Consider the following 275332-nt stretch of genomic DNA (forward strand, 5'->3'; position numbering starts at 1 on the left):
GAACAACATGGGTTTCACTGTGTGGGGTTTTTTGTTTTGTTTTCAATAAATACGTACTACACAGTCCACAGTTGGTTGACTCCTGAGGTGGTGAAAGCACAGGCAAATAAGAAGGAGTAACTCTAAAGTTATATAAGGATTTTTGACTGGTTGGTACCCCTAACCTATGTATTGTTCAGGGGTCAAATGTATGTTTATTTGAAAAATTCATTTGGGAATGGATTGCTAAGGACTTTGCTGGTTAGGTTATGTGATTTTTTTTTTCCCCCTGAATTAAGCTAAACTAGTAGCTTGGAAGTTTTGATTAAAATACACATTGTGGCTTTCCCTGGTGGCACAGTGGTTGAGAGTCCGCCTGCCAATGCAGGGGACACGGGTTCGTGCCCCGGTCTGGGAAGATCCCACATGCCATGGAGCGGCTGGGCCCGTGAGCCATGGCTGCTGGGCCTGCGCGTCCGGAGCCTGTGCTCCACAACAGGAGAGGCCACAGCAGTGAGAGGCCCGCGTACTGCAAAAATAAATAAATTTTAAAAATACACATTGTTTGGGAATTCCCCGGCAGTCCAGTGGTTAGGACTTGATGCCCTCACTGAGGGCCTGGGTTTAATCCCTCATCTGGGAACTAAAATCCCACAAGCTGCACTGTGCAGCCAATAAAAAATTAAAAAATAGACATTGTGGGAAACGGTTTGTTAAAACACTGAATGTAGGCAAGAGTCTCCCTCCATCCTTTGGGCAGACCCACAATATCTGTGCTTTTTCATTCCTCTACACTGTAATGACCCTGTTACACCAGGGATAAAACACTGGATAGAAAATAATAGGGTTCAAGGTGAAAATGAATGCTGAACCTGGTGGTCCTAAATCCCAGCTTGCTCAATAAAACCAGATTCAAGTAGTAAATCAGGATCATTTGAGTGCTGAGATTTCTCTTGAGATGTTTATAGGCACAGCTTATCCTTTTCTCAGGGAAGGTCTTAATTGGCTCTCCCATGAGTTTAAAAATGGACTTAAACTAAGAGCCTGAGAGCTAAGAATTGGTTAGCTGTTTATCTATTGGTACTTGAGGATAATCCCAAACTGATTTTGGAGTGCTAGAAGTAATTCACAAAAGGACTTTCCATGTGCTTCAGGTTCTAAAATAGCCCCATCCCACCTCCCAATCCACAAGTTACAAAGAACTCAAATGGTGTCCGATGGGCAACCAGGATATCCAATTTCTACCTATGGGAAAGTTACCTCCTATGTAGGCATCCATCATCTGTCCCAGAAAAGAAAGCCACTTAAGTAGTCAGAAGTAGCCCACGGGTCAGTTTGAGTTTCTCAAGGTATTTGGACTGCAAGATCAGGAGCCTTCTCTGCTTAAGCTATTGTGGACTGACGTTCTAGTAGTTGGTCACAGAAAAGATGATATAAACCTTTAAGCCCCTGCCTCCACCCCCCCACCCTTCACCTCCAGCTTGTTTTAGTGGACTGTTAGGAGGGGGAAAGTTAACCAGTCTCAGCACCTCCCTAACATTTCAGATGTGTTCTCCAGTCTCAATGTGTAAAGCCAGGTAGACACCTCTGGGCTCTTCCAGCCATTGGCCCAATGTGCACCTGTGAGGTATTGGATTTCAGGTCAATTCCCTGTGGTCAAGATTCATTGAGAGCCAAAGCAATCTTGAGAAAGAAAAATGGAGCTGGAGGAATCAGGCTCCCTGACTTCAGACTATACTACAAAGCTACAGTAATCAAGACAGTATGGTACTGGCACAAAAACAAATACAGATCGATGGAACAGGATAGAAAGCCCAGAGATAAACCCATGCACATATGGTCACCTTATCTTTGACAAAGGAGACAAGAATATACAATGGAGAAAAGATAGCCTCTTCAATAAGTGGAGCTGGGAAAACTGGATAGCTACATGTAAAAGGATGAAATTAGAGCACTTCCTAACACCATACACAGAAATAAACTCAAAGTGGATTAAAGACCTAAATGTAAGGCTAGACACTGTAAACCTCTTAGAAGAAAACAGGCAGAACACTGACATAAATCACAGCAAGATTTTTTTGACCCACCTCGGAGAGTAGTGGAAATAAAATCAAAAAACAAATGGGACCTAATGAAACAAAAGCTTTTGTACAACAAAGGAAACCATAAACGATGAAAAGACAACCCTCCCCTCGGTATGGGAGAAAATATTTGCAAACGAAGCAACTGACAAAGGATTAATCTCCAAAATATACAAGTAGCTCATGCAGCTCAATATCAAAAAAGCAACCCAATCCAAAAATAGTCGGAAGACCTAAGTAGACGTTTCTCCAAAGAAGACATTGCCAACAAACAGATGAAAAGATGCTCAACATCACTAATGGTTAGAGAAATGCAAATCAAAACCACAATGAGGGGCTTCCCTGGTGGCGCAGTGGTTGAGAGTCCGCCTGCCGATGCAGGAGACATGGGTTCGTGCCCCCGTCCGGGAGGATCCCACATGCCGCGGAGCGACTGAGCCCGTGAGCCATGGCCGCTGAGCCTGTGCGTCCGGAGCCTGTGCTCCGCAACGGGAGAGGCCACAACGGTGAGAGGCCCGCATACCGAAAAAAAAAAAAAAAAAACAAACCACAATGAGGTATCACCTCACACTGGTCAGAATGGCCATCATCAAAATATCTACAAACAGTAAATGCTAGAGAGGGTGTGGAGAAAAGGGAACTCTCTTGCACTGTTGGTGGGAATGTAAATTGATACAGGCACTATGGAGAACAGTATGGAGGTTCCTTAAAAAACTAAAAGTAGAACTACCATATGACCCAGCAATCCCACTACTGGGCATATACCCTGAGAAAATTATAATTCAAAAAGAGACATGCATCACAATGTTCATTGCAGCACTATTTACAATAGCCAGGATATGGAAGCAACCTAAGTGTCCATCGACAGATGAATGGATAAAGAAGATGTGGCATATAATATACAATGGAATATTACTCTGCCATGAAAGGAAACGAAATTGAGTTATTTGTAGTGAGGTGGATGGACCTAGAGTCTGTCATACAGTGAAGTAGGTCAGAAAGAGAAAAACAAATACCGTATGCTAACGCACATATATGGAATCTAAAAAAACAGTACTGATGGGGGCTTCCCTGGTGGCGCAGTGGTTAAGAATCTGCCTGCCAGTGCAGGGGACACGGGTTCGAGCCCTGGTCCTGGAAGATCCCACACGCTGCGGAACAGTAAGCCTGTGCAGCACAACTACTGAGCCTGCACTCCAGAGCCTGTGAGCCACAACTACAGAGCCCACGTGGCACAACTACTGAAGCCTGCATGCTAGAGCCCGTGCTCTGCAAGGGAAGCCACCACAATGAGAAGCCCAGGCACCACAATGAAGAGTAGCCCCCACTCACCACAACTAGAGAAAGCCCGCGTACAGCGACGAAGACCCAAAGCAGCTATAAATTAATTAATTAATCTTTTTTAAAAAACAGTACTGATGAACCTAGTGGCAGGGCAGGAATAACGTCGAAGACGTAGAGAATGCACTCAACGCAGTGGGGGAAGGGGAAGCTGGGACGAAGTAAGAGACAGCTAGTGGGAAGCTGCTGGATGCTTTGTGAAGACCTAGAGAGAACCCTCTAGGTCATAGGATGGGAGGGAGGCTCAAGAAGGAGGGGATATGGGGATATATGTATACTTATAGTTGATTCACTTTGTTGTACAACAGAAACTGACACAACATAGTAAAGCAATTTTACTCCAATAAAGATACATTAAAAAATATTCATTGAGGTCCTGAACCACCCTTTCCTTCAACCTCAATTCCTGGATTTTCGCTTTTCTTTGCCTACCTCTCCATAGCTTAGCATGTATGAGGAAAAAATTATTCACTGCCTATCACACTATTTAGGTTAATGTGTTTTTTAGTTTACACATTTAGCTTATTTATTCTTTCAGTAACTGTTAGGTGTAGAGGGGTGTGCATTTCATATGCACTAACAAGCTAATAGGCCTGTCAACAGAGACTGAGCAATAGATGAAAGCATGGGCTAAAATCTACATTCATTCATTTATTTGTTCAGTAAATACTAATTGCCCATGTGGTTAACACTTTGCTTCTGAGTCCAGGTTGCCTATTCAAACAGAGGCGTCCAGGGACTTCCCTGGTGGTTCAGTGGTTAAGACTCCACATTTCTTCTGGGGGAGCACGTACTATCCCTGGTCAGGGAATGGCGCAGCCAAAGCAAGAGAAAACAAAACAGGCATCCGGTTAAGAACCTAAGAGAGTTGAGTCGCATCTCTGACACTTTGATCTGTGTGACCTTCGCTGAGTTACCTAACCTCTCTGTCTTCAATTTTCTAATCTTAGGACAGTCATTCCTATATCATAGTATTTTGATGTAGTTTAAGTAATATAAAATATTTATTGAGTACCTACTGTGTGCCAGACATTTCTAAGTGCTAAAGACATAAGCAGTGATCAAGTCCCTGGTCTCATAGAGCTTTTTTTAAAAAAAAAATTTATTTATTTATGGCTGCATTGGGTCTTCGTTGCTGCGCATGGGCTTTATCTAGTTGCAGCGAGCGCGGGCTACTCTTCGTTGTGGTGCGCGGGCTTCTCATTGCGGTGGCTTCTCTGGTTGCAGAGCATGGGCTCTAGGCACACGGGCTTCAGTAGTTGTGGCCTGCGGGCTGTAGAGCGCAGGCTCAGTAGTTGTGACATACGGGCTTAGTTGCTCCGTGGCATGTGGGATCTTCCTGGACCAGGGCTCGAACCCGTGTCCCCTGCATTGGCAGGCAGATTCTTAACCACTGTGCCACCAGGGAAGCCCTCATAGAGCTTTATATTTTAGTTGGGGAGGAGTGTGAGAAGGCAGTCTGGCATGAGGTAGTGCTGCAGTTTTATGTAAGTTTCATATAAGGTGGCCTTATAAGATTGATAGATAACATTTGACTAGAAAATTAAAGTGAAGGAGCAAGCCATTTGGATAAATGGGGAAAGAGCTTTCCAGCAGATGGAATAGCAAGTACAAATGCCCTGAGGCAATAGTATGCCTGGCATGTCACAAAAAGCAAGGCAAGCAGTGACTAAATTCAAGTGAGCTGGGGGGAAGTGGTTCAGGTCTACAATCCTTTACTTGAAATCCTTGAAAACTTATTTGCATTGGAATTCCTTTTTGATTTTAGAACAGTAATACAGAGCATATACTGTTTAACATTCTCAAAGTGATCTGGAACAGCACCCAGCATCAAACATATTAAAATTTCTGCAGTAAAATATAAGAATAGTCATGTTATGTAGAAAAAAGAAAGACTAAATTACCTAACATGAGTTTTATGTCAGGTTTTGCTGCCATATGAGTTCAAAAATATCTTGATTTTTAGAGCTGTTTTGGTTTTTTAGTTGCAGACAAGGGATTGTGTACCTGTGGTACATAAAGTTAGGGAAGATAAGTCCAGATCACATGGGGCTTTTTAGGCCCTGGCAAAGACTCTGGACTTCACTCAAGTCTGGTAGTAAACAATAAGATACCACTTCACGCCCACTAGTTTGGTTTGCTCTGGTTTGAGAATATAAACATGGAAATCATGGTGCTATTTCAGTCATGACTGTTCGGTGGAGTCCAAGATCAATTGGGAGAAAAGGGAAGCCAAAAAGGAACTGATTGGGAAAAATAAGAGGGACTGAGAGTCTTGAGCAAAAGGGTAAGTTCAGAAGGTATAGGGGAAGTGGCTGGGGTCCCCCTTCACAATTAGTTATAATGCAAAAAGTAAAGAATTCAATAAGTGCAAAAGCATACATAGTGAAAATAATTTCCCCCCAGCTATCCAGGAGATAAACTCTTGTAACTCGTTTCCTGAATAAATATATATACTACGAGGGAATAAATATATACTTAACACATAGTAGCAGACTATATACATTCTGCAAGGGAAGAAAATTGGGAATTTCCCTGGTGGTCCAGTGGTTAGGACTCTGCATTTCCACTGCAGGAGGCACAGGTTCAATCCCTGGTCAGGGAACTGAGATCCTGAAAGCCGCGCAGCATGGCCAAAAAAAAAAAAAAAAAAGTTGCAAGAAGGAACAGGTGATCAACTGTGCCAGCTGCTGTTAATAAGTCAAGGAATAAGATAAGGATTGAGAAATGACAACTGGTTTTAGCAACACAGTTATTAGTGACCTTGATGAGAAGTTTCAGTGGAGTGGTGGGGGCAAAAGCATAGTCAGAGTGGGTTCAAAAGAGAATGGGACAAAAATTTTTTTAAAAAGAATGGGACAATAAATAAATAAATAAAAAGAATGGGACATGGGACTTCTCTGGCGGTCCAGTCATTAAGACTCAGTGCTTTCACTGCCGTGGTTCAATCCCTGGTCGGGAAACTTAAGATCCCACAAGCCGTGCTGTGAAACCAAAAAAAAAGAATGGGACAGGATGTCTCTAACATGTATTATCATTAAATATGGAATATAGACATTTTTTTCAGAGGGCCATGAAAATGTTTCAGGAGATGGAGAAGAAATGGGGTCAGAAAGGACTGCATGGGAATTAGAATCTGGGAGACGGATGAAGGGTAACCTGGAGTCCTGGGCTTCTTGTGGTGACTGCATTGCACATGAACAGGGAGGGATAAATAAGGGCCACAGTGCAGTGAATCCTGGCAGACATTATGCCTCACAAGCCAGGCATGCAGTGGGGACTAGAGTCCCAGCTCACCTGTCTGCAGGGACCCAGACTTCACTGCTCCTCCTCAGGGCAGCCAAGGAAAAAAAAAAAAGCTGTATTGAAGGTAATTGAAATACAATAAATTGTAGCTATTTAAAGTATACAATTTGAAAATTTTTGACATATGTGTATACAGATGAAACCATCACCATACTCAGGGTAATGAACATATAGGTCACCCCAAAAGTTGCTTCTTGCTCTCTTGTAATTTCACCATCTTTTCACTCGCAGCCCCATACGCTAATCACTAAACTGCTTTTTGTCATCGTATATTGGTTTGCATTTTTTAGAATTTTACATAAATGAAATCGTACAGTACATACTTCTTTGTCTTGGCTTTTTTCACTCAGCTTAATTATTTTGAGATTCATCACTGTTGTATGTATCAGTAGTTGGTTCCCTTTTATTGCTGAGTAGGATTTCATTATATGGATGTACCAGTTTGTTTATCCATTCACCTGCAGATGGGCATTTGTGTGTGTTTCTAATTCTTGGCTATTATAAATAAAGCTGTAATAAACATTTATGTACAGAGTTTGTGTGGACGTATGTTGTCATTTCGCTTGGGAAGATACCTAGGAATGGAATCACTGGCTGGATGAGTCACACTGTAGGTGTACACTTAACTTTTTAAGAAACTGCCTAATTGTTTTCCAAAAGTGATGGTATCATTTTACATTCCTACCAGCAGTGTATAAGAATCCCAGTTTCTTCACATTCTCTTCAACACTTTGCTGTCTTTATTTATTTATTTGGGCTGCACCTGGGTCTCAGTTGTGGCACGCAGGATCTTCAGTTGCGACATGAGGAGTTCTTAGTTGTGGCATGCGAGCTCTTAGTTGCAGCATGCATACTGTATCTAGTTCCCCGACCAGGGATCGAACCAGAGGCCCCCCAGAGTCCTACCTACTGGACTACCAGGGAAGTCCCCTTGGCTGTGTTTTTAATTTTAGCCATTCTAATAGATGTTTAGTGCTGTCTCATTGTGGTTTTAATTTTTTTCTGTAATAACTAATGATGTTGAGCATCTTTTCATGTGCTTATTTGCCAGATATACATCTTTTTTTTTTCTCTGCACCGCGTGGCATGCAGGAATCTTAGTTCCCCCACCAGGGATCCAGCCCATGCCCGCTGCAGTGGAAGTGCAGAGTCTTAACTACTGGACGGCCAGGGAAGTCCCCAGATATTTATCTTCTTTAGTGAAATGTCTGTTCGAATCTTTTGCCCCTATTTTTATTTATTTATTTATAAAATATTTGTTTATTATGTATTTGTCTGCACCGGGATCTTAGTTGCGGCACCTGGGATCTACGTTGCCACGTGCTGCGTGTGGGATCTTCATTGTGGCACGCAGGATCTGTTTTTAGTTGCAGCATGTGGGATATAGTTCCCTGACCAGGGATCAAACCCGGGTCCCCTACATTGGAAGCATGGAATCTTAGCCACTGGACTACCAGGGAAGTCCCTGTTGACCCTATTTTTTAAATTAGGTTGCTTGGTATTTTTTCTTACAGTTTTTTGTTTGTTTGTTTGTTTTTGCGGTACGCGGGCCTCTCACTGTTGTGGCCTCTTCCGTTGCGGAGCACAGGCTCCGGATGCGCAGGCTCAGCGGCCATGGCTCACGGGCCCAGCCGCTCCGCGGCATGTGGGATCTTCCTGGACCGGGGCACGAACCCGTGTCCCCTGCATCGGCAGGCAGACTCTCAACCACTGCGCCACCAGGGAAGCCCTATTATTGAGTTTTTCGAGTCCTTTATTCTGAGTGCAAATCATTTATCAAATATGTGATTTGCATATTTTTTCTTCCAGTTTGTGACTTAACCCTTTCATTCTTTTAACAGTGTCTTCTGAAAGCAGAGGTTATGAATTTTGTTAATCCAGTTTATTTTCTTTTATGGATTGTGCTTTGGGTATTGAATCAAAGATATTTTCCTTACTCAAGGTCACAAAGTTTTTCTCCTGGAAGTTTTGTACATTTCGGATTTTTTAAAATAAATTTATTTTATTCATTTTATTTTTGGCTGCATTGGGTCTTCGTTGCTGCATGCGGGCTTTCTCTAGTTGCGGTGAGCAGGGGCTACTCTTGGTTTTGGTGCGAGGGCTTCTCATTGCAGTGGCTTCTCTTGTTGCAGAGCACGGGCTCTAGGCGCGTGGGCTTCAGTAGTTGTGGCATGTGGGCTCAGTAGTTGTGGCACGTGGACTCAGTAGTTGTGGCACGTGGGCTCAGTAGTTGTGGCTTGCAGGTTCTAGAGCGCAGGCTCAGTAGTTGTGGTGCACGGGCTTAGTTGCTCTGTGGCAAGTGGGATCTTCCCCAACCAGGGCTCGAACCTGTGTACCCTGCATTAGCAGGCAGATTCTTAACCACTGTGCCATCAGGGAAGCCCGACATTTAGGGTTTTACATTTAGGTTTTACATCAGGTCTGTGATACATTTTATTTATTTATTTATTTATTTATTTATAATTTTTTGGCTGCACAACATGGCATGCGGGATCTTAAGTTCCCTGACCAGGGATCAAACCCATGCCCCCCGCAGTGGAAGTGCAGAGTCTTAACCACTGGACTACCAAGGAAGTCCCTATGACGCATTTTAATTAATTTTTGTATCCAGTACAAGGTATAGATTGAAAAAAAAATTTTTTAAACAACACAATCTAATTCAATCTTTTTTTAAAAAATTAATTTATTTATTTTTGGCTGTGTTGGGGCTTCACTGCTGCGCATGGGCTTTCTCTAGCTGCGGCGAGCAGGTTCCACTCCTTGTTGCGGTGCACGGGCTTCTCATTGCGATGGCTTCTCTCGTTGAGGAGCACGGGCTCTAGGTGTGCAGGGTTCAGTAGTTGTGGCTCACGGGCTCCGTAGTTGTGGCTCACGGGCTCTAGAACGCAGGCTCAGTAGTTGTGGTGCACGGTCTTAGTTGCTCTGCGGCATGTGGGATCTTCCCGGACCAGGGATCGAACCCGGGTCCCCTGCATTGGCAGGCGGATTCTCAACCACTGCGCCACCAGGGAAGCCCTTTTTTGCTTATTGATATCCAATTGTTCCAGCACCATTTGTTGAAAAGACTGTCCTTTCTTTATTGCATTTCCTTTGCACTTCTTTCAAAAATCAATTCACTATATATTTGTAGGACAATTTCTGGACTCTTTTCTCTTCCACTGATCTATTTGTCTATCTTTATGCCAGTACCACATTATCTTGATCACTGAGGCTTTATAATAAGTGCCCCCTCAGGTTGTACTCCTGGCTAATTCCTTCTCATCCTTGGCCCTCAGCCAAGACCACATTACTCTTAGAAGCCCTCTCTGACACCTCCAAACAAGAGTGGCTGTTCCTGTTCTGCTCTCCCATTGCACCTATCCCAGCATTGGTCTCCCTTTATGGTTACTGATGGTTTGTCTCCCTTTCCATATAGATTGTAAGCTCTTTGAGGATACCACCTCCAGGGGTCCCAGAAACACAGTTTGAAAAATATTGCAAACAAAACAAAACAAAACCCCACACACAAATGCTATAATTGCAGACTAGCTCCAAAAGCAAAGAATGTGACACTGAAGAAACCAAACTGTTGGCTGTTAGGAAGTATCATTATGTAACCACGTAATGGGAATAATTGCTCTGCTGATGTTAAGAGGGAGATTGACAGTGCAAATACATAAGGTGCAAAAATGCTGGTACTGAAAACCGAGCATAGAAAAGTTGAGGACCCTTAATTTAACCATCTAGAATGGCCACTGGGGACAGAAGCTTAGAATTCTGCTGCCCAAATCCTCTGAGGGCTTTCCCTTCCAGCCCCTCTGTTCCACTGGCGTGGCATGCAGCCTGTGTGCCACTAGCCCCTAGTGCTTTTACCTCCCAACTCTGGCATAGTTCAAATGTACCTTGCCTTCTGTATGAAGGTCATGATTTTCTGGTTACTCCTGCTCTCCCATTTCTAATCGTTTTTTTTTAACATCTTTATTGAGGTATAATTGCTTTACATTGTTATGTTAGTTGCTGCTGTATAACAAAGTTAATCAGCTATATGTATGCCTATATCCCCATATCCCCTCTCTCTTGCATCTCCTTCCCACCCTCCCTATCCAACCCCTCTAGGTGGTCACAAAGCACTGAGCTGATCTCCCTGTGCTGTGCGGCTGCTTCCTACTACCTATTTTACATTTGGTAGTGTATATATGTCAATGCCACCCTCTCACTTCGTCCCAGCTTACCCTTCCCCCTCCCTGTGTCCTCAAGTCCATTCTCTACATCTGCGTCTTTATTCCTGTCCTGCCCCTAGTTTCTAATATTTAAACACAATAAATTGTGAAGCCCAGATTTGGACCTATCCAATTCCAAATTGTCTTATTTATTCTTCACTCAGCTGTCTCCTAAAGCGAAGGTGCCAATCTGTGTATTTCTTTTTAAAAAATATTTATTTATTTATTTATTTATGTCTGCGTTTGGGTCTTCCTTACTGCGCCTGGGCTTTCTCTAGCTGAAGTGAGCAGGGGCTACTCTGTGTTGCAGTGCATGTGCTGCTTATTGCGGTGGCTTCTCTTTGTTGCAGAGCACGGGCTTTAGGTACGTGGGCTTCAGTAGTTGTGGCTCATGGGCTCAGTAGTTGTGGTGCATGGGCTTAGTTGCTCTGCGGCATGTGGGATCTTCCCGGACTAGGGCTGAAACCCGTGTCTCCTGCATTGGCAGGCAGATTCTTAACCACTGCACCACCAGGGAAGTCCTGTGTATGTATTTCTAACAGCACCTATCCCTAGCAAAAGAATCAACATCAGTTACTTCTGTGGGACTCAGGAGACCGAAGTATAAAACTGAGGGTTGTTTAATCAGAACAGGATTAGGGCTGAAGTAGTAATTTGCCCCTCTCTACTCTAGGGACAGTTTTATCTAGGAAAGATCATTTCTGTATAAACACAACACACCCTCTATTACTCTATAAGCAGGATACCTTCCTACTAACCTTTCTAAATTGTCATTTAAAAAAACAAAAATGGGGGCTTCCCTGGTGTGGCAGTGGTTGAGAGTCCACCTGCCAATGCAGGGGACAGGTGTTCGTGCCCCGGTCTGGGAAGATCCCACATGCCGCGGAGCGGCTGGGCCCGTGAGCCATGGCCGCTGAGCCTGCGCATCCGGAGCCTGTGCTCCGCAATGGGAGAAGCCATAACAGTGAGAGGCCCGCATACTGCAAAAAAAAAAAAAAGAATTTGCAAAAAAAAAAGAATTTGCAAAAAAAAAAGCATTTGCTGTGTTTGTACATGGAAAAGTTCTAGAGGATTCTCAAGAAACGGTAGCAGTGGTTGCCTCCAGGCTGTGAACACTGGTCCAAGCCATCATCGCCTCTCACCTAGATTACAGCAGTGACCTCATAACTGGTCTTCTTGCCCCTACTCTCACCCCTCATAGTTCATTCACTACACAGCAACAAGACTTGATTATTTAGACAAATAAACCCAATCCTGTCACTCCCCGACTCTAGCCTCCTTCTGCAATTAAAGTAAAATCCCAGCTCCGTGCTGTGAATGTGAGCCTCTGCATTATCTGGCTCCTCGCTTCCTCTCTGACCTCCTCCCAGGACCCTCTCTGCTCCAGCCACATAGACCTCCTTCTTTCTGTTCCTCAGACACTCCAAGCTCATTCCTCCTTCAGGGCCTGTGCTCTTGTGGGTTGCTCTGCTGGGAATGCTGTTCCTTCAGATCAACCACAACTGGTCCTTCTTGTCATTCAAGGCTTGGTGCAAATGTCACCCGACAGAATCCCCCTCTGAGGATTCTGTCTAAAGAAGCCCCTCCCCAGGCACACCAGTGGTCACTTCCCCAGTGCCTTGTTTTGTTTATGTCATGCCACTTACTACTGCAGTTATTTCTTGAGTTGTCTGTTGACTATCTACCCTCCCTAGAATGTAAGCTCCTTGAGGGCAGAGGCCTCATCTCGTTTTACTACTGTTTACTCAGAGTTTAGAACAGTGCATGGCACTGAATCAATGAATGATGTCTGAGGTCACATAGGAAGGTTTCAGGTCGTGGACTGTTTTGTTAGTTCCCACGGTTGCTGTAACAAATTACCACAAAGTAAGTGGCTTAAAACAACACAGATTTATTATCTTACAGTTCTAGATGTCAAAAGTATGAAATGGGGGCTTCCCTGGTGGCGCAGTGGTTGAGAGTCCGCCTGCCGATACAGGGGACGCGGGTTCGTGCCCCGGTCCGGGAAGATCCCACATGCCGCGGAGCAGCTGGGCCCGTGAGCCATGGCCGCTGAGCCTGTGCGTCTGGACCCTGTGCTCCGCAACGGGAGAGGCCACAACAGTGAGAGGCCCGCATACCGCGAAAAAAAAAAAAAAAAAAGTATGAAATGGGGGCTTCCCTGGTGGCGCAGTGGTTAAGAATCCGCCTGCCAATGCAGGGAACACGGGTTCAAGCCCTGGTGGGGGAAGATCCCATATGCTGCAGAGCAACTAAGCTCATGCGCCACAACTACTGAGCCTGCGCTCTAGAGCCCGGGAGCCACAACTACTGAAGCCCACACGCCTAGAGCCCATGCTCTGCAATGAGAAGCCTGCGCACCACAAGGAAGAGTAGCCCCCGCTCACGGCAACTGGAGAAAGACCGCACACAGCAACAAAGACCAAACGCAGCCAAAAATAAATAAAAATACAAATAAATAAATTTATTTTTTTAAGAAAAGGGATGTAAGTTCCATGAGAGCTCAGGAACAGCACCTGGCAATATAGTTGGGGCTCAGTAAATATTTGGTGAAAGAAAAATGTTCCACAAACAGCAGCTTATTTGGAGGTTGAGAGAAAAGGGTCAGTTTATGGCAGATACACAAAGCAGGATAGAGAAGTGGTAAGAGATAAGGCTGGAAGATTGGGCCATGTCAGTGTAGGGCCTTGTAAGCCAATTAAGGAGTTTGCCCTTTATCCTGAAGGCAATGAAAATCCTTTAAAAGATTTTAAGCAAGGGAGTGGTCTGATGAAATTTCTGGATTTTTTAATACAGATTTTTAAATTTTAATACATTTATTTATTTATTTATTTATTTTTGGCTGCCTTGGGTCTTCGTTGCTGTGCATGGGCTTTCTCTAGTTGCGGGGAGCAGGGGTTACTGTTCGTTGCAGTGCGCGGGCTTCTCATTGCAGTGGCTTCTCTTGTTGCGGAGCATGGGCTCTAGGTGCATGAGCTTCAGTAGTTGTGGCACACGGGCTCAGTAGTTGTGGCATACGGGCTTAGTTTCTCTGCGGCATGTGTGATCTTCCTGGACCAGGGATCAAAACTGTGTCCCCTGCATTGGCAGGCAGATTCTTAACCACTGCACCACCAGGAAAGTCCCAAATTTCTGGTTCTTGTTTTTTTTTTTTAACATCACAAACTTCAGTAAGGAGAATGGATTGTGGGAGACAAAACAGGAGACAAGATTAGAATCCATGGGAATAGTCCAGCATTTGAATATAAATGATGAATAAAAAACTGAATTACAGTGATCTGATTTTCAGATAGCTTGCACAGTGGAAAACATAATCAGAATCCAAAAGGCAATAGAATGGCCAGAAGAAGGATGAATCTCAAAGAGATGATAATTAGCCAAGATAAATGAAAGCTCATTCATTCAGGCCCCCAATTCATAACTGATGAACAAGGATAGGCTCGTTTAATAATAGCTTGTGGAAGATAAATATTATGTGATATCACATATGTGGAATCTAAACACTAATACAAATGAACTTATTTATAAAACAGAAACAGACTCACCAACATAGAAAACAAACTTATTCCAAAGGGGAAAGGGGAGGAGGGATAAATGAGGAGTATGGGATTAACAGATACATAGCGCTATATACAAAATAAACAATAAGGATTTATTTTATAGCACACGGAACTATATTCAATATCTTATAATAACCTAAATGGAAAAGAATCTGAAAAGAATATATATATGTATAACTAAAATACTTTGCTGTACACATGAAATTAACACAGTATTATAAATCAACTATAGTCCAATTAAGAAAAAATAATAGGGCTTCCCTGGTGGCACAGTGGTTGAGAGTCCACCTGCTGATTCAGGGGACACGGGTTCGTGCCCCGGTCTGGAAAGATCCCACATGCTGTGGCGCGTCTAGGCCCGTGAGCCATGGCCGCTGAGCCTGCACGTCTGGAGCCTGTGCTCCGCAACGGGAGAGGCCACGGCAGTGAGAGGCCTGCATGCCGCAAAAAAAAGAAAAAATAATAGCTTGTGTAACAGCAACACTAAATGAAGTGACACTATGATGAAACTAACCAAAAATGTTAATTTACTTTTTTAAGAAACAAAAGTATTTTGTTTTTAAAATTCACATTGAGATATAATTCACGTATGATATAATTAACTCATTAAGAGTGTACAATTCAGTGGTTTTTAGTATATTCACAGATATGTGCAACCATCACTACAGTCAATTTTAGAACATTTCTATCACCTCAAAAAGAAACCTCATACCTATTCGCTATCATCCTGCTACCCCCAGTCATCCCTTTCCTAGCCCTAAGCAACCACTAATCTACTTTCTGTCTCTACAGATTACCCTTTTCAGGACTTTCATAAAAATAGAGTTATATAATATGTGGCCTTTTCTAACTGGCTTCTTTCATTTAGCATAATGTTTTCAAGGTTCATTGAAGTTGTAGCATTTGTCAATACTCCATTCTTTTTATGGGCAAATAATATTCAGTTGTCTGGATATACCACATTTGGTTTATCCATTTTCTGTTGATAGACATTTGGGTTGTTTCCACTGGTAGGCAGAAATTTACTTCTATCCATCTTAGGTCTTCAGCTAGGGCTCTTTAACAAAAGGATAGATTAACGAGAGAAAAACAAACAAGTTTATTAACACATGCAGTGCATATCACACATGAGAAACTTCAACGAAGAGTAACTCGAAGCAATGACTTAGAACTCTGGCTAACATGGCATCTTCAAGAAAAAAAACAATAAATTTGTGGAGAAATGATAGGACAAAGGAAAAGGGTTTTATAATGAGAGCCTGCTGTACAGCACAGGAAACTCTCCTTAATGCTCTGTGGTGACCTAAATGGGAAGGAAATCCAAAAAAGAGGGGATATATGTATACATATAGCTGACTCACTTCACCCGTACAGCAGAAATTAACACAACATTGTAAAGCAACTCTACCCCCAATTAAAAATATATAAATAAATAAAGGAAAAGGGTTTTAGGCTTCTAAGGGTGGCCAACTGTGGGAAGATAAATATATGGGAGGAAACTAATGGAGTGAGGTTTGTTTGCAGATTTCTCTGGTGCCGTCTCTGGGCTGATAAGCGTCTAGAGTGTCTCTAGTAAAGGAGAATTTATATCCTACCTTCAAGCAGAAAAGCAGGAGGGTAGAGAGAGAAAACTTTTTCTGTGTTTGTTTTATTCTTTTTAAAAAATATTTATTTATTTATTTGGCTGTGCTGGGTCTTAGTTGGGGCATGTGGGATCTAGTTCCCTGACGAGGGATCGAACCCAGGCCCCCTGCATTGGGAGCACGGAGTCTTAGCCACTGGACCACCAGGGAAGTTTCTGTGTTTGCTGTTTTTAATTGCCTTCAGCTCAAAATAATTTTTTTCTGTCAAAGAGGCTTATTTTGAGATGATATATTCTGATTTCCTTCACCATCTTTTGGCTAGTATGAATAATGCTGTAATAAACATTCATGTACAAGTTTTGGTGGGAACATATGTTTTCATTTCTCTTGGGTATATAACCAGAAATGGAATTGCTGGGTCATTTAATTTAGGCTTTGGCTCCATTAATAGATGTAGTGTTCAGGATGTGCTAAGTGATAGCCCCATCTGTCATCTGATATTCAGTCTTGGGCTACACACTTTAACAAACTGGACCACGGACAACCAAGAGAGACAGGGGCAATAAAGAAGAGATTGTTAAGCGAGTCACTTAAAGAACAGTGGGAGGACCTGGAGACATTTGGCTGGAGAAAAGAAAACGAAAGGGGAAAAGAGAGACATCGTCAAATATCTGAAGAGTTGTGACATAGAAGAGGGATTAACCAGAGGGTAGAATGAGGCCTACTTTATAGAAGTTACAGAGAAATATAATTGGTCTGATGATTTTCCTTCCTTCCTTTCTTCTTTCCTTCTTTCCTTTCCAATTATTTTATTTTTTGACTACATAAAACATGAACAAAACAGAAAGTACAAAAGGATATACAGTGATGTCTTGCATTCAGTTCCCCTTCTTATAGGCAGTTTCTTGTATATCCTTCAAGATATACTTTGAACATATGTAAACAGATTTTTTACATATATATATATATATATATATATATATATATATATATGTATTTTTTTAATTTTTGGCCGTGCCACGTGACATGCAGGATCTTCCCTGACCATGGATCTTCCCCATGCCCCCTGCATTGGGAGCGTGGCGTCTTAACCACTGGACCGCCAGGGAAGTCCAGATTTTTTACTTTTTAAAAAGAAATTTTGGGGAATTACCTGGTGGTCCAGTGGTTAGGACTCAGCGCTTTCACTGCTGGGGCCCAGGTTCCATCCCTGGTTGGGGAACCAAGATCCCGAAAGCCAGTGCAGTGTGGCTAAAAAAAAAAAAAAGAAAGAAATTTTTTGTTTTTAGAGTAAAAACATTTCTAACTCTCATAGTGGCCCAACCCTGTAATGACTGTCTCAGGCATTCCCTATCCTGGGGGTATTTGGGGAAAATTGGCAAACAATCATCCTTTAATCTTCTGGGGTATCCTTCTCTTGCAGTTTATTTGTTGGAGAAACTTAGATTGTTGTCCTATAAAATTTCCTGCGTTCTGAATTTTGCTGACTGTGTGGTATCTTTCCTTTGGCCTATGAATTTGCTGTAAATTGGTATTGGATTGAGAGGCTGATCAGATTCAGATTTGATTATTTTCGTAAGACTCCTTCATAGATGACAGTGAGTTCTTCCATCAGGAGGCATATAATATCTGGTTACCTGTTTTTGTGATGTTAGCAACTGTTGTTGCTCAAGGCTTAAATTCATACATTCATTAGGAGTTGCAATTCTTCATTTATTGGCTGGCGTATTCTGATAATGAGAAACTTCCCCTCAGCGTAGTAGTAGGCTACTCTGATGTATAGTTCATATAGGAAAGGCAAGATAAATGTTTGATACTTGATCAAAAGTTTTCAAAATAATGGGTTGGTTCCCTCTCATCTTCCAATGATGACTACTTCATATTTCTTAAAAGAACATTATGAATTCATGGATTTATTTCTATTTAATGTGCTCTAACCCATTGTAGTTATTATCCTAGTTACATTGAGATGGTTACACTGGGATTCTCTTCAGGTTTGTTCTTGAGTTCTTCTGATATAACATTAGTAGTGTTTGATAGCGTCTCCCATTGTCTCTTCAATCCATTATAAATCAAGTGTAATCCACACCATTTGAGAGAAATTTGTTAAAGTCTTCAAAAACCTCCATATGTGATCAAATCTCTGGCCAGTTCTCAATCCTCACCCTTCTTGCCCTCTCAGCAGTATTTGTCCCTGCTTATTAAAAGTCTTTCTTTGCTTTTCTTCTGAGACACTCTTCTCTCTTGGTTTTCCTCTTACTTCACAGACACATTTGCTCTCTGTCTTCTTTGAGGGATCTTCCCCGCTTCCTAACCTAGGGAGTGAGAGTGGACAGTGAAACAGTTCAAGGACTGAGCCCTAAGACCCTTCACCATTTATTTATTTATTTATTTATTTATTTATTTTTGTGGTACATGGGCCTCTCATTGTTGTGGCCTCTCCCGTTGCGGAGCACAGGCTCCGGACACGCAGGCTCAGCGGCCATGGCTCACGGGCCTAGACGCTCCGTGGCATGTGGGATCTTCCCAGACCAGGGCACGATCCCATGTCCCCTGCATTGGCAGGCGGACTCTCAACCACTGCGCCACCAGGGAAGCCCCCCTTCACCATTTAGAGATCAGAAAGAAGAGGAAGATATAGCAAAGGAAGAGCAAACTAAACCTAAAGCTAGCACAAAGAAGGAAATAATAAAGATTAGAGCAGAGGTAAATGAAATAGAGAATAGAAAAATAAAAGAGAGAGACTTCCATGGTGGTCCAGTGGTTAAGAATCTGCCTTCCAATGCAGTGGATGTGGGTAAGATCCCGCAGGCCGTGGGGCAACTAAGGGCACGCGCTCTAGAGCCTGTGGGCCACAGCTAGAAAGCCTGTGAGCTCTGGAGCCCCTGTGCCACAACTAGAGAGAAGCTTTCATGCTGCAATGAAGATCCCACGTGCTGCAAGACCCAATGCAGCCAAACAGATAAATAAATACTTTTTTTTAAAAAAAAAGAAAAATAATGGAGAGAATAAGTGAATCCCAAAGTTAATTATTTGAAAAGAACAAAATTGACAAACCTTTAACTAGTCTAAGAAAAAGAGAGAGACACACAAATAACTAAAATCAGAAATAAAAGTGGAGCCATTACTACCAACCTTACAGAAATAAAAGGACTGTAAGAGAATACTGTGAACAATTGTACACCAACAAATTAGATTACCTAGATGAAATGAGCAAATCCATGGAACACAGGAATTACCAAAACTGACTCAAGAAGAAGTAAAAAGTCTGAACCTACCCATAACTAGTAGAGATATTTGAATCAGTAACCAAAACCCTCTCAACCGAAAAAATGTACAAGACTAGGCTTCACTGGTAAAATCTACCAAACATTTAAAAAACTGACATCAATGCTTCTCAAACTCTTAAGAAGAGAAGGAAGAAGAAGAAGGAGAAGGTGAGAGAAGAAGAAATTCCCTAACTCATTTTATGAGGCCAACATTACCCCAATACCAAAGCCAGAAAAAGACATCACAAGAAAAGAAAATTACAATCAGGGTCATTCCATTCATTCAAAATATTGTGCAACCACCACCTCTACGTAGTTCTAAAACGTTTTCATCACCCCCAAATAAAACCCCATATCTGCTAAGCAGTTACTCCCTGTACTGCTCTATCCCTAGCCCTGGCATCCCCAATCGTTCTGTTTTTATGGATTTATCTATTCTGGATAATTTATATAAAAGGGATCAAACAATATGATCTTTTATGCCAGTCTTTCTTTCACTTAGCATAATGTTTGCAAGGTTTTTTGTTTGTTTGTTTTTGGCAGCACCATACAGCATGCAGGAATCTTAGTTCCCCCAACCAGGGATCAAACTGAACCCGGGACTTCCTGGTGGCACAGTGGTTAAGAATCCGCCTGCCAATGCAGGGTACGCAGGTTCGAGCCCTGGTCGGGGACGATCCCACATGCTGCGGAGCAACTAAGCTCGTGCACCACAACTACTGAGCCTGTGCTCTACAGCCCACGAGCCACAACTACTGAAGCCCGCGCCCTAGAGCCCGTGCTCCACAACAAGAGAAGCCACCGCAATGAGAAGCCCATGCACCGCGACGAAGAGTAGCCCCTGCTCGCCACAACTAGAAAAAGCCTGAGTGCAGCAACAAAGACCCAATGCAGCCAAACATAAGTAAATTAAATAAATAAATAAATAAATAGAATGTTGTTCTCTCTTAAAAAAAAAGAAACTGAACCTGCGCCCCCTGCAGTGGGAGCATGGAGTCTTAACCACTGGACCACCAGGGAAGCCCCCAATGTTTTCAAGGTTTGTATCATTAGGTATGATATTTGCTGTAGGTTTTTGGTAAGTACCCTCTATCAAATTTTTTTAAGTTCTTATCTGTTCCTAGTTTGTTAATTTTTTTTTAATTTTTAATTTTAAAATTTATTTTTTGGTCACGCAGCCTGCAGGATCTTAGTTTCCTGACCAGGGATAGAACCGGGCCTCAGCAGTGAAAGCGCTGAGTCCTAATCACTGGACTGCCAGGGAATTCCCATGTTTTTTCAAAAATCATCAATGGGTGTTGCATTTTATCAAATAGTTTTTCTGCATTCATAGAGAGGATTACATGATTTTTCTCCCTTATACTATTAATGTAGTAAATTATATTATTTGGTTTTCCAGTGTTAAACTACACTAGAATTACTGAAATAAACCCAACCTGACTACAGTGTTTTATAATTTTAGCCTATCAATGGATTCTGTTTGCTAATATTTTGTGTAGCTAATATTTTGCATCAAAGTTAATGAGAGATGGGCCTGTAATTTTCCTTTTTCTTAATAAATTTTTTCAGGTTATATTGTCTCATAAAATGAATGGGAAATTGTTTCCTTTTTTCTATTATCTAGAAAAGTTTTTGTAAGATCGTTCCTAAATGGAATAATTCACTAGTACCTCTATTGGGGTCTAGAATTTTCTGGTGGGAAAGTTTTGGTTTTGTTTTGTTTTTTTGCGGTATGTGGGCCTCTCACTGTTGTGGCCTCTCCCGTTGCGGAGCACGGGCTCTGGACGCGCAGGCTCAGCGGCCATGGCTCACAGGCCCAGCTGCTCCGCGGCATGTGGGATCTTCCTGGACCGTGGCACGAACCCGCGTCCCCTGCATCGGCAGGCGGACTCTCAATAACTGCGCCAGCAGGGAAGCCCTGGGAAAATTTTTATATTATGTATTCAATTTCTTTAATAGATACAGAACCATTCAGAATTTTTTTATTACTTCTTTGATCAGTTTAGGTAAGTTTTGTTTTCCTGAGAATGTTTCTATTTCAACCAATTTTTAAAATTTAATTTAATAAAGTTACTTATAATACCCTCTTGTTATCTGTAGAATCTATAGGAATTCTCCTTTTTTATTCCTGATATTGGAACACACTTAGCTTTGTTGATCTTCAACACTGCATATTTATTTTGTATTTCGTTAGTTTCAGCTCTTTTTAAAAAAAAATTAATTTAGTTTATTCTTGACTGCGGTCGGGTCTTAGTTGAAGCACGTGGGATCTTCACTGTGGCATGTGCGCTTCTCTCTAGTTGTGGCGTGAGGGTTTTCTCTCCCTAGTTCCGGCACCCGGTCTTAGTTGCCCGACAGCATGTGGGATCTTAGTTCCCCGACCAGGGATCGAACCCGCGTCCCTGGCATCGGAAGGCAGATTCTTTACCACTGGCCCACCAGGGAAGTCCCAGTTTCAGCTCTTATCTTTATTATTTACTTTCCTCTACTATCTTTGGGTTTTTTTCTCTTTTTCCGACTTCTCGAAATGGATGCCTATGACTAGGGCTACCATACTGGACAACAAAGATCTAAAGGACACAAGGGTAATGGTCCCCATTGTATCTTTTTTTTTTTTTTTTTCTGGTACGCGGGCCTCTCACTGCTGTGGCCTCTCCCACTGCGGAGCACAGGCTCCGGACGCGCAGTCAGCGGCCATGGCTCATGGGACCAGCAGCTCCACAGCATGCAGGATCCCCCCGGACCAGGGCACGAACTCACGTCCCCTGCATCGGCAGGCGGACTCCCAACCACTGCACCACCAGGGAAGCCTCCCATTGTATCTTAATTTAATTCACCAATTTGGTCCCTGCAAAAAAAACCAGTAGGTCCTGGAGGATTACAGTGAACTATTGCAAACTCAACCAACTACTAGCCCTAATTGCAGCTACTTTGCCACATGTGGTATCATTGCTAGAGCAGATAAATAACTAGGCCTCAACTACATGATATGCAACCATTGCTCTGGCAAACACATTCTTTTCCATTCCTATCAGAAAGGAGAACAAAAATAGTTCACATTCACTTGGAAAAGGCAACAATATGCATTTACAGTCTTGCCCCAAGGCTATGTTAAATCTCCTGCCCTCTGTCAGAAAATAGTCTAAAGAGACCTGACCAGCTGTACATCTCTCAGAACATAATTATACTGATCTGCTATATTGATAACATCATGTAAATTGGACTGGTTGAGCAGGAAGAGGCAAGTATGTCAGATGCCTTTTGGTAAGACACTTGCTCTCCAGAGGGTTAGATACTAACCTTTTTTCAGAGTTCCCTCCAAATTAGTTGCACCATTGGCGACTGCTCAGCAGTCCAACTTCTCCTTTCCAATCCTGTTTCCTTCCTTTCCTGCAAGTGTTGATCCCAAGAGCACTCACTAATAAACTGCCTGCAGTCCAATCTCCACTTTAGAATTGGCTTCTCTGGAAACTCAACCTATGATCAAGGGAAAAGCTTTACCAGGCAAAAATAAACCAAAAGCAAATTGGGATTTTAATGTGATAAAATTCAAGGCAAATAATTATGGGATGAAGGAGAGAGTATTACATAATAATAAAATAAAGAGAAGAAGAAAATATAGCCATCATAAATGTGTTTGCCAACGTAGGCTCAAAATATATAAATTTTAATAGTTAACTTTGGGTTTCCCTGGTGGCACAGTGGTTAAGAATCCACCTGCCAATGCAGGGGACACGGGTTCGAGCCCTGCTCGGGAAAGATCCTACATGCCATGGAGCAACTAAGCCCATGTGTCACAACTACTGAGCCTGTGCTCTAGAGCCCAGGAGCCACAACTACTGAGCCCAAGTGCCACAACTACTGAAGCCTGCGCGGCTAGAGCCCGTGCTCCGCGACAAGAGAAGGCACCTCAGTGAGAAGCCTGTGCACCGCAACGAAGAGTAGCCCTGCTTGCCGCAACTAGAGAAAGCCTGCATGCAGCAACGAAGACCCAATGCAGCCAAAAAATTAATTTAAAAAAGTAAAACAATAAGCAGAGATATAAATAAAAGATCTGAATAATACAATTAATAAGCTCAATATATTATATATGAAAAATTCTACATATAACAAATAGATAATACACTTTTTTAGCACATGTGAAACATTTACAAAAAATGACTGTATAAAATTACAAAGGAAGGCTTAACATTACATTTTTAAAAATTAGTATTACACAGCCTATGTTCTATGACTTTAATGCAATAACATGAGAAATTACTAAGCAAAGGATAACTTTTTAAAGTTGACAAATGTCTGGAAACTAAAAACATACTATTTGTAGTAAACTTTGGGTTAAAAAAATAAGAGAAATTATGAAATACTTTAAATAAAAGTTTATCCAATTTTCTAGGATACAATGAAAGCTTTAATTAGAGACGTAGAATGTTAAATATACTTGAAAGAAAGCAAAAATTTTGGAAACTAATGAATAAAGCATTCAACTCAAGAATGAATCAACTATTAGAACTGGAGTTTTTAACATACCCTCTCAGACAAACAATAAGGTGAAATACAGAAAATCTGAAGAATATTGTTAACAAGGTAAATCTGTGAGATATATGAAGACGAAATAAGAATAAAGAGGCGACTTCCTTGGTCCTGCGGTTAAGACTCCGTGCTCCCAATGCATGGGACTTGGGTTCGATCTCTGGTCGAGGAACTAGATCCCGCATGCCGCAACTACAGATCCTGCATGCAGCAGTGAAGATCCAGCACATGGCAACTAAGACCCAGTGCAACCAAATAAATAAATAAATATTTTTTAAAAAGAATAAAGACAATCATATAATCAATGAACAAGAGAGGAAACAAAAAGAGAACTCTAGCTAGAATGATAAAGAAGACCAAAAAAAAAAGATGGAAATAAGCAAAATACAGAATGAAAATGGAACACAGACTCCACAGATACAACACAAACACAATACGGTTTTTTTAATGTTAATTTAAATGTAGTTTTCCACTATGGCTTATCACAGGATATTGGATATAGTTCCCTATGCTATACAGTAGGACCTTGTAGTTTATCCAGCCTATATATAATAGTTTGCATCTGCTAATCCCATACTCCCAATCTTTCCCTCCCCCACCCCCCTCCCTGGCAACCACAAGTCTGTTCTCTATATTTGTGAGTCTGTTTTTGTTTCATAGATATGTTCATTTGTGTCATATTTTAGATTCCACATATAAGTGATATCATATGGTATTTGTCTTTCTCTTTCTGATTTCCTTCGCTTAGTATGCTAATCTCTAGGTCCATCCATGTTGTTGCAAATGGCATTATTTCATTCTCTTTAATGGCTGAGTAATATTCCAGTGTATACATATACCACCTCTTCTTTATCCATTCATCTGTCAATGGACATTTGGGTTATTTCCGTGTCTTGGCTATTGTAAATAGTGCTGCTATGAACATAGGGGTGCATGTATCTTTTTGAACTATAGTTTTATCTGGTTATGTGCCCAGGAGTGGGATTGCTGGATCATATGGCAATTCTAATTGTAGTTTTTTAAAAAAATTAATTTTCATTGGAGTATAGTTGCTTTACAATGCTGTGTTATTTTCTACTGTACAGCTATGCTTATACATATAGCCCGTCTTTTTTGGATTTCCTTCCCATTTAGGTCACCACAGAGCATTGAGTAGAGTTCCCTGAGCTATACAGTAGGTTCTCATTAGACTGAAATCTATTTTATACATAGTGTCAATAGTATATATATGTCAATCCCAATCTCCCAATTCATCTCTCCCCACTTTCCTCCCTTGGTGTCCATATGTTTGTTCTCTACATCTGTGTCTCTATTTCTGCTTTGCAAATAAGATAATCTCTACCATTTTTCTAGATTCCACATACATGCATTAATATATGATATTTGTTTTTCTCTTCCTGAATTACTTCACTCAGTATGACAGTCTCTAGATCCATCCACATCTCTACAAATGACCCAATTTTATTCCTTTTTATGGCTGAGTAATATTCCATTGTATATATGTACCACATCTTCTTTATCCATTCCTCTGCTGATGTACATTTAGGTTGATTCCATGTCCTGGCTATTGTAAATCATGCTGCAATGAACATTGGGGTGCATGTGTCTTTTTGAATTATGGTTTTCTCAAGGTATATGCCCAGCAGTGGGATCGCTGGGTCATATGGTAGTTCTATTTTTAGTTTTTTAAGGAACCTCTATACTGTTCTGCATAGTGGCTGCATTATTTTTAGTTCTTTGAGGATCCTCCATACTGTTTTCCATAATAGTTGTACCAATTACATTCCCACCAATAGTGCAAGAGGGTTCCCTTTTCTCCACACCCTCTCCAGCATTTATTATTGTAGACTTTTTAATGATGGGCATTCTTAGTGGTGTGAGGTGGTACCTCGTTTTGATTTGCATTTCTCTAATAATTAGCATTTTTTCGTGTGCCTATTGGCCATCTGTATGTCTTCTTTGGAGAAATGTCTATTTAGGTCTTCTGGGGGAATTCCCTGGAGGTCCAGTGGTTAGGAGTCCGAGATTTCATTACTCAGGCCCAGGTTTGATCCCTGGTCAGGGAACTAAGATCCCATATGCTGCAATGGCACAGCCAAAAAAAAAAAAAAAAAATTTAGGTCTTCTGCACATTTTTTGATTGGGTTTTGTTTGTTTTGTTTGTTGTTGTTGTTAGTGAACTGTAGGAGCTGTTTGTATATTTTGGAAATTAAGCCCTTGTTGGCAGCATCGTTTGCAAATATTTTCTCCCAGTCCGTAGGTTGTGTTTTTGTTTTGTTTATGTTTTCCTTTGGTGTGCAAAAGCTTATAAGTTTGATTAGGTCCCATTTGTTTAATTTTACTTTTTTTTTTTTTTTTTTTTTTTTTTTTTTTTGCGGTACACGGGCCTCTCACTGTTGTGGCCTCTCCCGTTGCGGAGCACAGGCTCCGGACGCTCAGGCTCAGTGGCCATGGCTCACGGGCCCAGCCACTCTGTGGCATGTGGGATCTTCCCTGACCGAGGGCACAAACCCGTGTCCCCTGCATCAGCAGATGGACTCTGAACCACTGTGCCACCAGGGAAGCCCCTAATTTTACTTTTATTTCTATTGCCCTGGGAGACTGACCTAACAAAACAGTGGTATGGGGACTTCCCTGGTGGCACCGTGGTTAAGAATCCGCCTGCCAATGCAGGGGACACGGGTTCGAGCCCTGGTCCAGGAAGATCCCGCATGCCAAGCAGCAACTAAGCCTGTGTGCCACAGCTACTGAGCCTGTGTGCCACAACTACTGAAGCCCACGCACCTAGAGCCCCTGCTCCGCAACAAGAGGAGACACCGCAACGAGAAGCCCAAGCACGAAGAGTAGCCCATGCTCACTGCAACTAGAGGAAGCCCATGCGCAGCAACAAGGACCCAACGCAGCCAAACAAAAAAAAAAGCAATAATGGTATGATTTACATCAGAGAATGTTTTGCCTATGTTCTCTTCTAGGAGTTTTATGGTGTCATGTCTTATATTTACGTCTTTAAGCCATTTTGAGTTTATTTTGACACAACAGTTTTTTAAAATTTTACTTACTAGATTACTGGTTTATTATAAAAGGATACAACTCAGGGAGCAGCCTGATGGAAGAGATGTATAAGGCAAAGTATGTGGGAATTTCCATGCCCTCTCCCGGTGTCACTCTCCCCACATCTCCACATGTTCACCAACTCAGAAGCTCCCACAACAGATTTTTTAAAAAATAATAACAATATTGGACTTCCCTGGAGGTCCAGTGGTTAAGACTTCTCGCTTCCACTGCAGGGGTCACAGGTCCAACCCCTGGTCTGGGTAATATTCCACATGCTGTGCAGCCAAAAATACAAAACAGAACAAAACAAACAAAACGATATTATTAATAACCATATACTAATGAATTTATAAGTCTAGGTGAAATGGATAAATTTCTTGGAAAATATAAATAGCAAAATGGATTGAGAAGGAATTTTAAACCAGCAAGCATTAAAGAAATTAAATGTTGGGCTTCCCTGGTGGCGCAGTGGTTGAGAGTCCGCCTGCCGATGCAGGAGACACGGGTTCGTGCCCCGGTCCGGGAAGATCCCACATGCCGCGGAGTGGCTGGGCCCGTGAGCCATGGCCGCTGAGCCTGCGCGTCCGGAGCATGTGCTCCGCAACGGGAGAGGCCACAACAGTGAGAGGCCCGCGTACCGCAAAAAAAAAAAAAAAAAAAAAAAAAAAAAAAACACAAGAAATTAAATGTTAATCAAAGGGACTTCCCTGGCCATCCGGTGGTTAGGACTCCGTGCTTTCACTGCCATGGGCCCGGAGCAGCCATAAACAAACAAACAAACAAATAAATAAAGGTTTGAAAAATAAATAAATAAAACGTTAATCAAAGACTCTCCTACCAAAGTTTTGACCCAGATGATTTTACAGATATGTTCTACTGATTTTCAAGAACAGTTTCTTACTACTTCATGCAAGTTTTTCAGAAACTAGAAAAGGAGTGTGCAGACAATTATTTTTTAATATACTAAGTTAACTAGTATTTTACTTAGGACACTTGTATATACACACATAAGTATAAGATGTATATATATACATAAGATGGACCAGTAACATTCATTTCATGCATTTACATTATCCGGTTTTAGGATCAAGATAACGACTATTGATTGGGTAATATTCATGCTGTACTCAGAATTTTTTTAAAAATAAATTTTAATTAATTAATTTATTTGTGGCTGCATTGGGTCTTCGTTGCTGCGTGCGGGCTATCTCTAGTTATGGCGAGCAGGGGCTACTCTTCGTTGTGGTGCACGGCTTCTCATCGCAGTGGCTTCTCTTGTTGCAGAGCATGGGCTCTAGGCACGCGGGCTTCAGTAGTTGTGGCACTCGGGTTCAGTAGTTGTGGCTCCCGGGCTCTAGAGCGCAGGCTCAGTAGTTGTGGTGCATGGGCTTAGTTGCTCAACGGCATGTGGGATCTTCCTGGACCAGGGCTCGAACCCGTGACCCCTGAATTGGCAGGAAGATTTGTTACCACTGCACCACCAGGGAAGTCCCAGAAATTTTTTTTTTTTTTTTTTTTTTTTTTGCCCCGCAGCATGTGGGATCTTATTTCCCTGACCAGGGATAAAATCCGCACCCCCTATATTGGAAGGACGGGGTTGTAACCACTGGACTGCCAGGGAAGTCCCCAGAAATCTTTTTAATGTTCTTATTAGTTGTAATTGTGTATGTGGGGTTTTGTTTGTTTGGTTTTGCATTAATCACTCTTGCAGGGGCTTTTTTTTTTTGGTGTGGGGGCCGCACTGGGCGGGCATTCAGGATCTTAGTTCCCCACCAGGGATCAAACCAGCACCCCCTGTAGTGGAAGCCTGGAGTCTTAACCACTGGACTGCCAAGGAAGTCCCTGCAGGGGTTTTATGTTAAATAAAACTTACTTGGCATATATGTTTTACCTCTTCTAGATATTTATTTAACAAGGTCCATTTCAAAGGATTCTGTATGTAAAATACCTCCCCTGAAGTTTTCTCCCCTACAAAATAACTTTTAAAAAAATGCCCAGTTTTTCTAACTATGTAATACTAGTATTTTTTAGTATTAAAAATTTACTACTGTCGGGACTTCCCTAGTGGCGCAGTGGTTAAGAATCCACCTGCCAATGCAGGGGACACAGGTTCGAGCAGGGGACACGGGCTCAAGCCCTAGTCGGGGAAGATCCCATATGCCGTGGAGCAGCTAAGACTGTGCGCCACAACTACTGAGCCTGCACTCTAGAGCCCACGAGCCACAACCACTGAACCTGTGTGCCACAACTACTGAAGCCTGTGCGCCTAGAGCCCATGCTCCACAACAAGAGAAGCCACTGCAATGAGAAGCCACCGCAATGAGAAGCACACGCACTGCAACGAGGAGTAGCCCCCGCTCGCCGCAACTAGAGAAAGCCTGCACACAGCAACAAAGACCCAACTGCAGCCAAAAATAAATAAAATTTTTAAAAAATTTACTACTATCAACAAATGATGCTGGAACAACTGGGCATACACATGCTGGTGTGGGGCAGGGGGAGATTATGGGGAAGGAGGAATTGCCAAAAGGCACAAGGAAATTTTCCTGGGTGATGGATACGTTCATTATTTTGATTGCGGTTATGTATGTCAAAACATCACATTGTAGACTTGATGTATCTGCAGTTTATTGTATATCAATTATATCGCAATTATACCTCAATAAATCGTTGCCATGGTGGGGAAGTCTTTAAATATATCAAGATCACAAACCATAAGAATAATAGTGACTAATTAGATTATACCAAAATTAAGGATTTCATTATTGACAGCTAATGATAAAAGTTAGGAAGAGATATTTGCAATGTCTAAAATCAATGAAGCACTAATATGGGAAATACATATACACTAAACTGCTACAGGGAATTCCCTGGTGGTCCAGTGGTTAGGAGTCGGGGCTTTCACTGCTAGGGCCTTGGTTCAGTCCCTGGTAGGGGAAATAAGATCCTGCAAGCCAAGTGGTGCCGCCAAAATAAATAAATGAATAAAATAAACTGCTACAAATCAATTTTTTTAAATGGGAATCTCAATAGAAAAATAGGCAAAGGAAAATGAATAGGCAATTCATAAAAGGAAAACCAAAAGTAAGAAAAAATTTGAGAAGATGTTCAAATACATTAAAGAAATGCAATGAGATGTTTTTAATTCATGGCAACTTGGAAATCTGAGTAATGTCAAGGACTTCCCTGGTGGTGCAGTGGTTAAGAATCTGCCTGCCAATGCAGGGGACACGGGTTCGAGTCCTGGCTTGGGAAGATCCCACATGCCATGGAGCAACTAAGCCCGTGCGCCACAACTACTGAGCCCACGTACCAAAACTATTGAAGCCTGTGTTTCTAGAGCCTGTGCTCTAGAGAAGCCACAGCAATGAGAAGCCTGCACTCAGCAAGGAAGAGCAGCCCCTGAGAGCCACAACTAGAGAAAGCACCTCGGGCAGCAATGAAGACCCAACGCAGCCAAAAATAAATAAATGTAAAAAAATAAATAAATAAAAATAACGTCAAGTATTGGCAAGAAGGTTGGGATATAGAAATCCCACTATTAATGGTGTGACATTCCAGAGACCGTGGAGCTCAATATGCAGAAGAAATTATCACAGAACCAAAGGAGACATGTACGTACAAGGATATTTATCGCAGCTTCGCTTGTGGTAGCAGGAAGCTGGAGGCAATCACTGGAGTAGTGAACAAATAAAGGATAGGGATTCCCAAAATAGAGTACCTTGCAGCAGTTAGGAGCAAAGGACTAGAAGGCCACGAGGGGCGTGGTCAGAGAAAGTTTATTTGTTTTGTTTTACTTTTTTAAGATGGTAGATATTACAGCACACTTGTATGCTAATAGGAATGATCTAGTAGAGAGAAAAATTGATAATACAGGAGAAAGGGGATAATACAGGAAAAAGACAAGAAGAAATGGGCTGGGGCTTCCCTGGTGGCGCAGTGGTTGAGAATCCGCCTGCCGATGCAGGGGACACGGGTTCGTGCCCCGGTCCGGGAAGATCCCACAGGCCGCGGAGCGGCTGGGCCCGTGAGCCATGGCCGCTGAGCCTGCGCATCCGGAGCCTGTGCTCCTCAATGGGAGAGGCCACAACAGTGAGAGGCCCGCGTACTGGGGGAAAAAAAAAAAAAAGAAGAAATGGGCTGACGGGGCTTCCCTGGTGGTTCAGTGGTTAAGAATCTGCCTGCCAGTGCAGGGAACATGGGTTCGAGCTCTGGTCCCGGAAGATCCCACATGCCGCGGAGCAATTAAGTCCGTGCGCCACCACTACTGATCCTGCACTCTAGAGCCTGCGTGCCATAACTACTGAGCCCGTGTGCCACAACTACTGAAGCCCACGTGCCTACAGCCCGAGGTCCGGAACAAGAGAAGCCACAGCAATGAGAAGCCTGCGCACTGCAACAAAGTGTAGCCCCCGCTCACCACAACTAAAGAAGGCTGGGTGCAGGAATGAAGACCCAATGCAGCCAAAAATAAATTAATTAATAAATTAATTAAAGAAATGGGCTGAGGTGTAGAACTGGAGGGTAGGGGTGAGGGTGGGGTGAGGGTGGGGTGAGGGATGGGAATGGGAGAGTGACAGTTAGCTTAAATAGCAGCAATGACAATTCACTGTAACAAAATGGAAGTCAGAATACATAAGTGAGGATGGAGGTAATTTAGCCAGATTGGTATTAGATAGATAAGGATGTTTTCTTTTGATTACTTTCACAATAAAACAAGAACCAAAGCTATCATCTAAGAGTAAGGAAAAATAAAGGGATGCTGGATAACTGCAGAGAGCGTTCATAAATAAAGCCTCCCTTCCTTCATTTATTGAGTCAGAGCAGCACCCAACAGAGATGGCCCCTTACTTGTCAGCTTTATCCAGTGTTTACATCCCTGATGTTTAGCATAATGTATTGAAGAATGGATACCAGCAAGCGCACCTAGGTATCTAGTTGGGGAGGGTAGGGTTAGGGTTGGTGATAATAGGCAGAAATACAGCTAGCTTTCAGTAATGAAGACCTCCCTGTCTTTTCTCAGTAAATACAAACCACAACCTTTAAGTAAATATGACTGCTCTACAAAGAAACTAAGGAGGGTTTCCTCCTTCAGAACCAGAGCCTGAAGACTAACTAGGTCAAGGTGGATGAGTGATAAAATGAAAGGCCCCTTAAGTGGTATTAGCTCAGTTATCACGGGAGTTTGATTCTGAGCAGGTGAAGCTCCAGTCTCGGAGTGACAGACGAAATCCTAGGCAAAAACCGGAGTCCCTCCTTCTGATCACCTGATCATCTCAGCATTGTCACCGGGTGGATGACCTTGGAGTAGTCCCACATTTCCAGTTCTGTAAACTAGAGTGATGTCCCCTAGCTCACATAATTTTTATGTTAAGTGAAACATTCTCTAAGTTGAGGAAGCACTTATGTATGTATATGTTAATGTTGCTATTACTATTATGACTGTTATGTAAGTGGTCAGGGCAAGATCAACGCCCAGAGGGCAAAGGTAGCCTCCAGAGAGGTAGCCTCCCCAGAGAATGGGCCCTCTAGGATGAAGATCAATACAAAGCAAGTTCAAAGAATTTTAGCCAGTAACCTGCTCGGAGTGAGAGGTGGAATTTTTCTTAATCAAAGTTAAAATGTTCTTGAAATCTTCAGGCTTGAAACTCCGGGGAAGATAATTAGGCTCTCTGGGCAAGATCCGGAATGCAACGCCGTGTGGGGCCTCACTGCCGCCAGTTGGGCACCAGGGGGTGCCCGTCGGATCCACTTGGAGTCTGGCTGGGTTTGGGGCATCCCCTCGCGGTGCGCCCCACCGCCTCTGGCCAGAATCCTGGAGCTGGTGCTGGAAGTGCCCAGGGTTCATGCCTTTCAGGGACGCAGTCTCTAGTGCCCTCTCCGCGTCCCCCTCCTCCTCCTCTCCAGCGAGAGCCCGGGCCCGGAAGGCCTGGGAAAGTGAGCGCCTGTGGTGGGAACGCTGGCCGCCCCGACGGCGCGGTCCGACCCCAGTGTGCAAGGGGAGGCAGCTGTTCTCCCAGGCGGCCTTGGGGGGCAGCAGAGGGGACGGCGACAGGTGCGGGAGCCCCTCCCGGAGTGGAAGTGAAAAGGCGGGCTTCGGGGTCTGTTCCCAGGCTGGAAGCCACCCCCGCCCCCCAACCAAATCCCCGGGAGAGGCCGGGCCGGCGCCGGGTCTGGAGGAGGAAGCGGCCGGAGACACTGCAATTTCACGCGGCCTCTGGGGCTCGGGTTCCTCGGCAGGGTGCATGAGTTATGGGGTTTCGAGGCGGTTCCGGGGAAACTGAGGTGGCCTGAGCGGGCGGCAAAAACACCCTCCCCCTCAAGAACACACTCAGAGAGAAACATTCACATTCAGACGTAAAATCCCCCAAGTGACCCAACCGGCTAGGGGAGTTGAGTGATTTGGTTAGTGGGCGAGGCCAACTTGCAGGGGGTCGGGCTTTGGAGCGCTCTCCCCACCCCCATTACCTTTCTCCTTTGGAAGCATTTGGGGGCTTTTGGAATCTTGGCCTCCCCTTACTTCAGCTCCCGGAGAAAAATTAGGGCGAGACCCGTCCTGGATCTGCGCGGTCAAGTTGCCGGGCACTGGGGCGTGGGGCGCGCTCGGGGCGGGCCACCGAGGCTCCAGCAATCGCTACTCCTGCCTCGCGCCCGAGGGGGCGCGGCCGAGACTCACCCCCTCCCCCTGCGCTCCCTTGCAGACTACACCCCTCCCCTGCCATCCCGCCCCAAACTCCGGCTCCGGCTCCGGTTGCAGTTTGCAACCTCCTCTGCCGCCGCTACAAGTCTCCGGCGGCTCAGGTGGCTCCGCTTAGATGTCCTAGTCCACGGCCGCCCCCCGGCCAGATTAGGCTGGGCTCCCCTCACTCTCCGCTGGAGTCATGAGAGCGAACGGGGCTCTGCAGGTGCTGGGCTTCCTCCTCAGCCTGGCCCGGGGCTCCGAGGTGGGCAACTCGCAGGCAGGTAAGCGGTGCGGGAGCATCGGCAGGCTCGGAACCTGGGATTCCGAGTCAAATTCGCGGGCTGCCGGAGGCCAGGGGCAGGAGCTAGGGCTGTGCGAAGCTGGGGGTGCGGAGCCCCGGCGCGCTGGGGCCCCCTGGGCGGAGACCGTCAGGATCAGGTTCTCGGCGTGGTCCGGGCGGGGACGGGATTCCCGGACCACTACCTTGCCCCGGCCACCTCCTCCCTACTGTGTCGCGGACCCTCTGATTTGTCCCCCCGGATAGGGCTGATGCTGAAACATTTCACACTTCTGAGGGGCCCTGCAGGGAGGGGAGCTGGGACCTCCATTCTGTAAACGTGAGGGGATGATTGGAGGTGGAGATCTTGAAAAGAGCGGGGCAGGGAAGGGGGGTTCTCGGTTTGCTCCCAACCTCCTGCCCCCAGGGGCTCAAAAACCTCCAGTTTTGTTTTGCCGGCAGGGCGGAGCTGTGGAAGCGGGGAGGTTGTTGTTGTCTAGTGTTGGAAAACAAGAGAGGCACCTCCTCTTCCGTGAGTGGGCCTGCCCTGTGGAGAACTGAGATTAACCCAATGGCCAAGTCCAGGTGACAGCAGGGTGAGAGACCCTGCAGAGGCTGACTGGCCTCTTTCTCTCAAAATAATAAAGTTAGCTGGTCCCCGACTTGACCAAACTTTTTTTGTCAAGACCCAGATCAATTCAACTAATACTTATTGAGCATCTACTATGTACAAAGCACTGAGCCAGGAGCTATAGGGTCAAGGACTTCCAGGCGCTGTTTCTCTCTATCTTTTCTCTCCCCAACCTGAGGGCCAACGGGGCACCTGTCCTGTCTTCTGAGCCCCCTGTCCTTGGGGAGGGGTCCTTCTTAGGCTCAGAGTCACCCCCACCCCCATTATGTTTATTGTCTGGCTGTCTCTAGCAGTCTACACAAGAGTCAGATTGCCCCTCTGTTCCTCCTCGCACTCCCATGCCAGCTGAGCCCACCTCTTTGGGGTGTCTCTGGGGCCATGGACACCTGAGGGGTGCTGGGGTTGCTGGCATTGGAGGAACCCTGTTGATTTCTTCCCCTCCCCCCAGATCTCAGCTTGGGACTTGGCACAGTCAGGGCCCCTTCCCCAGGGTGGGAGTGGGAGAAACACCTGTGCTTCCCTCACAGTTGCTGGGCCTAAATTTAGACCCTGAGATCTTGAGATGTGAACACTCCCAGCTGGTGGAGGGCGGGGGTCTGGGGATTGGAGTGGGAGAGACTGAGTAAAGTGACTGTATCACTGTCCCATCCAGACTCCTGGAATCTTCAGCCGGGAACCCAGGAGTCCCAGATCCTGGCCACCTTCCCTGAGGGAGACAGGAGGCAGGCATGGTTGGGTCTCTTTACCCTTTATCTGGATCCTGCAGCCTCTGGGCATCCGGCCCTGTCTCAGTCCTTCTATAGCCCCTTTGTCCTGGCTGTGATGGGGGGTGGGGGACTTTGGAGAGGAGGCCTCTGGTTAAGGAGGGGCTGGAGATTCTGTGACCCACCCCAGTGCTCTTTACCAAAGGGGAGTCTGTGCCACTGGCCCTCCCTGTGCCCCTAATCCCTGCGTATAGCAGGGACTTTCTAATTCCCCTACCCCTCCTCTCCTCCCCAGGCTGCCTGGTTCCTTCTCAGAGGTGTTGTTCATACTCTCTTCCCACCCAGCCCTTTGCTCCTGTTTGTGTAATATGGACTTTACCCTCAGGGTGGCAGGGAACTGGGACCTCGAACACTGTAGCCTCCCAAGCACAGACACGAAGTTTACACAAACACATATGGGCAGGTGGAATGGATGGGGCCACCTGAAATACTTCCAAATAAGGAAACCCAAGGACAGAACCAGTGTAGATTTCTGGGCCAGTAGGGGAGTTGTGTACATGTACGAGTTCGTGTGTGTGTGTGTGTGTGTGTGTGTGTGTGTGTGTGTGTGTGTACACGCACACACCCCACTTCCCTGTGCAGAAATCGTGGCTCCTCCCTTATCTGGGAAGAAGGATTGGCGCCTTGACTTGGAAGAGGGGGTGTCCTGCCAGGAAGGGGGTTGGGGTGGCATTGTTCCAGAAATGACTAACCTCCTAGTCGTTTTGTTTTCAACCCAAGGACCCTAGAGTTCCCAGGCTCCTCTGGGAGCTCCCGAACTGTTTACCCCTCTGCTGGGTCTAGCTCACCCCTTTCCCTTCATGGGGTGTGATAGGGAATGGGAGCCCTTCAAAGGTCACGTGGTCAGACTAGGGGTGCATCTAGGAGGAGGGGTTGGGGCCTCACCAATCTCCCTCCCTCCATTCACTCCTGCCTCCCACTAGGCTGCCACTGCCTCAGGGAAGGGTGGCTGAGACAGGTGGTATCTATCCCCCCTCCCCGCAGTCTTTCACTGAGCCAGAGGAGAGACAAGGGGTAGGGCTTCAGGGTCCAACATTTCCCATAGCCCCTCTGTCCTCCATACTTACAAAGTAAAGTGAACCCCCAAGACTGACATGCCCCATGTACCTCGAGTCTAGGCTCTCCCTAATGTGAGTGAGAGTGCCGTGTTGGAAGGATTCTTTTTTAAAAAAAAATATTAATTAATTTTTGGCTGTGTTGGGTCTTCGTTTCTGTGCGTGAGCTTTCTCTAGTTGCGGCAAGCTGGGGCCACTCTTCATCGCGGTGCGCGGGCCTTTCACTGTCGCGGCCTCTCTTGTTGCGGAGCGCTGGCTCCAGACGCGCAGGCCCAGTAGTTGTGGCTCACGGGCCCAGTTGCTCCGCGGCATGTGGGATCCTCCCAGACCAGGGCTCGAACCCGTGTCCCCTGCATTGGCAGGCAGATTCTCAACCACTGATCCACCAGGGAATCCCTGGAAGGCTTCTTAATGAATCTCCTCTGACAATGAAATTGGGTAGAAGGCTTAGAATGGAGGCAGTCGGCTGCTGTTTCCATCCGGCTTCTCTTTATTTGCTGAAAAATACTCTAGGGCTGGAAAGTGTGGTGCTGAGGGAGCTGGAGTGGGCTGGGATGCGGAACGGAGTGAGAGGAAAGCCAGAGTTGAGGAAGGGGGTGTGAGGTGGGCAGTCAGCCCCCTATCTTCCAGTTTTATAGACAGAGCTCACACTGAGCCCCCCACGCCACCACCAGAGCCCCCCCTGCCAGTGAGGTCACTCGTCTGAGCCCAAGGCTTGAGGGGAAAGGGGGGCTGCAGCTGAGGACAGGGTGTCTGGGGACAGGGTGGGGCAGCCCCCTTCTCCTAAATAGAATCGCCTCATTGTGGGCCGGACCGTGGCCCCAGGCACTGCCCCCGCCCTCTGCCCCCATCCCACCCTCAGTAGACACAATAGGGGCTGTGTGCTGCCCCAAAGAGATATTTATTCCAGGACCTAGGAGGCAGGATGGGGGTAGAGAAGTGCCCTGGTTGGAGCGGGGGAAGGGAAGAGGAGGGTAACCAAGCTGTGGTCCTTTTCTAACTTCTTTCTAGGGAGGGGAAAACAACCCCACATCCTCCTTGATTAACTCCTTAGCACCTAAAGTAGTACCCAGTGGGCTTCCCTGGCGGCGCAGTGGTTGAGAGCCCGCCTGGCGATGCAGGGGACACGGGTTCGTGCCCCGGTCCGGGAAGATCCCACATGCCGCGGAGCGGCTGGGCCCGTGAGCCATGGCTGCTGAGCCTGCGCGTCCGGAGCCTGTGCTCCGCAACGGGAGAGGCCACAGCAGTCAGAGGCCCGCGTAACGCAAAAATAAAAAAATTAAAAAATAAAGTAGTACCCAGTAGAGGCACAGAGGAGGCCCAGGTGGGAAAAGGAAATCTTTTCACCTTCCTGTTCAGGGTGCCAGTGAAGGAATTCTGGGAAAAGAGGAAGTTTAGGCTCTCAGTCTGGCCTTGGCATCTGCCTCTAGAGCGGAGGGTTGGAGGCAGCTGCCTCTGATCCTGCTAAATGTTACTGGAAGAGGGCAGCCAAGGGGTGGTCTTGGGGGATGGGGCTGAAATTTTGTGTCCAGGCCTCTGCCATTCTTACCTCCACTTGGAACAGTGTGCCCTGGGACTCTGAATGGGCTGAGTGTGACCGGCGATGCTGAGAACCAGTACCAGACACTGTACAAGCTCTACGAGAGGTGTGAGGTGGTGATGGGGAACCTGGAGATCGTGCTTACAGGACACAATGCTGACCTCTCCTTCCTGCAGGTTAGAGTACCGACCTCCTTCCTCGACCTCTTCCCCCTTGTCCTCCGTACAGAAGCCTCTTTCCTGTCCTCAGGGCTGGAGTTGAGCATTCCTAAGACTCCACGGTTCCTGAGATCCAAGCCAGTGTGTTTATGGGGCAATGATTGGAATCTGGGGCCTGTGGACTGGTCGCTGTAGCCGGGGATGCACAGGGACTGGCCCTGAGAAGGGGGCAGGGGCAGGGTGGGGTTCTGCACCAGGGACCAAGAGGCACCTGCGGAGGTGAGGAAGGGATAAGCAAGGACCCTCCTGGCCTGAGGAGCCCTGAGAAGGAAAGGCTAAGAGCCTAGAATTCCTCGGTCATTTCTGCAGCTTGTCTTCACTTGCAGAAGTTGTGTGGCGCCTGCTACTCCCTACTCCAAAACAGGACTTGGAAAAAATTAGAGGAGCTAGAGCTTCCTCAGTCAGTGCCTTAGGAAGGGAAAGCGGATTGAGACTTCTTGCCCCGCTCTCCCTCTCACCCACACGATCTGCTCCATCACAGTGGATCCGAGAAGTGACCGGCTATGTCCTTGTGGCCATGAATGAGTTCTCTACGCTGCCACTGCCCAACCTCCGTGTGGTGCGGGGGACCCAGGTCTACGATGGGAAGTTTGCCATCTTTGTCATGTTGAACTACAACACCAACTCCAGCCATGCTCTGCGTCAGCTCCGCTTTACTCAGCTCACTGGTCAGTTCCTGGTGATTCCTTCCAGGCCTGCCCCTCAGCCAACCTGCTGACAGGTGCCTCTTTGATGATGACCCAAGACTGCTCCCTCTAAGTACCCCCGTTCAAGGTGCCCACCACTTTGACCACCACGGTCTAAAGGTCCACTCCTCCTTAAATGATAGGGGGCCCTAACAGGGAGCTGAGGCATCTGTCCCTGGGGAGGGTCCTTATGTCCTGGTGGGGCTGGGGTTGGAGCTGAGGCTGTTACACATTCTTCTAACTTCCGAGTACAGTGTCCCTTGATGTCCCTCCTTCCCTGAGAATGGGAATCCTCCCTCCCGCCCTCACAAGTCGCCCCAAGCTGGAGGACTAGAGGGGTTAAATACCACCTGGCCACCTTCTAATTGTGCCTGTCCCAGTCAGTTGAAAAACACACAGGTAGGGCATGCGGGGGTGGGGAGGTGTGGATTTGAGTCAGGGATCTACTCTCCTTCTTTCCCTTCCCCTCCCCCACTCGCTAAACCGGATCTGGACAGGTGTCAGAGGAGGCAGGACTTTCTTTTGGCCTGCTCCTCCGCTTACAAGGCGCGCCTCCTCTGCAGTTTGGATTTAATTGGACATATCCGTCTGCCCACGTCCTCTGCTCCTGACTCGGGTGGCCTTTCGGACTGGTGGGGAGGCAGGGAAAAGGAGGACTTCCCTGACTAGCCCTTGACCCTGGCCCTTCTCTTCCCTACCTCAGAGATTCTGTCAGGGGGCGTTTACATTGAGAAGAATGATAAACTTTGTCACATGGACACAGTTGACTGGAGGGACATCGTGCGGGACCGAGACGCCGAGATAGTGGTGAAGGACAATGGCAGGACCTGTGAGTGGCCATGATCAAGATTGCCCCCTTGCCCCCACCCAACCAGAGTGACTCCCTTCCCCTCATCAATATGTCCCTAATGGGAACCCAGCTGCCACTGAACAAACCTCAGGCTCTAACCCAAGGAGCCTGCCAGGAGGGAGCAGGTCAGTCCCCTAGAACCCGAACTGCAGGAGCAGCGTGCAAAGGAAAGGGGCTAAAGAGCTCTGTGCTCTGAGTGGGAAGCCAGGTCTCTGGACTCCACATCCATTTCTCTTTCCACTCCAACATCGTTCCTTCCTGGAACCCACCTAGCCCTGACCGCAGTCTGCCACCCCCTGTCCACTCACTCACGCATACGCCTACTGGGTTCAGTTTGCCAAGAAGAACCAAATTCCTGGGTTGGGACTGGGCTGAGTGAGGCATGTGCCCCGGGCCCTCCCCTCAGCTGCCCTGTGGGTGGCGCGGCTCCACCCCTTGCTGACAGGTTCACTTGAGCCCAGCCCAGCTCCGCTGGGGCAAGGAGGGATGCTGCCCTGGCTCTTCGCTTCCCAGGACTGGGTGCCTGTGTGCTGACATCATACCCTGTTGATTTGAGCAAGGCTTTTTGACAGCCGCTTGTGCTACTTTCCCTCCCAACCAGGTCCCCCCTGTCATGAGGTCTGCAAGGGGCGATGCTGGGGTCCTGGACCAGAAGACTGCCAGACACGTGGGTTTACTTCATTTTAAAGACTTCAAACTCATATACACTTTCATATCCTTGCCCACCCCAGCCTGTGTCGACACGGGGGTAGCGATGAGCCTATAAGGCAAGAGGGTGAGAGATAGCCTCAGAATACAGTCCTGTGAGTCCTGACAGCTGTGCTTTCTCTCCGTCCGTAGTGACCAAGACCATCTGTGCCCCTCAGTGTAATGGTCACTGCTTTGGGCCGAACCCCAACCAGTGCTGCCACGACGAGTGTGCAGGGGGCTGCTCGGGCCCTCAGGACACAGACTGCTTTGTATGTACTGTTACCACCGCTTGCCTGTTCTGAAATGGGATGTGGGCTTTGGGGAGGAAGTAGGGGTCCATATGTAACATGAGTCTTATGAGCCTTCTGTGTTCCTAGGCCTGCCGGCTCTTCAATGACAGTGGAGCCTGTGTACGCCAGTGTCCACAGCCTCTTGTCTACAACAAGCTAACTTTCCAGTTGGAACCCAATCCCCACACCAAGTATCAGTATGGAGGAGTTTGTGTAGCCAGCTGTCCCCGTAAGTGTCTGAAGGGAAGGAACAATGGTAGTGGAACCAGGATTTTAGATGAAATTTTAGGAGGCAAAATGGATCAAGTTGGGTGGTTAATAGAGGATATAGAGGGCAATTGGTTGTGATCATCTAGTCACCCCTCGTGAATGACCCCTATGTCCCGTTCCTGCATCCGTCTCCCCGTGACTTCCAGCAATTGCTCCTAGTTCTGCTCTTTGGATCCAAAGAGCAAAGGGCCTTTCTAATCCATGAGACAGCACTTAAGGAACCGTGGGTGGTCGATTGGAGCAAATGCAGTGCAGAGCAGGACGAAGGAGGTTCAGCTGGTAGTTGGCAGTGTTCCTCCCTCATCTCTAATTGTGCCCTCCTCCCTCCTAGATAACTTTGTGGTGGATCAAACATCTTGTGTCAGGGCTTGTCCTCCTGACAAAATGGAAGTAGATAAAAATGGACTCAAGATATGTGAACCTTGTGGGGGTCTGTGCCCCAAAGGTGAGTAAGAGATGCTAAGGAGTTGGTGAAGAGATACCCTTTCCCCTGAGACTACTCAGACTCCACCCCCAACACCCCCTCCCCAGTGAGCCTCTTCTGTTTACAGCTTGTGAGGGGACGGGCTCTGGGAGCCGCTTCCAGACTGTGGACTCGAGCAACATTGATGGATTTGTGAACTGCACCAAGATCCTGGGCAACCTGGACTTTCTTATCACTGGCCTCAATGGGTTAGAGATTCTGCTTTCATCCCCTGATCCCCCACCCCATCCACCTGCTCACGGTTCATTGCATTGGTTCAAGCCTACATATGTGGAGCTGATCAGGAATATAGATCATAAAATCTTAGAGGTCACAAAGGACCTGACAGTGCTTAACTCCCCAGCCAGGGCTTGAATCCCCTCAGATACCCCTAAGCAATCCAGCCAGCTGAGTGGCAAGGGACAGGGACACTGTGTCCTCCTTCTTAAAGGTTTCTAAATGTTTGTACTTAAATTAGATAAAAATCTGTCTCATGACTTCCAGCTGTTTCCCCTAGTTCGGCTTCTTGGTTTGGAGCCACAAAGAGCAAAGGGACATTCTAATCCATAGGACAGCATTTACAGTGAGTGAGTGTGTGTGTGTGAGTGTGTGAAATGTTAGGGCCACCTGTCTACTTTGGACAAAATTTTAGATCTAAAGTTGCAAAAAATGGTATAAAGATTTCACATATACTCTTTATTCAGATCCCCCAAATGTTACCAATGTACCACATGTTTATCATTTCTGTCTCTACACACCACACACACTATATATACATGCTCTTGTTTTTCTGAACCACTTGAAGGTAAATTTCCAGACAGGGTGTCCCCTCACCCCAGTTACATTTCAGTGTGTATTCCTTGAAAACAAGAACATTTGCTTACAAAACCATAGTACAATTGTTTAAGTCGGGAAATTAGCATTGATACAAAACGTTATCTAATCTAGAGACCTTAATCAGATTTCGCTAATAGTCTTGCTCACATCCTGGATCACACATTTACATTTGGTGTCTCTTCAGTCACCTTTAATCTGTCACAGTTCATGACCTTGGCATTGCTGATGAGTACAGGTCAGGTGATTGGTATAGTATGTTCCTCAGTTGGGGTTTATCTAATGTTGCCTCACACTTAGATTCAACTTATGCATTTTTGCTAGGAATACTACAGATGTATTCTCAGTGCATCGTATTAAGGAGGCACATGATGTTGATTTGTTCCATCATTGGTGATGATACCTCTGGTCACTTGGTTAAGGTGGCGTCTGCCAGCTTTTCTACTGTAAAGTTACTATTTTCCCTTTGCAATTAATAAGTATCTTGTGGGGAGATATTTGCCTGAAGCAGTTTTTATGAGAATTGCCAAATGATGATTTTCTAACTCCATTATTCCTCTTGTATTTATTTGTTGGCATTCTTGTGTTAGGGAGAGCCTTCACTTCCTGTTTATTTACTTACTTGTTTGTGTGTTTAATCTGTGTGGGTACTTGTTTTAGTCAACATTTCAGTCTCTTACAATCATTATTCCAGTTGTCCTTGGTCTGCTCATTGTGGGGCCCCTTCATGATGGCTCCTGTGTTCTTTGGGCTTATACCCGTCATGCTTTGAGCATTTCCTTACTTTTTTGCACAGGATGCTGTAGGCTCATGTTATATTTCTCCTGCCTCAGCCATTTCTCCCAAGAGTCCTGTTTCCTTTTAGTGGAGAACGCTATTTGAAAACTAAGTTCTGAGGCTAGGCATGCTCACTGCTACTTGGTTATGCCTCTACCTTGTTGACTGGTTTTCACTGTTCTCCTTAGAGACCCCTGGCACAAGATCCCTGCTCTGGACCCTGAGAAGCTCAATGTCTTCCGGACAGTGCGGGAGATCACAGGTGAATGGGAGGAGAGGCTACCCTTGCTGAGTATACCACTTGAGAAAATCATGTGCCGGGCATCAGGGGAGGGAGCAGGCAAACCTGAGAAAGGAAGGGGAGAGGCTCCCCACTCATATGCCCCTCTCCAACCCCTCAGGTTACCTGAACATCCAGTCCTGGCCTCCCCACATGCACAACTTCAGTGTCTTTTCCAACCTGACAACCATTGGGGGCCGAAGCCTCTACAAGTGAGTAAGGGATGTGGAGGTCGTTGCATCTCCGGGCAAAGAACCCAGTTTCTCAGGCATCCTTGAGTGAAATACAAGGCATGGTCTCATACAGTGGGAGTTTGATGGGGCAAAGGCTAAAGGAGTGGGGAGTCCCTCTCAGTGGGTTGATTAGCCCAGAGCAAATTTGTTGAATGGAAATGAATCCACTGCGTGCTCAGCATTTCCTCTGTAGCCTCCCCTCTCATCCAGTCTCCTTGTTCTCAGCCGGGGCTTCTCACTGTTGATCATGAAGAACTTGAATGTAACATCTCTGGGCCTCCGATCCTTGAAAGAAATTAGTGCTGGGCGTATCTACATAAGTGCCAATCGACAGCTCTGCTACCACCATTCTTTGAACTGGACCAGGCTGCTTCGGGGGCCTTCGGAAGAGAGACTGGACATCAAGCATAATCGGCCCCGCAGAGACTGTGGTAAGGGAAAGGGCCCATGGACAGGGCGGTGGAATCAGGCAGGAGAGGGGTGTAAGGGCTGCTCTGCCCTGCAAGTGGGAGTAGGGATGGGGGACAGAGCCAAGGACAGGGGGACATTAGGCTGGAAGCAGTAACGAGCAAGAGTTCAGGAAAAGGCTTGTTAGGAGACCTCAGATTCCTCCTAACCCACCCCTTCCTTTCCAGTGGCAGAAGGCAAAGTGTGTGACCCACTGTGCTCCTCTGGGGGATGCTGGGGCCCAGGCCCCAGTCAGTGCCTATCTTGCCGAAACTACAGCCGAGGAGGTGTCTGTGTGACCCACTGCAACTTTCTGAATGGGTACAGTGAGGGGGGAGAGTCAAGAAGGGGTTGGGGGATGGAGCTGTTCGGGTGGCACCTGAAAGCCTTTAGACAACTTTCTGTATATGCCTTGGTGGGAATTAGGTAGGAGGCCCTGTGGTTGGGGCATCAGAGCATAAAGGTCAGGCCTTGGAAGTGACCCACCTCCCTTTAACCCCGGCCCCCCATTGCAGGGAGCCTCGTGAGTTTGACCATGAAGCTGAATGCTTTTCCTGCCACCCGGAATGCCAACCCATGGAGGGCACTACCACGTGCAATGGCTCGGTACAGTAGCAGCCCCAGGATTTCTAAGGGAGAGAGGGCGGGGCAACACTGGAGGGTCTAGGGAATGATATGGCCAAATTTCAAGGCCATAGAGAGGCACAGGGAGGCCAGGTAATGCTAGGGTCTGTGAATGGACGATCCTAAATGGCTGGGCTAGTTCTTGTTGGGAAGTATGGAGTTGATCTTGGAATACCATACTTCCTGACCTTCTCTCTTCCACCCAGGGCTCTGATGCTTGTGCCCAGTGTGCCCATTTTCGAGATGGGCCCCACTGTGTGAGCAGCTGCCCCTTTGGAGTCCTCGGTGCCAAGGGCCCCATCTACAAGTACCCAGATGCTCAGAATGAATGTCGGCCCTGTCATGAGAACTGCACCCAGGGGTCAGTGATGGGATGATAAAAGGGTGTTGGCGGAGGGGTAAGAGTACAGAACTAGAGGGAAAGAAGACGGTGAGGGGAGCAAAAAGAAAAAAGGAACTATGACTTAAGAACCACTCCCAGCTGTGTAGCGAAGGATTGGAGAAAGGGAAACTCAGTAACAGCACAAAATGATGCTACGATTTGGGGAACCTGGAATAACCTCAGCTCAGAGGAGTTTCATTCAAGAGAGGGACTCAGGGAGGATGGGTGAGCCAGAGATGGGAGCCGTGTCTTGGGATATGCTTTGGGCTTCAGGATGGGATGCCATGGTAGGGTCTGAAACGATGTACATTGAGACTGTTGGAATTGAGCTTCCTGTGGAAATCTACCAAGCTCCCATTTAAGGAGGTGACTTTCTTCTCCAGGTGTAAGGGACCAGAGCTACAAGACTGTTTAGGCCAAACACTGGCACTGATCAGGTATGGTGGGCTTGGAGATTTAGGGAGCTGGGAATATTTGGGGAAGGGCCGTTACCTCCTGAGAAGAGTTAAGTCTCTATTCATTCTGGCCTTCTATATACAGGCTACTATCACTGGACTTGGGGACACAAGAATCCAGGCTTCTGGTCTTCCCTTCCTAAGATTAACTTGCAGTAGTCTTGGGGTGGAGATTGAGGTTAACCCCTTCACTGCTCAAGGATATATGTAGATGTGAATGTTAACTTCTTGCCCCAGATCTGCGCTATACCTTTAGTACAGGTGTAAATGACATTTGTAAGGGAAATGTAGACCCAGGATAATTCTGGGCTTTTCTGTCCCACAGCAAAACCCATCTGGCAATGGCTTTAACAGTGGTGGTAGGATTGGCAGTGATTTTCCTGATCCTGGGCAGCACTTTTCTCTATTGGCGTGGGCGCCGGATTCAGAATAAGAGGGCTATGAGGCGCTACTTGGAACGGGGTGAGGTGAGTGCCTAGCTTACCCTTGAAACATACCCTATACCATCACCCTTTTAAGATCTTCTTCCTTCCCCAGAGCTTTGATCCCTTTCTTCAAGGAGGTAGTATGGTCCATTAGAAAGGACTCTGGCCAGAGAAAGGGGAGACATGAATTCTAGTCCTGATTTTGCCATTAATTTGCCATATGACTTTGAAGAAGTTAGCTTCCTTCTCTGTGCCTCAGTTTATGCATGTATACAGAGGAAATAATAACATTCATCCTTACAAGACGGCTGTAAGGGTGAAAGGGGATGATGTATGTGAAAGTTCTTTGAAAAACAGAGAGAATTGTATAAAAGTACTCAAGGTGATAGTATTACCAACTCTCTCCCATCAAAGGGAAAACCTGACCCTCTTGATTTCTGGTCTCATGAACACAAACGACTTCCTTAATCCTCAGGTCTTTTATTCCCCCATATGCCTACAATGCTTTCCAAGACTAGAGACATTCCTCTTCCTGCTCCCACCCCTTTGGGCTTTGCTGCTCTTGGCATCCACCTATGGGGAGGGCGTTGGAGAGGGACATGGGAGTGGGCTTTCCTGAGTACCTCCTTTCCATCTGTTCCAGAGCGTAGAGCCTCTGGATCCCAGTGAGAAGGCTAACAAAGTCTCGGCCAGAATCTTCAAAGAAACAGAGCTGAAGAAGCTTAAAGTGCTGGGCTCGGGCGTCTTCGGAACTGTGCACAAAGTGAGTGGCCCACAGGAAGTCTGGTGAGGTGGGAAAAGGATCTAGGGCAAAGGAGGGAAAGATTCAGAGACAGCACTAGCCTGGGGAGAATGACCTTAGACTGACTCCTGCCCCAAATTTCCCAGGGAGTGTGGATTCCTGAGGGTGAATCGATCAAGATTCCAGTCTGCATTAAAGTCATTGAGGACAAGAGTGGACGGCAAAGTTTTCAAGCTGTGACAGACGTAAGTGAGGGCAGGCTGTTCTGTGTGCCACTAGGAGAGGGTTGATTTTAGATACGATTATGTAGAAGCATGGTCTTGTGTTAGCAGATACTGTGTTAGCCATGGTGATGTCTTCGAATGTTGGGGGAGCCCTGGTCTGGTTTTATGTGACCCTGTTTGTTCCCAGGATGACCTTTCTTGTGTCTCTTAGCATATGCTGGCCATTGGCAGCCTCGACCATGCCCACATTGTACGGCTGCTGGGACTGTGCCCAGGGTCATCTCTGCAGCTCATCACTCAGTACCTGCCTCTGGGCTCCCTGCTGGATCATGTGAGACAACACCGTGGGGCACTGGGGCCGCAGCTGCTGCTCAACTGGGGAGTACAAATTGCCAAGGTGAGTGAGAGGAGACTGGAGGAGTTCTAAGATGAAACTGCCTGCGGGCCCACAGGGAGGGGACCGGGAGTTTCAAGTGTTGAGAGGTGCCTTAGGGTTTGAGGTGATTCTGAAGCTCAAGGACCAATTTCCCCAACCTTGAGAATACTTCCTTCCCTATAGGGAATGTACTACCTTGAGGAACATGGTATGGTGCACAGGAACCTGGCTGCCCGAAATGTGCTACTGAAGTCACCCAGTCAAGTTCAGGTGGCAGATTTTGGGGTTGCTGACTTGCTGCCCCCTGATGATAAGCAGCTACTGCACAGTGAGGCCAAGGTAAGGTGACACAGAGGCTGGGTCAGGAGGCAGGGGTGGAGTGAAGCATGGGGATGGGAAGCACTCTGTGGTCTCTTTGAGAGGCCAGCAGATGCTGCAGGGTTAGTCCAAGGAGAAGAACCTGGAGATGCCAGAAATAAAAGTTTAGAGAGCAACAAAGAAAAGAACGATGGAGAACATGGGTTTAGAAATGCTAAGAAAATGTATGGAAATCAGCTGGTGACACCTTTGTCTTTAATCCCCCAGACTCCAATTAAGTGGATGGCCCTCGAGAGTATCCACTTTGGGAAATACACACACCAGAGTGACGTCTGGAGCTATGGTCAGTCCATCTGGATGCCCACCATACCATCACTGGCCCAAATTCCACAGATGCCTTTTGAGACCCTTTCTTAGAATCTCTAAGCCCTTCAGATCCTGGGTCAGATCGAGTTCTGCCTTCCCTTCATCTGCATGCCCATGTCTACTATTTTGCCATCAACTAGTCATGTCTTCCTATACCAGGAGTGACAGTTTGGGAGCTGATGACCTTTGGGGCAGAGCCCTATGCAGGGCTGCGACTGGCTGAAGTACCAGATCTGCTGGAGAAGGGGGAGCGGTTGGCACAGCCCCAGATCTGTACCATTGACGTCTACATGGTCATGGTCAAGTGTGAGTTACCTGCTGATCTCAGCTTTTTTTTTTTTTTTGACTCCATTAGTGCTTCATTGGACTGAAAACCTAAAAGGCATAGATAAACAATGCTCAGTGATGAAAAGTGAATACTCAGAACAGCGGTGCATGCCCCAAACGGTCTCTGCCCAATAAACACTAAGCACTCTCCACATTATTGATTCCGATGGCATCTACGTGGATGTCAGGCTCCCCACGCAAAGATGAGGGAACAAAGCATCAGCCATTTCCTAAGTACCTTCCCTCCCTACTCCACTCCCCTCTTATCGCTCTCCTTCCTACATCTTACCCCCAGGTTGGATGATTGATGAGAACATTCGCCCAACCTTTAAAGAACTAGCCAATGAGTTCACCAGGATGGCCCGAGACCCACCACGGTACCTGGTCATAAAGGTGAGTGGAGATTAGGAGGTGCCAAGGAGATCAAGAGAAAAAGGAACTTGGCTGGAACCAGGATATACCTTAACAATCAACCACCTGCCCTCACAGAGAGAGAGTGGGCCTGGAATTCCACCTGGGGCAGAGCCCCCTGCTCTAACAAACAAGGAACTGGAGGAAGTAGAGCTGGAGCCAGAACTAGACCTAGACCTGGATTTGGAGGCAGAGGAGGAGAACTTGGCAGCCACACTAGGCTCTGCCCTTAGCCTGCCACTTGGAACACTTACTCGGCCACGTGGGGTAAGATTTTCCAGCTTCCCAAGACTTTCTGCACTTTGAGCCCTCTGTACACCTGCGCCCTCACGAATCCCACAGATGTCCTTATTAACTATTCAAAGGCTGCTGTGGTGAGTAGATTTCTCTCTTAATCTAAACTTCTTCCTCACTTTTTTCATCCTAGAGCCAGAGCCTTGTAAGTCCATCATCGGGATATATGCCTATGAACCAGGGGAATCTTGGGGAGGCTGCCCAGGTAAGGTCTGTCTCTTTAAGAGGATGCCAAGAGGCTGGGTGGCAGTGTCTTAGGATTGATAGGGGTAGTGTGGGAGACTTTAAAAACCTCTGAGGTTTAATCAGTGTCCTACAAAACAGAAGGCACTGAACGACCCAAGCTCCTTCTTAACAAATCTCTCTTCTTCCCTCATTTCTGTGTAAATCTCCATGTATTATTTTCCTCCTTAGAAGTCTGCAGTTCGTGGGTGTAGTGAATGGTGCCACCGTCCAGCCTCTCTGCACCCAGTGCCACGGGGACGCCTGGCATCAGAGTCATCGGAGGGCCATGTGACAGGCTCTGAGGCCGAGCTCCAGGAGAAGGTATCCATGTGTAGAAGCCAGAGCCAGAGCCCACGGCCACGAGGAGACAGTGCCTACCATTCCCAGCGCCACAGCCTGCTTACTCCTGTCACCCCACAGTCCCCACCAGGGTTAGAGGAAGAGGATGTCAATGGTTATGTCATGCCAGATGCACACCTCAAAGGTGCCTAACTTTCTATAGTGCTTTCCTCAAATCTTTCTCTAATACTCCTTCCACAGGCTCCTCTTAATCATTCTGTCTTCTCTGATCATATCCCTCCCTATTCATTTTTTCGTTAAGACTCCCCCACTCCTCACTGCCTATTACAATGAAGTTAATACCACATACCTAGCCTCTCTTCTCAACCCTCAGGTACCTCCTCCCGGGAAGGCACCCTTTCTTCAGTGGGTCTCAGTTCTGTCCTGGGTACTGAAGAAGAAGATGACGACGAGGAGTATGAATACATGAACCGGAGGAGAAAGTGCAGTCCATCTCGTCCGCCTAGGCCAAGTTCCCTTGAGGAGCTGGGTTATGAGTACATGGATGTGGGATCAGACCTCAGTGCTTCCCTGGGCAGCACACAGAGTTGCCCACTCAACCCCGTGCCCACCATGCCCAACGCCAGCACAACTGCAGATGAAGATTATGAATACATGAATCGGCGACGTGGTGGAGGAGGTCCTGGGGGGGATTATGCAGCCATGGAGGCATGCCCAGCAGCTGAGCAAGGGTATGAAGAAATGAGAGCTTTCCAGGGGCCTGTACACCATGGCCCCCAGGTCCATTATGCCCGCCTCAAAACTCTACGTAGTTTAGAAGCCACTGACTCTGCCTTTGATAACCCCGATTACTGGCATAGCCGGCTTTTCCCCAAGGCTAATGCCCAGAGAACATAACCCCTGCTCACTGAGGTACTCAGGGAGCATTTGATGGCAGCTAGTGCCTCTGGAGGGTACCCCTCTTCTCCTTAGTCCCTCTCCCTCACAGATCTCAGCCCCATTTCCCTAGTCCTAGACAATTCCAATCAACCTTTGGAGGCCTTAAACACTTGGACACAAAATTCTTGTGGTATTAGCCAGCTTTGCACTTTTTCTCTTTCCCAAACCCAGGAAAGGAGATTGTTTTCCCTATTTTATGTGCTTTCCCAATCCCGTTCGTTCCTCAACTTCCTTGGGGGAACTCAACTCCCTGGCGATATGAAGGATTGATTACTCCCCATGTCCCTTTCTCTTAGACTCTGACTTGTTGAGACTAGGCTTTAAAGTGTGCCTTTGTTTCCCATCAGACTTTTAAGGAAGAGGAAAGCGGGGAAGCTGGCAGGGGAAAGCAAAATTTTGGCTTGTGACCCTTAACCCCCTAGAAAAAATGAGAAGCTTAAAGTCTTGTGAAGAGGTTGGGAGTAGAGATATTAATGATTACTATTAACTGAGCATTTACTATGTGCCGAGCATCTTGCTAAACTTTACCAACATTATCTAACTTAATCCTTGACACCAATTCTGTATGCTAGGTATTATCCCATTTTACAAATAAGGAAACTGAGCCTTAAAGAGATTAAGTAAATCAAGTAGCAGGTCCGGATTCAAGATCTTCCAATGCATGTGCTCTTACTGTAAAGTATCAAAGAAAACTGATATAAGTCAGAGCCCTTGAAGGGGCATTGTCTTCTTGTTTTTGCACTGAATCAAGTCTAACTCCAGCAACTACAGCCTTCTCCTACAACCAGACTTCTTATCTAAGGAGGTGGGAGTAGGGGGTGGTCAGAAGGAAAAATAACTGGGCATCTCTGTGTAAACCATAACCTACATGTGCTGTATATGATCTCCACCTAAGGGACGGATTCACAGTGGTCCCAAGAGCCACTTTTAGGAGTTATTCTCATCCACTAGTGGGAAGCTTCCAGATGGCATAGAAAGAGGACCCAGCTTCAGACTTCCGTCCCCATGGATTGGAAACTGGGGGTATCTGTTGTTATCCCTGAAGTTTTTTTGTTTTGTTTTTATACGTCTGAATAAAAATGCCAACGTTTTGCAGCTTCCTGTCTGTCAAATAAAAACCTTGAGTGTGTGAAGTAGACCGCCCCTCTTCTCTGTCCCTCAGCAGTGGATAGCTACCACTGTATGCTGCTTTCTCTGTCTCCTGACAGTCCTACGCGGCCCCATGCAGCTTTCTCCAGCCCTACTTTTCCTTATTCCCTTAAGACAAGCATAGGGCACAGTCCTTTTCATTTAAGGGTTTTACTAGGAATCTCTACAGGGCAACCAACTGGGAATAACAAAACAAGCAAAAACAACATGTTTAGGGAAGTTAGAAAAAGCCCTAAGAGGTGGAATACTGAAAACGCAAATGTTTTAGAACTCTCATTCTCTTAAACCTCTGTCAACACTTCCCCTAGGTGCCATCAAAGCCTGTTGTTAAACAATAGTGCCATCTTCAGTGGGAGTCCGGTCGTTAGATTGGGAGGCTGTAAACGGATAATCCTTCAGAAGTCTGGCTGCTCTGTTAGCCCCTGCTCCACAGACTCCTGATCGCCTTCCACACCCGCTCTACCCCTCCCGGTTCTCCCAGCACCTGAGGACTAGCGGACTGGCCGGGCCGGTCCCTCCTGCCGCACCAGGGATCCGGGGAAGGGCGTACCCGGCTTCCCCGCCCTTAACGCAATCTCCCGACTCGCCTCGGCTCCACCCTGCCCCGCAGCCTCCAAACACACTTCCCCGCCGTAGCTCCGCCCCTTCTCCTTTAGCCCGTCCCTCACTATTATGGGTTCTGGCTCAGCGCTCCTGGTGATCGTGGTTTTTCCGGGAGAGACCACGCTTCCCTTCACGCTCTCCAACGGCTCCGCCTTCCCGCCGGAGCCTGACCCTTCCCAGCGTGCTCGGCGATTCCGGCGTGCAAGCCCTCGGAGGGCAAGGCCCCAGGGCCTGGCTTAGGGACGCGAAAGGCAGCTGGGAATTGTAGTTTGATAGCCCGCGAGGGGGGCTAGAGGCTGGCGGTAGGAGGGACTCGTTGTCCCAGCGTGCCCTGCGCCTCAGCCCGCGCGCTCGCAGTTTCTCGCTCTCGCCCGCCCTCCGCTCCCTAGCTTGCTCGCGCTTTTGCTCGCGCTCTCCTCGCGGATCGAAGGGACTGTGGCTACAGCCTGTGGCTGGGAAGGGCGACAGAGGCGGCGGTTCAGGAGAAACGAAGCTGCAGTGGTGGTGGTGGTGGGAAGATGTCGGGTGAGGACGAGCAGCAGGAGCAAACTATCGCCGAGGACCTGGTCGTGACCAAGTATAAGATGGGGGGCGACATTGCCAACCGTGAGTGCGGCCTCAGGGGTCCGGAGATCGAGGCTGGGAGGGAGAGGCAAGGGGGACAGTGTTGGGCTGGCCCCCGAGGGGCTGGAGCGGTGGGGTCATGCAGTGTGGGTTAGTGAGGGCCCCGCGCAGGTCTGCTGGAGGTGGCGTGGTGGGGAGGCTCCGTGTCACGCCTGGGACCTGAGAGGCTAGGCCTGGGCTGGAGTCCCTGGAGATGCGGGCGGGCGGCCGGGCGGCCGGGAGCCTCCGGCTGGCTCCAACCCTAAGCGGTTGGTAAGGAGGCGAGGCGTATCTCCTGCCCCTCACCCTTCAGTCCGGATCTCTGTCTCTGATTTTGGCAGCAGCGAAGCCATCTCGAAAAGGAAGCGCCCCTCTATTTTGTAGCGGCTCTCCGCCGTCAGGAGCCTAGCCGGCACGTGTTGCCAGGTCCCCTGCGGATCGCCGGCTCCCTCCGCTGTGGTCCCTGACACCAGCTTCCCTACCACGTGCTTTGTTGTAGTTTTTCGTTCTTTGCTGCAGCTCCTTCTTTGGTGGGGGCCGCCTTCTACTCTTGGGCCAGCTCAGGGACCGTTGGAGGGCACCTCATAACTCTTGGAGATGTATCTCACTGTTCTCGAAGTTATTCATTACTACCTCCAATCTGCGCAGATGGCTTTAGTTAGTCATCAAATTTGATTGTTCTCAAGGGTTTCACAACTTTCGGAGTGTTTTGAGGTCCTCCCCCCGACTAGGCAAACCTGTGAATAGTACTGTTAAAGGGGAGGACTGATGTTAGACTCTCAGAATATTAGGACTGTGCTCTGACTTACTCAGCAGCTGCTTGCCACTCTGGACAGATGTCTCACTTTCTGTCTTCTCCCTTTCCAATTTAAAACCCAGTTAGGGGGACAGAAAGTGCTTGTCTTTGGGCTTTTAAATGGTTTTGACAGTAAAGATAGGCATTTAGGATGCCTTTGATCCTATGGCCGAAAACCTGAGTTTTTCAGACTTCCGAAGGATCACCAAAACTTGGATCACAAAAATCAAATCTGAAGTCCAGGATGGGCCATGGAGAGGGTATCCGGTGAACAAAACAATGCTTTATAACATAATGGACATGTAGTGGTTTGAATCAGAAAAAATTTTTTTTCCCTCTTGTAGTTTGTAACTTCTGAGGCACTTGTGATTCCAGATACCAGTTTGAAACTCTTTTGGCTCACATACCTCTTTGAAATCTGCTAAAAGCAGAGCTTGCTGAAGCCCAGGGACCTTAGTTTAAGTCTCCTTGACTTGTTATTTGAAGAAATAAGTCTACATAAATTGGGATTACTAACATCTAATTGGGGTGTCTGGGAAGGGAAGAAGGTAGCATTTAACAATGCATCAGCTTGGAGTCAGTAATTGTATGTCTACCTTCCTGTTGTCCCTGACGCCTGTAAATTTCCTCGAGGCTGCTTTGCATGTATGTTGGATACCTTGGTGAGAACCCCCTTGAAGTTCATAATCCTGTCCTACCACACCACAGATATCTTTGAAAGTCTCCCTTGCCTAAGGAGACAGATGGTGCATACCCAGTTGTCACACTATATAAGGGAGGAAAGGGAGTGTTGGCTTTTTTATTTCAGGAAAGGAAGGTAGAGATTTAGAGATTATAGGGAGGTACATTGCAAGAGACAAAACTTATTCCCTCTTTCATCCTTTGAGCAATGGCACTAGGGAATATTAGAAACTCTTAAGTCCAACTTCTAGATGTTTCTTGGATGGTAACTTAGACAACACATGCAGGACTGATATGGGGTTCTGTTCCCAGGGGTACTTCGGTCTTTGGTGGAAGCATCCTGTTCAGGTGTGTCGGTACTGAGCCTGTGTGAGAAAGGTGATGCCATGATAATGGAAGAGACAGGGAAGATTTTCAAAAAAGAAAAAGAAATGAAGAAAGGTAAAAACAGTCCCCCACGAATTTCCTAAGTTTGACCCTTATTCAGTCCTGTTTGTTTTATTGTAATGATGCAACCCCTACCCCAGCACTCGTTGAGATATTTGAAATTTGGAATGGCAAGGGGGATTCAAGCAGTTTCCCACCCAATCCAAACTGATCAAACTTAAGCAAGACCCTGAAGAAAATCCACTCATCTTTCTGAGGGGCAACAGGGCTCCAAGAGAGTGAGCAAGGCAGTAAGGCTGATTGTCTCTTTACAGGTATTGCCTTTCCCACCAGCATTTCAGTAAATAACTGTGTATGTCACTTCTCCCCTTTGAAGAGCGACCAGGACTATATTCTCAAGGAAGGTGACTTGGTAAAAATGTAAGCTTAAACTATTTTAGAGCACTTGTCTTTTTCCTAAGCATTCACAGTAGTGCCAGTTGCTAATGCTGTACTCTGCTCTTGCCTTTCAGCGACCTTGGGGTCCATGTGGATGGCTTCATCGCTAATGTGGCTCACACTTTTGTGGTTGATGTAGCTCTGGTAGGTGGACCACTTTGAACTCTGTTCAGCCGGTGGGGAGTGGGGGAGGGCATACTGCTGCTCACTTCTAATCTCCAGCCCCACCACCACGCAAGCTTTGAGAGAGTATCTAGAGAAATGAAAGGGGAAAGGATGTCTTCTCTCCTGACCACTGGCTGCGTAATGGACACAAACAAATATTAACTAAAAGACCAGCTGAGTTAAAGAGCTTTCCAGGAAGGCACTCACTGCATTTCCTTATCTACAGGGGACCCAAGTAACAGGGCGGAAAGCAGATGTCATTAAGGCAGCTCACCTTTGTGCTGAAGCTGCCCTACGCCTGGTCAAACCTGGAAACCAGGTAAGCTGTTGAGTTCAACTCCAAAGCTTGATAGAGACAAAGATGCATTAGGTATCTACAGCTATTCTGTTCTGAAAGAGAAGAGGCAGGAATTAAAGAGTAATACCAAAGAGCAGTTAAATCTGAGTGCCTACCTTAGATGGTATCATGCTAGGTGTAAGGGGATATGTGGTCCCTTTCTCATGGAGCCTATAGAGATCCTTTTTCATATTTTGGATGTGCATCTTTCCCCCAAATAATTTGAGATAGAGAGTTTACAATAAAACACAGTTACCAGTTTTAAAACTCAATTTTAAAAGCTTATAAAACAAAAATCATAATAGTACCAGTAAATTGGTGGCAAAGAGGCCAAAGTCCCTTGCAAGACAATATTAGGAAGCCCAGGGATCATAAACTGCTCATGAATTCATACAATTTAGTGTGTTAGACTATTAGCCGAGATTTTTCTGTAACACTTAGATTTCAGAGACCTGTTCAATACTTAAAGCATCCTCTTTTTTTCTGTGCTCTTTACACTTTTCATCAGTTTGTCCCCATTGACGCTGTTGTGGCCTCTCCCATTGCGGAGCACAGGCTTCGGACGTGCAGGCTCAGCGGCCATGGCTCAGGGGCCCAGCCGCTCCGCGGCATGTGGGATCTTCCCGGACCGGGGCATGAACCCGTGTCCCCTGCATCGGCAGGCGGACTCCCAACCACTGTGCCACCAGGGAAGCCCCCCATTGTAACTTAATTGCATCATTTTTACTTAAACCTCTGTTGTAGGTTTCTTACAGTGGTATCTACTTCATAGAGCTACCATAAAGCACTTTGAACAGTACTTGGCACATAGTAAGCCCTTGTGTCAGCTATTATTATTTTGCACGTTAATTATTTTTATTATTTATATACTGTGTCTTTTCATTATTTATATTGTGTCTTTTCACTAAAAGGTACTGTTAATACAGTGGCTGTTGTCTAGCTATGACATTAGACTTTCTGGATTCTCACCCTATTGCCACCCACTACTGATTTTAAATAACTTCAAGTTCAAATTTCCTCATCTGTAAACTGGGAAAAATTAAATTGTGCCTTATTATCACATGGCTGTGAAGATCGAGATCATCCATGTAAAGTGATTATTATCACAGTACGTGGCACAGTTTAATAATAGTGTGATTGGTAATTCACTTTCCTTTTTTTCTTAAGAACTGTAGTTTAGGTGAGGATCCGATCATGTTTGAAAGAGGTAAGAAGTGGAAAATAAAGAGTTTCTATACGCTTTCAACAGGTTAGAATTCCAGATGTAATGGACTAAACACTATGGTCAGAAAACCTGGGTTTATACCAGGTTCTTTCGGTTAACTGGTTTAACCCTGGGCAAATCATGTAACCTTTCTGAGCCTTAGTTTCTTCCTCTAGATTGGGTTGTAGATCTGCGCTGTTCACCTTACAGAATCGTTATCTAAGTAGACCGTCTTCGTGAAAATGCTTTGTAAAATGGTATGCAAATGCAATTTCTAGGTTGTAGGGATGATAGGGCCTATGAAATGAAAAACCAATGAGAATCATTACACTTGCTTGAGGTTATTAGATCTCTCAGTTCTTTTATGCTTCTTGTTCTCATGGTAGACAACTTACTAGCCCCTGTATCTTATCTTTTATTTGATCTTGTACTTCTAGAACACACAAGTGACAGAAGCCTGGAACAAAGTTGCCCACTCATTTAATTGCACACCAATAGAAGGTGAGACCTCAGATAGTAGGGTTGGGGGTCTAAGTATGAGTGGTTTTGCAGAATTAAGACTTTTGCTCCATTGAGGATTCATCTTGGCTCTGACATAATCCAAGCCAAAAACCTCAGTGCCCTGTGTTTCCATAGCCAGGCACTTTGCTCTCATTGTTTGCTCCATGATTCTACTTGGGTGGGTGGGTTGGAAACCTTTTGGGATTCTAGGTGAGTGGTACCATAGACTTTGTCCGATCTGCAGGTATGCTGTCACATCAATTGAAGCAGCATGTCATCGATGGAGAGAAAACCATTATCCAGAATCCCACAGACCAGCAGAAGTAGGTGCCCTGTATCCCACACTGTACCTTCTGTCATACCAGACTAGTCATGAACTTATCCTTCCATACTCCAGGCTAATCTTATCTACTTTCTACTCTAAACTCCAGGAATTACTTATTGCTCTTTATGGTTCCCTTTCTGTTCCTTTTAGGAAGGACCATGAGAAAGTTGAATTTGAGGTACATGAAGTATATGCTGTGGATGTTCTCGTCAGCTCAGGAGAGGGCAAGGTGAGGAATGTTTACCAGAGCTAGCGGGGAGTGGGGGGTGGTGGTGGCTGAGGGTGTGTTCCAAGAGCACCAGACCAAAATGTGATCTTCTTTAGGCCAAGGATGCAGGACAGAGAACCACCATTTACAAAAGAGACCCTTCTAAGCAGTATGGCCTGAAAATGAAAACTTCTCGTGCCTTCTTCAGTGAGGTTGAAAGGCGTTTTGATGCCATGCCCTTTACTTTAAGGTACTACTGCACTTAGCAAGCACAGAGCATGGAACCAGTCTGACCCATAGACCACACACCCAGGAGCACTATCTATCTGTCTATCATCTATCAGTCTATCTATATTTATCTATCTATCAATCTAGATCTATCTATCTAATCTATCTAATTTATTTATTTTTTGGCTGCGTTGGCACGGGTCTTCCTTGCACGTGTGCTTGCGGCGAGCGGGGGCTACTCTTCATTGCAGTGTGCTGGCTTCTCATCGTGGTGGCTTCTCTTGTTGCAGAGCATGGGCTGTAGTCACACGGGCTTCAGTAGTTGTGGCTCGCGGGCTCTAGAGCGCAGGCTCAGTAGTTGTGGCGCCCAGGCTTAGTTGCTCTGCGGCATGTGGGAACTTCCCGGACCAGGGCTTGAACCCATGTCCCCTGCATTGGCAGGCGGATTCTTAACCACTGCGCCACCAGGGAAGCCCCCAGGATCACTCTTCCTTCCCCCACCTTTCCCTCCCTCTCTCTCCTCTCCTGCCTGGACTTGTAGCTCCAGCCAGCATGCATGCCTTCTCTGCATGCCTTCTCTCCCTCTCGCTATCTCCCTCTCATAGAAGGTAGTGTAAAAAAGCAATCCTACACATGATTTCTGCCTGAGGGTAGGAGTTATTTAAAAACATGAGCAAAATGGTAAGACATGATAAGGAGATAAGGATACCTGAATTTCTCTCTCCCTCCCCAGAGCATTTGAAGATGAGAAGAAGGCCCGCATGGGTGTGGTAGAGTGCGCCAAACACGAACTGCTACAACCATTTAATGTTCTCTATGAGAAGGAGGGTGAGTTCTAAGAAGAGAGTTGTACTTTGGAGCCCCTGATTATGGTCCTCTCCTCCCTATAGCTCACAGAAAAGAGGATGGATGACAAGGGAACATTTTATCAAAATACTTTGTTTCTCTTATAGGTGAATTTGTTGCCCAGTTTAAATTTACAGTTTTGCTTATGCCCAATGGCCCCATGCGGATAACCAGTGGTCCCTTTGAGCCTGACCTTTATAAGTCTGAGATGGAGGTCCAGGATGCAGAGCTCAAGGTTAGTGTGGGATGGAAAGGGGCAGGCATGTGGCACTTGTCTTGGGAGTGAGGAATAAGTGATGGGAGGGTCCTGAAGAGAGCTACAGTGCTGAGAGTAGCACTTGATGTTTGCTCCACATTCCTCAAAATTTGTTTTCCTTCTTCCTTCTATATGTTTCAGGCCCTCCTCCAGAGTTCGGCAAGTCGGAAAACCCAGAAAAAGAAAAAAAAGAAGGTTCGTTACAGTCATCCCTCTCTGGCAGGGTGAACCTTTATTCCACCTTCTTCTTTATTCCACCTTCCTGGGTCATGGTGGGTGTATACATTTCTGTATGTCCTTATTTCTCCCTGTCTCAGCCCTGACCTAGAGAATTAGGATATTTTTGTCCTTGGTCCCCCAGATACTACCCTAAGTTGTTGGAAACTGACATGTCTTCTCCCTCTCCTTTCCATGAATGTAGGCCTCTAAGACTGCAGAGAATGCCACCAGTGGGGAAACTTTAGAAGAAAATGAAGCTGGGGACTGAGGTGGGTCCCATCCCCCCAGCTTGCCACTCCTGCCTCATCCCCTTCCCACCACACCCCAGGCTCTGTGAAGTGCAGTTCGTCTTCTCCACCCAGGACCACCAGCAGAGCGGGGTCTCCCTGTCCTCATCCCAGTCCCCCAACCCAGCCCCCTTCCAACAACAACCAGCTCCAACTGACTCTGGTCTTGGGAGGCCAGGCTTCCCAGCCATCGAAGACTACTTTAAATAGAAAAGAGAAATTGAATAATAAAATCAGGAGTCAAAATCCATCGTCTTCAAGCCCCTCTTTCTAGCCTTTTTCTACTATTCTCTGCTTGGTCGAGGTTTATGACCCTACAACAGAACGGGGAAGAGGCTAAAGTAGCCACCACCACTAAAAACTCAGCTGAAATTTTTTTATACCACTCCAGTGTCAGCATTTTCCCATCTGTTGGGGCTTGTTCCTCTCTCTTTTCCCACTCTCCCCAAGTATTTTATCAGGCCTCAAAATAGAGGAGCTATTCTTCAGACTGTTTTTCTTCACATGTGGCAGATTCCTTTTATGATCCAGGCTGTCTAGTCAGGCCCCTCCCATTTTTAGGAGCTGGAGCCTGTGTTTACCAAGGGATTCTCATCTATCAAATGGATCCTCATTTGTAAATCTTTGTAGTCAATTTTGTTCTGCAGGACGTTTTTTCCCCCTCCACAAGGCTGTAAAGAAGTAATCCATCTCAACCATGTCCATTTCTTTGGAGTCAGTGGGATTCTTCCCTTGCTCTGTCTTAGAAACCTGAGTCGGAAGCTCCACTGTGGTTTTGTTCCCTGTTTGAAATATTTTGACCTCCCTCTCTTGAGAAAAAGACCTGGAACCAGAGGCCAGAGGAGCAGACTGATTGAAGAGACAAAACTCCTGGCTTTCTGAAGCTGTGGACTTGGATGAATTGCTAGGGGTTTGGAGAGAAAGGTGATGAATTTCAGTACCTCTGGCATGCTGTCGCAGGGAACTAGGGCTCCAGCTAACTTACAAGGTTTTTAAACACATTGAAAATGACATGGCGTTAAAATAAATTTGGATTTGCTCATAATCATGTGTCTTTTGTTTGCTGCTCTTATTTGATGGCAGTGGGAGAGTGTGAGTTGAAGTGATGATCATTTGGAACCTGTTTTGTTGTATTTTGTTTTGTTTTGTTTGGCACACAGAATCTTAGTTCCCTGACCAGGGATTGAACCCATGTGGAATCTTAACCACTGGACTGCCAGGGAAGTCCCTGGAACCAGTTTTCTATAGCCATATTTTACCTTTCTAAAACATGGAATACCTTGGGTTGGGAAGACATAAATCCTGGGTTCTCTGAAAAGAGTACATTTTTTATGGGAGTTTGTGATTTAGTTTTCTGAAGTAAAAACATACACCTTGCTGCCGACACTGTTCAGGGCATTAATGTTTACTGCAAAAAATAAGAACACTGTATGCAAGTGATTATCTTGATTTAGGAAGCCAGGAAGAATGCATTTAGTGTTATGCAATTTTTCAGGGCCAGCCTGAGATTGGATGGGTAATTTGTATTAGAGCATCTTACATATGAGGCATTGCTGACCTGAAGATACTATGCTGAACGAAACTGAACACATCCCTTCATGAGAACTTACAGACAGTGGGCAATCAACAGGTGAGGTCCCAGTGGGTTTGATTTAAAAATAATCCTGGGGTTTTTTGTTTTCAAACACATTACCTTCTGCTGGTGACAATACTAGAACCGCTTAAGCACTTGGAACACGGGCCCTAAATTTAGAAACCTTGTTTTTCCAGAGCTAAAAAGTGAAATTTTATAAAGGGAAACCATTAAAAAAGGGATTATAACAAGCCGTACTGTATCTTACAGTGAATAAGGTGAAGTCTGTGTGATGAAGTGTTCTCCTTCATCCTTCATAACTGTAGCCAAATCTTTGGGTGTCTTTTCCGGGTACTTCTGACCTAACCATACCGTGAGACTGGGAAGTTGTCTTGCCACCAGATACCATTCTTGCCCTAAAGAAATGTGTAGCTCATCTTGCTTCCCCTCTGTCCATTGATTTGATCTTCATCCTATGCAAAAGAGAATCACTTAAGTATTTTCTGAACAAGATGCATCGTGGCCAGGAATATAGTGACAATCTGCCTCAGGCATTGTAGAGAAAGACCGGACTTGGCTAGAAAAGAGTTTATCTTCGATAGTTAAAGTTCTCTGTAGCATGACAGCTTTCTCGACTCCTCACTTTACATCATTCCAATGTTCTGAAATCTTGGGACCTTTGTAAGTTCCAAGATCGAATCTCCCTGCAGCAATTTAGTTTAGAAAATAAGGTAAACCAGTAAAACAAATCTGTTTTTGTTCAATCTGCACCTATCCATAGTAAAATGGAGGCTATCTCCAGGAAACTGCAACTCCCATGAAGCAATGAGAGGGAAGGCGGAAGTAGCTGTCCTTTGCTCGTTTGCACCTCTAGGTCTCTTATTGGATATATGTGCTCATATTTAAATAATACAGTATCCTCATAATAAAACTGGGAGAAGGGGAATTTTGTAACTCAAACTCAAAATACTGTTTTCCAACAGAACTTTCCTAATTCAATCACTTCCCAGGTACCTAAGGCCGAAAGCTATTGTTACTCCCCTCGGGCAGCCCCGCCCCTAGGGGCAGGGCGAGACAGCGGAAATGACGACAATGAGCGTTCTATTAAATATCCGTAGGCGGGCCTCTACCCCTCTCTCGGCCTTAGCGCCATCTTCGGAGGTTAGTGTCTGTGCTGCTGTGGTCGTATTCCGAGTACAATCCATTAACATCTGATCTCTGCACTTACCATCGTTATAGCAAACTAACTGCAGACTCTTCTTCTTTCCCCGTAGAAACCTCCGCGCCATGAGAGCGAAGGTAGGCAGTCCCTGGCAGTGAGCTGAGGCTGTTAAGAATTGGCGATTGTGGGGGTAGACCTTGGCAAGGGAAGTCCGCCATCGTTCCGGGATCGCTGGGTTCTCAAGGGTGCCCAAGAGATGTTGGGAGAGGAAGGATAGTTTGGGGAGAAGCAAAGGAAGTGGTGGGTAAGTGTTGTGGTGAGAGAGGCTGGGAGTGCGAGAGAGGGCGGGAGTAGAAGAGCGCATGCGGGATTCGGGGTTTTACGTCTGGGATCCGGGTGGGAGTCCAAATTGTTGATGTGGTTACTCATATAATGCTCTTCATATCCCTGTCTAAACTTATTACTAAAACTAATGATACCTTGTTTTATTCTCTGCCTCTGGTTATGGTCGGTTGCCAGTGGAGGAAGAAGCGAATGCGCAGGTATGCTGAGACGTTTCCAGTACAGGAGGGGGGAAGTGGAGCGCGCCTTGGATAAAACTTGGGAGGAACATTTAGTTTAGAAATCTAAAACAACTTTAGGTGAAAAACGTTATGAGCATTGACTGGCCAAAGCCAGGAGTTGGGACACAAGACGGTAGCATCGTATTGTTTGTTGATTTTACCCGTCCCTTGTGTCTAGATGTAAACTGGGAGGGAAAGACTGAACTCGGGTTTGTGGGCAGGAGGTGTATTCTTATGTCTGGTTTTCAGGCTGAAGCGCAAAAGAAGAAAGATGAGGCAGAGGTCCAAGTAAACTTGTACACCCATGGAAGCCACAGGAGCAGAAACAAGGGAAGCCCGAGGCCAGGGACGCTGGTACAAATTGTTGGACTGCTTGCCTACTGTCTAGAACTTGTCTCAGTGGATCTGGAACATCGATGGCTATTCTGATCGCCTCAACCACCTTTGAGAGGCCCACCTTGCTCCTATCAAAACGGTCCCTTTTGGTCCTTTGCCCTGGACCTTTGACATACTGGACTAGTTCTATTCTCAGTTGTGGCTGAATGTAACATGTAACAATAAATAATCTCTTTTGCTGTCTTAGCTGAAGAAAAAAATTCGTCTTGTGTGTTATGTGGTTTTTATGGTTCCATTGGCTGGGAATTCTGTACCAGTACAGTCGATCTCTCTACTCCGTGATGTAGAGGAAGTCAAGCAAGATACTTAGGCTGCAAGTCGGGTGTGGGGGTTCCGGCCCTCGGAGCTCCTGGAGCATTGGGTGGCCCTTACTTCCTGGAAAGGGTGTTAAACACGCCAGGGACAGTTTTCAAGTTGATCTCGTGGGCATAGGGGCAAAAAGTGGTTCCCCTCCCTTGTCTAGGCCTGCATTACGAAGTCTAGCTTTGGGGGCTCTTTGCTGTTGGGTCGGGTTGCCATGGTGACACGCAAAGCTTGCTGGGAATTTCCTGCGGCTTGTCGTGCAAGTACTTCGCACACCATAGAGTGTGGTTCCGGGTCTGGTGGCTAGAGTGTCATTTCTTCCGCAGGAAGCGGAAGGGCGATAGGGTAGGCGGCTCTTTGTCGAAGCTAGAGGACCGGCAGGCGGCAGCAGCAACTACGGCGGCGGCGGCAGGTGAGGGAGGCGGGAGACTTAGGTGGAGGCCGCGCCCGGAGGGGAGGAGTCGGGGCCGGCCCAGCGGCTGGGCTCGGCTGGTCTACACAAGGCCCCCCAGGACCGACTTGGCTCTTCCTCACGTATCAGGGCTGAATCCCTTTTCGGACTGACCCCGCTTCGCGAGCAAACGCCAGCTCCGTGACGTCACAGCCCTGCCCATCCCCTGTACTTGATGTCACCTGGAGTCCCCTTCCCCGCTTCACTAAGTGCTCCCTTTAGTGTCCTATTCACCTGGTCCCCGGCTGGGCTCCGGCGGCACTGCACAGAACCTGCCAGGCTAGAGACATGCTGCGGTAAACTCCTAGGACTTTTTTCGCAAACTCTGGGGTGTTGTGAAGCGTCACAATCACCGCCCTCAAGTCTAATCCGCCATCCCACTGCACTGTCAGTCGCTGCCCTTGCACGGCTCCCTGTTCGGAGTTCCTAACCCCAACCCTAGGCCGGGCTTTGATCCCCACATCCTCCTTCACCTTGAGACAGGGTGCCCCTCACCCTTTGTTCACTCAGGGCTGGTTTTCCAACACGTCCTCCTAGGGTCTCCAAATTCTGTTCCTTACTACTCTCTTACTGGCAGCTTCTCCCTTTGACAGGGGAAGTTCAATTTGAATCCTCAGAAAATCTTGACGTGCCCAGAGCTCTTGCCATTTTGTCAGACTTCATTCTTATAACAATCACCCCGTAGTCCTCTATTCTTACCCCTTCTCACACCCAAGTCTCTGTTTTTTTCCTGTTCAGAACCCAGCAGTGATGTGGAGGTGGAGACCCACAGGAGCCCCGGACTTCACCTGAGCTACCTCAGGTATCAAACAATCCTGGGAAAGTTGGGTGGGGATGAATATCAGATATGATTATCAGCTTCTGGTGGGACTTGTAACACGGGTCAGGCTTGGATAGATGCCATTTATTTTTCACCAGGTCGTTTCCCTTTTAGTGAAAATTTGTGTCTTTTCTTTTCCCACTCTTTTTTCCTTGATTGTTTCTGTCTTTCTGAGACTACCTCACTTTGGAGGAAGATGACCCCTCTTTTACAGATTTTCTTGCAACTCTGGCCTGTGACCTAGTCGGTTCATTTTTAAGGTTCATTTTGCCTTGAAGGCAAAGTCAAGGCAACGGACCGGGTCGTTGGGGGTGGTCAAGGCCAAAGAAATTGGAAAGATTTCTTTATACTCAAGGGGAAACAATATGAAGTTTTCCTATTTGAACAGCAGGGGGAGCCTGAAAAGGCTAGGAAAGGCTTAGGAGGTCAGACACGTGGTAGCAGGGACTCGTAGTCTTGTTGGCAGTGGGGAGAGGACAGCGCTAGAACCAGGGCAGTGGACTGATGTTCTTGAGCTCTTTTCGGAAAGAGGAGATTTTAAAAGCTTTTATAGAGTCTGTAAGTAAAGAGCATCTTTATAGGGCAAGGAATGGTGTGGTTTGATGTCAGTGGGATCTTCCCATGGAGGGGTAGGAGGGGTATAGAATGGGGAAAGAAAGGTCACTTGTTCCTGTGAAAGTAACTCCTTTCTATTGCCTTGATCTTGCCACAAATGGTTTTGTCCTTTTGAGGTCCATAAGTAGATATTCCAGCTGTAGAACTCTTCCCCTGAAATGGAGCGGGAGGGGGCTAACCACCCTGGAGTTGAGAATAATGGTAATCTGGGAGAGAATACCAAAAAATGACAGGTTTAGGTATTGCCCTCAAGCTGGTGATACCAGTCTTTTTACTCAGGATTTCCTGGGGTCTAGAGATCTGATACTTCACAGAGTCCTCACCTGAGATCCCATGGAAGAGGGGGTCAGGGAAGTAATGTCACCAGTACTCCATTATCCACAGCCCTTAGTAGCTCACCAGCTTATCTTAGCCACTGTTCCCAGTCTCCTCTTAGCCTAATGAGACACCAACAGCAGTTTTAATTTTGATTCCACAACTTTAATAAGGTCAGTTCAGAAGGGGAAATAAAATCCAACACAGTTCTCTCCCTGCTCCCTCCTTGGCATATCATCGTTAGTAAGATGAGGTAGCTTCATCCCAGCTCCCTCCCTCCGACAGCCAGGCAAGTGTGAATCATTCTGACCTAGACCAGGTGCACAGGGCCTGGGCAGGACTTCTGACAGGCCAGTCAGTCCAGGCAGAATTCTCATCCGTTAGATTCTCCATCTCCAGAGCCATTGTGCCCGTGGCCTGCCTCTTGCTGGACTGCCTGCCATATAGTCAGCAAGAGTTTGGCCCCTCTGGAGGACTCCTGTTTGACACAGCTTCTCCTCTTTCCTAGCAGTCACCAAGGGTGGCAAGAAAAGGAAGAAAGCCCTGAGTTGGGGGGGACCAGGATGCCTGACCGGGACAGCTATGCCAACGGCACTGGGAGCAGCGGTGGAGGCCCTGGAGGCGGTGGCAGCGAGGAGGCCAGTGGGACAGGGGCAGGCAGTGGCGGGGCCAGCTCAGATGCTATCTGTAGAGACTTCCTGAGGAATGTGTGCAAGCGAGGCAAGCGTTGCCGCTATCGCCATCCGGACATGAGTGAGGTGTCCAACTTGGGGGTGAGCAAAAACGAGTTCATCTTCTGCCATGACTTCCAGAACAAGGAGTGTAGTCGCCCAAACTGCCGATTCATCCATGGCTCCAAGGAGGATGAGGATGGCTATAAAAAGACAGGAGAGCTTCCCCCTCGGCTGAGGCAGAAAGTGGCAGCCGGCCTGGGCCTTTCACCAGCTGACCTACCAAATGGGAAGGAGGAGGTCCCTATCTGCCGTGACTTTCTCAAGGGTGATTGCCAGAGAGGCGCCAAGTGCAAGTTCCGTCACCTGCAGCGGGATTTTGAGTTTGATGCCCGGGGTGGAGGAGGTGCTGGTGGTGGGGGCTCAACAGGCCCAGTTCCCCCAGGACGACGTCATGACCTCTATGATATCTACGACCTCCCTGACAGGGGCTTTGAGGACCATGAGCCAGGCCCCAAGCGCCGGCGAGGTGGATGCTGCCCCCCAGATGGCCCCCATTTTGAATCGTATGAATACAGCCTGGCTCCACCCCGAGGGGTGGAGTGCAGGCTGCTAGAGGAAGAGAATGCCATGCTCAGGAAGCGGGTAGAGGAGCTAAAGAAGCAGGTCAGCAACCTTCTGGCCACCAACGAGGTACTGCTGGAACAAAATGCCCAGTTCCGCAATCAGGCCAAGGTCATGACCCTGAGCTCCACTGCACCAGCAACTGAGCAGACTCTGGCCCCCACGGTGGGCACTGTCGCCACTTTTAACCATGGCATCGCCCAGACTCACACTACTCTCAGCAGCCAGGCTCTACAGCCTCGCCCCGTGTCCCAGCAAGAACTGGTGGCCCCTGCGGGAGCTCCAGCTGCTCCCCCAGCTAATGCTGCACCACCTGCCGCTCCACCACCCCCACCCCCACACTTGAATCCAGAGATCACGCCACTGTCGGCTGCTCTGGCTCAAACAATTGCCCAGGGAATGGCACCCCCACCTGTCTCCATGGCTCCTGTGGCTGTATCTGTGGCTCCTGTGGCTGTATCGATGGCCCAACCCTTGGCAGGAATCACAATGAGCCACACCACCACTCCCATGGTGACTTACCCCATCGCCTCCCAGAGCATGCGTATCACAGCCATGCCACACTGATGGGGCTAATGGATACTCCCCTGGTATAGCCTCCCAGGGCTGGGGTCGAGGGGCCCTTACCTACCCACTCGCCTAGCCTTCCCAGGCCCTGTCCAAAGGGCTCACTCATGAACTAGGACAAGAGACTACAAGGAGTTTGCTTCTGAGCAGGGGTTGGGTTGGTGTGTTTTCTCTCACCTCCCTTTTATGAGGGTCCTCTTGTCCATCTTCCAGCCTCACAGAGGGGGCTTGCATAGGAGTGCAGACTGAAGCCAGCAGAGGAAGGACTGACTGAGGGGCTGTGTGTTCTCTGATGGGAATTTGGGGGACATTGTTGGTCTTGTCCTCTCTTCCGCACAGCACAGGTTCCAGCACTGGCTTTGGAAGAAAAAAATACCCTGCCCAGAGGGGAAGCCAGGAAAGATTGGGAAGTGGGTGGCCAGAAGAGAAGGCCTGATAGGAGCCTTCAGACAGTTTGGGGCCTAGCTGAGTTGGACAATACAGGAACTGCTCCTGGGCCCATGGGAAGGCAGGGACCATAGTACTCCAGCCCAAAGACTAGGGGAGTATTCGTTACCTTGGCTTGGCCTGGACATCCATAGGGCAGGGCCCACCACGTTCCAAAGAAATAAAAAATTATATTTTTAACGAATGGAGGCAGTGAAAACTTGCTTAGATATTCTGTGTGGAAGATGGGAGCAGTAAATAGATCTGCCAAAATGAAATAAAGACCCAACTCTCACATAGTGGTAAGGATGGATGGAGGCCAGTGAAGAAGGGTAGGGACCCAGAACAAGATCAGATGGGGCTTTGGGGAAGGTACTTTGTGAGGTAAAAACATTGGAGCCACCCAGTCCCATCTGTTTTGGTTTCTATCTGCACGCACTATTCCCAGGTTGCCTTAGTAACCATGGCTCCTAGGGTCATTTAGGGGGCAGGTACTAAGAAGGGTGGATGTGCTGGGAAATGGGAATGGGATATGTATCGACAGATCCTTCCCTTATTCAAACAGAGCAGGACAGGTGGCAGTTGCTCTCTGAGTTGACAGCAGTTGATGTAACTCCTACCCCATCCCTTCCTCAGTCACCAGTGCCTTAAGCCTTCAAGGCTTAAGAGGTGCTGGGGAGAGGAGAGTTCTGGGGACACAAGCCTCAAGGTTTGTCCCTTTCTTCCCTCTGCCTCCACATAGAACCACAGAGGTTTTAAATCCAATTAAGAGTCAGTAAGGCCAAAGGTCCCAGTAGCCAAGCCTCAGTTCCTCCTCAGCTCATGGCTGATGGAGGGGAAACAACTCAGGTGTCTAGTCTATGGGACAGTGGATTTGGGGGTAGAGAGAGTGATCCTGGTTTGTTCTTTCCCCATCATATCTCCTGCTACCTCTTGCTGTCTTGTCTGGTTGATCACTCAGGTTACACCTGGGGTTGGAGATGGTGGGCTAGGTCAAGCCAGTCATTTTTTTAAAAGGTGGTGGTGGTGGCTGCAGCACGAAAGACTAAAAATGGGCAAATACTGAAATATTGTTTGTAGATTCTAGAAACCACACATTGATAAGCCTAATGTTGATTTTCTGGCACAATTCTGGTTTATTAAAAGAGATGGTTTATGAGCATTTAGACAAGTGTGATCATAGATATCAACATGAATTCATCCCAGCCAAACCAGCTAACTTTATTATTTTTTTGCCAAGTATCTCTAAAGAGACAGATTTGGGAAACTGTAGATGTCGTATGTACTTTATTAACGTGCTCCAGCTAAAGACCACCGGAAATACACCTGCAATTGAACAAGTTGGGTTTAATGCTCATTGCAGTGATGGAGAGAGGATGCTGTTTGGAACCACGGTGTGTCTTGCAAGAGGGTGTTAGAAAGGACCCTACAGGACTTGAACTTCATTAGTGAGTTGGGGGAAAGTTCAAGGAAGTGGAGCTTCACTCTAAATTGAGTGCTGTCAGGGAAGCAGGGAAAATTCTATAATTGCATATCTTTATCTTATCTAGAAAAAGGGCAGACTAAAGTGAAGCTGAAGCTGCATTAGCTGGGAGGCGGATGTTTGGTGTTTTGTGGTTTGCACACTGACCTTGTGTAGTGCTTAAACAAAATTGTGAAGTGACCTTGTTTTTTGCCTCACTTCATCACAGTCACTGAGTACTCTTGTCTGATATTGGTGTTTTGTGAGATTGTGTCCAACAGTACCTGTGAGCCCAGGTCAGCTCCTAATAATTCCAAAGCCTAGCTGTGTCAGGCCAGTTCCCAAATGTCAGGAACTGCTTTCCTCTTTCTTACCTGCTAAGTCATTGCAGATAAGAGAATAATTATGGGTCAGTTAACAGTAGAGGTTGATGGAATCAAAACTGAACTAGTAAATGTTGATTAGCACATTCATGTTAGAGAAATCTCTAGTCTCTAGTGATATACCCAAGGGCTATGGTTTTTTTTTTTAATTGTATAAAAATATGAAAAGCCTAGTTACCAACAGTTACACAAGGAAACACTAAGTAATATGGAAAGTGTCTGTAACTTGTATTGACTAAATTAATCCAAAGGGTCAATTTGGATTGACCGACCTTCCCTCTAAAAATTGCTTGAGCCTGTCTGAGAAACAAATGCAGAGATCTATATTAGCAATAACTCATGTGAGAACAACATGGGACTTCCAATTGGCTGCAAAAAATTAAAATCTTATTCTTCATAATATGTCAGTTAATAAATATCAGGAGGCTGCTGTGTTCTAGGCACCTTTCTAGAAACTCCATAAGGGTAAAAGAACTATAGTTGTGCATTGTAAATATAGTAGTTCTACCATGTCTGAGTGAAACCAGTTCTAAAGTATTGTGTGTTCTTCTAAATGGTTTTTGCAGAGGGCCATTGGCAAACCAGTGGGGTATCTGAAAAAAACTGGCAAGAGAAAACTGAGGGTAGACCCAATAGATGTCTTCAGATATATGAAGGGCTACCGAATGGAGAAAAAGGTCCTGTGTTGCTGCATAGGAAATAAGCAGAGAGTTCTAGAAAAATTGCTAACATGTGAGTACTTAATATAAACCAAGGTACTGTGCTAGGCACTTTACATGCAATTTTTCACTGACACAATGGGCATTATTATTACACTTGTTTTGCAGAGGAGAAAGACTTAAAGAGGGTAATCAACCCAAGTCTCCACAACTAGTAAGGAATGGAACTAGGAATCTCTTCAGGCAGTCTGACTCCCGACTTGGCATAAGAAAGTTCTAATGATAGAGAGCCATCCAACAATGGGACCACTACTTTCCAGTAACTTACAGGGAATAATACAGAGGAAGTTTCCTCAAATCCCGTTGCCCCTTCCATCTTGGAGAGTAGGCTGGGACCAGATTACCACATCCAACCCTGGGAGGCAACTGTAGTTTACATATAAATGCAGATTGCAAAACCAGGAAGTCTAAGTGCTCTCCTCGCTTAGACACTTCCTCTAACAAATGGCCATCCTTTTTCGTGTTACCCACTTACTGCTTATCACCACCAGGTGGCACCTGGGCAGCAGAATTGTCAATGGGCGGGGACCCATCTTGTTTACTTGTTCCGGTGCCTTGCAGCTGCTGATGCTGTGGCTCCTGGGCCCCAGATGGGAAGAGACCTTCCTGGGGATGAGCTTTTGTCCTCCATACACCGTCTTCAGTAGGAGGATCTGATGATCTAGATAGGATGAGAAAGGGGGAAAGTTTGAAAAGAAACTTCCATAGGTCACCCTCTTCACCCCCCAGCCTAAGGAATTCCCTTCCCCTACTCCAGTGTTTGGCAAATTTCAGTTTATAGGGAGGTTTCCCTCTGAGGATGTTCATCCATTTTCCTGCTATAGTTCTGGTTCATCAAGTTGGTGGGCACTCACCTCCACCTAACTCCTTGAGCTCCTTTTTTACCTGCTCATCTCAATACAGAGAACATAGGAGGCAGATGGAAAACTGTTCCTTACACAGTTCTGCAAACTGAGAGAAGCAGCTTAGATACTGTTTCAGAGAAGTAGAGAAAGGGAAGTGAGAAAATTTAAGATTAAGGGAGGGAGCCTGGGCAGGGATAAATTTTAAACAGGTTTTATGAAACAGCCTGATGAAATCTATGCCCTGCAGAGCCAGATACAATTTAACAGTTGTAAACCAAACAGAATAACACAAGCCCCACATACATCGCATTAGAAGGTAATCATGACCAATCTGTCCCTCCTGGGCTTCCAGTCAGTCCAGTTTCTAAGTCCCTGGACAACACTACACCTCTAAGTCCATTTAACTAGTAACAAGAGTCAACATCAATATACCCTGCATTTTTTCCTTCCTAAACCTACACAGTGCGATGTAGAACTTATTTCTACATCTGACTGTATTCTAAACCTTCCTTATAACCCAGGCAAATGAGAAACAGAATTGTCTCATTACTCTTGATTTCCCATTTTAGTGTCCTAGCGGTTCCTCAGGGTCAGGAATTCTTGGAAAATGTGATCATTTCTGCTGCAGCTGAGGCCCCACCCCCCTTGGAGTCAATTTAGTTTTAATTTGCTCTTTAAAATAGAGATGACTAATTCTTGGAGATAGAATGAACTAACTTGGAGATTTCTAAAGAAAAATAAAGCCTCACTTCCTATTCACTCCGCTTTTTTCCCCCCTCCCTCTTGCCTGAAGGCTAGATTATCTAAATTCTGTAATTTTCGAGTTCTCCAGTTTTCTCTAGAGTCTGTCGTTACACTGCATAGACAAAGTAGAGGGTCTGGGAACAGGATAAACAGGGTCGGTCATCGAACACTTTCATTCCATATAGGGTAATTTCCTTTCCTCTTGTAAGGACAACCAGCAAAAAAAAAGTGGAAGGATAAGGAATGTGCTTAAAGTATGAGAACGTGGGAAAGGAGACAAATGAACATGTAGGAATCGCAGACCAAGTTCTGCCAAACCGTCTGAAGGGAGGGGAAGGAAATCCCGACGCTCCATAACCCCTCAACTTCGCAGCTCCAGCTCTCTCTAAAACAGAGCAATTGCCTGTGCGGCTCTGCATGACGTCATGCCATAGGCACTCCAATCCCACGTGGGGGAGCTCCTGGTCCCGCCTCTCCTCTTGAAATGGTACGCCGCTCCTCCTCCTCTCTCTGGCTAATCTCATGCTGCTCTTTAGCCTTTTTCATCGTTTTCCCGCCATCCCAGACCGCCCATCTTGGCACTCCCGTCCAATCAGGAAGGTCCTGCCTCTCCCGAGTCCTTTCCTCTACCCGAGGCAGGGGGCGGGGTTTCGGTCTTTTGACTCCACCTTCATCTATGCGGCACGGACCAACCCGAACCGTCAGAACGAAGGGGCGTGGCTTTAACTCCCCTCCCCCATTCTGGGGTTTATGGTTTGTAGGAGGGGAATCTGGTCGCAGAGCTAGGCAACCTCTAGCTGGTCTCTGGGTCGGGTGGGTCCTCCTAGAGGTGGCAGCATGGACCGCGCTCCTGGAGACCTCCCCAGCCCAGTGGACCAGCCCTACGCTCCCTCCGACCCCCGTGACCAGCCCCCCACTGCTCACGGAAAGCTGGACCAGAGTTCTGGGAACCAACCTGCCGGCCCAGGCGCCGCGGGTGAGGCCTTGGCGGTGCTGACTTCGTTCGGGCGGCGGTTGCTGGTGCTGGTGCCGGTGTACCTGGCCGGGGCAATAGGACTCAGCGTGGGTTTTGTGCTCTTCGGCCTCGCCCTCTACCTGGGCTGGCGCCGGGTCCGCGAAGAGAAAGAACGGAGCCTTCGAGTAGCGCGACAGCTGCAGGATGATGAGGAGCGGCTCACGGCGAAAACTCTTTACATGAGCCATCGAGAACTACCTGCCTGGGTGAGCGACCACCCTCAGTCCTCAGTGCAGCATAGTCCCCTTCTTGCCCCTTAGTTCTTGGGCTTTCCCGTCCTGTCCTTAAAGTCAGCTCCCCATCTTGGGACGATGGGCCCCAGACTTTCCCCTTTGGCCCGCTAGCCTCTTGCCTGCAGGGACGCGCCACTCTTGGGACCGACTATCCACTACCCGCCCCCCTTCCACACGACCAGATCCCGATTCGTACACAGAATCAGGACTTCTTCCTCTACGCTTGGGCAAGAGCAGTAACATCTGAGGAGCCCGTCTCAGCCGTGGCTCTTCTTCTAACCAAACTGCTCGAACGCCCGTCCTCGTTTCTGGTGCCACTCACACTGCTCCTGGGCGTCCCTGTCCCCGTTGCCGCTCAGTGGGTTCCCTCCTCTTTCCTCTCCTCCCCAAGACTTTTTTTTTTTTTTAACCTATTTAAGGCCATAAGGTTCTTCTCCCTTTTCCCGCTCTTATCGCGAGACCGTGCCCGGGAGCATTGCCCAGTCGAGCCCCCGCACCCGGACGGACCCTCCGGCCCTAGCCTTCCAGCCTCAGGCGGCCTGGCCGCAGCGCAGCGGAGGCGGCTGCTGGACAAAGGGCGGGGGTGCTTGGGGGGAGGGTAGTGTGACTGCTGCAGTGCCCGCTGCCCGCACTCCACCGCCCCTGGCCGGCCCCACCCTTTTCCGGACTGCGGGCTGCGCCTGCTGTGTTGGGGCCAGGACCCTATTTCTACGCCCCCTCTCCTGTGGTAAGGGCTCCTGATGGCTTCTCTCAGGCCTTGCAGATGCCGAGCCAGTTACCCGGCCCTTCCCTTCCTGCTCCTCCCAGCAGAGGTGCCTGTCTGGGGAAATCAAAGTTGACACTAGGCAAACACAGCTATGCTTCCCAGACCCTGGACTGGGGAGGAGAAAGGGGGAGAAATGGTCCCATGGGACTTGTAGCCCAGGCAGCAAGAGTCTGTTCTCCCATCATGGAAACTAATTTTCCTCCTAAAGCAACTACCCCGCCTCCTCCCCCAGTACAAAGCACAGGTGTCCTTCCTTCCCATCAAAAGAGTCACACAGATTAAAAAGAAAGAAAGAAAACACCAGCCTGGGCCTGTATAGCTCTTCTGGCCCCTCCCTAACACAGGAGCCGCATCCTGCTTCACCTGTTAGTGTAGAAGCCCCAGTTCGAGGGGCAGAGGGAAGGCTGGTAAAAGGAACCAGGACTTATCCAATCCCCGGATTTCCTCTTCAAACTCTGATTTGTCAGGACCTTCCCCTCCGGAAAGAATGTGCCCTTCTCTTCCCTCCTCCTCCTCTCTGCCCCAGCAGCTGTCATCACTTCACATCCCTGAGCTATCTTGCAAAGCAACTTTGTGTGGCTGACACTGTCAGTTCCCTTTGCCGAAGAGACCTCGGCCCCAAACCCTCTGGAGGAATGAATCCTCAGGACATCCCGGCCCCTCCCCTCAATCCCTGGGTGTGAGGAGGCCCTGTCACACTTAGGTTTCCTTAGTGAGCATCCACCTGGCATCTTAGTAGGAAACTACGGATGGAGGATCATGCTCCTCACTATCTCCATGTTCTCCACCTCCAGGTCAGCTTCCCAGATGTGGAAAAAGCTGAGTGGCTAAATAAGGTGAGGGTTGCTTGTCTTGGGTTTTGTTTTTCCTGAGGGGGAATGGGGTTTGCTCTATTGCCAGACCCTGCCATGCTTCAAATCTAGCCTCCCCATGAGAGGAGTCTGAAGGAACCTGCCTTTAGAGGGAAGGCAGCACTCTCCTATGACGAGCTCCCTTTCCTCCCAGATTGTGGCCCAGGTCTGGCCCTTCCTGGGCCAGTATATGGAGAAGCTTTTGGCCGAAACTGTGGCCCCAGCTGTTCGAGGATCTAACCCCCACCTGCAAACATTTACATTTACACGAGTGGAATTGGGTGAAAAGGTACGTGTGTAGGAGGGAAAGTAATGACAGGGAAGAGATGGGGCAGAGGAGATGGGTGGCCCAAAGGGGCCTTTCCCTCCGCTCTCAAGCATTCATCTCTGTAGCCACTGCGCATCGTAGGAGTCAGGGTTCACCCTGGTCAGAAGAAAGAACAGATCCTGCTGGACTTGAACATCAGGTAATGCCACTCACCACTCCTCCCGATTCCCTTTCCTGGTCACTCTGACTACTTCACTCCCCTTACCCACTTCAGCCTAGTACTAACCCTCTGTTCTCTTCCTCACCAACTCCCAGCTATGTAGGTGATGTACAGATCGATGTGGAAGTGAAGAAATATTTCTGCAAAGCAGGAGTCAAGGGCATGCAGGTGGGGCAGATGTCAGGGGCCTCCATAAGAAGCCTTTGCCCTAAGTTTCATTAGATGTGGGGAAGTGGGAGGTTGGGAAAACCAAGGCTGGGGAGGTCTGGGAGGGAAAGAAGGCTGTTTCTGAGGAAAGGCTTTGTTCGTCTCTTCCTGCCCCAGCTGCAAGGTGTCTTACGGGTGATTCTTGAACCACTCATTGGGAACCTTCCTATCGTGGGGGCTGTGTCGATGTTTTTTATCCGACGCCCGGTAAGGGAAAACATTGAGAAGGGGTAAGGAAGCGGGGGAAGCAGAGAGGACTGGAAGCTATGGGGAATGGGGGAGGGAACTGACAAGTAGGCTGAGGGTCTGGCAACTGTTGGATGGGTGTGACCATGCCACCATATGCTCTGTCCCGATCCCCCTGCTCTTTGCTTCCAGATCCTAGATATCAACTGGACAGGGATGACCAACCTGCTGGATATCCCAGGACTCAGGTATGAAGGATTTATCGAGCACCTGCTAAGTGTTCCAGCCCTGGTTTGGGGGTTTAAGGGATACAGAGCAGTAAAAGATGCAGCTGGTGCCCCCCAAGAGCCTTGAGCCTAGTTGGGGAGATCAGACAAATACCCCTGAATAGTTTCATACTGTGGTTTTTCTTCTGTGGGGAGACTGTGCATTTTGATAGAGAATGAAGTGGGCTACAGACTCCTCAGCTGGGACAAAGGGAGAAGAGCTGCAACGGCAGTGAGGAGGGGACAGAGCAGTAGGTGGGAAATCAGGGTAGAAGAGAAGCAAAAAGGTATTTTCAAGAAAGGACTTCCCTCTAGCTTTAGGTCTCTCTTGGTTGTGGGAAACATAGTTGGCAGTGGTGAAACATTGACACACTCACCTCCTTTTCCACTCCCCCATTCAGCTCCCTCTCTGACACCATGATAATGGATTCCATCGCTGCCTTTCTAGTGTTGCCCAACCGATTATTGGTGCCCCTCGTGCCTGACCTTCAAGATGCGGCCCAGTTGCGTTCCCCTCTTCCCAGGGTATGGTCTCCCCCCTGTTAGATAGATCCTTCTCTCGGGAACCCTGTGGTGGGTCTTTAATTTCTCACGATATGATTCCTTCCCTCAGGGCATTATTCGGATTCACCTGCTGGCTGCTCGAGGGCTGAGCTCCAAGGACAAATACGTAAAGGGCCTGATTGAGGGCAAGTCAGACCCCTATGCACTTGTGCGAGTGGGCACCCAGACATTCTGCAGTCGTGTCATTGATGAGGAACTCAACCCCCAGTGGGGAGAGACTTATGAGGTGGGAGAGCCAACGAGTGGGGCTGTGTCAGATGGGGAGGCTCCAGCAGATTTTGAGAGAATATGCTGATTGGATGATCTTCACACCTGTGGACCCTTATCCCTCTGCGTTCTTCAGGTTATGGTACATGAGGTCCCAGGACAGGAAATTGAGGTGGAGGTGTTTGACAAGGATCCAGACAAAGATGACTTTCTGGGCAGGTGAGACTCTGCCTGTGTTAGGATTCTAAATCCCCAGGGCCACCAAGGTCTCAGAGGTAATTATAATCCTTTTCCAGGCCTGGGAATCACATTATCATTTTCCTTCCCAGCCTTCCCACCCCTCATCCCCACCACACACACATGCATATATATTTCCCGAGGGTAAGAAGGGAGTCTGATATGTGCCAGTTATTTCTGTGTGGATGAGAAGCGGGCCAGTGAATGACATGTTGCTAATTATAACACTCCCCTCTTTTCCCTTTCACTGCCATCATCACTACCACTACCCCCCAGAATGAAGCTGGATGTAGGGAAGGTATTGCAGGCTGGAGTAATGGATGAAGTAAGTTGAGATAAGAGGAAGGTGGAGGGTGTTGTCCCCCATTGTGTAGACTGTGGTTGCTACATTGGTGGGGAAGAGATTGGGTGTGTATATGATCTCTACTATACCTCACTTCTACCTCTCCCTCCAGTGGTTCCCTCTACAAAGTGGGCAAGGCCAAGTTCACTTAAGGCTAGAATGGCTTTCGCTTTTGCCAGATGCAGAAAAACTGGAGCAGGTAAATAACATTGAAAACAGGAAACTAGCAGGGGAGAAATGCATAGCTAGAAGTATGGGGGGCTGGAGGGATGAAGGTCTGACTACTACCACCCCAAACCAGGTTCTACAGTGGAACCGAGGCGTCTCCTCCCGACCGGAGCCCCCATCTGCTGCCATCTTAGTTGTCTATCTGGATCGGGCCCAGGATCTTCCTGTGAGTGTGGCTTCTGAGGGCAGGTGAACAGGAAGCCATGGGTGCAGCATTCCCACACCCTCCCTTCCCCCGGCCTGCTCTGCTTCAGTAGCAACAACATGTAACACAAGGGTTCCAAAGAGGGGATCAGAGTCACTTCAGGGGAAAGATTCTTTTTTTTTTTTTTTTTTTTTTAAATTTATTTATTTATTTTTGGCTGTGTTGGGTCTTCATTGCTGTGTGTGGCCTTTCTCCAGTTACAGCGAGCGGGGGCTACTCTTCATTGCAGTGTGCAGGCTTCTCATTGTCATGGCTTCTCTTGTTGCAGAGCATGGGCTCTAGGCGTATGGGCTTTGGTAGTTGTGGCACGCAGGCTCAGTAGCTGTGGCACGTTGGGCTTCAGTAGTTGTGGCTCGCAGGCTCTAGAGCACAGGCTCAGTAGCTGTGGCGCACGGGCTTAGTTGCTCCGCGGCATGTGGGATCTTCCCAGACCAGGGCTCAAACCTGTGTCCCCTGCACTGGCAGGCGGGTTCTTTTTTTAAATCTCACTAAAATTCTTGAATTGGTTTTAGTGAGTTGTATTTTTAAATTATCTATTTAATCGATGTTTTCTAACTATTTGTATAAAGTTGTTCATAATATTCTCTTATAATCTTTATTTTATCTATTTATTTTGGGCTGCATTGGGTCTTTGTTGCTGTGCGCGAGCTTTGTCTAGTTGCGGTGAGCGGGGGCTACTGTTCGTTGCGGTGCACAGGCTTCTCGTTGTGGTGGCTTCTCTCGTTGCAGAGCACAGGCTCTAGGTGCACAGGCTCAGTAGTTGTGGCTCGCGGGCTCTTGAGCGCAAGCTCAGTGGTTGTGGTGCATGGGCTTAGTTGCTCTGCAGCATGTGGGATCTTCCCACACCAAGGCTGGAACCCGTGTCCCCTGCATTGGCAGGCGGATTCTTAACCACTGTGCCACCAGGGAAGCCCCAGGGGAAGGATTCTGATGACAGCTCTCCTTCCTTCACTGAAACAAAAACAAAAACAACCAAGATAGTGACTTCTGAATTCTATCCCCCACAGCTGAAGAAGGGAAACAAGGAGCCCAACCCCATGGTACAGCTGTCAATTCAGGATGTGACCCAGGAGAGCAAGGTGAGGGCCAGGACAAGGATATCATTGTGCCAGGTGTCATGTGTGTGTGGGGACAGGAGGAGGGAGGACTGTTCTTGGGATGAAGTGTTCCCTTTAGGATGCCTGTAAGAGGAAGGGTTTTCTGGAGAAAGAGGACTGGGACTATGGCGTGTACCTTGATCACATCCTGCACATCTCCAGGCTGTCTATAACACCAACTGCCCGGTGTGGGAGGAGGCCTTCCGGTTCTTCCTGCAAGACCCTCAAAGCCAGGAGCTTGATGTGCAGGTGAGAGAATCACCTATCAGTCCCTCCTGGATACCCTATTCTGTCTTCTCAGATTTGCACCATTTCTTCTCTCCATTTTCTCCTTTCATCTCTATTTTCTCTTCTTGTTTTTTTTTTTTTTGGCTGAGACCACCAGGGAATTTCATGATCTCTATTTTCAATCCATCTACCTAGACTCTCCACCTCTTCTACTCTCCATGGTTCCCCACCTGTCTCTCTAGAATCTGTTTTTTTTTTTTTTTTGGCTGTACGCGGGCTTCTTACTGTTGTGGCCTCTCCCGTTGCAGAGCACAGGCTCCAGACACACAGGCTCAGCAGCCATGGCTCACGGGCCCAGCCGCTCCGTGGCATGTGGGATCTTCCCGGACCGGGTCACGAGTCCGTGTCCCCTGCATCGGCAGGCGGACTCTCAACCACTGCGCCACCAGGGAAGCCCTAGAATCATTTTTATAACTGAGAATTGTGCGCTTAAAATGAGTGATTTTTTTGTGGTATGTAAATTATGCCTCAAAAAAATTATTTTTTAAAAGAAGAGAAGGGGACTTCCCTGGTGGTCCAGTGGTTGAGACTGCGCTCCCACTGCAGGGGGCACAGGTTCAATCCCTGCTCGGGGAACTAAGATCCCATATGCTATGCAGCACAGCCAAAAAATAAACAAAAACCCTGTTAAAAGAAGAGAACATATTGAGCACCAGCTAGACACCTAGCACTTTTGTTTTTCCTGGTTTATTTTTATTTTAATTTTTAATTTTACATTGGAGTAGAGGGTTAGCACAACATTGTGTTAGTTTCAGCTGTACCTCAAAGTGATTTAGTTATACGTATTCATATACCTATTTTTCAGATTCTATTCCTATATAGGTCATTACAGAGTACTGAGTAGAGTTCCCTGTGCTATACAGGAGGTTCTTATTGATTATCTATTTTACATAGAGTAGTGTGCATATGCCAGTCCCGGCCTCCCAGACGTCTAGCACTTTTAAGGTCATAGAAAAAGCACAAAACACAGTATCTGCCCTCACGAAACTTACTGGCTAGTTTCAGAGAGGAGACAAACATATATAACCATCTAAGAATGATTCAACATTAATCATTGGGAGTAAAATACCCATAGTATAGTGCTTAGGATGGCCAGAAAAAGAGGCTGGAGTAACTAGAGAGTCTTTGTGAAGGAAGTTGGATTTTCAGAGGGCCTTAAAGTATCAGTAGGATTTAAATAGGCAGAGAAGAGCAGAATAAGAACTTTCCAGGTAATGAGACCAGAAAGAGCAAAGGAGGAAGGGACTGTAGAGTAGGCAGAGGACTGTAAAAGGATGGCCTGGAGTGGAGCAAAAGGTTTGTGATTGGCACAGAGAGAATGAAGCTGCAGCTGTGTCATCATTTCCACAGTCTACCTCCCTTTTCCCTAATCCCTCACTCCATCCCCTCCTCCTGTACCTATAGGTGAAGGATGACTCCAGGGCCCTGACTTTAGGGGCGTTGACCCTGCCTCTGGCTCGCCTGCTGACTGCCCCTGAACTCACCCTGGACCAGTGGTTCCAGCTCAGCAGCTCTGGCCCAAACTCCCGGCTGTACATGAAACTGGTTATGAGGGTATGGAGGTGGAGGGGAAGGGCCTTGTGGATTCCTTGTGGTATTAAGAGTAAGGAAAGGGGATCCTCTATGATGAAATGAGCTAGTGTATCTGGAAGCATCTAGCAGACGCACAAAAAAAATGTTTGTTGATCTAACTGGGGGAAGACATGGTGTCTGAGTAGGGTGAGTGTGGAGTGAACCCCCCAGAGATAAGCACAGCCAAGGCAGGGACCTAGTTTCCCTGTCAGAGCCCCTGCTCTGCACCGCCCCCCCGCCCCCACATACCTTGCCTGCTGGTGGCTAAATGCACTGCTTTGATTTGACAATCACACTACCCTTCCCAGCTCTTGTACTTGGATTCATCAGAAGTGCGCTTCCCTGCTGTGCCTGGTACTCCTGGAGTTTGGGACCTGGATGACGAGAGCCCTCAAACAGGCAGCAGTGTGGATGCCCCACCTCGACCCAGTCACACTACTCCTGACAGTAACTTTGGGACAGAGGTAAGTCTGTATCTGGAAAGTACTGGAGTCTGTTTGCCCACCCTACGTGCACAAAGCCTGTTTCAGGGCTGGGTCTGACAGTATTCTCTCTTTGACTGCCACCTGGTGCCCCATCTGTCCCTTTTGCAGATTGTGCTTCGGATCCATGTATTAGAGGCCCAGGACCTGATTGCCAAAGACCGTTTCTTGGGGGGATTAGTGAAGGGGAAGTCAGACCCCTATGTCAAACTAAAGCTGGGAGGACGAAGCTTCCGGAGCCGTGTTGTTCGGGAAGATCTCAATCCCCATTGGAACGAGGTCTTTGAGGTCAGAATTGAGGGCTAGGACTCTTCCCAGTCTTGCCCCATTCCTCCCCCAGCTCTGAAAGTGGTCCAAAAAAACTTCTGGGGTTCAGTTGATTGGGGGAGGTGTCCAGTCATTCTGAGAAGAAAAGGAAAGGATCCCACTATTTTCTCCCACTAGGTGATCGTCACATCAATTCCAGGCCAAGAGCTAGAGGTTGAAGTTTTTGACAAGGACCTGGACAAGGATGACTTTCTGGGCAGGTGACGGGGGGGGCGTCCAGTGGGGAAGATGGGTTGGGCCTCTGTAGATCTTGGAGACAAAAGACTTGGCTCTTGACCATAGACCTTAATTTTTATCTTTCTCCTCTACAGGTGTAAAGTGAGTCTCACCACAGTCCTAAACAGTGGCTTCCTTGATGAGGTGAGCATGGAATTAGAATCAGCAGTCCCTCCTGATCTTGATGCATGATTCATTCTCATAGTCCCTGTCCCCACACCCCCAAGTCTTAACCCTGCCCACTTCCACAGTGGCTGACCCTGGAGGATGTCCCATCTGGCCGCCTACACTTGCGTCTGGAGCGTCTGACCCCCCGTCCCACTGCTGCTGAGTTAGAGGAGGTAAGGAAAGATGCTGGAGGAAGGAAGGGACCCAAGATGGGTCAAGGTAAACTCTTCTATGAGCTTTTAAGGCATATGCCAGGCCCCAGAGTGTCAGTTACCACTCCCCAGCTCCCATGTGTCCTTCCCCAGGTGCTGCAGGTGAACAGTTTGATCCAGACTCAGAAGAGTGCAGAACTGGCAGTGGCCCTGCTCTCCATCTACCTGGAGCGGGCTGAGGACCTGCCGGTGAGATCTGCTCCCCACGCCCCATAGCTCCCTGGCCCTTCTTCTACATCCCTCAGGTTTGGATGCTCCTAGTGTATTTGGAATAGTAAATTCCAAATTCCTCTCTCCCAGGGTGGTGCTGGGGTGGGAAGAATTTTCTGTTAGAGGCCAGGAGGGTGAGGGCTGTCAAGTGATAATGGGGACATGGGCCACTGGCTGTGGATGTAATTTGTGAGGGGCGGGGGGAATCTGCCTAACTGGTCCAAATTTAAGACTAACATTCTCTTTCCAGCTCCGAAAAGGTACCAAGCCTCCCAGCCCTTATGCTATTCTTGCCGTGGGAGATACTTCTCATAAAACTAAGGTATCAGGAAATGCTGCAGGACTAAGAATGGGAGGGATGAGAGGCGCAGAGGAGAAAATGTCAACACTGATCATACCCCTCATCTCCACCAGACTGTTTCCCAAACATCAGCCCCTGTCTGGGATGAGCGTGCCTCCTTTCTCATCAGGAAACCAAACTCTGAGAGCCTGGAGTTGCAGGTACCATAAATTCATTCTACAAACATTTTGCAGATTGCTGTCACAGGCCAGGCACTGAACCAGGCACAGGGCATTCAGAGATAAAAGATGTAGTTCTTATCTTTTTGGAGCTCACACTCTTCTTTTGGGAGAAAAATAACCAGAGAATACTTCCTGACTGAGAACTGCTGAGGTAAAGGCAGTGTAGGGAAAAAAGGAGGGGTTCTAACTCAGACAAGGGAAAAGGTGAGGTAAGAAAGATAGTAAGAAAGGTGTCCTTAGCTTAAGGGTAAATAGGCCCTGACCAAGAAAAGAAGGACAGGAAAACTCTTAAGGCTGAGAAGGGAATGGAGGAGAAAGAAGGCAAATGATACATTATAGAGGCATGAAAGAGCAAGATCACAAAAAAATTATGCTAAGAATTTGGATTTTATCCTAAAGGCACAGGGAAACATTTGAAGGAATGAGAGGTGGCATCCAGATTTGCATCTTAGGAAGATGGTGTTGACATCAGGGTAGAAAAATGAACTGGAGGAAGGCAGCACTGGAGGCAGGTAGGTCACTTAAGAGACTTAGAGTAATTGAAGCGAGAACTGACAAAGGCCAGATAGTGTTTGGCGGTTATTTTGACATGGAGGAGGAAGAGGAACAAAGAACACCTAGGGGGGCCTCCTGGTTGAGAGTCCGCCTGCCGATGCAGGGGATGCAGGTTTGTGCCCCGGTCCGGGAAGTTCCCACATGCCGCAGAGCTGCTGGGCCCGTGAGCCATGGCCGCTGAGCCTGCGCGTCCGGAGCCTGTGCTCCGCAACGGGAGAGGCCACAGCAGTGAGAGGCCCGTGTACCGAAGGGAAAAAAAAAAGGACACCTAGGTGTTAACTCCTGGGGTTTGAGTGTGGATGGACAGATAAAGGTGCCATCGCCAACACGGGGAATGCACCGAGCAGGAGTTTTTGAAATTGAGATCTCTGAGGGCTGTCCAAGGGGAGACAGCCATCTGGAAGGTAGATCTGTGGCCCATTGTGGTGTTCCTCCCTACCCCTCTTGTTTGAACATCATGAGCAAGCAACAGGTAGCAGCTGTAGTCACAAGAGTGAGTGAGATCTCTCAGGGCGTGTGTAGAGTGAAAAGAAGACAAAAGTTGGACATGCTGGGTGCTGCACCAAAAGGGCAGATGGAGGAAGAAGAGCACTGAAGTGTAGCCAGGGTGGTGGGATGCTCCCCAGGAGACAGTGGGTTCCAGAAGCCAAAAGAAGAGTGTTTCAAAAGACAGGAAGTGGTCAAATGTTACTGAGAGGTAAAATTAGGCGACTGAAAACTATTCACTGACTTTGCAAACTAGGTCACTGATGACTGGAGCAACTTCAGTGGCTGGAATGGAGTAGAAACTAGATTTCAGTGGGTCGAAGGGTGACCGAAAAGTGAAGAGGTATGGGAGGTGGGGAGAGGATGGGGGAAGGTAATATAGGAGTGCTGACTTTCTCTATATGGAGTAAGGAGTCAAATACCTTCCAAAGTTGATAGAACAGTAAGTAGAGAATTACATATATAGAAACCAACAGAATGTCAAATAATGCGACTATTAACAACACCGGCAGAGGTAGAGATGTAAATGAGCTCAATTTGTCATCTTGAGTAGCAGGGAATCAGTAGATATTAAAGTTGGCAAATTATGAAATAGAGATATAGACATATTAGTTAGAAAGAAAATAGGAAAGAAAATAGGAAGAGCTCATTACATTTGGAGTATGGACATGAGGACAGGATGGGCAGAAAACAATTTAATTCTATTTTTACTGTTCTTTTTTTCTACCCTGTGCAGGTATTACTGAGATAATTTGTGAACGCTTAGGAAGTAAAGATAGTACAGTCTACTCTGGTTAAGAAAGAAAGGGAAGCAGCGAAGTGGGACCAGCAGCAACTATTACCACGGCTCCCCTGCCCTTCACGAAGGGGAGTCTCTCCAAAACCACTCAACTGTCCAAGCATTTGGACCTGGAATGCCAGGATTAAATCACTTCTTTTTTTTTTTTTCTCGCCTCGCTGTGCGGCTTGCGGGATCTTAGTTCTCTGGTTCCCCGACGAGGGATCAAACCCGGGCCCTGGCGGTGAAAGCGCCAAGTCCTAACCACTGGATCGCCAGGGAACTACCTAAATCACTTCTCTCTTGATGGCAGTCCTGTTGCTCCACAGGTTCGGGGTGAGGGGACTGGCACATTGGGCTCGTTATCCCTGCCGCTCTCTGAGCTCCTCGTGGCTGACCGGCTCTGCTTGGACCACTGGTTTATGCTCAGCAATGGTCCAGGGCAGGTGCTACTGAGAGCACAGCTCGGGGTGAGTGCCAGGAGACAGTGGGCAAGGGGAGGGCGGGCGGGAGCAGAGAGCCGTGTCCTTCTAGCCCGGGAGCAGGAGGACTCTGCATGCTGCTTTCTTGTCTACCTAGATCCTGGTGTCCCAGCACTCAGGGGTGGAAGCTCACAGCCACAGCTATAGCCAAAGCTCCTCATCTCTGAGCGAAGAACCGGAGCTCTGGGGAGGACTCCCTCACATCACTTCGTCAGCCCCAGAGCTCCGGCAGCGCCTAACACACAGTGACAGGTAAAGCGCTGGGACAGAAAGACGGGACTCAGTCAAGGATATAAAGGATAAGCTACAGACTCCCGAGGCACTACCTCCTCTCACCGCTATCTCCCATCTCTCCACAGTCCCCTTGAGGCTCCAGCTGGGCCTCTGGGCCAGGTGAAACTCACTGTTTGGTACTACAGTGAAGAACGAAAGCTGGTCAGCATCGTTCACAGCTGCCGGTGAGACTCCATCCGTCACATCCTCCAGGTTCTCCCCATCCCTCCCCTCAGGTTGTCTCAACACCTCCTTCCTTCTGTCACAGGGCCCTTCGACAGAATGGACGGGATTCCCCCGACCCCTACGTGTCACTGTTGCTACTGCCAGACAAGAACCGGGGTACCAAGAGGAAGAGCTCACAGAAGAAGAGGACCCTAAATCCTGAATTCGATGAACGGTCAGTCAGTGAGCATTCAAGTGAAGAGATGGCAGGCTCAGGAAGGGCCCCTGCCCCTAACCCTAGTCCCTCCTCAGGTTTGAGTGGGAAATGCCCCTGGATGAGGCCCTTCGGCGAAAGCTGGATGTCTCTGTGAAGTCTAGTTCCTCCTTCATGTCAAGAGAGCGTGAGCTGCTGGGGAAGGTAAGAAGAGGGCAAAGGTGGACCAGGCAAAGGTGAGAGTTAGAAGTTGCTGGTAGAAAGGCTTGTAGTCCCTATTACAGAGTAAGCACCCTGGTGACACTACTTTACAGATGTACTTTACAGTACTTTACTACTTAATTACCTCTGCATTGGTTTGGGACCAGGAGTGTGTCAGGGTAGGACGTGGTGTTTGGAGACATCAAAAGTAACATCTCACCCCTACTATCCTCCAACACAGGTGCAGTTGGACCTCGCTGAGATAGACCTTTCCCAGGGTGCAGCCCAGTGGTGAGTGTCTCATGAGCTGGGGATGGGCCTGGATGCTTAAGTAGGAAAAATCCCAATCATAGGAGGGAAAAGGGATGTAATCCAAGCTGAGAACCATTGATCCTCTGAAGTATAAGAGCCCTCAGATCTTGTCTCATTTATAAGAGGACACAGAAGTCATCTTTCTACCTGAGCCCTCTCTGCTTGTTCCCACAGGTATGACCTCATGGATGACAAGGACAAGGGCAGCTCCTAGGAGCCAGAGATTACCAGCCTGACTGCTCTGTCTCCTTGCCTTGCCTCTCGCTGCATCACTGCCTCAATGTGATGAGCCTAAAGGTTGGGGCCCAAGGGCAGAGCCTGCACCCCTCAGCCCTCTCACCTCCCAGGCCCATGCTAGGGTCTTTGCGTGACCAAAGAGGAGGACCATATGTTACCCTTTACTGCAGGGCCTTTATCCTTCTGGGCTCCCGGGGCAGGGATGTGAGCTGGCTATTTCCTGCTCTGCCTGCACATTCTCCTTTCCGCCCAGCTCCTCAGGTCCTTCTGTGTCTGTGCCTGGCCACTGGCAGCACTGGCAGTGGCATTAGCTCATGCCAAATACAGCTTTTTGAAAGACCTTTTTTCTCCTTCTTCTCAAACAGCAGTCAGGGAGGGTGGAAAGGCTAACCACTCCAGCTGAGAGCCTCTTGGACTACTGCATGCAGCAAATGTACAGCCACACAAACCCCATGTCTAGTTCTATACCCACTTTCCTCAAGCCTGTCCTGAAAATTACACCTGCTTATGTTGACTAGGGCCAGCCAGTCTCTTGAATCACTCTGGGAACAGCAGATTCCATCAAAGCCTTCAGGTAGCCAATATCAGTCTTGGTGTGAGGCCTCTAGCTGGTGCCATGCAGGGGGCTTTGGAGGACCCAGGACAACAGGGCCAGTTTTTTGTCCAGGTGTCTAGGCTGTTAACTCACTGACTAGAACTGAATCTCTAAGCTTTGTACTAACTCTGCCAATCCACTGTATCTTACATTAAACGTTATACTCAAATCATCTGTGGCTCTTTTCCTTAAGGGCAGAGAATCCAGCCTACCCATCAGGTGTTTATTCCAAGTGTCAAAGCCTTTATTCAGTTCACAAATGATGTCTGTTTATATTTTTAACAACTGATTATCAGTTTATTTAAAAAGTTGATTTAAACATATGCCACGGTGACTTCAACCTCGACTCCTGGCTCAACACTGATGGAAGTAATCTTATTAACAATCGCAGAAGGACTGTGCGTGTCACTGAGTTGCTGTGGATCCTCATCTGAAAAATGATCCCAAGTCCTAGAACCTTCACCACAGGAATTTTCCTTGTAGTTATTCTCACAGTCTTGGTGGGCATCCGTCCTTTACCTTTGAGACTTTTCCTTTGCGCCTCTGATCAAGTTGGCACATACTTTCTCCAAAGACATTACGCTGCAGCTGCTTAGAGTAATTCTAAGTCAGTGAATCTCCACTGGTTCTCAGTCTCTCTTTAAGAGCCAGGCCGTGGTGCAGCTTCCCGACCGACTTGTTCCTCCGTGAGAGTGAACAGTGGTGAGGTAGGCGCAGGTGGACTGGAGCTCCCTGCAGCTGAGACTGCTTCTTAGAGATTGAGTCAAGTTCATGAGTGGTCAGAACCTACTGTGGGTGCAGCCACCAAGATTGCTAGTAGCGTTGAGGGTGGTCAAGGGACCTGTGTGAATTAGCTGCTATTGAGTTTCTGGTGAGATTCATTCCCAGTCACAGTGATGAAGTCTGTTACCGATTATCATCCTCTGGGCTTTCCAGGGAAAGGATTCCTAAACCTGGTGAACTTGGAAGCTCTGTGCCATAGCACAGGGTCACAGTATCAGTGGCATGCTCAGCCACATCCAAAAGGGCTTAAGGCCCCACCCAACAGGCAGCTACATGTAAAGTATTTTATACCCATTCAGAGCTGCTCACCCTGAACTCAGCTCCTTTCAGGACCCTTCCTGGAATGCAAGCTAGAGAAGCTGTGCCCTTCTAATCCCTTCTAATTACCACGTGAAGGGAGAGCGAGATGGAGGAAGAGTGAAATACTGAAAACTGAGTCACTGGAATAGGAACTTGGAGATTCCGTAACTGCCTCAGGGGGGCTTTATCATCTTCTCTGGAACTTAAGATGCTGTCCACTGGGAGGAGAGGAAAAGCTCAAGGGAAAGAACTAAACTCAGCTTCCAAGGAGTTGTCAAAATCCACCGTATTAGCAAAAGCTGAATTTAAACTATGCCATCCGGACTTCCCTGTTGGCACAGTGGTTAAGAATCCGCCGGCCAATGCAGGGGACACGGGCTCGATCCCTGGTCCAGGTAGATCCCACATGCTGCAGAGCAAGTAAGCCCGTGCACCACAACTACTGAGCCTGTGCTCTAGAGCCCGTGAGCCGTAACTACTGAAGCCTGCGCCCTCTAGGGCCCCCGTGCCACAACCACTGAAGCCCGTGTGCCCAGAGCCTGTGCTCCATGACAAGAGAAGCCACTGCAATGAGAAGCCTGCGCACCACAACAAAGAGTAGCCCCAGCTCGCCGCACCTATAGAAAGCCCGTGCGCAGCAACAAAGACCCAACACAGCCAAAAATATATATATAAATAAATAAAAGAAACTTTATTAAAAAAATAAAAATAAACTCTATGCCATCAACTAACTCAGCTCCTAATTTTTTTCCCCAATAACTCCTTGGTACTCACTGCTGGTTCTTCTGCCATCTCTACTTCCTTTCCATCAACTTAAGAGCCTTGGCCGTGAGCAAGAAGTCTCTGTTGCCCTTCCCCAGACCCAAAAACCGAAGGGGTGAAAACCCCCAAAACACAGGGCAGAGGAACTTATATTTCTAAGGTCTCTCATTTTATTATTCAATACTGTAGCCCAAGGCCTGCTGTTCTAGCTGGCTTCAGAGATCTTGCAATGTGTGATTTTAAGAAGCACTCTTTACCTAGTTCATCACTTTTAAGTAATTACTATTACAGAAAACTAAAGGACATGGCACAAATTCTTCTATCCCAGAAGGGTCCCTACTCTTTCCCAAACTTTTCAAGTTCAGGATACATAAGAGAAGAAGTACTGATCTACATATTAAATACAAGATGAGACACAATTCAGTACACTGTTGCTCTTACACAAAGATGAAGTAAACTAAGGGTCATTAATCTCAGGAATTAAACAAATGATAATTTGTTATTTCTCAAACAGCTGGTCTTTGACACTGGCACATGATGCCTACCTCTTCCAGAGAAAGGCAGAGATGACAGCATGTGGGTACATTGTCACTGATGTTTACAAATACTGCCCTCTTGGAATGTGGCTTTATTGGCCCAAACAACATGCTGTAGTTAACTGGGTGTGGCAACACATTTGTCTACCTGCCATTTGCCCCTCTTCCCTACATACAGAACCCCAGAGCATTCCTAGTGGCAGCGTGCCAGCCCCAAGGGATTAATCACAAGCCTCTTTGCTGGATACTCACTTTCCCAGCCTCCACTGTAACTCAGAGTGGCTCTATGACCCAGCTCTGGTCAATAAGATGTAAGAGGGGGCTTCCCTGGTGGCACAGTGGTTGAGAATCCGCCTGACAATGCAGGGGACACGGGTTCAAGCCCTGGTCTGGGAAGATCCCACATGCCGCGGAGCAACTTGACCCGTGAGCCACAATTACTGAGCCTGCGCGTCTGGAGCCTGTGCTCCACAACAAGGAGGCCGCGATAGTGAAAGGCCCGCGCACCATGATGAAGAGTGGCCCCCGCTTGCCACAACTAGAGAAAGCCCTTGCACAGAAACAAAGGCCCAACACAACCATAAATAAATAAAATTTACTTAAAAAAATAATAACAAGATGTAAGAGGAAGTCACCTGGGGATGGAGTGTCAACAGAAGAAAGCCCTCATTGCTCCCTTCCTTTCTGCTTGGGTCATTAGTGGGAAGACGTGACGCCTGGAGCTGCAGCAGCTTTCTTTAGACCTGAGGTCACTAACACAAGGAAGAAAAGCTAACATGATTACAGGGATACATATTTTATAAATTAGAGTTATATTATAACCTGCTTTTATCACTTAACACATAAGCACTTTTACACTTCATTAAATATTCCTTGAAAATATAATTTATAATGGTCACAATGTGTACAGTTCCTTAGAATGACTGCCCCATAGTTTAACTGATTCTCTATTGTCAGAAATGAAGGTAGTTCTGCTTTGCTATTCACTGTGGGAACACAAAAGTATACACATCTCAAATGATTTCCTTAGGATAAGTATAATTGGTGGGTCAACTTATGTACTTTAATGACTTTTTCTTTTTTTTGGCCACGCCACGTGGCTTGTGGGATCTTAGTTCCCCAACCAGGGATTGAACGCGGGCCCTTAGCACTGAAAGTGCAGAGTCCTAACCACTGGACCACCAGGGAATTCCCTAATGACTTTTATTTTTTTTCATTTTTAAATTTTTATTTTTTTAAATTTTTGGCTGCGTTGGGTCTTCATTGCTGCACGCAGGCTTTCTCTAGTTGAGTCAAGCAGGGGCTACTCTTCGTTGCGGTGGGCAGGCTTCTCATTGCAGTGGCTTCCCTTGTTGCGGAGCACAGGCTCTAGGCGTATGGGCTTCAGCAGCTGTGGCATGCGGCCTCAGTAGTTGTGGCTCGTGGGCTCTAGACCACAGGCTCAGTAGTTGTGGCAAACGGAAGTCCCCTAACAACTTTCAGTACAGTCTTCCAAACTACATTCTAAGGAAATTATATGAATTCTCTACTCCCACCAGCATTACACAAAAATGTTTTCCTATATTCTCTTTTGGATATTACAATTTTAAAAATCTTTGCCAAATGATGGGCAAAATTTTGCCTACTTTTACAGATTTTCCTGTCTCTTTCCTCACTATCAGATTACCAATTGTCATTTCTTGGTGAAATTAGTAAGCTTTCTCTCCAGTAGCAGTCCCCCTACCTGTCAATTTTCTAATCTTTGGCAGGAATTCAGAAAACATTTGTGGAGCATTGCACTAGAAAGGTACTACTGAAATGTAAAGGTTAAGACTGCACTAAAGAACTAAAACCCAATCTGACACCCAAAGCAAAGGCAACAAAAGCAAAAATAAACAAGTGGGACTACAAACTAAAAAAATTTCTATATAGCAAAAGAAAATCAGCCTACTGAATGGGAGAAAATATTTGCAAATCACTTATCTGATAAGGGATTGATATCCAAAATACATAAAGAACTCAAAACAACTCAAAAGCAAAAAAACACAAATAACCTGTTTGAAAAAACGGACATAAGATCTGAATACACATTTTTCCAAAGAAGACATACTGATGGCCAATAGGTACATGAAAATGTGCTCAACATCACTAATCATCGGGGAAATACAAATCAAAACCACAATGAGATATCACCTCATACCTGTTAGAATGACTATTATCAAAAAGACAGGACTTCCCTGCTGGTGCAGTGCTTAAGAATCCGCCTGCCAATGCAGGGGACGTGGGTTCGACCCCTGGTCCGGGAAGATCCCACATGCCGCGGAGCAACTAAGCCTGCGTGCCACAACTACTGAAGCCCAGGCGCCTAGAGCCCATGCTCCACAACGAGAGAAGCCACCACAGTTAGAAGCCCGCACAACGCCAGGAACAGTAACCCCCGCTCACTGCAACTAGAGAAAGCCCGCGTGCAGCAACAAAGACCCAACGCAGACAAAAAAAAAAACTAAAAACAAACAACGATGCCACAACTAAGAGGTGGTGCAGCCAAAATAAACAAACAAATATATTTTTTACAAAGCTAGAAAGTCAGATGCCATAACCACTTCTACTTGGCAAACTGCCAAAAGGCAGCCATAAAGGAAAGGAGGCAGAGTAAAAAGATAAGATAAACCACATCTTCAAAATCAACTTCTGTGTAAGTGATGAAAGAGACTAAAAGGTATCTGTTATGCCCTCACCCAGTCTTGTAAACAACCATATTATACAACCCATTTCTGTTCTTCCAAGCTTTCCCCAACCAGCAAACATCACTTCTGCACTGCCCATAAAGTTAACTTATGCCTCACCTTTCTGACCTCCCGAGGGTTTTCTACTCTGACCCACTGCCTGCAGGCCCATGCAAGCCCCAATGTACAGCAAGGTATGCCGCCAGGGCATTTACTGATCCAGCAAGTGAAGTTGGGCCTGCCTGGGTTGGTTCCCTCCCGACACAGATGAGACCTTTGATGAACATCTGGGGGATGTACAACACAGGGAATATAACCAATATTTATAATAACTATAAATGGAGTAGAACCTTTAAAAGTTGTGAAATCACTGTCGTACACCTGAAACTTCTGTAATATTGTACAACTATACTTCAATTAAAAACAAGCAAACAAACAGGGCTTCCCTGGTGGTGCATACTGCAGGGGACATAGGTTCGAGCCCTGGTCTGGGAGGATCCCACATGCCGCGGAGCAACTGGGCCCGTGAGCCACAACTACTGAGCCTGCGCATCTGGAGCCTGTGCTCCGCAGCAAGAGGCCGCGACAGTGAGAGGCCCCCGCTCGCCACAACTAGAGAAAGACCACGCACAGAAACGAAGACCCAACACAGCAAAAATAAATAAATTAATTAAAAAAAAAAAAAACAGATCTAAAAAACAAACAACCATATCCGGAAAAGAGATGTCCAATGCTGGGAAGGGATGTCTTAGAGTCAAGGGCTGGAGAACCCAGTCCTCCAAGGAGACCTGTGAGGAACCGACAAGATGGCTGGCGCATACGCGGCGCAGAATGGAGAAATCTCAACTTAGAGACCGGGGCAGGTGACCCGGCTTAATTCCAAAATTTAACATTTACTTCAACTACCAGTTCATTTCAAAAACTGTTCCAAGTCACACGGCAACTCAACAGCTTCTGTTCTCTTTCTACCAAACCGCAAGAGGAAGCTAGAGACCACACCACTCTGCCCCGGGCAGTAAATGCTTCCTACTATTTGACCTCCATCCGGCCTGCTGCAACTGCAGCCTTTCCCCTCGTTCTGCGTTCTCACCAGTGGATTCAGGAAAATATCCCCGCCCACACTAAACGCGCAACGCAGGCCTGAGCAAGGGAGATATCCTGAGGGACCGCGCGCGGTTTTAGGGTCAGGGAAGAGGATTGTAAAGTGCTCATGGCCCTTTGGTTCCGGGACAAGAATCACGTCCGAAAATCCATCAGTCACCAACCGCCGCCGCGGTCCGGAAGTCACGGAGCCGGCATCCGCCCTGCTTAGTAGGGCGGCGTTTCCCGTGAGCCCGCGGGCGCGCGAGGACTACGACTCCCGGCATGCTCAGAGGCCACGGGAATTAACCCTTCAGGGCCCGCGGCTGCCCTGCGCCCCGCCTCCTCCCCTTACCTGGACCCCGCAGGGTGAGTTTTGGGGCGCTGTAGAGGGACTCTTTCCTTTATTTAAGGCTTAGGGGTGTGTGTGTGTGTGTGTGTGTGTGTGTGTGTGTGTGTGTGTGTGTGTGATGTACTCCTGGCTGGAGGAATGATTCTGACTTTCCTAAAATGAGACAATTTGCCGTAATGATATTCAAATGCTTTTTTTGCGAGTGGGAGACCCAGCATCAACTCTCTGAATCCCAGGGCCTAAGAGGAATCACTACTATCTTCCTCAGAATGCTATATAAATCGTCTCCTTCTTTACCCCCAGAACAAAAGTAACCAGCAACCCATCCCCTCTTCCGTACGCCCCCCATCGACTTCCACCCTTCCCCAGCTCCCCCAGCAAAGTTTGTAACCTGGCTACCAAGTCAGGGTTTTATTATCCCTTCGGTTGGGTGTGAGTACTCATGGAGCCCAGGGGACCTCTCGCATCCTTTTGGATTAGAGATTTTAGAAATTAGGCCCTTTGCCTCTCAGAGCCTGCTCTTCCCCCCAGGTGCCACCACGGAGTCCCTGCAGGTTCAGCAGGCACCCTACCTTTGTCTGACTTGAATGACCATAGGCTTGTGGACAAGGGTTCCTTCCTTGATCCTTGCCTCCATCCCCACCTATAAAACAACACTGGGCACAGGGGACAATGGGGTGTGTGTGTCACACTCTTCTGTTGCTATTCTTTCTCTATATTTTGCACAGTTCCAGTTCTGGGCTGGGAGGGAGGGGGTTAGGGACTTGAGGTATTGAAGATTATTAGGCTGTGGGGTCAACTACCCTGCTCCTCATCCATGGTGAGAGGGAAATGGAAGGGCTGCTTGTTTGCTTCTCCTTTCACTACTCCTAGACTCCACTTGAACAATCCCAGTTCACAGGGCCCCCATCCCTGCCTCAGCCTTCAAGAGTCTAAAGCTGCTAGGAAAAAGGGCTCTTCCGAGTCAGGCGGTTGGGGGCCTGAAATGCCTGGATGCCCTTCTTTGCCTCACCACTATTTCAATGTTTGTCACTGGCAAGCATCCTATCCTCACCCTGGAGGTTAACTCCCCCATTCTGGGCAGTCTCTGGCCTCCTCCTCCTCCCCCTCCCCCTCCCTCCAAAGGGGCCATTGTTCTGGTCAGCATTTGGGGTGGGGTGGACAGAAGGGAGAAGACCTTGGGGCAGGAGTCCTGAACCGTAGGAGGCCAGGGGAGTGAGGGCAGGCCGTCATATCTCTCCTCTATCTCACCCTCCCCACAGCCAACTGGCTCCCTGCCCCTGCCCCCGCCCCTTGACATCCCAGACTCCCTGGCTATTTAAACAGAGATGGGTGCCCCCATCAGCACACTGTCCTTTGGCCACCGGACATCATGCCTCCCAAGAAGGATGTTCCCGTGAAGAAACCAGCAGGACCCTCTATCCCCAAGCCTGCTGCCAAGCCAGCAGCAGGGGCCCCTCCAGCCAAGACCAAGGCTGAGCCAGTGCCAGCACCAGTGCCAGCCGTCTTTCCAATCCTTGAGAAAACTGAGAAAACCCCGGAGCCCCCCATCGATCTCTCCAAAGTGGTGGTGAGTCCCTGGAACATGAGAAAAGAGTTTGGAGGGGGTGGTACAAGGGTGGGATACAGCCTAGGGGACTAGGGGTATGTAGAAGGTAGGGAATCGGTAAGCACTGGATAACAGTGGGGCTTTCTCTTAGTACCCCATTTGGAAGCATCCAGGCTTATGACTGCTGTTGTCTTTGTTGTCACGTGTGTGTATGTACACACTCACACACCCCCACCTTCTCACCGACCCTCCTGCTGGAGGCAGGGCCTGTAAGATGGGGAACATCTGGGCTCTGAGGACAGTTTCAAGGTAAAGGGAGGGAGCTGCTGCCTGTGCCTGGCTGACTATTCAACACTAAAGGCCACAGCTCTGAACCCCAGGAGGGAAGGCTGAAGAGGACAGACTTGTTAGACAATCACAGCTGGGGGCCAGGGGTAAATTTAGCTTTTGTTCAGCCCCCAGTTATGTGAGGGATGCAGGGCTCAGGGCAGTAGAGGGAGGGGAACAGGTGGCATGGGATTAACCCTGTTCCCTGGAAACCCTCCCCCCAATAATTCCTCCTCTTGGGATTCTCCCAAGGTCTGGAGCTGGGAATGGGACTGAGGTGGCTGGGCTCCCAGCCTGGTCCCTTTGGGCCCCTCCCCAGAAGTGGCTGCCAGTTGGTCGGGAGGAGTGCTGGAGAGGGATTGAATGAGCCGTGTCATCTCTCCTCACCTGCTCTTTTCTTCCACAGATCGAGTTTAACAAGGACCAGCTGGAGGGTGAGGCGAAGCCCCCGAGCCCACTGTCCATCCCAAGTCCCTCTTCAGATCCTCCTTCTAGTCCCCTAACTCCATTACCGACCTTGAAAACTCCCACACTAGTACTCTTTGTGTTCCCTGTTCTGCTCAGCTCAAGCACCTAGTTTCTGAATTTCCTTTCTCCTGGTGGTGATGGGACCCCTTGTCAACACTGACCCCTCCTTATACTTCAGAGTTCAAGGAAGCCTTCGAGCTGTTTGACCGAGTAGGGGATGGCAAGATCCAGTACAGCCAGTGTGGGGATGTGATGAGGGCTCTGGGCCAGAACCCCACCAACGCCGAGGTGCTCAGGGTCCTGGGGCACCCCAAGAGTGATGGTGAGGGGACCTCTGGGACAATGCGGGTTTTCAGTTTGGTGGTGGAACCGAGGAATGTTGGTAAGGTGACAAAAAATGCTGAGGTGGGTCCCAGGACTTTAGAAACTGTCAAACCCAGGGGCAGAAAAGCATCGTGAATGTTGAAGGGCTAAAACCCTTCATGGTGGTTATGGGAGCTGGGTCCTGGGTGACACTACAGTGACCTCTCCTTCACTTCTCTGATCTCCAGAGCTGAAGTCCCGGCGTGTGGACTTTGAGACTTTCCTGCCCATGCTCCAGGCAGTGGCCAAGAACCGGGACCAAGGCACATACCAGGACTACCTGGAGGGGCTTCGGGTGTTTGACAAAGAGGCGAATGGCAAAGTCATGGGAGCAGAGCTCAGACATGCCCTCACCACCCGGGGTGAGGCAGGGACCAGAACTCCTGTGGGGTTGAGAGGAGGGGGTGAACTAAGAAGAAGGTTGGCTAAGTAGGCAGAGCCAGGGAGAGATTACTTTCCTGTAGGTCATGGGCAGGAGACTGAGAAGGTCAGAGCCTTGGGGACAATCTGAAGGTCTTCCTCCTGCGGAGGCTAAAGTGTGTGGGCTACAGATGCCTCCCAAAGGGCAGAGGAAATGGGATGAGGTGGGAGATTTGAGTTTCAGTTTTGGAAGAGATGGTCATACTCTGTGGTATGGTATGTCTCTTAATCCTCTGGAATTCAGTTTCCTTATCTGTCAAAGCTTTCACTGGGTGTAACTGAGGTGAAAAGGGAAGCAAGATTCAGGGACACATTCAAGGCATGCTCATTACAGGGAGAGGATTCTCTTGGGGGACTGTTGCTGTGGGCAAGTCTCCAGGGTGGAAGAAGAGGAGGTACCACTCAGAAGAAAGAGGCCTAGGTTGATGAGGGAGGGAAGGCAGGGGCTAAAACACTGTGTCTGGGGCTCAGGAGAGAAGATGAGTGAAGAGGAGGTGGAGGCAGTTCTGGCAGGACATGAGGACAGCAACGGCTGCATCAACTATGAAGGTGAGGGGCCAGAGGAGCAGAAGGGACAGGGGAAGGGGGGAGGCAGGAAGTTCGAGGTATGTGGGTGAGGCACCCTGGGACCCATATTATCTAAAGTCAGGTGGATCATCATCAGGCCAGCTTCTGTAGCCCCTCTTGCCTCCTCTCTCTGCAGCCTTCCTGAAGCACATCCTAAGCGCCTGAGCTCCACAGGTAGGGCCCTCCCACTTCGCCTTGAGAGACAAGCCTCCTTCCCTTGCCTCAGCCAGGGTGGAAAAGCAGGGAAGTACGTCTGCATGTCCTGCTGCGCGAGAGCGCCAGGATTTGGCAACGTTCATCTTTTTCCACAGGTGCAGTGAGGTCGGACACTGCCCCCCCGCGCCCCCCGCAGGCGAAATCAAGTTCCTGCCACTAGGAGGCTATTGTTTCAAAATAAAGAGACAGTTCCTCCCTTGGTCTCCGACTCTTGCTTTCTTTATAGGTGGGGGAGGGAAGGAAGGAAAGGGAGGGCTCTCTTCTCCCCCCACCCCTCCCCAATGCGACATCCTCTGACTTTTTTGCTTCTCGGAGGAGCAGATTCCTTGCGCCCCACTCCACCCTCTTCTGCAGTTTCTGTGCCCCAGATACGGCTATTCTGGAGAAATGAACAGCAGTGGGCCACGCCCACCTCATTACTAATATAGCAGCGTCATCTGCATAAACCCGGGCCAGTATTCCTATTGGCTGGGTCGGCTGGGGTGACGTCATTGGGACGTACTAAGACTAGGGTTGGGCCCGGAACCGGAGCCATTACTGCAGGAAAAGGTCCCGCAGAGCTGAGCAGTCAAGATGGTGGGGCCTAGCGCTGGGAGGATGAGCGGGATTTGGGGCGAGAGGCGGGAAGCCGGGGATAGGGGGCGGGGAGAAGGCAAATGGTAGGGGGTAAAGGAACCTGAGGGCGTCAAAGGTTGGAGGTGGGGTTGGAGTGTCGGGGATCCTGTCCTGCTGGGAAGCGGGTCCCCAGCATGGAACGGGAGTTTGTGGTTCAGAGTTCTTGGGACTGGGATAGAAGCTTGGGGGATTGGAGTTAAGATGCTGACCGCTCCCCTCTTCTCTGAGCAGTGTGACTTCACCGAGGACCAGACCGCAGGTAGGTAATCTGACCCCTATTGAGGTCATGCTTAGGGAGAGGGACACTGCCTCTAGCACCCTCCAGCCACCTGTCTTCTCTTCAGCACCCCCAGGGGAGTACTTCGTGGATTCCCTTCTCCCTCCTTCTGGATCTTCCATTTTCTTTTCTCACTCTTTTCTTCCTCCCTTCCCTTGTACTCTAGATCTGAGCCCCAAGCACTGGGTGAGTTTTAGGTGGTGTGGGCATGTGAAACAACTTGGTCACTAATGCCTGTTGTGTGCGGGGCTTGGGGACTGTGTATTAAGCTGCCTGTGCTCCCCTGTTCCTTAGTCAGCTACTTCTGCCTCTTTTCTCCTCCTATGATAACTTTCCCCCTCCCCCAGCTTGGAATTGTGAAGGCTGTAGACAGCAGTGACCTGTTACTTTGTGAAAATGGAACAGGGGAGTTTGCTGAGGATACTTCTTTGTAGCTGTACTCTCTGAAAGGTCTCTGTAGTGGAGGGGTGGGAAGTGGCAGGCTGGGATGACCCCAGTCCCAGGCTGCTGCTCCCACTTCCTTATAAGGACAGGGCCCAGACAGGGCGGTGGCAAATCCCTTCCCTGAGTAGTGAGGTGAGGAGGCTGGGCAGGCTGCTGCAGGCAGAGGGTATGTAAATGGCTGGTACCTCTGCCAAGGGGAGGAAGGCCGGGTCTTTATGTGGGACACCTGAGTCGGAGGAAGGGACGCTGGATACCTCTTAGAGGGTTTGGGTGCACAGCGGTATAAGTATCTGGTTTCCTCAGCATGATCAAAGTGGAATGGGCCGCAGGGGCTGTAAGGGAGGGTTTGGGTCAACCCCCATGTGCCCAGTGCTGATGTTTATCTGAATCCTCAGAGTTCAAGGAGGCCTTCCAGCTGTTTGACCGAACAGGGGATGGCAAGATCCTGTACAGCCAGTGTGGGGACGTGATGAGGGCCCTGGGCCAGAACCCCACCAACGCCGAGGTGCTCAAGGTCCTGGGGAACCCCAAGAGTGATGGTGAGGGTCCTTAAGAATAACTGCAGTGTGGTAGTGGGTCTGCAGTCTTTAGCTAATAGCTTCGCTTTATCTTCTTAGGCCCTGAACTCAAGCAGCTCTTGTCTAGCAAATCCCACAGATAGATTTCTCCTGCCTTGAGTGGGAACCCCATAATCCCCAGTCCTGAGAATGCATGTGACTTTGCTTCCACCTCCTTTATGGCAGAGATGAATGTGAAGGTGCTGGACTTTGAGCACTTCCTGCCCATGCTGCAGACTGTGGCCAAGAACAAGGATCAGGGGACCTATGAGGACTACGTTGAAGGCCTTCGGGTGTTTGACAAGGAAGGGAACGGCACCGTCATGGGTGCTGAGATCCGGCATGTCCTCGTCACACTGGGTAAGGCTCTGCCCTTCCTTCTTGAGCTGAGGTGCCACCTGATAGACCTCATGTGTCACCCAATTCCAGAACGCTCACTCTTTCTTCCCGTCTGCAGGTGAGAAGATGACAGAGGAAGAAGTAGAGATGCTGGTGGCAGGGCATGAGGACAGCAATGGTTGTATCAACTATGAAGGTGAGGGACTAACTGGGGTCTCACGGAGGAAGCAGCCATACAGGGCAGGTCAAGCACAGTATTTGGGGCTTTCGCTGTCCCTGGATTCAGGCTCCAAAAAGAGCCAAGAGGCAAGGGGCAGGGCCCAGCCCAGCCCAGGAGTGGGAGGCCGGGGGGTGTGACAGGAAAGGAAGGGCTTATGTGGCATGAAGGGTGGGAAAGGGATGGGAAGTAAAATAAATGGATGTCTAATCCCTCGCCGCCTGAACCCTTCACCCCATGTCTGTGTCTTGTCTTCACCATTAATGTCTCTTCCTTCCTGCAGCGTTTGTGAGGCATATCCTGTCGGGGTGACGGGCCCATGGGGCGGGTACGGCTCCTCCCAGCCCTTCTCTAGTTGACCTCCCGTGTTTTTCTTCCCAGCCTTCGCTCTCCAGCCCCTGCCCTTCCCCTACTACCATCTGACTTCCTCCTGGCATGTCTCTGCATGGAGCTGACTGGGGAAGGGAGGGGTTCCTCAAAGAGGAAGACAGCCTGGGGGTGTGGTACCTCCTCTCCTAGAATGGGCTTTGAGGTTTTGCTTCTTAGGGCGCTGGTGTCTGGGAACTCACACCAGCCTATCCCAGTCTTGCTTCATGGTCATCCTTTAGCCTGGGAGCACGGCAGCTGGCATAGGGGGGTGGGTTGCCTGTCCCACTGTGCTACGGTAGCTGAAGTCTCTTCCCCGTCCTTCTGCTGGGCAGCTCGGAGGTACCCTAACCCCAAACTCTGTCTTCTCCTCCTGCCAATGGCTGACAGTAGCTGTAGGTGTAGTTGAGAACTCTTCTGCCTCTGCTGTGTTCTTGCTGCTCAGGGTGGGGTGGGGAAATAACAGCTGGTGGGAGGGGAGCTGGGGGCTGAGAGGACTGGTCAGACTCAAGGTGGCCCCTCTGCAAACTGACCCCAAGGTTGGTTGCTGTGGGCACATTCCTTCTTAGGCTACCTTTGTGGTCTTGTGGTCTCCTGGCCCCTGGTGGACCCCTCCCCTTGGCCCTGCTCCCTGGATCACCCCCTCTCCTTTCCACAGAGCTCGTCCGCATGGTGCTGAATGGCTGAGGACATTCCCAGTGTTCGCGGAAACCACGCCTTCCCTGTAGGAGACTGTGTATGTAGCCCCGGAGGCCTCCTAGGTGCTCTTGTCACAGTGCTTTTCCCAGACTGTCTCTCTTGGATGATGTTTGCCATCAGCATACACCAAATAAACTTGCTCTCTGCCCTACATGCGGTTCTGCTTTCCTTCATGAGCAGGGTGAAGGGGAGGACAGTCTGGGGTCAATGGACCAGAGGCTGGGGAAAGCCGGCCGGCAAAGGCCTCTAGGAACCATCTTTGCCCGATTTAAGAAATGCTGGCCTTAGTTACTGATGCTACAAAGGCTACCCCTTGGGGATTAGGAAAGCCATAAATCCCTGTAGCACCAAGGCTGGCCTCCCTTGTGCCATCCCATGTGGCGCTGAGTCCTCTCCTAGCCCTCCCCAGCACTGAAGGCCTTTTGTCGGGGAGCCCGGGGAGTGTTTATTGGCGTGAAAGCCAGGCCATGTTAGCACTGCCTGAGCCTGTCTGTCACTTCAGCAAGGCTAGGGGCCAACAGTAACAAGTAGCTGAGATGCCTGCCTTCTCCCCACCTAATAAGGGAAGATATGAAGCCACCACTTCTAAAAGGATAAATAGACAAAATCTCTGGGATGTGAGGATGTCCTTCCAAGTCTTAAATGGCTATTTTGAGGGTAGGTGAGAGCCTCTGCCCAGTCCCTGCACCAGTTGTACAGTCCGGACAGCTGTGCTGCCCTTGGCCTGTTTGGGAGAGAGGCCCAGTGCCTCTGCAGCCCCGCCGAGCGCCACTGGGAAGGACTCCAGGAGTGCTGCCCCCAGCCCGATTCCCCCCGCCTAACAGCCACAGGTAAGAGAACACAGAAGGCATCCACAGATGGAACTGAAAGCAAATTAATTTATAAAAAAAAAAAAAAAAGAAAAAAAAGAAAAAGAAAAAAGAAAAAGAAGAAAGAAAAAAGAGAAAATTTACAGAAAACTTTTGAACAGAAGAAAGGTGCCAAGACGCAGAGGAAGAGAAATATGGGGACACGAGGAACACAGGGCCTGGTGGGAGAGACCAGGAAGAACTGGTGGAGAGCCTGGAGTCACTTTTGCCTTCACACCAAGGACGAAGAGGGGGGAGCTGGTACTGGGGGCACTGGGATCCGGGGAGCAGAGCCGAGCCGTGAGCTGCAAGCAGGGGGTCGGCACTACCCTAGGTCGGGCACCCCCTCCCCGGCTGCTGCCCCAAATCCCAAGGAATCCCTAACTACTGCCAGCCACGGTTCTGATGCTCTTGGTGGGAGAGGGAAGAGGTGAGCGGGGTGACCCACCAAGCCCTAAGGAGGAGGTGCTTAAGTGCTTTTGACAATTTCACGTTTTTAGGACTTCCCATCCTTAGAGCCCCTCTCCACATCTTCTGGGAGTCCGCTCGTTTGACAGAGCCCAGGCAGGAGGCAGCATAGCCCCGAGCGCCCTTTCTTCCTCTACTACCTGCCACAGGAACCCCCAAAATGTATCCCCACCAAATACACATACGCTGACATCAACTACGCAGGAGACTTTAAAACACAAAGCTGACATTCAGAGGGAAAGGGGCCATTGGATGAGCTGGGGTGGCCTAAAACAGCAATACCGAGGAAGCAGCAGGAGAGATTAGTGGGAATAAACTGGGGGTGGGGTGGCCAAGGGGGTTCGGGAGCTGCCTCAGTCACTAACGAGGGGCAGGAGGAGACAGATTTCTGCGCCCTGTTCTATCCCCAGAGCTCTCCCCAGAACCTAAATTCCCCTTTCCTAAAACTCACCTCCCTCCTCAAAATATGTAAAAGTTGGATTTTTTTCCACTGGGTGGAGGGAGCTCCAATGTGGCTTTTTTAAAATCTCTACTTCCTTTTAAAGAGCTTCACTTTTTTTCAATCCATAAAAAATGCAATAGTTTTGAGGGGATGTACCCTTAGAAGTGGTTAATTAGAACCTTGTATAAACACTTCCCCCAGCCCTTCCTTTGAGGGCAGCATCCCCATCCTATCTTCTCTCCCAGACATTAGAAACATCTTTTCAACAGAAGTCCTTGAATAATCCAATATAAAAGTGCATGCCCCTGACAGGCATGGTGGGGGCTTTGGAGGGGCAGGAGGAGCTTTCCTTACGTAGTGATGAACTCTCCAGGCTGGGGAAGGGTCCCAGTGGTGGGGAGAGGGCTGTTCCTGGAACCTTGATATCCATGGGGGGTGAGGGAGAGAGATGTCTGGCTGGCTCCTCACTGTGTGGGAGGCACAGGGGTGACTGTGCCTGGGCTCGGGGCCGTGGGGTCTGGAGGCAGGGGGGTGCCCGGGTCTGTGGAGAGAAGGGAGCTGCATCAGCTGGGGTGAGCAGGAGAGAGGGCTCCAGACCCAGGCCACCAGACAAACAACCGGGCATGGCATGCAATGGACAGGAGATGAAAGAGTGCCCACGGTGTACAACTTCCTTTCCCCGACACCCTCTCCCACCATACGCTGGGAAAACTGGGATACCCCAAATCATCCTCCTGCTCCCAAGGGAACTCTCTACATGGGGCACTTGAATGTAACGGGAACAAGCAAAGGGAACGCCAATCATCATGCAGATAAGTAGCCGTTTTTCCAGTTTACAACGGAGATGCTCTGTGCCACAGGACTCCTCCATGACCCACCAGTGAAAGGCCCCAGCGTCATCCCAGGGGTGGCAGCTGCCAGGCTGGGGAATGGTGGAGGACAGCCAGAGAGGCCCTTCCCTCCTGTGTTCTAATTTTACCAGAGCGTTCAAAAAGGGATCGTGGAAGCTCTAGTACCTGAGCCCCTCCCCACCTGCCCTCCAGCCCTCCATGTGGACCCCTCTCCCTCACCCTTCTCCCCTCCAGGACCCTTCTCACCTGGCAGTGGGCTGGCACTGGGCAGGAGGTTGCCCTGAACAGCTGCCACAATGGCAGGGCTCTGGGCTGCGGCGGATCCGAGCCCCGGCCCAAGAGGCAAAGAAGATGGCATGGTGGTGGTCGCCGGCAGGTTAGGATGTAGAGGGTTCGCCATGGACACAGGCAGGTTAGGGGGAGGGAGAGTGGCCGGGGCGAACGGGAGATGGTGGTGATGCCCATGCAGGTTAGGAGGAGGGGGGAGGTTAATACTGATGGAGTCGGCTAGGCTACCAAATGGGATGATGGATGGAGCAGGGGGGGGAGGCGGCATGCCAAAAGGCAAACCCAAAGGAGCATTACCCGCCACGCCTGGGTGCCCGCTGCCTGGCACTGCCCCTGGCATCATTGAGGGAGGAGTTTGTTGGTTGGGGAACGGTGAGGGGCCTGGGAATGAAAAGGAGAGATCGAGAAGATTAGAAGCACACAATCTCACTTGCCAACTCACTTTCACAAAGAGGATAACCTTGTCACTCCTAGGTGCCACCTTCCTTTTTCCTGATACTAGAATAAGTGGTAAATCCTTGGAACAAAATTCCCAAAGTCTGGGATTGGGGAGGGATCCCTGCTGGCTTAGGGATATAACCAAGGTCAATCTATAGAAATTGAGGTTGAGCCTCATCTCCAGTCCCATCCCATATCCCCTCTGAGGGGAACTGGAACGTTCACCCGGATCCCTCCAGTCAGCGAGAGTTTCAGAACCCATCACTCACCGTGGGGTCCAGGGGGGGGTACCCCTGGTGGGACTGCCCCAGGCTGGGGGGCTCCAGCTGCTTGTTGCTGCTGTGGCACTGCAGTTGACCCTGCCTGCCCAATCTGTTCAGAGGGGCCCAAGCTTCCGGGAGGGGCCCCACTGCCCGCAGAGGCAGAGGCCATGGAGGCTGGAGCCAGAGCCAAGCCGTGGACAGCGGGTGGCCCAGTAGCGCCTGCAGGTGGGACAGGCTGGGAGCCTGGGGGCAGGGCTTGCGGGGGCGGCTGCTGCTGTTGGTGCATTTGCTGGAAGTGCTGCTGCCGGGCCCTCATCTCCGCGTACTTCAGCTGCTCCATGTGGAAGGCTTGTCTGTCGGCCAGGAGCTGCTGCCTCTGATATTCCAGCTGCCAGGGCCAATAAAGAACGGTTACCTGGGTTCAGGAGACCCCAGAGGCGAACGCCTTGTCCCCTGCTTTGTCTTCTGACAAACCCAGACTCTCATTCTGGCAGTTCCCCTCGCCAAATCTCACCCTTGTGCTTGGCTTCCTCTGCGCCCCCTTGCCCCCCTCTCCAATGCCCCCCACCAGGTCTTCTGGCTGCCTGCTGGCTTCTCACTGCAGTGGACTTGATCTGGTGGCAGCCCTTGCTCATTTCCACTCCAAAGCTTTGAATCTGTCATTACTTTAATCTGGAAAACCCCTCCAGTTCCTCTTGTCAAATCATGTTCTTGTCTTCCTTCAAAACTGGAGAAAAACTCACCATTCTTAGGAAGCCATCCCAGATCAACTCCCTAGCCTCTGAGCTTTAGCCTTTATTCCGTTCTCTCTCAGGACTTTTATACTTAATTGGAAACCTCTTAATTTGTATTTGTCAGATACATTAACTGGTTTTGATGTCTCCATATTGTACGTTTGATACCTTCAGTTGGGGAGATCAGGGTCAGAGTCCCTGTCTTCTATTTCTTTTATATCTTCTCAAAATCAAAATGATTCAACACCTTGTCCATCCCATTCCCTTTCCAAGTCCACCTCCTGGATCTGAAGCCCTTACGCTCTCATCATGCCTTAAGCCTGTTCAATCACTCAACAAATCTCTATTGCACCCTTCAAGGACCTGGAGATCCAGCAATCAAAGAACCGACTAGAACGTGACCCTGGAGCTGACATTCTGTGGGACCTCGGTCTCCAGGCTGCACCTGTGGACTGCTTATCCCCAACTGCCTGGGCTGACTCCGGCCCTGGCCTGGGCTAGCCCGCTCTGCTGTGTTGCCCTGTAGGCCTCAGGCTCTCTGCACTGCTGCTCCCTCCATCCTGAACTGGGGCCCAGCCCAGTGTCAAGGTGCAACCCCACCGACACCCAGGGGACACAACTCACTGCTTCTCGCTCCCGGTCCATGATCGTCTCTAGCTCTTCAAAGTGCCGGAGTTTGATTTCCAACTTTTTCATCTGGGTCTCCACCAGCAGGGCCACCAGAGATTTGATCTTCCTCTCCTCAACGGCAGCCAAGTGCTAAGGAAGGAGGGGTGGGGCGGCCCTTCAGCTGGAGGACCCAGCTGAAGACGTTCCGGGACCGAGAAGGGTAGCGTGGAGGCTGCCAGGTTTCAAGAAAGAACTTGCTGTGGTCACAACCCAGAAAGTAGCACAGGCTTGACCGATATTTTTAAAAGAACATGAAGAGAGAGAAAGAGTGGCAAAGGATAAGACAAGGTCAAATAATTAGAGGGTGAAAACAGGCCCAATGGTAAAGGCTTAAAAAAACTTAGAGAAGAGATGACCGAGTCTCCCTCTCACGATCAAAAGGGAAAGGAAACAGGTCAGCGTCGTTTAAGGATGACAAGAAAGGATTTCTTCCAGGTGATGTGAGATGAGGGAAGGGGCACCTCCTCCCCTGGGTCTCTGGTCCTCACCTTGGCCTTCACGGCAGCGGCGGCCAGGGCAGCGGCCGCAGCGGTGGAGAGGTTGCCCTCGCCGATGTCACGCTCCACCTTCGTCTTCCTTTCCCCCTCCGACTCCACCACTTCCTTCAGCACTTCCTCCTGCCCTTCCTTGGGCTCCTTCTCCTTCTCAGGATCAACTGGGCCAGGAAAAGGGTCTTGAGCCCTACAGCCTTGCTTCCTTCCTGGACCCCAACCACCATGCTCGAGGCTCACCTATCGGGTCCCCGTCACTCTTCTCTGACTCCTTCTCGCTGTCGCCGTCTTTCCCTTTCTCGTCATCCTTCTTGGGTGCCTCGCTGGTCTTCTCCTTTGCTTCTTCCTCAATAGCTCCAACTCCTTCTCGTGGTTCCTGGAGTCCCAGGAAAGGGGGGAGCATCAGGGCGCTGGTTCGCACACAGAGGGCCCAGACCAGGAACTGAGTTTACGCCTCTTACTTGGGAGGTCCAGCCCAGCCTGCCTGAGCTGAACGGAGCCAGTTCCCCCCACCGCGGTCCACGCCTGTCCCCTCTGCCCTCCCAGCCTGTGTGGGTCCCGCTATACCTTGGGCTCCTTCTTCTCCTCTGTGGCCTGGCCCTCCGCCCGCGCCTCGTCAGTCCCGCTCTCCTCTGGGCCCGGGGAAGAGGAAACGGGAAATGTCTGACACGGTCTGTCTACAACGCTCTTCCAACAGCCCCTTCTCCTAGCCAAGATCTTACTGGGAGGACCAGTGGGGAGCCATGGTACCTAAGGTAAAGCCCTGGGAAAAACAAAAGCCCCACCAATTCTCCCCATTCGTCTTGTGCTGAGGCCAACTGGATGCAGGGATGGTGTGGGGAGGCCAGGTGGCTCAGGCTCTTGGTAAAAAGGGAGGAGTGCGGGAACATGCCAGGTCTTACCAATCCGCTCAGGCTCATCAGAGGTGGTTCCTGCAATGCCACTGCTTTCCAGACCAAAGGCTGGGTCTGCTTTGCCTGTCACTTTGGCTGCTTCTTCCACTTTCCGAACGTGGGCCTCCACCAAGGCTGTGGGTACCTCTTCCTTCATTTTGGAGAACTCTTCTGTAAGACCCAGAGAGGGTGAGGCTGGGAGCGGGCGGTAGGCAGTTCTGGCTCTCCCTGTGAGAGCTTCCTCACAAGCCCGGCTCTTCATGGAGCTGGATAGGTGCCTGGGCTGATGCCAGCAGCAGACAAGGCCAGAAGGGCAGCCAAACTTGAGGGGGTTTCACGGCCTGAGTACCCAGCCCTTCAAATGCAAACCAAGAGGGCCAGGACCCCTCCGCATTACCTAGGGCTGACTTCGCAGCAGCAGAGGCCACTCGAGGGTCGACGACAGAGGCCAGGAAGGCAACGGTGCTCATCACAGGGTTGCCTGACTGGCTGAAGGGGATGGGCTGGTAGGCCAGGGGGCCCAGGGAGGCCTCTGAGTCCTCCAGGTACGGGTCTTCAATAGGAAGCCGAAGAAAATGCAAGATGCATTCGTCCTGTGTGCGGCTTCCCACGTGCTCTGATACTTTGTTCCAGTCATCTTTGTACATTTCCAGTGCCTGGTGGTGGTGGAGACACAACCTCACTTAGCCACTTTCCTTGAAGGTCAACACCCCCATCCCACTAAAAGGAGCTGCTTCAAAGCTCTCTGGGTTGTGGTATTTGTGTACTCTGCTGGGTCCAAGGGGGATCTGCAAGTAGCACTAAGAAAGGACAAGGGGTAAGTTAATGAAATGGTCCCAGTCCCTGGCCTGGAGCTGGTCCCTGGGGCAGGTGCAATGGGCGCCAGGAAGGAGAGAGACTGGGGCAAGATCATGCTCTCCCCACTCACAAGTGCGGCCGGCCCCCTGGCCACTTCCATTTTCATAGGGTTCCCCTTCCCTTGCCCTACTTACCTCCAGGAGTAGCAGGGTCTCCTGTTCTGTCCACTCTCGAGTGGCACTGGCTGCAGCTTTGCTCTGCAGGGGAAACACAGGTGGGTCAGAGGGAGGAGCCCACAGCCTCAAGGAGCGAAGGTGCACCACCCCCAGGCAGCCCACACCTCCGTACCTTGGAGGGGACGTTCTTCTTTGTGTACATGTCTGTGCGCAGCCCAAAGTTCTGCATGTCTGTCGGTTTCTCCTTGCCTTTATCAGGGAAGTTGAGCATTTGCTGGGAAGCAGAGGTCTGCTATTTGTGGAGGGGAAAGAAAGAGGTGAGTCCGAGTGACCGCCAGGAGCCAGGGGCAGACAGAGAGAGAGGACAGACAGAAGGAGCTTCCTTCCCACAGCCAGGGACACCCTGGGCGGGACTTCCTCCCTCACTGCTGTAGCTCCTCTGCTCTCATGGCTCTTCTTCCCGGGCAGGGGCCCCCCAATAAAGGGGCAAATAAGAAGCCCAGCGGGGTCTACACCCCACCTACCAGCTCTGGCTTGCCCTTAGCCGTCTCTGGCACCAAGTCATCCAGCTCTTTGCCCTTTCGCCCAGCCTTGGTATCAGCATCAACCTGGCGGCCCTGGGGGACAGAGCTTGGCGTCATGGAGGCTGGGCAGGAAAAGACCAGGCCGAGGCCCTGGAGGCCTCAAGAGCAAATGCCGGGCAGCTCGCAAGCTTGGGGGGCACTCATGCCACTGTTCCGTATTCCCTTAATGATTATTTAGATCTGTAGTTGGCATGATATCCATTTGTATTCACATGGATCTTTACAGGTTCTCTTAGGAGCTGAACAAGTAGGCTCTAACCCTACATATGTGACCTTGGGCAAGCCACATAACTTTTCTTAATTTTTGTGATGTATGAAATGGAAGTGGAAAAAAAATGGAAGTGATAAAAATTATGAAGCAAAAATGAAAAACTGTTGGAAACGTGACAAAGTTAAAAAATTTCATGCAACTTAATTTTAAGCCATTTTTCTCTATCTGCTCCATCCCCTAATTAGCCTGTCTGCTCCCCGAGGACAAGAAGCATCTCTTCTGCCTCAGCAAGTCCTCACAGTCTTGGGCACAAAGGCTGAGAGAGGGTGCTAAATACATGGGGCTGATTCCTGTGGCCCTTTGCATCCCCTGGGAAAGGAAGAAGCCTCAAAACACTCCTGAACCATTACCCTAAAAAACCAGAAAAAGAAAAGTGAGAAGAAGCCCCATTTTTCCCAATCCCACCCTGTCCCCACAGCCCCTCGCCCTACCTGCGGGGTCTTGGGCTGCAGAGGCACCAGCCCAGACGGTGTGTCTGCCAAGACGTGGAAGTGCGAGGTGGGCGGAGGCCCCATTGGTGTTGGTCTACTCTCAGCATCCACCTGGTAGTTAATAAGACCCCACTGTTCTAGGAAGGCATGGACTCTGTGAGGAGAGAGGCAGAGACAGGGTCACACACGAGGAGGAGGGCTGGGGGTGGAGCTGGGGCACCCTCTTCTCTGCTCCGCCCACTCCCTGGGAAATACCGTCTCCTCCCAGCACCTATATGCCAGTGACACCCACATCAACATCCACAGCGGGGGCCTCTCTCCATACCCACCCAGCTACCTAAAATTTCCTCTTGCATATCTCGCTGGGCAGGCTCCTTCACTACAGACGCAGCCCTCCTCCATTCCTCCACACTTCCGCGAGTGCCCCTGCCATTCCCTAGGTCACCCGTACCCGAACCTGAACTTCGCCTTTCTCTAGAGATGTTCTTTCCTGCTCGTCCCCTATGCTCCTTGCAGGCCTCTCTACTTCAGCCAAGAGACATCTGTGGGCATTCATCCTCAGGTACCCGCTGCCCCTCAGCTGCAGACCCACCTCATGATGGCACAGACATCACCCGCCAGGTTCCTGCGGCAGGCAGTGGACGTGAGATACTCTTGGGGGTTCAGCCGGTAAGTGTCGATCATGAAGTTTCGATAGGCCAGGTAGCTTAGAAGAGAGAGAGATTAACGATGAGAGGGCTGAAGGGTAGGAAAAATGATAAGAGAGCTAAGGACTCCTCCTGACAGAGACAGAGAAGAACACAGCAGCTGACTCAATACACACTGCGAATCACTGTGTGCTAGACATGAGGGGGTTCAAACCTTTGATGGGGTTTTTAGTTAAATGAGTTATCTCCTTGGCTGTACTTGGGGATGTTTCATCCACCTTTTTTGGCTGTGCCACTCGGCTTGCAGGATCTCAGTTCTCTGACCAGGGATTGAACCCAGGCCACCGCAATGAAAGCCTGGAATCCTAACCACTAGGCCACCAGGGAACTCCCTCAATCCAACTTTTGAAAAAGGAATCAAAAGGTAAGAGAAAGTGCCCTTAATTCCAAAGGCAGATGTTAAAGAGAAGTCCTGATTGGGGCCTCCACCTACTCAGCATGGCATGGTATTGAGAAAACGTGTTTCAAAGGTGGAAAGGTCTAAGTTCAAATCCTAGTTCTATTGTGATGGTCTTAAATTTTTTGAACCTCAGTTTCCTCATCTGTAAAATGAAGTGTCTATTGAGAATTAGAAAGGTCTGTAGAGGTTTAGAACAGTGCCGGGAACACTGTACGAGCCAAAAAAATGGTAGCTATTGTGTGGTATAGTGTAAAATTTGAGAACATGAGCCAGACTAAAGGACTCAGATCCCAGCTTTACTACTCAACGAGCTGTGTGACCTTAAGCAAGTGACTTAACCCCTCTACACCTCAGTTTCCTTATCACTAAACTGAAGATAATAGGACCTACCTCTAAAGCTAACGTGAAGATTAAATTAGTCAAGGTATGTAGGACACTTAGGATAATGCCTGGGAGATAGTAAGCTCTCAATACATGTAGGCAACTATCATTTACTATTTTACACCAAGAGTGCAAAGTGTAGAACAGTTCTAGTTCCAACTCTGCCCACAGATCAAGTTGCACTCCTATCATCTGTCACTACTTCCTCTGGAAAGAGTAAGGCTTTTTCACACACTGTTTTCCCCAGGAAGAGGAGGAGGAGAGAACCATACCAGGATTCAAGGAAAGAAACATGGTGGAAGGGAAGGTGGCCCCAGAGCAGGGAGTGGGGAAGCTGAGGGGCAGCTGGGAAGCCAGCTGGTTCAGTCCTCAGGGGGCCTGGGCTCAGCACTAAGTCTCACCTGCCTCACCATATATATCCTGGAGCATCCCTAACCATGGAAAACACCAAACTGAAGCCAGGCAGATTTGGCCCGAGGAGGAGCCTTGAAGGAGATGAAGACTTCTGAGCCCCAAGCCCGGACTTTACAAAACACGTCTCTCCATCCCTTAATTCACAGACTTGGTTCTTAATAGTTCCTCCTCCCATTTTTTCCTATCAAAACCTACTCGAAGGGACCAATAGTAGTCAGTTATATTTTAGTCAAAGCTACTACTTATGCTAGAGATATTTGCATTTTAGACAAGAGTGAATAATTATGGATGGAAAGGCTCTGTAGGCACCGGAGCAGATACTTGTTTCGAACAGAAGAGGCATATGCTTAATATGGCCCCCAGGCAAATCCTAGAGAGCAGTGGTCACAGCGCTGGGCTGAGGCTGCCTGTGGGCAGAGACCATGTCTCTGTAAGCCTAGCACAGTGCCTGGCTCATGGAAGGAGCTCAAGAAATGTCTGCCACACTGGATTGGGAGGAACAAATAGGGACAGGAGGGAGAGAATCATGAGCTGAGATTTCCTTACATTTCTGGAGTCTTGGACTTGTTCTTGCCGTTGAAGAACTCAGGCAGAGCCCTCCGCTCTATGGCATGAACACTGCAAGACAAGAAAGGGTGCATTCAGAGGCTCTAGAGGAGAGATGAGACCCCAAAGGGAGGAAAAGCATGGAAGATGGGGCAGCAGGAAGGAATGAGACGCTTGGGGAGAACTCTCTGCCAGGGCTGGAAGACTCAGAGACCAGGAGCTTCCCTAAAACTGAACTGTACCCCGGTCTACCTGGCTGAGGAAGAGGTAACTTACTTGGAGGCAGGAGGAGGAACAACATGTTGATCTGTGGAGCAGGAAAATGAGGATTTAGTGAGAAGGTGGAGCACCGATACCTATTATAGTCAAACCAGGCAGCATAGCTTGGGATGATGATGTGATGGGTCTGTTCGGTCACGTTGTCCTCATGCAGGTCCGGATTCTTGGTCTGCTCCCCCTTGTTCCCCGTGCTGTTCTCATCCTCATCCTGCGAGTATGGAGGCTGCTGGACTCTCAGCATTCCCATCTTGCCCCTAGCAAACCCCTGCTTCTACTACACCCCAGGAATGTGGGCACTAAAGATGGGATGGGAATGAACAGTTCTGGGCCCCAGGACTCAAAGCGTCAGAGTTTTGAGCAACAGCTAGAATTAGGGTGGGAGAAGTCTGGGCAGTGGAAAGTTCTGGGTAAAAGGAACTTTATAATCACAAGTCAGAATCACATAGAGAGGTAGGGCCTCTCTAAACTGGCTCCACCTTGCCCGTGGTCTCCATGCTTTCATCCTCTTGTTCATCTGAAAGAGAGAGACAGCAAGATAGAAGGCTGGAGCCTCCTCAGGGGCCACAGAACTAGTGTGCTTTCAGAAAGGCCCCGGCAGGCTAGGGACCGGTGGAAGCCTCCCCTCCCCTCCTGTGGGCGTTGACCACCCTGCCCCAAGCCCCCCATCTTACCCAGGTCAGTCATGGTGCCTCCTTTGACTGGGGCTGACTCCGAGTCCTTCTTAGTATTGACTGCCAGGGGAGAGAGTCATTTTCACAGACAGGTTCTGCCTAAATCAAGCCCTCGCCTCTCCACTGCTAACATCTCCAGAGAGCTCACTTTCTCCAAAAGCTTGCCCCATCTGATTACAAAACGTGGTAACTTCCTCCAGTCACAGTCACTCTGGGGCTTGAAACTTTCTCCCCTTCCTGCCACTTTCTCCCCTTCCCCAACCAAAAATTCATTTAACTAAACTTTTTTCTTATAAAGAAGCATCTTCTACTCTATGAACACTCATTAATCATTCTTGTCTTTGCTCGGCCCTTATCTCCATTCATGTGTCTGTAAGCTCTTCATGGACTGAGACAGAGTCTGACCAAATCACTCTGTAGAGGAATATAGTTGGATCTTAAACATTTTTGAAAGCAGAAGACATTTTCCTCCACTGAATTCATACACAGAAGCTCAGGAGAAAACACAAATAGAAGAGCTGCTCTGATTGATGACGGGGTGGAAGCCGGAACTCCTCTCTCTCAGTGGCCTCCCCTAACCTACTCCTGAAACCCACTCCTGGATGTCTATGGAATAGACTGTAAACCAGTACTGCAGAGCAATGGTCTCCAAAATGGGGATGCAAAAGAGGGTGCACTGAAATACAGGCAAAGAATATCAGAACCTCTCTTTATATTTTTTAATCTTATCCTCTACATTTGCCCATTTTTAGATAATGTATGTGTTTTATAATGTTCCTAAAGTAGTGGTAAACAGTACACGTGTATAATTTGTGCTCAAATATATTTTACTGACGGTGTGTAATAAAAAAGAGTTTGGAGACAGAGCACAGTCCACAACTCAGATACGGATATGAAGTTCAAGGATTGTCTGTGGTGATGAAAATGGTTTCAATAACCAGCTAAGCTGAAGGGAAAGATCCTCTAGACCCGGAGCTGGGCCTGGGAAGTCAGCCCACCCAGGGGGTTTGACACAGGAAGAGCAGGAAAGGGAGTGGGGGCCCAGGAGCTTGGCCTGGCCCATACCTGTCTTGGGCAATGTCACCTCTTCCACATTGGGGACTGGTGAGGGCTCATCCATGTCCTTTGTCAGATCTTCTTGCTCCTCTTCTCTGTGGCCACGTTTTGACTTGGTATAAGGTGTTGAGGGACTGGGAAGGAAAGAGAGTGAAAGAAAATCCAGTCACCCCTGGACAAGGAATCCCTGGAAGGTGAGGTCCAACGGAAGGGAAGCAAGAAAGACTCCCAAAGGGACTGTGAGGTACAACATGATAAATATAATTAACACTGCCGTATGGTACACATGAAAGTTGTTAAGACAGGAAATCCTGAGAGTGCTCAGCACAAGAAAAAAAAATGTTTTTACTTATTTATTTTTCTATTTCTTTAATTTATTATCTACATGAGACGACAGATGTTCACCAAATGTATTATGATAATCACTTCATGATGCATGTAAACCAAACCATGATACTGTATTCCTTAAACTTATACAGGGCTATATGTCAACTACACCTCAATAAAACTGGAAGGAAATAAAAAAGGGAGAGAGAATCCTGAGGGCAGAGCTGAGCAAAGAGAAACCAATCACTACAGAGTGATGGGTAGAGGCAAAGGCCTTTCATTTGGAGATTAAGCTCTCTTTGAGTTTACTAGTGGCCAGGATCAGAAGTATTCACTGGACAGCTAAAGAAGACCTCCTCATCCTCCCTCTCAGGCTCACCCAGGTCAGGGCCCAGTGGTTACAGGAGGGGATTTTTCCTTCCTTCCTTCACCATGGTGTGGACAGAGCAGTAAAGGCAGGGGCGGGTTAGGGGCTGGCCTACCCTTTCTTAGCATTCTTCTTCTTAGCTTCTGGGGTCGGTGAAGGGGATGGGGAGCGCTTCCTCTTCTTATAGTTCCCCCCCTTCTTGTCCCGTCGATCCGAATCTGGGCTGTTCACCTGCAGGTTGGAGAATTGGGGCAAATGTCAGCCAACAATCTCCAGCAAAGACCTGTTCTGAGACTTGTGCTAAGGGCTCAAGGAGAAAAGAAGAAGAGCTTTCACCTCATCCGTCAGTGTCTTGGCTGAAATCTTCTTTCGGCGGGAGACAGGGTTTTTGTCATCATTTACTTCATAGTCTTCCTCGTTCATCCATTCATTGAAGGTGTCTGTGTCCAGGATCCACTTTGCATGAACCTGAAGTACAAAGGCAGACTGTCCTGGAGAGAGGCCTGGAAGCCCCAGTTCTGTCTGGGGATCCGTAACAGAGGAGCCCAAGGGCACAGGAGCCTCTGCTTCACCTCCAAAGAGTGGTCTGGTCCTGGCATTCTTCTTGGGGGAGGGGGGATGGACAAGAAAAGCTCACCTTCCTAGGTTTCTCAGGAGTCGGGGCATCTTCCACAGATGCTTCAACTTCACTGGCTGGGATCCACGTGTCATAACTGCCACGGGAAATTGAGCATAAAGCACAATCAATGGGATAGAGTTGTGGAAAAATAAAGTGCAAACCTTTTACCTTTTCCATTTACAAAAAGTATGGGTTGTTGGGTTATTTTTTGGTATGATTATTTTTCCAATTAATATTGGGATTCTTTTCACTATAAAGTAATAAAAATGATTATAAAATATTTCAAAAATAGAAAAGAATCACTCTAACACAAGTTCTTGTGACATTCAGTATATATTTTTTCCCCAGTAACTTTTTCTGTACAATTTTGTTGTTACATAACTGCATTGCTACTAGATGTTATTTTACGTCTTACTTTTTGCAATATTTATCTACAAATCACGTGTTATCTCTATCAGTTTAAAGAATGCAAAATAGCCCACTGACTAGATATATAAATTTGCTGAAACATTTTCCCATTGTTAGATATTGAGATTATTTCTAATGTTTACTTACCAAAAATTATACTACGCTAACCATTTCACACAGAAAGCCCCAATCCTTTTAGACTAAGCCTTGTCCAGTAAGTCCAAACTTCCCCCAAGACAGAGGATTCATGTAATAGGTGGGAAGAGAACAAATTAACAGACCTAAAAATAACCCTCAAAGAGTGCCTTCTTGCTTTACTAGATGTTCTAGTGCTTCTCAGTCTGGCTCTTATACTTAAACCTGCCCCAGGAACCCATCCTCACCTGTCAGGATAGTAGCCCCAGTGCAGAAGAACCTGCTTATCCCTCTTCATGACTGGCCGTACCCATTCCTCTGGGGATAGAGAAAGAGCAGAGAGAAACATAAGCTAAAGGGAGATACACACAAAATAACTCTGTACACAACTCCTGTTGCAGCAGGGGATCTGGAAATAGGAACAAAGGTGGTAAGAGGATTCAGGACTGAAAGAAGAGAGGAGCCCAGGCACTGCATAGCTGCTGAGCAGTCCTCCACCTCCTAGTCCAAGCTGTCCACTGCAGTGACCAAGAAAACCCAGGTCTCACCTTCCTCCAGGTTCCCTGGGACAGGATACACAACATGAGAGGCATTGTTCTTATCCTCAGTGACAGTTCCCTGGATGGCACAAGGAGAAGCAGGTAAGTATGGTCCCCTCTGAATTACTCATGGAAGTAAATAAACCAAAGTAAGGTTTAACCACAGATCTGCCTTCCTAATCATATTTTGCTCAGAATGGTATCAAAGTTGGTTTGCATTCTCTAAGCACACATCAGCTAAGTGGCAGAGAGAAACAGCTGGGATTGTGCAAATAATGGAGACAAATCAAAGAATTTTAAATTGCAGATAATCCTCTGAGTAGATAATCTGTCACACATGGGAAATGTACAGTCGATTTTATGTCCCCGTATGTCCCAACAACATCTGTTTGTTATTATAGAGTTCCAAAGAGCAAAGATTTCACTGATCTGAAATCAGGCAATCTCTAGCACAGTGGAAGTAGATGCTCTTCCCCCAGGCACATGCAGTCTCTAGGAACAGTGATCCAAATCTGCCAAGACTGGGAAATGGGAGGAACAGAGAAAGAGAGGTTCAAGGCTTTAATTCTAATACTTTTCCAAGTAGGTAGGGCTACCTCAGGGCTGCGTCTTGTATGGGAAACTTCAGAAAGAGAGTCATGGAGTATCTAAAACCTCTCCTGACCCACCCACTCACCTGATGTCTCTTGATAATGTCTTTTAATTTCCCTAGCAGTTTGGGTTCAATTTCTGGGCACAGAAAAATGTTAGGTCGAGACAGGCAATTATTCTGTAGGGAGAAGAAATAAATGGGATGAGATTACAGGGAAGGGGTTTTGGATTCTCACCAAGGGAAGGGAGATGGATGGAGGAGGTTCCTATTACCTGCACCAAGGATTTCTCAATGGTCATGAACATTTCCACGTTGCGGTCCATGCGTGATGGATTCTGGAAATCGTAACGCCGCCTTGTAAAGAGGCAATAATCTAGTGAGTGGTATAGTTCACGTCTGGGGATGAGGTCAGAGTATGTGACTTTTTTAACATGGGAAATTAGGTGGTAATCATGCCCTCAGCTTTGCCAAAATCACCTGGGATCTGGGGTTCACTGATCATAACTCCATGAATCACTTTGTACTTAGTGCAAAAGGACAAAGAAAAGCTTGAGATGCCAACCTAAGAATCCCTTTTCCTCTACAATACACACACTGATGCACATACACATACTCACTCATTCTTGGAGACTATTTTGGCTCTGACTCCCAGCCAACCTAGCGGGTCAGGCCTACTGACCTAGCAAAGTAAGAGACTTGCAAGAATGTCTATGCTCTCCCACCCCACAAAGACACCAGGGAATCATAAAGGGGGATTCCCTCTAAACTAAATGTAAGAAGCACAGAGAGAAGAGAAGGCATCTCACCATCCCTGGTCACTCTTGAATTTGTAGGCAGCTGCAAGTATGTGGCACAGGGAGCCTCCTGCTTTGAAATCTAGGAAACATTTGATCTACAAAATTGAGAAGGGAAGAAGTATGTGAGAGTTACATCCTAAATTCTCTTATGACTTAACAATCCTTTCACAAAATCCTATGCTGAATTGATCTCCCTCTTGAAGCTGGAATTCTTTAACCCCTGTGCCATTCTATCATGAGGCCTGGAAGAGAGGAGAGAAAGAAAGCAATATTCACAAAGCCCCGCCATGTGCTTTACTGGGTTACCTCGTTAACCATTACAGAAACCCTACAAGGTAGGTGTATTAATCCCATGGAGAGATGAAGGAACCAAGACTCAAAAGGTATAAATGGCTTGTCCAAGAGCACAGAGACACCAAGTGGCAGAGCCAGGATTTGAACACAAGCTTGTGCAAATCCAAATCTCATATGTTTTAACCATGCCATGAGTTTCATGACTGAGCTTAGACACTGTGAGATAACCTGTTGCACAGAATATTACTAGGACAAAGGGAATGGTAAACTGGGGACTCTGCTAAGCCAGTAACACCCCAACCAGGGAAAGGGATGGTAGGAAATCACCCAAATCTCAAAAATTACGAAATTTACAAAAACACAAAAAAACAACTCCCTCTCGGGTTTGGAGGATTTGCCCCCGTGCTTTTTGCACTCACCGGCAGTTTAGTGAGCGGTGCATTGCTGACATGTTTGCCAAAAACTTCTTCCTGAAATTGTAGCAACTGTACAACCAGGCTAGACAGGGACTTGTTGGTAGGTGGTTCAGCTTGTATATACTGGGGAAACAGGGAAAAGGAAAGAAAAATAGACCCCAGATCAATTTTCCACCATCTCCCTTATTTCTTCCTCAGGAGCTCTGGAAGCATCTGGGGCAGAAAGAAATAGTGTCTTCTTCCCCCATGTGTCTAGTCTCTAAAAAGAAAATGGCAGAAGGAAGGCCCTAGATGCCCCTCACCAAGAAGTTGAAATTCTGCTGCCTCCAGCCTAGGTTACCAGTCTTTGGTGTTGGAGGTAAAGGCAGTCTCCTACTCTCCCTCAGCAACACCCTAAAAATGGAGTTGCAGGACCCTGATCTCTAGCCAACAACACTGAGAGCTGTAAAATTCTGAAGATTCACGGAGTTCAGGCCACAGAAGCAACATCTTCAAGGCTCTAAGCGAGACAACAGTCTACTTCTTGGGGTAACTTTGTGGAAGGTCAAGATTCCCCTGATAATACAGCCTAATAAAAAAGATGCGAGGAAGTAAGTAAGGTAGGACAAACGGACTGAGAGAATAGTTTGTACATTCTGCTTCTGCTAGGACTGGGCACAAATGTCTTCACAGGCCTTGCTAGATGGAAAAAAAAAAAAGACCAGCTACTACCCAGCCTGGTGGGAAATAGCAAGACAACATCTGTCCTTTCTGAGGAAACTGTATCGGAGACAAGCAACCCTGGGCCTTCTTAAATATTTCCATATGATGCTACCTAGCATCCTAGCCTTCTGTTCTCATTTAAAAACTGTGCCAAGAGGCTAACTTTCTCTTTACCTTTTGACCCCTTTTTCCTCAACCCTGATCACAGAGAAAACTGCACCTTTCAGTGGGAGGTGTAAAGAGATCCCTGAAAGAAAAGGCAAATGACAGAGAGCTAAGAACTTGAAAGCTGAACCAGGTCACAGGCTGTCAATCCCCCCAGGGCCAGAGACTAAGCCCCTAGACTGATCTCCCTTCCAAAAGGTCAAAGGTAGATGCCTGGGAACCAGAGCCTCACGCTGGGGTACAGACAAGCCACAGATCCAGCAGCTGTTTGTCAAGATCCTGACACCCAGAGAGACCTCCCAGGCTCATGACCAGGATCAGGGGGACGACCTCCTAAACCACCCATCACACTTCTGACAGGCTGCAAATCTGGGCAGGAAGAACTGGGGAGGTGAAGGAAAGTCAGAAAGAGAACCCCTAACTGGGGTAGTGAGAAGGAAGAAAGGCAAACCATCTCCAGAGAAAAACCCTATGTTCCTTTCAACCAGGCCTATAGACAAAGACACAACCAGGAAGAGGTCTGGTAGAAAAGACAGGTAAGGCTTGAACCCTTTGTTCACTACCTTATATCTCCTGTTATGGGATGGGGGACTACGGACATAAAGTGTGTCCTAGACTCTGAACCCCAAACCCAAGGCAATGCAAGGCCAGGTGGTGGGATGACTTCAATGTGAAGCTGAGGAATGGTTTTAAAAGGGGTAGCTGCCCAGGAACTCCTATACCTTGACTCCCAAAGAGGTTCTGTTGCCCCTTGTACGGAGATGGGGGACGAGCGATAGACAGGTGATCCCGGGGTGGGGGCCTTTTTCAGGCTGATGAGCAGTCGAGGGCCTGCTCTGTAGCTGTTTACCCTCCCGCTTTCATCATCTCTCTCTGAACACACACAAAGCACCGGGGAGGCCTCAGCCCTGCTGGTACCTGGCCCCGTGGGGAGCTCTGGCGGGCACCGTGCCGGGCACGCTGTGTGTGTGTGTGGGGGGGTGCGCATTCGGCACCTCGTCCACCCCCGGCCGTCTCTCCCGGAAAAGCCCGCAAAGCGATGGCTTATTGAGGGTGGGCAGCTGGCACCGGGACCCGCCGGGCCAGCGGGGAAAAACAAGGGGCAGAGGGCGCAGCAGTGGGGGCGGGGGCTGGAATCAGAGGCTGGGGGGGGGCGGTAAAAGAGGCTGGAGGAGGGGCGCGGGGCGGCGGAGGGCGCGCTGGGGCCGCTCAGGACGCCGCGGGGGAGGGGCCGCGGGCCCCGGGAGGGTGGGCAGGATCCGGGGGGGCCGCGGGGCCTCGGTCCCTTTGTCCCGCCCCCGGGCCCCGCGCGGCCCTGCCCGCGTACCTTCTTGTAGTTCTTGCCGAGCCAGAGCCGCACGTTGTCGAACTGGGTCACGGTGTCCGCGGCCTCGTAGTACTTCACGTTGGGGCCCCCGTCCTTCTTCCGCACCGCCATCTTCTCGGGCTCGGGCCCCGCCGCCGCCCGCCCCGCTCAGCTCCCGCCTCCTCCTCCCCCCGCCTCCCGCCGCCTCCCGCCGCCGCCGCGGCCGCCGCCTCCCGCCGCCTAGGCTGGCCCCGGCCCGCGCAGCGCCCCCTGCCGACCGGCCGCACGAGGTGGCGGCGGCGGAGCGCGGGGCGCTGGGCGGACCCTGGCGGCCTCCCCGGCGGCGGCGGTGGGAGCGGCCGAAGCTTCGGGGAGGAGGCTGTTTCCTGGAGGGGGCGCACACTCCCCTGAGATCGCCCTTTACCGACCTGAAGCCTTTTCTCTTCTTGCCTTTCAACCAGGGAAGTGGGGTACCTCTCTATCCTACCCCAAGGGGATGCGCGTGGCATGAGAAGCCCCCAGCCCATAGCTCCGAGTAGTCCTCACCTTGCCCATTCTTAACCCCACGGAGCCCCTAATCCCAAGGAATACCGGACTCCTTTCCGCAAGAAGTTCCTTCCTTTCATCCATCCCCAGGAGTTCCCCGTTTAAGCTCTTTCTGAGCCTCCTTCGCCCCTAAGGCCATGCCCCAGGTCCGCCTCTCACTCTGTAACCCGAGGAGTCCGCTAACCGCTACCCTGGGGGCCCAGCCCCCCCCCCCCAACCGCTTCCTCTGCAGGCCTCACCATCGCCTCCTGAATAGCTTTACGCTCCTTGAGACCCTCATCTTCGTGGGGCGGGAGACCCTCCCTCCTTGGGTCACCCGGTCCACCAGACTCTATTCCTTTGAGCGGCGTGGAGGAAGAGGTAAGGAGCGGGGCGGGAGGAGGTCACAGGGTGTGTGTTTGGGCCTGGCCCGGCTTCTCTGTGTCGCACTCCCTCCGGGTCGCTGTGCGGACCCCTTCTGTAAATGCGCGGCGGAAGGTATTCTTGGAAGTCACGGTGGCCGAGTGGTTAAGGCGTTGGACTCGAAATCCAATGGGGTTTCCCCGCACAGGTTCGAATCCTGTTCGTGACGGCCGCTTTTTTTTTTCCTCTTCGAGAGTGTGTGAAGGGAGCCCCTTGTCTTCCACGTGTCTTTCGTGCACTTCCCTTTGTCTCGGAAACAGAAGCCCGAAGGTCTCACCTCTGGATTTGGGGGGAGGAGGCGGGAATGAGGGTGACCATGAGAAGCGTAATTATGCACAACTGTATTGGCTGCTAGGATACAAGGTACTTTCAGAGTTCTGTAACGTCAGCTTTGCAAGCAGAGTTTCATTCTTTTGGGAGGGCATAGCAAAGGATTTGGTTGAAGAAAGGTTAAGTTTTGTTCGGGAATGTGAATACCTGTTGTGCTATAATAGTCAAAACTGGAGTTTCCAGGTAAAGAGGGCACCTCTGGATTTCATGACCAGACGTCACATCTTGTAGGTCTGATTACAATGAAGACCCGGGAAACAAGGCATTCTCTCACTGGGATTGCTATGAAGAGCGGCACCTCAGGTATCACAGGGCTAGTGGGGAGTAGCCTATTGAATCATGAACGCTGCGCCAATCTAGCTGGAGCCAGAGTGTGCGAAGATAACTCACTTTTTATCGAGTACTCATTATGTGTTCTAAATTCTCCATGTTCCAAGTTCCTAGCTAGGGGATTAATCCTTCTCTAACCTCTAACCCTCCTGTACTCACTCAGCCGGTTCTTCCTATTCCCAATTGCTCACTGTGGGGAATATCTAGGATACCTGTTGAAGATGTTCTCTCTGTATTTTATTTCTTGCACAGCCACATCTCCAAGAAGGTTCCCCAGAGGGCAGGGGGTTCAAAGGTAATTCACAGAGCTTTTTACACATTTACACTTTGGAGTTTCCCACCTTCCTATCATTGCTTATGCTGTTTTTTCCACTCATGCTGTTTTTCCCTCACCACTTCCTTCCCCCTGCCCCCTACACCATTATAGTTTTCCATCCTCCCCGTCTTTTTACCCCTCCTCTTTGAGATTCTTGATTACAACAGCTAGAACCTACCACCACCATCCACTAGGTTGAATGCAAGGCATCTCCTTTGACACGCTTCTGCAAAAATTAATTAAAATAAAACAAGTTACATTATTCTACCTCCTAAATAGTCTCAACTGTGTCCACTTTTCTCAGAGGTGAGTGCAGGCTGGACCCACCACTTGCTGGAGCCTTCATTTGGAAGGTAGGGGTACTTTTGAGGACCACATGAGTTGATGTATATAAAGCTGCACTAAAGCATCCACACTACCCCGGTTTAAGGTAGCCAGGGACCTTAAACCCTTCCATGGTTGCTTTTTGTATTTCATGATCTGGTCCCTTTTTTTCTCCCCACTTTTTCATATTCACTACATTTCATCCACTGGTATCCACTGGTATTCTGTTAGTTCCTGGCATAGTATTTTTCACTGTTCATGCCGCTCTCTGCCTGAAATAATCTTTCTCATCCTTACCTTCTTCTCAGTCTCCACTTAAATATTGGTTCTCCTGGGAAGTCTTCTCTAACCACCTGTCTCCCACCATATCCTAGTCTCTAATCTTTCTATGTGAAATCCTTCTTCCCCCATAGAATATACACTCTTGGCACATATAAGCCACTCCAAAAAAATCTTTTTGCGTACATGGATTTTTTTTTTTTTTTTTTTTTTTTTTTAACGGTACGCGGGCCTCTCACTGCTGTGGCCTCTCCCGTTGCGGAGCACAGGCTCTGGATGCGCAGGCCCAGCGGCCATGGCTCACGGGCGCAGCCGCTCCGCGACATGTGGGATCTTCCCAGACCGGGGCACAAACCCGTGTCCCCTGTATCGGCAGGCGGGCTCTCAACCACTGCACCACCAGGGAAGCCCCATGGATGTTTTTTTAACATAGTCATGTGTACATGTTTTAATCTTCACTCAGACTGGACTGTAAGCTTCTTGAGAGTAAGGACTGTGTATTTTATTTGTTTGTACCTCCTCTACTAGGCCTTAGACTTAGATGTGATTAAAAAATGTACTGAATGAATAGAATCTAATAGGTTCTGTACTGGACTTCCTACCAAATCCCATTTTGCACACACTCAAATTTAAATATCTGAAGAGCCAAGACCAAAATTGACCAGCAGAGGGCAACAGACAACTATGTTGTGAAGAGAAGAAGGCCCCCATGGTTTACAAAATGGAGGATCTGGATCCAGAATATGCTGGCTGAGGTTGTTTGGTACTTGAGATACTACTTTTCACTCTCAGATGCTTGCCTTGTAACTCTGGGGGTGAGAGGCCAAGACTTTGAACCTTCCTGTACAATAGATAATTTCAAATTTAAACCATCCCCACAGCCCACCACCCACAATTCCTTCACCCTTCCATCCCAACAAATCCTATCTCTCTATCCTTATATTTTTCTTTGTGTTGCATAACCAGGCCCCCTTTCTCACTATTCTTACGTATTTACTACATTCTTCCCACTGGCATTCTTCATTTTCTGGTTCAGTATTTGGCCTTACTCTTCTGACCTGAAGTTACCTTCTGCACCTTGGCTTGCAGTCCCACTCATTTCAACCTCCTAAGGAACCTTCCATGAATATTCTTCCATTACAAGTTAAAATTCTCCTACTCTACTCATTCAATCCTTCTTTAATTTAGGACAAACAAAACTATACCTTCACTTGACACTTCCAAATCACCATGTTGTTTTCTACTTTTTTTTTTTTAAATAAAATGTATATCCTCTGGGACTTCCCTGCTGGTCCAGTGGTTAAGACTCTGAGCTCCCAATACAGAGGGCCTGGGTTCGATCCCTGGTCAGGGAACTAGATTCCACATGCTGCAACTAAGACCCGGCGCAGCCAAATAAATTAAAAGATAAATAAAATAAAATAAAATGTATACCCTCTGCCTGCAGCTCCATGCTATCTTTAATAGCCTGTGGTAGAAAACTTTGCTATGTTTGAAACCATTGATTTCTTATTGGGCTTGAGAGACATTGTACTTTCTTGCTTTTCTCTTAGAACACTGTTTCTCCATCTCATTTATTTTCTCCCTTCTTCTGTGGAGTTTTACTAAAGCTTCATTCTTTTCCCTCCTCTCGAGAGGGAAGCCCCAAGCTACCATTCCAGGCATGGCCTCTCAGCCACACCATCGTCGTATATCTCCAGCTGCCTATATGTCTGCACAGCTGACCTAATGTCACCTAAAACAGCAGTCCCCAACCTTGGCACCAGGGACCGGTTTCGCGGAAGATGGAAGATGATTTTTCCACGGACAGGGTTTGGGGGGGATGGTTCAGGCGGCAATGTGAGCGATGGGGGGGCGGCAGATGAAGCTTCGCTGGCTCGCCCGCTGCTCCCTTCCTGCTGTGCAGACCCTTACCGGTCCGAGGCCTGGGGGTTGGGGACCCCGACCTAAAACACAAACAAAACTTTTTCTTTCCCAGAATCACATTCTCAACTTTTCCCATTTGTTAATACTATTCTCTCAATTCCATCTATTTCCAACCTTAAGAATTGTCAGACATTTTCTATTCTGCCATGCCCATCATTCATCAATCATTGCTTCCTCCATCACATCTATTTCATGCTTGTGTTACAATGGCCTTCCAGGTGCCCCAGTTTCACCACACTTAAATCTCTAAACACTGCTTTCATCGTATTAATCCCCTGTCTAGGAATTTCAGTGCCCCATCTGTTCAAACACATGCTCCTATTATCAATATGCCTTGCCTAAATCACCCATTTTTTTAATCCTTAATTCTTTCCAGTAAGATACCCTAATCTAATCAGGCTGGGTTTCTCCACATCACAGCCTAATTCCTTCCTTCTGTCTCTTCACCTTAAAACCAGTGACTAGCTAATGCCACCCTATACTGATTTTTTCAGCTACAAATTCTTAGATCTTAATCAAAATTGCTTTTATGTGACTAAAAAGCTAGTGTGGGGAAATCTAACACACAGGAACTTATTATCCCATTGCAAGTTGTTGACTTGTTCCAAATGTTAAGAGGCTTGGATCTCTGCAGTTTATCCAGTAAAGCAAATCATTAGAGGACTTGAGCTGAAATGATCTCAACCTACACTTATTTCAGGAATGCTCTCATAGCACAAAACATTTCTGGAACTCCTTTACAGCTAGTTTAGGAGCCACATTTAAATGATTCATTACTTCAAAATTACTTTAAAAAAAAAAGCTGAGCACTAGCCACCTTTATCATGCATCTGTTTTCCAGATTTTGTTCCAGATTACTTCTGGAATTCCCTAAGGTCGCATTCTTAGCTTTCTTCGTGTTCTCTCTAGTGGCTGAATTCATTCCTGGAATTTCTTGATCACCTTTGGGAAGATAACTCCCAAATCCACGTCTTTAACCCTAACTTCTTGCTCTTAAGCTGTAGACCCACATTTCCTTTTTCTGGCTAACCCCCTCTTATGGGGAAGCACTTCCAACCGATTGTTCCCCACATGAGCTCATTCACCCCTGAAACCTGCTCATCCTCTTCTCCCTATTCAGGTTAATGACACTGTCCTCTCATTCACAGATTAGAAACCTCTGTCTTTATCTGTGACTCATCTTTAGTTACATGCCCCTTGTTATGTGCAGTGGTTGGGAGCCCAGGCTCTGGAATGACTTTCTGGTTTCAAATCCTAATTCTTACTATTAGCTACGTGAATTTTGTCCTTTGTCTCGTTTTCCCCACATAGAAGATGGAGATGATAAGTCTTTTTATAAAGCTGCTGGGATGACTACATGTTTAATATTTAGTTCGTGACTCACAGTACATGCTCAACCTGGCTGTTAGCCCCTTTCCTCATTGCCAATATCTGATCCTATTTGGAACTCAGCTCCAATGATTCCTGAGAAAACTTCCCTCCTGCATCCCACCAGGTAGATAGTTGATCCCTTTCCTCCTGTTGTCCCACTGTACTTGATTCCTACCTATTAGCAATATGCTATTCTGTATTTCCCGTTATTTGTTCAAGTGTACGGTCACCTAAGCTTTAAATTCCTTTCAAGGAATATACAATTATTTGTGTATCTCAAATGCCTAGAACCACATCTGGCACTTGACTGGTATGCTGTAAATGTTGGCTGAGTGAATCTGGTCAGTTACTAAGTCCTGTTGATTTTTTCTCTCCTCATGTCTCTGTCCTCTTTCCTGGTCTATTTCAAGCTCTAATCCTCTCACATGGATTACTGCAAAGCTTACTAATATTGTCACCAAATTTTCATTGTTTTCCCATCGTCATCAGAATCTTGAATTGGAAGTCACTCCTCTTCTCAAAAAACCTACCTGTAAAACTAAAATCCAAATTCCCTGCCATGTATTCAAGGCCTACCAAGAATTGGCCCCAAATTCTCTTTAGTTTTATCTTCCATTACTTCCTCCAACAAACTCTATGTTTCAGATTACACTAGTCTCTTCCCTCTTCTACATGTCCTTCACCTTTACTTGTTTTTTTTTTTTTTAACATCTTTATTGGAGTATGATTGCTTTACAATGGTTTCCACTTTACAAGATGAATCAGTTATACATATACATATGTTCCCATATCTCTTCCCTCTTGCATCTCCCTCCCTCCCACCCTCCCTATCCCACCCCTCCAAGTGGTCACAAAGCACCTAGCTGATCTCCCTGTGCCATGCAGTTGCTTCCCACTGGCTATCCACCCCACGTTTGGTAGTGTATATACGTCCATGCCACTCTCTCACTTCGTCACAGCTTACCGTTCCCCCTACCCATATCAAGTCCATGCTCTAGTAGGTCTGTGTTTTATTCCCATCCTACCCCTAGGCTCTTCATGATATTTTTCTTAGATTCCATATATATGTGTTAGCATACAGTATTTGTTTTTCTCCTTCTGACTTACTTCACTCTGTATGACAGACTCCAGGTCCATCCACCTCACTACAAATAACTCAATTTGGTTTCTTTTTATGGCTGAGTAATATTCCATTGTATATATGTGCCACATCTTCTTTATCCATTCATCCACTTGTTTTAATTCATGGTATCATCTCAGCCTAAAACAGAGGTTGCAAACTCTGGTCGACTCTCAGAGAGATGCAGTACCTTACCCAAGGTTGCACATCACAGAGCTGTTGTCCTTGAAGTCTGGGCTCCTAGCCACTCCACTATCTTGCCTTCACATCTCCAGACCAAAACATCTCCAAATATGGCCCACAGGGACCAGAAGCATCATGTGAAAAATGCCAGTCTCTGAGTATAGGGCCCACTAAGCCCCACTCCCAGGTGATTCTGATGAAGTATAGAATTAATGACCTCTGCTCTAGAAATGGATCTTCCCCGACCACCAGATCTAGGGCAGAAACCCTGCTTTGTGTCTGTCCTGACCCTTACCCCAGTTTGTAATTACATTAATTACAGTTTGTAATTACATCTCCCCTTTTCCCAATTTATTTTTCTCCTAGGACTCATGCTACCAAACATAACATGTTTTTCTTATTATCTTGTTTCTTGTCTGTCTCCTCAACCAGAGTTTTACAGGGAGGAGGGCAGGGGCTTTGGTGGTTTTGTCACAGCTGTATGTATCTCCAGCACACAGGACAGTGCCTGGAGCTCCATAAGTATGGGTTGAATAAACTGATGAGTAATTAAAAAAAAAAAAATTCTGGTGGATCCTATGTTTTTGTTTTGTTTCTTTTTTTGGCCCACATTAAAAAAAAAAATTGAGCCAACATTTAAAAGTTGTGACATTTAGCATAAACATTAGGATGTCCAAAAGTTCTTGAAAAAATAATAGGGGCAATGTTGGGCCCCTGTTCTTGTATAGCAGTGACCAATCAGAGCTGCACTGCCAGATGCCCATTCTCTCAGGGCACATATTTGTCACCTAGCCAGTTTCAAAAATCTCTCTCAACAAATACAAGCATACAGTGAAGAGATTAGGCTAATGGTGGGACAACTGCCTATGTCCTGATGTTACACAACATAAAGATCATCTCCTGTGATATCTTTTATCCCCAGAAATGGTTAATTTGAATCTCTCTGACTCTAGGGGATTCCCTGGTGGTCTGGTGGTTCAGACTCTGCACTTTCACTGCTGAGGGCCCAGATTCAATCCCTGGTCGGGGAACTAAAATCCCACAAGCCGCGCAGTGTGGCCAAAAAAAAAAGAATCTCTCTGACTCTAGATCTAATCCTGTTTAGGAAAAATAGGGGTTAGAGGAATAAGTTAAAGGACGCTGTGAAGAAGCAATCAGTCAAATCCGAGACCACTCTCTAAACAACTGGCCCAATTCTCTTCAACAAATAAGTGTTACCAAAAAAAGGTTGTTCCAGGAATCCAGACTAAGAGAGTTAAAACACATAACCTTTTGTAATGGCATGGTTCCTGGACTGGATCCAGGGTTGGACAAAAATCAGCTCTAAAAGTACTTTTCTTAGACCAACTGGGGAAGGGTGAACATAGATTTGTATTAGATTAAGGATACGTTGTTAACTTTAAGCATTTGTTATTTTGGCAACGTAGAAAAATGTTCTGAATTTTCAAATGTATATACTAAAGTGAAAAAACAACAAACCCTCTCTACTTCCCTGCCCATTGTCCTGACCTTAAAAGCCTAGAACAGGGCTTCCCTGGTGGCGCAGTGGTTGAGAGCCCGCCTGCCGATGCAGGGGACGAGGGTTCGTGCCCGGTCCGGGAAGATCCCACATGCCGCGGAGCGGCTGGGCCCATGAGCCATGGCCGCTGAGCCTGCGCGTCCGGAGCCTGTGCTCCGCAACGGGAGAGGCCACAACAGTGAGAGGCCCGCGTACCGCAAAAAAAAAAAAAAAAAAAAAAAAGTCTAGAACAGGTTGGCACATTTTCTGTAAAGGACCAAATAGCACATATTTTAGGCTTTGTGGTCCATAGTTCTATGGCAACTACTCAGCTCTACTGCTGTAATCTAAAAGCAGCCATAGACAATATATAAACTCAAATGGGCATGGCTGTGTTCCATTAAAACTTTTTCCACAAAGTCAGGCAGCAGCATGCAAGCTGTAGTTTGCCAACCTCTGATCTAAAACAAATACACCTCTTGGAAAAGTCTTTCCTGGAACCCGTCAGAATCAGTAGCTTTATCTTCCCTCTGCTCACATATTGCTTGTGGTAAGATCCACTTCCCACATTTATGATGTCTTCTTATACACTCATCTCAATTAGGGAGTAAGTTCTTTGAAGGTAGGTGCCATTTTGCTACATGAACCACCCCCCCACCAGCCCCACCCTAGTGAATTCTTGCCGAATAGATATTCAATGAATACTGTTTCCAAAAAACCAAATCTACCTTAAAAGGAAGATTTGGCATCATTCATGACATTCAAAAGAATGAGCAGCAGGTTCTAAAAGTAATTTTGAAGAAGCTTAAAAAAAAAAAAAGCACTACTGGTATCATTAGAGTACATATATTGCCACTTGTGCTCTATACTGTGATACGTTCATCGGTGACCTTGTATGTATGAAAGTAGTAGATTCATTGGGCACAGGAATGTCCTTATGCTTTTTTTTTTGGCGCCACTAAAGTACCTAGAGTGCTATTAGATTTGTGTTAGGTGCATGATAAATGCTCAACAAATTTATAATACGGTACACTGTGGTAAAAAGATTTTTTTTCTCATGATAGGGAGAAGGTGGCAGCAAATGCCTACAAAAGGGTTTATCAAGATTTGACAACCACAGCAGGTGCAGTCATTCCAGGTTCCTTTCCTCCTGTGTACTTTCTTGGTTAGGAGACATTGGGGGTGGAGGCTTCCCTGCCTGCAATGGAATCCCAGATTCCAAAGCAAAGGTGTTTGTGGGACAAGGGGGAAAGGCATTTGCATATCTTCTATAGAAAACGTCCCCAAATCCCAGAACACATAGGGAAGACATGGATTTGGAGCAAACGTAAACCCTGAAAAAATCACAATTCAGATGACTGGTGAGAGTGCTTCAGCTGTGCAGAACAGGAGTCAGGAGGGAAGGATGTAGGAGGGTACACAAGGCAAAGAAGATATGAGGTGCACACTCCTCCCAGACAGAACTCCTCCTAAAACAGAGGTTAGTTCTAAGACAAGAGTAGGTTACAAAGCAAGGAGGAAGTCAGGGGAATTAAGGTGAGAGGAAGGCCAAAGCAGAGGAGAACCTTCATGAGGGGAGTGATGTGAATTAAGAATTGAGAGAGTTGAGTAAAAGGTTTATTATTAGTGCAGTCAACACCATGGAACAGCACATATATAACACAACTAGCAACCTGCAGAGACACTAGTGCAAAGGGTAGGGAAGCCTTAACTGAGCTTCCTGGCTCCATCTGAGGGTGACAACAGGAGGGTATGGGCCTGGGTAAGGCAGGCAGGGGCAGAGGGGAGTGGAAGAAATGTAGTAACCAGACTAAGTATAGCAGCGTTTTCAAATTCCTGAGCACAATGTCCTGGAGCTGGAACATATGACTGTTCCTCACCCCCTTCAAGCTGTATTCCCTCCTCCCCACAGTTCCAGTGGAACCATGACCCAGCTACCCAGACCTACCGCAAGCTGGCCTGGAAAAAAGCTCCCAAAAGAGAAGCTTTATGGCCATCTCTCTCCAGCCCCACTTCCACCTGCATATCAAGATAATCATACCCACTATCCCTCCCCTTCTCTTACTCTGCTAGTCACCCCAGGGATTAAGGAATGCCCTGGGCATCCCGAAATGCAGCTGAAGTCCTAAAGGGGTATGGGTGAGACAGCACAGCCTGTACTCAGAGACATAATTTCTATCCCATCTTGCCTGATGAAGCTTAGAACCCAGCTATATATATATATATATCTCCAAGGAAACCGGGTGTTGGGAGGAGTGGCGGGCAGGATTTCTTCAAAATTAATACTCGAAGTCCAGAGTTTTACAGTGAGACCCTAGATGGGCTGGGAGCAAAGTTCTCCAGAGGGCACAGTCATTGATGCTGGACTGTCACATCCATCACTGGAATAGAGGAAGCTCCTCATCTCAGATGGGTTATGGAGGATTGGGGCAGACTTCAGTTCAGCCAAGGACTCCCTTGGCCTTTCCTATATTAAAGCCAAAGGTTGTGCTGAAAAGGAAAAATATAAAACAGACCCCATCCCCGTCCCACCCTATCCAAAAATCCCCACAACAGGAACAGCAAAAGAAAAGTTTTAAGTTTTGTAAAATTTTTTTTCTTTTTCCTTTCTTAAAAAAAAAAAAAAAAGTAAATAAATTAAATTGCCAGCAATGTGGCTGGGCTGGAAAAGTGGGGTAGCCATAATCAGGCCATTCTTAAAAAAGGAAAACTGTGAGGGAGGGAGTGAAATATAAACAAACAGTGGACAAAGAAAATTATCAAAATAACTAGTTACAATCACAGGGCTGAGAGAGAGGGGTCTATGGAACTATTATGGCCTGTGCCTGAGGCAGTGCCTACCCAATTTCAGCAAAAGCCAGAGAGCTGCTTCCTGCTGAGCATATTCACCCCAATGGACTAACCCCTCACCCCAACCCTGTCATTCTCTAATCGTCAGAAAGTGTAGGAAAGAAGAGCTCATCTGGAAATTGTCGGCATCCCCACCTGCACATCTACAGACCCGGCGGGAGCCCATACCTGTAAGGTGGGCTGAACAGGGTATTGCTTGGCACAGAGGTCTAGTCTTCCCCTAAGGGCCATCAGTAATGGCCTACTGGCCTCATTATTTCTAGGGTTTTGTTCCATCCTTACCATTCCTTTAGGGTGTCTGCTCCCCAGAGCCGTCCTCTAAATGCTGTTTATAGTGTCAATAGGCCTGCCTGCTCTGGATTCCCTGGTTTTGGAGGAGGGGAACAGTTAGAGATGCCTCACTCCATCCTGATCCTCTAGAGAAAATGAGTATCTTTGTGCTTTCTGAAAATATCTGGAACCAGGGACCCTAGGCAGGAAAACAGAAATAGAGGTGGGGACTTTCCCAACCAGATGGAAAATATACAGACGTTTTAGGGGAAGAAATTAGGCAAATGGAGGGAATCGGGGTTTCCCACCTGAAAGCCTGAGCAGAGTGCCCTGGGGCCCTCTTCAGTGGCAGAAGAGCAGGGAGATGTGTGGCTCTAGCGTTAGCCACGGTATTAAGGAAAGTGGGGAGGACTCAGGGCCCCGCTACTGGAGTGACAGGATTTTCTGATTTTCATCTCTTCCAGATAGCCCGTCGGGATCTCCTATATCTCTTCCACGCCATGCGCAAATATCATGACAAGCCCTGGCTCCTGCACCATGTCATCACCCATGTGCTGGTTCTCACAGGCCATCACGACAACAGCCTGCTTGCCAGGGATGCGCTTGGCCACGTAGTTCTCATAGTAACGCCGGTTCATCTGTCTTGTCTCTAGTGTGGCCAGACCCTGGGGCCAGCTACGCTCATGGGCATTTTCGATCAGCTCGTTGACAATAGACGCAGGACAGCCACTCTCCACCAGGGAGCGCTTGATTACAGCCTGGAGTACAGCATCTGGGGTGGAGATCATCCCTCCCCAGCGGGTCACTCGTGCCGGCTGCAGGGAGTTCACCCACCTGTGTGGAGGGAGTTGGAGGTGGTCAGTCCAGCTCATCCCCTTTCTCTGCATTGGCTTTTCTCCTAATAGGAACGACTGCCTGCTGTGCACTCAGCCTAACTCGATTCCTCCTTCTTTCCTTCCATCATTAGTTCAGAAACTCCAGATCTTTCCCTAGCTGGTCCCATCCGAGTGTCACCACATGTTACTCACCAGATTAAACTCGAGAGTAGGGTTCCTGTTATTTTTCTTAAAAATTCCAATACTTAAGACATGGTGCCTGGCATGTAGTAAGTGCTCAACAAACGTGTACTGAATGAAGCAATTATTCCTCTATTCTGTGTCCCTCGCAGCACTATTTGCACTATAGACTGACTCACAGTCTATGAACTACGCAGAACTCCAGAACTGAAAGGGATCTTAGACTTTGTTTACTTCACTTGTTTTTGCTGTATTTTATTTTAGACGACTTTCCTGGATTTGCACTCCCTTCTTCTCTGAACTGTAAGCTCCCTGAAGTCAGGGACAATATCTTCTCTTTTTGGTCTTCCTAGCACTCCCAGAGCCTTTAATACAGGGCTTTGTACATGTGGGTACACATCTAACTCTTGGGTAAGCTTTCCCTTCCAACCACCCAAAAGAATATGAGATCCTCTGCTAGGGTTGAAGGTTATCGCCTTCTCCTCTGGCCCTGTTCTTCATCCCAACATCTGAGAAGCAGTGGCCCCAGCCCAGGCCTCTTCTTACCCTCCCCCCAGGGCTCAGTGCCAGGACGTGGGATGAATGACTCCACATCCTGAGTGACACTCACTCTAGGATCTCGTTGTACTCAATCGTCTCCTCCAGGCTCTGAAGGTTGGGGTTGACACTGCGAATTGCACGCATGTACGCCTTGAGCAGCTGGATGTCTCGCTTCTGTGGGGGGGAAGGAGAACAAGGGATAATGGCTAAGACAGACAGTAGATGAGAAACAAAAGTCTGTCTGAGAATGAGGGAAATGGAGAGATCTGAGGAACAACCAGAGTGGAAGCTTCATGAAGACAGGGATACAACTGTATCATTCCCAGCTGTATCCCCAGTGCTTAGCATAGTGCCTTCAAGGGAAGACATTTGATAAATGTTAAGTAAATGAATGCCACTGATGGGATGAAGGGAAGCAAGAAGAGCTCCAGCCTGATTCACTGCTATGCACAGGCAGAGTTTCCACTGACCAGGCTCTCAAGCGCACACACAGATCTGCTGCTCTCGCCTGCCACCCACAGGCGTGAGGTTATCTGCATATGAAAGACGTGTTCTGCCCTGTGTTCTCTGCGCCCTACCTGCTCTGCCAGCTGGTGTTTGTGTTCTGCTGAGGTCTTTTCCAGCTCTGCAATTCGTGTCTGCTGCTGCTGTACCACTGAGCGCAGGTGCTTAATGCAGTTGTGGTTTGGCAGCTCATCTTTGGGCATCTCCAGGCTGCCACCCGGGGTGGGAAAAGAACAGGATAGGAGCATTAATGGGACATGTGAGCAAAGGCAGATAACTGCTGAGAGGGCTTTTTCCTACCTGAAATGACTAACATTCATTCATTTCCAACATTCAGGCGCCCTCTTGCTTATTGCCTTCATTTCCTTCTCCCCAGCTCCCCCTCGTCCCTTTGCTGTGTACTTCCTCTGGGCCTCTTTCCCTCTCTAAGACAGTGTTTCATCTCCCACGTGGCTCTCCTTTCCTCCTACAGATTCTGCCTGTGCACTCATTCCTTCTGAGAAGCCCTAGATTCACAGCCCTAGCTATCAGTATTTAATCAAATATTTCACACCCCAAAGAAAGAAAAAATAGGACAACAGGGAATATGAGAAGCCTGGAAATTAGAGCAGTCAATCTGACAAAGAGAAAAGTAGTACTGGATGAAAGGGAGGAATAAAGTAAATCAGGCTTTAGTGGTATCACAGAGATTGCTGAATTGCTGTCTCCCTTCTTTTACTAAAGCAAGAGCAAAAAGATCGTAGCTCGGAAAGCAGCACGGAAATGAGATCTTGGAGCAGGGAGCCAGGGAGGCCAGGAACACTCCTTGCCTGCAGGAGACCTCTTCAGCTAGTGAGCAGGGGATCCAGAGACAGGGGTATAAATGGGAAAGTCCTTATCTGTGTGGGCAGAAGAAGGGCAGGAACCTTACCCACAGCCCTGTTCACAGGTCACAGGCCGTTTTGGGTTGTGCTCACAGTCACTGAGGTGAGACATGAGGTTGTCAAGCCGGACGATAGCACTGCAGCCAAACACAGCGTTGTCGCAGGCGATCTGCAGCTTTGACAACATGTTCCGCATGATCCGAGGTACTGGGCGCAGGTGGGCGACCGTCACAACACTCCGGTCCACTGGACACGTCTGCTGCTGAGAGAACCACTGGGTGATGCAGGCGTTGCAGAAAGCATGCTCGCAGTGAGGCGCCTAGAAGGGAGAGCAGGGCAAAAGGGGCACAAGAGAATTAGGAGGAGCTAAGAGCCTGGGTACGATAACTCCGCAAAGCCAGTCAAGCCTCTGCGCAGCTTCTAGGACCAGAGGTCCCTGGGGTCACAGCCAAGTATAGATCTACTGTGGGGCAAGGCGTTGTGGGGGACAGGCTTCAGATATGTTTCCTGTGCCCAAAATTCCAAATGGATTGTGACATAAGACAAACAAGTAAAAGGTTATATAACAGTAAGAGATATAAATAATATTCCAGGACAATGAGAAAGAGGACATAAGGTAGTCAATTATTAATTGCCAAATTGGATTACATACTCAATAATTGCCAAAGAAATCCAGAGGAGGGTGAGATCTTTCCAGTCTAGGTCAATCAGGGCAGGTATTTATGGACAGGACAGAATTTGATATGGGTTTTGAGGGATAAGTAGCGAGGAGGCAGGGGCAGAGATTTACTGGCAAAAGTTCAAAAAAAATTTTCTTTTTTGGCCACACCAAGTGGCTTGCAGAATATCAGTTCCCCGACCAGGGATTGAACACGAGCCACAGTAGTGAAAGTGCTGATTCCTTAACCAGTAGACCACCAGGGAACTCTCCCCCAAGTTCTTATTTTATGAGGCCCAACCTGAGGCGTTGCCCTGAGTCCCAATGACCAGGGCAACCCTCGAAAACAGGACTAGATTTTTGTAGAATCACATTCTTTTCAGTTTCATAAAGATCATATTTCAGCCTACTTCCTTGATAATGCAAAGTGAGAGGACTCTCTGGCCTCTGTGGAGGTACAATCTGGCCTCCAGCATGGGACAAACACAGTAGGCACTCACTAGATGTTGATGAATGGATGAATGACTCGAGCACTTATTATGTCCCAAACATTTTGCTACGTGCTTAAGATAAAAAAAGATAGACAGTTTCTGCCTTCAAGATGCTCACAGACACCAAAGACTGTAACACAGAAAGGCTTCATAAGGAAAGAAGTCATTCTCAGTATCATTAATCCAACTGTCAGTACATTTTTATTTTTCACTTAAAGACATATTTGATTCTTTTCAAAATCTTATAGACCCTCTCTCTCAAAAAAAAATCCTCAGTTTGTCTACTTTTCCCCATCTGTACTACCACTAACCCAGTTCAAACGATCATCTCTCATCTATATTATTAAGTATGTCTTCTAACTGGTTTTCCTACTTCTACCTTGCCTCTTTATAATCCATCCTACATTCAGCAGCTGTCATCATTTAAAAAGGCAAACTAGATCATATTCCTCGCCTGCTTAAAATTTTACAATGGTTTCCGATTACACTTAAAATAAATCCAAACTCCTGCTCAGGATTTATAAAATTCTGTTTGATCTGGCCCTGTGCCTCTGGCCTCTCCTCACCTCACATCATGCTCCCAGCACTGACTTCAGGCCATTCTGGCTTTCTCTCTGTTCCCTGTCCACACCCTGCTCATTCTTGTCTCTTGCTTTTGCGGCTCCCCTTTGCCACAATGGCCCCTTAGCATTCAGATCTCAGCTCAACTGAACCTCTTTTGTGACCTTCCTATCTAAACCTGCCACCCCTGCAGAAGTATATAGAATGCGGTACCTTTTGTGTAAGAAAGGTAGGTAAATATACATGTACATTCATACTTGCTTGTATCTGCCCACATACACACTGGAAGGATACCAAATAAACTAATAAAGGGCTTCCCTGGTGGCGCAGTGGTTGAGAATCCGCCTGCCGATGCAGGAGACACGGGTTCGTGCCCCGGTCCGGGAAGATCCCACATGCCGTGGAGCGGCTGAGCCCGTGAGCCATGGCCGCTGAGCCTGCGCGTCCGGAGCCTGTGCTCCGCAAAGGGAGAGGCCACAGCAGTGAGAGGCCCACGTACCACCAAAAAAAAAAAAAAAAAAAAAAAAAAAAAAAAAAAAACTAATAAAAATGGTTATCTATGGGGGGATTAGGCGGACTGGGACAAAGATAGATGCAAGACTTTTCACCATATATCTTTTTATACCGTTTTGATTTCTGAACCATATGAATTTATTATCTATTCAAAAATTAAATAAATATGATGTAGGGAAATCAGCATCCCTAGCAGAGGCTTTCTACCCTTGGAAATGTGTCCGGAACCTGGCCTGCTCCTCAGAAGGTAAAACCTGAGTCGGGGGGCAGGTTCTGCCTTAGTCACCAACTGCCACTGACTTCTCCACATGTGACTCACCTCAAATGATAATCTAGAAAACAGGCAAGGCCCTGTCAGGGTGGGGAGGGAACTGACATACCCCATGACCTCTTGACACCACCAGGAGAGCTTGCTTGCACCCAGCCAATCTGCTTCGAATGGTCCAGGGCTAGCTGCCACTGGAATGCAGTCTAATTTTCATTCAGCTCAGCCATCTGTTCTCCTTTGGGTAGTTGAAAACTGGAGAGTAAGAATAAACTCCAAGAATCAAGGGGAGCCCCAGGGAGCTGTATTAGCAGTGAGTGGGGGAAGGGTCATGTGACCTCACTGACTGGTGTCCTGGTTTGGAAAATAGGATTATCTCCAGCTAGCCTGGAGCGGCAGAGGATTAATTGGTATTTACAGAGTATAGGCAATAAGGACCATGCAGAATGGTGTTCCATGACTGTTAAGAATTCATCTCACTCATTATACTTGCCTGGTAATCATGAGCTTCTCCTCATACTTGCCCCAGGAAGATACAATTATCTCTGGTCTGGCAAAGCTGGTAGAGAAATGACCTAGTGAAGGTGGCAGCTTTCACATCAAAATGCAGAGTACATGGCTGCATCAAAAACTTTTTTTTTTTTTTTTTTTTTCAGTAAATCCCAGGAAGAAACTAGGTCAGTTCACACAGTTCCCCACTTCCTATTTGTTAAACAGTAGGCAGGCCTACAGGAAGACTGGCTGATTACCTGAAACACTGTATCATGAAAATAAAGAGAGAACTTACTAGGACAGTCCAGAAGTTCAGTCATGGGTAGGAAGATGGAACCTAGTTAGAGCCCCTGAAGAGAAAAAGAAGCTACCAAACTACTGTCAAGAGGACAGAAACAAATAGCTGACCATTTTACAGCACAAAAGTCTCGCAGTGACCTCTGAAGAAAATCTGAACCACTGTACTTCTGTGGTGTCCACCTCTAGACAGACTCTGGAAGGCCCTATTCCTCTCATAGCCGCCACTGCTCCTTTGCACCAAACCTCTATTCTGCGTGTGTCAGGAGTGCAGGGAGTGGGGGAAGTGGGGCCTGAACACAGTGACTTCCCCATTGGCCCCATTTCCTATGAATATATATTTTTTAAATTTCCAAATGTTCCAATTATGTTTTTCTTTTCATATATAAAAATTTATTTATCTATTTTTGGCTGCGTTGGGTCTTCGTTGCTGTGCGCAGACTCTCTCTAGTTGCAGAGAGCAGGGGCTACTCTTGGTTTTGTGCATGGGCTTCTCATTGCGGTGGCTTCTCTTGTGGAGCATGGGCTCTAGGCGCATGGGCTTCAGTAGTTGCAGCATGTGGGCTCAGTAGTTGTGGCTCATGGGCTCTAGAGTGCAGGCTCAGTAGTTGCGGCGCACGGGCTTAGCTGCTCTGCGGCATGTGGGATCTTCCCAGACCAGAGGTCAAACCCATGTCCCCTGCATTGGCAGGCGGATTCTTAACCACTGCGGCACGAGGGAAGTTCCTGAATATTTTGTACTAGCTCCACTGCCATCTATTGCCCCACCAAACCTGCTATCAGACTGACTCACCTGGACTGGCTCCTCCAAGACTCCACTGCAAATAGGACAGATAAGGTCTTCGTCAACATCCCCCTGGAAACGGGTTACATCATACCCCATGTCTCATCACTGAAACCCAGGTCCTGGAATGAACAGAGGAAAAAGAGGCCAGTTCAGAAGATTACAGATATGTGCCAACTTGATCTCATTGCCAAGATTCATTCATTTGTCCAATAAATATTTACTGAGGGCTTACTATGTGCCAGTCATTTGGGGTGGGTGGGGGGAAGCTGACTCAAGAAATTTAATTCTAATGGGAAAAGATTTTATATAAATATACACTTAAAATATGAAGTGATAAATGCTTTTAGGGTGAGCACAGGGCACTATGAGGCCAAGAGATGTGGATACCTGACCCAGGCCAAAAGGAGAGGGAGGCTGAGAAGTTTTCCAGGACACCAGTGGAACGAGCAAGTAGTTAGCTAGGTTGTGTGTGGGGGCGGGGGGAGCCAGGGCAGGGTGGGGCATTAGGGTTTTAGGCACATGAAGGAGCACATTTAAGAGCCCAGAAGGGGACTTCCCTGGTGGTCCAGTGGTTAGGAATCCGCTTTTCAATGCAGGGGACGCAGGTTCGATCCCTGGTCGGGGAACTAAGATCCCACGTGCCCTGCGGCAACTAATCCTGCGCCACAACTACTGAACCCACGTGCCATGACTAGAGAGCCCACGTGCTCTGAGCCCACGCACCACAACTAGAGAGAAGCCTGCACGCCGCAAGGAGGAGCCCGCGTGCCACAACTAAAGAGTCCATGTGCTGCAACTAAGACTCGACGTAGCCAAAAATAAATAAATTAATTAAAATAAACATTTAAAAAAAAAGAGGGGATATGATGAGTTCAGGCAACTGTAAGTGGTTCAGAAAAAGTTCGATCTGAAGGGTGCAAGAGAGGGAGTATCAAAATACAAGGCTGGAAAGGCAAGTAAGGGCCAGGCCATGAGAAGTCTTATGTAAGGAGTTTGGATTTTACCCTGAAGGTTATGGGGAGCCACTGAAAGACTTAAAAGGAATTATGTGATAAAAGTTCTTTTTTAGAATCACTCTGTAAACAGGGGTGAGATTAGAGACAGGAAGAACATCTAGGCAGGAGAGAAGTAGTGAGAGTCTGAATTTAGGTGGTGGTGATGGGAGGGAAGTTCAGGAGAACAAAGACTCAAAGAGCAGCGAGGCTGCCATGCCCCTTCTTTGGGCTCCTAAGGGTCAAACCCAAACAAGACATCACTGAACAGTAACTGAAACTCCCCTGTGGACATCCAGCCAGTGGGCTAATTGGAGCAAGGATGGGCACCTGATATAAGGGCAGACAATCTACAGACCAGCCATCAGCTGTGATGTCCTGAAAAAAAATGAGCTGAGTCAGTCATGTAGTTCTCAGGAATTTAGAATCAGGATGTTCAATTTAAAAGGGTGGGGAGTGGGGGATTTCCCTGGCGGTCCAGTGGTTAGGACTAGGCGCTTTCACTGCAATGGCCCAGGTTTGATCCTTGGTCAGGGAACTAAGATCCCACAAGCTTCGTGGCAAGCCAAAAATTAAAAATAAATAAATAAATTTTTAAAATAAATAAATAAAAGGGTGGGGAATGGGATGGATGCAGAGAGGCCTTGATAGGTCAAGTGCAAGCTAAAGTACAGCACTGGACTGAGTCAAGACTGACTGGATTTAGATGCCCGGTTCTACTACTCATTAGCTGTGTGACCTTGGGCAGGCTTATGTATACTTCCTAAGCCTGCACTGCTTTTTAAACAGATAAAATTGGTATAACTAACAATAGAAGTGACTCTCACAGAGTTGCCCTCAAAAAAACAATACATATAAAACATTTAGCACAATGCCTGCTGGCATATACTAGGCACTCAGTACACAAGAGTAACCATTATTTAGGTATACTTTTTTTTTTTTTTTTGGCCAAGCCACACAGCATCTTCGTTCCCCAGGAATCCAACCTGTGCCACCTGCAGTGGAAGTGCGGAGTCCTAACCACTGGACCGCCAGGGAATTCCCTATTTATGTACATATCTAATTTCTACTACTTGATTAAAAATTCCTTAAGAGTAGGAACTCAAATGCTACATTCAATTTAGCACCAAGCACAGTTCTTTAAAAACAGTAAAATGTTTGGTGTGATTAAATGTTGCTTTAACTGGGAGCTTCCCAGCAGAGTACAGTGGACATGTATTTTGCCTACCTAACATCACATTTTCTGTAAACAGCATCACAATTTTCCTTCAGGAATCAGAACCTGTTTCCTAGTGGACATGTGACCCAACCTAGGACAGTGAGAGAGATGCTTCCATTGGAGCTCTCATGGGGTTTGCATAGCTTGTAGGATGTACAATTCAGAGTGATCAGTGACCATCTCTGCCATTAATGAGGACAGCCTACTTACAGAATGATGCCATAATTGGGAATTCCCTGGTGGTCCAGTGGTTAGGGCTCTGTGCTTCCACTGCAGGGGGCATGGGTTCAATCCCTGGTCGGGGAACTAAAATCCCACATGCCACACAGCATGGGCCCCCCCCCCAAAAAAAAAGAGGCCATAATGAAGAAAGCAGAGCTGAGAAATCAAATTCAGGTGAAATCATTTGAGGGCCTGGATTCAACCATGCCTGAAGCCACAATCACTTTCTGAACATAAGTTACATGAGTCAGTAAACTCCCTATTATGTTTAGGCTGGTTTGAGCTGGGTTTTTATCTCTTTAAACTGACAAAAATCCTGATTAATATAGGCTAATGGAGACAAGAAATCACAAGGCTCCCTTTGGAACCACTTATCTTTCTTTACCCATTTTATATAGGAACAACGATACCCAATGACACTGCTACAATTACACTGACCTCCATCACCACCATTTCTCTGTATTCTTCTTCTTCCATCTCTAGGGCCTTAAGTTCAGGGCCTTGGGCTTACTAACAATCCCTCTGAAATTGTCACTCTAAACCACCTAGGTCTGGCTATCTTCCTCTAAAATAGGGATATCCATCTATTTGTCTCTCCTCAGACCTTTGACCTTCTGTTCCTATGCCAACATTCCCTTGAATAATCCATCAACAGTAATGGATTAGAGTGAGTACATGAAGGGTGATATTAAAGACATCATAAAGTGAAATGTGAAACTCAGAACTAAGGCCCCTTGTGATTCTCCTCGTTGCAACTCACTGAACTGAACAATGAGGACAGTGGTAAGAGAGCCAAGAACAGTCCAGTGTCACTGTCCTGTGGACCTCCACTACTGAGAGCTGTAGTGCAGACCATGGCGTTGTTCACTTTAGGAATTCTACTCCCTTTCTCTCTCATCCACATGGCTCCAGGAGAAGCTGCCTCACTAGTACCGTGAGACTTTAACCTAGGCAGCAGCTGACTGGGACAAGGGTGAGCACACAACCCAAGCAGGGCCAACGGATCCTATTTCTGAGAATTTGAGCTTGATACCAAGAAAGATGAGTTGGTCTTTCTTTGCCTGTCATGTGGACTGAGGAAGACAAATCTACAGAGGGAAAGAAAAGACTGAAACAGACACAGTGAGAAAATCCTGGATGAGAGCTAGAAAGTCCTGAGGCTTCAGAGTGACTGGTTTGTTCACAAGACCCAGTTGCCTTCCTATCTTTGGCTTCTGTGAGAAACCCTGTGTATCCTCTTTTTGCTTAAGCTTTGAGTTGGGCTTCTGTACCTTTTTAAAAAAATATTTATTTATTTATTTATTTGGCTGCACCGGGTCTTAGTTGTGGCAAGCGGGATCTTCGTTGCCGCGTGCAGTATCTTTAGTTGCGGCATGCAGGATCTTTTAGTTGCAGCGTGTGGATTCTTAGTTGCGGCACGTGGGATCTAGTTCCTTGACCGGGGATCGAACCCAGGCCCCCTGCGTTGGGAGCACGGAGCCTTAACCACTGGACCAGCGGGGAAGTCCCTGCGCTTCTGTATCTTACAGCCAAAAGAATCCTGGCTCAAACAACAACAAAGAGACAGCATACAGAATTAGAAGTTTGGAGAGGGATGGTTTAAATTAGGAGTAATGAAGGCTCTAGGACACTAGGATTAGAATTAATCTGAAAGCTATGGGAGTACCTGAAGGATTTTTGTTGACATAAATTTACAGGGTTTAATTTTTTATCTTGACAATTTCAGACTTACAAAAGATCCCATATATCCTTCATACAGACTCCTTAAATGTTAACATTTAACCACATTTATCATTGCTATATATATACACTGATCGATGGATAAAAATTTTCTGAACTGCTTAAGAGTAAACTGTAGACTTGATGCTTTTAACCCTAAATAACTTTACTGTGTACTGTATTTCCTAAAAAGAACATTATTTTATATATTGATAGTAAGATTATGAAAATCAGGAAATTAACATTGATGTAATACTATATTTACAAACCATTTTTCCAATTTTTCCAACTGTCCCAATAATCTCCTTTAGCAAAAGAACATTCAAGATTATGTTGAATTATGTTACGCACTGAATTGTCAAGCTTCTTTAATCGTTTAACTGAAAAAGTTACTAAATCTTTTTTGTTTTTCATAAATTTGACATTTTAAAGAATACACACCAGGTATATGAAAATGTCTCTCAATTTGGATTTGTCTGATGTTTCCTCATGATTAAATTCAGGTTTCATTTTGGGCAAAAACACCAAGGAAGTGGCATTGTGTTCTCAATGCATCATATCAGGAGCACATAATGTTGATTTGTACTGTTGCTGGTGATACTAACTTTGACCCTTTGGTTAAGTGCTGTCTGTCAGGTTTCTCTGCTGTAAGAGTTATTATTTTTTCCTTTGTAATTAGTATAAATGTTGTAGGGGAGATTCTTTAAGTGTGTATACACCTGAAGGATTTTTAAGAAATTGACATGATCAGCTTTCTGTTTTAGACTGGCAGATTCTGGTAGCTGTGTAGAAAATATAGGGGGTAGGGAAGATTAGAGAAAGTGAGACCTTTGTAGGAGTTTATTGTAAAAATTCAGATTAAGAAAAAGTATAAAGGCTCAAACCAAGATATTTCAGAGAAGGAATCAGGAATCAAGCAGTCCAGTGGTTGGGACTCTGCACTTCTACTGCAGGGGAGCCTGGGTTCGATCCCTGGTCGGGGAACTAGGATCCCACAAGCTGGGCAGCGTGGCCAAAAAAATAATAATAATAATAAATAAATAAAAATTTAAAAAGAAGGAATCTGAATCTATATTGGTTCAGGAAGTAATAAAAAGATGACTCTTTTGTTTCCACCTTGGATAATTAGTGGTGAATTCTTATTTACCAATATAAGAATTTAAAAAAAAAAAGATCTGGATGGGGTAAAAAAGTAATGATCCTAGTTTTAGACATGTAGAGTTTGAGATTCCAAGTAGAAATCCTGAAGGTAGTAGCTGATGGGTTTTCAGAGGCCACACAGGGAAAGTATACAGAATGAAAACAGAAAATGAGGGTTGATCTGAAGACTATAGAACCCTGGGGAGCATTGACTCTCTGCTTTATTTTTTAGTTTTTCTTTTTTCACAAGTATATATGACTATATTTTCATTTTAAAAAAATACAGCCTCTTGGGACTTCCCTGGTGGCGCAGTGGTTAAGAATCTGCCTGCCAATGCAGGGAACACGGGTTCGAGCCCTGGTCCGGGAAGATCCCATATGCTGCGGAGCAACTAAGCCCGTGCGCCACAACTACTGAGCCTGCGCTCTAGGGTCCACGAGTCACAACTGCTGAAGCCCCCACACCTAGAGCCCGTGCTCCGCAACAAGAGAAGCCACTGCAATGAGAAGCCCGTGCACCACAACGAAGAGGAGCCCCCACTCACCACAACTAGAGAAAGCCCACGAGCAGCAACGAAGACCCAAGGCAGGCAAAAATAAATAAATCTATATTAAAATATATATATATATATAGCCTCTCTTCCCACCTTCCTCTCCCCATCCATTGCTTGGTGAACATTCATTCTTTCAATTGCCCTTCTTTGCTATACAGATCCTTTTTTTGGCTGCGCTGCACTGCATGGGGGATCTTAGTTCCCCAGGGATCGAACCCATGCCCCCTGCAGTGGAAGCATGGAGTCTTAACCACTGGACCTCCAGGGAAGTTCCACAGATTCACATATGAGTAAGACAGATAAGGTTCTTTCTCTCATGTAGTTTATATTCTAGTGGTAAGAATTTCCAATCCACCAGTCTAAGCCTTGATTACAACACATTCTGCCATTACCCTCTCATGACTGAAGTTTGCCTGATTGCCAATTTTTCCCATGAAACAAATCATGTTGCAATTAACATCCCTTGTAACAAGATTTTTTTGGAGCACAAGAACAAATCTCTCTCCTAGGACAGATTCCACTGAGAGGTGGAATTGCTGCACTGAATGGTGTGCCTGCTATTTGTTTTCCTAGACACCTCCATACAATACTCTGGAAAGGCCTTTTCAATTTACACTACCAACAACAGTGCATGAAAATACTTTATCAGTGACATTTAAAAAGGGGGACAAAAAGGAGCCTGCAAAAAAAGACTGAGAAAGATTGGCCAGAGATAAGAGAAAATTCTGGAAAATCCTGGAGAGAAGATGGTCACAAAAGTTAAGGGAGTTGGGGGTGTACGGAGGGGGAGGGAAAGGGGAATGCTTGTTTCATGAGTAGAGTTTCAGTTTTGCAAGATGAAAAAGTTCCAGAGATCTGTTTCACAACAATGTGAATATACTTAACATTACTGAACTGTATACTCAAAAATGGTTAAGGTGGTAAATTTTATGTTATGTGGTTTGTTTGTTTTTGCGGTACGCTGGCGTCTCACTGCTGCGGTCTCTCCCGTGTGGAGCGCAGGCTCCGGACACACAGGCTCAGCGGCCATGGCCACGGTGGGCCTAGCCGCTCTGCATCATGTGGGATCTTCCTGGACCGGAGCACCAACCCGTGTCCCCTGCATCGGCAGGCGTACCCTCAACCACTGCGCCACCAGGGAAGCCCTGTTATGTGTTTTTTACCACACACACACACACACACACACACACACACACACACACGCGCGCGCGCGCGCTAAGGAAGTTGAATGCTTAGAGGGAAAAGATGTGTCAAAAACTGCAAACACAAGTCAGATTAAAAAAAGCAAAAACTGCCAGGATGTGGGACTGTGGTCACCACAGCAGAAGGCGGTTCCATGGAGTTGGGTGGCACTGTGGTGAGCAGTTTCAGCGAGGCATTGGGAGTGGAAGACAGACTGCAGTGGCTCACAGTGAGCAGGTGAGACAGAGAGATGCGGACCGAAGACAACCCTGTCAAAAGCTTGATTTCCAAGGAAGGATAAGAGAGAGAACCAGCTAGAGGAGCACTAGACGCTGAGGAAGTGGGTTGTGTAGGGGTGTTTTTCCTTATGATGAGAAAGGCTGGAGGATGTTTATGTACTGAGAGGAAAGCACTAGTGAAGAAGGAAAAGTAAATACGGGAGAGAGTCTGGTCACTGGGGAAAAGGTAGGAAGGAGATCTGGAATTATGTTAAACAGGAAGAGGGATACACTTAAAGCAGTAAAAAAGAAAGGATGGTATTAAAAGAGGTGCAGATAGTTTTTCAAAAATCACACCCATAAACTTTTAAAAATCAGATAATCACTTATTCATTTAAGTGAACAGTGAAGGTATAGTTACGCTTAATTATGGTAATGTAAGCCCATCTGATGGAATAGCATATCTATTTTAAAATGATGCTTATGAGGAATATACAGTAATATGATACAATAATAGATTAAAAAAGTAGGAAACAAATTTGAATACAGATCTGTTTAAAAACGTATATATTTAAAATAATCCATGTATAAAGAGACCAGAAAGAATTATCAAAATAACAATTGTTTTATTTAGGTGTAGGACTAAGAATAATGTTTTTCTTCTATTTTTAACTATCAAACGTTTTATTGAGCATACATTTTTTGTCATAATTCAACTTTAAACAGTCTTCCACAAATATGGAAAAATATTTTTTTTAATTTAGAAATTATTTAAGAGTAAAAAGTATAGGAATGCTTTTACTTTTGAAGTTCAGGAATAAAAGATGACAGAATTTGATCACACCCAAAAGTTTTCCCTATTGACTTGATTCAGACAGTCTTATTTTTGCATTGAGAGTTAGAATGGACCATAAGAGACCATCTGGTTTAACATCCCAGGGCTGGAATCCTCTCCACAGTACACAACCGTCAATCACCCTGTGCTTAGACAGTCCAGGGAAAGGTCAAGATAGGGTGCAGCAGGAGCACAGATGAGAAATATCTAGCCTAAACTCAAATCTCCCATAGCATTCTAGAATGCCTATGTGGCTCTAAAACAGGGTACCCGGAGCTTCACCTGTGGACTGACCAATATGAACACAATGGGACTATTACCACCTTTCCTCTCTACTTCAATTAATGCAACCTGACACTGGTTAGTGCTGTTCTGGATGATAGCTACCGCCACTCTCATAGTCAAGACAAACACACAGAGTTGGGATGAAAGGAAGGCACAAGAGAAAGAGTCAAGAATAGGTGCTACCTGAGACAGCCTCTACATGATAGCAAAAATATCACCAAATATCTATAATTTACCTGTTGAACTGCTGACTTTACAATATCTACCTCAAATAAACAAATTGTAATCTGGTTTCTCTACAATAGCTATTAAATCAATCAGAGGAAAAAAAAATTATTGCTGCCTTAAAATGAACCAGGTATGAAGTCTTCCAAGATACACTGCTAAGAGAAAAAAACTACAGTATATAATAGTATATGTAAATGTGTCACCATGATGTGCCACATAAATATGCCAAAAATAATATGTATGACTATGCTTTCATATGCATGGAACACTCCACAAGGATACATAGGAAACTGCCAACAGTGGTTGCTTCTGAGGAAAGGTCATTAAGGAACAGGAACAGGGGGAAAATTTTAATTTCCTCAGTTATTCCTTTGTACCTTTGAAAAAGATTTTCTCTGTGTGTGTACTCAATATTCAAATAAAGAAATAAATTTATAATTATCCTAAATTGTGAAAGTATCAATATTAAGGTTAAATCAAAAAACATGTCCAAAATACTCAATGTCACATATACTATATATGTCATTTATGTCATATAACATATACAACATAACATATAACATGTAATATACTATAGCAAGGTCTGGAAAAAATGTACTCTTGCAAGAAAAAGTTAATCAAGGTGAATCATAACAAAAAACCAATGTCCTAAAAAAGTATATTTTTTACCTTTTACCTAGCAAGCCTAATTCCAGTAACTTAGCCTAAAGAAATAATTACACAAGTGTACAAAACAATATACTAGATTGTTCATCTAAACATTGTTTATAATAGCAAAAACAAAACAAACAATCAGAAATGACACAAATATCCAATATAATTCCTTATATCCATAAAATGGGATACAATGTAACATTAATATAACTTAGGTATATTTGTTTTTATTAATATTTATTTATTTAGATTATTTAAATTTATTCATTATTTATATATAAGTAAAATAACATTTATACATATTATATATACTATAGTGCCATGTTTGTTAAAAAATTTTATGTGTGTACACACTTATATTGGAGAGCATCTAGAAGGATATATATTAGAGAAGCTGTCTCTAAGTGTAGACTGTTAGTACTTTTATTTTTTATTTTTATTTTCTCTCCATACTTTTTAAAAATTGAAGTATAGTTAATGTTCAATATTATATAAATGACAGGTGTACAATAAAGTGATTCACAATTTTTAAAGGTTCTACTCCATTTAGAGTTATAATAATATATTGGCTATATTCCCCATGTTGTCAGTACTTTTAATTTCACTCACAGTTTGTTTTTTGTTTTTTCAAATTTTATTTATTTATTTTTGGCTGTGTTGGGTCTTCATTGCTGAGCGCAGGCTTTCTCTAGGTGTGGCGAGCGGGGGCTATTCTCTGTTGCAGAGCGCGGGCACGGGCTCTAGGGCTTCAGTAGCTGTGGTGCACGGGATTAGCTGCTCTGCGGCATGTGGGATCTTCCCACACCAGGGCTTGAACCCGTGTCCCCTGCATTGGCAGGCAGGTTTTTAACCACTGTGGCACCAGGGAAATCCCTCACAGTTTTGCTTTCTTAGTTTTTCCTCCTCTTTTATTTATTTTTTTTAAACAGTGATCATGTTTTACTTATACAATTAAATAATAATTAAATCAATATTTATTATTTCTATATGCTGGCCACAATTCTAAGCATTTCTCGTATATTAACTCAACTCATTATTAAAATAACTCTATGAGTTACTCTGTGAGGTCGGCATTACCATGATCCACATTTTACAGATGAGAAACAGATGCACAAAGGTTAAAAAGCTTCTCCAAAATCATACAGCTAACAGGTGGTGGAGACAGATTCCAACCCAGGCAGACTGGCCCCAGAGCTCAAGCCTTTAACTGCAGCGCTAAACTGCCTCTCCAACTGAAAAATGCAAGTTGCAAAAATAGTATGGTCCCATTTTGTACGGTATGGTCCCATTTTTATAAAAACTTTTTTTTAAGTGGTATATGTAGTGTACACATTTTAAAAATCTAGATGCTGAGATTATACTTTTGATCTATGTTATATATTTCTGCAAGATTTAATTATTTTTAAAAATCAGTTACTTTAGAGCAAGGGGCAAAAATTAAAACAATACCCTTTTCTCGCTTGTTGCTATGGGGCAATGCAGAAAGCAGGCTGAGAGCCTGTATTGTGCTTCACTGTGCTTTATTTGTGCTTCACTGTGCTTTCATTTTAAAACGGTGCTAACAATGTTATCTTAAAGGGGAATACAAATTCTGAAAAGTTATCATAATGGGGTCTCAGGGGATCCTACATCACCAAAAGAAACAGCAGAGAACTTCCCCAAAGAAACAGCCTCAGCTGGTGCAGAGATGGCCAGAGGGTGTGGGAAACCACCAGCCAGGCTTAGGAGTTGCAAAGTTCCTACCATAAAGTCAAGGTTTACAAAACTCTGCAAAGATGCTGGGCACTGTTCTTTCTAAATAGAAACTTCCACTTTATCTGCTTGGAGATGCTCCTGTTTTATCTACCCTCCTATAACTATATCCTTTCAGAGGTGTGGCCTCGAGAATTAAGGGGAAATTTAGATTTCAATTCTGATTAGGGCATTTCCTATTTGTCATCTATTGGAAACAAATGTTGAAATGGTTATACACAGCCTTGGAATCTAGCTCCTTGCCTCGTCTTGTCCTGCCCCTAAGTAGACAGTCAAGCTGACAGGCTAGGCTCCTTGACTATTCCTTCTACTCTCGGGGACTCTCAACACTGATGTAGGGCTGTCACTGGGGTGGGTTATCCTTTCAAGGGGGATGCAGTACAAGAACTCAACCGCTCACTGCCCTAGGGACAGAAGCCTTAATAAAATTGAAACCACGGGGACCTCAAGAGTCATAGCCAGTGACCACATCCACTGGAAGCACAGTTTCCTCAATCTTCTCCTTGAGTTATGGAATAGGAAAAGGCCTTGGAAGGTTTCACTCAAGTTGGGGAGCTGAACGAAAGTAGCAACAGAGGTGTCCCTTTAGACTTATAGGAGTTCTGCCAACTTCCCTGATTTGAACATCCTGAACCCAAACTGAAAACTGCATTCCCAACAGGCCAGAACGAAACCAGGTAATTATGTTGCTATACTTCCTAACTGTTACCCTGGGATGTCTCTCTATATTCCTGGTCAGCATTATTATAAAAATGCGAGAACTTTATTAGACCCCTTCCTATACCCTTTTAACTTACTGTTGCAGTTGTTTTCACTGTTATACCCGTAGAGAGAGCTAGGAATTCAAAACAGATTGTTTCTGGGCTTCCCTGGTGGTACAGTGGTTAAGAATCCGCCTGCCAATGCAGGGGCCACGGGTTCCAGCCCTGGTCAGGGAAGATCCCACATGCCCGTGCGCCACAACTACTGAGCCTGCGCTCTAGAGCCCACAAGCCACAACTATTGAGCCCTCATGACACAACTACTGAAACCCATGCGCCTAGTGCCCATGCTCCGCAACAAGAGAAGCCACCGCAATGAGAAGCCTGTGCACTGCAATGAAGAGTAGCCCCCACTCACTACAACTAGAGAAAGCCCACGTGCAGCAACAAAGACCCAATGCAGCCAAAAATAAATAAATAAAATAATTTTTTTTTAAAAAAAGATTGTTTCTAACGGAGCCTGAACATTTATCCTCCCTTATTCAGGGTTTCTTGAACCCCTGTACAGGTGTGCAAACCATGCACATACACACACACACACACAAAGAGAAACATTACAGCAACCACTTCAACCCATTTTAGAGTAACTGGGCATGCTGTCACCAATTCTTGGCAAAAGCATACAGGTAAAAGCCAAGTGTATGTGCTGTAGTCTCCTTCTAATTCTCCCTCCTCCATGCCCTGAATACAGCAAAGGTGCAGAGGGCTGAGGATTCAGCCCAATTACTACAAATCACCAGACACATAGGAAAAGGGCCCCATAACCTGCCCCAGTGTAATGAAACAGGTGACTCCTAGGAATTTCACCCTAGTGAAGAAAGTAGCTGGTGGAGGGTGTCTCACAGGTGTCCCTAAAACATTTCATCTTATCTCCCTGTCTCCCAATAAATAAATAGATCTGGAAAAAAAGAAAACTGAGTTGAGAATCTAGAAACTTGAGTCCTAGTTCTAGCTATATTACTGACCAATGTGTAATCTTGGGCAAGTTACTTAACCTCTCTGGGCCTCAGTTCCCTTTACTGCACATAAAATGAAACATCTGAAACTACATAAATTCTACATAAGTACAAGAATAGGCTAAATTAGGAGATAATTATATTACAAAAGGTGCCCTGGCTTTATGAGAGCAAAGTCTGGCCTTGCTCTCGTTTGGCAACTCTCTTCACTTTCTAAGTGAAAAAAAGTGGTCTTTTTCATTTAAGCAGTAGAATCCTTAGAGTGAAGTTACTCCCCCTCTTAGAGAACTGAGCTCTTAGGAATTCAGGTTCCTTATTGCCTCTAAAGTTACATTTACTTCCAGAATGCTGTGATCCAGACTAGATTCAGCACAGGAGATTTTTAAAGTTAGGCTTCTTCAGCACGTTTTAATCGGTTCAATTTTAAAAAGAATCCAGAGGGCACACAATTCTTCAAGAACTCCCAACTAACAACTCTAACACCTAAAGTGAGGCTTACCAGGCCTCAAAGACCAGCAAGGACCTCCCCCTTGGTCACCAGCACCCAGCACTATTTGTGTGGTTACCCCAAACCTCATCTTCATCCTATATACACAGCCCCCTTGCCAGTACAGACAGGTAAAAGAAACGGAAAACACAATCCTTGTCCTCAAACTAAGGTGCAGGCTTGAGCCCAATGACTGAGTACACAGGATATAAAACACATAAAGAGTAAAATTTACTAAGCAATTTACCAACAAATAAAAGTTAATAGTTCATGTAAGACAAAAGTATGCAAAGAAGAACAGATTGATGTGAGTTAATCACAGAAAGTTTTACGCATAAAAGAGTTTTGAGAATCAGGTTTTCAAGAGCAGAAGGAACCCAGATTGGCAGAGAAGAGGGTTCTAGCCCAGAATGGGATTCTAAATCAAGGCTCTTTACCTTCCAAGTGTTGGGGGCAGGTTCCCTGTTCACAAGGCTCCAACCCCCTGATGCTTCCACTCAGTGCCACTCAGGAGACGTTCCCAGTAACCCATCTTGTTGGCTATTCTCCGACTGAGTCTTCCTTCCTAGGGACAAGCTCCATTGCCAAGGGGGTGGATGTGATGTCACAAACAGGAGCACTCTATTAACAGGAACAAGGAAGAAAAAGGTGAGTCAGGAGAACTACCTGCACTTGGCAGTGAAACTAGACAGACTGGGATCTGGTGGTTGGTTGAGGAGGACGAGACAACTCCACTAAGAACTATAGGTTTCAAGGCTAGGCATCCAGGCTACCCTCTAAGGAGTGAGATCATCAGCTAAGGAATCACACGCATGGGCCAGGTGATTCAAACATAGCTGAGAGGGGGAGAGAAAGGGACAAGAAGAAAGGTAGGGAAGAGGAGCTGTTTGAGATAGAAAAAGGTTCTTTTATTCAGTGCATACAACTAAAAGTAATGTCAATGAGTCTAAATGTGTGGCTATACAATGCAGAGAGCCATGACAGCTTACATGCACAGTATGATGCTTTAATGTTTCCAGAGTGCTTTCACATAAATTATTTCATATGAAAAGAATTCTGTCCTACTCTCCACTTGGAAAATAGTTTCATAAGAAGATGCTCAAGAATGTTGGTACAGGTGCAATTCTACTTCCAAGTCCAGAAATATTCCTGAGAGGATCAGGCTTTAAAAAAAAAAAAAAAAAAATGAAGAGGCAGTGAATCAGGAAATTATTCTAGGGTAGGAAACTGGGAAGACTAGAGGTAGCAGTATGATAAAGCTGACCAGACTCTCATTACTAGAAGGATGAAACTAAGTAGAGGGAGACAGGGCTTCAGACGCAGAACAGAAACTATTCAAATTCCTTTCCTCACCTTCACATCTATCAATGTTAATGGCTATGTTAGAAAGGATGACGATATTTAGTCATAAAACAGAGACCATATCATCCTGAGTCTGGTATATGTGCTCATTAGTTTACTATGTTCATCAGCCATAACACATTAGTGTGGTATTTTAAAACTAATCAGAGGATAAAAGTGCAAGGCCAGATCCACTTTCTCTTCCCTGTAGTTGGAGGTGGGGGGAAGTTGATCTGTCTCTCCCGTCCATAATACAGAGGAGGGTATAATGCTTCTTCCATTTTGACAACAGCAACAGCCTGGCACAAGCACCTGCACCTCAAGAAATGCTTCCAGGAGCCAGTGCTGTTGGCTATCTTCAGTCTTCCAGTGACAAGTTCCAGACTCAGAAAGCAAACAGTTATCTAGCCTGGGAAAACCAATCCTCCTTTACTGCTCCCTTGACCAGAACAAAACAGGATTTTTCAACTGAGAGGAGGACCAGGAGTCGAGGGACTTGGGTTCTGGTCCCAGCTCTACCAACTATATGACTTTTAACAAGCCATGTATCCCCTCTGTAATTTTCAATTTCTTCACCTGTCAAGTAGGGAAAATGGTAACTGCCTTGTCTACCTTACATATTGTCCAGGAAAATCAAATGACATAATAAATGTGAAAGCATACTGAATACCGCTATTCATAGGTGAGGTATTTGTAGTAACAGACTGCAAAATAAATTTAGAGTACTGACGGCCCATGAGGAAATGCTTGAAAGAAGCCTGTTCTTTCTTTCCCATTACTGGGAACCAGGCACAGCCAAAGTCAGCTGGACACACAGGGAAGTAACATTATGACATCACTCAGATTCCCTACCATTCCTATCTGGGGACAACTATCAGCCTGCAACATTATCAGCTTCTTGCTCTATTGTCAGACTAAAACCACCTGTATAGGAAGGGATTAGACTATCACTATCTCAGCGGAGTACCCAGGAACAGTGATTCACTGGTCTCTAACAGCCACATTTGCTACTAGGTAGAATGAAGTCAGTTTCTGAATGGAGAAGATGTCTGTCAGTCCCTCAGGCAAAATACCCTCACCCCTCTCAGCTTTCTGCTCCTTCTCCGGCCCCCTCCTTCCCAATCCTCAATTTCCTCTGCGTTCTGGTTTGGAGAAGGCTTTCCGGTGTGTGAAGTGTGTGAAGACGGACTGGCAATCCAGGATGTAAGGAATGTGAGATTCCTTCATGGAGGGGTGGGAGGGAGAAGGGGGAAGGAATGGAGGAGGAAGACAAGGCTGTCAAAGACAAGGCATGGGAGAGGAGCCAAGCTATGGCGCTTTGAGGGCGGGGGTTCAGGTTCCGCCGCCCCTGCCCACACTGACCCCCAGTATGTTCCCTGCCTCCCCTTCCGGCCCGTCAATCATTGCCCATTTAAACACCACGTTGTTCCCCCAATTCGCCCCCCGTCCCTGTCCTCCAGCCAGCCCAGGCCCCCTCCCGCACTTCTTAAGGCTCCCCCACTCCAATGGACCTCCCCAACAACCCACCCATCAGCGCCCCTTTATCACCTCTAGACTCCTCCCTATTACTGCTGCCTTCCTCCATTCTTCATCTTTACTCCCATCCCTCCTCCTGACCTCAAACCCCCGCCCCAACCCCCCTGGGACCTTGCCCCCTCCCCTCCCACACCCTCTTTTAGGTGGGAGCTCGCGCAGGCGCCGTACGCACCGCCCTGGAAGCGGTCTGGACTCTCCGTACCCAGGCCTGGCTGGAGCTGAGGCCGCAGCGGCCAAGGGATAGCCCGGGTGCCGGGTCCCAGCTTTTCCTGGGAGGGGAAGGGGAAGGGGAAGAAGACGAGGGATGGTTCCGACCACTCTTCGCGGTGTGTGACGGCCCCTTGCCCCGCCCACCGCTGCTACGCAACCTGGCGGAAGCTCGTCACCAAACTCCTCCTCTTTGTTTAACTCAGCCCCGAACTAGACGACACAAGCGGCCAACGAGGAGAGTTGAAGGCTAGCCAGGCCTCCTCTCTAGACCGGAAGTCTTTATGGTCCCAGCGAGAACTAGATAGTCATTTGGGAGGAGAGCTCTATGTTCATCGCAGCGTGAGCGTCAGCGGCAGAGCTGGAGGCCGACTCTCCCCGAGCGCGAGACTTCGCTTGGAGGGGTGCACGTGTTCGTGCCCTAAAGCTGATGCGGCTTGCTGCGAGATCGTCTCTAGGAGGCTGGCCTGCAGTGACCTGCCGTCTCCCCGGCCCCTCTCCCGTTTCCGGAGCCGTGGTCAGCATCCCGGAGCCTCCCGATCTTATGACTCATGGTCATGGGAGTGGATATGTAGTCAACAAGGCGACCACGGGGTGGGGAATGGGGGAGTGTCTGACCGGACAACCTTGATCTAGGGTTGCCCGCCTCTCCCAGTCGCACTCCTGACGTCTTCACGTCGGCCTTCCAAACACTTGTACAGTTCCCTGAAATACCTAAGGGGAGAGGAGGGAGATAAAATGTCCCTCTTCCCGGGTTGTGGTTTGATTTCCTTAGGGTACAGCACCATGGCTGGGGGTGTGGGCGGGAGAGAACTTGAGCTCCGAGGAAAGTCAAGGTGGAGCCTAAAGCCCTCTAGGAGAAGGTAAGGGATTGATTAAGCAAACCAAGGCATTACAATTACATGGCCTCTTAGGCTAATCTGATAGTAAGCAGTATTTGATAATGGGTATTCGCTAAGCAAATGGTAATGCACATGTACGTATATTGTTTATATATAATTGGTTTATAGGCAGCATTACAGAGCTAGCTGCCTTTTGTTGACTATGTAAGAAGTCTCAAAGGGAACTAAAGGTTCGGGCCTCTTTTCAGTCTCTGAGGAGACCCTGAGATCTAGTGAGATAAGTGCATTAGGAACAGGTGCCTTTCAAACTGTGAGAGTCTAATGCAAATGTTGCTTTGGTGCCCCAGATTCCATTACTTCCAAAGGGGGAGGGGGTGAGTCTGCCTGTTGTCTGTCTCTGTTGTGAATGCTGCTTTTTCCAGAGATCTTGAGCAAGCTGGATAGTGCATTAAAGTCGAGGACCCCAAATCAGGAATAAAGATGAGAGTTAAAGCAGTTGGAGAAGAGGAGGAAACTGCCTGCTGTGTGCTAGACACAGCTTCTTATATAACTTCGTTTTCTCGTCTGAAAAATGGAATCACATATTGAAGAACTGTCGAGAAAAGAAATGACGAGCCGGGTTTCATACTTTTGTCCGCCGGATTCTAAAAACCTTTGGTCCTTTTTCCACTGGGTCACGTCTAGGAGAAACAAATCTTAGTGCATTCTCCTAGTCAAGTGGAGGAAAATTGGTACCTGAGACGCCCCCTGGTGGTCCACGTGCTTTCTTCCGCAGTCAACCCTCTCCCGGGCTCCTTTAATACCTAAAATCCCACCCGCTTCGCGGCGCGTGAATCTCGGATCGCGATTGGCCGGGTGGGGACTGTAGGCGGGACGTGGGTGGTGGTGGGGGAGCCGGGGCGGTGCTGATTGGCTGGAGGAGGCCCGCCGGGGGAACCTTCCGGGAATGTTCGCACTCCAGCGTTCCATTGGTCCGCATCCGGCGGCGGCGGGGCCTTTGGCTCCCCCTGCGGGCGGCTCGGTGGCGTGCACTGTACGGCGGGCTGGCTGGGTGGGTAGTGGGCTGCGGGTCGGGGAGAGGATGCACCGAGTCCCCGGTTGTCCAGATGAGGGTTCGGGAGGGTTTGGCGAATGAGATTCCATTCCTTGGCTCCGCACCAGGTTCCCTGTCCCCGTCGGCTTCCCTACTTCGGGGCTTGATACTGAAAGAGCATCCCGGGAGGGGGGCTTCCATCCCAGACGCAGTCTATCCAGAGACGCCCCGAATTCTGATCTTGAAGTTGGAAGCCCCTGGGGAAGTTCGTTTCTACGCTCTTAGAAGAGTTAGAGGGTTTGAGGCTTCCTGACCCCAGCCTAGTGTGATAGGTAGGCCTTGCGAAGTGAACATGGGGGCGAAGGCTCCAAGCGTTGAAACTTCGTCCCCTTTTCCCCCTTCTAGTGGGGTGCTGAGGCTCGGGCAGCATGACGACGGAGACCTTCGTGAAGGATATCAAGCCTGGGCTCAAGAACCTGAACCTCATCTTCATTGTGCTGGAGACAGGTGGCTCTGCTGGCGCGGTGGGCCCCCTGCGCGCATTCTCGGGGTTGGGGGCCAGGAGCGGGGGAACATCACCTCCGTTCTTAACTTGCACCCGGCATGGCAGGGCGCACCACAGGACTGCTCACGCCCAGTCTCTCTCCTCGCCCCCACCCGGAGAGTTGCAGTGTAGGATAGATGGATGGAACTCTTGCCAGATCCAAGCCTCCAGGGCCTCTTGGGCCTCTTCCCACTCAGGGCCCTCTCCAAGGTGCTGGCCCCTCCCTCACCTGCCCCAGGGATTTGACTTTGCCCTGTTTGTACACCTTTTTCCTCACTGCCCCGATATCTAGACCTCATCCCTCTGATCACCACCACCCCCATTTATTTGACCATCCACCCCTCAACCCCATTGTTCTGTTCCCTCCAGGCCGAGTGACCAAGACAAAGGACGGGCACGAGGTTCGGACCTGCAAAGTGGCAGACAAAACTGGCAGCATCAATATCTCCGTCTGGGACGACGTGGGCAACCTGATCCAGCCTGGGGATATTATCCGGCTCACCAAGGGGTAAGCCATCAGGTGGCTTCTGGCTATTCAAGGGCAGTAACGGGGTGGGCGGGGGGGGGGGGATTAACAGTCCCTGTAACTCTGAATCCTGCTTTTTGTGACCCCACAGGTACGCTTCAGTGTTCAAAGGTTGTCTGACATTGTACACTGGCCGTGGGGGTGATCTTCAGAAGATTGGAGAGTAAGTGCTGTCTTGGAGCTGGGGATGTAGAAGCACCAGGCCAAGGAGAGAAGTTTGAGGTTTGCAAGGAGACAGCATAAGGGTGTGCATTCCCTGTCCTGTACCTGGACCTTTCTGAGGTTTCCAGAGTAGCCCAGAGCTTGGGCCTGAGGCTTTGCCACTTTCTCCCCTTGCAGGTTCTGTATGGTTTATTCTGAGGTTCCTAACTTCAGTGAGCCAAATCCAGAATACAGTGCCCAACAGGCACCCAACAAGACGGTGAGTCCCATGGCTGTGATGTGCGGAAGGAGGGCAAGTCAGGCCAAGAAGCATGGTAGGGATTAAGGTCTGAATGTGTCATTTGTGCCTTCAGGTGCAGAACGACAGCAGCCCTACGGCTCCCCAGCCTACCACCGGACCCCCTGCCACTTCTCCAGGTAAACCTGTTCCTTCCATCCACTGGTCCTCCTAGTTCTAATGTCCCCAGCCTGGAAAGATGCATTGCCCTCATCCCTTTTCCAAATCTCTCTTCTCTCAATATATCCTCTTGCACCCAATTCTCCCAGTTCTTTTGCAAGTCCCTGGGGTGAAAAGATTTGGGGTCATGTTTCTATCACTGATAGAGCTCCCTTTTGCCACTACCACTCAAAGGCAAAAACTGCCCACTTTCATTCTAGCTTGTTCCTCTCTGCTTCTTCTCTGGCAGAACCTTGCCTTTTTTCCCCTTGCCTATTTTGATTCATTATCAGTTCTGATACACTGTTACTTACAGGACTCAGCATGGAGTCCATACTGCACAACTTTAAGCACTAAATAGTTCCCCTTTAGGGTTGCCACTTTCTCGAAAACTAAAGGCCCTGCTTCTAGGCCTTGGATTATGGTTCTTCCAACTCAGAAGCCCCTGCTTTTGGTCTCTTGAGGAATTTGGCTTACTGCAGATCATCAGCTTTTGATTAGAATCACTCACCAACATCATTTCCTTCGTCTCCTGGCTTCTCCTTAGGAACCTGGTTTTTACTGCTCTTTTCTCCTTTTGGGTCATCTCGCAGCTGACCCTACCACTTCTGGGTGTTTGTATCTCTCTTGCCTCTGATCCATGCCTTATGTTTCTCCCTGTGACACTAGGCTTCAGGCTTCCTCTACCCTTCCTCAATCCGTGTCTGCATCCCCAGTTGCAGTGTGGACTGCAGTTACCATGGTTTCCAAAATTGTCTTGTGTCAGAACCATTCAGGGTCATGGTGTTTTTTAGAAACACCGTGAAATAACAACATTTAATTCCACCACAAAATAGTAGCATCCATGTTTTCAACTGAAAATATGACTATTACGTATTCTCAGGTCTCCATAACTCCATAATTTATAAAAACATTTTAAATAAGGTACAGTTAAGCCTGTTTGTCCCTAATATTCATTTGCCAGATGTTTATTCGCTTTGTCATCTGCTAACAGGTACAGAAGGTTTTAAAAAAATGTGTGGCATAAAAATGATGACATACTCCTCATTTTTTCTGTGAATTAAGGAAAGGGCTCTATTCTTCCATTTTGGCTGCAGATATCTTAGTCTGATGGAGCAGAAGGATTCAGCAGGGATATGGTTAGGGTTCATGACGCCCTCTGTATGTGAGAGGCAGGCCTCTGCCTTCATTTAACAAGCATTTATAGATGAGGAATGCCAAGGAAAAAACATAGCACTTGCCTTGAGGAGCTTGCGGTCCATGAAGGAAATAGTCCCACAGACAACAGTTGTAACACACTGTGGTAAGTGTGGTGATAATGATTTGCACAGCTAAGGTAGTTCAAAGAAACCATCAAACACTGAAAATATACACAAAAATGTCGTCTGTTATTTTGGGAGCGTGAGAGTATGTATAATAGTTTTTTTGCTTACTCTGTGAGAGTATGTATAATAGTTTTTTTGCTTATTCTTATTTCTATTTTCCCAAATGAACATGTATCATTGTGATACCCACCACCACACTTTTTTCTTTCTTTCTTTCTTTCTTTTAAGATCCTTCTTACATTTTAAGATAGAAACTTCAGGCCCTTCCTTTCCCAATGCTTCTCCAGTTTTACAGTCACTTTTGGTCAAGGGATCTTTTGTCGGTGGTCCTTGAGCCTAGAACTAAACAGCTAATTCTAGATCTGACTCCTAATGATACAGAGATGGATAAAAGAGAAAAAAAATATCGGGAATTCCCCACAGTCCAGTGGTCAGGACTCTGCGCTTTCACGGCTGAGGGCCCAGGTTCAATCTCTGGTTTGGGGAACTAAGATTCCACAAGCTGCGTGGCGCAGCCAAAAAAAAAAAAAAAAATTTTTAAAAAAAGAAAAAAATATCATACGACAGTTCATGCAGCAACTGCCAAAATGATGATTGCATCTTCTCTGGGGCCCCATTCCTACAACTCACATTCTTTGCACTTGGTCCCACGGCATCAATGTGCAGTTGTGCTTGGTGGAGACTGTACTGCCTGCTGGGGCTGGAGGGAGGCCTTAGGGATGGAGGCCTGCCTACCTTAGTTCTCTAATTCCGGTTTTTCTTCCCCTTCTCCCACAACTAGCCTCTGAGAGCCAGAACGGGAATGGACTGAGCACCCCGCCAGGTCCTGGTGGTGGTCCCCACCCCCCTCACACTCCCCCCCACCCCCCCACCCCCCGAATTACCCGAAGCCAGCCCAACCACACGCCTGCCGGCCCTCCTGGCCCCTCCAGCAGCCCTGTCAGTAATGGCAAAGAAACCCGGAGGAGCAAGAGATAGCAAGACATTCTTCCTCCCCGCCACCAGCCGCAACCCAAGTGTCTGCTAGAGAACACAGCTTTCTGCTGGGCTGCTGGCTTTGGGGGCAGGGGGTGTGTAGGAGTATTTTAGCCACTAAACTTCACTGGAGGGGTGGTGAGCAGTGGCCTTATCCGCCCTCAGCCCATAGTCCCCTCCTTAGCTGAAGCGGCCTGTCCCCTGGGAGTCCGGGCCCTCTGCCTCCCCTCCTTCCTCTTTAGGAACGATGGTTACAGTCTGTTTCTTGTGTGTTTGATGTGGAAGTTTAACTGAATCTCTCCTTCCTAATAAATGTTACCACTCTGTACTGGACTCCTTTGCTCTTTGTGGGAAAATGAAGAGGTCGGCAGCTGGGCATTTGGGAGAGTGGGGTGTCCCTAGGAGGTGGAGGGGAGATAGGTTACAGGCAAGGCCTGGGCAAAGGAGGCCTGCCCCTTTAAGGTAGTGCCCCTCCCCTGCCCCCTCCCTGCCGGTGACCCTTGTCCGCCTGCCTGCCTACCCCCCACACCTGGAACCAAGAAGACTGTGTCCCCCTTCCTCTGGGCGTCCTTCCTGTTTCCTGCTGTCAGGTAATGCCGACCTCGACCCCCTGGACCAATCACCCCAGTCAGACTGTGCTCCCCAACCTTAAGCCAGGTCAGACATCCGAGGAGGCCCAGTCACTCCTTTCCTCTTCCCACCAGAGTGTCCCCTCTCGTGGTCATAGATTCCCAGAGTTCTGGCTCTTACTCTTCTGGGATGAGGAAGTGCTAAAAACAGTTTCTTCCCCATGCATCTGGGGTTGCCACTTATCTGCCTCTTTACCCTCCTCTCCAGCTTAGGGACACCTGGGTCCAACTTTCCCAGGGAATGTGGGGATGGGGGTTGGAGATGAATGAAGCCCGATGCCATATGTAAGGTAGGTGAGGTGGGAGCACAGGCAGGGAGAAGCTAAGACGGTACCGCCTGGGTTGGGGTATGTGTAAATTATTTAGAAGAAAAGCCCAGGCCCTGGTCCTCCTTGGCCATGTGGCTTTTCCAGGGTCAGAGGGTGGCCCCTCCCTACTCAGGGGCCCAGCCAAGACTGACCTTTGACCCCCACCCCAGAGACCAGTGAACCATTAACTCCTCTCTGATGTAAGCCTTCCCACACTGGCACCTCCCTGGCCCCGCCCCCAGGCAGGTGGGCTAGGAGGGGGGGGCTTGTCCATCCCAGCCCTCTATCTGACATGGCCTCCGATCTACCTGGGCAGCTGGAGGCTGAGCCTGGCTCCCCTCCACGACCCAGGAACCTCTTAAGTGTCCACAGCGAGGACTCATGGGGACCTGAGGTGACGGCTCTCACACTGCCAGTGGGGGTGAGGCCCTGGGGATTGAGGGGGGATAGAGAGGTGGGGTGAGGTTGAGGGGTGGGGTCTGGAGGATAGGGGAGGGACAGGGACAGGTCAGCTCTGGATCAGGTGAGGGGAGTGTTCTGGTTCAGGGAAAGGTGCTCTAGGAACTGGCAGGCAAGAGGCTGCTCAGAAGGAGGCAATGGGGAGGAAGGAAGGAGGCTGCCGCTGCAGCATTCGAGGAAGGGGCGGTGTGAGGGGTGCGGGCTCCCCGGGCCCTGGGCTGGACAGCAGGCCAGGAGCCCCAGCCCCTCCTCCTTGTTCTTCCAGGGCACGGTCCTCAGGATGTTCCTGGGGGAGTAGAAGCCGGAACCAGAGCCTCTAACCCTGTCCCCCCAATAATGGGGCCCCCAGTGAGTCATCTGATGGTTGGCCTGTGTGTGGGGGTGGCCTTGGGCTGGGTAGGGGGCTCAGCCCCCTACCTGGGCCCTGCTGAGCAGGAACAGAGCCATTACCTGGCCCAGCTGTTCGGCCTGTATGGGGAGAACGGGACGCTGACTGCAAGGGGCCTAGCGAGGCTTCTCCACAGCCTGGGGCTAGGCCAAGTTCAGGCCCTCCGCCTGGGACACCACGGGCCTCCAGCTGGTCGGGCTACACCCCCAGCTGGAGACAATTCCACGCACAGGTACTAACCCCTCTCCCCACCCCAAAATGTCACACCCCAGCTCTTCTCAGTACTTGGATCAGTCTCCTCTGGTTGCCTAGCTCTGGCTTCCTAAAATCAGATTCCTGGAATTACAGATTTTTCAGAACCTGATTCATCATATCCTTTCAAGGCCTCTTTCTGAGAGAACGTAAGTCTGACTTTGCTATCCATCCACTCTAGGCCCCAGGACCCTGAGCTGAGTGTGGACATCTGGGCAGGGCTGCCTCTGCAACCCTCTGGGTGGGGTGACCTGGAGGAGACAGAGGCCCCAGCAGCACCCCTTGGGCCAGCCCCATCGGGCCTGGGCCTCTTTCACAGGCTTCTGCTGCTGGACCATTCACTGGCTGACCATCTGAATGAGGATGTGAGTCTGATGATCTGTAGCGAGGGGAAAGGAGCCATGGGATTTAGATGGCCTGAAATGTTTAAAAAGTCAGTCATTTTAAATAGTTACTTAAAAAAAAAATCCAGGTGTGATCTTAGGGTAAGTTATTCCAGTAGTGAAATATGTCCCCTCTGGGCTCAGAATGATAAACCCATACCACAAGCTCCAAGACTTGGTTTAGGGGCCACACTTGGTGAAGCAGAGAATTCAGAGAAGCAGCCCAAGGTAGCCTCTGGGGCTGGTTATCTGGAGATGCGGCCTGCAGGCGGTAGATGGCTGTCTTCATCCAGAAAGTCGGTGAACTTGTTCCGTGTACACCAGAGGGCAGCCAAAAGCCAACCTGAAACAGGCCTGGTGAGGTGAGCAACCCATCCCAGGAAGCATTCAAGCCAAGGCTGGTTGAACAAGTGACAGGGCTGCTGAGAGGACGGTTGGATGGCATTTTAGGTTCTTTTCCCTTCTAAGATTCTGCAGTGGAGGGCTCTAGTTGTCCAACCAATTCCATCACCAAATTAATGAGACATCAGGGGATTGGGAGGGAGGGAGATGATGGCGATGTTCACTAGCACCCAATCTGTACTGAACTGAAATTTGCATTGATTTGAATATTCACTAATAATTAACACACTGATTATACCTAACTGTCCCGAGTCCCTGATGCACCTGCCAGTGTGAGCAGAGGCGACCCTGGGAGAGCCCCAGGAGCCCATGCAATGAAGGGCAGACATTAAAGATCTGAGTCACAGTTCTCAGCAATTCCCCATGTGTGACCTCCAACTCCACTTCCCTAGTGTCTGAATGGCTCCCAGTTGCTGGTCAATTTTGGCTTGAGCCCTGCTGCTCCTCTGACCCCTCGTCAGTTTGCTCTGCTGTGTCCAGCCTTGCTTTATCAGATTGACAGCCGTGTCTGCATCCGGGCCCCAGCTCCAACCCCACCAGGGGATCTGCTATCTGGTCAGTGGGGGAGAGCAAGTGGTGGGGCACCTGAATCCTGTAGGGAGTGGGGCCCAAGCCAAGGAAGGGGGTTCGTTGGGGTCCCGCCTCCCCTTGCAGCATTTCCTTTAAGGCCTCCCTTTCAGCCGTGCCTAACTTCAGCCCCCGATTCTCCCCAGCCCTGGTTCATAGCGCCCTGGCAGTCCTGCTGCTCAGCCTGCCTGCTCCCCTCTCCTTGCTGCTGCTGCGGCTCCTGGGACCTCATCTGTTGCAGCCCCTGCTGGGCTTCCTGGGGGCCCTGGCCGTGGGCACTCTTTGTGGGGACGCGCTGCTACACCTGCTGCCACATGTACGTGAAGCCCCTTTCCTGTCCCCCCGCCCCAGGGGTGGACAGCCTCCATGGAGCCAGTGTGTTCCCAGTCATAGGACATCCTCTCTCCCACCCCAGCTTCAGCCCACAGCTGCCTTCTAGTAGAACGTTATGAGTGAAGGCTCACCACCTCCCTCCGCCATCTCAGGAGGGGGATGCTGTCGGGTGCAGGGGCTTCCAGAGTCTGCCCTGACCACCTCTCTGTCAGGCGCAAGGAGGGCAGCATGCTGGACCTGGCGGGCAGCCAGAGGAGGACCTGGGACCAGGACTGTCGGTGCTTGGCGGTCTCTTTCTGCTCTTCGTCCTGGAGAACATGCTAGGGCTTTTGCGGCGCCGAGGGCTCAAGCCAGTGAGTGACACCCTTTTGTCCTCTTCCTGCCGAGACCAGAGTCCTAGCCAAGAACTGGCCACTGAATCCAGGAGGTGAGGGGCCAAGTGCGCTCCTGGCTCTGACGTTTGCCTGACTGTGCAGCACCTGACAGCTAACAGGGAGTGGGTTGGGGCTCCTCAGCATAGACCCAGGACTTCTGGCCAAACGGCCTCCTCTCCTGAGTTCAAGTCAACAAGAAACAGAGAGGGGCCAGCCTGGGAAGAGAGCAGAGGCCAGAGAACATCCCCAAGTGGCAGAGGTGGGACCAGGTGTTCACCTGCCCTGCTGGCTGCCTGGCTGCTCCTTAGTCCCCAGCTCTGCTGCCTCCTCCCTCAGGAGGGACACCCTCCCATTTCAGAGATGCTGCCGGCGAAAAAGAAAGGATCTCAGAACTCCAAACCTGGACCCGGAGGATGGCAGCGGGATGGTGCTTCGGCCCCTGCAGGCCGTTCCAGGTGACCGGAGGACATGAAGAGCGGGCCCTGGCTCCCAGCTCTCACTCGCAGCCACCAACGCTGCTCTTTTCCTCCTCCTTCCCACAGAGCCAGGGGCTCAGGGCCAGAGAGAGCAGGACAGCCAGCCCCCAGCAGTCCCGGCCCCTCCTGGGCACCAAGGCCACAGTCATGGATGTCAGGGTGGCGGTGGCACCAATATCACATGGATGGTCCTCCTGGGGGATGGTCTGCACAACCTCACTGATGGGCTGGCCATAGGTGTGAGGCGGGGAGGGAGGGAGGGAGGGAGGGAGGGAGAGGGTAGGCCTCCTAGTTACTGGATGGGGTGGGGAGAAGGCTACCAGGAAGCTGGGGTGGGGTGGTGTGATGGGAGGACCACAGAGGGAATGCAGGCCCCAGCCTCCTCCGGGGAGAGCTTTCTTCCAGACTGACCACCTCCCATCCTGCCCACCCAGGCGCTGCCTTCTCTGATGGCTTCTCCAGTGGCCTCAGCACCACCGTAGCAGTCTTCTGCCACGAGCTGCCCCATGAACTGGGTAGGAATGGCAGGAGTGGAGTGGGGTCGACTCCAGAAAGGAAAGACCTCCCAGGGGTGGAACATGGAGGCCGGCGGGTGACACGGGTGAGGGGCAGCCCTGGCGTACTCCCTCCTACCCCGTCCTCTCTCCCCACAGGTGACTTCGCGATGCTGCTCCAGGCAGGGCTGCCCTTCCGGCGGCTGCTGCTACTGAGCCTGGTGTCTGGAGTCCTGGGACTGGGGGGTGCAGCCCTGGGGGTGGGGCTCAGTTTGGGCCCTGTCCCCCTCACTCCCTGGGTGTTTGGGGTCACTGCCGGGGTCTTCCTCTACGTGGCCCTTGTGGACATGGTGAGGTGTGGGGTAGTGTGGAGAAACCCAGGGAAGCGGGGTGGGTGTAGAGGAGAGGGAAGTATCAGTCCCTCTGCTTCCCCCTGTGGCCCCCTGGAAGGGTGGCTCGACTACATCTGAGAAACAGAGGTGTGGAAGAGCTTGGGTGGGGGAGAGCTGCTGACATCTCCCTCTCCTGTTTTAGGAGCAGAGACAAGGCCAGGATCCTGATGTTGTTATTTTCTTTCAGCTACCAGCCCTGCTTCGTCCACCTGAGCCCCTCCCTACGCTCAATGTGCTACTGCAGGGGCTGGGGCTGCTGCTGGGGGGCGGCCTCATGCTCACCATAGCCCTGCTGGAGGAGCAGCTGTGGCTTCTGGTCTCTGATGGCTGATGGGGGCCAGTGGAAAGGCGTCCAGGTTGCCCTTCCTTCCCCCCAACCACAGGAATGGAGGCGGGACACAGGGCCAGTAGGAGCAATAGGATTTTAATAAACAGAACCCATCCCAAAGCCATGACTACGACAGTTGTACTTGCACCAAAACAGCATAGAAAACCAGGATGTGGCAGGAGGAGGGCTCAAAGCAGGTATGGGGAGGAGGGGCCTGGAGGGTGCAGGATGCATCCATCTGCAGGGAGAGCATTGTGCTTTAGCCCAGAGAGGAAGGGGAGGGTGAGGCAAATGCACCAAGGTCCCCACTTTTTCCTGCTGCCCTCAGCACCCTGGGGATACAGGCATCTGGGCAGGTCTGCCCTTTATTGCTGCCCACCAGCATGAAACACACCCCGACCCCAACGCTAGCACCACAGGTGAGTCCAGGGCAGGGAGAAGGGCAGGAAGGGGAACATTGCTTAGAGAAAGATTCAACTAGAATCCAGTGAATTGTGCTCAGTTCTCTTTACTTCCTACAACCGAGTACATGGGTCACAGGGTGGAGGGAGCAACAGGACATGGGACATGCCCCTCAGTGCCCCCAACACACCCTTGCACACAGGATGGTGGTGTCTGCAGCATCACAGGTCATGCAGGGCACGGGGAAGGGGAGGTTCACACACACGTAGACGCCCACAGCGGGTACCAGACAGAGAACACCCCTGAATATACACAGCTGTACACAGGGAACCCCCAGGTCCCCAACCCAACCCTCTCCCCTGTCTTGCCGTCCCCCAGGCAGGAGGAACTGTATTGCTTTGAGAGAGCCACCCTGGGGGCTGCTCTGCCAGGCACCCTCCCCTCCCACCCACCCCCGTTTTGGCACATCTGCAAGACACACGGCAGCGAGAGTAGGCACCCTCCCTCCCAGGCTTCTGTGGCTTGGAGTGGAGGAAGGGGGTAGGAGACTTTCGTCCGCCATCTTTCCCCCAGCCCTTCCCAAACCCCTACCAAACCCACTCCAGCCAGAACCCACCCCCACCCCCCAAACACACACACACAAAGCTGAGCTATCCAGGAATACAGGGGAACAAGGAGATTGTCCGGGATGGGAGCAGAGGCAGTGGGGAGAAAGGACTGGAAGCAGAGACCCCACCCTGGCGTGGGGTAAGACTGGCACACAGCTACTTTAGTGCAATTGGAGAGGGTGCCCAGAGTGAGGGATGGAGGCAGGAGGGCCAGGCTAGGCTCCCCAGGGAAAGGGCCTAGCAGGAGTGAGCGAGGGCCAAGGGTGGACCCTCTCGTCACCGCCACCCTCTGCCCTCCCAAACGCAGTGACAGTGTCCCCCTCACACCTAAGTGGGCAACAGCAGCCTCGGAGTCAGTACCTTCAAGTAATTCACGGAGCAGACCCTCCCCACCCCAGCTTCCTCCCATCTCTGGGATTTGGTCGCTTCTCTAGGGGTTGGGTCGGGAGGAGGGGGTCCCCAAGTCAGACCCTTCCCTCTCTACCTCCCTCTTCCCAGACCACTGGGCTTGGTCCTCAAAGATTCCTCACCTCGGCCCTTGCCCAATCTGGGTCAAGGCCGAGGAGGGCTGGAGCCACCACGGTTAGAGGGGAAGGGGCTGCTTTGCTCCTCATCCCTCCCTCTTAAAAGGTGGGGTTCAGACTAGGTGGGCTGGGGCCCCATACTGGAGTGCCCCAGGAGGAGGGGTTCTGGGCTAGGGTCTGTAAGGCTATTTTCCTTTGCGGCAGGAAGGGGAGGTGGGGGATGAACGCTGGGTGTGGGGAGAGGTGAGAAATGGTGGAGAGGGAAGGAGGAAGGGGCCTCCCCCGGGGGCAGTCAGCGGCATCACTCGGACGAAGTCACACTCACGTGCACAAGGTCCCCAGCACGCCTGCTCCCAGCCCCTCCTGCCTGGCCCCCACGCCCCCTCCCAGGACGCCCTCCAAGACCCCAGAGGAGGTTTTGGGGGCATACAGCTGCAGGACCGTTCGCTCTGGCCCCACGACCCCCGGCCCAGCCCCGCCTCCTCTCCCCTTCTAGGTCCAGGGAGTCGGAAGGTGCTCGGGTGGGCAGACAGCGGTGGAAACAGTATTGAGTTTTCCTTTGGTTACATATTGAAGGCAAAGGTGAGCTGGACTTACAGTCAAAACGGATAGGGATGAGGAAGGAAGAGGGGCCACGGCTGGGGATGGAGAGGGAGGTAGGCCCTCCTCAGCCCCTCCACCCCAAGGAACACATGTCTAGGTGGGTGGCAGTCCCTCAGTCTCACCTCTCCCACCCCCACAGCACCAAACAAAAGGAGAAGCCCCCTCCCCCAGGGGCTGCTCCCTACCCCAACCTGGGCTGTACATTCAGTGGTTCTCAGCAGTCCTATGGCTCAGGGGGCCGCGGGGTGGGGAGGTGGCCCGTCAGTCTCCGCTGGACAGTGGCAGTGACCCGGGCCTGTTGGTCCGTGCTGGGACCCACAGTTTGTGCCATTTGTCTTTCTGAAGGGTAGTACACAACCCTACCAAAGCCACCGGCCAACCAGAAACATCTCCCCCAAAATCAGAAACGAAAAACTGGCTCTTTTTCATCTCGCCCTCTGATTCACACATCTGTTTCCCTGTCTCCTATGTAGCCCTCGCTCTGTCTCCTTTGCTGGGACCTGGGGCTGCTCCCAGGGTCCTCACTTAAAATAGGCCTTTTCTCAAAAGTGCTTATTACTTGAAGCAAGTGCTTTAGAGCTGCAGTGGGGAGAGGGGGAGGGGGAGAGGGAGGGCAAAGGGAAGGAGATGATTCCTCCCCACCCTAACCCCTTAAGATTGGGGGGCATTCTGCCTGCTTTACTTCTCCACACCCGTTTAAGTCAAAGAGGTCTTTTTAAAAACAACAACAACAACAACTTAACATTAAAATAAATATGCAGTGGCCATGAGAATGGTCAAAATGCTTCAAAAAAACACTAGGGGCTGGGGAGCCCGGGGTGGGGTGTGGGATTTCCTTTGGCATAAGGAGAGGAGGCTGCTCGTCCTGCCGGCCTCCTCACAGCCACATGAGGAGGGACAGAGGACTCCCCGCAACCTGCCCCAGCACTGCTGACGGTGTGCTAAAGGCGCAGCAGGGAATGGGCAGCCACCAGAAATCTCATCTAGCAAAACGATGGGGCTCCTGACAAATACTCAGATTCTTCCTGTCATCACCGAACATTGATAAAGGAGAACACGACTGAAACTCCAAGAGTTTTCTCTGGAGGACACGTCTCCCTGCCCCCCGCCACCTAATTCCCAGCACCAAAATGAGAGGGAGGGGGTGGAACAGGAAGATTTTATGAGAGAGAACTGAAGTTAGGGACAAGCTTTGCAGAATCAGCAGGACTGGAGGTGGGGGGCTGCAGCCCTTAAGAGAGGTCACATTGATTGTCGTACAGGGGAGGGCAGGGTGCGAAGGAAGGTGGGCGAGAGGGGCGTTGCAAGGCCCTTTGGCTTTGAAAACAAAAATAAAAACTAAAAGCTGCACAATCCTTCTCATCAATAATGGTCATCTGGAAGCTTTGAAATGGTTTAGGAACTGAGCGTTGGGGGAAGCAAGACACAGAGAGAGAGGGGATAAAAAAGGGACCGTGACAAAAAGAATAAGGACTTGGACAAACACCCCAGGCTTCAGGAAACCAGCATGAGGTATGGTTAAGGGTATCTGTTAGGGAGGGAGGAGTCCCTGGGATGCCCCTCTCCCCTCAGCCCACCCTTGGCAAGGGTGGCAAGACGTGAAGCAGACACAACTGAAAAGGGGGTAAGATCATGAATAAAGCAAGCACGGGTGGGGGAAGGAGACCGAGGGACCCCCAAGGGGGAGGCCCTGTACTGTGTAAACAAAGCCTGTCCAGTTCTCAGGGGACAATACTGATGGCAGCCAAACTGGGCAAGGATGCACTGGGGGGTGGGGGGTGGAGGGAGCATGACCTCTATTCAAGTTCTGTGTCTTGGCCCCTGGCTGAGGTATTGAGTGTGAGGAAGGGAACACTGGGCTGAGGGAGCAGGTCCAACTGTCCAGGAGGCTTAGCTAGGAGATGGATGGACAGGGCATCTGAAGGGACCAGGGCCAAATTCAATGCTACATTTAGAGAGAAAACTGCCCCCTCCTCACTCCAGCCCAGTTTGGCTTTTGGGGTACGACTTCTGGGAATCTTCTCAGTGCAGCCCTTAGCTCAATCCCTTCTCTCCCTGCTGCTGGGAAGGCAGGAACCAAGCCTCAGTATCTACTTGTCACTCCCTAGATCAGAACTTCATCCTCACACCGGAAGGGAAGCCTGGGTCCCCGAGTAGCCACGGTCCCTAGTCTGCCCTGCCCCTCCCTCTTTGGCTTCAGATCAGGAGTGACTGGGGGCAGTGGGTACTCTTGGACATAACAGAAGGTGGCAGCAGATGGGGGGCACAGAGGAACTGTGGGATTGGGGGGCACAGGAGGAAGAACACAGTCCCTCCCTCCACACACATGCAAACACATGCCTGAAACACAGAGGACATACTAGGGCTGTGGTTTTGAAATGGGCAGGAAATTAATTTGTTTCTTCCCCTAAAGGATAAAATGCTTACTTAAAAATTCATGACAAGCCTCAAAGTTAAGGGAGAGTAGAGCCAGAGAGGGAATGGCCACAGGCTCTGCCCTCTGGAAAGAAGTTAAAAGAAAGAAGCAAGGTTAAAGTGCGTGGTCAGGGGGCCAGGCCAGGAGGGGGAGGGAAGCAGGGCGGGGCAGGCTGTGGGGGCAGAACCAGCCCTTGATTTGCATATGAGGAGCCAGGGAGCGTGCAGGACTGGGGCCCAGGTACAGTAGTTGCTGCTTCAAGTGTTTTGCATTTGAACTTTAGGGGTGATGGGATACAGAAGTGGGGGAAAAGCTCCAGGCCCCAGTGCTAAATACCCTCCCCCCTCGTCCGCTAGCTGCCCCTGAAGGGGGAGGGGGACACCCCCAGAGTGCTCACACAGTACCAGAAATTAAGGCTTCTCACTGCTGCGGGGATGGAGGGGGGATGGAGGGGCCAGCCAAGCAGGGAGGCAGTGATGGGTATGGAAGAAGAGGTGGGGATCTGCCTGGCAGGGGCATGGGGAAGGGGACAGAGAGGAGAGTCAACGGGAAGAGTGAGGGCAGCTGGCAGCAGAAAGGGAGAACGGTGAGAGGGGATCAAAGAGAGGGGGAGCCAGGCATCGAGCGATCATTTTGGGACACTTGGCAGAAGGGGTTGCCCTGGGGGTACCAAGGGCCTGGGGTGCTCCCTGTTGGTCCCAGACCCCTGCCAGGCCAGGATAGTGTGGCAAAGGGGTGAGCAGCTGCTCCCCAGTGCTTTTTCCCCCCTCCGCCCCCCAACCCAGTCGTGTTCTCCTTTAAAGTGCCCTAAATGTATAGACTTTTTCTAAATAAATAGAATAAGATATCAAGCCACCGGCAGGGGGAGGGACACGGGAGGGGGCTACTCAGAGTAGCAGCCATCTAACCCAATGGCGCCATGCCGCTCCTGGCTGTAGGGGCAGGAGGCCCCGTGGGGCAGGGCGCCGCAGCCACCCACCGTCTTGGCTGCTGCGATGCCGCAGTTTTTGAGCAGGCTGAAGCTGAAAGGACTGACAGCGTCCTTGGGTGGGAAAGGCTTCATGGTGGAAAGGATCAAGGCCAGGCAGTCTGCCACATCTTTGTTGGGGGCACAGGCCAATGCCGGGGTGTGACCTGCAGAGCAAAGGGGAGAACTGAGCCCCAGGGTCCTGTACCCCTGGGTCCCCATCTACCCGCCCCTGGGCCCTGAGCTCTCTTATCTGTGAAGGGGAGCCAAGGCAGGCAAGCACCCAGCGTGGTCAGAACTCAAGGGCTATAAGGGCCCAGGGAGGCTGACAGGCAGACTGTCCCCGTGTGGGGTAAAGAGCAGACCCAGCCTGGGGGACAGGAGGCTGGGAGGCTGAGGTGTGCAGGAGGTCTTCCTGAGGACCCTGCTGGCTCCACCTAGTTCCGTCAGACTCCCCTCAGAGACTCTAGCGTATTGGTGTTGGGTCCCTGCTCTGAAGAGTTCCCTTGGGAAGAAAATCCAGTTTATTAACCAGCAAGCTTAAGAAGTCACCTCCTGAAGAACGTCCCTGACCCCAAGGCCTGGAGGGGCAGGGGGCTCCAGACCCCACCCACCTTCTTCATCCACAGCCAGCACTGTGGCCCCACGACTCAGCAGGGCCTGCACCACAGAAGCTAGACCATTCCGGGCGGCAATGTGTAGGGGCCTTGGAAGAAAGGAAGAAGAAGGAGCATGAAGTCGGGGCAATGGCAAGCTGCCCTTCCACCCTCAGCCAGAGTCGCAACGCTGCTGAGCCAACACTGTGAGTTCCAGAGGGCCCCTGGAACATGGGCCACAACTTCCTCACCCACCTCTCCCGCCCCCCCGCCCCCCTGCCCCCCAGCCAAGAGCCCCCTCCCCAGGGCACTCACATCTGCAGCGCACTGTTGGTAGCATTGATAAGGCCAAGGTCTTGGGTTTCTGCCAGGATCATGAGGGCACATTTCTCGTGGCCCTGAGGGAGAGGGACAGATGAAGACTTGTGAAGTGGAAGCATGACAATAGGAGCTGAGGGCGTAGCAGGAGGACAGAAAGCTATCCCACTAGTCAGACAATCTGGACAACCCTGACTTCCACCGGGCCCTCTCTCCAATCACCAGGTCCAGCCCCTTCATCAGGCCCTGCCCCTTACACAGCCCCACCTGCACTGCCAGCGGTACCTTGCTACAGGCCAAGTGGAGGGCAGTGTTCTTGTTCTCATCCAGCACAGTAAGGTCTGCCTTCCCTCGATACAGCAGAAATTCTACAAGAGAAAAGAGGCAGAGGGGGCTGACGTTCCCTTCCAGAGCTGTGCCGGCCTGGCTCTGCACCCTCCTATCTGCATACCCTTTGGACCCCATCTGCAGAGGGTGAAACGTCCAAAGACATGCCTCCTGCCTCCAAAACCCCACAGGCAGGGCTGACCCATCTTGCGAAAACCCAGGGGAGCACCTCCCTTCCACACGTGGCCCCTACACACCCACAGCAGCGGTCTGCCCATTCTCAGCCGCCGTCATGAGCGCAGTGCGGCCAGCGTGGTCAGTGGCGTTCACCTCGGCTTGATGCTGCAGCAGCATCCGGAGCCCAGAGACGTTGTCCGCGAAGGCAGCGGCGTGAAGAGGGGTCCTGTGGGGAGGGGGTCAGGGCAGAGTGAAATAGGGAAGGCCCTTTCTCCTGAGCAGCAAGAGGAAGCCAGAGGCAACGGAGGCGTCTCCCCAGGCCTCCCGTCACTCACCGTCCTTTGGCATCTCGGCTGTTCACAATCTTGGCACCCAGAGCTCCCAGCAGCATCTCTGTGGTGCTGTCCTGGTTATTAATTCTGGGGGAAAAGGAAAGGTCAGCAAGAGGGGCAGGGGAAATAGGCCTCCTGTCCTAAGCCCAGGTCACAGACCCCTGAGTGGGGCTCAGGTGTAGGAAGGGACTTACACTGCACAGTGCAAAGGAGTGAAGGGGTTTCCTTCCAGGTATGAAAACGGGCTGTGTTCAAGTAACAACTCCAGACAATCTTCATGTCCTGGGTATGAGGAAGGAAGAGTGGTGATGGAGAGAAATGACAAGGTCCCCTCCATCTGTCCTGTCCCATCTCTCAACACTCCATTCTACTTCCAGATCCAGAGCAACCCAGGTCCCTCCCTCAACCCACTAGTCCTTGTCTGCCCTCCCCTACACCCCATACACATAGCTGTGCCTACAAAGGCCCCAGAGCCACACCAGTGTAGGAGGCCCAGTGCATGGGCGAGTATCCGCTGTAATCCACCCCGGTATCCAGGGGGTCTGTGGAAAGGGCAGCCTGCAGCAGGGTCCGCAGTACTGCAGTGTGGCCACAGGCTGAGGCCAGATGAATGGGTGTGCGGCCCTTGAAGTCTCGGCACAGCACAAATGCATCGTGGTCCAGCAGGGCAGCCAGGCAGTCCTCACAGCCAGTCACTGCCTGTGGGTGACATGGGGGTGTGGCTGAAACTCCCTTTCCAATGGCCAGTCACTGGGGCTGGCCCAGGAGTAAGAACCAATTCCAGGGCTCCAATCCTTGTCTTTACAACAATGATTCTAAGTGTTAGGGATGAGCATCTCCTTCCCTGACTCTATGCCAACTGACAATCAGGATGGTGAGAGTTAATCCTGGCCTTCTGTAGTGGGAGACTGAGTCAAAGAATCCCGTGGGATGAGGAGGAGGCAGCTTTAGGACAGGTGATGGTGGAGAAGGACCAGGTCGTGGCATCATTATCCAACAGGACAGGACCAGCTGGGTATCCTGGGGCAGAGTCTGGGTGGTGAGCAGGTGGCTGTATGTGATTACAGAGCAAGGTAATCAGGGAGATCAGCTGCGGATGTCAGATACTCATCCTGGAGCAAATACAGTAAGGCCCACTAAGACCCTGGGCACAAGATCCTGGCCCACGTGCTAGACAATGTGATGTCCTACTGTTGTGCTCCCATGTCCAGGCCCTTCTGTGAGCGACCCTACCCAGGAGCTCACTCACCCCACGGTGGAGGGCAGTGCGGCCCCGGAGGTCAGCAGCATCAGCTGTGGATCCTTTCTCTAGCAGCAGATGTACACAGTCCACGTGGCCATTCATGATGGCCAGCATCAGTGGGGTTCTACAGAGGCGGCAAGAAAAGGGTGAGGGCCTGGCAGGGATGGGAACCCTGCACCCCACCCCAGGCCAACACTCACTGTCCATAGGCATCCATGACATCCGTGATGTCAGCTCTTTCCCCACTGTCGATCAGCAAGTGCAGGGAATCAGTGTGGCCAGAGGCAGCTAGGAGAAAAGGGGTTCTGTGTCAGGGCATGGTCGGGGCAAGAAGGCCAGGTGAAGGGTGGGGGTTATGGGAAGACCTGGGGCAGGGAGAAATCTTGGGAGGTAGGAGGCTGCGAATCAGGACTTGCAGATTCCATCCTCCTCGCCCTGCTCCATCCCAACCCCAGTCTCCTCAGGGTTCAGGAGGGATCTGGGGACCAGTCTTGGAGGAGGCCTGGCGTGGGAAGGGGAGGGAGCAGCCCAAAGGGCGCACTCACCAGCAGCGTGCAGGGGTGTCCACTTGCGCTTGCGCTCCTTGATGAGAGCAGAGGCGCCATGGGCTGTTAGCACCTCCACACACTCAGTGGAGCCTCGCTCAGTGGCCAGGAAGAGCGCGGTCCGGCCCTTGTGGTCCCTTACATCCAGATTCACCAGCGTCTCGGCCAGAGTCTTCAGGGCTTCACAGTGACCGTTGTAGGCCTGGAGGGGTGCAGGCAACCAATGGATACAGCTCGGGACACTGTCCCCACTCTGTTCTTGGGGCCCACAGGGAGACTCCAGGCAACAGGCCTCCCCGTGAGCTCCTCAGGCCCCTCTCCAGACCACTGCCTGCTTGCGACATCCCCACAAGAAGGCAGAAGCAAGGACAGATTCACACGTGCTTATACCTGTGTGCCAGCCTGGGGCAGGTAGGGACAAGGAAGGCAAGAGGAAAAGACCTGGGACTCACAGCTAAGTGCAAAGGGCTGACTGGAATGGTGCTCTCTACATCCTCCAGGCAGTTAAAGGACATTTCTAAGAGCTGCAATGGACAGAATAGTAGGTGCTGAGGTTCTGGTATTCCCAAGATATTACCCCTTGACCCCATCCACAGCAACCCCCAAAGCCCCTGGATCTAGAGACCACATTTGATTCAACCACCCCTTGGTTTGAGAATCCACAGATACAAAAGTAGACTGTGTGCTGTGCCCTGCCCTACTCCTCTCCCCCAGGCCAGATCCCACACATACCAGTTCGAGGTTCTGTCTATTGCCATAGGCGGCTGCATAGTGCACGGCTGTGTAGCCCTGCCTGTCCCGCAGGGAGGGGTCTGCACCGTTATCCAGTAAGAATTCCAAACAGCTGGGGGACAGGAGTAGACTGTGAGGAGGGGACAGGCCCAGCCATGGAGGGCACAGTTTGGGAGGAGCAGAGGAGAGGGCAAGGGAGCCCCTCCAGGCCTCGATGGCCAACACCCATCCCCCACTCTTGGTAGGCTAACTCCTGCCCATTCAAGCCCAGACCCAGACCTACCACCTCCAGGTCTGCCCTGAACCACCCTTGCTTCAACGCCCTCCTCTATCCTTTGAATGCTCTCCTAGAGAACCCGGAGCACAGTTATCAGTTACCAACCTGTGATCGACACACTCTGCCCCCACCTCCAGGCATACTGACCCGTCTTCTCCTCCCAGCCCAGCTGAAAAGGCGTACGCATCTCATACTCGCTCCCAGAATCCTCTTCTATGGGAGGCCTTCCTCAAACTTCCCAGTTAGGTGCCTCCTCCCTTCTATTCCCCAGCACCACTCTTATAGCTCAGTAATAGTTGTACTAGTAGAAATATTAATACAGCATTTAATACTTACAATGTGTCAAACACTGTTCTAAGCACTTCACGTGTATTAAATCACTTAATCTTCATACTGATCCTTTGAGATAGCTACTATTCTTATCCCTACTATGGTTGAGGAAACTGAGGCACCGAGAGGTTAAGTTACTTGCCAAAGGTCATAATTGAGCCTCTTGGATTTTAAATATCTTTTTTTTAAAAAAAAAAAAACCCTTTATTTATAACAGTCTTAGACTTACAGAAAAATTGTGAGGATAATACAGAGTTTCCATATATTCCTCACCCAGTTTCCCCTATTATTAACATCTTACACTAGAATATATACAATACAGAAATTTGGGGTAATTCATCTTTTATCCTTACCACCCAGCACAGTACTTGGTACCTATTGAGTAAATACTCAATTAATGCTTGTGGAATAAACAAATGAATTTGTGTTTAGCTTTTCTGATTCCCTCAAGAAGATCATCCATTTCTTGAAGGAAGGAACTGTGTCTCTTACTTCTGTCTGTACCCACAGTGCTTGGTCCAGAACTAAACTCAGGGTGCAAAGCAGCAGCAGGGTGGTGGTGGAAGAAAGAATAACAGGACCAGAGTCAACACTGCTGGGAAAGTGCACCCAGGGGTCTCCTCGGCTACTCACAAGAAGGCCTCCTTCCTGCGGGACTCCTTCAGTGGCTCGTCCTCTTCAGCATCGTGGCTGGAAGATGAGTGGGGCTCCGCCCTGGGGGAGGAGAGTGAAGAAGTCTGGGGGGCGCTCAGGGAGGAGAGTGGGGCTGAGAAGAGCAAAGTGGGCGCCTCACCTCCTGTAGGTGTCGGAGGCGGCAGCGTAATGGAGGGGAGAGCAGCCTTTACAGTCGGCCTCGTTGACGCCTGCTCCAGCGGTCACCAGTGTGACGGCGCACTGGTAGCTGCCATTGGCGGCTGCATAGTGCAGTGGGGTCCTGGGGAGAAGTGAAGGAGGGTGGGTAAAAGAATCAGGGGCAGATACAAATGGCAACCAGATGTGCAGCCAACAGCTGCTCTGTAATATTCTCCTCACTTAGTCTCCAACTCCCCACCCCGCCCTCCATCACTTGTCTCTCTGATCAGATGTTCCTTATGTATATATACTCCTGCACATTAACACACCTTCCAAATTTGTCTCTCCTCCTCAAGTCAGCTCCACTGCTCAACAGCAAATTAAGACATTCAACATTCCTAAAAGGAAGGAGGATGCAGGTTAAGGGGAGAAAGAGGGCTCAAGGAGAAGCCACAGGATTCTCCCCCGGGAGGGGCTGAAGGAGGATGGAACTGGGCAGCCCTTTCTGCTGCCACTGCTCTCGCTGTGAGTAGGGGGAGCTCTGGGCAGGAAAGAAGAAGGGGCCCAGACCCCTGCCCAGCCTCCTTCTCAAGGCCTGAGACAGAGGGAAGAAAACTCACCCTCCAGAAGCAGCAGCATGAAGACAGGTACGGCCAAGGTTGTCAGGTGTATTGATGTCAAACCCAGCTGAAAGCACGTGCTCATTGCTGAGTGAGGATACAATGCTGTACAGCTGACCTGAAGGGGCAGAACAGCCACAGATCCCATCTGAGGGCTCTGAGCAGAGCCGGGAAAGGCCTCTGCTCTCCTGCCCACCTGCCCAACCCCCGAACCAGTCAGCTCATACCTGAGGAAAGAAGCTTACGACAACAGTCAGAGAATCCAAAGAGAACAGCTAAGTGCAAGGGGAACATGTCGTGGATGCCACGCCTGGGGAGAAGGGGAGGGACTCAGTCCTCGGGTCAAGGAGGGACCAGATGCAGACCTCTTTTCTGTGGCCTACCACCAGCCTAGATCTGAGGCAGCCTGGAAGTGGGGTCAGGGGTCCGGACTCACCGGGCGGTATCCGCGCCGTTGGTCATGAGGGTGCTGATGAGCAGCTCGTGTCCGTAGCGAGCAGCCACATGCAGTGGCGTGTTCCCAAATTTGTCGGCACAATCAATCTCGCTGCCTGAAAGGGGGGACGCACACCCACACACTCAGACCTTTGGCTTCAGACCACTCACACTAGTTAGCTACTCAGACGAGTGCTTGTTACGTGCCAGGGACCAGGCTAAGCCTTCTACACGTGTTATCTCGTTTGTCAGCCTGAGGGGGCTGGGCAGGCAGAGCAGGGCCATTTCCACAGGTGCCTTGCTCAGAGCTTCAGGTGCCCATCCTGACTGGAAGAAGGGGTGGGGGGTGGAATGAGGAAGAAAAGGTGTTTCTAGGGATGAGTTCTCTGAGGGGGGAGAAGAGATCACAAAGTCTTCCAGGTCCATACCATTCTGGATGAGGATCTGGGAGCGGGTGAAACGGCCATGGATGGCAGCCATGTGCAGAGGACTTTTCCCTTCTTTGCTCTGTGGAAACATGGCATTTTTTTTCCCCTAGTGCAAAGCATGGAGAGTGCCCTGTTCCCCCTTCCAAAGGACATGTCTCTGAGGACAGGGTGATCATATGGACATCTTCTCAGCCCACATTCTCCTGGGCCCCTGGGAAGGACTGATCAACCCAGGACGCAAGCGGACCATTCCCCATAGAGTTATCCAGAGCAAAAGATATGGTCAGCACCCCCAGAGCCAGGCACCTCTCCCCACTGGTCTCAGACTCATCCCTTCAGGCACCTGGTAGTTGACATCAGCCCCGTTATTGACCAAAAGCTCCAAGCAGAGCGCGCCATTGGTGGAGACCGCAGCTACATGCAGTGGTGTAAAGCCCTTGTCATTTGGCTGGTTGACATTGGCTCCTGCGTTCACCAGCTCGATAGCCACAGCATCCTGGCCCAGGTAGCAGGCGATGTGCAAAGCTGTGTTTCCAAAAGCGTTGGGCTCATCAATCTGGATTTCCAGGGGTGAGGGTAAGGGGATAAGGGAGATACCAGTTTAAACAAAGTGCAAGCCAGCACAGATAGCCTAGAGCATCCCAGAAATCCAACGACTGCTTCAGACCCCTCAGGTTCCAGACCCAAAGACTGGGGGCACTACTGCTTAAGATAAGTATTGTTCAGATCCTCTCACCACATCTTCCCGACCTCCCCAAACCACACCAGCAATCCCAGCGCCTTCCTATCTCCCTAAAAGACTCCGACCTCCAGCTCCCTGCCCTTATGCCCAGCCCCCGTGCTCAGCACCCTGACCTCAGCCCCCATCCGTAGCAGGTACTTCACCACTTCAATCTGGCCACTGGCAGCAGCTGTATGGAGCAGCCCATAGCCCTTGCGGTCCTTGCAGCCAAGGTCTGCTCCCCGTGCCACCAGCAGTTTCAGGACCTCCAAATGCCCTGGGAAAAGAGAGTATGCTCTCAAGGAGATGGAGGGTGAACTCTAGGGCCCTGAGCACCCCTCCCTCCGTCCCTGCCCTAGGAATCCCAAATCCTGCTCTCCCCGTGAGTCTCTTCTCACCTAGAAAAGCCGCCCAGTGCAGAGGCTGCCTCTCCTTTTTGTCACAGACATTCAGGCTGGCTCCCTTACTGAGGAGCAGGTTCACCGTCTGTTTCAGGACATGAAAGACACCTGTTTAGAGCCAGGTTCATGCCTTCAACATACCTAAGAGCAGAGCCCTTAGCACCTGAAAAGGCTGAGGCAGCCTAATGTCTCTGTTCTTGGGTAGAACAATCTGGAGAACTAGAGGGAACAGAGAAAGCAGGCACTAAGGAGATCCCAGATAGATTTGGAAGTTTGAGGTAAACTTAAGGGAGTCTCTTCAGGTAATTCGGTGGTTTTTAAACTCTTTTGAAGTCTTCTAAATGTGCTGAAAGACACGGACTCTCACTTCAGAAAAAACCATGTATGCAAACATTTTCCATGCAACTTCAGAGGTTTTATCACCCTCCTGAGGCCCAAGTCAAGAATTTCCATCTAACCCAACCATTCATTTGGTGCTTGAGCCCAAGTGTTTATATAATCATCTGGGCTACTGCTCCCCAGGCCTAATGGCCTGGAAGCAGGGGAAGGTGAGCAGGAAGGGAAGGAAAAAGGCACGAGGCCGGGCGTGGACTGGAGCGGTCCTCACCTCCAGATGCCCACTATGCACTGCGTGGTGCAGGGCACTGCGCCCGCTCCTGTCAGCCACGTTGAGGCTGCTCAATAATGGTGCCAGAGCCTCAGCACACTTGGTGGCCCGGTTGGCGGCAGCCACGTGCAATGGTGTCTGCCACAGCTTGTCCCGGGCATTCACATCTGCTGAATGTGCCAGCAGCAGTCCCAGCACCTTCTGTTGAGGGGCAGGGGATAAGAGAGAAGATAGAGGGGGAGCAGGAAGTAAACCAACAGGAAATGGAGGGGCGAAAAGGTCAGCACAGCATATGTGACCCCATTTCCCCACTCCCCCAGCACAGAGTCTCTCCTCATTTTTTCCAACATACCTAGCCTTTCAATACCTACTTTCCATCTTCTGGAACTTCTCAGAGCTTAAAATCTTCCCTCCCTTGCTGAGGAAAATGTGGATCTCTTCCTCAAGCCACCTGGTATCATTCATAACCCAAACCCTGAAAATCTTCACCCATATATACAGCCACTACCAAGCAAATCCACACATGTAGAGGATCCCAATCCCCCACCATTTTTAGGAAAGATAAATGCTCCCGCTACATTAATCCCCAGATACCCCCGTTCAGCCCTTCCATATGCATCAGAATCATTTCCATTACCTAGGTAAGCAAACAGATACTGGCTCCTCTCCAAAACCCAGGCTAAAATGCCCCTCCTATTCACCAACCACCCCATTCCCATTGGCCTCAGTCCCTCCCCCTGGTGGCTGGAGCCAGGGAAGTGACTGCCAAGCCAAGAAGGTCATCTCTTCCCGCTCTTCAGGGTTGAGGGACCCAACTGATGGGGCATGTTTGATCCTCGTGGTGTCAACTTTCATGCTGCTTGAGGGGCAGGGATGCAACAAATCACTACCCCATCCCTCCATCACAAGGAAAGAAATCTCAGTGCCCAGAAGGGGATCAGACTCCATGGTGGCCCCGCAGGGAGGGATGAGTCACTAAGGCCTGGCAGCAGGGCCCCCTGCAGTCTGCCAGCCCAGTGTTAAGCTCTCCCCTGATGTCACATCAGCTAGCAACACTCAGCACCCCCTTACCAGCCAGTTCTAGGGGTAGGAGGGAGGGGCCAAGGTCTGGTCTCCTCCGGACCTGGGGACAGACCAACTTGTAGGGCAGAGGACTAAGGCTCTCCAACCCTTATCTTCCAACCTTTAACCAAGTCATCCTCTTTGGAAGGGAGAAAAGAGGTGGGAGGCCAGTACCTCATTTCGGGAGGCAGCAGCACGATGAAGAGGGGTCAGCCACAGTGTGTCCTTAGCATTGACGTTAGCACCTGTGGGGATATAATATGCTCTTTTGGTGGGAAGTGGAGAGCAGGTGGGGAAGAAAGCCAGTAATCAGGCCAGAGAATCTGGATGGAGACGGAAGCTTGCCTGGACCAAGCACCAGAGGACAATCCTTGGATACGACAAAAAGGCTCCTCCCTCAGGTCCCCTCCCTAGCTGCCACACCTTCCAGCTCCCCACTTTCACCTGACATCAGTAGCAACTGGAGGATGGGGACATCGCCTACGTAGGCAGCAGCATGCAGTGGGGTTCGCCTCTCTTGGTCCTAGGAAGGCAGAGAAGAGGAGCAGCTGTAGGGGTGAACGATCCAGGACCCAAGCCCAAGTCTTCGTGCTCCAGGCCTTTCCCCACAACCTCTTCCCACAGGTTCTGCAGCCTCCTAAACCCCAGTCCTAGGTCAAAGCAAGCACCGAGGGAGGGTGGAGTCAGGGGGTCGGCGCCACGGCTCGAGAAGCAGTCTCCTTCTGCCAGGAGGGGTGGAGGCGTTGCAGACACGGATGGTTCAGAAGAGAACACCGTTTCTGGGCATCCTCAACCCTACTGGTCTCTGCTCTAAGCCTGACCTGCTCTCCATCCCCAAATGTAGAGCAGTCGCCCATCCCAGGGTGGAAAGAGCTGCGGCCTCACCCGAGCCTAGGAAACACGGAGCCGCCCCATTGGTGGGGAGGGGTCCTGAACACCAGGGCCCAGATTACCGGCTCGCCATCCTCTCTGATCTCAACTCACCAGCACATTGATGTTCTCCTTCTGCGAGAGGAGGGAACGCACTTCCTCCACATCTCGGCTAAAGATGGCCTGGACCAGGGGCGGCTGCAGGGAGAACCGGTTTTCAGGGAGCGGGCCGGAGCGGAACCGGGGAGTGGGGTGGGGGACACCGGGTTTGGGCGGGGGGCGACGCTGGAGGGTCTCCGCTCTGGGGTCCTGGCCGCAGGGGGCTTCCGCGGTGTCTCCGCCGGTCACCAGGCCCCCAAGGACACCGGCTTGGTTGAGGGGAGCGCGGCGTGGGGCGGGGCGGGAGCCCCGGGCTCGGGCCCAGCCTAGGCCGCACATCCCCGGGCTCGCGTGGCGGCGGCGTCGGGCCCTGGAAGGAGGAAGCGAGCAAGGGCAGGACGGCTGACCTGGTCCGTGATGCTGAGGATCCCCATGGCCCGGCCCGGGCTCCGTCCGCATCGAGCTCCCGGCGGCGGCAGCAGCGGCTCCACCGGGGACACGGGGCGGCCCAGGCGGCGGCTGCGGCGGCGGCTGCGGGGAGAGCGCAGCCCCGCCTACCAGGGGGCGGGAGCGGGAGCCCGCAGCGCTCCCTGGCGGCCGTTCTGGGCCCGGCCGCAGGGAGCTTGCCGCGCAGGCTGCCCCAGGCCGCGGCGCCCTCCGCCCCGCCCTGGCGGTCCCAGCGGCTCGGGTGCCCCCAACCTCGGCCGCTGGTTCCCCGGCTCCCCAGGCCAGCGGCGCCGTGCTCTCCGCTCCAGTCTGGCGACGCGGGGGATTCTCCACAAAACCCTAGCGGCAACTCAGGCCTTGGCCCTGCTGCGGTGCCTTCCAACCTGAGGACCAAATGGCTGGCTAGATCTCACCCAGCCCAAAATGCCTCCTCCAAGCTAACTCCTCCCGTCCACGATTACACACCTCAGAATCCCCCACAGACTTGGGGAAGCAGGGCGTGGAGATCGGGGGGTTATATATGGCAATAGCCCCAGGGGAGGGAAGGCGCTTTTCTCCACTGGCGTTGACAAGAGTTGGGTAGAAAGGAAAGAGCAAAAGTGCCCAAGCTGCGGGAAAAAAAACAAAACAAAAAACAAGGACTCTTAGCTGCAGAAAAACCCTACAGAGAGGACAGGCTAGCTGGCAGTTGAAGGAGGACTCCAAGGCCAACAGAAGCGGGCTTTTCGATTCCCTAATTACTCCATTGCCAGGTTAAGGTGGTAGGGTGGCTACACTTCAAAAGGCTCAATAGGTTTCTCCCCCCAAAAAGGGGAAAATGGTCGGGGTGCTTCCCCTCCTCCATTGGAGAGCCAGAGAGCGGCCAGTCAGGCAAGATCTGGATGGAGTTCATCTCATCCCAAAAAGGGAAGAAGAGAGAAGAAAAGTGGATATTGAAAAATTGGTACAGTTTATACAAGGTGATTCAGGGTCCTGTTCAGAGCTCAGCAACTCAATATATGCGTTCTAAAAAAGGAACACATTTAGGAAAGAGCATACCAGGATGGCCCCCTGTCACGGCAGAGGTATAAAAGCCCTTTCCTTTGCTCTCAACAGTTTATGCCCCTTGTTACCTTCAGGATCTTGATCCCTGGAAAGATACACAAGTGTCAGTAGTTTTTCTTGGAGAGAGAAATGGCAACAGGGAATAAGGAATGAGAGGAAAAATTACCTATCACTATACACCTGTAAATTTTTTGTATTTTTACCATTTTGAAAATAAAATTCAGTTGTACGGAAAACTTACCTCTTCCAAGAAGTCTTCCCTGGTTAACAGGTTCTTTCCCTTTTGTTAGGTCTCCTTATCACTTCCATACTTAGTTTACACTATCACAATCAGGTTGCTCTTTTTGGGTTTTGTTTTTTAACTTTTTTTCATTGAGATATAGTTGATGTACAATATTATATGTTACAGATGTACAACAGTGATTCACATTTTTAAAGGTTATACTTCATTTATAGTTATTATAAAATACTGGCTATATTCTCTGTGTTGTAGTAACAATCAGGTTTAAATTGCATATCTTTGCTGTTCATTTCACCTTACATCTTTGACATACAGGAGTCCAATGTTCCAGAAGGGATTTTTTTTTTTTTTTTTTTTTTTTGCGGTACGTGGGCCTTTCACTGTTGTGGCCTCTCCCGTTGTGGAGCACAGGCTCCGGACGCACAGGCTCAGCGGCCATGGCTCACAGGCCCAGCCACTCCGTGGCATGTGGGATCTTCCCGGACCGGGGCACGAACCTGTGTCCCCTGCATTGGCAGGCGGACTCTCAACCACTGTGCCACCAGGAAAGCCCCCTCCAGAAGGGATTTTAAACTCCTTCTTGTTAGCCAGAGTCCTCCAACACAGGACTGTATATTTGGGTTTTTGATTTTTGTGTTTTTTTATAAATTTATTTATTTATTTTTGGCTGCGTTGGGTCTTCATTGCTGAGTGCGGGCTTTTCTCTAGTTGTGGAGAGCGAGGGCTACTCTTTGTTGCCGTGTGCAGGCTTCTCATCTTGGTGGCTTTTCTTGTTGCGGAGCACGGGGCTCTAGGTGCACAGGCTTCAGTAGTTGTGGCTCGCAGGCTCTAGAATGCAGGCTCAGTAGTTGTGGCCCACGGGCTTAGTTGCTCCGCGGCATGTGGGATCTTCCAGTACCAAGGCTCGAACCCGTCCGTGTCCCCTGCATTGGCAGGCAGATTCTTAACCACTGCAACACCAGGGAAGCCCCTATTGGTTTTGTTTTCTATGGAAAAAAAAAAAGGATGTTCAAGCAGAGCAGCACATGGGAACAGACAATATTTGATGATGATGATGAAGATGAGGCTGAAGAAGTAGAAACTGAAGGTAGTTGGGGATCTGATGGATATGGGTGTTGGGATATGCTGACTTGGCTATTGGGTTTGATGGACCTTCCAGGAAGGGCTAAGCTAGTATATGGCCCAGAGGATGGGGAGGAGGGGATTACATGGCCTCCAATGCTCAAAATAGCTTTTGGTAACCTGAGGAATTGGAGTCAGGGGTTGAGCTGGGGTCACGTGCCTGGTTCTGTCTCCTGAGTGAAGGTGAACAAGGAAGTTTGCCAGCCGGGTTCTCTGGGCAGCTGGAAGGAGGAAGAAGGGCTAGAAGAGTTATTTTTAATATTATTCAGAGCACAGAAAGAGGATTTCCCAGGAGGGAAAAAAGGGATATGATATAGGTAACACAGTTACTTCCAGGGCTCAGGGAGATGCACAGTGTGGGGGAGGAGGAGGCCGGAAGTGGTGGCAAAGCCGTCTTATGCAAATAGTCCTTCTGGATTCCACTACTGAATTCATATTTGGATAACTCTAGGCAGATGCCTGCCTGTCTTTAAGCCTCAGTTTTAATTCTTCTAACAAATGTCTACTGAGGATTCACCATTGTATTCAGCCCTATACTAACTGGTTTGGAGATAGAAACTTAGAAGTAATGGTGTCAAGAATTCCCTGGTGGTCCAGTGGTTGGGACTCTGCTTTCATTGCCAAGGGCGGGAACTAAGAGCCCACAAGCCACGAGGTGCAGCCAAAAAAAAGAAAAAGAAAAAAAAAATATATATATATATAAAATGGTAGGTTAAAAAAAGTAATAGTGTCTATTTTTGTGGAGTTTATAACCTAGGAGAACATACACATGCACATGAAACAACTAGAGAATATAGGATTCATGCTACTTTATGTGGCATTATGTGTTCAGAATAATGTTGAGAGATGGGTTCAGTCAAGAGGGTCTTCCTGGAGGAGGTGTGTTTTGAGTCAGTACTTGAAGGAAGTTATCGATGTAGAATGACAGGGAAATGGCAGGAAATTGGTTGTTTCAAGTAAAGGGAATGAACTAGGAAAAGCTTAAATGGCAATAATTACCTAATCTAATTCGTAGGAGGGTACAACAAGCAAACTGGCTTGGCAGGCCTATTGTACCTTGGAGATTCTGCAGCAGTTAACTCGGTTAAGGCATAGTGTTAATGAGGTCACAGTTTAGTTATGTATCTCAGTTAATTTCTGTCTTTTATCCGGTCAGATCCTTACTCCTCACTCTAAGCAGCTGTCTCACATGTGTAAGCACTTGGTCAGAGAGGCTGGACAAGAGAGTGGGGTTGGAAAGAGTAAATCTGTCCCTCAAGATCATATGCCCTTCTGAGAGTGGCTCCCAATTATCATCTTCGAACTGGAAGGAGATATTGTATCTTGTTGGGGGGAGGGTTCTGAGGGAAAAAGAAGAAATGTTAAAAGAGAAAAAGAAGTGAGATCATTCCCCAATTGGGGACTTCATGTATAAATAATTTAACATAAGGATTGAAATGCCTTCCTTACAAAACGTCAAATGTAAACCAGAGTTCAAGGGAGGGTTTTGCTCCTTGAAATCCAGATAAAATGGGCTCAATCTTTATTTATTTATTAATTTGTTTGTTTATTGTGGCTGCGCCGGGTCTTAGCTGCAGCATGCAGACTTCTTAGTTGCAGCATGTGGACTCTTAGTAGCAGCATGCATGCGGGACCTAGTTCCCTGACCAGGGATTGAACCCGGGCCCCCTGCTTTAGGAGGGCAGCTGAGTCTTACCCACTGGACCACCAGGGAAGTCCCAAAATGGGCTCAAACTTTAAAAATCAATCCATATCCAGTGGAATTCCCCATATGAATGCCAATCTCAAGGAGTGGGGAGAGTTGGAAGCTTTACATCTGTTTTCAGGCCCCTGTTTCTGGATAAGATGTCTCTCTTCCCTACTAATTAGACCCTAAAGGCAAAACAGTCTTTAATAATTTCATCCTCCCACCCTAATCCCCACAACACTACTCAGATAAAACTTTCCTGAATGTGGAGAGCATGACTGGAGACTTATGCTCTAAAGACTAAAGCAGAGGAGGGGCTTGCACTGTAATAACAAAAACATCTTTAAATGCAACAGCAGACACCACCATTCTTAAAATGTCCTTCCTCTACTCCACTGTTGGGAGAATTTCAAGAGCTCTTGTACCCACCTAGATCCAGTCTCTGATTGCTGATTTCTCTCTCCTCTCTCTCTCTCTTCTGTTCTCCCCACTTTTATCAAGGGCACTTTTTTTTCTCCTTTATCATGATTGAAAGCAGTGTAGTGACATTTCCTTGCCTGGGTTCCTGCAGGTCTCACCTCTATCAAGTGCACACTTTTCCAGGCAAAGATGGTTCTCTACCGTAAAAGTAAGTCTGGTTCTTCTCACCCCGACTTCTTTCTATAAATATTAAAAGGGAAAACTATGCAAAGTCTTAGCCCAGATCATGGAACATTAATTTCCTTTCTCAAAGATGCAAAGCACAGCACTAGGTACTATGTGCTACAAAGATGAATGGAACTTCTAACTATAAACAAGGCAGAATATAGTAAAGTCTCTAAGAGAGACGTTCAGAAGACCAACGGCATATGCTGTTGCCATGACCAAGAAGTCGCTTCTGTGCTTTTATGTAACAGGTCTGTGACCACAGACTCGGCAAGTAGCTTGCCTGGTGAGCTCGCTCCATGGGGCCATCTCTGCAGCTTCTCGAACACCCCCTCCAGCGCCCTTTCTCGCCAGAGGTGTGAAACTACATCTCCCGATAGGCCGCGTGGTCCCCTTCCTTCCCCCCTCTCCAGGTCCCGAGCCATGGCAACGGCGTGACGTGGGGGTACTGGGAGCTGCGGAAGCAGCGGTAGCGGCTTCAGTTCTAGGCTACCCGGCCGCCTGGGCAGGAACAGAGGGAGAAGAGCTACCGCCCCGCGCCGCCCCTGCGCTCGGGGGCCCTGAACCCGCCCGGCTGCCGCTAGCCTCTGCTCTTCCTCTGGAGTGAGGAATACGCAGCTGGTATCAAAGCCGAGAGGGCAAGGGAGGGCAGCGCGCATGGCCTCGGCAGGCGCACGGCGACTCCCAGCCGGGATGCGCGCGGCGGCCAGGGGCTGCAGCGGCCTCTCGCTGCGCCTGGCCCCGCCCCCGGTCCCTCCGCGACCGCCGGGACCAATGAGGTGAGAAAGAGGTGCGGGCGTCGGGGCTGGAGCTAAAGGGGTCGCCCAGGACTTCCAAGTTGCAGCTCTGACAGCAGGCACGGCGGGAGGGCGGCTGCGGTCGTACCTTGGGGTCTAATGTAGAGCTTTAGGGAATGCTTTTGCAAGTTATTCGCGAGGCAAAGTCCTCGAGGTCGGTGCCCAACCACTTGCCCCTCGCGGGTGCCCTGGCAACAGCGGGCTTGGCGGGGTCCCGGGGACTGTGATGCTTCCTGAGAGTCCTCGCTTTCAGCAGTAGGGTGGCCTCCAGTCAAAGGCACCTGTCGCTTCACATGCATCCCGCTTTTCCCCAACTCCTCCCCGGGCACTGTCCTCCGCCGCCCTCGACCTTTCGCACTCGTGACTGCCTGGCGGACTGCAGCTGGTGCTAGGCGAAAAGTTTGTTTGGATGACCTTCCTCTGGGATGCACCCCTCTTCCCCTTCACCTGGGAATGGTTGAGGAACACAAAGAAAGAATCAATCGTAACGTGTCTCTCCTTTCCTTTTGGCCTTAGATTTCTGATCCCCTGCAGCCTCTTCTTGCCCCGGGTTGCCCAGGTCTTGGCGGCTGAGGCTGGCTTACCTCCCAGCCGTTCTTTCATGGGCTTTGCTGCCCCCTTCACCAACAAGCGAAAGGCTTACTCCGAGCGTAGGATCATGGGGTGAGCATCCCCTCCTGTCCAGCAGCCCTCCACATTCACTTTCTCGCCAAACAATAAGCATGTACAGGCTGGAACGTAAGGGTAGCCATAGTGAGCAAGATTCATCCCTGGCCGTCCCATGCTTCCCAGCTATATTACTGATCCTTTATCCTCCTCTGCCAGCCTTCCAACCTTAATTCCCCCCTTCCTGGTTGCTGTGCAGTGCATTGTGAAACATGACTAGAGTTGGACAATAACATAAGACAACAGGATATTATTTCTCTGCTGACCTGACTTTAGGCATTCTGAGCACAATATGAGTTAACACTTACTGAACACTTACTACTGCTAGCCGTTAGGCTGCTTAGGTGTTTTACCATAGATTTTCTCATTTGATCCTTTCAACAAACTTATGAATCAATTACTACTATTACCTATGATTCACAGAGGAGATACGGAGACAATAATAATTTACCTAGGGCCACACTGTCAAAAAGTGGTAGAGCTGGGATTTGAGTCCTTTTGTGAATCATCAGTAAGATCGACCTCTGCTCTCCCTAGATGTTCTTAGCATCAAAATAGTAAATGCAAAAGCACTCTGTAAACTGCAGAACTTAAGGTAACACTAACGTCATGGAAATTTGCACATTTGCTTTTGCAAAGTCATTCATCCAGGCTTATTTGGCATCTCTAGTTCCTGAGGGTGCATGATTAGTGGGCATGGGGGGAGGGTGCCTAGGGCAAGGAGGAGCGTCACCCATCTGGCAGTTCCTTGGCCTCTGATTCCTTCCCCTAGGTACTCAATGCAGGAGATGTACGAGGTGGTAGCCAATGTCCAGGAGTATCGTGAGTTTGTGCCCTGGTGTAAGAAGTCTTTGGTGGTAAACAGCCGCAAAGGTCACCTGAAGGCCCAGTTGGAAGTTGGCTTTCCACCCATTACGGAACGTTATACTTCTGCTGTTTCCATGGTCAAACCTCACATGGTCAAGGTGAGGCCTGCCTGGGAGGGATTGATCAGGAAGTTTTTTGTGTTCTCTGGCATTTTTACGTTTAAAGGCTATTGTGGCTTTCCTTGTGATAATTTTTTATCTCCAGTGCCAAATATTCCCCTAATAAAATATTAGAAGGGCGCTTCCCTGGTGGCGCAGTGGTTGAGAATCTGCCTGCCAATGAAGGGAACACAGGTTCGAGACCTGGTCTGGGAAGATCCCACATGCCACGGGGCAACTGGGCCCGTGAGCCACAACTACTGAGCCTGCGCATCTGGAGCCTGTGCTCCACAACAAGGGAGGCCTCGAAAGTGAGAGGCCCGTGCACCGCGATGAAGAGTGGCCCCCTCTCGCTGCAACTAGAGAAAGCCCACGCACAGAAACGAAGACCCAACACAGCCAAAAATAAATTAAATAAAATAAATTTATTAAAAGAAAAAATTAGAGAGGAAAATGGCTTTCAATTCCTTCTTATAGCCTCCTATACTTGATACAGGTTTAATTCCATCATAATATTAACTACCTGATTGTCCTATTCTAGGCTGTTTGCACCGACGGCAAGCTCTTCAACCACTTAGAGACCATTTGGCGGTTCAGTCCTGGTATTCCTGCCTATCCCCGAACTTGCACTGTGGACTTCTGGGTGAGTCAGGAGGCTGTATAGCACAGGGCTACAACTGGGTTGGGGGCTGAGCTGAGGTACTGTGACGGATATTTCACAAGTCAATGACACTCTTCACAGGTCTGAGCTGGTATCAAACTTGTACTTTATACTCAGTCCCAGGGCCTTTGAGGGGATCTAATGAACTGGAGCGGGAGGAAAAGGCACTGAATAGTATCCTTGCATTTGGCCAGGGACTATCCAACATGGTCTTGAAGAGTTTCTGTTTCTTACCCATTCCTAGATTTCCTTTGAATTTCGTTCTCTACTGCACTCCCAGCTGGCCACCATGTTTTTTGATGAGGTTGTCAAACGGAATGTCATTGCCTTCGAGCGCCGGGCAGCAACCAAGTTTGGTCCAGAAACAGCCATCCCCCGTGAACTGATGTTCCATGAGGTGCACCAAACTTGAGGCAAAGGATTGTTCCCTAGCCTCACCTCTCCTCTCCCTCCTCAACCAATTCTCTTATTTATTTGGCTCCTGCTCCAATCTGAGAGAAGAGTCTATGTTCATAATACTGTTTTCCCACTCAAATTGGGCTCTAAGCTGGCTGGAAATGCTGGGGGAAAGAAAAGGCAGGGAGGTATGGAAAGGAGACATGCTTAGGAAAGGGTCAGGCTCATCTTGAGAGCCCATATGCCTGATGCCTGCAACCTTCTCACACTGAATTATAATCAGGACTGTATGGTTGTCTCTGAGCTCTTGTCAAGGTGCCTTAGTGTCTGACCAGGAGAAGACAGCAACTTTTCTTAGGATTGAATAAATTGAACTCCTTTCTCTGTCACAGAGCTACTGGGTAGTCAGTAACTTTGCCTGCTCTTGGGGAAGGGGCGGGATAAGAACCCTGATAAATAAAGGGGTATTTGCTTGTGGCAGGGGATGAGGAGGGAGGTTTACTATTTTTAATGCCCTCAGCCCCTCAGGAGATGCCTGAGATCTGGCCCCAGCTTGAAATCTGTATGACCTCACTTTAAGAATAGTTCCATGCTGCCTGGCTAGTGGAGAGCAAGGGGCTTTCTCCCCATCATTGCCACAGGGGGCAAGGAGCAAAAGAGCACTGAACAGTTATACTCTCGGGTTGTACCTTATTCTTCCACTTGGCCTGAGTTTTTATAAAATTTCAATAAATTAATTGTGACAGTATGAATTTGGCTTTTATATATTGCTTCTCAGGGGAATAATGTAGATATAGTAGAGTAGCAGAAAGTCATGGCTTCCTTCCCTAGGGGAGTGAAGGTGCAAGAAGGCCTCTTGGACACAGTGTCCCTGCTAACTATAGTAGCACATTCTACAAGCCAGGACCTAGTACCCACTCCCTTGCCTATTTATAGACTTTTTCAGAAGGTCAGTTGCAGCAGGAGTCTCAGGACAGAGTAATCTGGTCTCAGACCTCCCATAACTGATGCCCTCCAGACCACCTCTTATGCTGGGGGATCCTTAAGGGAAGCTGCAAAGAACTGGTGTTTCACGAAGTACCAGAGCCCTCCAGAGGCTCAGATCCTGAGTCAGCAGTCCTACCTTAACTGCCCTTGGTATAGTTTGTTCCTTTCACCCAATGGGCTGGACCAGCTTCCTTGGATTAGTCACATAAACAGTTGTGAGGTCTCAGCTACAGTCCTTGAGTGTTCTACCTTATGATAAATTTTAGGAAGGATGGGGGCTAAAGATCAAGGACTTCTAACCATGAAGACAGACTGCAATCTCCTTTGGAAATCTCATAGGGAACCTGTCTTCTGATTAGGGTAAATGAATGCCAAACCTACCTCAAGATAAAAAAGATGCACAGGATAACATAACCCACCAAGTCCAGGATCTTGCTAGCCAGAATCCTTACCTCATAATAGAGATTCTCCCAGGCCTTATTTAATAGGCTCAAGCATTGTTAATAAAAACATTTATTTTGCATTTTATACAGAACAACCTGAAGTCTGCATCATGACTTGACAGTTACCCAGGGGTTTACAGACAGTATTATCCATCTCAACAGCATGGTTCTGGGATTTGGGATCCACACAAACACAGGCAGGAGTTGCGAGGGAGGAAGGGGGCACAGCAGGAGTGTATTTTTAATCCTTTCTTGAAAAGGCAGTAGAGCATTCTGAGTCACTGGAAACCTGTGTATATGGGGCTTCTAAAACAAACACTGTACTGTAAGCTCTTGGGGAAGGGGCAGGATAAGAACCCTGATAAATAAAGGGATATTTGCTTGTGGCAGGGGATGAGGAGGGAGGTTTACTATTTTTAATGCCCTCAGCCCCAGTACCTCATATTCAAAGGAGACCATGTCCAATCTCATTTCCCTGTTCAGAAAGAGGTGCTAGTACCCCTGGGATCAGGCCATGAAGATATCATGCTGGTAATTCCCAAGTCCCTGTCCTATAGCCCACAGCATATTAAAGGGGAAAGAAAAAAGGTCAGAGGGTAGTGGCTTGTGTTCCAGGGAAGTAAAAAGCTTAGTTCATATTAAGCACTGATAAAGCCAAATAATGGGAAAGACCACAATATCATACAGTGCTGTATACAACCTGCTGAAAGAGGTCTCTAGTAGGGACCAAGAGGGGAAGGTCCAGAGCAACCTTGGCTTGAGGTGCAGCAGGTATAGAAAATCTGGAAAGAGGTGAGTATTCAAGTAATAGGGAATAGAACACTCCCAGATCTTAATTTTAATGGGATAATTTAAAAAAGAGAAATAAAAATCAAACAGTGGGTGCCAGTCACAACAAATACCATGGCCTTTATGATCACCTGGTATCATTAAAAACAAACAAACAAAAAAAGCCAAAGCGTAACCAATCGGTCTTACTAGGAAGTATCTGTGTGCATGGGAGAGGTTAATGGGGCTTGGTACAGGTGACAATCCAACATGATTCCTATGGAAACAGAAGGGGCAGGGTCCTGGTTTGCTGGCCTATTAAGGGGTGGGCAGAGTAGAACCAAAAGCTCTGCTTAAGTGACTGCAGATTCTCTGCAACCAGCTTTGACCTAGGGAAAGAGGAACCAGATTCTCACTCTGGAGATTGGGTGGGGGCACGGGTAAACCTAACCCGTACCACATGCATTAGTCCTGGTCATCCTATAGTTGATGGGAAACTTATACCAGGCTGGGGAAAGGAGCTGGTTAGGGAAGAAGGGGTTACTTTTCATCTTTTAAAATCTTAATTAATATCTTAACCTCAAACTTATCATCAGTGCCTCAGATACAATTTAATCTTAAGTCTTTAAAAGGCCCCTGAAACAAAAGTATACTTTTTTTTTCTTTAAAATTCCTCACTTTCTGGTAGCTACCTTCCTCCCAGTCTTCAGTTTCACCCTGACTTAGAGTCCACAAACTTCATCAGACCGTCTGTGCTCATGGACTTGGGCCTCTCTAGAGGGAAGCCTAGGGCTCGGCTCCAGATGAGCTGTGCTAATACACCCAGTGCCCGTGATACCCCAAACAGGACTGTGTAGTAATTCATCTCCGTCATGCCATAGTACTGTAAGGTAAAAGAGAAAAAAGTTTTGTTAAAGGCCCACAGGTAGTGGCATGTACAGGTCCAGATTGATTAAAAACCTTAACCCAGTTAGCCTTAAATAGAAATGACTGGGAAAAGTATAGCAACTGGATTCTGAAAGGAAAGCACCCCTTTCCTCCAGCCCACACCTCCCCCACCATAGGCAACTTTAACAAAAGGATAAGGAAGGAGATGTGAGAGTCCTTGCTCTGACTAAGGAGGTGATTTTGTGCATGGCAGAGAACAGTAAGGTTTTGTATAAATTAGAGGAAAGCAGGGAAAGGCGGACTCACCTGGAGCAGTACCCCACTATGAGCATCTACATTGGGCCAAGGATTCTTGGCCTTGCCCTGCTCTAGGAGGACACTGGGCACAATCTTGTACAGCTGAGCAACCAGCTTAAACATGGGGTCCTGAGGCAGGTGTTTCAGAGCAAACTCTCGTTGACAGGTATATCGTGGATCAGTCTTCCTTAGTACTGCATGGCCATAGCCTGGGACAACCTGCAAAGGATAGGGGGGGAAAACCAGTTGTATTCTCAGGTAGAAATTTTTGTCTTTTCTGAATTCTTTAGGGTAGACAAATGGAAAAAAAAAAATCTCTTCTAATTTAGGGAGTCATCTCATTCTTTTCTCCTTCATTCTTCCAAATTATAGAACTTAAGTCTTGGCTTCTTTTCTAGTTGCTAAGCATCTCTGCTTACCCGTCCTGAGTTGAGTGTGTTCCAGATATAGTCTCGTAATTTCTCATCTGACACATCTTTGCCAACTTCCTTCTGTAGTTGTGTCAGCCAAACAAGTACTTCCTGTGGGTAAGGTTTGGAGAATAAAAGAGTGTCAATGCATATGCCAGGAGAGAACGCCAGGATCAGAAACAAAACATGGGAGTGAGAAAAACACGGAGCAGGAGAAGAAAAAGAACAGTCTTACCTGATTTGCCAGTCCATGCAGGGGCCCTGCCAGCCCATTCATGGCTGCTGCGAAGGACAAGTAGGGGTCTGAAAGGGCACTGCCCACCAAGTGGCTGGTATGGGCACTTACATTGCCACCCTCATGGTCACTGTGGGGAAGTAAGAAAGGAGAATCAAGGCCAAGAGAAAGGAGAAAAAAGGGGCAGATTATTGAAACATAGTCCTTGCTGTTCTCTCTCTTTTTTTTTTTTTTGCGGTACATGGGCCTCTCACTGTTGTGGCCTCTCCCGTTGCTGAGCCACAGGCTCCGGACACGCAGGCTCAGCGGCCATGGCGCACAGGCCCAGCCGCTCCACAGCATGTGGGATCTTCCCGGACCGGGGCACGAACCCGTGTCCCCTGCATCAGCAGGCGGACTCTCAACCATTGCACCACCAGGGAAGCCCCTTGTTGTTCTCTTATTGTCACATACTAGCCTAGCTATGGATTCACACCAGCCTATAGCTAGTCACTTATACATAAGCTCTTGTCAGAGATGTCCCAATCTTATTATCAGCCTTTGTTCACTAATCCACAGGGCTGGAGAGGTTACTGCTCGATGATGCCTGGCCTTCGTTGCGTGCCAAGCTCCCTGACTCTCACTGCAGCTTTAACAGCAATGGCCAGAAGAGGGAGCTCCTGGAAAGCCAAAGGACCTGTCTAATGTGAGCAGCTAGTACCTTTTCCTAGCCAGAAGCACTATCTTACTCTTAGTGTGGTTATGGTAATTTTTCTAGACCTCCTGACCTTCTTTACCAGACCCCTTTCTTGCCTTGTACCATCCCATATGCTGTGTTTCCATCCCCTTGCTGCCTACCACCTGGTAAGGAGTTTGGTGTTTTTTTTTTTGCATGCTGCATGGCATACAGGATCTTAATTCCCCAACCAGGGATGGAACCCACGCCCCCTGCAGTGGAAGCGCAGAGTCTTAACCACTGGACTGCCAGGGAAGTCCCAAGGAGTTTTTCTTAATATTCACCACCAATCCAGGCACCTGGTGACTATGGTTGCTGGGTCTCCCTCACCTGTGGATGGTGAGGTACAAGCGCATGAGCTCCGTGAACTGAGCATCAGTATAGCCTAACATGTTGGTGAAATTGTGAGACCAGTCCAGCTTAGAATCAATGGCCCCAATACTGCTGCCCTCTCGATAGAGATTCCGGTAGATCTTTGCTGCAACACAAGGTAGCTTTGCAATCAGATCCATACAGTCTTCATAAATCAACTGATGGGAAGAGGAAAATGGAGAAAAAAAGAAGAGGAATTATCAACAAGAAAGAATTAGGCAGGGATGGTGTTTGTTCTCTATGGACTGGGCTATTTGGATTGATGATTCTATGCTGGGTGATTATAAATGGAGTATAACAACAATGACCATTTAACTGAATAACTGTTATGACCCAGGCACCGCATTAAGGGATTTATATAAACTATCTCATGTATAATAAAACATTATTCCCAATTTTTTCCCATTCTACAAAGTATATAATGACCTCCATTTTACAGAAGAGGGAACTGAGGCTCAGAGCATTCAGTTAAATGCCAAAGTCAGATTTTTTTTTTTTTTTTTTTTTTTTTTTGCGGTATGCGGACCTCTCACTGTTGCGGCCTCTCCCGTTGCGGAGCAGAGGCTCCGGACGTGCAGGCTCAGCAGCCATGTGGCTCACGGGCGCAGCCACTCTGCGGCATGTGGGATCTTCCCGGACCAGTGGACCAGGGGACACGAACCTGTGTCCCCTGCATCGGCAGGCGGACTCTCAACCACTGCGCCACCAGGGAAGCCCCCAAAGTCAGATTTTGAACCCTTATATGTTTAACCATGATCTTTTCCATTACATGACTTTGCACTCAAAGAATGTGCTAAGACACTAGGTTTTAATAATTCTATGTTCCATCTTTCAAGGAAAATTCACCATATATGCCAAGGGTCAAACAGTGGCATTCAACTGCTAGTTATTAACAAAGGCTTCCATTTTTTAAGTACTTACTATATAACAGGTACTGTGCTAGATATATTATTTTCATTTTTTTCTTTTCTTACAATAGTCCTGTAAGGTAACATAGCCTTCATTTGTAAAAACTGGGGCACAAGGTTACCCACTCAGCTAATAAGCATCATCTAGCTTAAATAATTATTAACTCATGGCCATGCTTGTTTCATCTATACCCTTACTTTCCCCTCTCACCTCCCAAATTATTTTGAGTGAATCCCAGATATCATATATAACATGTAAGTATTTAAGCATGTATCTCTAAAAGATAAAGGTCCTTCATAATCAAAATCACAAAACCATTATCCTACTGAAAAGAATTTAACAATTCTTCAATATCATTAACTACTCAGTATTCAAGCCCCCCCGCCTCATTCATTTATTATAAAGCTCCCCCTCATCTGTCTGTTTCACTGAAAATAGCCCACATTGCAATTGTCTGACATGTCTCTGAAGTCTTTTTAATTAATTTAAGTTCCCTCTTATGCTGTCTGTCCTTTTTTTACTTTGCAGTTTATTTGTGGAAAATCAGATCATTTGTCCTGTAGAATTTCCCACAGTTTAGATTTTGCTAGTTATATACCTGTGATGTCATTTAACATGTCCCTCTGTCCACCGTATTTCTGACAGACTGATAGAGCTAGAAGTTTGAGTAGATTCATGTTCAATTTCTTTAGCAAGACTTTTTGATAAATAGTGCTGTGTTCATTTATTAAGAGAAACATATAATATCTGGTTGTCTTTTTGTGATGTTAATAGCGTGCTCAACTTTTATGTCTCAATTTTATCTTCTCATACGGATTTTAAGTTCCTTTAGGGAGGGCGACAGGGTTTCAGTAGATTTGGGGGTTGGTGTTTTTTTTTTGGCCATGCTGTGAGGCTTGTGCGATCTTAGTTCCCAGACCAGGGATCGAACTCGTGCCCCTGCAGTAGAAAGGAAGCATGGAGTGCTAACCAATGGACCGCCATGGAATTCCCAAGTTTTTTCTTTTAATAACAAAAAAATTCAGGAATTCCCTGGTGGTCCAGTGGTTAGGACTTGGTGCTTTCACTGCCAGGGCCTGGGTTCAATTCCTGGTTGGGAATGATCCTGCAAGCCATGAGATGCAGCCAAAAAAACCCCCAAAAAACAATAAAAAAAATTTCTACTTTCAGTCACAGTACATTGAAAGTGTGGAGAAAATACTTGCTGAATGACATTACATAGTGTTATCCTATCAAGCTAACTGGCTAAATGTTCCTGTAAGAATTCATGAGGTTTTGTTGGAACCAAGAACAAAATCTATAATAACTAGTCTAAATGAGATAATCTCTGTGAAGTCATCTATTACTCAAGTACTCAGTGAATTTTGTCAATGCCACCAAGATTCAATGAGAATACTGCCAAAATTAAAAAGCTACTTGAAGCAAGAAGTACTTAGCTAACACTTGCAAGTTCTCAGGAGATTACTTACATGATAATCATACTATTAACCATACCTCCTTGAAGATTTACATCCCCCCAAGGAAGCAGGTTATTTCCAGAAGCCTGCATCAAGGATATGCAGTTCTAAGGGACCTGGATTCATTAGCAGAATGCCAAGAACAAGATCCTGGGCTAGGCAAACTGTTATCTGTGGAGTATGTACTAACTTTCAAAATTATTTGTAAAGTATGAATGACCACAACATAAAGAAACTACAAAGAGGACTGTTTCAACTTCTACCACTGAGGATGAAGTTTATAAAGCAGCAAGTATCAGACCAGGTATGACAGTGTGGGATCTTTACCCTGCTTTTTGTAGTGGTAAAGCTGTACAGTCAAGAGATTAAATAAACAAACAAACACACTGACAGAGAACACCTCCTTATTTCTTCTTTAATAAACTAAGACTGAGGTGCTATTTAGCTACTGGTACTAACTCATTCTTCATCTTTAAACCCTCAGAAAAAAAGACAAAACGCCACTATCACAACTGCCTGGAATAAAGGTAACAAAACTGACCATAATCATCATTGTGAGCCAGCATCTCTAGTGCTAGAGAAATTCTTGCCAACTATTTAGCTATTAGTCATTAAAAAAAAAAATTTTATCGGAGTATAGTTGATTTACAATTTTGTGTTAGCTCTCAGTCATTATAAAGAAGACAGAAAAAGAGGAGAGCCAATATTAATGGTGAAGAGACCCTAGAGTGAAGCAAACTCAAGTCTCAATCTGGTCTCTACCAGTTACTAGCTGCACGACCCTGGGCAAACTACTTATTTTCTCTAATGTTCAGCTTTCCCATTTAGTAAAATGACATCAGTGACATCTACCTCATGGGGTTATTCTGATGATTAAATCAGATAATGAATATAAAACATTTAAGCTAATATTTGGCATGTTTTCAAGAGTTGTTAGGTGTTGGGATGATGATTTTATTATAGATTAAACAGCTTCAAAACCTACATATACTGTTCATATGCCTTACTAGAAAAACCTCATCTGTCAGCTACTTCGCAAATTTTACCCAATTCAACAATATCTTAAGGCTACTTCATAATTAAACAGCTGGTGCATCAGAGTCATCTCCTAGTCACGAGTGAAGTTAAGTCAATTACTAAATTAGTACAAGACCTAACTTTTTCACCTCAATAGATTATACTATTTATCTAAAGTCATGTAAAATGTTATGGAAGGAAAGTTGTAGGAAGATCATCCTCTTGAGGTGCATGTAAAAAACAGCATGCGGCTTCCCTGGTGGCGCAGTGGTTGATAGTCCGCCTGCTGATGCAGGGAACACGGGTTCGTGCCCCGGTCCGGGAAGATCCCACATGCTGCGGAGCGGCTGGGCCCGTGAGCCACGGCCACTGAGCCTGCGCATCCGGAGCCTGTGCTCTGCAACGGGAGAGGCCACAACAGTGAGAGGCCCGTGTACCGCAAAAACAAAAACAAAAAACAACAGCATGAACTGATGATTCTAGTAGAGAATTAGATCACATATACTCCTTAACATAAATTTTTAAACAGAAATAACCAGCTGAATGCTGTCATGTAATTCTAAGTACCATGGTTAAATTAACCAAGACAGAGAACTAAACTGAAATAGCATGTCTGATCTTTGAGAGAGATAGGATATGGCAGCAAAAGAGCACCAAGCTCCACTAAAGCAGTTACTGGTGCTAATTTTTGTTCAGTGTGAACTTTATTAGACGCACACCCTGAGGCTGACAGATATATCAGTATTGCTTAAAAACAGGTTGGCAAAGTCCTAAAATACAATGTTCACCTTAAGATAGCCACCCTCAGATGATATCTCACAAAGAGGTGGCAAGACAACCAATCAATGGCTATACACTGAAATGGAGGCAACAGTAAGCAAAGAAGAACAAGATTCATTTTTCTGATTCAATAAAGGACAGTGTGAAGCAATGCAGCATGTTTGGATATCTGGGAAACATCTTATAGGTATTTATCGCAAAGTATGAAGAACTCTACAACAGTCAACACAACAGCACTGTAAGAAGTAACAGGCACTTCTGAGTGGTCAATTTCTAAAAGACAAGTTTTAAAATAGAAGAACTGTTGGCCTTGATTTAACCTTTTCTGTTATGGTGACCCACACAGATAACAATTACTTGAACAGTATTTAAAAAAGAAAATGAAAAGCAACATATTCAGGTTATACAACCTTCTGAACCTCCTGATGTGTGACTTTATAAATGCTTGTGAATAGGTTTAGTTTGCATCATTCCTATACCTTCCTCCTCAAAGCCAACCAGACTAGTATCAATTGCAAACTTTCCCTCTTTCCCCCAACAGCAAACACAATTCTCTATACACAGTTGGCACTGAATAAATATTGATCAATCCAATGAAGTGGGATTTGCCAAAACCCCAAGGAGATTTCATCAGACCAGTGGGCCATGCTACTCTGTGCCTTGCCTCATTGTGAACTCTTTGGGGACCTTCTCCTGGTCAAAATTCCTTTAGTGTATCTGCTTTGCGGAAAGGAACTTTTCTGTTCCTGTACTATCTGTCTCTAAATAAGAAACAAAAGAAAATGAGATGTCTTTCTGTAAACCTAGCCAGATAAATTGTACTTTACCCAGTGTTTGTGAGTATGTGGGGTATTGGAAAGAGGATGCAAGGAATTATGTCCTATGTGCTAGGACAAGGCCCAACAATCTTCTCATACTCTAACCATGGAGTTCAAACTATTAAGATCACATTTCATTTTCAGAGAATAAAACTCATTTGCTTTTTGGATCCTACTTCCAGGATACTAACCACCCTTGCACTCCTGACAGGTATCTTGAGTGGGTTAGTCCAAACTGTGGCTGACAGGCATTAGTCCTCCTAGCCTCCAGAATTGCCTTAGCTGCCATTCTTCCAAATTCTCAAGATTCTCCTTATCTGGGGACTTCCCTGGTGGTGCAGTGGTTAAGAATCCACCTGCCAATGCAGGGGACACAGATTTGAGCCCTGGTCTGGGAAGATCCCACAGGCTGCGGAGCAACTAAGCCCATGTGCCACAACTACTGAGCCTGAGTGCCGCAACTACTGAAGCCCGAGCGCCTAGAGCCCGTGCTCCGCAACAAGAAGCCACCACAATGAGAAGCCTCTACACCACAACATAGAGTAGCCCCTGCTCACTGCAACTAGAGAAACCCTGTGCACAGCAACAAAGACCCAATGCAGCAATCAATCAATCAATCAATCAATGGTTCTCCTTATTTGAAGAGAAGAAGGGACCCTTTGGGGCCAGAGTGAGACTACTCTGCAAAACCTTCTCAGGGGCCCTGCAGTTAAGTCACATCTTTTTCAATGTTCCAACAGCACAGTGTACACACCTCTATTCCGGCAAGATTACTGAATTGTAGTTTCTTTTTTTTTTTTTTTTCAATAAATTGATTTATTTTAGGCTGCACTGGGTCTTCACTGCCGTGCGTGGGCTCTCTCTAGCTGCGGCGAGTGGGGGCTACTCTTCATTGTGATGCACGGGCTTCTCTGCGGCAGCCTCTCCCATTGCAGAGCATGGGCTCTAGGCACATGGGCCTCGGTAGTTGTGACATGCAGGCTCAGCAACTGTGGTGTGCGACTCAGTAGTTGTGGCACACAAGCCCAGCTGCTCCGTGGCATGTGGGATCCTCCCGGACCAGGGCTCGAACCCATGTCCCCTGCATTGGCAGGCGGATTCTCAACCACTGTGCCACCAGGGAAGCCCGTAGTTTCTTTTTTATGTGTGTATCACCCTAACTAAATCAATAACCTTGGTGATAGAAAGCATGCTTCATTTATCTTTGTAATTCCAAAGACAGATAAAAAGCAAGCCTACAGTAAAATTTTGTTAAATGAGTTTCTGGCATAACTCAGGGTAGTAGTTTTCCTAAGGATTCTACATTCCCTTTTCTTCCTTCACACTCAAGTCCTCTGAATCTCCATCAAACATCAATCATCACAGCAAAGTTTCCTACCTCCCAGTACTTGGTTCGGTTGATACCCTCTGCATATGCTCGGGCAAAGTTGCTTTCACTGTTGAGAGCTGTAATGGCTGCACTGAGCTGAGACATGGGGTGTAGATTAGTGGGAAAGTTGTCCAGCATGGTGACCACATGGGAAGGCAGAGCTGCCCTCTTTGCCCACTCTTCTGAGAGCCAAGATACCTGTGAAAGGGAGACATTGCTCAAAACACTAGGCAAGGAAAAAAAGAGAAAGAAGAGAAATAAAAAAACAATGGGAATTCCCTGGCGGTCTAGTGGTTAGGACTTGGCACTCTCACTGCTGGGGGCCCAGGTTCAATTCTGGGGAAATAAGATCTTGCAAGCTGTGTGGTGCAGCCAAAATTAAAAATAAAAAAATTAAATAAAAAGACAGTGACCTCTGAGTAAAGAAAATCCAAGAGAATTCAATACAGTCCACTTATACAGTAGAACTCTGCTCTGATTCCTTCCCCTCTATAAACTACCACCCATAACCAGATCAGGATTCAGTGTCTGAGATTAGAAAAAGGCAAAGAAGGAGGGGAATGAGAAGCGCTAGAGTCCTTCTGCTTACCTGTTCCTCTGCTGGGATTTGTCCAGTTACCAGCAGCCAAAATAAGCCCTCTGGCAGGGGTTCTTCCCCACCCTTAGCCTTGGGCAGCAGTTTCTGGCATTCAGGGATACTGTAGCCTCGAAAACGGATGCCCTTGAGGGAGAAGAGTAAAGATTACAACTCTTAAGTTTGTTAGCTTCAAAGTCACATAATTGACTGATCCCACTTTCATCAGACCTGTCAACAAGTTAGAACTTTTATTTTATTTATTTATTTATTTTTTTTTTTTGCGGTATGCGGGCCTCTCACTGTTGTGGCCTCTCCCGTTGCAGAGCACAGGCTCCGGACGCACAGGCCTGGCGGCCATGGCTCACGGGCTTAGTTGCTCCGCGGCATGTGGGATCTTCCCGGACCAGGGCACGAACCCGTGTCTCCTGCATCGGCAGGCGGATTCTCAACCACTGCGCCACCAGGGAAGCCCAAGTTAGAACTTTTAAAGCACAAATCTTTAGGTAACTTACTCCTGCTCTGTACTTTTAGTTTTACTAGTTGATATATTAAAAAGGTAAACTCGCTCTTCAGTTATTCCATATATACCTATTTTCACCTTCCAAAATATACAGGTAGGTGCTTTGTTCTCCTCACCCTTAGTGGTCTAAGTCAGAGGTCCCTGGAACCCTGGTGCTGGTCTGTGGCCTGTTAGGAACCAGGCTGCACAGCAGGGGGTGAGGGGCAGGCAAGCGAGTGAAGCTTCACCTGTATTTACAGCCACTCCCCATCATTGGCATTACTGCCTGAGCTCCGCCTCCTGTCAGCATTATGGTGAGTTGAATAATTATTTCATTATATATTACAATGTAATAATAATAGAAATAAAGTGCACAATAAATGTAATGCGCTTGAATCATCCAGAAACCATCACCCCCGACCCATCCACAGAAAAACTGTCTTCCACAAAACTGGTCCCTGGTGCAAAAAAAGGTTGGGGACCGCTGGTCTAATCCACGGTGTGCACAATGGTCAGTAAAATCAGTGATTATTAGTGATTGATATGAGGGTCTCTTACCTCATCAGGATCAAGAACTGATGTTTCATATACCAATCCCTTCATGCCTCTCATTCCACCATACATCTAAAGAAAAGAAGAGGATGTAACCAGTTGTCTGAATAATTCAGGCTAGAGCTTGTTAGTGCTTCATGGGATCTGGGAGAGGAAATTTTTTCTCCAACTTGCAAGACTTCATTTGGGGGAAGATTTCTGAGGAGTTAACTTACTATAGAATGGAACTTTGAAAAGAAGACAGCTAACACTGCAAATGAATTTTTTAAGTTGAGAAATCACTACCTTTAGTTAGTATTTTTGCCTCTGCTCCCTTTTCTTACTTTTTTTTCTCCTGCCCACTCTTATCCCCTCATTCCCACCAACCGAAGTAAACAGAATGGGACTGACTGTAGGGAAAGGAGATGGAGACCAATGGCTAAACACTGTTGTGAAATTATCATCTGAGCTGCTTAGACTCTTAGGACTGAAGAAGAAACCATCCTAAAGCTGTTCTAGAAGGCCTGCTAGAGCTGTGGTTTAACTGGATGATCAGCACAGCATCAACTCAAAGACACAGCCTTGGGCCCAAAAGCTAAGGGGTTGGGAAGAGGAATAAAAACTTCATTTATCCCTCCCATACATGAATTAGGTTAGCCTCAACTATTAAATTTATAGAAAAGAATAGTCTAATTTCTAACAAACGCCATAAGCTTCAACATTTCCTTATATGGGACAGACTGCTTTGAACAATCAGTGAAGAGGATGGTACTTCTGTTGAAGCATATTATAGAGCTACTTTTTGCAGGCAAAACGCTACAACCCTTACCATGTCCACAGTGATTTGGCCCACCACCGTCTTGCCATGTTGCTGCTTGAAGGTCTTAATTCTGGCCTGCTCCTTAGGTATCAGATCAGCCAATATGTCTTTCAAATTCTAAAAAGAAAAAAGTAAGAGGCTAAGTGATGATCAAAATATTGATTAGATTTCTGCAAAGTAGGTATGTTAAGACTGCTTTTTAGAATTTGGCTTTCTCTACCTGCCAGGGAAGTCTGGTCAACTTCTCTATACAGATGAGGGTAAAAGAATTAGGCAGAGCAAGAAGGGAATGGGGAGTTGTTTAATGGGTGCAGTTTCAATTCGGGAAGTTGAAAAAGTTTTGGCCATGAATAGTGATGATGGTTGCCCAATAATGTGAATTACTTACTGCCATTAAATTATAAACTTAAGAATAGTCTAATTTCTAACCAATACCATAAGGTCCAACATATTTCCTTGTATGGGACAGATAGTCACTGAAGAGAATGGTACTTTTGTTGAAGTACATTACAGAGCTACTTTTTCCAGCCAAAACCCCACAATCCTTATCATGTCCACAGTGCTTTAGCTATCTTAAAGTAGTAGTAGTGATAATAGTTGTAACAATAATAACAACTGGAAACCTCCAGGAGATACTCAGGATAATGATGAAAGGCTGGGTAGTAGCCCACCACCCCTCCCCATCCCAGGGTCAAGCTGCCTCAATGATTCTCAGTCCTCTTTTCCAAACCTTACCGTAGAAAAAACACTGGCATGCCGGGCAGCAAGAACAAGACAGGATGCATTCTGCAAAGAAAACACAAAACCTTATGCAATTGTCCTCCCTCCTACGTATTAAAAAGGAGTTACAGTGACTCAACCTCTCTTCGTTTTAGCCTCTAAGGACAGTTTGACATAAGAAAGCTATAAAAGGCCTTGAGCAACCTGGAAAGAGTTATCAGTCTGGAAGCAACAGCTTCATTAGCATTCCCTGAAGAGACTCTCCCATCACCTGGGTCTATGGCTGGGCTTTGTTAGGCACAGAAGAAACATCAGAGAGGCAGTTGTTAAAGTACCCAGTCTATCCCACTCTAGTTGACAATAGCTCTGAGAAAAGCAAATGAGGAAACTGATCAATTACTTAACCGAGCTGGTAAGGTTTCTTCAGCACCTAGTCTTTTGCCTCTCACTGTTGTGGCCTCTCCCATTGCAGAGCGCAGGCTCAGGATGCGCAGGCTCAGCAGCCATGGCTCATGGGCCCAGCCGCTCTGTGGCAGGTGGGATCTTCCCGGACCGGGGCACGAACCCGTGTCCCCTGCATCGGCAGGCGGATTCTCAACCACTGCACCACCAGGGAAGCCCAGCACCTAGTCTTTTGGCAACACTTCAACCTCTCCAGTCTAGGAGAGCCCACAGGTGGAAGCAGCCTTTTACAACACTACCTGATATGCTCCTGGAAAAAGCACAAACAGAATATCTACAAAGTAACAACCAACAGACTGCTCAACAACAGCAATGGAAGCTAGAAAACTGGTAAATTATCTTTAAAATATTGAGAGAAAATAATTACTAAGCTAGAGTTGTGTACCCTGGTGAGGAAGAAATCTTAAAGGGGGTGAAATAAAGACATTTCAAGTAAACAAAAGCTGAGAGTTTATCACCTACACACCTGTACCAAAGGAATTTTTTAAAAAATTGAGGTATAGTTGATGTACTGTATTATATAAGTTTCAGGTATACAACATAGTGATTCACATTTTTTTAAAAAAGATTTATTATTTATTTATTTTTGGCTACACTGGGTCTTAGATGCGGCACCCAGGATCTTCCACCGTGGCGTGACAGCTCTTCGTTGTGGTGTGCAGGCTTCTCTCTAGCTGTGGCCTGCGGGTTTTCTCTTCTCTAGTTGTGGCCCGCAGGCTCCAGGGTGAGTGGGCTCTGTAGTTTGAGGCGCGTGGGCTCTAGTTGAGGCGCGCGAGCTCAGTAGTTGTGGCATGTGGGCTTAGTTACCCCACGGCATGTGGGATCTTAGTTCCCTGAACAGGGATTGAACCCGTGTCCCCTGCATTGGAAGTGGATTCTTTACCACTGACCACCAAGGAAGTCCCCTGATTCACAATTTTTAAAGGTTATATATTTAGTTATTATACAATACTGGCTATATTCCCTGTGCTGTACAATATATCCTTATAGTTTATTTTATATGTAGTTTGGATCTCTTAACCTCCTACACCATCCTTCCCCTCTCCACACTGTACCACTATAGTTTACTCTCTATATCAGTGTCTTTTTCTTTTTTGTTATAGTCACTAGTTTTCTTTTTTAGATTCCACATATAAGCGATCAGTATCTGTCTTTCTCTAACTTATTTCACTCACATAACATACTCCAAGTCCATCCATGTTGCTGCAAATGGCAAATTTTCATTTTTTTATGGCTGAGTAGTACTCCATTGTATATATACAACAGAGCTTCTTTATTCATTCATCTCTTGATGGACACTTAGGTTGCTTCCATATCTTGGCAATTGTAAATATAAATAGTGTAGCTAGGCTATGTTTAGAGATAGATTTTTCCCCCCAAGAAAAACAATTTTCTATGAAGATTGCTGAGTTGCAACAGAAAGATCAACACTGCCTTTGAAAAAGACAACCAGGGACTTCCCTGGTGGTCCAGAAACCACTTTCCAATGCAGGGGACATGGGTTCAATCCCTGGTTGGGGAACTAAGATCCCACATGCTGCAGGGCAACTAAGACCGCAGGCCACAACTAGAGAGCCTGCACACCGCAACTACTGAGCCCACGTACCACAACTAGAGAAGCCTGCACACCGTAATGAAGACCCAGCACAGCCAAATAAATAAACAAAAATAAAAATAATACCTAACTTGTAGTGTTTAAAAAAAAAGAAAACCAGTCATACTACTACCAAGTTGTAAGAACTGAGGCAAGGAGGTTGACTTTTCTTCACAAGATTTTTTTTCTCTCTTTCTTTTTTATGTTTTGGCTGTGCGCGGCACATGGGATCTTAGTTCCCTGACCAGGGATCGAACCCGTGCCCCCTGTATTAGAGCACAGAGTCTTAAGCACTGGACCACGAGGGAAGTCCCCCCAAGATTATTATTATTATTATTATTTTTTTTTTTGCGGTACGCGGGCCTCTCACTGCTGTTGTGGCCTCTCGCGTTGCAGAGCGCAGGCTCCGGACGCGCAGGCTCAGCGGCCATGGCTCACGGGCCCAGCTGCTCCGCGGCACGTGGGATCTTCCCGGACCGGGGCACGAACCCGCGTCCCCTGCATCGGCAGGCGGACTCTCAACCACTGCGCCACCAGGGAAGCCCCCCACAAGATTATTTTGAAGATAACATGAGATTGTCAAAATAAGCCCCAGTGTCCTCATCTATAAAATAGTGCTGATACCTACCACACATCTCACAGGGTTGCCTTGTGATGATTAAATTACAATGGATATGGAAGCACCCTGCAAACTAAAGATTACACACACACACACACACACACACACACACACACACACACACACACTGGAGACCAGGACCCCCTACCCCCAACAGATAACCAAAATCCAAGGAAGCTCAAGTTCCTTATATAAAATGTAGTATTTGCATATAACCTAATAAGCACATCCTTCTGTATACTTCATTGCCGCGCATGGGCTTTCTCTAGTGGCGGGTGAGTGGGGGCTACTCTTCGTTGCGGTGCACAGGCTTCTAACTGTGATGGCTTCTCTTGTTGCAGAGCAGGGCTCTAGGCGCATGGGCTTCAGTAGTTGTGGCTCATGGGCTCTAGAGCGCAGGCTCAGTAGTTGTGGTGCACGGGCTTAGTTGCTCTGCAGCATATGGGATCCTCCTGGACCAGGGCTCGAACCTGTGTCCCCCGCACTGGCAGGCAGATTCTTTTTTTTTTTTTTAAACATCTTTATTGGAGTATAATTGCTTTACAATGGCATGTTAGTTTCTACTTTATAACAAAGTAAGTCAACTATACATATACATATATCCCTATATCTCCTCCCTCTTGCGTCTCCCTCCCACCCTCCCTATCCCACCCCTCTAGGTGGTCACAAAGCACTGAGCTGATCTCCCTGGGGCTGCTTCCCACTAGCTATTTTACATTTGGTAGTATATATAAGTCCATGCCACTCTCTCATTTTGTCCCAGCTTACCCCTCCCCCTCCCCGTGTCCTCAAGCCCATTCTCTACATCTGTGTCTTTATTCCTGTCCTGCCCCTAGGTTCTTCAGAACCTTTTTTTTTTTTTTAGATTCCATATATATGTGTTAGCGTACAGGATTTGTTTTTCTCTTTCTGACTTACCCCACTCTGTATGACAGACTCTAGGTCCATCCACCTCACTACAAATAACTCAATTTCATTTCTTTTTATGGCCGAGTATTATTCCATTGTACATATGTGCCTCATCTTCTTTATCCATTTATCTGTCGAGGGACACTTAGGTTGCTCCCATGTCCTGGCTATTGTAAATGGAGCTGCAATGAACCAGGTTCCTCCCATGTCCTGGCTATTGTAAATGGAGCTGCAATGAACCTTGTAGTACATGACTCTTTTTGAATTATGGTTTTCTCAGGGTATATGCCCAGTAGTGGGATTGCTGGGTCGTATGGTAGTTCCATTTTTAGTTTTTTAAGGAACCTCCATACTGTTCTCCATAGTAGCTATATCAATTTACATTCCCACCAACAATGCAAGAGGGTTAATTTATTGTTTGTAGATTTTTTGATGATTACCATTCTGATTGGTGTGAGGTGATACCTCATTGTAGTTTTGCTTTGCATTTCTCTAATGATTAGTGATGTTGAGCATCCTTTCATGTGTTTGTTGGCAATCTGTGTATCTTCTTTGGAGAAATGTCTATTTAGGTCTTCTGCCCATTTTTGGATTGGGTTGTTTGTTTTGATATTGAACTGCATGAGCTGCTTGTAAATTCTGGAGATTAATCCTTTGTCAGTTGCTTCATTTGCAAATATTTTCTCCCATTCTGAGGGTTGTCTTTTTGTCTTGTTTATGGTTTCCTTTTGCTGTGCAAAAGCTTTTAAGTTTCATTAGGTCCCATTTGTTTATTTTTGTTTTTATTTCCATTTCTCTAGGAGGTGGGCCAAAAAGGATCTTGCTGTGATTTATGTCATAGTGTTCTGCCTATGTTTTCCTCTAAGAGTTTGATAGTGTCTGGCCTTACATTTAGGTCTTTAATCCATTTTGAGGTTTTTTTTGTGTATGGTGTTAGGGAGTGTTCTAATTTCATTCTTTTACATGTAGCTATCCAGTTTTCCCAGCACCACTTATTGAAAAGGCTGTCTTTTCTCCATGGTATATTCTTGTGGCAGGCAGATTCTTAACCACTGCACCACCAGGGAAGTCCCCTTCCATATACTTTTTTTTTTCTTTTTAAAAAAATTTATTTTTTATTTTTGGCTGTGTTGGGTCTTCCTTGCTGTATGAGTGCTTTCTCTAGTTGCGGCAAGCGGGGGCTACTCTTCGCTGCTGTGCATGGGCTTCTCATTGCGGTGGCTTCTCTTGTTGTGGAGCATGGGCTCTAGGCACGCAGACTTCAGTAGTTGTGGCTCGCGAGCTCTAGAGTGCAAGCTCAGTAGTTGTGGCGCACGGGCTTCGTTGCTCCGAGGCATGTGCGATCTTCCCAGACGAGGGCTTGAACCCATGGTCCCCTAAATTGGCAGGCGGAGTCTTAACCACTGAGCCACCAGGGAAGCCCCCCTTCCATATACTTTAAATCACCTCTAAATTACTTACAATACCTAATGCAGTATAAATGCTATATAGTTGTAAATACAAAGTAAATGTTATGCAAATTGTTGTCAGCACGTAGCAAATTCAAGTTTTACTTTTTGGAACTTTCTGGAATTTTAAATTAATTAATTAATTTTTGACTGCATTGTGTCTTTGTTGCTGCGCGCAGGCTTTCCCTAGTTGTGGTGAGCAGGGGCTACTCTTCGTTGCGGTGTGCGGGCTTCTCATTGCAGTGGCTTCTCTTGTAGAGCATGGGCTCTAGGAATGTGGGCTTCAGTAGTTGTGGCACGTGGGCTCAGTAGTTGTGGCTCGTGGGCTCTAGAGCGCAGACTCAGTAGCTGTGGTGCATGGGCTTAGTTGCTCCACGGCATGTGGGATCTTCCCGGACCAGGGCTCAAACCCGTGTCCCCTGCATTGGCAGGTGGATTCTTAACCACTGCGCCACCAGGGAAACCTCTCTGGAATTTTTTTTAAAAAATATTTTTGATCCACAGTTGGTTGTACCCACAGACGCAGAACCTGTGGATACAGAACCCGCGGATGCAGAACCCACAGAGCCTACTGTATTGCATTGCTGTCTGGTCGTGCTGAAAATCATTTGAACTAGTGCTACTGTATAAATTCCAAATCACTACATGCCTAAGGTGAGAATTAGTAGGGCCTGAGGCTTTTTAGAAGTTAGTACCCCTCTTTCTGTTGGGGCAGGAGGGAGAAATGAAAAGGGAAGAGACCTTCAGAAAATGTTATTTTAAAAAGAATCAATCCAAAAAAAAAAAGAATCAATCCAAAGCTAAATTCAGAGAGCAGAAAACAAGCTAATATGGCCCTAAACCAAAGGGGGCACCTCAACTTGTTAACCAGGGCTGCCCACAACTCCTTTCATTAACTTCCTAAAGAATCTCCTCTACCTCACTGAGGACCATTTGGGCTGAAAACACGCAGCACAAACAGTCCTTTAGCCTGTTCATCTTACACAGGGCGCATGGGAGCTAGATGCAGCACTCAAGAAATAATGTTCCTGGGGACTTCCCTGGTGGTCCAGTGGCTAAGACTCCGTGCTCCCAATGCAGGGGGCCTGGGTTCAATCCCTGGTCAGGGAACTAGATCCCATATACTGCAACTAAAGAGTCTGCATGCTAAAGATCCCACATGCCTCAACTGAGATCCTACGTGCTGCAACGAAGATTCGAGGCAGCCAAATAAATAAATTAATTTTTTTAAAAAAAGAAAGAAAGAACTTTGCTTTTTCTTACTAGTCACCAAGAAGTGAACAAGGGAAAAACCTGTGAATAAGTTCAAACTTGTTCTACAGTGCTAACCATGTTCAAGCTATCCCACGCTCCATGGTCCCACAGATTCCCTATAATAGAGGCCCCATCTCCCAGAGACCACATCAGCACTCAACAGACCTTTTTTATTTTTTTTTGTGGTACGCGGGCCTCTCACCGTGCTCCGCATGCACAGGCCCAGCAGCCATGCTCACGGGCTTGGGATCCTCCCAGACCAGGGCACAAACCCACGTCCCCCGCATCGGCAGGCGGACTCGCAACCAGTGAGCCACCAGGGAAGCCCCAAACAGACCTTTTAATTGTGGGTAGTTGGTTGTTGTGGTTCTGTTTTGTTTTTAAAGAGGCTATAGGGAAACATACCATCATAGATAAAAAGAAGTTGAAATCTCTCCATAATGATAATTTTTCCACTTCTAAACCATGCTGAAGTTTCTGTAATGGCTGGCTGCTTCATTGGCAAGAGGAAGGATTATAAGAAGTATAGTTTAAAGTTAAATCTTAGGCAAAAGAAAAAGATCTATCCAAGCTCAGCAGACAGAATGAGAGCCAGACAAAAACAGTTTTTTCCCCTTGCGAGAGAGAACTACTAGAATCAATGTGCTTCCTTCTCCTTTTACTTCATTTAAGGTAAAAAGAGAAAAAAATAAATCAGAAAGAAAAGGGTGGAAGGTCACCTAACAAGGCTGTAAGAATGAAACATCATTTAAAGGCATCAGATAGGTCATGACTGCTGCTTAGTTATAGTCAATTTTCAGATCTGTTTATATGAATGCTACTTTAAAGGAATGGTTAGGGAAGAGGAACCTGCAACTAAACTATCACCCCACTTCCACCACCAGCAAAGTCTTAATTTCCTTTGTAGAGAGTGTCTTTGACATTTAATGAGGCACCTCAAAAGTAACTTAAGGAGAGCTGATCTCAACTGTCCCTAACCTCCATCAGCAACACTTCTTAGCCAGATATCCAATTTGCAAAGCAATGCTAGTTTGTGGAGAGCGTGACTATGTAGCTATAGAATAAAGCTAGTATATTCTGTTCCTACTATACTTCTGGCTGTGTGACCCTAGCCAAGTCATTTAATCTTTCTGTGCTTCAATTTCCTTATCTGTAAAATGAGAACAATCTATCCAAAAAGAATTCAGAGTAATGATAGTAAAGATGATCCAAGATCTTGGAAAAAGAATAGAGGCACATATCAAGAAGATACAAGAAATGTTTAACAAAGACCTAGAAGGACTAAAGAACAAAAAGAGATAAACAATACAATAACTGAAATAAAAATGCAGTAGAAGGAATCAGTAGCAGAATAAGTGAGACAGAAGAACGGATAAGCAAGCTGGAAGACAAAATGGTGGAAATCACTGCCGCAGAACAGAATAAAGAAAAAAGAATGAAAAGAAATGAGGACAATCTCAGAGACCTCTGGGACAACATTAAACGCACCAACATTCGCATTATATGGGTCCCAGAGGGAGAGGGAAGGGGAGGGGGAGGGGAAGGGGTGGAGAGAGAGAGAGAGAGAGAGAGAGAGAGAGAGAGAGAGAGAGAGAGAAGGAGGGAGAAAGGACCTGAGAAAATATTTGTAAAATGGGAACAATAATAGTACCTACCTCAAAGCATTGCTATGAGAATTAATTAGGTCAATATTTACTTAAAACCATGCCTGACACACAGCAAGTGCTCTGTATTTGTTATATAATAAATGTAGAAAATTAAATAGTATGGCCACTTTCTAGCACCCTTCAATGTCAAATTTAGTCATATTTTAGCTCACCCTGCAGCCTAGGGAAAAAACTAAAGAAATATGAAGGATTTTAAAAGCAGCAATTCATTGATATGACTGCCCAAAAGGCTAGAATAGGAAAAATTCAAGTTAGGACAACTTTATCTAATGATGTAGAAGACAGAGCACAAAGCTCATGCCTTGGAATTAGGAAAGGAAATTTGGGTTCTAGTCCCAGCTCTATTACTAAATAACTGAGACATCCAAAGCAAACAACTAACTACTGTTTCCCTTTCCCTCTCCACATTTAAGATAACACTCAAGCTACTTAGCTCAAAGTCTGATTCTAAGGCTCCAACAAGGACATATATGTAAATGTACTCAAAAGCCTTGCTATTTAAAATACGAATGCCTAGCCTGCAATATAAGCATTACTTGGAGCTTGTCAGACATGCAGAATCTTGGGCCTCACCTCAGACCTACTGAATCCAAGTCTCCAGTTTAACAAAACTCACTACGTGATTCCTATGAACAATAAAGTTTAAGAAACATCCAGGGCTTCCCTGGTGGCGCAGTGGTTGAGAGTCCGCCTGCCGATGCAGGAAACACGGGTTCGTGCCCCGGTCCGGGAAGATCCCACATGCCGCGGAGCGGCTGGGCCCGTGAGCCGTGGCCGCTGGGCCTGCGCGTCCGGAGCCTGTGCTCCGCAATGGGAGAGGCCACAACAGTGAGAGGCCCACATACCGCAAAAAAAAAAAAAAAAAAAAAAAAAAAAAAAAAAAAAAAAAAAAAAAAAAAAAAGAAACATCCATGGTTTAAAGCATTAAGCAAGGAAGCAGAAGGGTAGAATATAAAGAGCCTGGGATATGGTGTTATCAAGGGTCAAGTCCTAAATTCAGGATCTGCCACTATCCTGCTGTGCTACCATGACTGTATGACCTAACTTCTAGTTTCAATTTTCACGCCTCTAAACTGGTAACAACAAAGCCAACTGCAGGGTAGACGAGTAGACTATATGAAATCATTTGCATGAAGGCATCTAGAACAGTGGCTTCTGTATAGCTGAGATCAATAAATATTTGTTTCTTAGAAATGTGTTGGCCTATTACCTACCAATTCGTGTCACAACTCTTTCATGGAGTTGGATCCCAGGAAAGAGGCAGTCAAGCCTGAGGAAGGGGTGAATGGATAATTCCCTCTAGCTGTAGAACAGGAAATAAAGCCCCAATTTCCTAAGGGCCTCCTGACCAAGCGAAGAGTCTCAAGGAGAGGAAACAAATTTAACTAACCATAGTCCCCACCAGCAAGCAAACCTAGACAGATGTTAGAGGACTGTCATACGCTAGGCTACATACCTCATTTCATCTACTCCTGGCTGCCAAGGAAAGCTGCTAAATGGCTTTGTATAGTACATCCAGGCTATACTTACAGATGCAACAGGCAGATTACAAATCTCTGAGTCATCCCTGAACTTTCACCTCCCAGCTCCTCCCCCAGTTCTGGAGGTGTGGCAACGGAGCTTTTGGCTTCCGGGTTGCATGCCACGTGTAAAGTCATCCTGCTGGAACAGCACCTGTCAGGTGAATCAGGCAGTCACCTCACTCAATAGGTCAGCTCCTTCATGGGGAGAGATGGAGAGAGCTACTTCCAAAGATAAGGGCCTGGCTCGCAATGTCTGACAGCCAGGATTCTCTACAGGATGGGGGTATCGCAATCACTAAAAGGATTTTCAAACCTCACGTGCTGCCACCCCTTGCAATAACTCTTTTAGTGAGCTGGTTATTATTGATAGAAATGGGCTGTAGCTCTCAAATGTGCTATGCTAGGATGGAAAAATATAATTAAAGGAACCTCTATCTTAAAGGGCCAAGGGAGGAAAAGGACAAATAATACATGCAGGAAATTCTGCCAAAGACTTGCTTATAATACTTAGGGTATTTCTGGAATAGGGTATTGGCGAAATCACTTAACAAAAATCAATTAAAACTACTCTCTTCTAGGGACTTCCCTGGTGGTCCAGTGGTTAAGAATCTGCCTTCCAATGCAGGGGACACGGGTTCAATCCCTGGTTGGGAAACTAAGATCCCACATGCCACAGGGCAACTAAACCCGTGTGCTGCAACTACTGAGCCCGTGCGCTCTGCAGCCCGCGCACCCCAACTAGAGAGCCAAACTAGAGAGAAGCCCACGCACTGTGGAGCCCGTAGAGAATCCCAAGCACTGCAAGAAAGACCCAGCGCAGCCAAAAAAACAAAACAAAAAACCACCTACTCCCTTCTCCCCCAAATTCTGGGAACAGCAGAATACCACGTGGATAAGCACTTACTCAATAATGTGGTTATTTCTCTCTTATTCCTCCTAGCTATTATCATCATCGATCCACATCTCAGACCCTTACTCTCCATGGGAAAAGCCAAATTTCCTTTGATTTCCTATCCTAGGCACATTCAGAACATATCCTGCCACATATCCAGGAGCTCCAATAACAAACTTGTGAGATTACAAACTGTGTATAAAATTAATAGACTACAGGATATATTGTACAGCACAGGGAATATAGCCAATACATTATAATAGCTATAAATGGAGTATAATCTAAAAAATGTTGAATCACTATGTTGTATACCTGAAACTAATATAATATTGTAAATCAACTATACCTCAATTTAAAAATTAATTTTAAAAAAACTTGTGAGAGATGCTCCTGATTTTATTAGAGCCTTGTCCTTCATCAACAAAAGATCAGAGCTTGCCAAGCCAGCAGAACTGGCTTATTGATGAAGCAAATATAATTCACTAATAACTAGGAAAAATCTTGTGCTGTAAAGGCTTCCAATGCAGAAGAAACAACTTGCATTAAGTGAAAAAGAATACACATAGGACAAAGGCTCCTCTCTCCCCAGAACCAGGTCAGAGAACTAAAGCTATTTAACATCTGTGTTTCACAATGGTGATATTGGAAGTCTGCCTGCACTACTTGGTCAGGCCACTTAATAGCCTGAGCAATCTTCAGATTTCATACTGTGATGCCCTTCATACTCACAAGAGTTTTCTTAATAATTCTGCCGTACTCTCATTGTCTAACAGACCCTTCGCTAAAGGTTCACTGATTATTCAGTGAAGAAGACAGGAAAGGACACCAATTCAGACTCAGAAAAGAATCGAGTCCTAATTTTCCTTTCAGAGAAATTCTTACTGTTCTTTAACAAATAGTTGCTGAACATCTACTTATTATGTGCACACTAAGCGTACACTATTGAATAAAGTATATAGGATCTGTCACTGTACTACTTTTTCAGGAACTAGAAACTGTTCCCTCACTTTTACTAGTTTTTACAATGCTTTGTTTCAGGGATTTACAAGAAACTTTTCCTAAGGCATTTGAACAAAAGGCCTAGGAAGACAAACCCAGAGAAATAGTCTAAATCAGACTATTTCTTAGAATAGTTACTTCTGAAGTCATTTAAAAATAATCACTTAAAAAAAAAAAAAAGCCAAAACACTCAAAGCTTCATATATACATTAAACACAGTTGGTGGCTTTACTGGCCCAACAGGAGGGGATCACCAAGCAGTCAACTGAGACATCTGAAAAAAATACAAGTTTCCAGATCCATCTCACCTTTGCTGAATCAGAATCTGAAGGTAGGATTCATGAATGTGCAATGTGAAGAAGCACCTCAAGTGATGATGCCCACTGTGAACTTACTTACAGAGCTTTTTAAATGATAACATGTTAAGGACTTCCCTGGGTCACAGTGGTTAAGAAGCTGCCTGCCAATGCAGGGGACACAGGTTCGAGCCCTGGTCCGGGAAGATCCCACATGCCGCGGAGCAACTAAGCCCGTGTGCCACAGCTACTCAGCCCGCGTGCTGCAACTACTGAAGCCCTTATACCTAGAGGCCATGCTCTGCAACAAGAGAAGCCTTTGCAATGAGAAGCCCGCGCACCACAACAAAGAGTAGCCCCCTCCTGCCGCAACTAGAGAAAGCCCACGCACAGCAACGAAGACCCAAAGCAGCCAAAAATATATAAATAAAATTATTTTTTTAAAAATGATAACATGTTAAAAGAAATATAGGAATTTAGGCAAGTTGAGGGAGAACTGAAAGACAGTCAGCTCCTAAGAGCCACTGCTAAAGCTGCCTCACTACTGTTTTGTTTTGTTTTTTTTCCGGTACGCGGGCCTCTCACTGCCGTGGCCTCTCCCGTTGCGGAAGCTCCGGACGCGCGGGCCCAGCGGCCACGGCTCACGGGCCCAGGCGCTCCGCAGCATGTGGGATCTTCCCGGACCGGGGCACGAACCCGTGTCCCCTGCATCGGCAGGCAGACTCTCAACCACTGCACCACCAGGGAAGCCCCTCACTACTGTTTTTAATTTCACTCAAATCCTATTCAACTCTATCACATAGGGCACTGAAAAGAGGGCAGAAGGAATTACTCTGTGGCTTTAGGGAGATCCACCAAGTCTGGTTTCCTGCCTTCTGCCTACTTGGACTCTAAGAACTAGGAATGCCAGCCTTCCCTTCTCTGATTAACCACTTCACCAGGGCTCCCCTCAATGCCTCCCCACACCCATGCATTCACCTGCTACCAATCTAAAGACCACTAGAAAGAACAAATGCAATCATACCACCATTAGCACATGATGAGGATTTATTCTCCATTTTTCATCTTTGGCCCATCTAGTAAGCATCAAGGAATTGCCATTACTTTGGGTAGGCTGATAATCAAAATGAAGGCAAAGAGATTTGAGTCCTTGCCCTTAAGCAAGTTTGGGGCTTTAAAAAGTTTGGGGCTTTAAGCCTAACATTTCACAGGACAAAACTGACTCAGTTTTGTAGAACCCAATTTCAGACTAGGATTTATAGAAGAGATGTGCAGTGGTGTACATCTGCTGTAGAGGAATCATGGGTATTAAGAGTCTTGAGAAAGTCTAGAAATAATCTAGAAACACTTCTGGATTGATTTACGAAAAGTTATCAAACATCCTAGCTTGGAAGAGCAATTCTCAATGATACAAAAAGCAACTAGGGTTGGTTAAGTCACTTTGGCATGAATCCAAAAGTTAACTGGTGGCCCTACTCTAATTCCCAACCCAGATCACCTATGAAAAGACAGTATTTACAGCACAAAGCTAAGGCACCCACAGCTAATACTAAAGCCATTGCTTAGTAGAAATTCATTCAGGTAAACAAGAAGTCAAAATAATCTCAAGGCTCTAAATGAAGTGGTCTCTCCAACTCAGGTGTTCATTAAATTACTTGACAGTGGGTAGGGTGGAACAACAGAACAATGACTAGTATTTGTGTCTCTTAGCAAGGTTAAAAAAATTTCTCAGAAAAGTGAACTACACCTGACCTTGAGAATCACAGGAGCAGGCCAGAAGACTATTTTTGCCTTCTAAAGCCTACCTTAATAGCAAAAGTAAAACTGAATACCATTAAACTGCAGGCTAATCTGGAAAGCTCAGGCAGGTGCTAGCAATGCTGACAAACTGAAAGGCTTCTTGGTATCCTAGCTGTAACTGCTTAGATCTCAGAAAGTTTCTACTCCTCAATCTGTTGGGCTTTGTTAGTTTTAAGGGTAGAAAGCCTTCTAATAGCTTCCAATATACAGGTTTTTGGGATCCTCAGGTCCGTCTCTAACAGGAAAGTAAACAAAACAGTAATGATCACTACAGTTAGGTAGCCCTGTCAACCCCAAAGCTTTCTAAGTTTCCTCAGAGGTTTAAGAGGCAAAATAAATTCGAATGTAAATTCTAAAGGCTTTTTCAAACTGTAGGGTTAGATTATCTGGTCTGGGTTAGCAGCTCTGGAATGAGCTAATTATAGTGTCCCCTATTCTGCCAAAACACTATCTAGAACTTGCTTCATTTCCCAAGAGTCTTCCTTACCCTGTTCCCTGGTAGCGGAAGAAACTACCGTCAGGTAAGACAAGTATCTCCCAAATGATCAGCCGTCACCTTGCTGCTGAGTACCTGGAAGAACCTGTAAATCCTACATGCTTCACCTTATCACCAACCATGCAAGGTAACACAGTAAGCCAAAACAATTCTAAGGTTTCCCTTCCTCCCCTCAGGTGCTGGCAACTTTAATCTGTCTGCAGAAGGGAAAGTATAAGTTCTTTGCAGGAGTCAAGGTCACTTGTGGGACTGTCCCTGCTTGGATTAGAAAGCTGGGACTCCCTCAGCACACTAGTTTCTCTGTTTAAAGAGCCAAGTTGCCCAGAGACAAAAGTAATTTTGGCAATATGAAATTGAAAGCACCATTACCTGTAACAATATTCCTATGATTCCAACGGCAACAAAAGTCAAGTAAGGGGTCCCAAAGAATAAGAGGAATCTCTCCTGGGTAGAGCAGACTTAAGAGCAACAGCAAAACCTGAGTGAGCAAGTAGTAGGACCGGTCATGTAACCTTGGAATTACTATTTCTTGCCCGATATCTTCACTTATCAGCCTGCAGTTTTGGGGGAAAACCTTTGTTTTTTTCTCCAATCATATGTGATAATCATGCAGAAGATTTCACACAAGCCCTCCACCCCACCCAAGCTCCTCCTATATAAAGAGTTAAGTGCAACAGTCCCAAGGACAAAGAGGACCCGAGTCGCACTCCTCTAGCAGGAACTGCTATGCTTGGTCACTAAAGGCTTAAATAACTGGGTTGGAGAAATGGAAGCAGGCAGTTCAGAAACTGACAAGGCCCTCTCTACAAAGCAGAAGCCGAAATTAGCCAAGGCTCCAGCTCCGGCCCAGGGGTAGAGTGAGCACACCTGCTCACCCCTGCCACTTCTCTTACCCCGCCCCTTCCTCCAAACAGGCTCTTTCCCTAACTCCAATGGAACACAACACCTATGTTCTCCACTCCTTCTTTTTCCTAGGCCAAGCATCTCCGCCTCTTCCACCCCAGACAGGCAGGGTGACAGCTGGGTCCGGCCTCCCCACCGGCCCAAGACCGCAGGCCGGGGCATGCAGAGCTCAACTCACCCCCAGGGACCGGGAGGCCAGCGAAGCACATGACCCTGTGAGCGCCACGCAGGGCTGGCGTCCAGCCAAGCGCAGGGCCCCTTTAAGATGCGCTGGGGTGCGCCTGGGTAGAGGAGGGAGACCCCGGCGCTAGAGGGCCTGCAGTCGCCTCAGCCCCACCCTGGGACGGCGCGCTCTCTCCTAGTTGCTCACCTTAGCTCCGAAGAGCCGGGCGGCCGCAGTGAGTAAAGCCATGGTGGGCGAACTCGGGGATCTGGCGGGGAGGGAAGGAGGGAAGAGAACTGCGGTAGGAACGGGAGCCGCCGCCGCCGCTGCACCAGAGGCCGCGCCGACGAGTGGAACAAGGTTGAAAGGAGGCGGCCGAGGGAAAGGGTAAACGAGCCGGCGGCGGCGCCCAGCCCGGGGTCCTCAGTGAGGCCCCGCCTACCGCCCGGAACCCGCTCCCGCCCCCTCTCAAGGGATTCGCCCCGGGCTCAGCCATTGGTCCAGTATGCATGAGGGGCGGGTCCTAAGCCGTTGACAGCAGTTGTGGCTAGGAGGATTGGACCGTCCGGGGTAAGCTAATTAACGGTGGATGGGCGGGGGGAAGCGTGTAGGTGGTTAAGTATGTGCCTGAGAACTCAGTTAACTTACTTAGGCTTTTCCCCTTATCCTTAACACCTTTGGGGTTAATTGTGAAGTGGCTATTAGAGAAAAAGCCCCAAGGACTTCGACCTTTGAAGGTCCTCGGAAGCCAACCCCCTAATACACTATCACGATAGCTGATCCTAATCCCTTGGTGTGCTTTCTTGAACAACGTCTTTGGTCAATGACTTAATGGCCATAGAGGTGACATCATGTGCACACAGGCTATGATACCAGAGTTAGCTACTTGGTGGAAATCATTTGAGGTAAGCCATGGTATTATAGATACCAACAGACCCAGAATGTGGAGAAGGAAAGCAAAGGCAGAAGCCTGAATATCCAGTGGTCTTTGCCAGCTGTCAGTTCTGTGACTAATGCCAGGAAACCCGTCTTACAAACGCCCCCTTAATATGAAGCTTTCCAGCGCAGTCCAGAGCCTCTGGGTCCTGGGTATTAGTCTCACTGCCACTCCAGTCACATAGCCCCACACAAACAGACTGCCCCACATCTAGCCAAAAGATCAGGAGCTGCAGACTAACCCCTCATCCAAAATCACCTCCCTTTTTGTCACATCACTCCCGTCACTCCCATAGGGCCTCTGGACCTTTATACCTGCTTAGCTATCTTCTATACACTCTTATCCTCTGCGCCCCAGAGACCATTAAATGAACCATGGCACTGAAGTGATCTTCTACATCATTCTTGACTCATTCTTTTGGGTAGAAAAGAACTTAAGACCTTTCTACCTTCCTAAGATATCATTGTCATTGACCCAAGGGCAGAGAGGAATGACCCAAGGCCCAATGGACAGCCCTTTTATCTCCTCACATAGAAGTAACAAAGTTCAAAGGTCTCAGTACCATCTAAGCCAGGTTTAGATAGATCCTGTTTATAAAGAACCTAGTTTATAGCTTGGACTTGGAAAAAGAGAAAGAAAAATGCCATTTTCTCTTCCCAGGTTTCCTTATACTCAGCTTTACACCTACCAACCAATGCTTCTCTGGCTTGGGTAGATCTTAGGAAAGAACTTCATAAAGAGAAGCCAAGCAGTGCCTCAAGGGAGCACTGACCTCAGCTATCTCCTCGGTGACTTCAAAGCTCCACTGATCAATATTTGCTCCCAATTTAGCATCTCACAGAGGATTTCCTCCTAACCCTAGAATAGTCTGACCTGGTTTCTTCTCTCTGGTTAATTATCCAAAGAGACTAGCCCACAGGCCCGAGGACTGAGCTCCAGTGCCCCAAGTGGCAGAAGGCATTCTCAGGGTGAGGCTACCAAAGGGATAATTACGGAGTGGCCATAAGGGTAACCTATTTTGTAGCTCTAGTGATTGGAGGAAGGGTGGGGAACAATAATGCTCACAGTGTCCTGGAACCTAGTGTCATGAGGACTTTATGGACTTATTTTGAAGTTGTTCAGTCCTGACATCCACTGCTATAAAGCCAATGGGAAAGCCCAGGACTCAAAGGGACTAAATGTTATCTCCCAGGAGCTGGCTTAGAGCCTTTCTCTGAACATGGTTGGGACCTGGGGAGGTGGGAAGAAAGTTAAGGGAGAAGGATTAGCATGAATAAAGGAGCCAAGCGAACCCTAGGTCCAAATACAACTAAGTGCCTGAGAACTGGAGGGGACAAGGGAGAGAAGGCTGAGCATCGAGGTCATCTTGACCTTTGGAATGACCTCTTTAAAATGGACAGAGGCAATGGTGCCCCCTGGTGGCCAAGGATAAGTGGGAGAATGCAGATGGAACTTAAAGTCATATCAGTAAACCAAACTCCTTTTTTTAATGGGTAGCAGCTAAAATTTATTGAGTACTTCCTATTTCCAGAAACTATCTAAATGTGGTACATGCATTACCTTAATCCTCACAACTCTAAGGGATGTGGGTAATAGTAGTAGCTTTACAGAGGAGGAAACCAAGGTTTAGGTAAAGTATCCTACTCAGGACCACAGCTTGTAATTGGCATTGCTAGAATTCAGACCTAGGTTGGCCTCACTCCAGAAGCTGTATTTTAACTACTAAGCTGTATTGTTTATATGGTGCTGACTGTAAATTATCAGCTGCAACTCAGGAAGGGGACTTTGAGTCATTGTTAACAGTTTCTTGGGCACATTAGCTCAGTGTGTTGCTATATTTAAAGATATTTTAAAAGATAAGGAACTATAGGGAATTCCCTGGTGGTCCACTGGTTAGGACTCCTCACTTCCAATGCAGGGGGCATGTGTTCGATCCTTGATCTGGGAACTAAGATCCCGCAAGCCGTGGGGTGCAGCCAAAAAAAAAAAAAAAAAAAGATACCTGAAATACATGATAAATGACGACCTTCCCAGAATACAGGTAAGGAGAGACAAACATTTAGCACCTAAAAAGACCAGGGGGATAGAATGGGCTTCTTACAAGGAATAATCAGGCTGGGAAAATGGCTGAAAAGAGGATATAGTGCTTTTTCACTGTAGATTATTAGACTCAGAGGGCATGTGTTCAAACTTGAAGGTAGTTTTCAAACAAATAAAAGAAGTAGTACTTTACAGAGCCATTGGGGACTACATGGAGACTCCATCAGCCTAGGGGTAAGATGATTGCTAGGGCTGAAGCCTTGGCTCACCCAACCCTCTTTGAGCTTGGTTTCTTCCTCTGCAAATGGGAGTAACATCTAGTATTTGTTAGAGCTGTAAAGATTAAAAAAGTGTGTGTATGCGCTTGTTATATGAGTATTTAACATATACTAGTTCTTTTTTACCTTGCTATTCATCTCTGTCCTATATTTAAAGGAATCTTGTTCCCACTCGGAGTCCTTTCCACAGCAAAAAAAAAAAAAAATCCTCTAAAACTTATTTTTAAGTACTAGATTTTCACATAATACATTTTCCTAGTCACACCTGGATCTCATTTAACACTGTCTTTGGGAATTCCCTGGTGGTCCAGTGGTTAGGACTCTGCGCTTTCACTGCCAAGGGCCCGGGGTTGGTTGGGGAACTAAGATCCCATAAGCCTTGTGGTGCGGCAAAAAAACAAACAAAAACACTGTCACACTGTCTTTGGGAATAGTTCTTTAAAAGCTAACATTTTTCTGATAAACTCATTTACAAGGTATCTAAAATTTAAGATGTAACCAGATATGCAAGGTTGAGTATATGCTCTACCAAATACTAGGCTAGAATAATTTTAGTAGTCTCCAGAAAGGTTCAGATAAATTCATGGACTCCTTGTGCTAACCTGTGATATGAATTAAGAGATATGCAAAGTATATCCTCCAGAGGATCAAGTCAAGGATGATAATGTCCACTCTTCCCTATGTAAGACACATGCCTGTGTCCCAATGGCAAAGACTATTGGGCTGGAGAATTCTTAACGGCTGTTCTCTAGCCGTTGACAAACTAGTGAGGAACATCACAAGTAACTTGTTACTGATTAACATTAAATTTGTTTTATTTATTAAAACTTGCAAATAACTTGCTTTTTTGTAAATTACAACAGTTTCAAGTTCCCTATAAGAGTACTCTCACATTTCTGATAAGCTTTCTGGTGGAAGAGTAAGAACTTACAGATACCAAGCAGCAATAGACAGAATCCTGGGTATACTCATAGGGGAATGAAGCAAGTGAACATCATTCACGTGCATCACAGAAGAAATAAAGCTTAGTAACAGCTGGTCTGGAAAACTGATTTGACAGGATACAGCATTTCTTATGACTGACAAGAGAAGAAGGAATTAGCACTAGACCCTGAATTTAGTTGTCAACTAGTATCAAGGTGCTTGCTTTGAGCTAGTTAATTGTTAGATTTCATAGGGATTTGTGGTACAAGAAAGCTTTGTTGAACACATTCATTCCGTGTGCCAGGCTTAGTGCAAGGTATTAAGAGAAAAAAAAGACGTAAAACGGAAGCTACTTCACAGCTATATTAGATCAGATTGATACTTGGGAACATTAGCTTATAGATCCAGTTTTGCCACTACATACAGGACTCGAGGACCTGTGGTTTCTCTGGGCCTCGTGTTTCTTTATCTGTAAAGTCAGTTACTTCATCTGCAAAGGTGAACTAGATGACTTCCAAGGGCCTTTAGATTCTAAAGTGCTTAAAGTCTTTGAAATGTAATAAACCTGAGTAACAGGTGTTCTCTCCCTGAGGCATTCCTGGGACAAATGTTCCATTCCAAACCCTGAGACAGCCACACCTCAGGATCAGGGTGTTTAAGAATCTCCTCAAAGAAGGTATCCTTTATATTTTCATCCCTATGCCCCTGTACAGAATCTCTACACACAGAAAATGGGGACACACTTATGGTCCACATTGACAACGGCTAGTGACAGAGATGATAAAGGTATACTTTACTGTTGCTTTGGCATCAAATCTGAAAGCTTAGGCCAGCAAGCAAGGCCTTTCTTTAAATAACATTCCTTACCTCATTTCTCCCTATCTCATAAAGCCCTTACTTTTCAGCTGAGCTGATCACATCCATTTGCCCTTTCCTGTATGCTCTTGCTGATCCCTCCATCTGGAAGGGTAGGGAGGGTAGAAAAATCCATTTCCTTCAGGACTGAGCTCTATCTTACTTTATGTTTCATCAGTATGAATACAAGTAATTTCTAGAATCCTATACTACCATACCTTATTCATTTTCCCTAGGTTAATCATAGAGGTTCCTCTTCTCACTATAATTAGACTCTAAACACATCATATTGAATAAACACTGAATAAATGCTTATCTAGTTTTCGAGTCCAGCAGGAATCTCAGATAACAAAAGAATGAAAGCTTCAGGCTCCTCCTACCTTAGCGCTATACCATTCCCAAAGCTCTTACTTCCCTTCCTTTTTCTTTCCTGTCTGGAATCTCATATTTTCAAGCCTAATTTAAGGGCCAATTCTGGGCATGAAAAGACAACACGGTTCATACTTTTGGTTTCATATTTTTTCAGTTCATTTCAGTAAAAACATAATATAAAAGGCATTGCCACCCTCTCCCCTCCTGGGGGTGATCCATCAAGCTTGTCAGTCTGGGCCGCTCCAGTGGTTCATAGTTCATCATGCGATATGTGCAGGGCATGGTCACATAGATCTGCAAATAGCACATGACAGTTTCAAAGAAAATGCCACTCTCATACTGATATATGCCACTATCAAGAAAATATCCCAAAACAAACTGACACACACACCGACCACCATTTTTCAGAGCATATGCTTTTTTTTCCTTTTTTTTTTCCCCAAGATTTTTTGATGTGGACCATTTTTTTAAAGTCTTCATTGAATTTGTTACAATATTATTTGTTTCATGTTTTGGTTCTTTGGCCTTGAGGCATGTGGGAATCTTCGCTCTCTGACCAGGGATCGAACCCACACCCCCTGCACTGGAAGATGAAGTCTTAACCACTGGACCGCCAGGGAAGTCCCCGGAGCATATGCTTTTAAATGACAAAACATTCCCACCATCCTCTCACCAGTATCTCACTCAGGTGAGGGAGCCACAAATTCTGAAAGCCAACAGGAAAAGAATGGAGAGGAACAACCCAAGTCCCTAAGCCATAAGTAATGGAAGTCAACTCTTGAGCTAACATCAGAGGTTGAAGGAGTGGGTATTAGGGGGGTGTTGGAGGAGCTGGGGTGGGAAACACACTAGAGAATGTGCCAGGTTCCACAGGGATGTGAGGACAGGAGGTAAAGTGGGAATAGCTTACCTGTTCGCTTACTACAAAGTTTGTCTTTAACATTGTCAGCCTCTCGGGAAAAGAATTCAATGAGTTCATCCTCGTATTCCTCCACAATGCTCTCACACTGTCAACCCAAGGGAGAAAGGAGTGAGAGAAGACAGCAAGGGAAGCCTCTGGTCTCCACCTCCAGAGAGGAGGACAAGGACATTAATCCAACTTTCCACTGGGGCTCTCCAGTAATTCCCCTAGTTTCCAAGAACCGGCTACCCACTCCCATAGCTCACCGCGAACTTGAGGGTGCCACTGATGTCTGAATCAATTCGGATCCCCTGTTGGTCCAGTTTATTGGATTCTCCATTCCGGCCCACTACACGTACGTAGTTCTTGCGGTGGGTGGAAGGGTCAATCTGTTCCCCATACTCCTTCATCCGGTCGCATACCTCCTCTAGCAGCTCTGTGAGGTGGGCCTCTGAGCGAGCATAAGGCACCTAGAAATGTCCTCAGCCTTGGGTCACATTTTTCTACCTCTGTACATTAGTAATTTATATCCTTACTTTTCCTTCCAAATCTAGCTCAACCAACCTATTCTAAAAAGCCTTCCCTAATTTAAAAACAGTATGATTTGTGTAGTTCTAAAGTCCTTTCAAATATGTGATCTTATTTACCTCATTATACAAGCCTAAAAAATAAAATAGGTGTCATTAGCTCCAAATTATAGATAAACAACCTCTTTAATTAACCTTAGTCAACTATGTGTTCTCTTCCTTTGAATTCTTTTAATTCTTATGGCTGTAAGGTAATGATTTTCTTTTTTGTATTAAAATGAGGCTAATACCTGCCCTTAATAGGAGGAGAGCATTAAAGAGGCAGTATGGGCTTTGAAGATAACTATTAAAGCATTTCACAAGCATCATAACCTTAACATCTCCCAAATGCCCACTGGGTACAGCTTTCTGTGTTATGTTTTCACCTGAAATAAATTCCCTAAATGTAAGGATAAGACCTATTTTTTTCAGATGAATGTTTGTTTGTATACCATACTGCCATAGTGAAAACACAAGTCACTGGATTAAGGATGTGGAGCAGGGGGCTGATCAAGGTTCCCTGTCGGCTAACAACTTCTACAACAGAAATATAAAGTATTAGGGTTTCGAGCCAAGGAAGCAAATGCAGAGGGTATAAGCCTCCAGCCTCTTCCAAATAAGACAGCCCAATCTTTTAGATACTTATGTGGGTCAATGTTTTCTACATTTCTATTAAACTAAGGTCCCTCTTAATTAGTTAGAATGAGCTATTTTATTTGGGGGAACAGTCAGTTACCTCCACCACTGACTGGCTGCCATCTGGATTGATTCGGAAAGAGCCCATCTGAATGGTCTTCTTGGGATCCACCTGGGCAATTTCCCACTCTAGTTCATCCACCAGAGCCCTGCAAGCTGGTGCAAGGGGGGGCAGGGGGTGGGGAGAGAAAGGAATCAACCCAGGGACTTCCACTCATCCTTCTCCCAGGCCTTGGATCCCATGTCCTCCAAGGCTCTATCTTCCCCACCCACTCTTCCTCCCATTTCTTCTTTTGTGCCTTTACCTCCACAGTGTAGATCCTGGCTTCTCCGGGCCCAGACAGCTCCCAGCAGGGCCCCCAGAAGCAGGGCCAGCAAACCCCAGCCCTTCATCTTTAGCGCAATGGGGTTGCTCCACCTTGTTTTGGATTGGAATAAAGCATAGGTGAGAGGAGCCAGCTCCATTCTCCCCTGTACCTCGCCCCCCCACCACCCCCGCCCAATCCTTCATCCCAAGGCCTACAAAGGCTTCAGTGTGATCTGGCTCTACTTTCCAGGAAATGGCCCGCACACAAAGGGGCTCCTCTGTTCTGGCGCTCGAGGCCCCGGAGGCTCCGGGGCGGTGGGTAAGAGCGCTGAGCTCGGAACTTGGGGCTTAGCCCCAGACACTACGTCGACAGGTGAAGTCTTACATGTTGGTACTTAAGCATCCGCTGCCTAGGATTCACAGGGCTATGTGGCAGCCATGGGTTGGTGGCTAGGATTAAGCAAGGACGACAGGCACAGAGGAGCTGCTGGCAAGGAGAGTAGCTGATTCTGGCCAGGAGGTAGCGAGGTGGCTGGCTGGCGAGAGAAGCACTCAATAACTAGGGCCTATTTGGACCCAGCACCGAAGACTGCTGCATCCCCACCTCCAGCCTATAAGCTATTCCCCGTGCGGGCCAGCCCCCTTTCTAAAGACCCCACCACTGCCTTCGATCCAGTGCAACCCCGACCCTCAGTGCCACTCGCATCCGTCCCACCTCTGCTCCCAGGGCCGCCGCCGTGGCCCAGGTGCTGGAAGACAGCCGGACTCTCACTTTAGCTCCCGACCCTAGCACCTGGCTGCGGGGAAGCGGGGCTGTCCAGGCTTCTCCAGAGCGCTCCTGCGCTTTCCAGACACGGGGTGCCCCGGCGACCGCCTGAGCCAGCTCCTCGAGCCCTAAGTGGACGCCTAAGCAGGTCTCAAATGCACTACAGTACAAGTCCCACACTAGAGACCGACCCCAAACCCGCCCCTCCAAACTCTCGCGCGAACAGGCAGCGTAGGAGCGGCTCCCAGGCGGCAAGGACCCCGGTGGATCGCAGGACCCAGACTTGCGTGGCGAGCAGCTCCACGTGACCACCGTGGGGGTGGGTCAGCCGAAGAATAGGAGTGGCTTGAAGCAGAGTCGGAGCCTGACGTGGTGCACGGAGGCGGTCAGGCTCGCGCGTGCCAATCTAGGTGGGCTCGGACCTTCAAAAAGAAAGGTGTGCTGCTAGGCAGTGAGAAGCTCTGGTTTCAATACCCAGAAAACTACATCTCCCAGGAAGCACTGCGGCACCATACAGATTCTTTATTAGTAGCTACAGATTTTAAGATATCCTGGGACCTGTAGTTTGTCAGTTTCTCCCACTCCCCTTTTACACGTAACGGGGAAACCAAACTGTACATCTTAAAAGAACCCGACCTTAGGGTTCTAGGCAGCCACAGCAAAGACCTAACACTGCCCAGGAAAGGCATTCTCCTCCAACATCCTAAATTTTGGACTCCAGAGTTTTACCTTCATTTCTGGGTGGAAATTTGAAAGCCTTAGTTTTTTCCAGTTGTAATAGAAAGCCAACACAAAGGAGAGGATAGCTGAAGTCAGAGAACCCCACATGCACACATTTCTAATGAGATAGATGACACTCAATAATATTTTTGTTTTTATTTTATAAAACATGCAATTTAAGACAAAATTTTTAAAAAATAACAAGAAAACAAAACCTGGGATAGGAGAGTGGATGGAAGACAGATGCTTCTCAGCTGTCAACAGGAGTGAAGCCAGCAGTGAAGCTTTGTCTAGGACCCAAAGGCCCTTTCGGCAATAATAATGTTGGCAACACTGGTTTGCTTGGGACCACCAGACTCTAAATGCTGGCCCCTCCAGGCAACCCTCAAGCAGTCAGACTTAAGCTAGGTCTTGAGCTATTGTTGTATCCTGTTATTGTCCGTGACTTCAGTACTTAGCCAACTAGAAAATGAGAGTTTTGGTTCCAGGAGCTTCTTTCCCTGGGTGTTAATTACCCAGGATATTTATTAAGAACATGAATTACTTTCCATCTGGGTCAATTCTAGACTCTGTTTCTGGCCCACTATTTTTGCAAAGGATGAAAAAGGAATCTGGCTCCTAGACCCTTTGCAACAGTTCTGCTGCATTCCAGTTCTATTAATAGCACCATCTGTAGACCCTGAGCAAGTCCAATTCTGGAAGTAGACAGGGTATAGCCAACTTGGGAAGCCATCTCCCACTTCTAGGGCCACAGAAAACTGAAGGGAGAGGGACTTGTTCGTTGGGGGAGGGTGAGGTCAGAGCGCCAGCACTGAAGAGAAGACAGCTGTATCTGTCAGAGACAAAACGAAGAGCATTGACTTTTAAGATGAGTGGAGAAAAAGGACCTGGGACACTTCTTATGAAGGAAAAATGCAAGAGGAAAGAGGGCATGGAACTGCCCCAAACATTTTCGAACTGGGCAAGAAGAGGTTAGGACCAATAGAGAGTTTCAATAATAAAATCGATTTCACTGAATGTTTTGAGGATTAAGTGCTTTGTAAACTGTTAAGTGCTTTATATTACAACCTGTTGGGGTGGTACTGTTGTTATCATCATCATTCTTACTACAGTGGGTATAATCTTCACATATACAACCAAAACCCACCCAGTCCAGTATCCCCTGTCCCATCCCAGGCCTTACTCTTGGGACTTGTCTGGCCCTCGGGCTCAGGCACCTTCCAGTCCATCTTTCGGCCTTTCTCGTAAAGGCCCTTGAGCACTTTGTGGAAGGACTCAGGCTCACTGCCATTTTTGCTTAGCTCCAGATACTTTCGGTAAAGCTGAAGGGCTGTGCGGGCATCTTCAATACTGTCATGGGTCTCCCCTTGAATCTTCAGGTCTGGGGGGAAGTAGAGGTAGAATAGTTTGAGGCCTAGCAAAGGGAGGTAAGGACATGTCCTCTACTCACACCCCCAACTCCCAATAAACAACAAAAAAACCCTGACTACCCTTAAGGGAAAGAGCCAAACACCAACCCTAGTGCACAGAAGGGATACTGAAGCTAATTAGTAACTCTCATCAGTAACTCTCACCACTAACCCAGGGTCATACCTACTCCCCTTGGCCTCTCACACATTTTCATGCTCTTGCTGACCACAGCGAGGGCTACAAGGCAGAGCAACTCACCCAGAAAGTACCAAGCAAGGAATCGCAGGGAAATCATTCGTTTTCGGGGCATGTGAAATAGATAAACAGTGTCAAGGACTTGGTCCTTGGGCACCTGCCAGGGATAAAAGAGTGGAGACTGAAGGTAAGGGATCCACAATTTCCCATTTTCCAAAAGCACAATGTATACCCTGGGGGGCCCACACACAAAGAAAGACTCTTAAAAGAGCCCTGCCCAAACCATGAGGTTGATGACCCGGAAGTCCTTCTGCAGACCATGACCCACAAACTTGACTCCAATGTCTATGAGAAAACGAAGCTTTAAGTAGGTAGACTTTAGAGTTGTGAGGTGCTTAGAGGAAATCTTGGCATCAAGGTCTCCTGGCTTTATCCCTGAGTACTGAGTCAAGTAATCCACCACCTAGGGATAGAGAAAAGGTCAAGTGACCCAGGAAACGAGGTGCACAGTTCCCCCTGCCACTCTTCCCTGGGTTCTAGGGCACTCTATATAAGCACAGGGTCTCTCTCACTTGCATCTCAACATCCTACTACCTGCTCCTGAGTAGAGATGTAGTCATCAATGAAGGGGATACCCTCATTGGGTCCCTGGCCCCTAACGCAGGTAATCCTCGCTACTGACATCTGGCTTGGCTTGATGGTAGACTTGGTGCCATCACTGCGCAGCTCTGCTTCTTCCTATATGAGAAGAGTTCATAAGGAAATCAGAGAAATGCTTATGACTCCTAACATCCCCAGAGTTCTGTTCTAACACCCCACCCTTTTTGGTCTTGGTTACCTCATTAAGGGTGACAAACTCAGCGTCCAAGCCCACCAAGTCCCCAACCTGTGGCATCTCATTCAGCATCAGGGGAATAAAGGTCGTATGTGTTTTCCGCTGCTTCCGTGCTAATGAGGCTTCAGCCAGCAGAACACTTGCCTCGATAGGGTTCTTAACTGGAAGGGAGAATCCAGAAGATAGATGGCTGGGGAGAGATAAGTGACCAGGGGAGGGAAGCCAGAGTGGCTACCAGAGACCAGGTCTACACTGTTATCCCAATAATCAAAGCATGTGAGTAAAAAGATCATGTCTGATGGACAGAGCAGGTAGATGGAACAGGTCAAATCAGAAAATTATCAGGAAATATGCTAAAAAAACCCAAAAAAGTTAACAGAGAGGAAGGAATAAGATTCTCACTTTAGACTTTACCTTAGTAAATTCAGAAAAATAAAGGTACAGAGAAACTATGGTTTAAAGGCATCAAAAAGGGACTTAATAAGGAGTTCATCACCAAAAAAAAGAGATCTTCACTTGGGGATAAGAATGGTTAGGCTCAAAATCATAACCTTAGCCATTTTGATCAGACTTCCCCCCACCATCACCTCTTCCCTCGACACCCTCAGTATCTCCAGATTCTAAATTTAAGGCCTGATGAGCAGGAATTGCTCTACTATCCCTGGAAATATTAACACTGGTCACCAATCCTAATCTTAACAAGCTATTTCCCAGATCTCTTCCTGAAGACCAATCTAAATTGCCCACACCCTTGGGTCTACACTGTACCACTTACTGTTCAGGTTGTATTTGGAATTAAGATTCCTTTTGATGTAATAAAGGATAGCAGGCACTTTCCAATTCATGTCAAACTGCACAGCTTCATGCTATAAAAGAAAAAGCACTTAATGGCCTACATATATGCCTCTTTTCCCATTATCCCAAGTCAGAGAAATGACAGGACTCAGGTGCTATTTTTAGCTCTGCTTTTTATTATGGAGGCCCCATCCCTCCCTCTGAATCTGCCTGGCACTCTCTCAGGCACTGAGGATAAGAATGCTAAGAAAAAGGGAGATGAAAGGGGGAACAGAATGTATTACAACTAACCTTATCAATAGGTTCAATGAGAAAATCATTGAAGAGATACCACTGCTGGTGGGTAACACCCTGTGTGGAGATACAGAGACACAGTGATGCCAAAGTGATGGCTGGAGCATTCTGGCTCAGACTTAAGATAAGGACAGAACTGGGACTCCATGTGGCCACCACCAGGAGTGTCCCTGCCCTGTATTACCTCACTCACCTCCTTGCGCTGGTGGTAGGTCTCTCCAACTTTGATGTGAGCCACCAGGCTGCCCCCTGTGCGTGAGTCCAGGATGTGTACCACAGTAGCCATCAGGTCATACACATAGACACCATGCTCCTCCTCTGCCCTGGCTGGGCCCCACTGTGAGGGGGGTACCCAGGCTGCTAAGCTAAGTTTAAGGATGAGGAAGGAAGGGGAATGGGGATAGAGGGCAGGGAGTTTGGGGTATAGGGATGGGGGACGAGGGTGGGTTCTTTCCATCCTAGCCCATCTATGACTCCCAACACTGAACTGAGTCACTCTGGAAAAGCCCACAACTGATGATTACTAGGCCTTATTCCCTTTTTTCCCCTTATGCTAAATTCCACATTCCCCTTGCCTTGCTTCTGCCCTGACCTTCTCTCTTTTTTTTTCTGGGGCCGCGCCACGCAGCTTATGGGATTCTAGTTCCCGACCAGGGATCGAACTCGGGGCCCCAGCAGTGAGAGCGCCGAGTCCTAACCACTGGACCGCCAGGGAATTCCCGGACCTTTTCTCCCTTATTCCCCCTCCTCTTCCCAGTTTTTCAACAACCTGCATCTCATCCCCATCAGTCCAATTGCAAACATCCAGCCCTTTGTTCTTGGTCATCTTCATTCGAATGGAGAAAGGAAGCCAGACATTCTTCAACTCCTCAATGGAGGGACACATCAGCATGCTCTCTGGACTCCCTAGTTCCTTCCTATCAGGACAGGAGAATTGGAAATTTGTTCTGAGGAGATCTGACCAGTGACAAGAGGAGCCCCTGAGTAGTTCAATCCTTTGACCACTCTACAGACAATACCTACCAATCAGCCAAAGCAAACTCCTTATTCTTGGAGATTTCCCCACCATGCTTCTTTATTGCTATCTTGAAGGCAACCTGAACACAAAGGAGAAAATATCCAATTCCTCCGGAACATTAATCATATATGGAAGTCAAAAGAGGGAAGAACTAAAAAGTACTCCTAAAGTCCTGTTTCCAGACTCAGTCCCTACCTCAGCCTGCATTCTCCAGAAATCAGCTTCTTTCAAGCTGTTCACCTCACAATTGATGACAAGAATATCTGGGAGATGGCAGATGTTGCGGGTCTGAATCTGAGAGGATAAAACAAACAAGGAATGGCAGGCAGCCTACAGGGAGAGAAACCTGGACAGGAACAGTTAAGCCTGGATCTGCATCCTCCAGTTGGGGTTCTTCCCACTCCCTACAGATCGCTGGATGGTGGTGCTGACCCAGCCAGTCCCAGATGAGACCATGGCCGAGTCCCCAGCATGGCAGGACTCTAGTCCAGTGCAACAGCCCACTCACCGTGGGCTGGTACTTTTCACAGTTGTCACACCAGGCCTGTGTATTCTGCTCCAGGCAGATGCTTCGCTTCAGCACCTGAGCAAAGTCACAATTCTTCCCGGTTTTATCTGAAGGGAAACTGGATGCTTCACTCCAGGTCCTCCCTGTACCCACTGTTAGCCCCCCAACACCCTCTCCTTGATGTTACAGGACATCTGGGGGAGCCTTCCCAACCCAGCTGCAGGGTATACCACTGTTGCTACCCTCAGGGTAGGAGAGTGTGAAGAGCAGAGTGGATGAGGCTCGCACGGTTTCACTGCCACAGCGGCAGAGGCTGCAGTTTTCCATCTCACAGCTGAACAGCTGCCCAATGACAGAGTCTCCCGATGAGCAAAAGCTGCTAAGAATGGGGAGGGCAATATATGCACATGGAGGGAGTTAGGAGACCCTTTAAGTCACAGTGGGGCTTATCATGGGGGCTTTAACTATTCCTGTCCCAATTCCATACCTGCCACCAGCACCTCGATAAGCCTGGGGTACTTCCAGCTCCTGCAAATCTTGATGCAGTTGAGTAAGAATGAAGCGATTCCACCTCTGAATGAGCCTGGCCAGATTGCCCTTGCCTGAAGCCTCATCCGAGTCAGCCAAAATCAGACCAAGGGCCGAGGCCTCAGGAATGGTGCGGAATGCCCTAAGAAAATTACTGCCCTGGAATCCAGGAAGTGTGTTGGTGGAAAAGGGTTATTTTCTCTTTTGTGGCCATCTGCAGAGTGATGACCCTGCCTACTGTCCACCTCCCTTCCCCTTTTATTGTCCCAGGTCTCCAGGCACTGACCTGACAAGGGTCACCTCGGGAGAGGTCCAACATGTGGAAGAGGAAGCCCAGCTCACATGCTAGGCAGAACTCCTTCTGGCAAAGGTGGTTCTGGATTAGACAGCGAACAGGTTCCAGGAAATAGAGCACCTGGAGGGAAGAGCAGGAGATATGATGCAGACAACTGGTACAGGGAGGAAGAGAGATCAGAAGGTTAAGAGTTGGTGGAGAATACAGAGCTGGAGTCCACTGAAGAAGTAGAGCTCACAGAGGAGACGTGAAGGCTGAGGGGCAAGAAAGAATGGTAGAGGAGGCCAAAGTGGACTTGGCTGGGGAGACCTGGAAAAAGACAAGGGGTTGGAGGGCCCACAAAGAAAAAGAAAAGCCATGTTCAAATCGCAGGAACACCCAGCCTTACCTGGATCATGCAGTTACAGTAGGCATTGGGGATGTGGGGCTCTAATCCAGCAAACAGCGTCTTATTGTACTGTTTGAAGTCAAAGTCCTCCAGCCCTAGCTTGGAATATTTGATGGTCACCTGAAGCAGAAACAGTCTGAGCAAGAGGAAGACACCCTCAGAGTCCCCTAAATCTTTGCAGTAGCCATAACCTTCCCCCAAACCTCTCTTGAGTCCAGAGGGATAGGCGAAGGCTTCTTGAATGAGCCCTTCAATTCTGTCTCATATGACCCCCTTCCCCGGGAACCTTTCCCCACATCCCAGAAGGCCCCTTCCTTGGTATCCCCAGCACCTTGCGGTATTTCTTAGAGACCATGTGGCGATGTGGCTCCTCTTCCCGCCCTATTGGTGACTCAGTGACCTGGCTGAAGCTGTCAAATTCACTGTCAGACTCCTTGAGTCGGTAAGGAATCTAGGGTTTTAAAAAAGAGGTGGCCTCGTTGGATGTATATAATCATCTTTGGTTTCCCCCTACCTTTATTCCAACACTGAAGCTATCATCACCAAGTCCTGAATCTTCTAATTTCATGGGGTTTTCAGCATCCACTGCTTCCTTTTCATTCCCACTGCCATCACCCTACCTCATCACAGCTGGACAATGCCAGTGGCTTCCACACTGGGCTTCCCCACGTTCACTCTGTCTAGCATGCGCCACCAGACTACCCCACCCAGAATGGCCCTTTCGGTGCATCACTTGTGCTATACACTGGTATGCAAGGCTTCACAACCGGCCCCTTTCCAAACTTCATCTCTCACTGTTTCCCAATACTAACAGCTGCTCCAGCATAGTCCCTGTCAGGCCTTCTGAGACTTCAGTAACACTGTTCTCTCATCTTGAAAGCCTCCCCTGTTACCATCTACTTGCCTGTCTTTCACCTTTCCAGCTCAACATCCACCTCTTTTAGTATTGCTCTCCCTGACCACTCTAGCCCAGAGTACCGTTTTCCCTCTAAACAGCTCTCGCACTGAATGCTTCTAACAATCCTTTAGCATTTAATGATAAAACATAAATAATTTCTGCTATGCACAGGTCTTACCTTCACCAACCAAACACTAAACTTCTAAACTTCTTAAGAGCAAGGACCCTATCTTTTATGTCTCTGAACCCTAACACCTAGTATAGTACCTTCAATTCAGTAGGCTTCAAAAAACCTTTACTGACTGACTAAAAGCAAATACTAATGAGACGGAACTTCCCTGGTGGCGCAGTGGTTAAGAATCCGCCTACCAATGCAGGGGACACGGGTTCGAGCCCTGGTTCGGAAAGATGCCACATGCTGCGGAGCAACTAAGCCCCTGCGCCACAACTATTGAGCCTGCACTCTAGAGCCCGCGAGCCACAACTATTGAGCCCACGTGCCACAACTAATGAACGCTGCGCTCCACAACGAGAAGCCACCGCAGTGAGACGCCCATGCACTGCAACGAAGAGTAGCCCCTGCTCACTGCAACTAGAGAAAGCCTGTGCGCAGCAACGAAGACCCAATGCAGCCAAAAATAAATAAACAAATAAAATTTATTTTTATAAAAACTAGGGGCTTCCCTGGTGGCGCAGTGGTTGAGAGCCCGCCTGCCGATGCAGGGGACGCGGGTTCGTGCCCCGGTCCGGGAAGATCCCACATGCCGTGGAGCGGCTGGGCCCATGAGCCATGGCCGTTGAGCCTGCGCGTCTGGAGCCTGTGCTCCGCAACGGGAGAGGCCACAACAGTGAGAGGCCCGCATACCGCGAAAAAAAAAAAAAAAAAACTAATGAGAACTACTAAAGGAAAAAGATAGGAGAAACACCAATGGCCTGGGATGGGGGCTGACCCTCTCCTCTCTGAACATACCTGATTGCGCAGCCTGGTGCGGGGGTTGGGTGCATAGCCAATGAAGCCCACCTTCTTCATGGTGCGCAGAATCTCTGCATCCACAGGGGGTGCTCGCCTATAATGTAGCATAGTGCTAGGGCTTGAAGGTTGTGGTGTCTGCCCATTCAGCCCCAATCCCCAAGGGACCAGGAAAAAAAAGAAAATACTGAGAGTAGACAAAAATCAGGAAAGAAGTAGAATAATAACAGGGCTTGCAGAGAATCCTGGAATCCTGGCCCTTTCCCCCTCCCTCCTTTTGGCCCAGATGTGAGGTACAACCTGGGAGCTGGAGCGGAGTTGGCAGCAGGCCAATCAGAGAGAAGCGTGTCAGTGGTGAGCGGGACAGGGATGAGGGAAAGAGGCAGCAGGTCCTGGCTCCAGTCCAGAGGAGGCAGTGAGTCCACGAGACAGGGCAAAGCAAACTCGGTCTCACGGGAGTAGGGGTTGAAGGAAGGCTCAGGGGAATCAGTCCAGAGATGCACACAGCCCTCAGAATCCCCAAAGGCGAGGGCCTGCTTGCTGGCTGACACGTCAAACGTCATTAGCAGAGGCCCCACAGGATTCACGTGAAAGATGTCTGCTGGGTTGGCCAGGCCTGTGGGCTCACAAAACTGGCACTGCCCTAGGAGGGAGAAGGAAGCCCAGTGAGCCCTGGAAGATGAAAGGGAGCCATCCTTTTATGCCCTTCCTACCTTCTTCCCCTGGAATCAAGCAAAGATGGGCCCCAAATCCATTCCTAGAGATAGGAGAAAGTACCATCTGATGTCTTCCCATAAACCACAGGGAGGTTTGCTACCCAGCAAAGGACAGTTCTAAAGTTGTTTTGCCTGCTCTACCTATATTTTTTGCATATGTGTTCTTCACACTCAGGGAGAAAATAAAAGCTCTAATCTCTTACCAAACCTAAGTGAGACCCTGAGACCCCTCAGAAAGGTTACTTTTTCCCCAACAAAGAAATTCCAGGGAGCACACTCCTTCTCGTGCCTAGTTCCCCTTCACTCATCCACTCCTCCTACCCCATCCTACATCCCCTTCATACCTGACTGGGAGATGATAGCAAGACGAGAAGTATATGTAGGGATGAAGCGTAAGAAGGCAGGATCCACATGAACTTGAAGTGGTGTGATGGCACGCATCATGCGTAGATCATACACCTTGAGGAAACGGTCACAGGCCAGGCCGGTGAGGCGGCTGGAGAAACCACAAGTGGCTAGCAGGTTGCCGTGCACATCAAAATCCGACAGACTCCCTGAGAAGGCATCAAACTCATGCTCCACCTTAAAAGTACGGAGGTCTCGCAGGGAAACCTGAAGAAGAGAGAACTTGGTTATCTGCCAACGCTGCTATCAGGAAGAGGACCTGCCACCTACCCAACCTTGTGAGGCCCCTACCCAAAGAACTATGGCTCTAGGTTACAGACAATTAAAGCATAAAAAAAAGCAAAAAGAGACACCAAGAGCTGGATGGGACCCCAAAGAGAGCTCTTGTTTACCCCTTTGCCTCTGAGATACCCATTTACAACAGAAAACATCAGGCTGAAAGATAATCTCTTAGTATAACATGGCTAAGTAGGAACTCAATCCATTCCTCCCACCCTCCAACTACAGCCCCAGAAATGAGGAAAAGGCAGAGCCCAATCACATTATCTGGTGAAACAGGCCCCATGGTGGGAGGAAAAATGGAATGTAGTCAGTCACCCTGCCAGATGTGTGGCCACAGAAGAAGAAGCGATTCGTCTGTCTCATGATAGTGACTCCAGGTGTCTCAACTGCATACTGTGCAGGGAAGCGGGAGAAACCAGTGAGAATGATTTCTTCCCACAGACCAAAGGAACAGAAAGGTTGCACACATCACAGGCATTTCCAGCTTATACTCCCCCCAATAACCTCACGCCCTGCTTGTACCTTCTGAGTCTCCTGGACAGTGTTAAGGTCAATCTCCAATATGTGGCTCTGCAGCCCACCAATGAGCAGAGTGCTGCTGTCAGTCAGCAGCAGACTGTGCATATCTTCACTCTCATCCAGCCTGTGAGAGAGGAAAAGCTAAGGGGCCAGGGTCTCAAAAGTTTCCAATTCTCTGGATCCCACTCTGTGAGGGACCCTCTTTCCCAGTCCAGAGGTGAGAAACCACTTACAGGTAATCAAATATAATGAGGCCTCCACGGGCCATATACTTCAGGTTGTTCTTGGTAAGAAAAAGGATGCCATTCTCCAGGCTTTGGATCTGCCGAATGTCATCACTGCCATTGACCTGAAATGATGAGTAGCGTTCCAAAGCTGGGCCGAAAAATGACGTGGCATGGCCCTGTAGTGGACAAAAAGATGAGAGACATCCTGAGTGGAGGGGCAAGGCCATCCCAGATACAAATCAGAGACTGGACATTGCTCAGTTTTTCTCCATTCTTGCCTGGCCTTTCTGGCTAGCAGTGACTAAGGCATAAGGCTGAGCACCAATCTTAGTGATAAAAACACTGATAATACTATCTTATGTTTGTTTAATGCTTTACAAAGCAGTTCTATAAACTCTACCTCATTTTATCCTCACAATATCCTTGCTGAATAGGTAATGGCTCAGTTGGTTAGAACAGTGCTCAGAAGGTCAGGGATGTGGGTCCAGTCCTCCAACGGCCAGCTGGCTTTCTTATGTTCCACAGTCTTTTTTTTTTTTTTTTTTAAATAAATTTATTTATTTATTTATTTATTTATTGCCTGCTTTGGGTCTTCGTTGATGGGTGCGGGCTTTCTCTAGTTGTGGTGGCTTCTCTTGTTGCGGAGCATGGGCTCTAGGCTCACGGGCTTCAGTAGTTGCAGCATGCAGGCTCAGTAGTTGTGGCTTGTGGGCTCTAGAGCGCAGGCTCAGTAGTTGTGGCACACGGGCTTAGTTGCTCCGCGGCATGTGGGATCTTCCTGGACTAGGGCTCGAACCCGTGTCCCCTGCATTGCAGGTGGATTCTTAACCACTGTGCCACCAGGGAAGTCCCCACAGTCAAGTCATAATCTCTACCAGCCAACTGGGAAATGTGTACTGTGGGTCACAGACTGGAATAGAGAGAATGTGAAACTCATGCCATCCTTGGCTACTATGACATCATCCACTCCTGGTTTCTCTCCTGACTCTTAGCTCACTATCTTCTCCTTATGTGCAATCCTTATGACCACTCTTGAAACATGGCTATTCTCAGCCCACTATCTTCTCACTCTACTTTTCTTCCTAGATAATCTCACCCACTCTTAAGGTTTTAATCATTCATCTTAAAGTTGATGAATCCTACTTTTCTCCTCTAGCCCAGACCACTGCCTCAAGCTTCAGACTTATACATCCAAATACCTACTATATGTCTCTCTTTAGAAATCCCATGAGAACCTCAAACTTGTTACATCCTAAATCAAATTCACCATCTTGGGCTTCCCTGGTGGCGCAGTGGTTAAGAATCCACCTGCCAATGCAGGGGACATCAGTTCGAGCCCTGGTCCGGGAAGATCCCACATGCTGCAGAGCAACTAAGCCCGTGTGCCACAACTACTGAGCCTGCGCTCTAGAGCCCATGAGTGTTGCAACTACTGAAGTACGCGAGCCTAGAGCCCATGCTCCGCAACAAGAGAAGCCACAGCAGTGAGAAGCCCGCACACCACAACGAAGAGTAGCCCCCGCTGGCCACAACTAGAGAAAGCCTGCACATAACAACAGAGACCCAACACAGCCAAAAATAAATTAATTAAAAAAAAAATTCACCATCTTTACCCCATTTCAATTCCTCTTAACTGTATTCCCTATGGTACCATGATCTACTCAGTGGAGTAAGTCACTGGTAGTTGATTTAAATCTTATTTATTTTACTTCCTAAATATTTCTCAAATCTGTTCTCATGTATAAATCTCTACAGTGCTTCATTCAGGCCTTCAAGGTATTTTATGTGAACTACCACAACATACTGCACACTGACCTCACTAAGTCCTGCCCCATTCCCCTTAAATCAAACTCTATACTGCTACCTCAGCACTCCACCTAAGATGCAAACCAGACCTTGTCTTTCTGGATAAAAACCTTCAGTGGACTGAAGAATCAGTCCAACTCTTTTAACATAGCATATGAGGTTTTTTAGAATGTTCTCCCCCGATATCTGCATGGCTCTCTCCCTCCCTTCTAGGGAAATTAGAATGGACATCCTGGCCTGCATCCAGTCTCTACTCAAATAAGACTTTATCAGAGAACCCTTCCCTTGACCAACTATGTAAAATAGCAACACCGCCCACCCTTCAATACCTCAACTCCCTTATTCCACTGTATTTTTCTTAAGGATTCTAAGCAACACCTGATATGTCATAGGTATATTTTTGTTGCTTTTTATTTTTATTTATTTATTTTTCTTGTGGTACGCAGGCCTCTCACTGTTGTGGCCTCTCCCGTTGTGGAGCACAGGCTCCGGACGCCCAGGCTCAGCGGCCATGGCTCACGGGCTCAGCCGCTCCGCGGCATGTGGGATCTTCCCGGACCGGGGCACGAACCCGTGTTCCCTGCATTGGCAGGCGGATTCTCAACCACTGCGCCACCAGGGAAGCCCTGTGTTGCCTTTTAAAATGCTTATTCCAAACTTAGACCCCAGAGCAAGTTCTGGCACCTTAAAGGTGCTCATAAAACACTGGCTGAAGAAATGTCTAACTCTTCAGCTTCATCATCTAGTCCAGTAAACCCTACTTGCTTATAGTTCCTGCACTCTGCAATCATCATGCTATATAATACCTTGGGAATCACTGTTTACCCCGTTGCTTTTGCCAAGATAGCATATCCCCCTCTTCTTCACCTGACTCCTACTCATCTCTCAAGAGTCAGCGCAGGTGTCACTTACTTCTGGAGATCCTCTAGTCCTCTTCTATGCTCATCAACACTCAGTACGTATTTTCACACTGGCATTTATTAGTTTATATCCTAAATTCATAATTATTAAGTGAAACATTTTAGTTTCTTTTAAAGTGCCATAAAATTATCTGTTCATGTTTGTTTGTTTTCCTCGTTGTCCTATGAACTCCTTGAGGGCAAGGATTGTTTTATTCAGCTTTATTCCCTGGGCCTAGCCTGTCAGTAGACACTGCCTACTGAAATGAGTGTATTACCAAAAAAATTCACTCATTCCAATGGAAAAACAATTCCCACCCTATGGAAGGTAAATTAATAAACCAAGGATACCATGTTATTTCTTACAAAATCTTTGGGCTCCCTAGCATATTGGCAATATGGATACATTTTAAGAAATTAACAATGATAACTGCTCCCAGAGAGATTAAAATCAGCCAAAGACAAAATGATTCCATGTAACATATGCAGAAACATGCACTAAACATTCTATAATTAGGGAATTCCCTGGGGGTCCAGTGGTTAGGACTTGGCGCTTTCACTGACGGGCCCGGGTTTGATCCCTGGTTGGGGGTACTAAGATCCCACAAGCCACGTGGCACGGCCAGAAAAGAAGATATTCTATAATTATAAAAATGGAAAACAGAGGAGGAGCATTAGAGACTATATTTAGATGGCTATAGGCTAACTGATGTGTGCAGTTATTAAGATTAATCAAAGCATGGAATGGGCAAATTGTGGTAGAATTGGGATGCCTTCTGAAAAAGAACACCTATGTAACCCATCTCTGGATCCTACGACTCCCTCTTTCTCCCTCCACTCCCTTCCTCTTGGCTTGACTTGGAGACCCAGCTAACTTTCATCACCTCAACTCAGTTCTGGCTCCCTGCAAAACATCTGTTCTTGGGTTAAAACCAGATAAAAGACCTCCAACATCTCCTTCCAGCCATTACAAAGGAGTACAGTTCTTACCCCATGGCTTCCCACCCACAGCATCTCCTCGTGCAAGTCAAAGTGGGAGACGGAGACAGGCACACCCACTTCAGCCACCACACTGTGCAACTCAGAGTAGACACCTTCCATTATGTGCACTGACTCCTGGACGGGAAGAGCCTCTAAGGCCACTCCCTCTGGGTCCAGCTCCACATTCTGTAGCAGACTTGGGTTCAGGTGGGCATCCAGGACAGGATCCAGGGCAGAATGCATGGCTGGGGCATACTCTGCCAGTCCAGGGTCCAGAACCTCGAAGTTCATGATGATGGTGATGATGATGGCAGCAGATTAGACCCGTGTCACACCCTCCCTTGCCACAGCCCCTTTGGATGCCTGACCCAGCCTTCAGCAGGATGACACCAGTGGACCTAGAATGGACATCCTGACCTGCAAAGGGAAAGAGGTAGCTGAGTCAGGGGTAGGCCCAGGTACTTGTATTTAGTGTGTTCCAGGTTTTACCGGCAGGAGGGAGATGATGCAGCCAGAAGATATGAGAATGCTAGACATAGGATGAACAAGCAGGAAGGGAATAGGCATTGGGGTAGAGGTGGGAGAAGTGCTATCCCTTCCTCTTCTCCTCTAGGCACTCTGTACTCCCCACCACCCCACTAACTTAATCCCTGACTTCCCTTTCACCTCCCTTCAGGCCTGCTCACCTGCCTGGTTCATCCTGAACTATCAGTGGTAAGAGCAGCAACTGCGGGGGTAGGTATTAGGTAAAGGGGGCTAACGTGCTTGTTTCCCAGAATTAGGGGTGGGGGTAGGTGGTTGAGAAGGGAGAACAAGAGAAGTCAATTGCCAGAATCCTCTGCAATGTTACCCAGGACTCTCTAGGGAAAAATAAGAATGGCCAGTTACCCACAGTTGGGGCGGGGGTAGGGGTACGTGACGGAAATAGCTAGTTACCCAGGATTCTCTGGGGTAACCAGAAAAATCAATTACCCATAATTCTCCCCCGGCGGCGGGGAGAGGAGGGATTAGGGCAGGGGTCAGATGTGTTCCCGGGATGCTTACGGGGATTGGGTCATTACCAAGATTTCTCCATGGCGGATATTTTGGAGCGCCTGGAATTAAAACGAGTAGGGGGGAGAGCAAGCGCCGTCAGCTCCGCGGGAAATTCCAGTTTCCCCAATTCTCCCCCGCGCCTCTGGTTCAACCAAACTCCACGAAGGAAAGGACGGCGCACTCCCAGTCGTCGCTTCCAATCAGGAAGGGCTAGGGGCTCACCTCAGCCAATCGGAAGGAGACAGGTACAGCCGGCCCCGCGAGAAGACGTGTGACACGGGAGCTGGGCAAAAGCAAGAGCTACGGGGCGGGGGTAGGGACAAATGGAGTCAGACCTTGTCCCTTTTTGGTGTAGTTAGGAAGTCACCTCTTCTCTTTTAAGCCTTCCTTAAACAAAATTAGAGAGCCCCAGGCTTGGAGATCGAACTTTCATGCTCCCTATGGCTTTAGAAACTAGAATAAGGGGCGCCCAAGGCAAAGCATTGGGAATCGATTGCTGGGTATTCCCAGTATGGCCCACTCCACCCACTCTTCCCGTGGTGCTCTTGTGAGCACGCCGCCACCTCCGACGCTGTTACCCCCGAAACTCGCTGGCATTTCCTATCATTTCCAGGCATGGGAGAGAAAAAAGGAAGCGGGAGGCAGCCTCCTAACACGGCCCAAGTAGCTGCATCTTCTACTATTCTAAAGGCAACCGTCTGAAACTCCCATCTGTGATTGTTCCCTCCCCAGAGGCGCCGGTAATATTTCCAGGGAACAGGACTCAGCTATCAAATTCCCCTAGCTCGTGGAGCTAGACATTATCCTCAGAGGGACAGGGCATAGCAAATTGAGACATTTGCCTTCCCCAAACTCTTACAGATTTAGCGTCAGCACTTAGGGATTCTTGGGGTCCAACTCTGAGCTTAAACTGCTTTGGAATAGATCCAGGTTGTTAGATGTCTGTGGGGTATTTTAGCTCAGTTTCTAAAGGCCACATAGAGGGCCTCTGGTGGAAGGAATTCCTCATAGAGGATACAGTTTTAAAGCATTTCTCTCAATAAAGACTGGTAAATAGGTCTTCATAAAAGAACCCGAGAATTTAGTTTTCCAGGACTCAGAGGGCTTCTAGACTTGTCATTGACGGAGAGAAAAACACCTTAACTCATAGGGTCTCTCAAACTGATCTGACTTCAGAGGTCCCTAGATTCAAAATCTTGTAAAAAAGATGGGTGCTGAGAGACAGAGACAGTTCCTACCCTTGAGAAATTTCCGTACTGAGGTCTCTAAGAAAGGCTTAACAGTGAGAATTAAAGGGCCTGAGATGCCAGAGATACCTGGGCTAAATGAGCTACTTTATTAAGATGCTTAGTGTTGCCTCAGTGTCCAATATAATGGAATGACTGAGAATGCAGGATCTGGAGTCTGCACTGTAATTCTGGCCACTTAATAGTGATCTTAGGCAAGTTACTTATCTCTGCACCTCAGTTTCCTCATCTGTAATATGGTGATAATGATAGTACCTATCTAATTGTGTTGTTATGAGAATTAAATGGGTTAATATATGAAAAGTGCTTAAACTAAGTACTTGGCGTAAAGTGAGAGTTGGATATAAGCCATCATTACTAACCACCTGGGGAAACTTCAACTGGATTTGGCATCTGGGCATCCAACTGGAAAGGCCTGCTTGTCAATATAATTTGCATAACGGTTGAGGTCCTGCTGACGTCAAGGTCTCCTTGCAGCTCCAGGTCAGATCTAGTCCTGGAAGTAGTTCCTGTCACACAACAGTCCCTCAATCGCCCCACCAACCTTGCTTCCTACCCAGCTCCCGAAGCACCAGGAAGTGAAACAAAGCCCCGTGCCTCCAACTCACCCTTGTCCCTCTCATCCCATCCCCCAGCGTTCCACTTCCTCCTCCTCCTTTTCACCTTCCATCTCCTATCCTAAAGGGCTCCCAGAATGGGAACCAGAGGCAGGAAAAGCATGGGAGACATTATACAAAAGTGAGGTGAGCTCCCCTACCCCCACTCCCACCCCCAATTTCCTTATTTCATTTGTATTCACCAGTGTAAGGAGAGGCAAACGATTTTTCACTCAAACTGAGGTAACCTCTCTGATGCTGCAAATGTTTTATCCAAAGGGTGGATTTACCACAGAGTCATATTTGAACCAGAGGTTTCATTGGGCAGTTTTGAATAGTCCTATGGGAAAGGGAGACCTCTGTTGAGGGTGTTTCTCAGAGAAAAAGGGTCAACCTCTTGGAAAGGCTTTGGGAGCCATCTGTGTGGTCATCCATGGCCTCATTCTGACGTCCAGATTGTCCTGGGACCCTCCACTGGGGTTGGGGCAGTCCCAGATTTGGACCACCTTCCACTCCCACGCCCAACTTCACAGTCTCAGCTGTTTCACTGAATGTTGCATCAGGGATGGTGATGAAATCATTGTCAGCGGATTTTACCCATGGATGCAACAGGCTGAAGGACCAGCCAGGGTCATTGACACTGTGCACCTTCAACTAACCAGAACCCTGGACTTTCTAGCCACAGTGAAGGGCTGGGTGCTGGAATATCTCAGTTGGATTTCTAGCCCTTGCTTACACTGGTATCCCCCACCCCCAAATCACCTGAATCCCACAGAGCCCAAGAAACTTGGGCCACTAAGGTTGAGGAATCAGATGGTTCTTAGCAACAGCTCTTTCCTTCCAACAGCCCTCCTAGCCTCCAGAGTGAGGCCTGAAGTGAGGGAGCAATACCTTATATCGAACTTATGTGGTTTCCCAGTTCACAAAGTGCCTTCATGTCCATTGTCTCCCAGTGAAAGTAACACTGTTCCCAACAGAGACTAAGAAGCCCCCTTATTCTTAGATTGAGGGCATCAGGTGGAAACCAAACTTCATTCCAAACTGAGCTTGCCATCCTATTGGGAGATAAATGAATGCTTCTGTTTTGATTTTTACTCAGGCAGGAGGGAGTGAGGAAATTAGGTTTGAAGGGAGGGAAGATATAGCTTAGAGAGGCAAAAAGATGAGGGAAAGGTTAAGCAGGAAGGAACTTGAGACTAGATTCATTTAAATATTCGTTACTCCCACCCCACCCCCTTCTACAGCCTCTTTGATTCCTGGAGAGCATTACACATAAGTCCCATCCCAGGCCTCCAGCCACAGCAACCACACAACTCATTTCCCCTGGAACTGAGGCTACTTACCTGGGCTCCCCACGGAGGGAGATGATGCAGGGAGGGGAATCCCACCTGCTGTGAGTCACCTGCTAGTATAAAGGGCGGGTCTTACAATGCAGGGAGCTTAAAAAGAGACTCAGAGACAAGGGGAGAAAATCTACAGGAAGCAGCTCAGAAACTCGGTGAACGACAGAGGGAACCAAATCAGAGACGCACAGAACAGAGAGAATCAGGCTCAGAGCAAGGGGAAGTGGACAGAGATTCCACAGGGACTGCAAGGCACAGAGCCAGCCAGATCTGAGAAGCAGGCAACGAGATGCTGGGGAGCAGAGCTGTGCTGCTGCTGCTGCTGCCCTGGATTGCTTGGGGCCGGGCTGTGCCTGAGGGCAGCAGCCCTGCTTGGGCTCGGGGCCAGCAGCTCTCACAGCAGCTCTGCATGCTGGCCTGGAGTGCACATCAACCAATGGGACATGTGGTGAGTGGCAGCCTCTGGGACCAAACAGGAGCCTATCCAAGCCCTCCAAGGCTGCAGTGGAAGACTCTGTGGCCTAGGGTGGAAGCTGGAGGGTTGAAAGCCATCAGAGGGTAAGAGAGGACAGGGGAGTGGGCTTCCAGGGAGAGTCACAGCCTGAGGATCCAGGCGGGGTTTGAAAGTACTTATTTCTTTACTCTTCCCACCCCTCCTCCATTCCAGGATCTACCAAGAGAAGAAGATGATGAGACTACAAATCATGTGCCCCATATCCAGTGTGGGGATGGCTGTGATCCACACGGACTCAGGGACAACAGTCAGGTACTAAGATGAGGCTGGGCCACAAGGAAGAGGGGACTGGGGACAGAGCTGGACACCATGGTGAATTAGTAAAAGTTGTATCTGTTCTTGTCCATTCAGCCTGCTATAACAACAAACCATAGACTCAGTAGTTTATAAACAAGACATTTATTTTTTATTTTAAAAAATAAATTTATTTTTAAAATTTTTATTTATTTTTGGCTGCATTGGGTCTTTGTGGCTGCGTGTGGGCTTTCTCTAGTTGCGGTGAGTGGGCTCTATCGCGGTGGCTTCTCTTGCTGCAGAGTATGGGCTCTAGGCGCGGGCTTCAGTAGTTGTGGCACACGGGCTTAGCTGCTCCGCGGCACGTGGGATCTTCCCGGACCAGGGCTTGAACCCATGTCCCCTGCACTGGCAGGCAGATTCTTAACCACTGTGCCACCAAGGAAGCCCACAAGACATTTATTTCTCACAGTTCTGGAGGCTGGAAGTCCGAGATTAAGGTGCCAGCATGGTTGATTGAGGGCCCTCTTCAGGTTGCAGACTTCTTGTCTCCTCACATTGTGGAAGTGATTAGGGAGCTCTGTGGGTCTCATTTTTATAAGAGCAATAATCCCATTCTTGAGGGCTCCATCCTCATGACCTAATAACCTCCCAAGGGTCCCACTTCCCAATACCGTCACATGGGGATCAGGATATCAAAATATGCATTTTCTGGGGACGCAAACATTCATATCACAGCCGTTTCTAAGAATGGCAAATATCAGGTGGGTCTTTGGTGGAGTAATTAGAAGGTATCTGTCTTTTTTCTTTTCCTTTCCTTTCCTTCCTTCCTTCCCTTTTCTTTCTTCCTTTCTTTCCCCTCCTTCCTTCTTTTTTTCTTTCTTTCCTTCCTTCCTTTTTTCTTTTTCTTTCTTCCTCTCCCTCTCTCTTTTTTGTTTTTGGTGTGGTTTTTTTGGCTGTGCTGAGCAGCATGCGGGATCTTAGTTCCCCAACCCCGGATCAAACCCATGCCCCCTACAGTGGAAGCAGAGAGTCTTAACCACTGGACCACCAGGGAAGTCCCTGTATCTGTTTTCTTTCACTGCTTTCTTTTCTCCCCAGTCCTGCTTGCAAAGGATCCACCAAGGCCTGGTTTTTTACGAAAAGCTGCTGGGCTCAGATATTTTCACAGGGGAGCCTTCCCTACTCCCCGAAGGCCCTGTGGGCCAGCTTCATGCCTCCCTACTGGGCCTCAGGGAACTCTTGCAGGTATGAATGAGGGGCCTGGAGGAGTGGGGCTTGCAGCTGTCAGAGACAGGGCCTGGCGGGGGAGTGAAGGATCTAGAGTCCTCTCTGATCGTGTCCTGTGTCCTTTCAGCACGAGGGTCACCACTGGGAGATTGAACAGACTCCAAGCCCCAGTCCCAGCCAGCCGTGGCAGCGCCTCCTTCTCCGCCTCAAGATCCTTCGCAGCCTCCAGGCCTTTGTGGCTGTAGCTGCCAGGGTCTTTGCCCATGGAGCAGCAACTCTGAGCCCCTAAGCCAGCAGCTTAAGGATGGCACCCAGACCTCCACGGCTCAGCAATGCTAAGATGAATTTATCAGCCTAGACACCTGTGAGCCAACAAGTTAATCAGTCCATTAATTTTAACAGGACTTGCTCTGTTGAAAAATTACCAATACTGACTGACTTATGATGCTGACCTAGAACAGGTTGAATATTTACTACATGGGAAGGGAAATTTTGGGATTATTTATCGTCGTGGCAGCAGTTTGGGGAGGAGGATTATTTATTATATTTATACTGAATTATGCACTTTTTTTCAATAAAGACTTATTTATGTGGATATCTAAGTCTAATTTCTAGGCTTGTGAGCAAAAAGAAACAGAATGGAAAAACAGGGCCAAAGGACTACAAACTGCATCCTTCTACTCTACAGGGCTACGGTGGAGAGGGATCTTTCCTCATGACCCCTTGGTATATAGAGTAACTGTGATCTTTTTGGCCTTAATCCCTACATGGCTAAGCAAGCTGAATGAGATTACAAGGGACTGTGATTAGGAAGTGAGGGTCCTAAGTGTGGCCCTCTCTTGCTCCCTGACCCAGGGCTTCCTTCCCTGCTTTCCTGGCCAAGAGTGTATTTGGCCAAAGACAGGAGTTCTGAATCACTGCAGGATCAGAAGTCAGAGCTGTTTTGAGCAGAAAGGGCACTCCAGGAAGATGAAGTAGGCACCAGATTAGTCTTATCAGCTACTAAAATGTTGAAAGCCTTCCAAACTCGAAAGAAGCCACTGCCCTGAGTCCTCCAAGTACCTCCTAACTGTTCTGGCCTGCCCTCAAATTCCTATACCTCCCAGCACAGCAAGCAGCCTCCAGGCTCCTAGCTGGAGCTATGGGTAACATCTGTTCTGATTCATTGGTGCCTGTTCCTTACCCATATTATGCTTCTACCTCTCACTCCAAATCCCACGGTTAACCCAGTTTAGAAGGAGCACATGCCTGATTTCCCATGCTTGGAGAGCAACATCATGATGTGAGAGGTAGGAGGGGCAAAATATATGGAAAGAACAGAGAAAATGTAGTTTCTAGTAGTCAGAAGGAATCAAAGGCCCATCTGTGTAGAAATGGCTGCGAGGGAGGATGCAAGCTTCATCCATGGTATTCTGGCCAGCCAACAGTGGGTCACCATTTGGCATGATTTCTTCAATCTTCATGCTGTTTCTGAAGACTAGATAGTCCAGAGAAAGAAGTCAGGCCCTGATCTTAGGCAAGGAGTTCCCAAAGCAGCAGGGAAAGTGAGAGAGGGTGGCAGCAGAGGCCTAGACAGGGCCCGAGGGGCACTTAGGTGGGGCGGGGGAGGCGTGTGTATTTCCTAATAAAAGGAATCACAGGGAAGTAAGCCTGTCTCCAATGAGGAGCTCAGAACTCAGTCTTTTTCTGTAGTGGGTGAGGGAGGGGAGTTGGGAAAGGGAATGTGTCCCCTCTTCCCTAGCCCCATCTCATCACTTACTTTCCATGTCCTCAGTGTTCAAGTGTCTCAGATCATGGGGCAAATCTGGCTCTGGCAGTGGCTGTGAAACAGGCTCTGGAATAGGCTCCAGCTTCAGTCCTGGTCCCGGGTTTGGCTCTGGGACTCTCTGTGACACCTCGCCTAGGGTGGGCTCCAGCACGGGCTCCAAGGTGGACTCCAGCATGGGCTCCAAGGTGGACTCCAGCACAGGCTCCAGAGTGGACTCTAGCACAGGCTCCAGAGTGGACTCCAGCACAGGCTCCAGAGTGGACTCCAGCACAGGCTCCAGGGTGGACTCCAGCACGGGCTCCAGAGTGGGCTCCAGTGCGGGCTCCAGTGCTGGCCCCAGATCCAGCCCTGCCTCCAGCAGTAGCTCTAAATCCAGGCCCGGCCCTGGCTCTGGCCCTGGTGCCAGCCCCAGATCCAGCTCGAATGACTCCAGTTCTGGCTCCAGCTTAAGCTCCGGCAGTTGTTGCAGCTCATCCACCTGCCTGGATACCCCAATACAGACAAAGGAGCAGGGCTCAGTTGTTTACGTAAAGTGGGGAATGGTAGAGAAAGCAGAGGCTATCTCTCTAGTCTAAAAGGCAATAGAGCAGAGGGCTTAAGGTTAACCAGAGGTTTAAATCCTATCATTTACTAGTTGAGTGACCTTAGGCAAAGTGACCTAACCTCTCTGAGCCTCAGATTTATCATCTGTAAAAATACCTCATTAATACCTGAGAGGCAGTAAGATGGTTAAAAGCAGGGCTTTGGAATTTGACAGACCTGGATCATTGATTAGCCATGTACCTTAGGCATGCCACTTCACCACACTAAACCTCAGGTTCCTCAGCTGAAAACAGTAATAACAGTATCTTCTGGCTCATAGGACAATTATGAAGATTCAATGAATGAGAAAATGAACACAAAGCATTTAGCCCAGTGCCTGGAACATAATAAACTTTCATTAAATGAATGTGGCTGTTATCATTCATTACTGGCTCAAATGGGTTCTCATAAGGATTAAATGAAAAAAATGTTCTAAAAAAATCTAGTACCATGCTTGGCATTAAGAGATGTCCATTAACATGAATGATTATGACTATTATTATCAGGGAACCCCTGTGGAGACAACCTAAGGATGGCAGCAGGAAAACAGAGAGGAGAGAGACTAAAAGAGTAGGAAACAAACAGAGAGGAGAGAGACTAAAAGAGTAGGGAGTGTGGGTCAGTAGGAAAGAAGGCTGGAGAGACCGGAATTGGGCAGGTTTGGGTCACTATATCAGCCAAAAAGAGTTAGGGAAGATGGGCAAAGAGTTCACATCTCACCTGTTAGAGACCACAATGAGCTTATGTTTCAGGTACTTCTTCCGTTCCTGGAGATTAACTATGGGGGACAGACACAGGAGGCAGGGGAGGTCAATAGATTGGACACATAGCCCCAGGGTCCCCTAGTGCAGGTAGTCCTGACAGTCAAGACTCCCTACTAACTAGCAGTGTCCCACAGACAAAGCCCTTAACTTCTTTGTATATCAGTTTTCCCACGTTGAAAGGAAAGAGCTGGATTTGTGCATGCCTGTGGATCCCTGCACTCCACCAGTGAAGTATATCAATGCTTCTCACCTTTCTCCTGGGAGTAGCACCCAAAAGCCTCATCCCGGGGGATTCGTGGGTAGAGGAAGCACAGTGGGTTCTCAGGTATGTTCTCCTCAGTGAGCAGCTGGTACTGGCTGATGATTTTGGTCAGCGGGAGTGACTGCAGAACCTCCTTGGTGAAGGGCTGCACAGAGTAGATGAGCACCTTATCTGGAGAGTGGATGCAGGAACAGGCAGGCTTGAGGGAAGAGGCTGGGCCTGGGAGCTCCCCACCCTGGCTGCCCAACCACAAATCTGCTGAGGGACTCAGGACAGACAGAGCCAGGGAAGCCAAGGGCAGGCAGAGGCGCAGCAAGAGAGGCTGTGGAAACAGCAGGGCAGGGCAGCTGACCATCATCTTGGTGTTCCACCCAGGAGCAGGTAATGCCCCCTTCCAATGTTTCACTGAAGCGCAATAGAAAGGTGCCGGAGATGGTCTTCTTCAGCAGCCGGCGCTCCTGGCTCCGGCTTACAAAGCCCATGATGTGTCTGCAGCACAGAGAGCAGCTGTGAGGGCCTCCTGCCTCCTGCTCCCCTTGTAGAGGGACAGACTGCCAGGTCTGGGCCCTGGCTCTGCCACCTTGTTACAAACTGTTCCATGTTGGCCAATTCATTTCACTTTACTGACAATATCCACCTCCCAGGGTTGGAAGAGGTGTGAAGCTGCGGTGAGGTCACACAGATGAAAAGCACCTTGTAAAAGGCAAAGTGCCACACAAATGGGCAGGCAGTGTGGTGGAAAGAGCATAGGCGTGAGGTCAGACAGGCCTCGGTTTGAATCCCAATTATGCCCCGGGTGTAAGTCCTTTAACCTCTCTGAGCTTTCATTTCTTCCCTTGAGGGTGGCAACACCCATCGCCCAGCAGGGTTATAAGGATTACGTGAGAGAATTCATAAAAAGCACCCCGCAGGCTCTGGAACACAGTGGATGCTAGACAAATACGGGCTAGGAGACTATTACTGCAAACGTGAGGGGGTATGACCTGGCACCGGCTTATGCTCTCTCCCCCTATTTGCCACACGAGGGCGCACAGAGTCCACTCTCAAGCACAGAAAGGCGGCAGGGAAGAGAGGGAGGCTGACCAAGGCCTTACCCATTGTTCCAGAGATCCTTCAGGTGGTCATGTACCAGCTCCAGAATTTTGTCGAGCCATATCCAGAATGGTAGCTTGCCAGGGGGGCTCTCTCGCTGAAGGAGGAATGGAAAAGCAGGAAGAGATGTGGAGCTGCCCTGGGTGTGGGGAAGGACTAGTAATTGGACGGGGGCCAAGGTCTAGCTGCACAGGATGTAGGGAGTTACCTTAATGAAATGGACCCAGGACAACAAGGCACGCTCAGTCTTGGAGTTCTGCCCTGTGGGCAGACAGACAGTTCAGATGACAGAAGAGGCAGGGCTAAGGGTCCTGGGACAGAAAGGATGGAGGGCAGGGGCAGACAAAGGCTGGGGAAAGGCTGAGAGAAAAGAAGGTCTGTACCAAACAGCTTGTCCCGCAGCATGCCAAGCTGGTCTGAGTCGAGGCCTCGGCCAACGTAGGAGGAGAACTGCCAACTGAGAGCAGGGCCCAGCAAGTCCCAGGGGGCCTTGGCGGGGCTGGAGAAGAACTGCTGATTCTAAAGAGGTAGGAAGGGACAGGGTGGCTCAGAAGCAGTGCCCTCACACCAAGCTTCCACGCCCCTCCTGGCCACCCTTCACCTGATGGCCCCCACATCCTACCTGGGGGTTTGAGCTGAGCAGATTGAACCAGAGAACCGAGGCCCAGGCAATTGAGAGTTGGTTCATGTTAGAAATAATCACCACAGGAAGGGTGTCCGTCTAGGGAGGAGACAGAAATCACAGAAGAGGGATGTGATGTTTCCAGCTGTAGACGTCTGGTAAGGGCCAGATAATATCCCACCCTGAGAGGCTTCTGCTTAACCCCTCCTTAGGTCTTCCCCCAAACGCACTCCATTTTCACTCACTTTCAGTTCCTGCTTCAGACCCTGGTAGGTGTATGTGACTGTGAAGCTGATAATGTGCAGTTCCTCTGTCACGGCTAGCAGCCCCTGGGACAGCAGAAGACACAGTGATCAGCGTGCCGTTTGGTAAGTTCCTCCTGGCCCCCAACCCCCTGTCCAGGCCTCACCTTATTGCTGCCCTTTCCTGAACTACCTGAACGCTGCTCCACCAGTGTCTGTGAATTGAGGGGAGGGAGAGAGAATGCCAGAGCAAGGACCCCAGGGTCCCTGGAACCCCTGTTTTGTCCTCAGGACTTCCCAAGGCCTGGGAACTTCCCCCAGCTTGTTCGATTGGCCTTAAGATACCATCCCTTCTTACCAGGTAGCCAAAGTCCCAAATTAAGCCCTGACTCTGCCCTTTCTCAGGAGTCAAAGTTTTCTTGTTTGAGGTCAGAATGTTGAACTTCCGGAAGCTATTCCAGGGAGGAAGAAGATATATGCAGGTCAGGAGCAGTTATTCTAAAAACTCAGCAGGAAAATAACAAAAGTTCCACTTCATTTCAGACCTCCCCTTCTCCCTCTGTCCATACACCACCCAAATCAAGCTCCTCCTTGTTTGTGTCCCCGTCAGGGCTGCCACATGTGATGGTACAGGTCATTCAGTGCACAAAAGTTTGCAGTTTCCTTGTCAGGCACCTACCCTTGTGATTCTGGAGGATTTCTGTAAAGAAAAAAACAAAAAATCACTGGGAAGCAAAATAGTGTAGAAGTTAGGAATTTGGTCTTTGGAATCAGACAGACCCAGGTTCAAACCCAAATCTGCAGCTCATCAGCTATGTGGCCTTGCACTAGAGACATAAATTATCTGAACTTGTTTCCTCATTTGAATAGTGCATTGATAATACCTAACTCATGGGGTTCCTGTGACAATTTTAAATTGGGTATCTGACAAGCTACATGTCACATAGTAAGCACTCAACAAAAGAGATGAGCTATTTCTATGAGGCAGGAATGGAAGGGAAAAGAACATGGCCCCAGGGCCCTGTTGTAAAGAGTAGGTGCCTCCTCCACCCCACCACCCCACTTCCTGGCCACCCCTTGGTCCCACCCTTCACCTGCCCCAACTTACCTGTCAATGGAGACTTCTGCAGTCAGTGACTCATTGCCTTCCTGGAGTCTCACCAGCAGCCTGCAGGGGAGGGAGGTAGATGGGGGAAAGTGGTCAACTTCAATCTCCTGGTTAGACCAGATGTTAGAAAAAAACAAGGGAAGAGATTAGAAGAGGTAAGTAGATTGAGGGGAAAAGAGAGAAGAAACAGCCAAGAGTGGGAAGATTTGTAAAACCAGAAAGCATCAGTGCCAGGGCTGGTGAAAGGAAGCAGGAATGAGTTCTGAAATGCCAACCTTGTTCGGACGGTGAACTTGCTCCCAGTCTTGAGGATGAGGGGTCGATGGGGAGTTTGGGGCATGCAGGGCTGGGTTTCTACCACAAAGGCTCTGGGGAGATGTGGAGAAAATACATAGAGGTCAGTATCTTTAAGAATGGCTCCTCTTGTCCCTTCCCTCTGGCCTCCCTCGAGGTCCCTCCCTGGCCTCTAGACCTGTGGAGCAGGCGATGTAGCAGCTCTGTGACCTGGGCCTCCCGCAGATCCACGCCTTCGATCAGAGGGTCCCCCTGATAGGTGACCATGTGACTCAATCCCTTTAGCTCCTTCAGCAGCTGCCGTAGATGAAACAACAGCTTTGCTCCAGCTGTGAACCTGGGTGACAGAATCCAAGGGAGAAAGAATCCATCAGTTTCCTGGAATCCCCAAACAGGCTCCAAGAGCTCCCCTTTAACTATGTGGAAAGTCAGAAACTGATTGGGACAAAAAAGAATCCAGGAAGCATGTGAAAGATTTTTCAACTTTGTTCATAACCTAAGGAATGAATATCAAAGCCACTTTCACATATAAAATTGATAAAAGATTTACTAACATAATAAAGCTAACTTTTACATGATGCTTGATATGTTCTTTTTATTCTAAGTGCTTCACACACCTTCATGCATAGGGTTAATTCTTACAACAACCCTATGAGGTAGGTACTATTATCATCCCTATTTTACAGATGGCAAAGCTGAGGCATACGAAGAGTAAAGAGACTTGCTCAAGGGCATAAAACTAGTAAGGGATGAAGTTGTATGCGTTTTACTGTCTATATAATAAGAAATAATAATAATAGGCAATATGGTAACAGGAAAACAATTATCCACTACATAAGAGCAAACAGATTGGGATAGCAGTTTGGAACTATTTTTTAATTTTAATTTTTATTTATTTATATTTATTTTTTTTTTTTCGGTGCGCGGGCCTCTCGCTATTGTGGCCTCTCCCGTTGTGGAGCACAGGCTCCGGACGCGCAGGCTCAGTGGCCACGCCTCACGGGACTAGCCGCTCCGCTGCATGTGGGATCTTCCCGGATCAGGGCACGAGCCCATGTCCCCTGAATCGGCAGGCAGACGCTCAACCACTGCGCCACCAGGGAAGCCCTGGAACTATTTAAAAAAAAATCTTCAGGGTACTGCCTTGGTGGTCCAGTGGTTAAGACTCCGCGCTTCCAATGCAAGAGGCGCAGGTCCAATCCCTAGTCACGGAACTAAGATCCCACATGCTGCGTGGTGTGGCAAAAAAATATATAAAAAATAAAAAGCTTCAAAAAATGTATATACATTTTGCAGTATTCCATTTCTAAGATATATCCTAAGGAAATAATCAGACAAACAAATGGACAAAGACAGATGTTCATAGTTCATAGCTTTGTTTTCTGTAATAGAAAAATTAGAAACAATTGGTATGGCTATATAAATTATGGCATATTGACATCATGGAATACTATGTAACCATTAAAAATAATGATATAGACACAAATTTTTAACAAGAAAACAATTTCAAAAACATTAAATTAGGGCTTCCCTGGTGGCGCAGTGGTTGGGAATCTGCCTGCCAATGCAGGGGACATGGGTTCGAGCCCTGGTCTGGGAAGATCTCACATGCCGTGGAGCAACTAAGCCCGTGAGCCACAACTACTGAGCCTTTGCGTCTGGAGCCTGTGCTAGGCAACGGGAGAGGCCGGGACAGTGAGAAGCCCGCGCACCGTGATGAAGAGTGGCCCCGCTCGCTGCAACTGGAGAAAGCCCTCACACAGAAACAAAGACCCAACACAGCCAAAAATAAATAAATAAATTTAAAAAAAAATACTTTAAAAAAAACCCCCCATTAAATTAAAAAAATTACAAGATAGTATATATATGATATAATCTGAGTTCTGTTTAAAATAGATGTATATTTGTGAATATGCACAGGGAAAATCTGGAAAAATGTATTCAAAAGCATTAACAGGGGACTTCCCTGGTGGTCCAATGGTTAAGACTTCACCTTCCAATGCAGGGGGTGTGGGTTTGATCCCTGGTCGGGGAGCTAAGATCCCACATGCCTCACGGCCAAAAAACCAAAACATAAAACAGAAGCAATACTGTAACAAATTCAATAAAGACTTTAAAAGTGGTCCACATCAAAAAAATTTTTTTTAAAAGCATTGACAGTGGTTACCTCTGAACCATCTGATTATGCACATGGGTAATTTTTACTTTTTTTCTCTTTTAAGTTTTCTGAAATTTTTCCAATTAGTATATTTTATATTTACAATCAGAAAGAGAAAAAGAACAACACAATAACAGCACCACCACCACCAAGAAAAGGTACTGGGTTGGCCAAAAAGTTCGTTCAGTTTTAACTAAAAACAAAAACCACATTTTTCATTTTCACCAAGAATTTTATTGAACAATGCATTCACTAACCGAACGAACTTTTTGGCCAACCCAATATATACTTTAACCCAGGAATATCACTTCTGAGAGCTTACATTACAGAAATAATTGTAGATGTAAATAAAGATGGAGCTATGAGGTTATTTACTACAGCACTGTTTAAAATAGCAAGAAATCACTCACAGGCCATAATTTGCCAACCCCTGTACAAAATGATGAATACATGTGCAACCGTAATGTAAATACTTATCCTGTACCCTAAGCCCTATATATGTTTTCAATTTATCTGAACAGTGGTATATTTTTATTTTTTTATATTAATTTTTATTGGAGAATAGTTGCTTTACAATGTTGTGTTACTTTCTGCTGTACAGCAAAGTGAATCAGCTACATGGATACATATATTCCCTCTTTTTTGGATTTCCTTTCCATTTAGGTCACCACAGAGCACTGAGCAGAGTTCCCTGTGCTATAGAGTAGGTTCTCATTAGTTATCTATTTTATACATAGTATCAATAGTGTATATATGTCAACCCCAGTCTCTCAGTTCATTCCATGGGTGCCCTCCCCATGATATATTTTTAATAGTTTAAATTATAATAAATTTTCTCATGACAAAGTATCTAAATAATAGGTATTTTTCAAATATGTTGAAGGACACATTAGTTATTTTTTTCTACATCACAATAAAATTAATATAAAATAAGGAGTTTACTGGAAAACAAATAAAGAAATTTGTTTAGGGCTTCCCTGGCAGTGCAGCGGTTAAGAATCCGCCTGCCAATGCAGGAGACACAGGTTCAAGCCCTGGTCCGGGAAGATACCACATGCCATGGAGCAACCAAGCCTGTGCGCCACAACTACTGAGCCTGCATTCTAGAGCCCAAGAGCCACAACTACTGAGCTCACGTGCCACAACTACTGAAGCCTGCGCACCTAGAGCCCGTGCTCTGCAACAAGAGAAGCCACTGCAATGAGAAGCCTGTGCACCGCAATGAAGAGTAGCCCCCGCTCACCACAACTAGAGAAAGCCAGCACACAGCAACGAGGACCCAATACAGCCAAAAAAAGAAAAAAAAAAAAAGTATCATGGGTAGGGACTTCCGTGATGGTCCAGTGGTTAAGACTCCACCCTTCCACTGCAGGGGTTGCGGGTTTGATCCCTGGTTGGGGAACGATTTCACATCCCATATGCTGTGTGGCATGGCCAAAAGATGTAAAAACTAAAAGTATCATGGGCATGGGTAAATATGATATACTGCTAAGTTAAAAAAAACAAACCAACCCACAGGTCTCAAAATAATATGAACGGTATGATTCAATTTTTGTTTAATAATATTATAGTAGCTACATCTGGATATTAAGGTAACTGGTAATTTTTTTTGGCATTATATATATATATATATATATGTTTATTATTATTATTATTTTTTTTTTTTGCAGTACGCGGGCCTCTCACTGTTGTGGCCTCTCCCGCCGCGGAGAACAGGCTCCGGATGCGCAGGCCCAGCAGCCATGGCTCACGGGCCCAGCCACTCCGCGGCATGTGGGACCCTCCCGGAATGGGGCACGAACCCATGTCCCCTGCATCGGCAGGCGGACTCCCAACCACTGCGCCACCAGGGAAGCCCTGGCATTATATTCATTGCACTAAAAAAAAAAAAGGTAAAATGATATTTCTCAGGTGATTAAGCAGGAAGGAGAGATCGGATTGTGGATCAATTCATTACTTTCCCCAAAGCAAAGACTGGGTTCTGGGCTCCCTGGGTGGTGAGAATGAAGAGCAGAGCAGAGCTGTAGTCAGACAAGGGAGCTGGGATCATTCTGGGGAGCAGAGATTAAGGAGGGCAATATCTCTTGTCATACACAGGGCATTATAACCTACAAAGCACAGGGGGTAGCTAGGACTAGAGCCAGGTGAGCACGAGGGTGGGGAGGTGCCTCTCACCACTTCTCCAACTGCTCCAACCCTCCATCCGGCGGGGCTCCAATGCAGGCTTTCTGCTGCTGAATTTTCCACTCCTCCAACTTGGGCAGCAGTAGCTCAATTAGGGTAGTTAATCGGCCTAGAAGTGCTTTGGAGGCATCTAGCACCTCCTATGAAAGACATTAAAGTGAGTGCTGAGAGCCTCTCACCATCACCCTCCACCATTCAACCAGGGATGAAGAGACAAAGAAGCCAAGGCTAGGAGGCCAGGGCTCCCGATGCCTCATTTTCCCCAGTTCCCTGCTGCCCACTCCCTCTGTCCTCTGCCACCCACCTTTCTCCTTCTGTCCAGTTCATTGAGCGTTTCCTGCAGGATGTCCTCCTGTCTGGTCTGATGGGGGTCCAAAGAGGGTGTTCTTGCTGGATGGCAGGAGCAGGAGTGAGACAAATGCTCAGACCTAAGGCTCCTCCCCCTCTCCTTCCCAGCCCAGACCTCAGCCAGAGTCAGGAGTGGGGAGTTCTGAAGAGAGAAGAAGGGGAGCCAACCAAAGCACAGGCACCTCTGGGCCCTCATGTAAATTCTGAATGGTCTTGCTAGAACCAGAAGCCCACTCAATCTGCTAAGGCAGTTTCCCAAGCATCCCTTCCAACATGCACTAGCTGTCCCTCAGCTACACCTCCAGCCTGACCTCTACAACATACCCTGGCACCTCCAGCTTTGCAATGGCAGCAGGACTGTAACCAGCAGGATGCAGCCAAAGGTGATTATTGCTTACTGGGGCTTTCCCCTTCTGCTCTATTCTACCCTTGGCCTCCCAGTAGGCATCTTTCTCCCACCCCTCAATGTGCTTTCTACCTGAGGTCTGGATCTTATATCGGAAGTAGAAGACATCCTGCTGGTCTTTCAGTTGGCTGATGGATTTCACCAGCTTCTGCAGAGGAGATGAGACCCTGATGAGGCTGCTTCTGTGAGAGGAGGCAGGCTAAGTCCTGCCTACCCTGGCTCTTGCCACATCTACCAACCTCCATCATAGTCTTTAATTCCAGGATCCGGGATTTAATCTCATGCTGCTGGCTCTCCTCAGGTGCTGCAAGGGCTGGTTCTCCTTGCTCCTGAAATAAGAGGCTCTGAGCACATTTCAACTCTGACCTTTCATCCCTGAAATCCAGGCCTGAAATGAAACCACAGGATGTGGAGGGATCTTGTTCTGAGGCAAATTTGCTGAGTCCTTTGCAGGATCCCTCTCTACTCCAGGAGCTTTCAACATCACCAAATTGTTCTCACCGACTGAGCCCTCTGAGCCTGGGTCAGAATTCTTTTTTCTTCCAGAAGGAGATTAAAGATCATCTCAGCCAATTGGGTAGCACCCTGGGGCAAGGCCTGCAGCAGGAAAGGAGAAAGGATTGATTTAACTTAACTGCCATCAATGAACTACCACCTCAGGCCCTCCCCACCAGTGACCTCAGTATTCTCCCCTCTTCAGGGTCCCAAGCCCTACCCCTTTTCACCACTGGTCCCCCAAACCCTAGCCTCTTTCCAAATAGGTCATCTAGACTATGTCCTTCTCTCTGCCAGTGATCTCCCAAGTCCAGACTCTGTCCCATTTTCCCCAGATCTTCCCCTGTCCTTTGAACCTCGAGGTCCTGTTCCATGTTCCATACCCTAAAACATACTCCTCTACACTCAGCTGCCATTCCTACTTTGTTATTCCTGGCTCCTCCAAGTACCTGAATGTCCCGATAGAATTTTCGCAAGTTGTGCTGTAGCAACAAACACTCAGGTTCCTGGCTGCAGCGGCTACATTCATAGTTCAGTTGGTCCAAGAAGTGGAAGTAGAGCATATTAGCCTTGGCCTCATCATTGCCCAGTGCAGCTTCCTGCCTAGGGACCAGGAAGGACAAGGATTAGTATCTCTGCAGGGTAGCTACTATCTTGAGGCCTTCCAACCCCATCCTGCCCTTGGTGTCTCCAGGATCCTGGGGGCTCAGAAGAAAGAAATCATTTTCCTCATCCCCCCAACTTCCTGAAGGCCTCACCAGTTCTGATCTTCAATCCAGACAGACAAGTACTGTCGAATGTCCACCGGCAGGAGGCTATTTGAATAGAGCTGGTGCAGCTGATCCTGAAATGGGCTGTCAAGATTCTGCAGCATCTCCCACTGCGCCATTTGGGGTCTGAGCCTGAAGGATGCAGGTTCCCAATTGGAAATTTTGCTGGACTAAACCATCCACAGTCTCGTGATTGTTTATTATTACAAATTTTTAAAATGTTTAATTATACAGGTAAGAAAAAATACAGAAAAAGAGTAAAGTCTAGATTGACCCCACTCCCAATCTTGGTCCCTTTTCCTCCTCTCCAGAAGTAACCAATATTAACCAACCAGTTTGGCGTATATTCTTCCAGGGAGTACTATTTAAGAGCTCCAATATGTAGGCCTTTTTGTCTCAACGGTAATTTTCAAACACACAACAAAGTAGAGTGAGTAGTACAAGGATCATCCATGTACCCGTCATCCAGCTTCAACAAACATGTACGACACTTCCGCAATCTCATTTCATCTATCTCCCCCAATGAATTGATTTTAAATTTATTTGTTTGTGTTTCACTTATGCTGGAACAGTTAAAGGTCAGTCTTAAGTATTTAAAAAAACGGTTTTGTATTATTTATTTACTTTTGGCCATGCCGCACGGCATGCAGGACTTTAGTTCCCCCACCAGGGATTGAACCCACTGCAGGGAAAGCGTGGACTCTTAACCACTAGACCGCCAGGGAAGTCCCAGTCTTAAGTATTTATTTCAGCATTATCCCAGCTGGCCCCAAAGCTTTATCAGAGGCTGAACCTCCTTGGAGATAAACTGCTCTCCATGTTGGAAAGAGGAGCTCCATTCTCTAGAAGATGTTTAAGATACTTAAATACTGTGTAAGGGGTCAGTCAATCCCTAAAATTGTGACACTTTTATGACCTCTGTCAATCTCTGATTCTTCATGTGGATTATTAAGTTTGTGAGAAAATTCACTCAAAACTTGTTTTTGCCTGTCATTAAGCAGACTGGGTGGAGCCCTTCTCCCTACCTTTCCCCGCCCACTGCCATCTGTCTGTTTAGGAAATCAAAACTTCTTGCAGCCTGAGCCTAACAAAAAAGAATTAACACCCACTTCTGTGGTCTAAAAAAAGGTCACATGATTTTATTACAAATCAAATGCTTGGGGTGGGAAAGATTCTTTTCCACCAGTATGAATAATCATGAGCTGCCTTTCTACCTCAGGGAAGTAGGAACAAGGGAAGTAAAGAATTGGGCAGGGGCTCCTACTTTTCACTTTAACCCTTTAGTAGTGCTTGACTTTTTACACTATGTACTTGTATTGCTTTTAAAAAACAAACGACGAGGCCCCAGTTCCTAAGGAACTAATTGGCTGGTATTAATAAAGCGAGGCGGCAAGTAAACCCTGAGGTTTAAATATGAAAAACAAAACCAAAAAACCTGGCCTTCTTAAATAGATTGCAAGCACGGAGGTTAAGGGCTGTAAACACTTTTTTCTCCAGTTATCCAACATTCTTTTAGGCGCGTATTTTGTGCTCAATAAGCTTTTCTGAAAAGAAGTCTATTTTTTTCTTTCTTTTTTTTGGTAAGGATCAAAAATAACAGACCGGAAGGTAAAAGCGTTAGCCAAGACACTGAACCAATGCAACAATGCCAGGTTTCGGGTCTTGGAAGTTGCAAGGGTGTTTCTGGAGTGGGGGGGGCGTTACGGTTGGGGACCTAGGTTGGACAGGAGGATGGAGGAGACAGCTCCTGTTTCAACCTGGGGACAGAGTCTGACCCCTCCGGGGCGTACCCCCCAGGGCCTGCCTGCGCTCTCAGGGAGAAACTCGCGCCCCCACCCACACCCCCGCGCGCCTTCTCAGGGCCGGTACCTGGTTAGGGTCTCAGCCCCCGCTCCCTCCAATAGCTCTGATCCAGGCTTCCGGTCCCCAGAGAGAGCTCTGGCTCCAGGGCCTCCCGCACCGCCCTCGGCTTCGGCCCGCCTCTTGAACCCGCCCCCTTGCCACAGCTTGAGTGAGCAGCTGATCCCCGGAGCTCGCCATTCCCATACAGGCGCCCCGACACTGGCTGCCATTCAGCCAACCTCTTCCCCAGGCTGTGAGTTCATTGGCGCCACCACAACTCCTCCTTCTCCGCGAGGCGGGACAAGCGGAGCCGAAACCACACCTCTGGCTGCAGCGATTGGTAGGAAAGTTCAAGTAAGCCCTGCCCCGTGTCTGCGGAGGGAGGAATCCAGTGAACAGAATAGCTCAGGATTGAAACAGCTGATTTCCGAGAACCCGCACCTACGCAGCGGAACCGAGACTGGCTCGGGACCTTGGAGGCGCTAACAAGCGAGGCGGATTTCGACATATTGGGACCGGAAGGGGAGGGCTTAAGTAATAACAACAACAAAAACAAAAGCCTGTTTATTGTTGGTACCGTGCTAAGCATTAGGACAACGTACCATTTTTAATTTCCACGAAACCCATTGAGATGCAAATCACTATTCTTTTGAAATTTAAAAAACTGAGTTTGGAGAAAGAAGGTACTAGTCAATGGTCGCTGAAGCTCTAACAAGTGGAGCCTGGATTCAAAACCAAATCCTCTGATTCCAAACCACAAACTTTAAAATTTCTACATTTTACAGTACTGCCTTCCTCCTTGATAAAAAAAAATCAGAGATTTGGATTTTGAACACACACATACAACTTGTCAGAATATTAGGTCTAGTCATGTTTACCACCTTTTTTTTTTTTTTTTTTTGGCTGCACTGCACTGGCATGCAGGATCTTAGTTTCCCCACCAGGGATCAAACCCGCACCCCCTGCAGTGGAAGCGTGGATTCTTAACCACTGGACCGCCAGGGAAGTCCCACCACCTTCTTTTATAATTGATTGATTGATTGATTGCTGCGCAGCTTACAGGGATCTTAGTTCCCCGACCAGGGGTTGAACCCGGCCCCTTTGTCAGTGAAAGAGTGGAGTCCTAACCACTGGACAGCCAAGGAATTCCGTCCCACCTTCTTTTATATCTCAGTACTATTCCCATCCCTAGGATCTAAGCCATAGTCATAGAGTAAGGTCCACTGCCAGTAAGGAACTGAACTTACTACTTCTGATACCAAAGGGACCATGGTAGTGTAGTTGTTTCTTCCAGGTGACTCAATTTGAGGTGCCCCCCAAGACCTCCTTGCTGGTCTCTGGTGGAGCGGCTGTTCACCTCTCTCTCATTATAATACTGGATCACCTGCTGAACCCCAGCCTTCACTATAGGTTTAAGTGCAGAACTGATGATTAGTCCCGTGGGCCCCCCTGACACTCCAGCCATGGCCATCAGAAGGTCATAACCCAGATCTATGACCCCGTCTCGGCCTCGTTCCTTGGCCTTGTCCGAGCAGTTCTGAACAGCATAATACAATGCTGTGCCCAGGTTGTAGAAGGTTCCCACTCCTGGCAACAGCTGGACTATATTGTGCACACTCTGCTCCTGCTTCTGCTCGCAGTCCTTGATGGAGAGGGATCGTCGGGCTCTCTCTGGGTCTGGGTGCTCCCTGGCCAACAGCTGCAGAGCAGAGGCCAGGGCATCCACTGACACTCCCGTCCCTGTGCTTCTCCTTTTCTCAAGCTCTTGAAGATGTCTGATGAGGATCTCTGTAGCCTTTACACTCCCCTGGCGGTAGAGCTGAAGCTTCAGGACCCGTACATCAGCTTGACAGCCAGCTTTCTCCAAGGCAATCATCAGGGGCAGGCCTACCAGGAACCTGGGGAGAAGGGCCATGTGGGTGAAGCCAGGCAGGGATTGGGGGAGCAGGGTCCGGCAAGACAAGGGGGCTGAGGAAGGTAGCCAGGATCCCAAGGATGAGCGAAGATGCACCAAGACGTTTGTCTGGTTTCCATATGAAACGGCATCCACAGAGTGCAGCAGGAAGCAGCAAAGAAGTAGCTCAACTGGTACCATGATGAGTCTGAGACCACGCATGTCCGGAGCAGAGTGCACTGGAGATGGGAGAAACCAGAAACATACAAACCATTTCCGTAAGGACTGTGGTCCAAAAGGAGCCCAGGACTCAGGGCGAACCTCATCTATCACCTCCAAACTTCTGTTCTTTTTAGCTAAAGGACTGAGAAACAGGAAATGCAACCCAATTATTCCCTTTTGGCCTTCTCCATCTTCAGGTCTTCCTCTGCCTGATTTCCACCCATTTAATAGGAAGCCCCAAATTACCACAAAGTCTGGTGATTAAGAAGTAAGACTGCTTTCATAGATTTGGTAGCACCTCGATCCTGTTCTGCCTATTCCTCTGTCGGGTGAAGAGAGTAGATATTGGCTTTCCCCTATTATCAGTAAGAGATGTAATCTCTGCAAATATTTTTCTATTTGTACTGGCTTCTCAAACCTTGTCCCCTTGGCACACACTCAACCTCAATACCTAAAAACTCTGTTCTTTGGCATTTCCTACCAGTCCCTGCCACTTTCACATTGTAGCTCATGATAGAAGCTGGGAAACCCAGAATCAGAAGAGGTTAGATGTCTATGATTCTCTTTTCAGTTTAAAAATTAAATTAGCAAGCTTCAGTGTCTTATTGGAGATTTAGTACAAGGTAGATGAATGAGAAAAAAGTTAAAATGCTTCTACATGTTTCTATTCTGTAGTTTTGGCCTTATTTTTAACTTCCCTTTCCAAAGATAGAAATAATGTTATGCAGCCCATAAGAATCTGCTGGACTCATCCATTGTGGATAGCAACTGTTCATCCATCAGCTGTTTTCTATGCTGAGAGAGATTGAGCTCCAGTATAATCCACCCAACTTCCACTTGTTTCTTTTACTAATCCAGTCATTCTAATGGATATAATAATGGATCACAGATTTGTGATATCATTGCTTACAATTTTTATTAGTTAACAATAAGTTAACTAATTAGTTAACAATAAGTTAGTCTTTGAGCTTTCACCAGATTGTAAATGTTCTGAACATTTGAAGTTTCCTTGAATTATAAATGTAATTATCAATTAAAAAAATCAATCTATCTATGTATCTATTTCTCTGTCTTTCTATCTAGCTAATGTTTTCAATAGCACACTTTTCAACATGTGGAGGGAAATATGAGGGACTGGAGAATAGAAAGAATATGATGAAGTTTCTTTGCATGCATTCCAAAGATAAAATTATCATTTTTTTGAAAAGAAGAATAGAAAAACAAACGAACAAAGAAACAAAATGGACGTAGAGAAGTGTAAGAAAACTATATATTTAGTTTTTAACACTTCATTAGGGCAAGTCAGCTTCAATGGTGCCTGGAAATTCATTTGGAGGATTGAAATCATATACTTCCTAGAAGCAATTCAAGATTTCAAAAGAATAATTTCTAAGTCATTTGATCTTTGTAACACTTTGTGCTCTACAACACATCGACAAAGTTCAGGAAAAAAAGTGTTAGGAACCATTGAGTCCTGTGTTTACTTTTCATAACTTTGATGCTCTTTTGTAATGACTTTGAAGAATGAGCACTTTTAAAGAGAGGGTAGTAGGAAAGGGTGGAGTGGAGGTTTTTTTTTTTCTTTTTTTTTTTTTTCTTTTGTGGTATGCGGGCCTCTCAGTGCTGTGGCCTCTTCTGTTGCGGAGCACAGGCTCCGGACGCGCAGGCCCAGTGGCCATGACTCACGGGCCCAGCCGCTCCGCGACATGTGGGATCTTCCCGGACCGGGGCACAAACCTGTGTCCCCTGCATCGGCAGGCGGGCGGGCTCTCAACTACTGCGCCACCAGGGAAGCTCATGGATTGGAGTTTGATAAGAGCTTGTAAGAGACTATTGGCTTAGTGGGCACAGAGTAGAAATAAGATGATTAGAAATTTTAATAACCTACAATGGAAAAGAATCTAAAAACGGCTATATGTATAAGTATAACTGAATCAGTTTGCTGTACACCTGAAACTAACAACATTGTAAATCAACTATACGTCAATAAAAATTATAAAAACAGAAAAAGAAAGTTAACATGCTTCTCATGCTTAGACATATTACAGGTACAGTATATGATAACTGAAAGAAAAAATGGAAAATGGAATGTGAAATAAGGACTGAGAGCTACTAAGTGGAGAAAAGCAAGGCTAACACCAGTCACCTGTGTCTTTTAGCACTGGGATGAAATAAAGAGCATATACCTATCCTAAGTAGTGTCCAACATTTCTGCCTACTTACTGTGTCCCATCCTTGAAAGTAGTCCTGGGAAAGCAGACTTGTCACCTAGGTGGCACTGAATATATGAAGTAAAGAATCTGGACAAGTTCCTGAATCAATTTCCCCATAAAGCACTTCAGAATAACTGTGGAACATTTGATGAATTATATTGTCATCATCCATAAACACTGAGAGGCTCTTAACTTGGGAGTGTCTTCAGCTTTTTACCTAATTCTCCACCATGTTCCCAAGACTAGTGCCTGCAGTTCTATGGGATGTTGATAGCAAAAGCTCTGAATTGTGTCACCAGCATCATGGGAGATGGCTTCTCAGCAAACTCAATCACCATCCAAGCTAACTGGCAGACCAGCCACTCTAGTGGGCATATTCGCCATCATTAATACATTCCTCAGAGTGAGTAGCTGAGTTTTGGATTTATCTAAGCCTCCCTGTGGGTCCCCCAAGATCCCTCAGAGTGACTTTAGCATTGCCAATGCCTTCTTCCTCATTGTGCTTTTTTGCTCTCATGGATGAGGGTTTCAGTGGTGTCCTTTCCTCCCATCTTAACAAGCTGAAGCCACAGACTGTGGGCCTCAGCTGGGCCAACATCCTCCTCCTGGGCAACCTCCAGAGCTAAGTTGGATAGGTACTCAAGTAGAGGGGCTAAGGATGGGGCCGTACATAAGAGAACCTGGCAGGTCTTGGAATCTGGGAGAGGGATCTGGTTGGAGAGCATGTTCAGAGGATGCCCAGTTTCTATGAAAAACAGCTGGAAAGTCAGAACCCCTTCCTGGGTATTTCTTGGAAAGGCAGCCACTGGGGACAGCAAGACACAGCAAAGGAACAGCACAGCCTGGATCACGGTGGGTCAGCAGAACAGCCCTGCTGGAAAGAAGCAGTTGCTCAGATTGGGAAGTGGAGAAAGGCTTGGGATGAAGAGATACTAAGACTGGTCAGAACTAGGAAGTGTCTTGGCCCTTAGAAACTTCAGTTACCTGGGCATATCTCATGCCCACTATTAAAGGCTATGGGAGATCCTCACTGCTTTGAGGAAGAAACAAACCAGAGGAACAAGAAAGTCCAAACATCTCCTTTGCTTTGGTATCTTCATGGCTGGAATGACTGTTTTGATTTTTTTGTTGTATCCCACTTTCTCCTTTACCCCAGCCAGAATCACGAGGATGTCAGAATGCTGATAGTGTCCAAAAAAATGAAGGACACAGCATTTGCAAATATTTATTAATCTCTCTCCAGCCCAGACTTTGTCCTCCTCACCTTTGTCCTATACTGACAAATAGGCCTTTTCCCTTTTTGACCCTACTAGTCCTGCCCCATATCCCTATTGTCCTAAGGTTTTACCCTGGAGCTATACATGAGGTGAGGAGAAGTTCCCCTGTATCTTCTGAAAGGGAGAAGAGGTAAGGCAAAAAGGTTGATGACCTCTGGCAAGAGACCCCCAAAACGTTTAATAAATTCTTATTAAAAGTATACATTGGGTGAAAGTCCAGGGAAACTGAAAATATTGGTAAGTTAAATGAAATCGGTACAACTTCTACTTTTCACTTTTCTAATTCCAAAGCAAAATACAAATAAAATGTGTTCATCAGCTGGGTGGTAACTCTTTCCATATCTAACCAAAACTCCAAACATTGGGCTTCATCTAGGGTTTAGCGTTAACTACAGTTCAAAACTTAGGGGAAGAAGGTATCTGATATGCCTTCTGAAACTGGTACAGGTTCCTACATATTGTTATGGTAAAAAGTTTCCTTGGTGCTGTCACTCATTTCTTTTTAAAAAAATATTTATTTATTTATTTATTTTTGGCTGTGTTGGGTCCTCGTTGCTGCACGCGGGCTTTCTTTTAGTTGCGGCGAGCGGGGGCTACTCTTCGTTGCGGTACGAGGGCTTCTCCTTGCGGTGGCTTCTCTTGTTGAGGGGCACGGGCTCTAGGTGCGCGGGCTTCAGTAGTTGTGGCGTTCGGGCTCAGTAGTTGCTGTCACTCATTTCTGACAGACAACCAAAAGGAACAGGCCAGAGGGAGGGGCCCAGAGTCCTTCCCTCTATTGCACTTCCCTCAGTTCCCAGCAGCGGCCCCTGACAACTAACAGCAGACAGAAGAAAGAAGAGGGGTAGGTCTGTAAGGATGCACTACCAAAATTGTAGGAAGCAAGAACTAGGTGCAAAGCGGTCCAGCACTACCTAAAGTTACTCATTATGCTTTTTTGTATAAATCCCTAGGGAACCCTACCTAGGACTATACCGTTTCTGTGGAGTAACATAACAAAGGGTAAAATATTTAACCCTTTTTTCCTAAGATCTATCAAAAAGCAAGAATATCTACTCATCACTTTTTCAGCATTGTACTGGAAGTCCTAAGTAGTGTAATGAGGAAATAATTAAAAATTAATCGCATAAAAAATAGAAAGGAAATTAGAACGGTATTTATTTAGAAACAACATGATTGTTTATGTAGAAAATCCTAATTTTCTGAGGACCTTCCATACTGTTTTTTACAGTGGCTGCACCAGTTTACATTCCCACCAAGGAAACTAATATAATATGTCAATTACATCTCAATAAAAAGAATAAATGAAAGTGGGGATATTACTATTTGTTTTACAGAAACAAAAAGGATTTTGAGAGTACTATGAATAGGTGTATGACAATAAATTGGATAATCTAGATGAAATGGACAAATTCTTAGAAACATAAACCTACCAAGACTGAATCATGAAGTAATAGAAAATATGAATAGACCTATAATTAGTAAGGAGATTGAGTCAGTAATCAAAAATTTCCCAATAAAGAAAAGCCCTGGACAAAACGGTCTTATTGGTGAATTCTACCAAACATTTGTGGGTTTTTTTAGTTTAGTTTTTATTTTTTATATTCTTTTTTGTCCTACCAAACATTTGAAGAAGAATTAATACCAGTCCTTCTCAGACTCCTCTAAAATATCAGAGAGGAGGGAACATGTCTAACTAATTCTACGAGACCAGCATTACCCTGATATCAAAGCTAGACAATGACCCTACAAGGAAAGAAAACTACAGACCTATACCTCATGAGACTATTAATGCAAAATACTAGCAAATTGAATTTGGTAGCCTATTAAAAGGATTATATACCATGACAAAGTGGGATTTATTTCTAGAATGTAAGAGTGGTTCAATATATGAAAATCAATCAGTGTAATTCACCACATTAACAGAATGAAAGAGAAAAATCACATGATCATCTCAATTGATGTAGAAAAGCATTTTACATCAATAAAATAGAAATAGGAGGAAACTATCTTAATAATAAAGGTCATAAATGAAAAACCCACAGCTAACCTCATATTCAATGGTAAAAGACTGAAAGCTTTTCCTCTAAGATCAGGAACAAGACCAAGATGTTTGCTTTCAACACTTTTATTCAACATAGTGTTGAGCAATTAGGCAAGAAAAAGAAAAAAAGACATCCAAATTGGAAAGGAAAAAGCAAAATTATCTCTGTTTGCAGAAGACGTGATCATATATGTAGAAAACCCTAAGTATTCACAACACACACACACACACACACACACACACACCTGCTAGAATTAATAAGCAAATTAAGCAAAGTTGCAGGATAAAAAATCAACACCCCAAATTAGCTCCATGTCTATACACTAACAGTGAAAAATATGAAAATATAAATAAAGAAAAAAATTTTTTTACAACAGCATCAAAAAGCATAAAATACTTAGGAATCAACTTAACCAAGGTGGCAAAAGACTTATACATCGAATACTACAAAACATTGCTGAAAGAAATTAAAGAAGGCATAAATAAATGGAAAGACATCATACGCATAGATTGGAAGACTTAACATTGCTAAGATGTCAATACTACCCAAAGAGACTAACAAATCTAATGCAATCTCTTTCAAAATCCCAGTAATGTTTGTTTGTTTGTTTGTTTGTTTGTTTTTTGCGGTATGCGGGCCTCTCACTGCTGTGGCCTCTCCCGTTGCGGAGCACAGGCTCTGGATGCGCAGGCTCAGCGGCCATGGCTCACGGGCCCAGCTGCTCCGCGGCACGTGGGATCCTCCCGGACCAGGGCACGAACCCG

At 47.7% G+C, this 275332-nt stretch overlaps 18 protein-coding genes, 2 long non-coding RNA genes and 1 other non-coding gene across 57 annotated transcripts; 12 read left to right on the forward strand and 9 right to left on the reverse strand.

The window, feature by feature from the left end:
- Window positions 1-33606: 33606 nt before the first annotated feature.
- Window positions 33607-51392, forward strand: ERBB3 (erb-b2 receptor tyrosine kinase 3). 2 transcript variants are annotated; one of them, XM_059080974.2, is made up of 28 exons: window positions 33607-33865; window positions 37876-38027; window positions 38551-38737; window positions 39459-39584; window positions 40207-40272; window positions 40446-40564; window positions 40673-40814; window positions 41187-41300; window positions 41407-41527; window positions 43118-43191; window positions 43331-43421; window positions 43668-43873; window positions 44078-44210; window positions 44405-44495; window positions 44720-44874; window positions 45279-45332; window positions 45676-45817; window positions 46419-46538; window positions 46664-46762; window positions 46953-47138; window positions 47301-47456; window positions 47703-47778; window positions 47961-48107; window positions 48424-48521; window positions 48618-48806; window positions 48967-49038; window positions 49248-49542; window positions 49732-51392. In XM_059080974.2, exons 1-28 carry the CDS (start codon window positions 33784-33786, stop codon window positions 50253-50255), a joined length of 4017 nt encoding a protein of 1338 aa, XP_058936957.1. In that variant the 5' UTR covers window positions 33607-33783; the 3' UTR covers window positions 50256-51392. The 2 variants fall into 2 exon arrangements, with proteins under 2 accessions (XP_058936957.1, XP_066865592.1); XM_067009491.1 differs by lacking the exon at window positions 40207-40272 and having other exon boundaries at window positions 33703-33865.
- LOC131766556 (uncharacterized) lies at window positions 41994-52217 on the reverse strand. The gene is made up of 4 exons (XR_009338493.2): window positions 52115-52217; window positions 49708-49883; window positions 48117-48176; window positions 41994-46579 (listed from the first exon to the last, which is right to left on the reverse strand). It is a non-coding gene; the product is annotated as an uncharacterized lncRNA (long non-coding RNA).
- Window positions 52089-60575, forward strand: PA2G4 (proliferation-associated 2G4). Of its 2 annotated transcripts, XM_067009492.1 has the most exons (14): window positions 52089-52655; window positions 54442-54570; window positions 54831-54936; window positions 55029-55098; window positions 55346-55438; window positions 57098-57161; window positions 57406-57484; window positions 57637-57715; window positions 57811-57944; window positions 58656-58750; window positions 58876-59003; window positions 59166-59219; window positions 59446-59512; window positions 60277-60575. In XM_067009492.1, the coding sequence occupies exons 1-13, from the start codon at window positions 52568-52570 to the stop codon at window positions 59509-59511; spliced, it is 1185 nt and encodes a 394-aa protein (XP_066865593.1). In that variant the 5' UTR covers window positions 52089-52567; the 3' UTR covers window position 59512; window positions 60277-60575. The 2 variants fall into 2 exon arrangements, with proteins under 2 accessions (XP_066865593.1, XP_058936999.1); XM_059081016.2 differs by having other exon boundaries at window positions 59446-60575.
- Window positions 60576-62209: 1634 nt separating this feature from the next.
- On the forward strand, window positions 62210-63232 carry LOC131766299 (uncharacterized). The gene is made up of 3 exons (XR_009338449.2): window positions 62210-62402; window positions 62785-62807; window positions 63078-63232. It is a non-coding gene; the product is annotated as an uncharacterized lncRNA (long non-coding RNA).
- Window positions 63233-63834: 602 nt separating this feature from the next.
- On the forward strand, window positions 63835-68221 carry ZC3H10 (zinc finger CCCH-type containing 10). 2 transcript variants are annotated; one of them, XM_059080473.2, is made up of 3 exons: window positions 63835-63939; window positions 64717-64780; window positions 66237-68221. In XM_059080473.2, exon 3 carries the CDS (start codon window positions 66292-66294, stop codon window positions 67588-67590), a length of 1299 nt encoding a protein of 432 aa, XP_058936456.1. In that variant the 5' UTR covers window positions 63835-63939; window positions 64717-64780; window positions 66237-66291; the 3' UTR covers window positions 67591-68221. The 2 variants fall into 2 exon arrangements, with proteins under 2 accessions (XP_058936456.1, XP_066865595.1); XM_067009494.1 differs by having other exon boundaries at window positions 63893-63939; window positions 66240-68221.
- A 4648-nt stretch (window positions 68222-72869) lies between these two features.
- ESYT1 (extended synaptotagmin 1) lies at window positions 72870-87529 on the forward strand. Its single transcript, XM_059080447.2, has 31 exons — window positions 72870-73390; window positions 74978-75019; window positions 75189-75323; window positions 75428-75501; window positions 75618-75690; window positions 75847-75936; window positions 76108-76163; window positions 76583-76706; window positions 76795-76971; window positions 77089-77171; window positions 77466-77514; window positions 77645-77731; window positions 77834-77926; window positions 78973-79044; window positions 79225-79311; window positions 80755-80904; window positions 81231-81386; window positions 81516-81692; window positions 81849-81931; window positions 82043-82091; window positions 82199-82288; window positions 82421-82516; window positions 82788-82859; window positions 82952-83038; window positions 85208-85348; window positions 85458-85612; window positions 85720-85818; window positions 85902-86033; window positions 86111-86216; window positions 86455-86504; window positions 86700-87529. The coding sequence occupies exons 1-31, from the start codon at window positions 73007-73009 to the stop codon at window positions 86737-86739; spliced, it is 3309 nt and encodes a 1102-aa protein (XP_058936430.1). The 5' UTR covers window positions 72870-73006; the 3' UTR covers window positions 86740-87529.
- A 6281-nt stretch (window positions 87530-93810) lies between these two features.
- MYL6B (myosin light chain 6B) lies at window positions 93811-97986 on the forward strand. Of its 2 annotated transcripts, none has more exons than XM_059080501.2 (8): window positions 93811-93892; window positions 95202-95445; window positions 96158-96185; window positions 96398-96541; window positions 96771-96944; window positions 97474-97551; window positions 97706-97743; window positions 97881-97986. In XM_059080501.2, the coding sequence occupies exons 2-7, from the start codon at window positions 95248-95250 to the stop codon at window positions 97732-97734; spliced, it is 651 nt and encodes a 216-aa protein (XP_058936484.1). In that variant the 5' UTR covers window positions 93811-93892; window positions 95202-95247; the 3' UTR covers window positions 97735-97743; window positions 97881-97986. The 2 variants fall into 2 exon arrangements, with proteins under 2 accessions (XP_058936484.1, XP_058936486.1); XM_059080503.2 differs by having other exon boundaries at window positions 93862-93892; window positions 95138-95445.
- A 297-nt stretch (window positions 97987-98283) lies between these two features.
- Window positions 98284-101450, forward strand: MYL6 (myosin light chain 6). Of its 3 annotated transcripts, XM_059080513.2 has the most exons (7): window positions 98284-98361; window positions 98632-98659; window positions 99517-99660; window positions 99865-100038; window positions 100136-100213; window positions 100518-100562; window positions 101259-101450. In XM_059080513.2, exons 1-6 carry the CDS (start codon window positions 98359-98361, stop codon window positions 100544-100546), a joined length of 456 nt encoding a protein of 151 aa, XP_058936496.1. In that variant the 5' UTR covers window positions 98284-98358; the 3' UTR covers window positions 100547-100562; window positions 101259-101450. The 3 variants fall into 3 exon arrangements, with proteins under 3 accessions (XP_058936496.1, XP_058936495.1, XP_058936494.1); XM_059080512.2 differs by lacking the exon at window positions 100518-100562; XM_059080511.1 differs by lacking the exons at window positions 98284-98361; window positions 100518-100562 and having other exon boundaries at window positions 98587-98659.
- A 1357-nt stretch (window positions 101451-102807) lies between these two features.
- SMARCC2 (SWI/SNF related, matrix associated, actin dependent regulator of chromatin subfamily c member 2) lies at window positions 102808-121262 on the reverse strand. 16 transcript variants are annotated; one of them, XM_059080432.2, is made up of 30 exons: window positions 121087-121253; window positions 118896-119015; window positions 118192-118277; window positions 117658-117739; window positions 117470-117562; window positions 116803-116872; window positions 116503-116572; window positions 115730-115805; window positions 115429-115560; window positions 115208-115323; window positions 114408-114532; window positions 113343-113402; window positions 113148-113185; window positions 112749-112879; window positions 112393-112464; window positions 110537-110650; window positions 109945-110098; window positions 109183-109275; window positions 108831-108950; window positions 108677-108739; window positions 108082-108340; window positions 107694-107855; window positions 107359-107423; window positions 107032-107167; window positions 106789-106955; window positions 106256-106390; window positions 104904-105285; window positions 104494-104577; window positions 104155-104220; window positions 102808-103598 (listed from the first exon to the last, which is right to left on the reverse strand). In XM_059080432.2, the coding sequence occupies exons 1-30, from the start codon at window positions 121195-121197 to the stop codon at window positions 103522-103524; spliced, it is 3459 nt and encodes a 1152-aa protein (XP_058936415.1). In that variant the 5' UTR covers window positions 121198-121253; the 3' UTR covers window positions 102808-103521. The 16 variants fall into 16 exon arrangements, with proteins under 16 accessions (XP_058936415.1, XP_058936416.1, XP_058936418.1 ...); XM_059080433.2 differs by having other exon boundaries at window positions 108831-108947; window positions 121087-121249; XM_059080435.2 differs by lacking the exon at window positions 104155-104220 and having other exon boundaries at window positions 121087-121262.
- Window positions 121263-121514: 252 nt separating this feature from the next.
- NABP2 (nucleic acid binding protein 2) lies at window positions 121515-162254 on the forward strand. Of its 6 annotated transcripts, none has more exons than XM_067009508.1 (7): window positions 121515-121971; window positions 158366-158467; window positions 158874-159012; window positions 159122-159193; window positions 159370-159451; window positions 159546-159609; window positions 161735-162254. In XM_067009508.1, exons 2-7 carry the CDS (start codon window positions 158389-158391, stop codon window positions 161929-161931), a joined length of 633 nt encoding a protein of 210 aa, XP_066865609.1. In that variant the 5' UTR covers window positions 121515-121971; window positions 158366-158388; the 3' UTR covers window positions 161932-162254. The 6 variants fall into 6 exon arrangements, with proteins under 6 accessions (XP_066865609.1, XP_058936476.1, XP_058936475.1 ...); XM_059080493.2 differs by lacking the exon at window positions 121515-121971 and adding an exon at window positions 156275-156602; XM_059080492.2 differs by lacking the exon at window positions 121515-121971 and adding an exon at window positions 156305-156948.
- TRNAS-CGA (transfer RNA serine (anticodon CGA)) lies at window positions 122101-122182 on the forward strand. Its single transcript has one exon. It is a non-coding gene; the product is annotated as a tRNA-Ser (tRNA).
- On the reverse strand, window positions 131295-156631 carry RNF41 (ring finger protein 41). Of its 4 annotated transcripts, XM_067009506.1 has the most exons (8): window positions 156081-156591; window positions 155422-155563; window positions 153439-153622; window positions 139804-139916; window positions 135781-136052; window positions 134945-135080; window positions 134437-134540; window positions 131295-133644 (listed from the first exon to the last, which is right to left on the reverse strand). In XM_067009506.1, the coding sequence occupies exons 4-8, from the start codon at window positions 139891-139893 to the stop codon at window positions 133293-133295; spliced, it is 954 nt and encodes a 317-aa protein (XP_066865607.1). In that variant the 5' UTR covers window positions 139894-139916; window positions 153439-153622; window positions 155422-155563; window positions 156081-156591; the 3' UTR covers window positions 131295-133292. The 4 variants fall into 4 exon arrangements, with proteins under 4 accessions (XP_066865607.1, XP_058936463.1, XP_058936462.1 ...); XM_059080480.2 differs by lacking the exon at window positions 155422-155563 and having other exon boundaries at window positions 156081-156631; XM_059080479.2 differs by lacking the exon at window positions 155422-155563 and having other exon boundaries at window positions 156051-156631.
- A 1391-nt stretch (window positions 162255-163645) lies between the features above and the next one.
- SLC39A5 (solute carrier family 39 member 5) lies at window positions 163646-167821 on the forward strand. Its single transcript, XM_059082456.2, has 10 exons — window positions 163646-163944; window positions 164146-164329; window positions 165142-165304; window positions 165463-165632; window positions 165862-166002; window positions 166382-166478; window positions 166566-166736; window positions 166934-167014; window positions 167153-167343; window positions 167573-167821. Exons 1-10 carry the CDS (start codon window positions 163661-163663, stop codon window positions 167714-167716), a joined length of 1626 nt encoding a protein of 541 aa, XP_058938439.2. The 5' UTR covers window positions 163646-163660; the 3' UTR covers window positions 167717-167821.
- On the reverse strand, window positions 167794-184695 carry ANKRD52 (ankyrin repeat domain 52). The gene is made up of 29 exons (XM_059080449.2): window positions 184553-184695; window positions 184161-184244; window positions 183621-183699; window positions 183351-183421; window positions 182115-182315; window positions 181505-181592; window positions 181241-181383; window positions 180729-180941; window positions 180386-180464; window positions 179959-180073; window positions 179750-179832; window positions 179523-179640; window positions 179232-179300; window positions 178904-179044; window positions 178744-178824; window positions 177504-177615; window positions 177224-177295; window positions 176772-176973; window positions 176427-176514; window positions 176233-176350; window positions 175463-175682; window positions 175178-175265; window positions 174987-175070; window positions 174732-174877; window positions 174433-174515; window positions 174145-174227; window positions 173848-173939; window positions 173246-173400; window positions 167794-167951 (listed from the first exon to the last, which is right to left on the reverse strand). Exons 1-29 carry the CDS (start codon window positions 184577-184579, stop codon window positions 167841-167843), a joined length of 3246 nt encoding a protein of 1081 aa, XP_058936432.1. The 5' UTR covers window positions 184580-184695; the 3' UTR covers window positions 167794-167840.
- A 5044-nt stretch (window positions 184696-189739) lies between these two features.
- COQ10A (coenzyme Q10A) lies at window positions 189740-203739 on the forward strand. 4 transcript variants are annotated; one of them, XM_067009512.1, is made up of 6 exons: window positions 189765-190110; window positions 190645-190791; window positions 191567-191759; window positions 192301-192402; window positions 197403-197529; window positions 203281-203739. In XM_067009512.1, the coding sequence occupies exons 1-5, from the start codon at window positions 189989-189991 to the stop codon at window positions 197526-197528; spliced, it is 690 nt and encodes a 229-aa protein (XP_066865613.1). In that variant the 5' UTR covers window positions 189765-189988; the 3' UTR covers window position 197529; window positions 203281-203739. The 4 variants fall into 4 exon arrangements, with proteins under 4 accessions (XP_066865614.1, XP_058936479.1, XP_066865613.1 ...); XM_067009511.1 differs by lacking the exon at window positions 203281-203739 and adding an exon at window positions 197734-198345; XM_059080496.2 differs by lacking the exons at window positions 197403-197529; window positions 203281-203739 and adding an exon at window positions 192665-193564 and having other exon boundaries at window positions 189742-190110.
- CS (citrate synthase) lies at window positions 194299-222900 on the reverse strand. Its single transcript, XM_059080475.2, has 11 exons — window positions 222661-222900; window positions 207444-207494; window positions 206718-206825; window positions 205916-205981; window positions 204871-205002; window positions 204291-204479; window positions 197890-198089; window positions 196845-196974; window positions 196619-196720; window positions 196209-196418; window positions 194299-195897 (listed from the first exon to the last, which is right to left on the reverse strand). Exons 1-11 carry the CDS (start codon window positions 222700-222702, stop codon window positions 195727-195729), a joined length of 1401 nt encoding a protein of 466 aa, XP_058936458.1. The 5' UTR covers window positions 222703-222900; the 3' UTR covers window positions 194299-195726.
- A 5091-nt stretch (window positions 222901-227991) lies between these two features.
- Window positions 227992-231569, reverse strand: CNPY2 (canopy FGF signaling regulator 2). Its single transcript, XM_059080509.2, has 6 exons — window positions 231045-231569; window positions 230328-230440; window positions 230063-230178; window positions 229027-229230; window positions 228770-228866; window positions 227992-228153 (listed from the first exon to the last, which is right to left on the reverse strand). Exons 2-6 carry the CDS (start codon window positions 230413-230415, stop codon window positions 228110-228112), a joined length of 549 nt encoding a protein of 182 aa, XP_058936492.1. The 5' UTR covers window positions 230416-230440; window positions 231045-231569; the 3' UTR covers window positions 227992-228109.
- A 387-nt stretch (window positions 231570-231956) lies between these two features.
- PAN2 (poly(A) specific ribonuclease subunit PAN2) lies at window positions 231957-247029 on the reverse strand. Of its 4 annotated transcripts, none has more exons than XM_059080441.2 (26): window positions 246846-247029; window positions 245794-246201; window positions 242105-242274; window positions 241875-241995; window positions 241668-241745; window positions 241010-241277; window positions 240250-240592; window positions 239950-240046; window positions 238413-238532; window positions 238082-238201; window positions 237685-237813; window positions 237358-237557; window positions 237113-237246; window positions 236871-236977; window positions 236558-236656; window positions 236368-236441; window positions 236114-236261; window positions 235538-235681; window positions 235342-235401; window positions 235031-235121; window positions 234259-234416; window positions 234015-234158; window positions 233704-233883; window positions 233484-233577; window positions 232999-233196; window positions 231957-232647 (listed from the first exon to the last, which is right to left on the reverse strand). In XM_059080441.2, exons 2-26 carry the CDS (start codon window positions 246073-246075, stop codon window positions 232613-232615), a joined length of 3594 nt encoding a protein of 1197 aa, XP_058936424.1. In that variant the 5' UTR covers window positions 246076-246201; window positions 246846-247029; the 3' UTR covers window positions 231957-232612. The 4 variants fall into 4 exon arrangements, with proteins under 4 accessions (XP_058936424.1, XP_058936422.1, XP_058936423.1 ...); XM_059080439.2 differs by having other exon boundaries at window positions 237101-237246; XM_059080440.2 differs by having other exon boundaries at window positions 237113-237249.
- A 3200-nt stretch (window positions 247030-250229) lies between these two features.
- Window positions 250230-252578, forward strand: IL23A (interleukin 23 subunit alpha). Its single transcript, XM_059080508.2, has 4 exons — window positions 250230-250453; window positions 250673-250771; window positions 251855-252001; window positions 252111-252578. The coding sequence occupies exons 1-4, from the start codon at window positions 250295-250297 to the stop codon at window positions 252270-252272; spliced, it is 567 nt and encodes a 188-aa protein (XP_058936491.1). The 5' UTR covers window positions 250230-250294; the 3' UTR covers window positions 252273-252578.
- On the reverse strand, window positions 250900-267171 carry STAT2 (signal transducer and activator of transcription 2). Of its 2 annotated transcripts, XM_059080516.2 has the most exons (24): window positions 266948-267171; window positions 265067-265210; window positions 264758-264911; window positions 264315-264410; window positions 264053-264142; window positions 263886-263961; window positions 263364-263449; window positions 263051-263199; window positions 258896-259054; window positions 258699-258791; window positions 258424-258483; window positions 257995-258015; window positions 257674-257767; window positions 257483-257530; window positions 257319-257402; window positions 257074-257172; window positions 256835-256970; window positions 256660-256712; window positions 256454-256548; window positions 255712-255848; window positions 255348-255530; window positions 255054-255111; window positions 253743-254233; window positions 250900-253460 (listed from the first exon to the last, which is right to left on the reverse strand). In XM_059080516.2, exons 1-24 carry the CDS (start codon window positions 267148-267150, stop codon window positions 253318-253320), a joined length of 2952 nt encoding a protein of 983 aa, XP_058936499.2. In that variant the 5' UTR covers window positions 267151-267171; the 3' UTR covers window positions 250900-253317. The 2 variants fall into 2 exon arrangements, with proteins under 2 accessions (XP_058936499.2, XP_066865615.1); XM_067009514.1 differs by lacking the exon at window positions 265067-265210 and having other exon boundaries at window positions 266948-267170.
- Window positions 267172-268166: 995 nt separating this feature from the next.
- On the reverse strand, window positions 268167-269036 carry APOF (apolipoprotein F). The gene has a single exon (XM_059080488.1). It carries the CDS (start codon window positions 269034-269036, stop codon window positions 268167-268169), a length of 870 nt encoding a protein of 289 aa, XP_058936471.1.
- Window positions 269037-275332: the final 6296 nt, after the last annotated feature.

Source organism: Kogia breviceps, chromosome 12, assembly GCF_026419965.1.
Source record: "Kogia breviceps isolate mKogBre1 chromosome 12, mKogBre1 haplotype 1, whole genome shotgun sequence".
Classification (NCBI taxonomy): Eukaryota; Metazoa; Chordata; class Mammalia; order Artiodactyla; family Physeteridae; genus Kogia; species Kogia breviceps.

Bases quoted from the DNA above. Each gene is read 5' to 3' on its own strand.
- ERBB3 (XM_059080974.2), top strand. From the start codon at position 33,784: ATGAGAGCGAACGGGGCTCTGCAGGTGCTGGGCTTCCTCCTCAGCCTG. The intron at 33,866-37,875 runs GTAAGCGGTGCG...CACTTGGAACAG, and splicing joins GGTGGGCAACTCGCAGGCAG to TGTGCCCTGGGACTCTGAAT. The intron at 48,108-48,423 runs GTGAGTTACCTG...TCTTACCCCCAG, and splicing joins CTACATGGTCATGGTCAAGT to GTTGGATGATTGATGAGAAC.
- PA2G4 (XM_059081016.2), top strand. From the start codon at position 52,568: ATGTCGGGTGAGGACGAGCAGCAGGAGCAAACTATCGCCGAGGACCTG. The intron at 54,571-54,830 runs GTAAAAACAGTC...GTCTCTTTACAG, and splicing joins AGAAAAAGAAATGAAGAAAG to GTATTGCCTTTCCCACCAGC. The intron at 59,220-59,445 runs GTTCGTTACAGT...CCATGAATGTAG, and splicing joins AGAAAAAGAAAAAAAAGAAG to GCCTCTAAGACTGCAGAGAA.
- ZC3H10 (XM_059080473.2), top strand. From the start codon at position 66,292: ATGCCTGACCGGGACAGCTATGCCAACGGCACTGGGAGCAGCGGTGGA.
- ESYT1 (XM_059080447.2), top strand. From the start codon at position 73,007: ATGGACCGCGCTCCTGGAGACCTCCCCAGCCCAGTGGACCAGCCCTAC. The intron at 77,927-78,972 runs GTGAGTGTGGCT...TATCCCCCACAG, and splicing joins ATCGGGCCCAGGATCTTCCT to CTGAAGAAGGGAAACAAGGA. The intron at 82,092-82,198 runs GTGAGCATGGAA...CCACTTCCACAG, and splicing joins ACAGTGGCTTCCTTGATGAG to TGGCTGACCCTGGAGGATGT.
- MYL6B (XM_059080501.2), top strand. From the start codon at position 95,248: ATGCCTCCCAAGAAGGATGTTCCCGTGAAGAAACCAGCAGGACCCTCT. The intron at 96,945-97,473 runs GTGAGGCAGGGA...TCTGGGGCTCAG, and splicing joins ACATGCCCTCACCACCCGGG to GAGAGAAGATGAGTGAAGAG. The intron at 97,552-97,705 runs GTGAGGGGCCAG...CTCTCTCTGCAG, and splicing joins CGGCTGCATCAACTATGAAG to CCTTCCTGAAGCACATCCTA.
- MYL6 (XM_059080511.1), top strand. From the start codon at position 98,602: ATGCTGACCGCTCCCCTCTTCTCTGAGCAGTGTGACTTCACCGAGGAC. The intron at 99,661-99,864 runs GTGAGGGTCCTT...CCTTTATGGCAG, and splicing joins GGGGAACCCCAAGAGTGATG to AGATGAATGTGAAGGTGCTG. The intron at 100,214-101,258 runs GTGAGGGACTAA...TCCTTTCCACAG, and splicing joins TGGTTGTATCAACTATGAAG to AGCTCGTCCGCATGGTGCTG.
- SMARCC2 (XM_059080429.2), bottom strand. From the start codon at position 121,197: ATGGCGGTGCGGAAGAAGGACGGGGGCCCCAACGTGAAGTACTACGAG. The intron at 107,856-108,081 runs GTAATGCGGAGG...TGGGTCTTACAG, and splicing joins TGCTGCGAAGTCAGCCCTAG to AAGAGTTCTCCAAAATGAAG. The intron at 104,578-104,903 runs GTGAGTGATGGG...TTTCATTCCCAG, and splicing joins ACCCCCCCCTGGACCCCACG to GCCCCTCACCGTTCCCCAAC.
- RNF41 (XM_059080480.2), bottom strand. From the start codon at position 139,893: ATGGGGTATGATGTAACCCGTTTCCAGGGGGATGTTGACGAAGACCTT. The intron at 136,053-139,803 runs GTGAGTCAGTCT...TCTCCCTTCTAG, and splicing joins TCTTGGAGGAGCCAGTCCAG to GCGCCTCACTGCGAGCATGC. The intron at 133,645-134,436 runs GTGAGTGTCACT...CCCTCCACACAG, and splicing joins GAGTACAACGAGATCCTAGA to GTGGGTGAACTCCCTGCAGC.
- NABP2 (XM_059080490.2), top strand. From the start codon at position 156,824: ATGTCCCTCTTCCCGGGTTGTGGTTTGATTTCCTTAGGGTACAGCACC. The intron at 159,013-159,121 runs GTAAGCCATCAG...GTGACCCCACAG, and splicing joins ATTATCCGGCTCACCAAGGG to GTACGCTTCAGTGTTCAAAG. The intron at 159,610-161,734 runs GTAAACCTGTTC...TCCCACAACTAG, and splicing joins ACCCCCTGCCACTTCTCCAG to CCTCTGAGAGCCAGAACGGG.
- SLC39A5 (XM_059082456.2), top strand. From the start codon at position 163,661: ATGGGGCCCCCAGTGAGTCATCTGATGGTTGGCCTGTGTGTGGGGGTG. The intron at 165,305-165,462 runs GTCAGTGGGGGA...GATTCTCCCCAG, and splicing joins ACCAGGGGATCTGCTATCTG to CCCTGGTTCATAGCGCCCTG. The intron at 166,737-166,933 runs GTGTGAGGCGGG...CTGCCCACCCAG, and splicing joins CACTGATGGGCTGGCCATAG to GCGCTGCCTTCTCTGATGGC.
- ANKRD52 (XM_059080449.2), bottom strand. From the start codon at position 184,579: ATGGGGATCCTCAGCATCACGGACCAG. The intron at 179,641-179,749 runs GTATGAGCTGAC...CTGCCCCTTCAG, and splicing joins TCGTAAGCTTCTTTCCTCAG to GTCAGCTGTACAGCATTGTA. The intron at 175,071-175,177 runs GTAAGTCCCTTC...CTTTTCCCCCAG, and splicing joins ACTCCTTTGCACTGTGCAGT to AATTAATAACCAGGACAGCA.
- COQ10A (XM_059080496.2), top strand. From the start codon at position 189,989: ATGGCCTCGGCAGGCGCACGGCGACTCCCAGCCGGGATGCGCGCGGCG. The intron at 190,792-191,566 runs GTGAGCATCCCC...TCCTTCCCCTAG, and splicing joins TCCGAGCGTAGGATCATGGG to GTACTCAATGCAGGAGATGT. The intron at 192,403-192,664 runs GTGAGTCAGGAG...ACCCATTCCTAG, and splicing joins CTTGCACTGTGGACTTCTGG to ATTTCCTTTGAATTTCGTTC.
- CS (XM_059080475.2), bottom strand. From the start codon at position 222,702: ATGGCTTTACTCACTGCGGCCGCCCGGCTCTTCGGAGCTAAG. The intron at 198,090-204,290 runs GTAGGAAACTTT...TCTTCCCATCAG, and splicing joins ACCGAACCAAGTACTGGGAG to TTGATTTATGAAGACTGTAT. The intron at 196,721-196,844 runs GTAAGACTGTTC...CCTTACCCACAG, and splicing joins TGCATGGACTGGCAAATCAG to GAAGTACTTGTTTGGCTGAC.
- CNPY2 (XM_059080509.2), bottom strand. From the start codon at position 230,415: ATGAAGGGCTGGGGTTTGCTGGCCCTGCTTCTGGGGGCCCTGCTGGGA. The intron at 229,231-230,062 runs GTAACTGACTGT...GGACATTTCTAG, and splicing joins GCAGCCAGTCAGTGGTGGAG to GTGCCTTATGCTCGCTCAGA. The intron at 228,154-228,769 runs GTAAGCTATTCC...TGCTATTTGCAG, and splicing joins ACTTTGTAGTAAGCGAACAG to ATCTATGTGACCATGCCCTG.
- PAN2 (XM_059080438.2), bottom strand. From the start codon at position 246,075: ATGAACTTCGAGGTTCTGGACCCTGGACTGGCAGAGTATGCCCCAGCC. The intron at 242,275-245,793 runs GTAAGAACTGTA...TGTCCACTACAG, and splicing joins TGTGGGTGGGAAGCCATGGG to GGCCATGCCACGTCATTTTT. The intron at 241,746-241,874 runs GTACAAGCAGGG...TTCCCTGCACAG, and splicing joins CTGTCCAGGAGACTCAGAAG to TATGCAGTTGAGACACCTGG.
- IL23A (XM_059080508.2), top strand. From the start codon at position 250,295: ATGCTGGGGAGCAGAGCTGTGCTGCTGCTGCTGCTGCCCTGGATTGCT. The intron at 250,454-250,672 runs GTGAGTGGCAGC...CCTCCATTCCAG, and splicing joins ATCAACCAATGGGACATGTG to GATCTACCAAGAGAAGAAGA. The intron at 250,772-251,854 runs GTACTAAGATGA...TTTTCTCCCCAG, and splicing joins GACTCAGGGACAACAGTCAG to TCCTGCTTGCAAAGGATCCA.
- STAT2 (XM_059080516.2), bottom strand. From the start codon at position 267,150: ATGGCAGCCAGTGTCGGGGCGCCTGTATGGGAATGGCGAGCTCCGGGG. The intron at 256,971-257,073 runs GTAGGATGTGGG...CTACCTCTTTAG, and splicing joins TGCTCAGCTCAAACCCCCAG to AATCAGCAGTTCTTCTCCAG. The intron at 254,234-255,053 runs GTGAGATGTGAA...TGGGGTATCCAG, and splicing joins CTCATTGTGGTCTCTAACAG to GCAGGTGGATGAGCTGCAAC.
- APOF (XM_059080488.1), bottom strand. From the start codon at position 269,036: ATGCGTGGTCTCAGACTCATCATGGTACCAGTTGAGCTACTTCTTTGC.